At 41.6% G+C, this 226,985-nt stretch overlaps 6 protein-coding genes across 8 annotated transcripts; 3 read left to right on the forward strand and 3 right to left on the reverse strand.

Annotated features, from left to right (window-relative positions):
* Positions 1-50,784: 50,784 nt before the first annotated feature.
* Positions 50,785-64,542, reverse strand: pigo (phosphatidylinositol glycan anchor biosynthesis, class O). The gene is made up of 11 exons (XM_033646272.2): positions 64,355-64,542; positions 63,634-64,112; positions 61,629-61,772; positions 61,416-61,539; positions 61,027-61,186; positions 56,487-56,669; positions 54,748-56,344; positions 54,452-54,655; positions 54,071-54,255; positions 53,801-53,871; positions 50,785-53,494 (listed from the first exon to the last, which is right to left on the reverse strand). The coding sequence occupies exons 2-11, from the start codon at positions 64,109-64,111 to the stop codon at positions 53,365-53,367; spliced, it is 3,276 nt and encodes a 1,091-aa protein (XP_033502163.2). The 5' UTR covers position 64,112; positions 64,355-64,542; the 3' UTR covers positions 50,785-53,364.
* A 1,872-nt stretch (positions 64,543-66,414) lies between these two features.
* On the reverse strand, positions 66,415-75,716 carry stoml2 (stomatin (EPB72)-like 2). Its single transcript, XM_033646124.2, has 10 exons — positions 75,555-75,716; positions 72,780-72,932; positions 72,579-72,678; positions 72,434-72,492; positions 72,219-72,320; positions 70,066-70,200; positions 69,681-69,825; positions 68,075-68,154; positions 67,854-67,982; positions 66,415-67,771 (listed from the first exon to the last, which is right to left on the reverse strand). The coding sequence occupies exons 1-10, from the start codon at positions 75,594-75,596 to the stop codon at positions 67,670-67,672; spliced, it is 1,047 nt and encodes a 348-aa protein (XP_033502015.1). The 5' UTR covers positions 75,597-75,716; the 3' UTR covers positions 66,415-67,669.
* A 2,643-nt stretch (positions 75,717-78,359) lies between these two features.
* unc13bb (unc-13 homolog Bb (C. elegans)) lies at positions 78,360-171,369 on the forward strand. 3 transcript variants are annotated; one of them, XM_078161900.1, is made up of 40 exons: positions 78,360-78,706; positions 91,730-91,759; positions 99,784-99,883; positions 104,602-104,719; positions 106,602-106,725; positions 113,106-113,179; positions 113,438-113,495; positions 114,992-115,205; positions 128,293-128,604; positions 128,718-128,808; positions 138,112-138,158; positions 139,284-139,362; positions 140,293-140,367; positions 141,129-141,348; positions 141,434-141,661; positions 141,771-141,912; positions 142,127-142,296; positions 145,684-145,799; positions 147,705-147,868; positions 148,477-148,627; positions 148,797-148,865; positions 150,004-150,093; positions 150,310-150,447; positions 151,791-151,921; positions 152,042-152,127; positions 154,594-154,720; positions 154,862-154,958; positions 155,058-155,201; positions 156,517-156,594; positions 158,676-158,753; positions 162,838-162,926; positions 163,035-163,181; positions 163,904-164,027; positions 164,160-164,213; positions 164,366-164,443; positions 164,945-165,092; positions 165,286-165,342; positions 165,571-165,663; positions 165,780-165,939; positions 168,893-171,369. In XM_078161900.1, exons 1-40 carry the CDS (start codon positions 78,685-78,687, stop codon positions 169,176-169,178), a joined length of 4,809 nt encoding a protein of 1,602 aa, XP_078018026.1. In that variant the 5' UTR covers positions 78,360-78,684; the 3' UTR covers positions 169,179-171,369. The 3 variants fall into 3 exon arrangements, with proteins under 3 accessions (XP_078018026.1, XP_078018025.1, XP_033503127.2); XM_078161899.1 differs by lacking the exons at positions 78,360-78,706; positions 91,730-91,759; positions 99,784-99,883; ... (5 more) ...; positions 128,293-128,604; positions 128,718-128,808 and adding exons at positions 134,541-136,950; positions 137,203-137,225; XM_033647236.2 differs by lacking the exons at positions 78,360-78,706; positions 91,730-91,759; positions 99,784-99,883; ... (6 more) ...; positions 128,718-128,808; positions 165,286-165,342 and adding exons at positions 134,543-136,950; positions 137,203-137,225.
* Positions 171,370-173,565: 2,196 nt separating this feature from the next.
* Positions 173,566-195,979, forward strand: LOC117270067 (phospholipid-transporting ATPase ID-like). The gene is made up of 28 exons (XM_033647497.2): positions 173,566-173,903; positions 175,280-175,363; positions 175,511-175,569; positions 177,017-177,130; positions 177,422-177,520; positions 177,669-177,730; positions 177,859-177,931; positions 178,815-178,885; positions 179,046-179,128; positions 179,327-179,485; positions 180,448-180,536; positions 180,858-181,051; positions 181,147-181,355; positions 181,452-181,495; positions 181,595-181,760; positions 183,352-183,540; positions 184,218-184,333; positions 184,446-184,610; positions 184,838-184,949; positions 185,141-185,246; positions 186,835-186,985; positions 187,424-187,607; positions 187,708-187,931; positions 191,297-191,380; positions 191,489-191,734; positions 191,838-191,976; positions 192,126-192,256; positions 194,615-195,979. The coding sequence occupies exons 2-28, from the start codon at positions 175,309-175,311 to the stop codon at positions 194,918-194,920; spliced, it is 3,630 nt and encodes a 1,209-aa protein (XP_033503388.2). The 5' UTR covers positions 173,566-173,903; positions 175,280-175,308; the 3' UTR covers positions 194,921-195,979.
* An 8,834-nt stretch (positions 195,980-204,813) lies between these two features.
* Positions 204,814-215,037, reverse strand: stbd1 (starch binding domain 1). The gene is made up of 3 exons (XM_033647114.2): positions 214,572-215,037; positions 210,481-210,890; positions 204,814-208,785 (listed from the first exon to the last, which is right to left on the reverse strand). Exons 1-3 carry the CDS (start codon positions 214,837-214,839, stop codon positions 205,966-205,968), a joined length of 3,498 nt encoding a protein of 1,165 aa, XP_033503005.2. The 5' UTR covers positions 214,840-215,037; the 3' UTR covers positions 204,814-205,965.
* Positions 215,038-217,112: 2,075 nt separating this feature from the next.
* LOC117270073 (heat shock protein 30-like) lies at positions 217,113-218,775 on the forward strand. The gene has a single exon (XM_033647519.2). It carries the CDS (start codon positions 218,031-218,033, stop codon positions 218,604-218,606), a length of 576 nt encoding a protein of 191 aa, XP_033503410.2. The 5' UTR covers positions 217,113-218,030; the 3' UTR covers positions 218,607-218,775.
* The last annotated feature ends 8,210 nt before the right edge of the window (positions 218,776-226,985 follow it).

Raw genomic sequence — 226,985 nt, forward strand, 5'->3', positions numbered from 1 at the left:
ATCACTTGCAGAGATCCCAGGGGAGAGGGGGTAGCAGCACAACTGCACCTAATGGAGGCTGACGGCGCCCCAGATTAAAACGTCCAAGAACACATAATTGAAACCACAAAATATCTCCATATTGCTTGTCTGTAGTGATCCAAGTGTCCTGAAGCCCCGACATAAAAAGTTGTTTGGAAAAACTGCCTCTGGTTTCAATTATGTGTTTTTGGACGTTTGAATCTGGGGCGCCGTCAGCCTCCATTAGGTGGAGTTGTGAGAGAGCCTCCTTCGGCATGAGGGTGAGTAGATAATGGCTGAATTTTCTTTTTTTTTTTTCGTTCTTGTCTCGCTGCATTTCCCCCTGACGCCACCAGGTGCCAGTAAATTACAGCAGCAACCAGCCTTGTATCTTGCTGACATAAAAAGACGGCTTTTTCGTTGGTGTCTGACGCCGCAAGTAACTGCCCAAGCGGCGGATTTCGACGACTTTAGAGTGAGACTGGGTTGGTGAAATCATTTGGAGCCAGACTCTGCAGTAGCGATCTCCATGGTATCAAGTTCCTACACATACACTTGCGCAAACAAATCACAAGAAGCACCATTGATTGCGAGCAAACTGAATGGCACACACAGCTGTCAATCATGACGCCAGGCCTTCTTTTTGTAGCATCAAGTAATTAAAATCAAACTTATCAGAAGAATTAACCCTTGAACACACATCAGCAAGATAACATGACAGAAACCAGTTTTTAGTTTGGCCTATGCCTGCTCCACTAACACAGAGGGGGCAGAGTTTATACCTATACTGCAGTCAGCCACCAGGGGGTGAATAAGATGTTTGGCCTTCACTTTTGGGGGAAAAAAAACTGTTGATGTAGGTTTAACACAGTCAAATGAACACAAGTTTGTACCTTGTATCCCTGTGTAACTTGTTTTGCTACCTTTTGGTATATGTAAATTATGTATGTGGCAAAAAGCATTCCTAAGTACTCGTTATAAATATTTATCTCCCTGTTTTGTTTTTTTTTTTCATTTTGTAAAAATATTTCTGATGTGTCATCCTGCAGTCGAGGGCGTTGACATGATTCAGTCCAATGTGACTCTGCTGAGTGGCGATCCTAAGCATAATCCCTACCCCCAAAACTCAACAGAGCACAAACCCAAACAACTTTCCACCCTGGTGTTATTTTTACTCCATCTCCAAAACCGTACAAGGTCTCAGTAGGTGGCTAAAAGGTACAGATGTCCAAAAAGTAACATCAGTAACAAACACGGGCGACATTTAGGATCTGTGTTTGTTCAAGCACTACTTACTGTTATGCTGCTCACACATTTATGTCACTCAGAAATACACCCCGTGATAGGCGCTAAAGATGCCCCATAATATCTTCTTGTTATTAAAATGTAAAAATGACTGCATATTGTAGCTTTAAATGGTGCGGTTGTCCCCTTTAAGACTTCTCTTAATGTCTCTCCTCTGGAGTAGCTTATCCCACACTCGCACACCCCTGCATGATATGATAGAATGAAGTGGTAATTGGATTTCCATCCATGCGCTGAAATCCGATAGACTGCTGCCAAATGCTAATCTCTTATCTACCTGTCAATCACTGCGGAACAGTATGACAAAGCAGAGAAGGAGAGCACTGACTAATCTGGTGGCGGCGTTACTTCTGGAGCACAGCTGCTCTTTGTCACATCGTGGAGCTCGTTCAGCGACATGTGGCTTACCTCATGACTAAGCACAGTTGGTGTGATTTTATCCAGATGCTACCTGCCAACTGACGCTGCTCGAGCTTTCCCGATAAATCAAAGCCACTGTCCTTTCTCCTCCTCCTCAAACCGGATCAGTGGATTTGCTCTGACAGACTGAGCACTGTTTACCTCTTGGTTTAGCAAATTGCCCATCACATGGATTTATTTTTTTCTAAATTGAATTTAAATCATGCGTGTACATGGTCATTTCCTCAATCCTGGGGGTTGATTAATGATTGGGAGATGTGCTCTTTTTCTCAGACAATTTGACGTCTTTGTCTGACGATGTCGATTTATTACCAGATCTGACAAAGCCCCATTATTCAGCATCACTCCCCAGAGCTGACAGAGTGGATCTGGCACCCGGGCATTATGGACCACAAGCATCCATTAGGACCAAGAGAAGGGAGGGCCAAACACAATGTCTGACAGCTTGAGCCTTTGAATTTAATTAAATGTGTCACAGGTTTCTGCCTATTTATGGCCTGGATGCAGTAATAGGGGGGCATGCTGTAACTCCTGCGAGCAGGGCAAGAAAATTTACCTCATTTATCTCCTGCTGTGAACAGAGAGCTACATATTTTCACAATGTGAGCACTTGGGGCTGTAGCTTCAACAAGATGCCAGACTTGTGAAAGAAATTGTACGAGAGAAGATAAGGGTGATGTAAAAACACATGCTAGTATTGCCTGTCAGCCCCAAATAACAATATCGTAATACAACTTAATTTAGGGATTTAAATTCCTTTGAAGTACGACTCCAGAGCCAATATTTGAATATAAAAGCAGCAAGAATCCACAGATTCAAATTGTACCCCAAAGCTGCACAGACAATAATAAATCGGAGGGAGACTTTATGGATCCGTATTAGATTTGTCTGAGGATTTACAATGAAATGAACTTCATTTTCTGGCAGCGATAATCAATCCTCACTAAAAAAAAAAGTACACATTATCCCAGCAGATTCAGGAGCAGAGCGAGCTTTTGTCTTCGATAAAAAAAATCGATCTGTCCAAAGGCATGCAGGCTGAATAATGTATTTGAGGACCGATAATCAGTCTTGTCTTGTTTATATATTATGCATTGCCCTAAGTAGCCTCATATGGGTGTGAAATATGTTGTGCTTTATCGATTTTTAACCCAACTTTTGTTTGCTTTATTTGTAGTGTTTTTACCCCCGTAGGCGCGGTAGGATAAACCTTTGTGCTTAGTCATCCTTTCATGTCCTAAATCTGAACACTGAACTGGTTTGAATCATACATCTCAACACGGACTCAGTGTGTTAGGGTACAGGATGTGAGATCAATGTCACGTGACAACAGTTTTGGGGTACCACAAGGGTCAGTTTTGGGACCACTGCTCTTTAGTTTATTTATCAATGACCTCCCAAGTTGTTGTCCGCCAAATGTAACCTGTCAAATGTAAGCTGATGATGCAGTTTTGTATGTTCATGCAAAAAACAAAAGGCAAGCTGCTCAAGAACTGACTGATGCCATGATTAATGTATACAACTGGCTTGAGAGTTCACATTTGCACCTCAACATGTCTAAAACCGTTGGTATGTACTTCTCAAAAAAGGCGAGTATCGACAGTGACCCTAATATTTTTGTACAAGGTAAAAAGGTCGAGGTAGTACAAGAATTTAAATATGTAGCTTTCAAACAACAGATGAAAAAGACTGTGAACAGAATGAAATTTAACTTTTCCAACTTTAGATTTATTAGGAATAACCTAACCCCAGAGTCAGCCAAGCTACACTTTGATGCCATGATTATGCCACACATGTCTTATTGCATAACAAGCTGGGCCACGGCTTGTAAAACAACTCTAAAGCCAATTGAAATCTAGTTTAGCCTGGATTTGTTTTGATGACCTAAATTTGAAGGCTGTATATGTTTCAGTTTGCTCAAAGTTGTGCAAAATCAAAAGCTATTTGATGCTATTTTGTCACTAATTAGATATAAGGACAGAGGCTGTAAGGCTAAGGGCGCTTTGTAAATGAATTTAGCCATTAAAACATCATCTGTGCACTAAGATGTTCTGTGATATATGTTTCACTGATCTTAATGTAATAAAGAGCAACTGCTTCCTATTTGTGCCAGTTTAGCAGAAATCGACTGGAAAGGCTATAAATCCTTCTGTAAAAGAGATGTTTATCTACTCCACATGATCACGTTGGAGTACTCTCTGCTCACACCACCACATGTAGAGACGTAGTGTGATCTGCGGCTACCAAGGTAACCTGCTTCTGCTGCTGAGGGCTCTGAAAGGACCTGGCAGGGTTAATTAATTAGACATGAAGTGACAGAAACGGAAACAACATCTGAGACCACCGGAGACAACGGGCAGAGTCAGGTTCAACTGGAGCCTCGTGAAGTTTTTCCCAGAGCTTCCTCGCTCTTGTTTGTTTAGAGAAACCATCAGAATAATTTCCACCCGTGACATCTTCATTTTTTAATACATGGAGGTTAATTTCTGTGCGTTCCGAGGAAGGCAGTAATGAAAGGAAAAGCCATTAGCAGTGCATATAAGAAGCACCTCCCTGCCTCTTTTGCGAGCAGACAATGATCCAGAAATTAGAAGTAGATAATGTTTAGAGCACAAATGACAGTCCATATTTCCATGGCAGCAGCCCAACAGAGCATTTTAGCACCAATTTAATATTTGATAGGACCCCTTCCTGTAATGGAAACCCCATGTTTCAGATGCACCTGAAGGGGGGATGATCACAACAGGCAGGATGTGGTCAGCAGTCTATGAAAACAAAGAAAACATACAAACTAACCACAAGTCATCCACTTGTGGAACAATAATTGACATCTAATGGAGGTTTTTTTAATTTTTTTTTTTAGCACAAACGACAGATACTCTCACTTTAAAATCATCACCAGCTAAGTCATAAGCACCCCGTGGGCATTGTGTGGAATCCACTGGCACACCCGATGCATATTAAGCAGCCATCATTCAACGCTCAGTGAACGATCATACACAAATAAAAACCCAATTGGACTTGTGCGCGGACGGAGAAGGGGGGATCTGACAAACCCGTTTAGAAAAAGTGATGAAAAACAGACAGCTGCAGGCAAAACACAGCATCGCAATGATCTAATTACTTTCTTCCGCACATCCTCCACAATTACAGTACAGCTGCCTCCCCAAATCACTGGGTATGTTAATAAGTAAAATATCTCATGCTACAACTCTATTACAAGGGAAACAAACACAAGTTGCTGGCTGAGCAGGCTGGTTAATTGGAGCTCTGCACAAAGTATCCTCAGGTGTTTGTTACAGTTTGTCAGGTATTTAGTTTGGAGAAATTATGTGTTGCTGTTTTATGTTCAAACAAGACAATGACGAATGTTTCGAGATTAAAACATAATAGAGAAAAAAAGAAACAGAGACACACGAGGGAGGAAACAGCACCTAAATGTATTCAGAATAAAACCTAACCGAGTTAAACACTTTAAAACTAATAATTTTCCTTATAAGGACTGCGTGTGTGTGGTTTGATCAATAAATATGATTGGAATATGGATGTTTTTGACATCATTTTTCCAACAGAGCTCCGCCCCCTTTGAACCAATGAGAATTTCTTATGTGAAATAAGCAAAATTGTTTAAACCTCATCACTGATCAGATTTTCCATCCAAATGTAGTGTAAATATTTACAGAATTTTCCAAAAACCTACAAAAGAAAAAGCAACTTTATGTGCTTTTCCATCCAATGCTGCGGGCTGCTCTCAAGCACTGTTCGTACTTACACCTACGAAAAAATAATGCACCACAGTTTGTGTGTAACCCGCGTAATCATGAGTCAATAATTCATGTATAACCACGTAATCCAGAAGGCTGTGATCACATGACGAGTGTGCTGACGGGAGTAAAGAAGGAAGAAGGAAGTAAAGACTCTGTGTAAGGAGACTGGGGTTCAGAAACATGTGAAACCAAGTGAACTTTAGGTTAGTTTAAGATACGTCATCATCACCAAATTTCTTTGCCTAACTCTAACTTACACAGCTTTACGTTAACTACATAACTTCACATTAGGTAAGTAACTTCATTCGTGGTACGCTAATTTGTTAGATATCATACGAACTGTTGTATCAGGAGGGTCCATGTCATTGGTCCGACAGCCCATTGGTTCGACATCCCATTAGTCCGACTGTCCGCGGTGCTGAACAGCTTGCGGTGGGCGTATGGTGCGCCGTGACCGGCTCTGGGTCAGCTGGGAAAGGCTTGAGGCGAAGCAGGCTCACGGCTTATGTGTTTGTCACTTTCTTTTTCATTTTAACCCACACCATGATCTTTTCCTGACCCTAACCAAGTGGTTTTTGTGCCTAAACCTAACCAGACCTTAACCACAGGGCATCATGATGATTTCGGAATGGACTTCGGAACAATGGGTTTAATATGGTCGGAACAATGGGATGTCGGAACAATGGGCTGTTGGACCAATGGGCAGTTCCCGTATCGGGTTACATTGACTGCTGTTACGTAAATATTGGCATTTGGTTCACTGAGATAAGCAGTGGGGGCGCTAATTCTCCAGTCAGCAGAAGAGGGTGCAATGAGATGACATTATTAAAAGAATGCCAAACAAATATTGAACAACAACCCAGTCTCACTCCAAAATCATGAAAAATGTGGCACTTTGGCAGTGACTTGTGGCATCAGACACTGACGACAAAAGCTGTCCTTTGACATTGGCGTGATACAAGGTCGGTCACCATTATAGTTTAACTCCACCCGGTGCCATCAGGGGGAAACACAGCAGGACAAATACGAAAATATAGGTGGCAAAAGTCCAACTGGGGTGGGTGGAAGGGGTGGTGGATTGGTCCAACAAACACTGACTTTCACCTGACTTTCACCCGGGAGAGCTGTGTTCGCGTCCCATGAGATTATAAAGCTGAACGCTGTTCTTTTTTTCTTTAACCTAACCACGTGGTTTTGATGTCTAACCCTAACCACATACGTTACAAACGTCAATTCGTGGTGTTGTACCAACATAGTGCATTTTTTTTGAAAGAGACTGTAAATGTCAAATTTCCTATGAAAACATAAGTGTATTTTGAAAGAAGACAATGCATGTAACACGCAGAACTTGACACGGCGTCCCAGAAGATCAACAACCAACGCACCCAGGGTACCTTGCACATAAAATCTGGACGTGGAAAGCCGAGGTTGGAGTCAGAATGTGTTGCAAACAAAGGAAAAAGGTGTCATGACTGGTCGTTTAAATTTATTCACTGACTCTGTTTCCATTGCACTCTATTCCATTCACCTTTTATCGATACATCAACTTTTCTAAGTCTCCCAAAGGTAAAAACTTTTTTGCAATATATCTAGATTTTGTCAAATTTTTGGCGTTTCCACTTTTATGTGCAAAGTGAGGTGGATGGAAATGCTGACTGAGGAAGTAGGTGTTCATTGTTCTGTGGCTTCCAGATGCCTTTGCAGCCACCTTTTCAACCTCAGCGAGATGGCTTTCAAGGATCATTAAAATCTATTTCAGGACACATTTGAAAGTTGATGCATCATCACACCTCTGGTATCAAATGACTGAGCAAACTCCAAAGTTTCATCTTGACACTTGCAAAGTAGGAGCTGAAGGTCTGACCGCAAGCAGGAGAGAAAAAAAACATTGTGACGACACCCCGTCATTATACACAAACACCTTGGCGCCTTGCTGTAGCAGCTGTGATGCTCTCATGTACTTGAGTAAGAAAAGGCATGCTTAGCTTGCATGCATAATTGATCGAGTCACTGGGTTAGATGAAAGACGGATATGCTGTTGTGCACAATGAGAGTCGGAAAAAAAAAAAAACCTTCCCTTTCCCTTTGCCTTAATGTGAAAGGAAATGGACTGCTACTTATCGCAGATGCACTGTTATGGATGTCTTGTTTCTCGAGCGAAGCCGCTCTGGCTGTTGCCAAAATGGATACACGATGGTCAAAAGGTTAAGAGGGAGGATTTATAAATAGGACTGCATATCAAGTCATACAAGAAGATTTGAGCACTTACTTGATTAAGAGGAGTGCTCACCGGGTGAGGTACCCGCCATGTTGCCGGGTCTTGAATTTTGAATTTGGTTCATTGCTCATTCTGTCCTGTCTGACCTGGATCAGTTCACTTTAAAATGTCAAATAAAGGCAACAAGAGCAATGTTTTCTGCTTCCAATTCTGCCTACTGTCTTTAAATGTATATATGTTTCTTCTATTCATGTAGTTTTCTTGATGCTTTGGTAGAAAAAGGAAGAATGCCCATAACACTTATCCATAATATGATGCCTTTTTTTATAAATTATAGCAATTCGCTGTCTGAATTTATAGCAACGTAGCGGTTTTGATTCATGTACATGCATTAGAATAAAAGCTGGCAGAGTTTCTGTCACTTACGTCCATAAACTCACATTGCATTTGATTGATGAATGACTTAGAATATCTCCCATAATGGTGTTTTAAGCATTTTACGGACAAATGTTTTCTATGGAGCTTCAAACTGTCCACAACTTTAACCTGCCAGCAGGCGCAGACAGGTCTATCTTTCCTCCTACGGCATTTTGATTTTGTGATATCCTGGTCATCTGAAGTAAGAGTTTATACAGCAGCACAGACCTGTTCATCTTTCTCTGTTTCGTCCTGAAACTTTCATTTGATGCTTTATTGAAGCTGCTTTATTGCTACTCCGAGTAATCTGTCATCTTCTGTGCCCACCAGCTCTACGCGACGCTGCAAAATGGATTGTGGAGGCAAGTTAGACGGACAGCTACTTGAATAAAACTCAATAGCGTCACAAAGTTAGACAGCTACAGTTTTCCCCATCCTTTTATTTATTCAGTTGTTATGCTCTTCCTTGGCTGCAGAGAAACGTAGGGGAGAAAAATACGGCTGTTGTATGTTTTTGTTTTTATGTCATTCATCGGAAACAGAACAAATGGAAAATTGTGTTTTAAAAGAAGCAATCCATCCCTAGAAAAAAGCAACAGCTCATCTCAGGAAATGTAATAAAAGTTAGGGCTACAGCTGAATATAGGAATCATCTTATGACCTTTGCTCAGATTTTATTGTTTCCCCTGCTCGCTGCTTCTGAGCGATAACTTTCAGAAAGCAAAACTTCTGCAAAATAGATGCAGTACCCGTCTGCTATGGCATTCTGCAACAAATATGCTCCTGTTTTTTACCTCACCACTGGTAGCAGGAACAGATTCACCTGCTAGGTGGCCCTGGGGCAAAAATACAGCTGTAGTCCCCTGTGGACCCCCCAGTTCCTCCCACACTTTGTGCCGTGTCTGTGTATGATGTTGCCTTCAAACCTTGCATATTTACATAGGCACAGATTGAACTTTAAGGTTGGCAGACAAAAATCTAGAGGAACTGTAATGTGTCCAACAGAGGCCTTGTTTACATCAACATTAATAATTAAAATACCAGCAGGTGCATTTTCATATCCTGCTCTATGAGTAATGGACTATTGTGAGAATTACCAGAAACCACAAAACCCAACAGTAAACAGATACAGATACAGATCCCAGGAAGTCATCGAAATCTGGCGCTTGGGCAGTGACTTGCAGCGTCAGAAACCAACAAAAAACGGCGTCCTTTAACGTTGACATGATACCCAGCCAGTTGTGGTTATAGTTTCATGGCGCCTGGCGGCATCAGGGGGAAACGCAGCGGGACAAGGACATAAGTTGAGGCGACAAAGGTCCAACTGGGGCGGGAGGGAGGTACAGTAGTGTTAGATGGGTCCAACAACACTGTCTTTCACCTGAGAGAGAGCGTTGTTCGCGTCCCATAAGACTCTAAAGCCAAACACTGTTCTTTTTTCCTAAACCCAAGCATTCATGTTTGTTGTTGCATTTATTTTGAAAGACTGTATGTAAATGTTAAAGTTCCCGTGAAAACTGAAGTGTATTTTTACAGAAGACAATGCATGTAACTGGCAGAACTTGTCAACAACCAACGCACCCAGGGTACCTTGCACGTCGCACCTGGACGTAGAAAGTCCATGACCAAATGTCGATATGTGACGAGATCAGAGTGAGAATGTGTTAGGCAAGTAAATTTTCCGATGAAAAAGCTGTCCTTTGACGTTGGCATAATGCGCAGCCGATCTCTGTTATTTTTTACGCCCAGCAGTATCAGGAGGAAACTCGACAGGACAACAAAAGCGGAAGTCCAATTAGGGTGCATGGGAGGGGTGGTGGGTGGGTCCAACAACAACCATTGACTTTAACCCAAGAGGGCGTTGTTCGCTTCCCATATGATTGTAAAGCTTTTTTCCTAAACCCACATGTGCAAGTGTTGGCAAAAGGTGCATTTGTTGTTGGAGTAAAAAAAAGTCAATGTAACAGGCTGAAGTTGACCCGGCGCCCCAGAACGTCAACAACTAACGCTCTCGGGGTACCTTGCACGTCATATCTGGACGTGGAAAGTCCATGACCAAACATCGATATGCAACAAGGTTGGAGTGAGAATGTGTTGCACCGTAGAAGTTATCTCTGGGGTTGATGATGTCATATACGAAATAACACTACTAACATTAAATTTGTCTGCGACTCTGCAGACTTCATTCATTTTTTAATACTAAAAGTCAGGCTTTCCAGTGTGATCATATCCCTTTCAGAGGCCTTGTAATCCAGCCTTGAACTTCAGTTTCTTCTTAGAGACTAAATAAATCCTTAATGATCCAACAGTGCATGTCTTCTGTGATTTTTTTTTAACAATTTTTCAGTGTTGAAATGAGTTATTGTCATTGTTAGCTGTGAGCTAGCCCTCCATGATACCTTGGATTAAGTCTGTAGACCAATAACAGGCAGAGTTCCTGACACTTTGACCAATCAGAGGCTGTGTTTGTGACCATGTGGCCAATGTTTACGCTAGAATTGTCCCAGCTATGTAACAGTAAACTGTTAATTGTATATTTTGAATGTTAATAAAGGGAAACTAAAAAATGATTAATTCTGTTTTATAGAAAACATTTAAATCCCTACATGCATTTTTGACTACAGCCACTAGGGGGTTCAGTGAGCGCCCTGAACCAACACCAATTGTGCCTGTACCTATTCACACATCCAGCATATAGTAAGCACATTTGTATTCATCTGGAATCGTTTTTTAAGTCCAATAATTGCTCTCTTTTTATCTGTGATTTTGGTCTTTACAAACTCATTAGGTGCTAAACACTCCACTTTGTTTACCCTCTAGTCGATAACTTTCTTTGTCCACATTAAGTACTCATCAGGTAGAGTACACACGGCAGCATACACATGGCACCAAGGGCGTAGGTTTGCTTTCAGAAGTGGGGAGTAACACAATGAAGTAATAAGAAAATATATGTATATTTCAATCAAACCAATTCTGATGAACCTGGTTATTGTGCTTTCCATAATCCAGGTAGTATAACTGTATTTTTTGTCTCTCATATCATTGAAAGATGTTCAATAACAGCTTAACTGTGAAAAGAAATGTAAGTTAAATGTGTTTATTCATTCATCTTCTAACCGCTTCATCCTCATGAGGGTCGCGGCTAACATCGGGCGAGAGGCAGGGTACACCCTGGACAGGTCGCCAGACAACCATTCACACCTACGGACAATTTAGAGTTATCAATTAACCTGCATGTCTTTGGGGGGGGGAGGAAGCCGGAGTGCCCGGAGAGAACCCACGCTGAGAACATGCAAACTCCGCACAGAAGGGCTCCCGCACCCGGGATCGAACCGGCAACCCTCTTGCTGTGAGGCGACAGTGCTAACCACCACATCACCGTGCCACCCTAAATGTGTTTATAACCCAAAAAAACAAGTTTACCGCACCCTTCTCAGCCCATGAAATGTCTGCAGGTATTCCTCTCAGCCTGCCTACAGCCACAACAACCTTCACCAGCAAGGCAAAGCAGCTTGATCGTAGCCTAGGAGGCAAATCCCAGGGCATAAACAGTCATGCTGCGTTTGCTTAGTTTAGGGTGATTTGGATAGACACATGTTAATGTAGGAATATACACAGTGTGAGTGTGATAACTAGCAGGGATAAAGGTCTTCACTGCCATGATGCAAAGAGACACCCACAGCTGCTTGGCATTTTGGTAGATGCTTGTATAAAGATTACTCAGTGCCATTAGTGAAACTAGAATCACAATTATCTCATACATTTGGCTCTCTGACTGGCACTCAAGTGAGTGTAAGTACTGAGTGGATGACTACGCTTTTCCCAATGTGAGTTTTCACCGAAGAGAGCATCCAAACAAGGAGATAAACACAAGTCTCAGTGGGAGTTGAGCTTCTTTTTTTGCCCAGTCACGGTGATAGGATTTTCACAATAAAAGCCCGAGGTAATCAGTCAGTGGGGACTGGAAATCAATTCTTCTGTGTCCAATAACCTGACACCCACAACTTTTCTTCTCGGGTCTCCGCTCCTCTAACATGAGGATGACACTGCACCCCCCAGTGGTTCATGCATGAACAGCTTTAAGATATATAGCCCTATTGTTTTAAGACATCAATCTCCTTGTAGCACAGCAGTAGTAGAGGCTTTCCTGCAGAAGCAACAGACAGCAGAGGGTAGCAAGATTAGAAACCACAAAGGATTAAACATCCCAAACATCTGCTAGCTGTCAAACCATGATGTAGGTGTTATGACTTTGCAGTTAAACGAGGCTGAAATACCTTAATAGACCTGAAGTTTGACTTTTGTTCTCTGAGTGCATAGTCTCTAATTCTTAAAAGCCTCAGATAAAAGTTTTAAATTCTAAAAGCATGTTTTATCCCTCAGTGTAGCAACTAATCATCTAAGTACCCAGTGCTGAATGCATCAAATGTATTTCTGTCTCCAACCATTAGTCAAGAAGTGTTATGGTGCACTCTGTGATCCCATTTACCTGGTATTAACATGCACCTTGGTTGGCTGTATTGTAACCAGAGAGCACTTAACCATAAGGTGTAAATGCACTCAGGACACATTGAGAGAGGAGACTAATCTGACCACCCAAACCACCTCCGGAGGTGGTCAGAGACATATTCGACCATGTTAACACTATCATTTAAAAGCTCTGTTTCACTATAGCCCACAACTTAGAGCAGTGTAGACGACCTGTTCGGACACTATGCAGCCTTAAAGTGTTTGTCAGGATACTGCTGAAAAGTATACAAGAGAGACAGGGTATCATGAGAGGATGAAATGTTGATTATGCCAGGAAAACTATGATGTTACAATGCCAAAGTATCACCAACAGATTAAAAACACTTACCTTTCTTGCATTTCACACAGCACTTAGAAAATATTCGAACATCCACAACTCCCGCCTCCCTCCAAAGTCCCATCCCCCAATGCCTGCAACTCTATCTCCCTCCAAAGGCATACTCCCCCCTCCTCCTTTACGTCCTCATTACGTCTATGATAGACGTAGGCGTTGGCAACGTAACGTTAGATACACGGAAGAGCAGAGCAAGTGTAACACGCCAAGATAAGAGAAGAAGATAAGAGAAGATAATATAGGGTGACCATATTTTGATTTCCAAAAAAGAGGACACTCGGCCGGCCACGACATAGCCTACTTAAATGATACTCGCAGTTTACTCAAAGATGCCTTATCATTTTAATATATTTAAAATTTATATGTATGGATAGAAAATTCAGTTATATTACAAAATAATATCTCTCAAAGACAGAAATTCAGATAGGCCCCAATAGGGGACACATACACACACTAGAGTGTGGCGATCCGAGCCCGATGGTACCCGACAGGTCGGGCCGGGTTTGGTCAAAAATGTAGCTATAAATTGTATTCGGGCTCGGGTCGGAATTCGGTCATCTTTCAGTGAAAATGTAGTGTAAAAATAAATAAAATCCTATTGTCTGTCCTGTTTATTGCTTGGGCACTGTTATTTACGTGACAACACCTGAACATAACACACACAGACACACTGGCTGTTTGTTTCTATCTCTCCCCTCTCTGGAAGTCTCGGACCTCCAGCCGCCCGCCTCCGCCTTGATTAAACGCTGAAAATAAAATAAAAGAGGGAGACAGGTTTTTCCTATTTTATCTTAGTTTGTTTTATTTCTCCCTCTCCTCTCGCTAGAAGCGTCGGACCTCCCGCCTCCCGCGCCCGTCTCAAACACAGAGGTCTCCCTCTCCGCAGCTGAGCACCCATGGCGCACGCCCGGCCTGTTAAATAGCCTGTAACCACTGTGTGACACAAACTCAGTGCTTCGGTCATTAAATAATGTCGGGCTCAGTTCAGGTTCGGACAGAAATATGCTGCCCGTGCCGCACTCTAACACACACACACACACACACACACACACACACACACACACACACACACACACACACACACGGAAAACCGGACATTATCATCAGTTTATAAAAACCCCCCGGACGCCCGGACGCCCCGGACGGCACGTGAAAAGTGGACATGTCCGGGCAAAAGAGGACGTTTGGTCAGCCTAAGATAATACAGAGGCTCAGGCTACGTTAGGCTACAGTAGGCTAACGTTAGCCATTAGCAACTGGATGCTGTGTTGTCATAACGTTATAGCCTATGTTACATTAGAGGCAAACTAAAAATACCTGTCCAGCAGAAACTCTGCGACCATCTTCTTTTTTAGCTCAGGATGAAGCTGCATCAGTCTTCGCCATCGCTCGAAAGCAGAGCCGATGTTGAGTTTTGGCTCTTGCAGCATCGAGTTCTCTCTTAGTGTTAGCTTTTTCTGCTATATTCTTTCTTTTGCCAACTGATTTCCCTGTTGGAGCAGCTGGAGGTGGAAGCGGTGGTCCGCATTTGTCGGCCATTTTTACGGAGAAAAGTTTATATCCACAAGCGTCCCTGTTACGAACGGTTACGTCAGTCGGAGGGCTCCACGTGGGAAAGACGGACAGGACGCTCGGCCAATCATTGCACTTGGATTCTTAGAACCATATGACAGTGGTATAATTCTGAGTTTGTATCTCTGGTGGAATTCACTTACATTTTAGTGTGCCATCAGCTTATTAATAGCATTTTAACCTAAACAAAGAAAAGCGTAACATTTCCAGAAAGGTAAGTGTCGCTTAAAAGCAAAGTCTTGTCCTGTTTGCAGAGTGGAATCACACACCGTAACTCCTTGTTAGTTGGATGGATCTACCTCCCAGTATTAGCTGCTTGACCTGCGGCACTAGTCAACCCAGTCTCATTCTGAAGTCCTCGAATACCAATTGCTTGGGCAGTTACTTCCACCTCAGACACCAAGCCATCCTTTCACGTCGGCGTGATACACAGCTGAGTGCCGTCAGTGTGCACCAAGTAGGGCAGGAAGGAGGAATGGTGGATGAGTCCAACAATCACCAACTTCCAGGCCGGTGTATGCTTCCTGTATGAATGTAAAGCCAAACCCTGATATTTTTTTCTAAACCTAACCATGTGCATGTCAGTATCAAAAAAGTACTGTTGTTTGACCCCCTGCCCTGAGGCTTCCCATGCAACTAAACGAAAGTCTTTTATCTCTTTTGCTGTCTCATGAATACTGTGCAACATCAAATGAATCCATATTATCCAGCCCTTCTTTCAGTTCTCTCTGTTAGACTCTCCTGATTAGATTGAACTGTTTTCTCTTGTTGAGTCCCAGAACATGTACAGTTCTGTTGAAAAAAAGTTACTACTAAAAATATCAGTACCAAAACTACCGTAGCAGCAGTAGTAATTGTCATCACAATGGAATAAAGGATTTAAAAGCTTTCTCTGGCTCTGAAACAGTAGATATATTTTCAACAGAGTAGAAACAAAACTGATAGTAAGGGGAAAAAAATACTGTTCTACTGTCAGTGTAAATGATCTTTCTTCTCACTGTAGTAAATCTCACTAACTGTATTGATCTTCCTTCCATCTGGAAATAAGTGGCTGATGTGAGAGAGCCTCCACCATGTTGTTTTTCTCTCACATCCGTCGCTGTTGTCTGTTGGCTGATTGCAGCGGCAGTAATAATCTCAATGTGATAGACCGCTCCTGGCTACGTTGGCCCCATTCCCCGGTGCGTGGACTTTATTATGATTATAGTCCCCCCAGGGCATGTGAGACTAAGATCTGCTCTGCAAATATGGAAGTATATTGATGGCAAAAGATTTGAGAGAAACAAGAAACAAACTCTGAGTGCTAGTGTTGAGAGTTGTGGTCATGCACGTGCTTGACTCTGAGTCTACTCTTTCAGTTTTCCCTAGCTGTTTGGGCAGATCCTGAGCAAGAGATTGCTTGATGATCAATTTTTTAAGAGATTGCTGGATTTTTTTGCCTTTATACCTCATTATTTAGCCTGCAGTTTCAACTATTGTCAGTGCTTGGATGTGTCCTGTAGATTGAGGGTCAGTCGAATCTTGATGATCAAACTGATCTCCTTACTGTTTTCTAGTTTATCCTTATTGTTATGTCGGGTTTGTGCCATGTTATTCCTAAAATATCATTCTGAATGTGGTCAGAGTCCAAAATAATTCCATAAAAAACATAGACAGAAGAAATAATGAGACCGGAAATGAAAATACGAAATCATTTTCCTATGAGTTGAATGTGATTTTAGTCATTTATTCTCAATGCATTTTGATTTTTAAGATGATTGAGACACCAAATACTGCTCTTTGTCTTCTTCTTTTGGCTAAAAAATGCCACTGTCCCAGCTTTTATTTTGAAAGTAATAGGATGAGTTGAACAGAATGACTTCCTGGTCAAATTGAACAGAAGGCTGTGCTTTCAGGATGAGTTTGCCAAACTGAGCACCAGCAGCTTTGATCATTACGAGCTCAAATGTAGTTACACAACCTGGTCTAACTTCGAAGTTGTCAAAATCCGGAGCTTTAACATCGGCATGATATGTGGCCGGTTGCTGTTATACTTTAATGATACTCGGTGGCATCAAGGGGAAATGTGGTGGGACAAGGATGAAAGTTAAGGTGGCAAAAGTCCGAGTAGGATGGGTGGGAGACATGGTGTCCCAGACTGGCAACAACCAACGCACCCAGTGTCCCTTTTGAGTAGTATCTGGACGTAGAAAGTCCATGACCAAATGTCGATATGTGACGAGGTCGGAGTGAGAATGTGTTGAGTTACACAATTACTTGTTGCTCAAAATATCTGTTACACACATGTCTCTGTTTGGACATATTGGTGCATGTGCGCTCTCAAACATTGGCTTGCAGGCTGAGTAGCACTCAAATTTGTTTTGTGCTCTCTTAAATATTTTGTGTTTGAATATACCCATGTCATGACTTCTCAAGAGCACTTAAAGGAGGTAGAAGGAAATAAATAAGTGAGCATGTACCCATTTTTTTCTCAACCTAAGCCTGCAATTTACTAACCGCCAATAAAGTAACCTAAAGACTCTGCTACGGTCCACTACCCCCATAACCTTTGACTCTTAAGTGTAAGGCACTGAGTGGTTCTTAAAGGCGAGCATCATTCTGAAAGCCAAAAAGCCTGACTGCTGCCAGCTGGATGAGGCACGTGCACATGGATCGTCTACAAAAGAGACGCCAGCGCTTAATCACACTGGGCAACGAAAACCAGTGTGATTCTTTCTAATTGTGGCTTTGCTAATTATGCACATCAAACCATGGGATATATACGCACCCTGCCCATCACCAGTCAAAGCTGACGAGCCTTATCATTGATTCAGAAGCCTGTTTCAGTATGCCAGTGTGGATGTTCTCCTTTGTGAATGTGCTGCCCGAACAGGTTAGCTCAACAGAAAACTCACGTCTGGCTGCAAATGCTGTCTGCCTTCATTAACTCGTTTCACTTTCATGGTTAAATCAACAGCTTTTCAAAGAAACTGCTTCAGTGGAGTATTTGTTGCACAGTCTACTGTCAGTCCACCTTGAATCAAGGTGAATCTACCTTCCCTTTGGGTATGTCACTAACCACATATCAATAATTCTGCTTGGCTCACAGAATCCCACAAGGCCTCTGCTGTCACACTTCAACTCTAAAATAACATGTCTCTTGATGCTGTCTTTGTCCTTGTCTTTACTGAGAGGGAGGCTCCTCTGTCCCCTGGGTGCACCTTCAGTTGTTTTACTGATAGCTCCAGACATAAAGAAAGTTTTATTGCTGTCAACATTCATCAAAAAATCATCTTTTGAGCACACTTTACCTGTACAACTCATTATCCCTCCGACCTCGTCACATATCAACATTTGGTCATGGACTTTCCACATCCAGATACAACGTGCAAGGTACCCTAGGTGCATTGGTTGCTGATGTTCTGGGACATCGTGTCAAGTTCTGCGAGGTACATGCACTGTATTCTTTCTTTCTTTTAAAGCATGTGGCTAGGTTTGGGGAAAATTTGGGGTTTGGCTTTAGAATCATCTTCTTATTTCAGTCTTCTTATGGGAAATGAACACTGGTCGATGGTTGTTGGACCCATCCACCACCCGTCCTAGTCAGATTTTCACCACCTTAACTTTCGTTATTGTCCCGCCACGTTTCCCCCTGAAGCCGCCGGACGCTGTTAACCTATAATAGCAACCTACCACGTATAATGCCGACATAAAAGGATGTCTTTTTTCGTCTGTGTCTGACACTGGAAGTCACTGACGAAGCATCGAATTTTGACGACTTCAGAATGAGACCAGATCAATCTGCAAGTCTTGAAAGATGGTTCTGGTGGATTACTTCTTCAAAGCTACAGCAGCTGTAGTCCACTTATACAACAGTTGCAATGGATTCCACCAACAACCCAAAAGTAAAAATGAATAAAAACATCTCAAAGCCATTTCTAATCCATTTTTTCCGCTGCTGATCCTTATCTAAACACTCTTGTCTCTCCACGACACAGTTCTGTGGTGTCCTCATAGCTTTAAAGTTATATTTAGCAAAACATTTTTTCTATCTATATGTTAAGAAGAGTATTTGAGATTCTGGAAATACCTTCAGGACAGTGCGCAGTGTGTAGGATTTAGTGGCATCTACTGGTGAGGTTGCAGATTGCAGCCAACTGATTCCTCTTACCTGACACCTCCATATGATGAGCCTACAGTAGCCTTCGGATATTGTAAAAAAAAAAAAAAAAACACAAAAGACCCTCTCTAGAGCCAGTTTAGTTTGTCCATTCTGGACAACTGTAGAGGCGGTGCAACATGACCATGGATGTATAAAGAGAACTTGATACAGCATTGGAAACAGGCTCCAATTCATCCCTATAAAAGTTGCTCATTAGCTTGATTTCCGCTGTATGAAATTACCCAGATCTTCGGCATCGTGGAGCCCATAGAGCAAGCGCAATACAGACTTACAGCTCTTCTAGACTTGTGATCAGACTAAGGTGTTGTGACCCTCAAAAAATGTATCCACTGAATTACAGATGTCTCTTTTGCCATGTTTGTCTATGGGATAAAAGTCTTTCTTAGCCCCTTGGCATCATGTGATGGACATGGAAGTTGTAATTCCATGTTTGGCCACTATGTGAAATTGGCTTAAACCTCCTGAAACCCAAACCTTTGTTTGGTATGCATTTTTAATTTCTCCTAGCTATGTGGGATCAGTAGAACCCTGTAAGTATAAAAAACTAAACATTGTCAATGATAATTAAGTCCCAATGTCCTTAAATGAGTACTTCCAACATAACCGTGTCTTAGCTTGTTACTGTTGCTATAATTGATCACATTTGTTGCCATATCAAACTACAAACATTATTAATCATAAATAAATAAGTTTCAAGCATAAAATGTTTTTGGACCTTGTCGACTTTTGTGTCAGGATCGGCTGCAGACTGACTTGGCGGAGATGGCTGCCATCTTGTTTTTACATGGATTAGTGTGATGTGCCCTTACTACCACTAGATGGCACAGAAGCAGTGTTGGGCAGTAGCGTCACTACAGTAGCGGACGTTTGTAGTTTAACTACATTTCTCAGTAGCTTGGTGGTAGCGTTGCCGTTTTCTGAATCAAGTAACTTCTCAGTAGTTAAGCTCTTTTACTGATCACTTAGCGCAGTAGCGTCCACAGAAGCTACATTTCCAAAATCATTTCTGAAGCTCAAACGAGGTGGGGATTTCTGTTATGGACTGAAATAAAACTGTCACCGCTACCACACAGAGTCACTTCCGCATGAACCTGACGGTGGACAGCCCTCCATTCTCAAACACCGCCGTTCCGACCCCCCCCCACTCCAAAATTGATTTTCAAGTCCATATCGAGTTTCCTGCATCAAACACTGCCGCCCGCTCTCCGGCCGCACTCGCACAATTCTGAAACTCGTCGTACTACAAAAGCTTGAAATGAACGTTCAACTCATTGTTTTTTATTGAAAATATGTCACTGTCTTCATTTATTATGTATAATTTCACTAGCAGCAGCAAATACATTTAAAGGAGACGCTTGTCAAGTCTTTTTATGTGCGCCGTCCATGGTGCTGAAATCCCCGCTGCAGCCGCCGCTCCTGCTGACAGCAAACCGGGGGAGAAAAAAAGACATTTCTTTGCTCTGTGCTTTCAGAAAATAACCAGGGTTAGGGTAAGAAAGACCAACAGTCTGTACAGCAGTCCCACTGTGTTTGCCAGGGCATATCAGGCTGTGTGATTATGCGCAAAGATTGGTTTAACGCATTGGAGCAATTTCACTAATTTCAATTCAACATGGTCATTTGCTTAGAGGATTCAGCTGAAGCATAATGAGAGTTATATGTCATTAAGATGAAGTATTTGCTTGTTTTGTGGTTAATAATGCACATAATCCATTTGACCCCATCATGAATGGGATTTATATTTGTTCCTGCAGACAGAGGCAAAAGGATCAATGCGCAGCCTCCGTTTTCATTTGCGTCTGTCTCGTTCATTCAGACTTTGTAAACACGATTGGGATTTGTAGGGGACATTCATGTGTATGCTGCTCACTATACAATGTGTTTACTAAAATGTGTTTACTAGCCTCATTTCTAGTCACAACAAATCTCTTTACACTTAAAAAATACTTGTTTCAAGCAAATTTTCACTTGAAATAAGTATGAAAATCTGCCCATGGAGCAAGGTTTTTTTTTTTTGCTTGCAATAAGAAAAAAAAAAACTTGCTCCATTGACAGATTTTTTTCTACTTATTTCAAGTGAAAATCTTCCTGAAACAAGTGAAAATTGTCTAAAAACAAGTTACTTTTTAGGTGATGAGTCTTATTTCAATTGCAATGAGATTTGTTTTGACTAGAAATAAATATTCTTGGTAAGATTTTGAGTTTTTGCAGTGTACATACACATACATACACGCATGTACGTTTTTGACCATGTTGTGACTGTTTGAAGCAGGTCTTCATTCTTGCTGTTGTGGTTTGAGTCGTGTTGGGAGTTAGTGCAGCTCACTGTTCAATAAACAATTGAACTTAATTTTTTTACCTGCCTATCTGTTTGACTGACAGTTTTATTGATCAGGAAGATAACACTGACTTGGCACAAAGTTGGTTCAGTTTAGTAAAAGCTTGGATATAGTTGCACTAGTTACTTTCATTTTGCTGTAGCTTAGCTTGCTACATTTCTGAGGGTGATAGCTTTGATCTAGTGAAGCTTCATTTAATATTAGTGTAACTAGTAGCTTAGCTCACTACACTTTCCAAGTAGCTTGCCCAACACTGCACAGAAGTGTCCATGAACAAGGACAACAGGTCTGAGTTGAGTAGAGTGAAGTATAAGGTCAAGGAAACCCAAAATGTGATGTCCTCATATGAAGAAACAGGGTCTTAGGAGGATATAGCCTGGCACTGTTCCAGGGTGCCTGATCATGACAGGCTCTCTAAACCCAATGGTTATCAGGTTCAGTTGATTATACACTAATGAAAACCTTATTCTGAATATTATAGCCAGAGGACCTACCATATCCTAGACACTGCACCTTTTAGGTTTTCCACAGAATTCCCTGTATTCATTTTTAAGAAATTCGGATGCTTACCGCAGTGACTTTGATGTTATGGTAACACACGGGAGGCACAAAATGGGGTGAAATGATCAAAAGACAGGATGCTGCAAGGTTGGTTTGATAAGTCTCTATGGATGTTTTAGGATATACTGACATCTGAGACTGTAATTTACTGTTTTTCTCCTAATGCTTCAGATATGTGTCTGTTGTCAGACCTCAGACTCGAGCTCATTCAGGAAAGTATTCTCTTCCAAAATGCATACATCCATAAAAAGCATCCAATAAAGTCTCTTAGGGAGGATAGCAATTGTCCAGCACGCCTTGGAAAGATGATACATTAGTGCGCAGAGGTTGTAGATGGTGTTTGGAGGCTGTGGGGGTTGACGAGCAGTCCATTGGCTCCATCCATTAGCCTAATGTGTTCTTTTCCTCTGAATAGCCAATCCCTTCAATGCCCTGATGACTACTTTGTCATGTGTTGTTCTCTTTTCACCTCTCCATTGTGTTTGGGGAGATGAAACAGAAAATATTGCAATGTATTAGTGAATTATGCCTCCTCTACCAGACAATAACGGGTCATATTCCTTTTGTATCATTCCCTTTTTCACAGCCCTGTACTCTGCACTGAGAAGATGAAAGACTAAGATGCTAAAGTCAGCTGTTTCATTGCACCTATAAAGTGGATATACATCTTCTGCAGGTTTAACTTTATCCTTTAACTCTCTCTCCACACTGACTGGTTTGATCTTTTCCCTAGACGTGGCTTAGCTGAAGAGAATAAGGTTTGTATAATTGTGATAAATAAGTTTGGTGATGGTCACTGCATAATTGATTAGATACCAAAGCCTTTTTTAATTAAGATGAAACTAGAAGCTAAGTAAGCGCAGAGTTGTACAAATATAATGCAGTTTGTAATCAATGAGTATGAATGAGTCAGGTGCTGGAAGAATCCAAATTGAGAGAAGCATATTCCACACACCCAAATAAATTAGTAAAAGATTAAATGAGTGTAGCACTGTTATATTTATTACAGACTTGTTTCCAATCAGGGGGCCGCCACATGCAAGGCAAAAACAGCGAAAAACTAATTTACAGCTGTTAATTATATTTGTTGCTCAGCTTAGTTTCCAGTGAGAAATATCCCAGATCCACCGTAACAAAATAATGTCCCTGATTCTGCATTCGTTCATATGCCTGTGGAAGTGTCTTTACCATCTAACGGCATCCAGTGGCATCTGCTGCGGCCCCGACAACAACATATGCCTCACAGCTGTCGGCGCCACCGAAAGTTCCAGAGCTCACTGCTCCGGGTTTCAAACATGCAAACATGTGGTGATTAGCCATGCAAAGGAGAGACATCACACATTTTATGATGTAAGTGAGGATATCCCGCTCACCCCGGGAATGTCACTAAAATGTAGTTTCACTGGAAGACATGCAATCAAACATGCCAGATAACATGCTCTGAAAGTAAAGTAAGAACACAAGAGAAGGAGAAATACTGTCTTAAGTAGTAAGTTAGAATCTACATATTTGTTTCTGTGTTAAACCTGCTTATATGTTTATAGTCTTCCTGGTGTTGTGGCTCCAGGCATGGCGATGACTATGTTTACATGCACACAGATATTCCACTATTATTCTGAATATGACAATATTCTGAACTCAATGTTGGTCATGTAAACAGCATATTCTGTTTGGATATTCAGAATCAGGCCTTTTTTTGAATGAAGCATTTTCTGATTATGATATGTAGGATATTGGGGCGTCGGTAGCATAGTGGATAGTGCCGGCGCCCCATGTACAGAGGCATCGCCTCGCTGCAGCAGCCACGGGTTCGAATCCGGCTCACAGCCCTTTGCTGCATGTCAGTCCCCACTCTCTCTCTGTCTCCCCATTTCACTCTCTGTCCTGTCAATAAAGGCAAAAAGCCCATAAAAATAAATAAATAAAAAAAAAAAGATATGTAGGATATGCCTGTAGTATTCGGGCATTATTTGGATATGTTACAGTGAATTCAGAACATGCATCTCAAATGGGCAAGGTTCCCACGGTCATGGAAAACCTGGAAAAGTCATAGAATTGGTAAAAATCATTGAAAGGTTCGGAAAAGTTGGGGCACCCATAAGCACATCTGGTAGAGCAGTCACCCCACAAGGGGCTGTGTCCTTGCCACAGCAGCCACGGGCTCAATTCCAACTCATGTCCCTTGGCTGCATGTCATTCCCCCTTTCATGCTATAGCTGTCCTATCAAATAAAGGCAATAAGCCCCCCAAAAAATATCTAAAAAAAAAAAAAGGTTTTGGAAAAGTCACAGATAATTGGTGAATTGGTGACTCTAACTTGTCTAGAGGTGTGAATGTGAGTGTGAATGTTTGTCTGTCTCTGTGTGTCAGCCCTGTGACAGTCTGGTGACCTGTAGGCTCCAGCCCCCTGCGACCCTCAAGAGGATAAGCAGTTATGAAAATGGATGGATGGATGGATGGATGGATGGATGGATGGATGGAAATGTAAATTATCCTTGAAAAGAGTTTGAATCCAATATGTTTGAAAGTTGCCAGGTGAGTAGGGCGAGAGGATCTTTATTTTGTTGTGGGTCCTTGAAAAGTCATGGGAAAGTTTTGAGATTTTGTCCATGAAAATGTGTAGGAACCCTGACTGGGGCTTTTAACTGGGGTTTGTGACATGCTTGTTGCCTATTTCCAAGTCAACATTTGTACGTAGGGCCCATGTGGGTAGTAAATGGGCTGAAAATGGGGCCCTATATTGGATGGTTCATGTATTCCATGTTGGCCCTATACCAATTGCCCACATGGGTGGGTCTGCCCAAGCGGGGCCCCATTTGCGTCATGCTAGGGCTACCTGGGTACAAAGTGGGCATGGATCCAAAATGGGCATCTTATCTGGAGCCCACCTGGGTAAACACACCCATGTGGGCAAATGTCATGGGGCCAATATGGAATCTGGCTGGGTTGCGGTCAACTCTGTGCTTTGTCATGGATGCGTTGTACACAAACCACCTAGCCAACAGTTTAAGGCTGGTGTAGAGATGCATGCTAAAAAGAAAAGCCCACATTTCTAGTCACAAGGAGAAACACACCTACTGTTAAACACTATGAAATACTTGAATAGTCAGGATTTTGGATGCCTGCAAATATCACAGTGTCAATTTTTTCAAGAAGGTGGTTGAAGGAATGAAAGAGGAAGGCTGTGTTTGCTGGGTCGGTCGAACAAGTCCGTCACTGGTGGAAAACTGAGAAAATCTGATTTTTACGCAAAGAACCAAAAGGGCACAAGCAGCTCTAGCCGTTCCACTTTTCCTTATGGTAACATGATAAACAACATGTATGCACAGCTGCATGTAAACCAGAATATAAGTGGAATATTCTTTTTCATTGGCCATGTATATAGCTTAGTAGGAATAGTGTCTTTTTTGGAATATGGGAAAAGTCTGAATATTATTTTGCATGTAAAAGTAGTCAATGACTGTCTCTTGGTCACTGGTCGGTAACTAAGTAGCAAATGTTAGCATGCTAACACACTAAACTAAGATGGTGAACAGACATGGGGGAAAGTCACACATGTGCAAGTCACAACCAAGTCTCAAGTCTTTACCTTCAAGTCTCAAGCAAGTCCCAACTTAGTTGTGGTGAGAATCAAGCAAGTCAAGTCAAGTCCCTGCTATAAGTCAAGCAAGTCAATTCTAGTCATTGCTCTGGTCAAGCAAGTCACAAGTCAAGTCATATGTCACATACAGCAAACATCTCCTCATGATCCACTAGCTACATGTCCTCTGAATATGCTGTGAAAAAGTCCGGTCTCAGTAGGCAGCCCAGGCTCCGCAAATGGCAACAAAAACATTTGGGTCCAGGCTGCACCAACCAGCCAGCGCGAGACCAGCAAAAGCAAACACACACGTGAACGCGGTGCACAGAGAGGCAGTTAGAGCTACAGGCTACAATGAGGCTAAAAACAGAGTTCAAGTGACGTTCTTCCGAACTACTTTTTAGGCCCGAGCTTCAGGACACTTTGATCACTACGGAAGAGCAGTATGGAGATATTTTGTGGTTTCAGTTAAGTGTTTTTGGATGCACGAGCTAGCTCCGTTGTGTTTGATAACATTGTTGAACATAAACAGAAGTGACGCCCAACGCTGCTTAGTGTGCCTTTAATATTGAATTAAAGCCAAGTCCTTTCGAGTCATCTGTCTCAAGTCAAAGTCGACTCTTTTATCAGCGTTAGTCAAGTAAGTCTCAAGTCATCATATTTGCGACTCGAGTCTGACTCGAGTCAAGTCATGTGACTCAAGTCCCCCATCTCTGATGGTGAACATGGTAAGCATTATCCCTGCCTAACATCAGTGTGTTAATGTTGTCATTGAGCATGTTAGCATTTAGCTCAAAGCACCAGTGTGCTTTAGCTGCTAGCATGGCTTAAGATTCTCCAACAAAATTTGAAAAGCACAGCAAGAGGACACCAGCACCCACACACAAAACTCCAGGGCTGCCAAAAAGTGTTGTACAATATGTCTGAAAATAATGAGTGCCAGGTTCAGCAGCCCATTACTACCAAGTTGTCCGTGTGGACAAGAAATAGGCGCCCAAAATTTGAGAATCTCTGCAGGGATTTAATTATCAGAAACAGCAGTTTTTGTGTTTGTGTGTTTGAGACTATTTCAGCAAGCCACCTTTGGGAGCATTGAGGTGAGGAAGATTTTTCTTGGCTGAGCATCAAAGATTGTTATGCAGCTGTAGGCAGATATATGGTACAACCCTCCTGTTATGATAAGCTGGAACATACCACCACTTATTTTGTGCGTGATGCCTGAGATGAAACTTTTTGTCTTTCCCCGATCCCTAAGCGCTCGCTGGGTAAGCCGGTTTGCCATATCTAAATGATGATATTATTTTCAGTTGGTCTGGAAAAAGGGAGGTTTGTTAAACTGGGGTTTAGAGGAGATATTTCTGCCTTATGCGCTCCAGGCAGTGAAGAGGCATCTGACGTGTATGTGTGTGTGTGTGTGTGAGTTTGTGCAAGGGGAAGCCTGCGATCTCAGGAGCCTCAGAGAAGAAAAATATTCCCCCCAGAGAAGAAGAAGGAACAGCTGAGACTAATTCATCGGATTACCTGGCAGCTGGGGAAAAAGTAACACGCCAAATAACCCAAGAGTTTTGCTGTGTAATTGCTTCCATTTGCAATTCATATTTGTGTCTGTGTGTGAGTGTGTGTGGAGTGTGGGACCGTGTATTTCACAGGTGTGGTGGTTGGTTGCAAAAACAAAACTACTTTCATTTCAGGGCACGTCTCTTCACTTTGTTAAGCTCAAGAGTTTTGTGCCTGCCAGCGTGATAGACAGTCAATCGAGCACATTTAACAACCTGCACCTGAATGAGGTAAAAGGTTGTTTTTGCCAGAAGAAGAAAAGCAGCAGCAGGGTCATTTGGATCGACCAGGTGAGATTCCTGTTTTAGTCATCCAATGACTTTGTGACAAAGACATTTTAAAACATCTGAAGACTGATTTTTTTCAGGTAGAAAAGGGAAATGCCTTTCTTTTTTCCGTAAGGCATTTGAAGGAATTCTTTTGCATAATCAGATGCTTTTTTTTCCTTTTAATTTCTGTTATTGGAACGTATCGGTGTGGGTAACAGTGTGTTCTTGCAGCAAAATGTGGTTGCAAATTGGTTTAAACTAATAAGTTTCTTTAAAAAAACAAACTTTATTTCCTTAGTGAAAATAAGTTAAGACCTTATTATAGTGTTATTCTCCCAGTATGAGAGGTGATTTTTAAGCAACATTTGAAATGTCGCAAAAAAGAAATGTAATTTAGATGCAATTCCACCAACTGGTTTGGAATGAATAAACTAGGCTGTAGTTTCATCTGGAGATGTCAGAAAAGGTTATGCTTACACATGGCTGTAATCCAGCAGTAAACGGCACAAAAGGAGTACAATCTGGATCAGAAACAAGCCACCTTTGCCATCTAACCAGGGCCCCAAGAAGTGCACCAGGCTCTGAAGCCAATTTCCGTAGTAGCCAAACAGTTGATTCACAACTTGAAGGTCTGCCACACTGTGTCTTTGTGCCCCAAAATACTTTTTCCCCATTGACTTACAATGTAAAAGACACATTTGTAAATCAGTGGATACATTTTTTTGAACGTCACAACCAGTAGGAAGATGCTTGGATTTAGAGATTTTGGTCCAATAACTCTGCACGTTTAAATAATTTCCCTCAAGTTATTAGAGGGCTAAACTAGAGGTTAGTTTCTCAGCTTGCAAAAGGTGCTACCGCACTTGCTCTACAGACCCAATCCTGCAGAAGAATTGGGTTATTTTATACTGGGGAGTTGAGAAATTAGCTATCTAGCCATTTCCAAGACAGCGGGTGCACAGCAGTGCAGTGGATTCTCAGCTACCAGCGACTGGTGTACTTACTAACTTTTGAAAGTTTGTAGTGAGGTACAGTTGACTGTTTTGCTTGCTGTTCCCAGCATAGTGATCAAACTGGTTAGAAAATAACTGCTCAAAAAATACCCAACAGCAGCCTCTTTTCCTTGGAGGACATTTATGTCAGCAGGTGCAGAAGCCCAGAGGCTGCGAGGCTTATGAAAGCTCTGGCTTATAGCTTACTGCATGTGGCTGTTAATGCACCATTATGCACTTTAACATGCTGCTTGGTTTTATAAGTATGTGTTGTATTTATTTATTGTAGGCTTTTAGGTTATTTAATTATTTATTATTGTTCTATCTTAATGTTATTTATTCTGTACACATCCGGACCTGGGTAACGAATTTCATTCCCTCGTTAACGTGTTTCACTGAAAATAAACTGAACCTTGAAAGTTGGGCCTTGAACCCTTTTGGCTTTTTGATCAGCTTTCATCAGAATAAACAGGGCCCCGCCTCGAACGCATGCTGTATCCAGTTTTCTTTATACATCCATGCATCTTACCCATCTATGAGAGAAAAACGGGGCGACGTCATCAGTCAAGAATTTGTATCAATCGGGTAAATTTTAAGTTTTCTTTCATGCCATTTTTCATGCTGTCCAGAGTCGAAGACAAATCAATGTAAAAATTCTGAATGCTTGAATAAACAGCAGAAACAGCTGATCAGTCATTTGGATTGTGTTCGCTAGGTCAGAACCCATTTGGCAAAGGCGTTTCTGTATCCCATTTAGCGCAAGAGAGTGCCCTGTTAAACTACATGTACTATATTGTAAACAGGGCAGTCTATTGCACACTACATGAGAAGACATGTTGTCCCTTGGCGATCCTATCTTAAAACCTCTACAATAATACATTAGTCATACACCGTCTGAACACTGCCTCTAATGTTGTTATATTAATTGATGAAAATTGAAGTCAGTAACAGTCAGCTCAAACATCTTAGATTAATTTAGGCAGCTTGTCAACATCAACATCGACCGTGAAGCAGCTAGGTCAGCTAATTGTCCGCTGCTACAACATTGAAACATATCTAGAAGTGCTATAAGTTTAATGTCTGTGACGTTTTCCTTTCGCTTTCTTCTCTCTGTCTGCTTGTCCTAAGATGCTTATTGGATAGTCTCAACTGTGGCAGCAATCTTCAACATTTGATGCATTCATCAGATTCACTCCAAACTCCAAGCATTCTCCATATTCTTATACTCTTTGTGGAAAAACTTAGACCGTAACAAATACTATAGGGAGACAATAAGAAGTCAGTCAGTAGGAGACGTTCAGTTTGATCAGTCCACTCAATGGTCTGGCAAAATAAGGGTTCTTAACAGTATATCCAGGATAAAGAGGGCTTTAATGTAGTCCACTCATACGGTCGGTATTACAGTCAATAAGCCTTCGTCAATCTGACTCAAATCTAATCTGATCCCTTTTCAAGCAACTGTGGGAATCATCCAATGCAAGCAGTCTGTAGTGTCAGCGAGTCCATCGTCTGACTCATTTCACTCGACCAGAAGTTGGTGAAGATTCTCAGTCATCCAGGCTTCTTGATGGATGGCATAAAATAAGCCATCTACGTCAAACTAGGATGGCCATTGTTAAACAGAGGAGGTAGCCTGAGACACCACTTATCACCCACCTACAGTGCAGTCTTGGGATCCCTTCCCAGATGACTTAACACCCATTCACACCTGGACCCATCTGACCCTAATGACACACAAGATGACCAGATGGGTCAGTGACTCACATGTGAGCTCAACAACTCTGTAAGGGTTCACACCCACACAGAATTTAAAGCTTGCGATTCTGCACCAGAGCTGAAGATGCCTCCTGGATGAGAGACGAAACATCTTCAAGAAAGTCAAGCAAGTCCAGTTGCCTACGATGTAGCATGATGATATAGATTGTTGAAAGACCCAAAGACAAGTGAAATCATCAGAATGTTCACGTCACCCATGTGTGAGTGAAGTCAGGGCTCCTTCGGATTATGGTCCAGTTTCCCAAGTTGGTAAGTCAGTCTTCCAACTTTGGGGTGTTCATGAGCTTTAAGTTGTAATGTAGAAACAATACAGATGCTACAAAGATGTGTTGTATTTTATTGCCCAGTTTGAAGCTTTATGTTACAAAGTCATTTTGTCCCAGACTTGTTGCTGCACCAGTTCATCCCCTAAAACTACTCAAATTTTGCTATACCTGACTACTGCTAATAAATTACGTTCCTAACTAATCTTGGTCACTCCACATGTACAGTACTAACGGTTACAACCTCATACCATATTACAAATTACAACTGAGCAACAAATTGACATGCAATGTGTGTATTAATAAAAAAAAGTTTGTCACCATCAACTGAAAATTTACTTTGTCCACAATGTGTCTGCATATATCCTCCTGAGACCCGAACTTTTGTGTGATATATATTTTCGATTTCTTCTAGCTATTTGCAATCAAGCACATCCTCTAAAAGATGTAGTATGTTTATGCTTTTGTGTGTTCTTCTAGTGTTCAATTGAAAACCAAATTAGCTCGGACCTCCAGGTTTGCTGCTAAATGCTTTGCATTGAGGTGATATTTTAGGCTTGAATAAGGGCCTGTTTCTATGGGTCCGTATATTTCTGAATATATATCTATATATATCTGTGTTTTTTATCTTTGCGTTTGCACCTATCATTTACACGTAACCGGCGTTTTTCTTGACGAAAACGGAGATCTTCAAAAACAGCTTCCAAACTGAAAGTTTTTAAAAAATATCTGTTTCAATGGAGACGTGTAAACAGGATGGTCGGAGATTTTGGAAAATGATGACATTGCAACCCAGTTCACATATGCCCATTAGGTGCCCGGGAACCACGACAACAATGGCGGATATATGCCGGGTTGTATACCTTTTGTTAGCACTTTTGGGCTGCCGTTTTCGTGTAAACAGGGATATCGTTTTCACAACTGATAAACCCGGAATTTTTTTATATGGGATAAATAAAAATCCATTTTTATTTGTATCGGTATCCGTGTAAACAAGGCCTAAATCCGATGGTATGAAAATTCCTCACTGCAGACATTGCACAGAACGGTGCTCCTATCAAGAGTTTCATCTGGGTGTTTTTTAAAAGTAAATGTTCCATTGATGGGGCCAAGCAGCATCATCTTATCTGCCTTCATCATGTGACAAAGCCACTGTGGCCTTGATAACGCACAGGGTCAAAGGGCACCACAGAAGGCGATTAATCAGCATTAATTATTTTAAAGCGTCATTTTGTCTGTGACTGATTAATCAAAATTAACATGTTATTCTGACAGCCCTAATTTACACATATCTAACTAGTTAGTATCACACAGCAATTTTACACTTTTCTCACAGCAGACATATTTCCTGTATTGGCAGGAAAAGCATAGGTGTCACTAATAACATTAACCATGTCTCAGTTCTATTCAAGTGTCTTAGTAAGCCATGACAGTGTGACAACGATCCAGCATTCACACTATCGGGACACTGAAACTGAAGCATTTCAATGGAATTCAGCATCATTAAATGTTTTACACTTGTGCTTTTCCTACTGTAAAATATCTGCAGTGAAAAAGCCTCATTGTCCCAGTCCTGCACTGCAGTCCTCAGTGTACCTGTTCCCAGCTGTCGCCATTATCCCAGCACACCTGCTTCCAATTCCCTAATCAGCTCCCCAGTATATATCCAAGCTGCAGCTCAGTGTTCTGGTCCTGTTCTCCTGCCTCCCTTGTGTTTCTGACCCCTCGCCTGTCCTTTGGAGTTCCTGTCTGCTTGTTAATGCCCTTCTGAACCTGCCTGTTCTGCCTGTGAGCCCTGTTGCTGACCTGTACCTTGTTTTTTTGACCAAGTTAGCCTTTCCTTTATCTTACTGAGTGTGAGTCGTGCCTTTGAGGCCTCACTCTGTGTTACTGAGCACAGAAGACTGGATACTGAATCTGTGAAGTACAACAGCAAAACCAAGACAACATATATCAAATTATTATATGCATGTTTAGATTTCAGAATAATCTACTGTAGCACAGGGCATTAAAACTACATTTAAAGGAATGATTCATTGTTATTTCCTGAAAAATTGAGAGACCAGCACAGATTGACTTAATGCACAGAAGTACGGATAATTTATCTCCATAAAACCACGGCCAGCTTTCTAATTTCCTCTAATCCTCGTTGAGCTCACCACTTGTCCAAATTTAGAAATGTCTGTCCGCCTCAACGGAAGCAACCGAGCAGCTCAATACTTTTAAGGTGTGAGGAGTGAGGGATACAGTAACCTTAGAGTGTTGTGAAATAGTGGATTCTGTTTTAAGGCAGAAGTTGCTTTGATATTGCCCAAGGAATATTGTCTGACAAGCGTGTGTGTTTGTTTGGAGTTCAGCTCAAGGATACTGAATGTATTTGACTTCTATGGAGCATACCTAAGGCCCTGGAAAATACACTCCTCATAAGCAAGTCAAGTTTGAATTAACTCGAGCTATGTAGGATACGGCACTAAGTGGACCACAGGAGAATTGAATGTTCGGTTCACCATTCAGTCAGTTATAGAACATTTAATGCCACTGCTGATGAGCTAAATGTCATTGGGTGAGAAGGGGGAAATGAATAATGCAGAAACAGTGTTAAAAACAAATCCTTCTCATGAATGAAAAACATCCCTCAAAAAAGTTTGTTGTGGGTGCCTGGTGGCTTTGTGTCTAGAGCAGGCGTGCCATATACGTGTACATAGGCAATGTCCTTGCCGCAGCGGCCGCGTGTTCCATTTCAGCCTGCAGCTCTTTGCTGCATGTCATCCCCTCTTTGTCTCCCTCTGTCACATTTAGACTGCCCTAGCTAATAAAGGGAAAAGTAATATAATAATAAAAATAAATTGCATTAAAAACTTACTGAATTGTTTTTGTTTGCTGAGGAAATAATTTCAATGTTACAAGATAACAGTGTTAAGTTGGATATGTTTACTTTAAAGGTACAGTGTGTAAGATTTAGGGGGATCTAGTGGCATCTAGTGGTGAGGATTGCAAATTGAAACCATCTGAAATTTCTTCCAGTTAGACTTCCTTCAGTGTTTTTCAGGAGGGTTTTACTGGGAGCCGAATTATCCACAGAGGTCTCTTACTCAATAAAACAAACAGACCCGTTGACGAATACCAGTAAAAGTACTGAATGAAGTACTTTCACGTGACAAATCAATGTTTCTCCGATGATGTTCAGCAAGTTGGAGACAGGTCGTTTGCTTAGCACCTGCTCATGTGTGCTCACCTTTTTTCTCTGATGTCTTAAGATCCAGAGGTTCAGGATGTTTTTACTGAGAGATGAATTATCTGCAGAGGTTTCTTCTTCTCCAAAACAATTAGACCAAGGGATCAAAATAAGTAGAAACAGTAAATAAAGCAATTTCATGCAACAAATCAGCATTTTTCCAACACTGTTCAACAAAAACCAGACAGGCTGCTAGCCCAGCACCAGCTTATGTGTCATAACCTTGTTTTTCTAATAATTTCAGATCCAGACATTCAGGCAACCTGGTCCCACTCCAAAGTCGTCAAAACAGACCCGGTGATGAGTGGCTAATGCAAAAACACAAATGACCCTATCTAGAGCCAGTGTGTAGCCCTTTTTAGATAGGAATTGTGCAAATTTGCAGGAAAGCCCAATCAGTCTTCGTTCAGCATTGGCAGTGTAAAAATAAAATCGGGGAGTGCAGCAAAATGCCGCCTGCCTACTTCTGTTTATACAGAATGCGCCTTTTTTGGGGCAGTGGGGGGCGTGAGCAAGTAACAAAATGTGTAGCTCAGCGTGTGATGTAAACAGTGACGTGGGAGGGAAGCCGCGGCTACTCAGACGGCGATTCTCTCGTAAATCTGCCCGTCGTTCACCGTCCCCGTCATCTGACGATTAATGGCCTCTTCGTTTGCGAGGACAAGGAGGGCGCGCAATTCCTTGTCTCCCCAGTTGCTCATCTTTACAGTGTCTGTCAGGTTTGTGTTTCCCTCTTGCTACTAGCTGCTCATTCCTGCTATCAGCTGTTTATCCACCGCCAGTGGCTCCCACGTGCGGCGTCACTGTGTGTATAAACGCTCGCAGCTTGCCGGCAAAACAGCCCAACATTCGCGGAAAATCTGGCAGTGTAAAAGGGGCTTTTGGTTTGTCTGTTCTGGGCTACTGTAGAAACATGGTGGTGCAACATGGCAGTCTCCATAGATGAGGACCTGCTCCCTATGTAGATTTCAACCTCTCATTTAAGGTAACAAAAACACAACAATTCTCATTTTCGGGTGATTACAAAACTTGTTATATTCAATTTCTACCAATATATCCCACTAAATCCTACACACTGAACCTTTGAGTGTACTTTATGACGTCTCTAATGTTATCCAATATGGCCTTATGCCATAATCCCAGTCTGTGCATCATGCTGGTATATTAAACAGGGAGACTGTGTTAGAGCTGCTGGGCCTGAGTTCAAGTCTCAGCATCCTGACCTTTTGACGTTTTGTCCTCAGGAGGATCAACAGAAAATCACACAGGTCACGATGCTGCCAGCCTCTGATCCATTTTGTCTTTCTTCCACTCCAGAGCATCAGTGGTGAAGTAAAGTCATATCAGCGGTTCATTTAGCAGCTGCTCGGGAATTCTTTATAGGATCTCCTCAGCTCTGTGACCTTTAAAAAGTAGGCCACAGACATAAGACTGAGGTTTCCCACAAGCACGGCAGCCTTTACCAGCTTTTCAAAAGCGGCGATGAAACCCTCTTTCATATTTACATGAAAAAAAATGTTGGATGAGATCACTATCTTATCACAGCCAATGCCTCTCTTTAACACTTCAGACGCCTACGAGCCATTTCTGCTCCAAGGAGTGAAACATACTCGTCCAGTCTTTAAGCTTTTGTTATGTTTTTGTTTTCCTCCAGTTCAGCGTGACATCATCCTCCTGGGAAAATCAATTTATAGCGAGGCTCTATACTGGAGAGAACAATGCATGAGCACGACCACAAAGATACAAAAATACTCTAGACCTGTGGATAGAAATACAGGGAAAGACTGGAGACTGGAGAATTGACTGACCAGAGTGGAGCGAATATTTCAAATTACAAACACAGTGCTGACTTTAAGTCTCACGGTGAGAGCTGTCTCGCGGCGTCCCCTTGAAGCTTGAATGCCAGAGGTTTTCACCACTTTGAAGAACCTCTCATTGTTCTTTTTCAAGCAGCAGTCAGTGGCCGTGTGTGTGTCTGTGTGTTTTTGGTGCCAACTGGGCGAAAGAGCAGAGCGTGGTTATTATACTCTACTCCTGCCCATCTGTGTCGGCCATCTGTAACATCAACTTCACACTGCGTTCGCATCCTAACTCCAGTGTTGGCTTCCTACCGGAGCCCAGGGCATATAGAGCATTAGCATAATATCCTACATAAAGTAGTGCTCATTGATTTTATTTATTTAGTTAGTTTTTGGCCGCTTGGGGGCAGTGGAACAAGCTGTTCATACAACACTGACATATTCTAACTTGTTAGCAGACAGCTGGATTTACAGATCCAGAGGACACAGAGCAATGTTAGCATTCATTTGGAGTGTGTGTCCACATGTCAATATTTTCCTCTCTTTATTTACTGCGTTGGTCTCTATACCTGCTGCACAGTATGAATGTTTGCGCTTGACGATGTATATGCAAACACTTATAGGAGCTGCAGGAAACTGCTCAGACGTTCTTATATTGGTGGTTCCATCAGTCGTTAGTCCAAAGAATGTGCGCTCAGAATTTGTCTCTGGACTGCATGTGCCAAAATTTATAATATTTCATTATGAATGGTTTATGAGTGAGGGTAGAATGGAGCGTGAGATGGATCAGCAGTTGGGTGTGGCTTCTGCAGTGATGCAGGTGCTGACCGAACCATCGTGGTGAAGACAGAGCTGAGCCAGAAGGCGAAGTCCCAACCCTCACCTATGGTCATGAAATCCAGGAAATGACTGAAAGAATGAGATCGCAGATACAAGCAGCCAAAATGAGTTTCCTCCGTGGGGTGTCTGGGCTCAGCCTTAGAGATAGAGTAAGGAGCTCGGACATCTGGAGGGAGCTCGGAGTAGAGCCACTGCTTCTTTACGTCGAAAGGGGTCAGTTGAGGTGGTTCGGGCATCTGATCAGGATCCTCCTGGGCGCCTTCTGTTAGAGGTGTTCTAGGCACGTCCAACTAGTTGGAGGCCCCGGGGCAGACCCAGAACACGTTGGAGGGATTACATATCTCATCTGGCCTGGGAACGCCTTGGGGTCCCCAGGAGGGGCTGGAAAGCATTGCTAGGGAGAGGGTAGTCTCGCCACCAGACAATCAGAGATCTCCGCCTTCTGATAGTCTGGGGACACTCCTTTCTAAAGTGTGTTTAACACACCGGCGAAAACAGCCGGCAACAAAGCAACGCCTCTTGCATTTTTGAAAAGGACACGCCTTCTCGGAAATGTGCGCTCCCCCTTTTCTCGTCCGCAAGGAAACAAACACACAGAAAGCTTGAAAATGGATGCTGAGAGATTTAACTCCGTTTTATCAAACGTGTGCTCATCCGTGAAGAAAATATTTTTTCCAGCGGATGTCTTAGTTACAACATGATTGAGCTAACTGGAGTAGTTTCATGCCGTATCCGACAACAGGAGGCTTTTAACAGATGATGTCCTGTTGTTAGCTTTGCTGCTGCTGTTAGCTGTCCCTGTCAGCTGCAGCCACTGATGCTTTCTAGACATCGTGATTTCCTAAAACTGAATAAATACCACACATAGCAACACAAAACTGCTTTGCTAGCTCAATCATGTTGTAACTAAGATATCCGCTGGAAAAGATATTTTTTTCACGGACCGTTTAATGAGTTATTACCTATTACAGACACTGCTAACGGCTAACGGGGCTAACAGCTAACGGTTAGCCCAGCTAAACGTGCACACAGAAATAGTAATGTTTGTTCAATCATTGTGTTTATAGACTTTACAAACATCAGATTAGTCCAAACGGTGATACAGTGATGTGAAAAATGTGATATATAGGCTATATAAATATATATATATATATATATATATATATATATATATATATATATATATATATATATATAGCTAAAAGCTCTGCTGGTTTTCTACCTGGAAGTATTTGTAAACAACAAGGCGATTCCCTCTAACGTTATAGTCTGGCCGGACAGATGAGTCATGGCCTTGTAAAAGATTATGTTTGTTTCTTTTGGTTGGTGAAAATGTGTCGCTGCAAACGCGACAAACATCCACTGAACTTTGATGGCGTTTTCTGCGAGCGCAGCTGAGCCATTTTGTACCGCTACACGTGTTTCTAGTGGGACTATGTTTACAAGCACAAGAGTTCAGCGAGCCACCGAAGGACCAGCCTGCAGATTTACTATTGGTTCTGCAACATAGGGAGTTTTTTTAAACTCTGAAATTGTATCCGCCCATCTAAACACAAAATCAGGGAGAAAGTCATCAGTCTTTAGTTAAGCAAAGCATCTAAAGACTGACTTGTGAGTCTAGGGAGAGGGACGTCTGGGGTGCTTTGCTTGGCCTGCTGCCCCTGCGACCCGGCCCCGGATAAGCGGATGAAGATGGATGGATGGATGGATGGATGGATGGATGGATGGATGGATGGATGGATGGACGGATGGACGGATGGACGGATGGATCATGAATGGTGTTGGACATCCAGTAGTTTTTTCACTGAAGTCATTCACATCCACTGCATAGGCAAATCATGTGTCTGCTTGTTGTCAACCACATCACTAGAGAGTTAAAACTTAAAGCATTATAGCTCCCACTATACGACAAATCTACCCCTGACCTTTGCCCTTTGACCTGTAAGAATGATGTCACGTCAGATCGGAGGATTTAATCAAATTTGCACATTTTAAACATCTTTTTTTTCCAAACATGTTCAGACATCCCCATAGTTGACTATTTACAGACTGTTGTTCCACCCCTTGTCAGTAGGGTTTGCTGCAGCACCCTCAGCACCTACCTTCCTGCGTCCATGCTAAAACACTCTGTAGTACTGAGAGGAACTGCAGAAATAACCAACCAGAATTTAGTCAACCTTTTAAGTCATACATTGGGATTTTCCCCTGCTATTACTGTCTCTGAACACGTTTCTTTAATATGTTTTATTAGAATTCTTATATTGGGTTTTTATATTAATAGGCCTATAAATATTTTTAGATTAGCTTTATTATAATCTTATAGTTGTATTATCTTTAATTTGTTTCAAGTTATTGATCTTTTTTTTGCACTATTACATCCTGGGGCATCTGTGGACTGGGAGAACTCTTTTGGGGTTTCTTGTATTACTTATATGCCATTTTCTAGACTTGGGTTGGATCAGGATTTATTGCTGTCATGTGTCCCAAACCACCTTTAAACCCACAAGTTTTTTAAGGGTGCGGAGGCTGCACTCCATGCAATACTTTTCAGAAGTTCCTAAACTCCGTTTGGAACTTTGATGGCAAAGTTGTCACATTTTACGCTGTGTAATTACCTGTGTCTCACAAAAAGTAACTCAGAGCATTCAAGCGAGTAATTGTTTCCCTCTGTGAATACACACACGTATCATTTTGAAAAGAAATCTCTGCTTGGCTCAGGTACAGCTCACTGAGGCAGATCTCGCCCACAGAAAGGTGCCAGAGGGGCAAAGCTAACACAGGTGCAGTCGTGTGCAAACACATACAGTAATAGTGTCTTTTAGCGTCTCTGTGTGCATCTTTCAGTTGTTTACGTGTCCTGTTACTGTGACCTGGCTGAAAATCCATTCAAGCATACACACTTCCTGAATGTCAGGTACCAATTTGGGGGAAGTCGAAACCATTAACCCTCAACTGGAGTGTATCCACTTTGATTCGTGCTAAGCGTCTGTGAGTGCTGGATACACCTGCATTTCAGTGTGCAAGTGTACGTACAGTTGCCTCTGTGTATGTATGGAAGTCTGTGTGTGTGTGTGTGTGTGTGTGTGTGTGTGTGTGTGTGTGTGTGTAGTGTGTATTTACAGCCTGGATAATGGGGTCCCCCGTGTACAATTAAGTCTCCTCTGTCCATCTGTCCACTAGCTCTTATCTGTAGTTGCGTAAGTTTCCATTATTGCATCTTTCACCCTTGTAATTACAGGAAACATACATTTGACATGTTAAACCCTGGCTGTATGTCACTTATATTTTGGAGGAGATATATTATGTGTGTTTTCCTGCCTGTTTTCTGTCACACCTGTCTTCCGTCAGTCTCGTTAGTCCTTCCCTGTTCCCAGAGTCTTCCCTTCACACCTGTCCTGTATTAGTTGTTTGCTCCACCCTAGAGGCCGTTTACACGTCGCCGGCTATTTTCATAAACGGACATTTCACCATCTCCGTTTTCAAAAAGATCTTCGTTTACACTTACCCGTGTATATATACACAAGAGCATGCCAAACCTGTAGGTGGCAGTGTAACGAGAGGCTCAAGCCTTCCATGTATCCACTGTCACCATAGCAACATAGGTCGCACTTTTGACACAGGCGCAAGTTCCGGCGCATACTGTGACGTCGGCTGCCTATAACTCCGTTTATCTCCGTTTATCTCAGTTTACATGCAAACGCGCAACCGGAGTTTTCCAAAATCTCCACTCTGGCCGGAGTTTTTAGAAAGACTCGTTTTCAGAGGAGAAATCTCCGTTTGCGTGTAAACGAAGGGCACAAACGAAGGAAGATGTCTCCGTTTATCAAAATCACCGTGTACGTGTAAACGGCCTCCTAGTGTTCCCCACCACACCCTTGTTGTCAGCCAATCCTCATTTCCCTCCTTTTGCCCGTGTCCTCCTACTCCAGCTGTGTCTTGTTCTTGTGATTAGTTTTCTGTTTATATACCTGTGTGTTTTCCTGTTGTTCCTGCTCAGTTTGTCTGTGTTCATTCCAGTGTTCATGATGTAGTTTTGTTCTTGGTTTCTTCCAAGTTCTTCCCTGTGCTCATTGTGCTTCCATGGTTTGTTTTAGTTTAGTTTTGGTTTTCCTTTCTTTTGGACTTTGTGTTTTGTGTTTTGTTGCCTGCCTGTTTCAAGCACTTTTTATCAGCATTAAAGCTTTCTTTTTGTTAACCATCAACCTGCCAACCAAAGCCCATTTAGTTTTATGAGACATCAGAATCAGTCTATAACCTGGAACTTTGTTAACAGTGTTTTTTTTCATGAAACACTGATGCAGAAGAGGGAGTTTCCATCAAGCTTTATTGAATCCATGTTTAATCACATTTTTACCCATGACTTTATTGTCACAGTTATCTCTATAATGATAAATTAAAATGCCACTTCTCACCTCAGAATAAGGTGCTATAGACTATAAATAAAATCATAACAATAGCAGTATTATCACCTAGTTTGGAAAACAACATGATAAACAATAAATCAGTGTCCTTCTGAGACTGTCAACATCAGTATTAAAAATATGAGGATGAAAGCATTAATTTTCTGTGTGTGTGTTGGTGTGTGTGTGTGTTGGTGTGTTGGTGTGTGCTTTCACTTTTTGTCGTTGTGACTGAGGACATTTTGTCTGTGCTTCACTTCTTCAAAGGACTGTTTGAGAGCGAAGACTTGGTTTCATGTTTAATATTAGAATTCAATTTAAAGTGACAGTTCACCCCAAAATCAAAGACGTATTTTTCCTCTCATCTGTAGGGCTATTTATCAGTCTAGACTGTTATGGTGTGAGTTGGCGAGTGATGGAGAAACTGGCCGTGGAGATGTCTGCCTTCTCTCCAATATAATGAAACTAGATGGCACTCAGTTTGTTGTGCTCCAAAGCACCAAAAAAATACATTTGAAAAACTCAGCAGCAATGTCTCTGTCCAGGAAGAAAAATAAAGATGAAATTAAAGCAGAATATGAGTGTTCAGATTAACAGATGATTTGTATTGATAAGATTTAACACAAGTCTTTGGTGCTTCCACACCAGAGGGAACTGATTTGTGATTGTAGGACATCTGAGCGGCACCAGGATAAATCCCCCCATGATGTCTAGACACTGGTGGCGGTGGTTGAAGACTTTGGTTGATGACTGCATGGGGTGAATAGAAGCTGCATCCGAGAGGACTAGGTACTAATGGGGAGATGGAGGGTATGCATAGCAGCAGCATGACATGAAAGGACTGCGGGCAGAAAATATTTAAAATATTAAAGGAGGAGCAGTAAGATGATAGGCTGACGGAGGAAGGTGTGTCGCTGTGCTATGGGTTGAGTGTGGATCAGCTGTAAAAGAGCTGATGACTCGATTGACAGCCCCGAACACTGACAGCTAGAGAAAGAGAGTGAGCATGCATGCGAGGCCGAGGAAGAAAGTTACAGCCTGAGCATGACTTCCTGACTGAAATTTAGCTAGAGCTTCATTCTTTCTACCAGCCCACACCTACCAACCATATCACAGTGTGGAAGGTGGAGTGCAACCTAAACCTAAAGCCCCAAGGACTTAAAGAAATACTTCTTGGTGGAGAGAGAGAGAGCTGGGTGTCATCTGCATAGCAATGAAACTGTATATTGTGTTTTCGAAAAATATGGCCAAGGGGGAGGAGATAGATAATGGAGAGGAGGCCAGTCCCTTTTACTAGCTCGGTGTAGCTACACATTTTGACAAATTAAAGCCTGTCTCAATTAGAGGCCTGGTCTGGTTGCCAAACAGTTCATTTTCATTCAAGTTTTTTGGATGTATAAAACTGGCACTTTTGATTGCACATACAAATATAAGTGTTTAAACTTTTATCAATATGGAGATGCTACATATTGTTAGCTTGGTTGTTTTTATTTTACTGAAACCATAAGCACCAGAGAAGACAGATTTACCTGCATGACAAAAAAAGTGGTGACTCCCGTCTTCTGAAGCTGGCATAAAGTCGGGATATGCGTCCATTCCTCTATTACCTCGTAGGTTATTCATATTCCTTTAGTTTGTAAGGGTCCACTGATCAAAAGAATCAAAAATGTTTTTCATAAAAAGGAATTCAAGTTGTGAACATTGTTTAAACAGGATAAAGTGGTGTTGTGTCGGTATGCCGGGTGCCATGCAACAGTTTTGTGAGAAAGGATTTAAAGGCATGTCCCAAATATCAGCCCATTAAGTTCAGTTCAGCAAATAATAGCCTGGGCTACTAATTGAACTTCTACGGTATGTCTCATTTACCTAGTGGTATGCTCAGAACTTTTTGCTAGATCAAATTCTTGGACTCTTTGTTCATGTTTAAGGCACGAGAGAAAAACAAATATTTCTTGAGCTTGAATTAGGTCTAGGTTGAGACAAATACTATGGTAAGGGTTGGGTTCAGGCATGTAGCAGATAGGGTCATGGCTAGGGTAAATTTTTGAAGGAAGGATACATTCAATATGTCAATAGCATCACAGGCAAAAACAGTATAAACCACAGTGCACGTCTTCTACAGCCTATACTGTTGTGACTGTGCATTTCAAGCCTTATTGTGTCCAACTCTTTTGGAAGCACTCACTCTTTTACTTGGTGGCATCAGATTCAGGTATAACAGAATTTAGACATTGTCCCTGTACATTGAAAATAGACTTAAAGAGAGTTAAACCAATCAAAGTGCATGAAATTTAATTCATAAAACATCTCTGGGACCATAATGATCCGATATTGATGTAAATGTACTATGACATCAATGTTATTCTCATCTCTATAAGCTGGAGCTAGAATTGGACTTTACTTATTTAAAATGAGATATCCCAAAAATAATTGTGTTTTGATAAAAAAAAGAGTGTTTTTTATCATTGCACCTTACACTGCATTATTAGCCTACTCAGGCAGAATACAAAATGATGTGAAAATGTTTCCTGGAATCATCTGAAGAGAACAACAAACAGCATTCATCGAATTGTTTTTCTTTTTAATTGCTTTTACAGTTCAGTTTTTCTTTCAAAGGCGAGAACAAAGCATCAAATAGTTGAACGGAGACGTCATACCTAATCTTGAACAACTGAAAACTTTTTAAAGTGATACACATGATTTACCATCATCGAATATTCTCTTTCACACTGGTCTCAGTGGCTGCTCTGATCTTTGTTGGGTAAAATCTTCCTTGGAAATAAAAAAGATGTGAGACGTGCAGGTAAACATGAACTAAACTGAATTGCCCTGTGAGATCACTGAACACTGGGTTTGCTGCAGAGGCAATAAAAATACAAACTCAGAAATAATTACCCCCCTGTGATGAGTAACATCACATGCTACTTAAATCCTGCAGATTAATGAAGAGATTACTCCGTCTGTGTGAGTCTGGAAATGTGTATATTGTGACAATGCAAATGAATGATCATTGCAGTTTTAATAGTGTTGCAACCACCCATCCATGCTTTTCATCATTATAATTAATAAAACAGAATAAACAGTTAAGTCTCTATAATCACACAATTCAAACACTCTGCTGACTTCACACATGTTTATTAATAACCCAATTGTTATTATTATTTATTCTCAGATACACATAATCTGATGGTACATCTATTCTCGTTCATTAAAACCAAATCAAACAAGACATCAGCCTGGCAGCTGCTACTATTAGCCTGTAAAAAAGAGACTGCTTTTCTTTTTTTTAAAGTTATGATCCTGAAGATTTTCATGAAGTGGCACTGTGTTTTTGATGCCATTTTTTGTCTGTTTATTTTCAGCAATAGCCATTTCATGTATCTACATTCTGCAAGAACTTCATCATAAGGTAGTTTTAATGTTGGTGGCGGGGTCCGCCATTCCCAAAATGGATTTAAATTTCCCTTGCACACACAAGAGATTTACAGGAAAAATATATCCTTGTAATCCACTGCTACTCTTTGTAATTGTATCTCATTGATATTACTGCTTACCTTGACAGTTGTATCAGAGCTGTTTGTAGTTACTGCAAATAATGCTAATTTGGGACAAGAATATTAGCATCAGTCATGGGTTCTTGCTCTTGTATCCACAGATTCATAACAAGATTTGTTTGGGAAGCAAACGTAACTCAAGCTTGGCTTCTAAAGGAAGCTAATTTAGATGTGCTACTCTGAAATACTCTAAAACTCTAGAATTTATTGCAGGGTGGAAGGAACTAAAGTAACTTTATTCAAGTAGCATATAAGCTTGAGATACTAGTACTTCACATTTTGTAAGATATAAGAATTTTTCTTTTACATTTCAGTAGGAGATATTAACCATTACCATTGGCTGCTGCTATTAGCAACTCTGTGATTCTATGTAGCTTTTGCTTGACAGCAGCCACTATGGACCAACCTGGTCTCACTCCAAAATCGTCGAAATCCGGTACTTGGGCAGTGACTTCCAGCATCAGACACAGATGAAAAAGGCCGTCTTTTAACATCAGCATGACACATGGTCAGTCGCTGTTATACACCCCTTGAAAAAATTAAGGGAACACTCAAATCTTGATGAATGAATTCATCATCCTGGTATCTCCTCCATGCGCTTGAGACTACTGGGAGACACAGCAAACCTTATGGATGTGCCATCCTGGAGGAGCTGGACTACCTGTGCAACCTGATTGGGCTGCAGGTACGGCCTCATGCTACCAGTAGTGACAAGGACACTAGCAGAAGACATAACTAGAGAAGAATCAGTCAGGAAGGATACATTCTCTGAACCCATCGGCTGTATTCGGCGTCTGACTTCCGGCAGATGGCAAATACAGCCTCTGGGGGCAGACCCCCAGTTTTTTGGCATTCCGGTTTGATTTGGGCGGAGGAGGCGAATTTCCGTTTCCGCCTTCCGTTTATATATAAGTAAATATGGATTCAGAGTTTGCAGTGACGCCAATTATGTTCTGCCTCGTTAGTTCACTGCACGGACTGTTTAACCTGGCAACAACTGATTGGTCAATATCACACGGACTACAAACAGCCTACAACCGGAAACCAGGGCTCTTCCGCTCTTCTTCTGGAGGCAAGAAGAAGAGTGGCAAGAACATTCACTGAATGTAGAGTCTGTACATAGGAACTAGGAAGGATAAGGAGAGAGCAACTGTGTGTGGACACCATGTGTAAAACTATTACACTACTAACTACTAACTCCATTGCACCTGTTGTCACTTTGCACCAAAGCAACTGAAACTGATTCACAATCACTTGTGCTTCCTAAATGGACAGATTGATATCCGTGAAGTTTAACTGACTTGATGTTAAACTGTGACAATTAAATGTTCCCTCAATTTTTTTTGAACAGTGTTTAACAGCGACCAACGTTGTAGCCAGAAGCAGATAAGAGCCAAAAGTAAAGGTGGCAAAACTCTGAGTAGCGTGGGCAAGAGTGGTGGTAGATGGGTCCAACAAATGCTGACTTTCACCCAGGAGAGTGGTGTTCATGTCCCATAAGAATATTAAGCCAAACTCTGTTCTGTTTCCCTAAACCCAACAACATGTTTTTGTTGCCCAAACCCAACCATGTGCCTTAGTTGTTGGAGGTAAAACACATCAGTTTGCAGTGTTGTACCAACATAGTGCGTTTATTTTGAAAAAAAATGTACATAAGCTGTAATTTCCTGTGAAAACAGAAGTGTATTCTGAAAAAAGACAATGCATGTAACAGGCAGAACTTGGCACGGTGACCCAGAACGTCAACAACCAACACACCCAGGGTATCTTGCACATTGTATCTGGAAATGGAAAGTCCATGACCAATGTTAATATGTGACGAGGTTGGATTGAGAATGTGCTGTATGGACATAAATGACAATTAGCCTACTGTATCTAAACAAGCTAAAACAGTGTAACAACAGGACAGGTAGGGAAGAGTCAATGAAATTACTCTGTAATGCTAGTTAGAAGATAGTCTATGTATCAAAAGTTAGCTGACACCGTAAGACAGTGGTCACATCAGACTAATATAGGCCTACCTTGGAGTCCGTTGAGAATGGGTGTATTTCGTTGCTTATGAATTAAATGTGGGCTAGATTTAGAGGACGGAAGGATGGACTCACTGAATGTTATATAGTCTTACAGCATCATAAAATAATCACTTCAGTCACATACATATGTGAAGGCCTTTATCCAATGTAAGCAACTAGCTATTTCTTATTCCTAAATTTTAATGTAGGACCTTAACTTTTTTTCTCCTGTTGGTATCACCTTTACACAAGTAAACAAGAGAACAAAACATGTAAGGGAATCAGACACTATGGCTTCTACTTCACTTCCTGTCTATAACAAACTAACTTCTGATCTGACTGGCACTTCTCAGAGGCCAAGTTTGTTGACTCAAAGTTTCCCCTTCTCAGATCCTGTAACTGAGCCTTAGTTAGCAGTGTAATGGATGAAAATGTTTCGCCCATAAATCCACTCTGAGTCCAGACACTCCTATTCATTCTCAGCTGCAGAAAGTGATGATAGATATCATCAAAACAATTTTATGTCGGGTCCCCTGTGGGAAGATCCAGCCCTTCTCACTGAACTCAGAGCGCAAACATCAGAGGGCAGCCGGATGATTTTCCATCCCCATAATACAAATTGGTCTGACTTTAATAGTTGATGCAAGCAGAAATGCGGGGATTGTTGTCCAAAGGGCTGTTCATCTGATAATGATGGGCAATTAGAGGAGCACTGATGCTTTGACTGAAAGCTTGGCAATCTGTTCCACAGCGTCACTGGTATAAAGTTGTTTCACACACAGAACAAGAGGTCCAAAGCTTCAAACAGCAGATAGTGATGTATTGCTGGATGTTACTGTGAAGGGCTTTTTTACAAGTTGTTTTTATTACTAAAACCACTTACTGGTAGAATGATAATTATAGTGGGATTCTTCATGCTGGTCACATCGCCAAACACACCACACTGGTATGAAAACACACATTGTTTTTTGTACACAATTTAAACCTAACACATCCAGTGAACCGCTGGCCTCAATTTGTAAGTCAGAGTATAAGAGTAGTAACAGCATGTTGCTAGGGCTGTATGTGCTCCTGTGTTGTTGACCCTTTGTCTTTCCTGTAGCTCAGCCCAGCAAGAATGCATTGCTCGGCGAGATGCACCTGGCCTGGGAGGGAGGTGCTAAAGAGCTCCTGTGCAAGCAGGAGAAGAAAGAAGCCTCTGGTATGGGGGCTGCTGGTCTTTCTGCCTCTCAGCTTGGGATTTTATTGTCTTGTTTGCATGTCTTATGTTAATAAATCTCATGGATTTGACTGTTTTTAAAGGCGTTGTCTGTGGTTGATTTGTTCAATGGTGGAGTGTTGTTTGCCCCATAAGGCTAAGAGTAGGGTTTAACACATTTAACATATGAAGCGCTGTGTGGGTTCAATCAGGAAGACTTTCTTTGTGCTCACCCACTCACAATTCTCTCCCTCCCACTCCCACTGCTTCCTCTGATCAGCTGACTATAGGCGCGCACTGCTCTAGTTATCCAATCAAACTTCAGAACGATCTCTATCAGCCAATCAGGATGCCACTGCAGAATTCTAAATCTGCTCTCTGCTCTGCTGGTGACAGCTGTCATTTTAGGGAGAGTTGTCGCGCCCTCCTCCACCCCGTTCACCTCCAGCCATCGTATCCAGAGTCCAAGACAAGCTCAACAAAGACTCATTCCTCTACTCATCCAGATCATCAGCAGTTCTCCATCTTCTCTAGCCTGGAAATCCAGACTCAAATCTAGAAAGATTTTGAGTCTGGCCCTCACCGATACACCCTTCTTACCCAAGGGGCGGCACTAACTGAGGCATTTCAAATGCCGCTGCATGCAATTGGATAGCACGATGGCCAATCAGAGCAAAAAACGGGAACTGCCCATTGGTTCGACATCCCATTGTTCCGACCATATTAAACTCATTGTTCTGAAGTCCGTTCCGAAATCATCATGATGCCCTGTGGTTAAGGTCTGGTTAGGTTTAGGCACAAAAACCACTTGGTTAGGGTCAGGAAAAGATCATGGTGTGGGTTAAAATGAAAAAGAAAGTGACAAACATAAGCCGTGAGCCTGCTCCGCCTCAAGCCGGTCGCAGCGCACCTTACGCCCGCCGCAAGCCATTCAGCACCGCGGACAGTCAGACTAATGGGATGTCGAACCAATGAACCAACAAGGTGACGTATTCATTGCACTAAGCCACATTTGTTTGCTGAACAGTGGGGCTAACTGATATATTATGCTTTTGCCGTATCCCGTTGGCAAAATGGCAAAAACGTCCTTCCTGGAAGCGAAGGCTTCTAGGGCAGTCTTCTGTTCCTCTCTCAGGGAAAAAGATAAGTGTAGTTGGTGTAGCGTTTCTTCCAAAGCTAAATTGAATGGACGCGGTCCTTCGGCAGCTGCCATCTTGGCTGTTTACTTTTAGACTCTTACGGCGCAGCGCTGTCGTCATCATGTTACGCCCACCCAGAGCCCGCCTCTGTCAGATAGACTGATCTGATTGGTCCGATAGGCGATTCAGCGAGCTCTGCTCTTCAGGGCCAGATCCCCGTGCAGTGCAAATTCGAATTCGCTGGGGGCGGGGCATCTGGATTTCCAGGTTACATCTTCTCTACATCTTCCTCTCCACCTCTACCACCGCCAGCGTCCTTGGGGGTTCCCTATTTGACTATGGGTTCATCACCCTCCTTAAATCATACAATCTCTACAGGGTCTAATCGGAAAAGACTTTGCACATTTTCCATTCTTATGTGCACATGTTAATAAATATTCTTTTTACTATAAAAACAAGTCTCTCCTGATTGACATAACGTAAAGCATGATCAGTAAAGCCAAAAGAAAAGAACTGCTGTACGATAAGATATTGTTGAAGTACAAGAGTATTTATTTTCTCTTCGTTGTATGTTGAGTTTTCCTGGAAAGGGAACAGTTTCGAAGTCTGCATAAAGCAAAAGAAAATATGCGTAATGAGTTTGTCGCACAACAACAAGAACAACAAAAAGTGTTGTCAAGCACCCCGCCAAATTTGAATGATTTAAAAAGTCCGCAAATATACAAAACAATATTTCAAAATCATTAGAAAATAGGCAGTGTTCTCTGCTCGGAGACGCTGGTAGCATGTCTGCTTAATGTGCTGAAGCCACGCCCCCTGTGGGCAAACTGCAGCCTCTTTTAATTGTAGCACTACAACGGAGGCTTCATCTAGCAGGTTTAATGGACTTGTACAGCTATACAAGTTTGAGCCATCAGAGTCAGAATCAAATTCAGAGCCGGAAGACACTGACCTGCCTGAAAATTAACCTAATTCTTTTCAGTCTGCAACAGAGTGGTAATTTTTTACTTATTTTTTCCGACAACAACAAAACTCAATGGCTCCAGTTCTTATGTAGTGTAGCGGCGGGGCTTATGCTAAGGGTTGCTCCACTGCGTCATCGAGCAGGCTCTTAGCCCCGCCCAAAATATCCTGGACACAGAAATGGAGAAAAGCAGTTCAACAGTCTAACTCCACAAGTCAGTGCTGTATAGTTCCCCGTCTCTTCGTGTTTTCAACAAGTGTTTATTAACATGTTTCATGTGTTTAGATCTCAGATTTTACTTCACCCCGACTTTACGAGTTGCTTCAAAATTTAAAAGTTAAGTCATTTGCCCTCTCATCTTGCACAAATGATAACTACAAGATGTAAAATGACACTTTTTGAACAGTGATTTATCTAATTAAAGGAATATGTCGCCCACTGAAACTTGGATTTTACTGCACATGTTGTGTAAGAGTTTGTAAACTGAAGTTTTGATACAGTTTTGCTGTTGTTAAACCTGGCCCCCAGTCAATAAATCAATATGTCCGCCATTTTCCGTGAAGGCATCTAAGAAAAACAGTTTTCCTCATGAATTCAAGGTAGCACAACTCGACCAACTGATAGACAAATTGTCATTTTGTGGGTGAAGTGTTCCTTTAACACACTGTTTTGATTTACAAAAAGCACCACACACACCTGTCCATCCATCAAATTCTCCAGACTACTGAACACTTGATTTCTCTGTTTATCTCCAATGAGTGAGATAGAAGATAAATATAAAAGTTTCCAGCTACAGTGAGCTCTTCACACCACCATCGCACAGAATATATCAGTGGTAGCTTGAAAGACCTGTTGGTCAATACCAGTGACTCGGCTGCTGCAGGTGTTTCGATTTCTGGCTCTGTGGATGTGCTTTTCAATTTTCTGCTTTCTGTTGTTGGATTTATTTCATTTCTGTCTGATGCCAGAGCTGTGCCGCAGGTCTGTTGATGCTGCTGCGACTCCTTGGTCACTCATGAGGTTTCATAAATGACTGAATGTTCTCTCAGATGCAGCCCTGCTCAGTTCATCTGCTGCTGTAATTTACATTTAAAGGGAAAACAGATGTATATAATAAAACTGACAAACTAATTTAAATTCAATGTATTGAGTTTCACTCTGCGTCTCAAAGCTGGTCAGTCATCTTTAATATAATATATTACTTTCCAGGGAAAAACAGGCTATAGGCAAGCTGAGGGAAGAACAGCCAATTTCTTGAATATGATTTTGCCCCCTGCCTGTTTTGAACAAGTGAGATGTTTGACGACTTATAGACTTCTGGGAACTGGAAATGTGGAAAGCCCCGGTGAATAATGAATGAAGCACCTTGACTGATGAGCAGTAAAAAGTTATGGCCCCACCCGTCTCCTCCATCAAGTCCTTGGATCAATAAACAAAACATTAAATACTACTTTTATGCACCGTATAAATAGTTTGCGCTGGAAACAATAAATAAAGTTGAAACATGGATACACCATAAATCATAACAGGGAATGTGGATATTTCTCATCCTTATGTTTAAATGACTCCAAGGCCACGGTGTCATGTAAAAAAAGTTTTATTACATATTTCACAGCATGAAAAAATCATCTTAATTAATCAGATATTTATATATTAAACATTTTAGAACAGAAAAAAAAGTGCCCCGTCATCACACAACCTCACCAAACCATCACTTGGGCTGATCACTACAGCAGCCGCTCCAAAAGACCGCTCACTCCCATACAACAGCCTGAGGAATGCAGTACTATTGCATTGCAGCTAATTCATCCTGAGTCAACAACTTCGATATCGTGCATTAGCTAATGAGCTTTAGCTGCTGACTACAGCTGCACAATCGTAACAGATCTTACGTCGGACACTGACTCAGCCGGCCTGCAGAGAAATAAATTAACTGACAGTGTTTCTGGAGGTCCTGGATTTAATGACCCTGTCAACATAATGACATCATACACAAATAAAAAAAGGCATTGGTCAAAGCTAGGCACCTATTCCAGGGGGAAAGATGTAAGAGGCCTAATTAAGACAGAAAATTCAATTTGAAATTAAAAAATCAGTGATTAAAAAAATCTGGATTACAAACAGGCGTTAGAGTTAGAAATCTGAACCCTATAAAAAGAAAAATAATAAAAGACCGCGACAGATTAAGAACCCAAAACTGTGTAAAAAAAAACTAACTGCACAGTAATACTATGTGAATTGGCAGTAACCAGACGCGCCGGTTAGTTCAACATCTTGAAAGTACAAAACATACAAAACAATGGAAAAGTTCCTCCAGCAGACACTTGGATGACAGACGTGGTGTTAATGCACTTGGATGGATTTCACCAAACTGTTTGCAAATTTAAAGTAGTTCCAGACGTTGGTTACCAGATTGGCTTTGGTGGTTAAAGGAATACGCCACTCCCCAGGTGACCATTTGTATATCAGTAGCTCACCCTGTTATGTTGAACTTGTCAAGAAAACTCTCATATTCCTCCATGATGAACGAAGAATCCAAAAACAGAAAAGGTTCTTGATGAACTGAAGTTATAGACGACAGTGTTTAGCAACGGCAAAACTGTCAGAATATCCCTTTACAGACTCTCACACAACTTGTGCAGTATAATCCAAGTCTTGTTTATCAAGTCATATGCTTGGTACGTCCCAGAAAGACAGCTCTCTCCAACAGGGAACTGGACGAACAGTGAAACTTATATATGTTCTTTTCAAAGCCAGACTCCATTGACAAAAACGTAATTTTACCTCTCTGAACACAGGAGCTGCCCCGATCAGTTAGTTTGTGTTATTGTGTGACTTTAGGTGTTTGAAAGGATTAAATCAAATTCACCAAAATTCATTGCCAGACTATCGCAGGGCCGATACACAGAGACAGACAACCATTCACACATACGGCCATTTTACAATCACCAATTAACCTGCATGTCTTTGGACTGTGGGAGGAAGCTGGAGTACCTCGAGAAAACCCACGCTGACACGGGGAGAACATGCAAACTCCGCACAGAAGGGCTCCCCAATCCCAGGGTTCAAGCTAGGAACCCTCTTGCTGTGAGGCGACAAAGCTAACCACTGCACCTCCTGTGTTCAGCAAGGTAAAATTATTGTTTTTGTCAATAGAGTCTGGCTTTGAAGACAGCTAAGTTTCACTTTCAGTTCAGTTCCATCTTAGAAAGTACCGTCTGTTTGGGAAATACTAAGTATACGACTGGATAAATAAGATTTTGATTAGATCGATATAGTTTTGCTTTTGTAAATACGGTCAGCTATGACTTCAATTCATTAAGAATTTTCTCCGTTTTTTGGATTCTTCGTTCACCTGAGGCATCTTCACGAATTCAACACAACACAGGGTGACTAATTGATATACAAATGGTCATGTGAGGGGGTGAAGTGTTCCTTTAAGTGTTCCTTCTGTAGCTGAAGAGTCACAGGTTCAGCTCCTGCAGTAAGACACTTACATTCACCTGCTCTTTTATTTCCCTTTTTCCCCCGTAACATTAAACTTACACGTACAAGTATGTAATCCTCTGTTACGACATGAGGGGAAAAAAGACCTATTTCGTTTAAATGCTGTTGCTAGCCAGCTGCGACAGGCATACAGCAAGTGTAAACTGTTTACTGTATGTGTTTAGTGAAGCTTTTTGACTGCTGGAAATACGAACCATTCACAAGACTGTCTGGTTTTGGAGAGCTCGGATTCATCCATACTGTTAGAAAACAGGAGAGACATTCAGAAACTGTTGTTCCTTCTTTTACCACATAAAACTCGAAACCCCAAAAGCCTTCAACTTCTGGAGCTGAGTGAGGTGCAAGATTATCTTATTATCTCTGTAAAAAAACACCTTCGACATGACTCATGCTCAGTCCCAGATTTGATGTAAAAGTCCCCCCCCTCTGGGCCAGCAATGCGCAACATAGCCCTCACGAGGGTAACAGGAAGTGGCAGCCTCACATGACATGTTTGTGGGGATCCTCATGCTATAGACACAGATGGCGATGTTTTTTTTTTGTGTGTGCGAAACTTCCATATAAAAACTTTACAGTGACACTGCAATGTCCGTTTTCTCTGTGGCACAGTGAGCTCTGGTGGCCTTCTGTGGTAAAACAGCAGGAGTGCCATCGCTACCTGGATGCATCGGGGATAAGTCTCTTAAACCAGCGGCTCACTGCTAGGTCTACTCTCAGCACTAATGTGACCCCGATCAACAGAGACACGCTGCTCATCAGGAACCCTGAGGCCTCGAACATTAACCTGGGGGGAGAGAACAGAGGAGTCAGAGATACAAGAGTCTGAAGCCCAACTTTGCAACATGTTTTACAAAAAAAACAAAAACTTAAGAAATGTGGATTTTTCCATGGTTTATAACTCAGTGTTTCAGATTTTGCACATGTAAATATGTATATTTTACAGTGGTCATCTGCAGAAAAGCAAACCCTCACTCATGTGTATTCACTGCACAGCCCAGATAAAGTGGTTGGCATTTACCGTGTCCATATTCTCAAAAGCCTTTACTGTTAGTGAGTTTGTGTGAGCTGGAAAATCCATTCAGGCACTTACTTGGGTGCAAAAACCTTCCACACCATTAGGTGTCTCCTGAGGATAGCAGCTGCACAGACTGAAGCAAAGACCTGCGAAGAGATGCACAAATACTGACTGTGGCGACGTGAATCTGAGACACATGGAGCGAAGGGGACTGAACAACAACAACAAAAAATTCAATTAACAGCAGACTAACAGGAAACTGAATCCCCAAACTGAACTAAATGTTTCAGATTAGCGACCAAACAAACAGATCAAACGAGAGCATTTCACGGTCTGTGGGCGTACCTGTGCTCCAAGAATAAAGAGGTAGCGTGTTGAGAGTTGAAGGAGGGCGGCGCTGAACTGCTGGGGGTTCTCTCTCAGTCTCATCTCCATCACTGCGTCCTCTCCCTCATCCCCGCAGGCTCTTCCTCCCCTGCTGCCACGTGCCTCGCGCACCAGGGGCCAGAACAGCAGCAGAGGACAACCCACTAGAGACAATGAGACATGACAAACTCTAACTCTTAGTTTCTAATGTATTTTGTCTTTTGTTCCACTTCCTGTTCCACTTGCAGCTGCAACAGTTTAATTTCCCTAAAGGATCCTGTTTTTAATCACATTTTTTAATCATACTGAACTCAGTAAACTCACAAATCCATTTATTGTCGCTTCTGTGTGAATAACTACCTGCAAACAAGATGTGTGAGGCAAAAGTGTTGAGGGTAACCAGTGAGGCGGGCAGTACGGTGCCTGTGTGTCCACCAGGGAATCCCACAAAGGCGGCGCCCCATTGGATGGACGGGAATGTGGGAAGGTGACCTGTGGCGTGAAAGAACTGGGTGGCAGCCAGGGACCAGAGCACTACTGGAGTCCAGGGCACATTAAAGCCACCTGAAAGGAACATGAGAGGTGGGTGAGTGGAGTAAAAGGAAAGTAGACCGTGTCATGAGGGACAAACAAACCACAAATTCTGAGAATCTCACCAGAGTATGTTCCTTGCAGGCCTTTGAGGGAAGTGGAGGAAGCGTGAATGTGCAACAGAGCTCCCATTTCGAGCAGCAGCAGGAGGAAAGACACAGCCATGCCCTCCGGGTGCAGCAGCAGCAGACCGATTCCCAGCAGGCCGCAGAACAGCAGCAAAGGGGCAGAGTAGACAGTTCCCAGTCCATAGGCCTCCACAGCGGGCCTGCTGTCCACCTCGCTGCCTCCGCTCAGCTCTCCGTCGTCCAGGGACCGGCGCATGCGTTGGTAGATCTGGGGGATGAGGTGGTGCAGCTCGGCTTGGGGGCTGATGCCAGTGCTCGCTCTGTAGCGGGGCGGGGGTAGGGATGGACCTCTGGTTGAAGCTGCAGCCCTGGTCTTCACAAACACAGTGAGGGGGTCGAGCCAGATCAGGAACAGCCCCACTCCCAGGAGACAGAAGGCGGCCCTGGGGAGAGCCAGCTGGGCCAGGCTAATCAGCTCGGCCAGATTCCTGAAGCTGTCCTCTGGAGTGGCACTAACAGCCCAGTGCAGCGCCAGGCACACAGACAGCAGCGGCAGGATCCAGCGGGCCGTGAACACCGTCCCGCCGGAGGAGTTGAGGTTACCATAATGGCGGAGGCAGCGCCTCAGCAGATACGTCCACAAGCCCAGGGAGAAGACGGAGAGGACGTAGTGGAGGTTTTTCAGCTGGCTGTCCTGCAAGCGGGACAGAGGAGAGAGAAACGGAGACGGCTGGCAGGAGCCCTGTTCCTCCCGACACGCGTGGAAGGAAAGGGAGAGGTAGAGGCTGCCAACGAGGAGTCCTAAGCAGGCCAGGAGGGTGCTGCTTTCTTTCCTCACAGTCGACGGGGACACGGCTGGGGAGGGCAGGATCCCTGCAGCCTTCAGAGGGTCATGGCTGGGGGGCAGGAGCAGGCCCTCCCAGTTGAGATGGATGGGAATGTAAAGAGCCAGAGAGAACACCAGAAAGGTCACCGCCCGGCCTTCAGCGATCACGTAGCTGTCTGAGAGCAGGGAGGCGCAGCGGAGCAGCGGCACCAACAGAGGGGGGATGAGGATGCGGCGTGGGGTCAGCCAGCTTGCGCACTTTGGTGCTTTCGATCCGTTCTTTTCCACAGTGATGGCTCTGGATCCTCGAGCTCTCCAGAGAAAGAGCAGTTCAGAGCTGAGGGCGCCAGCTGCAAGACACCACGCTACCTCCACGTAGCCCTGTGTGAGCAGCTGACCAGCAGCCACACAAACCCCCGCGATTAGCGCCACGACAACCGGGGCCTTCAGTCCGGGTCCGTTCTCCCTGATCAGCATAAGTGACAGCTCGGACAGGATGAAACATGTCAGGCAAGCAAACGCCAGAATGGCTAAACCTGCTGCCATCTTCAGTGGGTTGAACCGAGCCCAGGTGGCCCGGCAGGTGTCTCTGACAGAGGTGAGGTAGGCCTGCAGCGAGGCGGCCAGCTGTGGGGAGGGTGACCGCCCCTCTCTGACCGTGGTGAGGTACTCAGAGGAGAGGCGGGAGAACTCATGCTTCAGCTGTGCGAGGCTCTCTGGTGGGATGTCTTTGGCCATGCCAGAGTACGTCTCCAGGAAACGGTTGACCTTCAGAAGCAGAACAGCCACAGGGGGTGAAAATTAAACACACAGAGAAAGAAAACACAATTACTGAACATGCTCTGTAATATGTAGTTCTCATGTGTGGAGACATTTGAAACCTGTGACAGCTCCTAACTGAGCAGACTACCTGTTTTGCATTAATCCACAGCGCCTCCAGCTGGCTGAGACGTCCAACTGCACCTTCAGTCTGACCGTGAGGAGGGAATACAGGCAGGAGGACCTGCCCCACGCTGCTGTATGGGATGGGGACTCCCAGCAGCAGAGCCAGGGTGGGCACCAGGTCAGTCTGGGGCACCACGTCCGGTTCACTCTAGAAAATAACAGTGTGCTGTGTTAGATTACTTCTCCATTTATCTTTGTTTTTAAAGATTTGCTTGTCATTATTTTTTATTTAAGGGTTGCCGTTTGATGTATTCTACATCCTACATCTGGAGACGTGCACTATTTTCCTTGGACCAAACTACTCCTAATCCTGCGTCCTTGTAAACGTCACAGGACGACAGGGTTTTGTCTGTTTTTTCAAGTGTCCCAGGTCAACAGATCAAATAAGGTGGCAAAGAGCAAAGCGAACCTGAGGCGCTCTGTGCTCACAGTGCACAAGTTAAGTGAACCGTACCACAGACTTGAAGCGAACCAAACTCAGACCACTGCTTCAGAGGGGTCTGAGTTCTCTTGGAGTGTTCGCATATGCGCCAAAAAATGCTGAGTCACCGCTCTGAGTCCACTTAGAGGGCTGAAAAGGACCAAGTGTGAAAACACACCTAACTGTACGTTCACACCAACAGCGACCAGAGCTTCCAAAGCAGCGGAAGTCATTCATTTTCAGTGAGAGCCCGGCGACTTGGGCAACCTGGTCGTCAGCCACGCGTCTTGGGTGACCAAAGCGACCGGAGTAGCTCTGGAGGGGAGTTAAAACATGGTAATGAGCTCTGACACGGTTCAGCGGCGACCAGTCGGAATGCTGACGTGTTTCGATGAAGCAAGTCCCAGAGAACAAGCCATGTAACTTTGGTTCCTACAGCACACTTGTTCCGACAATGGATATCGAGAAATTTATTAGTTGCGTTGGCGCCCACTCAGTCCTTTATAATGTGTCGCTGTTCGGTTACAGAGACCAAAATAAAAAGAATGAGGCTTGGGACCACGTCGCAGAGGTAGTTGGTTGGTCTGGTGAGTTTTAAAGAGTGTAATGTTAGTAACAGAGGAGAGAATTGCAGGCTAATGTTGCGACGTAGCATGCAAGTCTTCCTTGCTTGGTTTGAATGGGATGACACATCTTTTCTGTTTTCATTGACCAAATTTTATGTAGGCCAACTATGAGCTTTTTGACTGGACAACAGCAAGCAGCAACGACGCTGCTTTCAAGCCCATAGTCCACTTCGCGATCAAACTTTCAATGATTCACGTGATGAGCGACTAGAGCGACCAAAGCTGCCACAAATATTTTTGACAGTCGGGCTTCTTGGGCGTCCGCGAGAGACTTTGCCTCTTTGGTAGCTTCGGGTGTGAACGTACAGTAAGAGGACTGAGTTTGGTTTGTTTACAAAGGACTATATGTGAAAACACCCCGAGTGACCGCTCTGAAAATATACACTGACTTCCTGTCTCTTTTTCTGCTTGGGCTCCTACTCTACATTCTACACAGGAGCTGACTCAAGAGAATCTTGGGAAATGAAGGCAAATTCAATATGCCATTACCTCGCTATTACCACTTGTTGCCACAGTGGCTGCTGTTCAGCTAAAGTTACTTAGTATTGCATCGATCACTGTATCGATCTGGCACGGCTGCTTGTTACCGAGCCCAAGTTAAAAGGACAATAAATAAACCAAAGACGGGAAAAAAAGAGATTATTATTCCTCTGTGATTTGTAATGACTTCAGTGAGATTGGTGGATTTGTTCACTTGTGAGTGAGTCACTGTCTAAGAGGACATAACGTCCACTAATCTCTCCTTTCCTTGTAGCAGTGGGATTTTCTGCGCACTCGGGCAACGCCATGATTTCCCACTATCCATTATACAACACTCCAGTTACGCTGCAATTATGGAAATCACCGCTGAAGTTCACTTCACTGGTGCAAAATCCACTTTTTTCCCTGAAAAGGCGGCGACCACCTGCCAGCATCGATTTAGTGGATTCGGGGAAAGTGCACAGCCAAGCGTAAACACAGATGATCATACATACTCAAAATACAGCAAACACTCTGCTGGTTCGGTGAGATAATCAGGATGTAAATGGATATTTGCTAATGAAATAAACAGACGTAAAAACACAGATGGATAGAAGCGAATATTTACTGGATCATTTCCCTCTGCTTCCTTGTTAGCTCATCTGAGGACTGAATCTGTTCTGACAGCACTTTGTTTCTTCTAAAGGTCCAGGAGTCTAAAGTTTGTCTCTGACAGTTATTAATAGAATATAACAGATCTTTTTTTATACACTTTCAGCAGATTGAAGCAGTGCTCATCTCTCACTCTGCATTTCATTTACATCTAGTTAACTGATTATTAAAATGTGGCATTTAGGAGACAGACAATCTGATGTTACCAGGAGCCAAAATGGTCCCTGTTTTCACTTAGTTTTTATTATTATTCCATTATTACTTTTATCATTATCATTCTTAGTCATTCATAGAAGGTTTTGTGAGGCTGTGTGGTTACTGAGGGTCTGGAGTCTTAATTAAAACTTTGCAGACCTGGTTATTAATCCTCTATTTCCACACCGTTTATTCACTTAATATAATAAGCCTGATTAAATTACAGCTCTGCTCTACTATTCTTTTTATACCTACAACTGTAATTTAATTTTGGAGTAGGAATTATTAGTGTGCTCGAGGACTGTCTTTATCATATGATACTCAAGAAAAGTGCTCACGTATTAATAAAAATTGGGTGACACCCCCTGCTTGACTCCTGTCCACCCTTTTGCACCCTGATGAAGACGTTAGGGTCAAAACCGGTCTGTGTTTTAATGTAAGCAGCCATGTTTTGGAATACAAGCTTTTTAAATCAATGCATCCGTTCCTGCTCCACGCAAGAGTGCCTTAAGTTCATTTTTTCTTGCCATGTAATTTATTTTTATTACCATGGTATGCCAAAGCACATTTATTTTTCTATTTCTTTTCTGATGTATGCAACATTTACAGATCTCATGGAAAAGTTGCAAATTAGACTAATGCTGTGAAGAAATAGACTAAAAAGATCTTTTAAATTTGTCCTCTACCCCTTTGTCTTCTTCTATAAACGTTCCCTAAAATGCACAAAAGCCTTTCTCGAAGGGTCATTTTTATGTTTTTCAACCTGTATGCTATTTGATAATGTTTTTGTGACTAATGGGAGCAACAATTTTTGAAACTGGTCCAGTACTGAGTGAGACCGCTGCAGCGTAACCCTCAATATACGTCCGCTAAAAGTGCTTGTTTTGACACTGACAGGCTCAGATTATAATTCCAAGTGTATGATAACATTATGGAAATTATCCCTATAGAAATAGACCTTTTTGTGTAAAGGGATAGTGCACCCAAAAATGAAAATTCAGCCATTATCTACTCACCCATATGCCGAGGGAGGCTCAGTTGAAGTTTTAGAGTCCTCACATCACTTGCGGAGATCCAAGGGGAGAGGAGGTAGCAACACAACTCCACCTAATGGAGGCTGACGGCACCCCAGATTCAAACGTCCAAAAACACATAATTGAAACCACAAAATATCTCCATACTGCTCGTCCGTAGTGATCCAAGTGTCCTGAAGCCCCGACATAAAAAGTTGTTTGGAAAAACGTCATTTGAACTCTGTTTTTAGCCTCACTGTAGCCTGTAGCTCTAACTGCCTCTCTGGGCACCGCACTCACGTGTGTGTTTTTCCAAACAACTTTTTATGTCGGGGCTTCAGGACACTTGGATCACTACGGACGAGCAGTATGGAGATATTTTGTGGTTTCAATTATGTGTTTTTGGACGTTTGAATCTGGGGTGCCGTCAGCCTCCATTAGGTGGAGTTGTGTTGCTACCTCCTCTCCCCTTGGATCTCCGCAAGTGATGTGAGGACTCTAAAACTTCAACTGAGCCTCCCTCGGCATATGGGTGAGTAGATAATGGCTGAATTTTCATTTTTGGGTGCACTATCCCTTAAGAGGAAAATCTTTGTTTTTTTAGCTAGAAACAGCCCAAAAACTTGCCATTACCAAACCCACTAGACTCCATTCAAATTACAGTAATTTTATCATCATGAAACACGCACCATTCAAAGTCGACAGGGTTTGGTGATGTCGATTTCGGGGCTGTTTCTGGTTACACAAAAGGTCTATCTCCATAGGAATCCTTTCCATAACTTGTCAGACACTTAGAGAACAATCCGAGCCTGTCAGCGGCAAAACAAGCACTTTTAATGAACATTAATCGATGGTGCAAACATGCTGTTGCGTCCTGTTTCGTCACTGCCAGTTGCAGCAGTGTTGCGCAATACGATCAGTCACTTTGACACAAGAACATGAGGATCCAAGTTAAAAAATGCTGAACGTACCCTTTAAGACTGATTAGTTGGCTAGGAATTCAACCTGCTGAGTTTTTGACTCCAAAATCTAATTTTCTTGTGCATGTCCTTCCTTCGCATGACTATTAATCATCTCATGTTAAACCAGACTATAAAAAAAGGCGGCTATTCCACCGACCTGGGACGGCGGTCCGGGAAACAGAGGGGAGGGACTGTAGAGGAAGATGGCAGCGTCTGTCTCCTTCTGACTTTCTCCACCGTGATCTCCAGTGTCTGTCATTCCGTGGTCTCCCATCACGACCAAGAGGGTGTCATTCTGCAGCCGGTCAATCACGGACCTGGTAGAAAAGCATGACCAAGACGAGATTTATTGAGGTTCCTGAGATTAAAATCCATGATGTCATTAATCAATTGCAGTCACTGTACGCAGTTTTACTCTTTAAACATCAACAGTGTTACTCAGTCACATGACATATCTACTACAGGTGCACTATGTCAGCACATAATGATGATTGCAGCTGGACAACACCGTGTTACAAGCGTGCAGCAGCTGCACTGCGCTCTGACCTGATGACTCCATCCATCTGGGTGAGCTTGTCGGCCATGGCCGGGTGGTCGGGCCCAAACCTGTGGCCACAGTGATCCACGCCGAGGAAATGAGCGACCAGGACATCCCAGTCATCCCCCACCACTGTCAAAACCAACAGCAAGTGACAAACGGAGATGTGAGGCGCAGGTACGATACAAGAAGAGCGCGGAAGCACAGAAGTAAATACATACTAGTTGTGTAGAGGTGCTGGAGGATGCCGTTGTCCACGGTGTGCAGGTCCTTGACGTTGAAGGACGGGAAGGGCAGAGAGCGGTGGAACTTCTTGGGGAAAAGATTCTCCCAAGTGTCGTCGCCCATGAAGACAACTCTTTTGCCTGTGAGAGAAAACGTTCATTTATTTATTCCAACATGTTCATCTGAATTATAAAACTGGACTTTTAATGTGTGATTACGCATGATGTGGGCAGAAAATAACATTGATGTCAGGCCATATAATGCTGGATTTTTTTTCACAAGTATCATGTGTGTGAGAAAACTCTACTACTGTTTTTCCAGATTTTTTTGACTGTCCGACTCCAAAGCGTGTAACCCCTGGAAATTATGAAGTTAAAGGTCCAGTGTGTCAGATTTGTTGGCAAAAATGAAATACAATATAATAAGTATGTTTTCTTTAGTGTATAATCAATCACCTGAAAGTAAGAATTGTCTTTTTGTTACCTTAGAATGAGCTGCTTATATCTACGAAGGGAGCAGCTCCTCATCTACAGAGATCACCCTGTTGCATTACCATGTACTACAGTAGCCCAGAATGGACAAATCAAACACTGGCTCCAGGTAAGGCCATTCGCATTTTCGTGTCAGCGACCGTAGTTTGCAGCCCCTCCGCAAGGAGAGCATCAGGATAACACCAATTTTTTCAACATGAAACTGCTTTACTCTGTGTTTAAAAATCAAATCAAATCACATTTATTTATACAGCACATTTAAAAACCGCAGTTGACCAAAGTGCTGTACACATTAAAAGAATGACATGCAAATATAAAACAGAATAAAACCAGTAAGAGCAATTACATACGTAAAAAAGGTTATAAAATACTAAAATATTAAAACCACTACAAAGAATCAAAGGCCATTGAAAACCTGTATGTTTTAAGATTTCTCTTGAAAGTGTCAATGGAGGGGGAGCATTTGATTTAGAGTGGAAAGCTATTCCAGAGCTTTGGAGCAGCTACCGCAAAGGCACGATCTCCCTTACCCACCAGCCTCGATCGTAGGGACAGTTAAAAGATATTGTTTGGAAGATCTAAGAGGTCGGGAGTTGGAGCACTATACTGGGGGTGCCAGCCTATGTATGTTTTTTTTACTTCTATAAAAATTTTTTGTGTTCATTCATTTTGGAGAGAATGACACCTCTGCGAATAAAAAACTCCTGAACGTTTGGATCTTAAGCTATCAGAGAAGAAAGGTGAACACACTTTAGCAGGTGCTTGGGGAGCACCGCGTCTCCAACGAGCCAAACCTCATCAGAGAAACACTCATTTGTAGCGTGAAACTTCTTTATTCTGTGTTTTTGCTGGTTTAATCACCCGATCCGGTTGTTTTGGAGAGGAAGAGACCTCTGCGGATAATTCGTCTCCCGGTAAAAACCTCTTGAATATTGACCACTGAAGATCCTCACCACTAGATGCCACTAAATCCCCCCTAACTCTTACACACTGCTCCTTTACGTTTGTCTTAATCAATCTTATAAAAAGAATTAGATACACTTCATTTAACCCTGAGTGGAAATTAACTTTTTTTCACTCTGTTGTCATATACACACAAGCCCAAAAAGGACCTATACATGCACTGAATGGAGAGGTATCAGAGCAAAGGAGGCTGCCTTGGACAGGTGCCCCGTGCAGTTGGGGGTTCAGTGCTTTGCTCAGGGGCACTGAACCTGACACCTCTCCAGCTACCAGTCCACACTCCATACTTGGTCTGTGCGTGACATGAACCAGCGACCTTCTGGTGTCCAAGCCAAGTCTATGGACAGAGCTACTGCCGCTCCTTTTAGTGTATATCATACTTCTACATTATATCATGAGTATACTGGCACCATTGACAAGATAGATCCTTTAATGATAGTGAAGCAGAGGTGCGTGCTTCCTTTCTTACACATATTTTAAACATGGTCTAAAATCCAGGGTCAAACTTTGAAGCATTGGGGTGTGTTGCCTCTGTGTAACTACTCACCCACTTGCCCAAACTGGTGGATGAGGTTGTCCTCCAAGATGGCACTGGACGCAAAGTTGTTCCCCACATCCACAAAGGTAGGCAGGGACCCAGTGGTGAAGCCCTTGATCCTCTGCATGGTGGTGGTAGGCGGGTCGGCACGGAAAGGGTACAGGCGGCTGTGAGAAGGCCTGGATGACACCGTCTCCTCCAGCACGGGCAGCTTGTTCTCGTAGGGTCGTGGCGCCGTGTTGTTGGGGTCGAACCAGGCGAAGTCGATCTTGAGGGCGTCGATGATGAGGAGGACAGCCCTGCGGAAACGCGGCTGGACGCGGCAGAAGTCCACTGGCTCCTCTCCGGGCTGCAGCACGTCTCCGCAGGTGCTGGTCCTGTTCACCTCCAGCCTCACCAGCAGGAACCCACCCACGAACAGGTAGATGCCCACGAAGTACACCGCACACATCCAGAGGAGCAGGGACAGCACCGGGAGCCCCTTCATCCTGCACAGGTGACAGCAGCACACACACTTGTCAGGTAAAAAGTCACAGAAAGAGCTCTCTGTGAGACACACCTGCTACACCAGATGCTAGCAAACTCACAGAAACCTAAAGTTCCGCTTGAACCCAAACGCACCGCACACCGTGCTGAGCCCTGACAGGTGACACTAACATGCTAGGTGACGGTTAACGTTAGAAGTTCACGCAGTTAGCCGCAGCTAGCTCGCCTCGCTCCTGTCACTGACCTTGTAGCAGTCGTGTTTTCGTCCTCTGTGGGCCGGAGGGCGGAGGTGTGTGTGTGTGTGCTAACAACACGGGGGTACAGGTGTCTCAGGTAAACAGAGGACGGCGCCACGCCACCCTCACCTTCATCTGGACTCCGCTACGATATGAGATTAGATGGCTGGTGACGGCTAGGAACTGCAGCGTGCGAGCAACCCGGCGGAAATACGGGACGGACGCTTTTCCTGTGTAACACAGCGTAGATGGGCGAATTGTTTCCCTCAGCATAGACTGGCAGGCACACCTCGCCTTTTGTTCTGTGTTGGGCAGAATAACAATATTACTGTACGATTAAACCTAGGGATTGTTCGTTACTTGTGAGAGGGGTTGTGCAAAAAGGGGAATTAATGTTAAATATTTTTTTAAGCACTGGGGAGGGACTTTTTTAAATAGCTGTTTGTTATATTTATTCATTTATTTTTATTTTACATGTATTTTATTTTTGATATTTTAGATTTATTTTGTTGTTTTTTTACACATTTAAAATATATATTTTTATATTTGTAATTATTCTGTTCTATTCTATTCTATTTTTTTTTAATTTATTACTACATTTATTAATTTATTTTTGTAAGAAAATCGCCCAAATTACACATTGTTCATTGCAAGAAGCTGTAAAAAAAAAAAAAAAAAAAAAAAGAAGCAGAAATTATTATTGGATATTCTGATGGTCCTTGAACACATTATGTGGGACGAACGCTTCTGTCAGAGAAGAGAAAAAAAAAGACCAAATCTGAGTGTAAAATAGTGATATTTCATCAAGATCACTTTATTCTACATGTCTCATTTAAAATGTTGCCAAAAATAAACTGTTTGCACAAACTAACCAGCATGCACGACAAGAATAAAAAAAAAAAAAACTCTCAGGATTTTAACTCTAACTTTTAACTTTCAAACATCAAAGGGTACGTTTTTTAAAATTGAGCAATTCATGATTAAGGGAGGGTCATACGTTATCCACAGATTCATCAGGGAAGCTCAAGGAAAAAATCCGTAGCTTCAGGAAGGGTGGAAAAACAAACAAACAAATAAAAAACAAAACAAAGTCATACCCCAGCCACCCCTCCTCTTATCTCTTACAAGTACAGGACAGTCCCTTTGTTGCCTTTTCTTTTCTTTTCTTTTCTTTTTTTTAAGAAAAGCCTTTTCTCTTGATTTTTAAGATAATGGTAACTCTGTTTTTAGTTTTTTTTTGTTTGTTAATGTTGCAAAATAATTTCCACTACTCTTGATAAATTCTTTGTGTTCTATTCTCTGACTTATTTTGTATAATTTCTTGTGTGACATTAAAATAAATAAATGAAAATAAAACCAAGCATTTCCCTGAAATTGACCAAGACAAATTTCAACCAGGTCTGCAAAAAAAAAAAAAATCAACTTATCGAGTTCTAGTTCTACTTATTTTAATTAATTAGGAAAGAATAATAACATTTATTTATGATGCAATAAAATACAACGCTAACAAAACTACATGCCTCAAGCTGTTCCACTTTGTGCATACCGCCTGTCAGGCAAAATAGAGGGCTGAAACATTCACAACACTTTTATTGCCTCCACTCTGTAGTCCGGGTGTTTCAGCCCTCAAAGTTGCCTCACAGGCGGCATGCACACCATAGCATGAATAGCTTTAAGTTTGTAGTACATATTTGTATTAATTTATTGAAAGGATGCAACGATTGCAGTATGTCAAGCAACCAAAAACTTCAGTATTCTATGGATTGTAACCTTGTAGGAGGAAAAAATGAAGACCAGATATCGCCTGTTAAATGAATTGAATGTAAACTCTGTCCCAGCTCCATTATGGTATAATATGCCTTTTTTCTTCTTTCTTCATATGTGCTGCCAAAAAATCCTGGAACTTCAGAAATCTGTCAAATGATGGTGTGAAATCAAAAGCTGCTGGATTCTGTCACTTTGTTCCTCCCCGTCATGGATCACAGAATGAACCCTGGCACATTTGTACCATACGTCCATAATTCATTATCATAGTGGCACATTTTAAAATCTACTCATTGACACACAGACCTTGTTAACCAATGCATTTTTTATTATATTTCATTTTATGGTTTTTAACATCGCTGAACCTAAAAGTGACCCAAAAACATGAATGTCAGTTTTCACATTTATTTGTTTCTTCAACAGTTTGTTTTCCGAGAATCACATTTGAAGAAGTCCAGTTGTCTCTAATGAATTGTTCTACACATATCCTCCTCTAACAAACTGTATTTTCAACAAGTGCTTCACAATGTCCCATCCCACCACGTCATAACTTCAAAGTCTCGCCAAAATGGCACCTGCGCCAATTTCACGTTTGCATTATTCATCCTAAACCTGTGAGCAGCAGTGAAGCTGAGGAAATGACAACTTGCTGTGTTTGTGGAGAGCCATGAAACTGAATAAATATACTCCATAAGACATAAAGAAGAATATTGGTTCTTAGGGCCGACTTTGTGTACTAACTAGTTATCAAAAAGGATTTGTTTCTGAATAATAGCAGGGAAATAACTTTACTGAATACTTGTTTAGCTTTTTTCTCGGGGAGATAATGTTTTAATCTAACAAGGGCTAAATTGTGAATTAACTACACTTTGGGGAACTTTCCCTCAGTCAGAGGCATCAAACCAGACATCACATGTAGAAACTTAAATCTGCTGGTCCCAATGATGCTGACAAACAAGCCGTATCGAAGCAGATGGATCAAAACTGAAAACAAGCCCTGGAGAACAGGTTGCAAAAGGAGGAAACATTTAACCCAACTGTATCTATCACTTAAATTTGGAAATACAGCAAACTGAAAACTATCACGTCCAATTCTAGTAGGATTTATGCAACAATATTAACCACACCCAACAGATCTGATGCATGAAATAAACCAACAAATAATGACTTTATGCAAATAAATTGGATACTGCACAACACCCAGGCCTTACATCGTCATCCACTGGCCACTGTGGCTTATATACCCAAAACCCTGTCATCAATATCTCCATTTTATCAGCCCGCCAAAGAAAGCTGGTGTTATCTCCCAATCTGATAACTGAACGTAAAGAATAGTCAGTGATGATTAAAAATCTTCTTACAAAAGATGTCATTTTCCCAAGACTCCAAGACATCCAAAACGTTTGTAAAGTTGGTGTTTTCTCCTTCTGTCCTGGCTGTAGAAGGTGCGTGAACGTCACACGGTGACGCCTTGGAGCCCCGATAACTTAAACACAAGCTGCTCTCCCCTGGTTCGCTGTCGTTATTACTGCTTATGAGTTCATTCTGCGAGTCCTCTGCTACTGAGATGACTGGTTCTCATGGGCTTCGCTCTTCTCCTCCACCGCTTCTGGCGCTTTTTTTTGACTCGTCTTTGCCAACGTGCCGTAGATGGTCATAGCCTGAGTGTGGGAGGACAGTGTGAGAACCGTTATAGTCGTGATTGAAGACAAAAAAAATGCTTTCTCACCCTGCTGTACATACCTGTGTGACCATGCCGCTGATGTCGCCGGTGTTTGAGGGCAGGAGGATGGTGTTGGACTCTTTGGCGAGGTTGGAGAAAGCAGACACGTACTGCTCGGCCACGCTTAGCGAGGCTGCTGCGTCTCCATTCTGTTCAATGCACGAGAAAAATAATCCACATCAGCTTCCATAGATAAGACTGTGATCATGGGTGTCATTTAAGAACAGGAAGTACTCTTCACCTGCTGGGTCAGAGCCTCGGACAGCACCCGGATCGCCTTAGCTTTAGCCTCTGCTTTGGCTAACACGGCTTGGGCTTCACCTAGAGGAGGGAACACAGTAATGAGTCAGTGTTTTTAGCCTTAAAACTTCAGCTTAAAAAGATGTTTCTGAAGTGGGGTTGTATGAGGTAATTCCCCATAGTCAGTGTATCACCTACAGCAGATGTCAGTTGGCACGCCCCCAGTTTGGAGAAGCAGGCAGGAGTGCTGACACGGAAGCGAAGCAATGTACTGGGGTGGAGGGGTCAGCCACAAAACCAATACTTTAGCCATCTAAAATAAGTCTAGGGCTGTTCCCGACTCAGAATTATGTCAATTAAATCGAAGTTAGCAATTCAGTACGGACATTTGCCTATTTGTTCCTTTTTTCCACATAGAAACTGAGTTTTAACGGGTTTCCATTTAGGGTGTTTAGGGTGACAGTGACTTTCACGTAATAAAGTAAACCAGCCAAGTTAGCCCTCTGAGCTAATGTGTGCTAACTATGCTAACAACGATTTGGAAATGTGCAGCACCACTGTTTGCGGATACTAGATGTCAAACAAAACCCAGAGACTGTGTCGTATTAAGCTGCCATGAGCTGTAAATTCACCACTTCCAAGCAGAAGGCAGAAGATAACATAATCTCAGAGCTCTAATCTCCTCTTCCGAGCAGGTGTCCGTCTCACTCAGACTCACCCTGGGTCTGGGTCTGCAGCTGCCTGTACCGCAGAGCAGCTTAAACATGAGGAGCACTCACTCTGCAGCTAAATTAATTAAGAGAAAAAAAATATAATTTAAGAGGGTTGAGTGTCTTTGAAATTAGTAATGTGAGAACTAATGTTAAATACAGATGTGTTTCATTTTTGGGAGTTAAATTATGGAATGGGGTTAGTGATGAGTTGAAATTGTGTAGATCTCTGTTGAGTTTCAAAAAACACTGAAAGGTAAAATAATTAAGGATTACAATGTAAAATGATTGAATTGTGAAATGATTAAGAAGAAGAATTTAGAGTAAATTTTGTTGTGTTTTTTTCTTTGTATTACTGATATTCTGGGTTATCTTATGGATTGTACAGGATAGGCAAAAATAAGCCTCGGCTTCAGCCTATTCCTTTTTCGGTTGCAGAGCTTGTTAAATTTTGTTGTGAGAAAATGTGTAGTGCAAATATGTATGTAAATGTTTTGTCAGTTGATTGCACACAATTTAAGTATTGTATATTGTAACCGAAAGGTAACCGAAATAAACTATTCATTCTATTCTATTCTATTCTAAATCTGGGGACCGAAATGTGCCCAGAACAACAACGCAGACTGCTGGCAGGTTTCCGACTGATGATAAAGTCCCATGACGGGGAGCTGAAGCCATTATATAACTCTCCTCAAAGCCAGACTCCATTGCGTCCATGGTGGTACTTCTGTCTGCTTCTCCAAACCGGGTGCATGCCAACCTCTATCTACTGTAGGTAATATACTGACTGTGGAGTACCTTATACAACCTCACTTCAAAAGATCCACACTATCCCTTTGTCACATAAACAGCAGGGGAAACAAGCAAGCACCATCCCTTTGAGCACAGTGCACCCACCAGCCGCTTTATTGATCTGCTCTGCTTTTTGTCCCTCGGAGGCCAGGATCTGAGCTTGTTTACGACCCTCAGCAACATTAATGGCCGATTCCCTCGTCCCTTCGGACTCCAGCACTGTGGCTCTCTTCTTACGCTCAGCCTCCACCTACAGAGTGGAATGAAAACATAAAAAGAATGTATTCTACAGTTAATACGGCTCTCTAGCTTGCGCAGAATCTCACCAGTCAAATGCTGAATTTTATGACATCGTTACTACAGTTAAAACAAGACCTCCTGGGTCATCAGAAAACTACATGTTTGTGGCAGACTTGGAGGATTTAGAAAATTGCATTTGCTCCTTTAAAACATTCTTGGGTGTCTACAGTGATCATTGTATTGGCCCCACCTGCATCTGCATCGACTCTTTGACACGAGGTGGGACATGTATGTCTTTGATTTCATAGCGGAGGCAACGGATCCCCCACTCGTCTGAAGCTTGGTTGATGGAGTGGACGATGTTGGAATTGAGGGACTCCCTTTCCTTAAAAAATAAAAATAAAGAATAAAAATTAAAACATGTTTAAAGTTAACTTCAGTATATGTACCCTATTGTTCCATGTTTTTGTGTCCAAGTGACTGACGGAGACAACGTAAGTAGCTCTAGTCAAACCCACCGGACTCCATTTAAATTATCGACAATTCTATCAGAGTGGAACACACTTAATTTACAGTCAACAGAAACAAATTAAACCCCACAAAACCAGCCTTGGTTAAAGTTACCACTGTTCTAACAATCACCAACTTTAGTTTGATTGAAATAAACCCTTACTTTACCCAGTTTCATATTAAAATATGCAGGCTCTACACACACTAAAATTACTGTTTTTTTAAATGGAGTCTGGTGGGTTTGCTGAAAAGTGACTTCAAGGCTGTTTGTGGTTAAAGAAAAAGGACCTTACTCTTTCATAAAAAGATCTATCTTTGAAGGAATCCTCTCCAAAATAATAATAATAATAATAAATTTTATTTAAAGGTGCCTTTCTTGGCACTCAAGGACACCGTACAGATACACAAAATGACATTTAAAAGAGATTAAAAAGAAACAACAATAAATTAAAAAAAAAACAAAAAAACAAAAAAACAGAAAGTGACAGAGCAATTGGCATCAGATGGAATAGGCAGTTTTAAACAGATGTGTTTTGAGTTGTGATTTGAAATGGGGGAATGAATCGATGTTTCTGAGTTGGGGTGGTAATGAATTCCAGAGACGGGGAGCAGAGCGGCTGAATGCTCTGCTCCCCGTGGTGGTGAGGCAGGCGGAGGGGACAGACAGGTGTGTGGAGGAAGAGGATCTGAGGGAGCGGGAGGGAGTGGGAACATGGAGGAGGTTGGACAGTTATGGGGGGGCGAGGTTGTGGATGGCCTTGAATGTTAACAGGAAGACTTTAAATTGAATACAGAACTGAACCGGCAGCCAGTGGAGCTGTTGGACGACAGGAGTGATGTGGTAGATGGAGGGGGTTCGAGTAATGATACGGGTACGGGCAGCTGAGTTCTGGACCAGTTGAAGTTTATGGAGGGATTTGTGAGGGAGGCCGAAGAGGAGAGAGTTACAATAATCGAGACGGGAAATGACGAGGCTGTGGACAAGGATGGCGGCAGTGTGGGGGGTAAGTGAGGGGCGGAGACGATTGATGTTTCGTAGGTGGAAGTAGGCAGACCGGGTAATGTTATTGATGTGGGTGTGAAAGGATAGTGTGCTAGGGGGAGGGTGAAACGGAGGAGTTATAAATAGAGAGAGAAAAGCTGTCAGTTTTGGATAAAGTGGATTTGGTGCCAATGAGGAGAACCTTGGTTTTGTTACTGTTTAATTTGAGGAAGTCTAGGGTGAACCAGGTTTTTATTTCACTGATGCAATCAGTGAGGGAGGTGGGCAGGAGAGTGGACGAGGGTTTAGTGGTGAGGTAGAGCTGCGTGTCATCAGCGTAACAGTGGAAGTGAGTGTTAAATTTGCGGAAGATAATGCCGAGGGGAAGGAGGTAGGTGATGAAGAGAAGGGGCCCCAGGACAGAGCCCTGGGGCACACCTGAAGTGACGGAGGAAAGGATGGATTTAAAGGACTTGAGTTGAATGAACCGAGTGCGGCCAGAGAGGTAAGATGTGAACCAGTCTAACGGAGTGTGAGTGATGCCAATTGAGGATAGCCTGTTGAGCAGGGTGGTGTGACAGATGGTATCAAAGGCTGCACTCAGGTTGAGGAGGAAGAGGATGGTGAGGAGTCCAGAATCAGCTGCCATAAGGAGATCGTTGGTGATTTTGATGAGTGCTGTTTCAGTGCTATGGAGTGGGCGGAAACCGGACTGGAACTGTTCATACAGGTTATTGTGGGATAGGTGAGAATGGAGTTGGGAAGCGACTGTTTTTTCGAGGATTTTGGAGATGAAGGGTAGATTGTCAGACACACAACACAACAATCTGAGTCTGTCAGTAGCAAAAACGAGCATGTTTAATGGACCTAAACTGACACTACACAGATGTGGGATAGTAGTTTCTAATTACCCTGAACACTTTGTCCAGCGTGAGTTTGCCCAGCTCTGACCTCATGGTCGTCTGTGCCAACTGTGTGACGGCATATTCTGGATCCTCCACACCGTAACTGGCCTGGAGACAAAAGGAACAGGTCAAGAGATTAATAAATATGTTATTTGGTCAGCGTAAACAACACAAGGGAGAAGCCGATCGCTCCAGCATTTGAAGCAGCTCTTAAAGCATACCTTAAAAGGGTCTAGGATCCTTAGGTAAAGCACTCCATCAATCTGTAGCGTTACGTTGTCTGTAAAAACAACATAAGCTCATTTTAGAATACACTGTATGTTCATTAACTTATGTCATGAATGTGACACTTTGTTGGTCCCTCACCTAGAGTTACTGCAGACTGCTCCGGGACATCGATGACAATCTCTTTGAGACTCTGCACGTAGCGAATTCGGTCAAGTACAGGTATGAGGAAATTTAAACCCTAAAACAGAAACAAATACTTATTGAGCTTTTGGTTTTTATTTCACCCAGTAGTATTTGATGTTATTTAATCAGAAATTGTCTAAGAATTAGGATTAATACTGGCTCTAAGATGCGGTGGAAGCGACCCATCCTCTCCACCACCCAGGCTTCCTGCTGAGGCACAAACAGGACCACAGTGTTCATGGGCAGGCTGGATGCCCATCGCTGCTGAGCTGGTGTAACCCACAACCTCGGCGCAGCCCGCTGGGTTTGCTACGGAGACACACAGTTGAGAAAAAAGCTGTCATTTTCATTGTTCTATGTTGATGCATCAAATCAAAGTGAAAGTGGAAGTCAGACAGTGTGCAAAATGCCCCTAAAATTTTTCAACAGCCAAAGCTGATGCAACTGTTACTGGGGTATTCCATACAACACACCAACACCTCCCAGTTCAGGTCATGGACTTTATGGGGGAAAAAAATAATGTGAAAACTTTTAAATTCATAGGACCCTGCAGAATCCTATAGCTCTACTCCAAATCCTATCTTACTTACGATTTTTTTTATTTGGCCCTCAGAGCTTAATACATCATTTTTGTGATCATATTCAAAGCCTCACTAATTGCTTATTTTTCACTGAACTGGGTTGAAATTTGTACCAAACATCCACGAAACCCTAAGGATAGTTTACAATATGTATTCATGTTAACAGTTGTTGCCAGATGTTTTACAGTAATCTTTTTTTCACTTGAATGACCAATATTCAAATTTCAAAAATGACTATATCCAATAGTTTTTATTTTCTTGCAGCCAAATTTTTATTCTATATAGTATTCATATAGTTCTACAACATTTAGAAGATATTTGAGCCTGCATAAAAATAATAAGTGCCACAGATCTTGCCAAAATTTGCCTCCAAGAACACTGTGATCATCTGCTGCTGGTTTACTGGAGGTTCCCAGTAACAGACGGAAAAAGATCAGGGATGCAGCCTTTGTCAGTTAAAAGCTATGGAACACACTACCTATAGAAATCAGGGAAGCTAGCTCGCTAAATATTTTTAAAAGAAAGATAAAAACATGTCGGCTCACTTTAGCCTTCATCTAGCTCGTGATACAGGTCTGAAACTCATTCTGCAACTCTTTTAAAATCTTACTTGAACTGATGATGCAACATCTCAAACTTGAGAAAATAACACTGACATTAAATGCCTCTTCTGATATATTTATGAGAATTTAGAATCCATTCTTGGAATTTGGGCTGCAACAATTAGTCGACTAATCGACTATTTAAATAATCGGTGACTATTTTAGTAGTCGACTAATCGGTTGGAGTCATATTTTATAGAAAAGTACTATAAAAGTACCCCATAATACTCTTATTGCAGCTTCTTACATTCATATACTGGCAACTTTACACACTCTCCCATGACGGTGAACTAAAACCCTTTGGTGTGAGTACGGAACAAGACATTAGATGACATAGATTTTGGGGTTTGAGAGAGACAGACCGATATTTAACAACATTTTAACACATTTTTCAATAAAATGATTAGTCGACTAATCGAAGAAATAATCGACAGATTAGTCGACAATGAAAATAATCGTTAGTTGCAGCCCTACTTGGAATACATAAAAGCCAGACTCTAAACCCCCACTTTCTTGATAACTCCTTGTGAACTCCTCGTGTTGTTTATTTATTTATTACATCTTGTAGCCTATCACAATAGGATGGACCCTGATTAGCCCTTCATCCTCTGCCTGCAACTGCCTGTTCTTTTGAAGCTTCTGTGCATGTTTAGTTACCTGTAGATATGTGCACATGTGCATATGTATACCCCTTGTTTTCCTTTCTTTTTCATAATGCTGTAAAGCAGTTTATATGTTGTTTAAAAACTAATAAAAATGTTAAAAATGCTTGCTTGATTTTATGATTTATAGTTGAACAATTCCATGATTCTATGATGATTTCTGTTTATGTTCATTCTGTCTATTTTCATGTGAAGCACTCAGGGATTATACTGCCTTTACTGTAAAGCAATTTGAGCTGCATTTCTTGTATGAAAGGTGCTATATAAATAAAGTTTGTTATTATTATTATTATTTTTTTTAAATATGGCTTAAGACTTAAAAAAACACTTTTTAATATATTTTTGACTGATTTTTTTTGAAGGATTATTTTAATTTCTTTGGGACTTTTTTATTACAGATAAATATAAAAATATGTTATAAATAAATATGTTATTTTACTCCAATATTTCTTTTTTAGTAGCTACATTTTCATACTTTTTACTGCAATGCATGCATCGTTACATTAAGTAGTTTTATTTCATGGATAGATGTTTATACTATGCTGATTTAAGAGTTTTATATCTGTTAAATAACTACTGAGCTTGTTTTTATATTGGGCTCAGGAAGTGTGCAAGTTACAGCTTTTAATGGCTTGGCTTGTTTTATACTGGGTGATAATCTGGACTACAAGATTATTAAAATAACAGAGCCCATTTCAAATTTGCTGATTTATATAAAATATTTTTTCTGTTTAAACATTGTGCCCTTTTAAAATACAGTATGTTTGTATCCTTAAATGTCTGACATCATGTATTATGTCTAAGTAGACAGTATGGAGGTGTAACATGTCATAATAGTGAGCTTACTTACATAACTTATGCTGAATGAATGGTTAGCATGTTAGCAAGCTACAACTAGCTAATAAAGGTGCCTCTCATGTTAACTTATTACGGACTCATTTGAACATTTATCCGGCCGAAGAGTGACATTTCGTGGATTATTAACACCCTGCTGCACCCTAAATGACACCCACTTCATCAACGGCTGTGAAACAACTCTTGAGCTCGAGCTAACAAACCGGATGTGATGATAAAGCTTTAGTTTACCTGCAGCAGAGCTCCTCCGGTCCGACACAGCGTGCGAAACATCCTTTACTGTAAATTTAGTCCAGCAGTAGTGTGGAGAAGGTTCAGTTTTGTAAAGTGGAGTCTACACAGACTCTGTAGTCATGTGTGTGACCCCTTACCGATCAGGAAATGAAAGTTACATCAGTGGTGCAACGGTAAAAGCTTCCGACGGTGCGGGATGCGAGAACTGAGCGGCTAATGGTTCCGCTAGCTATATAATGTTATATACAGGTATTACTATCACTGTTTAGTCGTATAAGGTAATTTATTTCACGTTATGAGGTCACTGTTTTGTTTCCCAGTACAGTACCGCAAAGATACCCCGTATTTACAAAACTGAATTATTAATAAAGTATATTTTATTTCTCCTTTCCCCCAAAGTGGCCCTGCAGTGTTACTTGTTCCCATAGTTTCTTCTTCTGTGCTTACATTTAAGGTTTAAGTAGCAGTAGGAACAATTAAGCGTCTTATTGGCTAGAAATTAACGTTTCACATTTGCTAATTAATGATCAATTGTATAGCCTTTAAAAAATACTCTGTATTTTTAAGGACTTTCATGCATTTTTCTTCTCCACTCTCCACTACTGTATTTGTCCAAAGAGTATCTTGATATTCTGCACTTAAATCACTTTGAAATACCTACTTTTATTTAAGTATGTTATGTCTCCAGTCCCTGTTTTATGATTCAATAATACAAGTACTTCAAGTACTTCAGGACCCAATGCAATGACTTACCAAATACACAGGGGGGTGCTGTTGGCTTTGTCTTCACACTGCTACAGTTGTGTGTTGCAGGCCATACTCAGATTTACAATTTAACTAAATAACTTTGGCTATTTCAAGTCGCTAAAATATATGGAAATAAAGTGAATTGTAACCTAATGTTAAAAACTGTATACATCTGTATCTAGGGCCTTGCTCTTTTAAAATATCTTGCCTTGCTCTCCTGTGCTCCTTTTTTATATACCTGATTGTTTCTCCTTTTTTGTTGTCTTTTTTGTTTGAGTTTGTGCTGCAGCATGACTTTGACCATCACTGTTAAGTTCTTTTATCCTTGAACTTGTATTCCCCGACTTGTTCTGTACATTCTTCTTGTGATAAATAAAGAGAAAAAAGAATTTTTTGGGGGATTCATTGGTTTATGTCATGACTTTTAAACAGGCGACTTTGAATGAGGCACATATTTTTATTTTAATTTAATTTAATTTAATTTAATTTAATTTAATTTAATTCATTTTATTTTATTTTATTATTTTATTTTATGTTAACTGGCTCTTTTTGTGAACGTCTTTGTGATGAAGGGATAAACTTGACTTGACACTTAAAAAGAAGTGTAATAGTGTGCAGCCACACTAAGCAACTTAACTTAGACACAGAAAAGGTTACAGTAGTGCGACAGATAATATACTGGAATAAGACAAACTATGTGGGAATAATGCACTGACAACATACATTTGAGAGTAAAAATAGCCATAAAATGAGAAATAAAAGAGATCTGAGAAATTAACAAATTAATGCTCTTGTGTGTTTCAAATAGGAAAAGTCAAAGGCAGTACACTTGTAATTTTCACTCTGTGTTAATTTGACTAAAAAAGCAAACTATAAAAGCATATAGAAGACTAATTATGAAGCTACAAGGGTAAAATGTAAATATAAAACAATACAGCTGTCTTTAAAAAAAGTCATAAAACAGCTAAAATAATCACTCTTATAAAGAGCTACATTTTTTTAATCATTCTTTATTCAAGTAACACACTGTAAAAATGACTCAGTATACAGTTGAGAGTATACAAACACAACAATAACAGAGAGCCAAAGATATTATAAGACATACAGATGCAAAGTGTCTCAGTAGTCTGTTTGTTGGTCGAATCAAAAAGCAGTTTCATGTAGTGTTCAACATCCTTCAGAGAAACACCAATATAAGGTTTATTATTGCTAAACTTACATTTACGGAAAATACTTCGCCAGATTCATTACCCAGTTAATTATTTAAAAAAAGTAAAGTCAGTAGAGTTATGGTTCATGATAAATCTGCAAAAGTCTTTCCAGAATGTCTTGGTGTGAGAATAATGCGAGTAGTTTTTATTGAACACCATTCAAGTACAAACTTTAAGGCATATTTCAATACTTGAAGAATTAACTGTGTCGATACAGTTGTTTACAATACAATATACATAACACAAATCAAAACACAATCTTCAAATACAGAGTTCTTACATTAACATTTCTTTTCTCCTTTATAATTACAACAGCTTTAATCAACATCACTTTTAAAGGGTGTATCAATATATCCAAAATTCCTGTACAGGCTCAGACTGGAAGAAAATCTCAATTTCAAATATTAAATGTCACTTTTTGGGCTTTTGGTAGGACTGGATAGGATAAATATTGTTTCCTTAATTTCTTCACTGTATTGTTATTAAAAAATATTTTATTTTCAGCTGGTTTGGATAATAACAGCTTCCAATAAAGGAGAATTTACTGGTGGAAATCTGATAGTTTTACACGCAGAGAGAGCAGTTTGTGTTAATGTCTTTTTTATATTTCTGCATATTTATGAATCATTTGAAGGACACCTGCTTAATATTAATCACAGTTAAGTATTTAAAAGGAAACATGCATTAACTCTTCAATATAAGTCATTTCCAAACTGATTTGCATAGCTACAGGTGTTTTATCTGCTCTGAATCTGTGTGCGTCACCTGTTTCCTCCTCTAACCTGTTCCCCTCTGCTATTGGTCACATGTATTTTAACAAGCCCCGCCCCCCAGCATAGTCCTGCCTTCTCATTGGCGGCCTCAGACGCCAGTAACAGGTGCCTCGGCCCCGCCCTCCTCTCCTCTCTCAGTGCCCTCAGGTTGTTCTTCAGTCTGAAAACCTGCGATGAGAGTTTTAATAATGGCGAGGCCGTGGCGGGGGGCTGCAGCTCTCTGCTCGAGTCCAGACTCGGGGAACCACCTGTGAACATCGACTCGGAGCTCGCCAGCGGTTTGAGAAGTGATTTAACGGGTACAATGATCCGGTGACACAGGACAGAGTAAATCTCCGCTGAGAGCTGCTCTTACAAACTGTGTCAAAGTGCTGGACCGTCGCTGGAAGCTTTGCCATGTCGTTACTGTGTGTCAGAGGTGAGTCTCACTTCTAGTTTCATTTCTTTACTCGGTTAGAAACTATGTTACGAGTTAGTTTGACACGTTAAACCCGAGTTTGTTGACTTCAATCTGATAATGTCAATGAAATCCTACTGAACAGGTTCTCTGGCAGGAGGCATCCCCCCTCAGGGAGGAGAGAAGTGGCGACTACATTTGTCCTGTCGTGATTTAACCTATCACATCTTTATTTTTTTAAAAAAACCCATACTTTTCATAATTACAATGAAAACAATAATTATATTTGAGATGTTTTTAAAGCCAGAATAGTGTGTGTTATCTCTGTGTAATTGGAGCCCTCCACCATCTCGGTTTCCAGCTGTTGTAGCCCAACATAATCTGTGGTGTGTTGACTTTCAGATATGACAACAACAAAAAAAAAAGAATAAATAAAAATAGATTAAAGTAAAATCAAATAAGTAAATAAAAATAAATAAATTTAAAAAAAGAAATAAAATAAAAGCCATGTAGCCATGGATATAATTTTTCGTTAATCCCACTTTAAAATAAATTATAAGTTGGAAAACAAACATTTATTTGAATTGGACTTAAACTTTAACCAAGTCACATCCTTTCCTTGTTTTTTGGTTTCATCATAAATGTTATAATTATTTTTTTTGTGTTGCATTTTATGCATGAATCGTGCTAAATACAAAATGTTTAATTATTATTATACAGTGATGTTAATGACACCAATGTTTCAAGGCTTTCTGATGGGTACTTCAGTTTCACTGACACTAATTTTACTGATGAATATGATAATAATAGTTTGACGTCTTTCCAGAAAACTGATACCACTTGACATTTTTTATTTTTCAGCAGTCCATATTAGTTGTTTATTCTATAAGTTATGTCCCACCCTGCCTAAAAATGTACAAAAAAATAACATTTTTTGGGGTCAAAATGATGGTAATAATATAAAAATTAACTTTTTGTGTATAGCACCTTTCCAAACAGGGGTGTCAAACATGCGGCCCGGGGGCCAGAACTGGCCCGCCAAAGGGTCCAATCTGGCCCCCTGGATGACCCTGCACACTAACATAATGTGTGGTGTATTCACTTTCAGATATGATCAAAAAATAAATAACTAAAGAAAGAAAGAAAGAAAGAAAGAAAGACAGAAAGAGATAAAAAAATAAACATAGTAGCTATAAGTATAATCTATTATTAATCGCACCTCAAAATAAATCATAAATTGGAAGACAAACATTTATTTGAATTGGACTTCAATTATGATTAAATCATCTTTCCTTGTTTTATAGTTTTATCGTAAATGTTATTATTATTGTCATTGTGTTGCTTTTTTTGTGCTACATGCATAATGTTTGATTATTATATTATAGTGGTACTAATGACACTAAGGGTTACTCTACCTCTGATGGGTACTTTAATTAATCTAAAGATTTTACTGATGAATATGATACTACCAGAAGCGGACTGATGTTTTTCCAGAAAACTGATTTTTTTATTATTATTAGTGGTCCATATTAGGTGTTTATTCTATGTGTTATCTCTGCCCCAGCCCCAAAAATGTACAAAAAAATACAATTTTTTAGGGTCAAAATGATAGTAATAATATTAAAATTGACTTTTGTGTGTAGCACCTTTAAAACAGGGGTGTCAAACATACGTCCTCGGGGCCAGAACCGCCCCACCAAAGGGTCCAGTATGACCCACTGGATGACCTTGCACACCTAATAGTGATGCGCTTGTGAAGGCTGAGAGGTGCCAGGTTTCAGGAGCAAGTTAAACATGTACAATGTTGCTTCAGAGGCTTTTCCACCCCGACCATAATACAGTTCTTTTCTTTCACTTGAATTGGTGTGTTGATGTCAGGATTACAACACAGGAGTGGAAATGTATGAAAAAATGCACATGTAATGACAGTGAGTAGTCGACTGACTGAATGTGGAAAAACTGAGACTTTCAATGTCGTCCTTTGAACAAAAAAAAAAAAGGTTCCACCTGCGATCAAATCAGACTGTATGTGGCCTGTGAACTAAAATTAATTTGACAAGTTTAAAGTCTTCTTGACGTGGACACGTTTCCAGGCGGAAACAAGACTAAAGCAAATGAAGCTGGGGTGTGATAACACCAAAAAGAAGCTGGCCACTCCTGCTGCTTGCTGTAGCATCAGCAAAGCACATTATGCAATATGCTGTTCTGTGTCATCAAGACCAAAGCCCAGCAATTTGGTACAGTGCTGCCAGGATGAGAGGGAAGGACAGTAAATCATGGCATAAGCTCAAAACAGAGCTGCAGACTTATTTCGTTTAAAGCACATCTGTAATGATGATGCTCCCCCTCCTCAAAGAAAAATACATTTAATATGATTTTGTTCTTCATAAAGTTTATCAGAAAGTGTAATTTTTTTGTCATTAAATAAATGGCTTTAATTATAAGTAAACATTTTACTCATGTCTTTTCCTCTGCATGTGTCAAATAGACGGCATCTTTTAAAAAAATTATATGTGGAATATCATCGAGCATTTAGTTCAAAAAGTGTAGCCACAAGCTGGACTCAAGTCAGTATTATGTCAGGGATAAATAGTTCACTTTCACTCCCTATCCTGAACATTTCTGACGACCCCGTGCGTGGCAGACTGAGGCTTTGTATATAAATCCCCTGTCTGGTCCTGTTCTGTCTAATTATCCTCATTTGGGTGCAGACAGCTCCATATTGTGGCTATAAGTAGCTCCTATTATGCATCTTGTGCCTGGCGTGTATGAGTGAATCACTGACAGTATTGTGTCCCTCCTTCCCATCTTTTGATTCTGAATGTTGGACTCCAGGCCTCATACACACCTAAATCTCATCAAATATCCCTCAGATACCTCCACTCATGCATGTTTACACAATCAGCAAACACCTTCTGTCATGATCTTAAGTGTCTCTAATGCCTGTGCAAATGTTCCCCACGTCACTCTCAAGATATACAGACAAGCAGAGCAGGAAGTAGCATGAACTTATCAGTCAGTGGGTTTCTCACACACCAGCAGCTGATTGTCACTGATTGGGCTGTGTGTGTTTTAATTTTTCTACCTTTTCACAACTTTTCAACATGCTGCCGAAGTTGATGCGCCAAAAAACTGCAGTTCTGTTAGTGGCCACTTGAGGCTGGCTCCAAAAGCGAGGCAATCCCCATAGGCACCCGTGTGAAAATCTCCAACTTTGCCACAGAAATAAACATGTTTGCGGCCTCTCTTATGTCCCCCCTTCTGACAACTTTGTAAATAACTCAGCCATTTATAATTTATTAAGACCTGATGTGACACATTATTAAGGGTATGGTGACAGGTTGTCTGCGAGGTGTCGCCACATTCTATAGCCCCTTTCACACTGCATGTTCAGGGCGGGAATATTGCGTCAGTATGCCACCTTGCTGTTCTGTATAACGTATGATTGCTGAATGGGGAGAAAGAGTGGCCTTTATTCTGCCCTGGAGGTAGTAACAGCGCTGAAACGGTGTCTGTATAAACAGGACAGCTTGGCAAGACAGGGTGTGACATTTTGACGACGTGTTATGTGTGTAATCCACTGCAGGAGATTTAAAAAGTAGCTGTTAGCAGTTAGCGGCTATCTCAAAAAAGAAGAACAGCGGCTGCAAATTGGGAAAACAAGTTGATATAGGAGCTTCTTATCCTCTTAGCAGAGGACTAGATTAGCTGCCATATTAAATTATTGTTATTGCCACGTTATGCCATTGGTTTTGTTTATAAAGCGCTGCCGTCATGTGTGTTTCATCTCATACTAGAGGCTGGTGCTGTTGAGTTACACTTCTTTTGATTGCAGAATACCGGAACGCAGTGTATAATCACACTGGAGCGGTATGATGCCACTGTTGTTTGGTTCTGTGTGTACAAAGCAAAGGAGGTTATGCCTCCTCTGTAGTAGGGCTGCAACTAACGATTATTTTCATTGTCTAATTATTTATCAATATGGATAGTGTGTTCACATGAGTTGTGGTAAACTTCTCTCCCTCGTACCAGCGTCCAGATCTCCCAGCTCATCTCTCAGTTTTGAGTTGGCTCCAGGGCTGTTGCTTGAACTACAGATTGTACTTCCACATTTTCCTATTCCCCATCACCCATGCTGCCACCATAGACACAAAGAGAAGTGGATCAAGAGAGAAAGCCGCCGTTCTTTCTCTTAAATTCAGACTGAACATGGATCAAAAGGCAAAACTAGACAGTGCTGATTAAATACAAACCAAGATTATCTTGCCGTATGGGCTATATCCAACCTAAAATGTCTTCAGAAACATATTTTAGTGCCCTGTTTGGCTGTAATAAGAGAGTTGGCAAACAGGAAGTGGGCACCATACTGTTTCTTGCATAGTGATAGTGGAGACTTAAAAAAACTGAGATCCAACCTTAAAATGAAGGAGTGATGATCAGTTATGAACAAAGATCGCATAATGTCACCCATCAGCGGGAGCATTTATTGGTGCGGTGCTGTGCAGTGCATTCTGGTAGTTGTAGATTTTCTACCTCTTGAGCAAAAGCAAATGCCATAGCCATTTTTCTCTGTTTTCTCTGGTCATGTAGCACCAATTTGAATAAGTTTTTGCATGTCTCTTCTGCATAGACAGCCTAGTTTCATGTAAAGACCATCTTTCCAGTGGTGTAATATGAAGGATAGGCAATTTCAGATCATCCTGGTTTCACTATCTCATCACAAAAAGTAAAAGTGAGTATCAGTGGCATCTTTGAGCAGGAAACACAACAATGTTTTAATGTTTGGGGATCATAAAATCCAAAAGAAAATCACTTTTGACTTGTCTGCTCCTTTAAAAAAAGTAAAAAAATCAAAGTATTTGTCTTTAAAACCTGTAAACAAAGAGCCTCAGAAGGGATTCAGGCATCGATACACCAAGCTGAGCAAAAGAAAGCCTCCTGGCAGGGAAAAGGTCACCAAGAGGCGAGTCTGTTTGGCTTCACTTACTTTCGAAAGTTCAGCTGAATGGCTCTGGCAATCAAGAGTTATTGTACCAAGTGGGGCCTTTCACTGCAGAGCTTTCATACTGTCCATTTATTGATCACTGTTATAGCAAATGTAGGCTGGTAGGAGTTATGCAGAGCATTGATAACAGAGAAAAGGCTGCTTGGGCAGGGGTTTGTGTGATTAGCTGATGTTGTGACTCATCCCCTGATAGCACAGCTTGACAATGTTGCGTATTTATTGGGAGTCGAGATGCCTCATCTCCATGGCGATGTCTTTGCACAACAGATAAGTGGTTGCCCTTACAAGTGGAAATGTGGGGGAGACTCCTGCTGTGGATCAGAGCAGGGCTGAGTGGACGCATGGCTCACATGGACCCCATGATGCTGCAGAATTAGAGGTGTACAGATTCAGACACGTGATCGTTTTAGTGACAGGATACTTGGTAATGTCTGACACTAGGGAGTGGTTATTGGTACAGAGTACAAACAGAGGAGGAGTGTGGAAGGCTAAGAGCTCATACACAGGATGGCAGCACTTGTGGTAAAGTTTGGTCTTAGTCTTAAGGACTCATATGGTCTTCTGCATGTTTTTGAGGGAAGTTGTTGTGGACTGAGCTGATGTCAGTATTTCATTTGTTGTCCATCTCCAAGTGTGTCATAAAGTGCCTTGATTAAGGTAGCTAAAAGATGATCATCTGCTCAGACTGGACAACGTCCTGAGGGTTGATAGTGGAATATTGGTGTGTGACGCTTGACTAAAAAATCCATTCTTACTCCTGACTTGACTAGTTTTGGATGTTCAGGGACAACCGTGTAAATTTGCGCTCATTATATGCCTTGTGCTTTCTCAAAATACACTCCTGTTTTCACAGGAAATGTGCGGTTTCTGCTTGTGAAATGTATACAATCTCTTTTTAAAATTAAAGTATAACGTAGGTTAATAAAAACATGATTTTTAGGTTTACTTCCTTAGGTTTCGGCAACAGAAGCACGTGATAAGGGCTTGAAAAAACATCACGGTTTAGTTTTAATTTAGTGTTGTTAACGTAATGTAATGTCAGGTGACATACGTTCCATAGGTCACGCGATGTACGTCACTTGCATAGAAAGCTACACATACTAGCACTCTATGTTGCCATTTAAATAACTCTGTTGACTTTTGGTTCACACTGGACACGAACAGTCTGGAGTTTGTTTGACGCCCAATGCCCCTCCCACCTTATATTGACTTTCTTGCTCTTCGTACTAGGGCAGTTGCTCGGAGCCTAAAAACAAATGCAGCCGCCTGGTGTGTCTCGTACCACTGCTAAAGAGTGCCTTGCTGCACCGGTATTAGATGCTGAGGGCTGCAAGCCAAGCGTTGGTATTTGACAAGTTGGGAGTGAGACCGCATTCGACCAAGCTGTGCCACAGGGTGTTAAGGCCCTGACACACCAAGCTGACAGCTGGCCGTCAGTCAAAGTTAGGCCATTGGTGAGCTTCTATTGCCCTAGTTGGTACAGTGTGTCCCACACCATTGGCCCTCGGCGGCGCTTTGGCCAGTTCAGCATGTTGACTCGGCACAGTGGAGCCCTTGAGCGAATGCAATCACTGTGATTGGCAGTTCGGCTCAGCACATGAGAAAAGAAACGGAAGTGAGGAATGTAAACAAAGAGCTAAAGTTCAGAGGGAATGATGTCGAAACAAACTTGTTAAATGAAGTAAGATTGTTTTTCTTTATCCACTTTTTTGCTCTTTTGCAGAAATGTTTAGTGATAGTTTGTGTTATTGTTCACTGGTGCATGGTCAATATGCTCTCTTCTTTTAACTTTGGGTTTTGTTGTTAATGTGCTAACTGGCTAACTAGCGTCAAGACGGTCTTCTGGTTTCACTTTTTGAATGACGATAACAGATGACTGCCGTCTGCCGTCATGGAGGGGTATGTTGTCTCATGCAGGCGCAGAACATATGTGCTTGTTGGCCGTCGGTTTGGTGTGCAACTTTTTGGCAAAGACAGGGTGACGTGAGCCGACGCAGCAGGGGCCTCTCGTCGCTGCTAATTCTCCGACGTCAGTTTGTTGTCTGGGCCTTAGGGATTTGGGACATTTGAGCAATTAAAGCAGTTAGATTTTCTAAATATCTGGTAAATGCATTGCAGTACATTACAAGAGTGTTTCTCAAAGTCGGTGCAAGTAATGCATTGGACTGATTTTTGGACAAAAGCAGCAAATGAGATGTCATTGCTTGGAGCCCTATGCTTTCTACATTGCTCCTGCGGACTTATTGCGTGCTGAACTGTGTCCACACAGGATATTGAGCTTGTCTCATGCATCATCACGCCTATTGTATGCTGATTTTCATATTTCAATATTAGTTTTACTCCTCATTTGAAAACAGTGATGTAGCAGTTCTTTGTCATGGCACACACTCCAGTCTTTCAAGTGTCCAAGCCACGGATTAGGAGCACACTAGTTATCACAACAGCAGCACTGTTTGCTCAGAGCCTGCCTGTTTGTCTTTGACTCTGCAGCTGACTGAGTTAGGTGGGGAGTTACTACAACAGAATAATTCAATAAAAGGATGAGAAACAGAGGCTGTGCAGGACTAAAAGTGACAGAACCGCAGGCAGAGTGAGTGCAGCGAGCAGCAGAGTAGTGGAATTATGGGAGAAAGAGGCAGAGAGAGCGCTTAGAGATTGTGGGAGTAATCCCCTGGCCATCTGTTGCTCTCTCTCCCTCTCTCTGTCTCCCTCTCACACTGGCCCCACCTGATCAGATCCAACTGCCAGCACAAAGAGGAAGTACACCACTGCCTGCAACAGGAGTAGATCCCGGTGTCACTTCCTGTTCCCACTTTTCCTGCTTTCTGCCTTTCACTGATGACGTCCTTTTATTTGGAACAGCCAAATTCAGTATCTTTACTACACTGTGGTCAAATTGTGCAATATGAGCTTTTAAGACAAACAATCAAAGTTGACCTTTTTGTAATACTCCCGTGTGGTTGCGAAATGCCATTATCTTTGTGGCTCCACAGTAAGTTTTATCCAAAAGGCCTTTTACACAGTGGACATTTTGACTTGTCACAGGAGGATAGCACAGATCTTAATTAAGTTTCTCAGTCATGGCAGTGACCTGGAGTTGTCTTGCTTTAATCCAAATCAGGGACTAATTTTGTTACAAAGTTGTATAACGAGGTGCGGCTCCAACTAGAAAACAATGTTTTGATGCATTGGATGTGCTGAATGTGCATATTAAGGCAGTGCAGGAGAAGGTGCACATTAATAATCCTCCAGGACTGTAACATGCTCATGTTTAACCCAAACAATGTGTCATGTGACTGCAGTTGGTTCAGATCCAGGTCGGAACACGTTCTCACCACAAACGAACTGCACCTGAGTTCGTTTGTAACCAGACTGAGACCACCTCTTCAAGAAGGTCTCGGTGTGGTTGTTTTGTTGCACACCTGAGTGTGATTGCTGTGTTCACACCTGCCCAAACAAACCGCACTGAAAGGGCAAACGAACTTGAGTTAGAGTGAACCGAACCAAACAGCCACCAAATTCCATTTATATAATCGGTAATTTTACTATCATAAAACACACTTAATTCAAAGTCGACGGAAACAACATCAAACTCACAAAAGCGGACTTGGGTTGTCTTGCAACTGCTCAAACATTTCTTAACTCTGGTTTGGTTGAAATAAACCCCTATTTTCAGCAGTTAGATGTGAATCTATGCAGGCTCTGTACACCCTAAAATGACTGTTTTTTTTAAATGGAGTCTGGTGGGTTTTTTAATAGAGATTTTAGGGCTGTTTCTGGTTGAACAAAAAAGATCTTACTCTTTAACGAAAAGGTCTCTCTGTTGGGATCCTTTCTTGTCAGACACTTATCATAACAATCTGAACCTGTCAGTGACAACAGTAGCTTATTAGTTGATGTAAATTGACAGTGCGTCGCTCAGTATTGGACCAATTTAAAATAAAATTTGTTCCCTTACACACTTAGACACGAAAACATAGGAAAATAGGGTCCAGGTTAACAAATACTGACGTTACTCTTAAATCATGTGTGCTTTCCTTCTGTGACATGTTAAAATGTCTTTAGTGGAGGCTTACGAAGCGAGTTTTTTTGCCCGTATAGGTTTTTTGTTTTTGTTTTAAGGGCTATTTATGACTTTATGTCACTCACTGCATGTCTAAAGCTGAACCACCAAGGAGTGCCCCAAAGTCAACTGACCAAAACCTGTGCCTAATTAAATATATTTGAATCAAGTTGCAGGCATGTTCAGAAGAAAAGAAGCAATAGGACGATAAGGTAACTGTTCAACTAGCCCTGCCAAACAGTGAGCTAAATGGCCTCTAAAGCCACGGAGGGCCCAGGACAGAAGATGATAAGCATCAGTTTCCATCATAATGGCCCCCTGGTTTATTGCCCTCTGCTCTGTGTACCACAACCTGAAATAACATCATGTAATTTAGGACATAAGGCCACTGTGCCAGCTCATTTGCCCTAGTGACAAAGAGTTGAACACATGGCTGAAAAGCGTTAGTGGAAAGGCAAAAAAAAAAAAAAGAAAAATTCACGCTGCTGGTTTCTCTCCACATTTCCACTGCTCCCTTTCTGCTTCACACAGAGGTATGTACAAGACAGGAAACACTTCGGAGGAAGTGGCAAGCTAGGGTTTTTCTTTTTCCCCTCGTTTGTGATAACGAAGTTCCTTTTATTCCCACCGGTATCCTAAAAGACAACACTGGAAAAAACCCAGAGTTGTAGTCCTTAATTTTTGTGGCTAAAAGTGTACCATTGGGGAATCACTGTTGTGTGTTGTGGTTTTATTCATATAATCAAGACGGATGTTATAGACAGAATGGAAAACAAATAAATACGTCTCTCTCCTACATAGTCGTTTTAATGTGCACAGAGAGAAGACAAGGGCTGTTACATGAAAATATGAAAGCTTCATTTGTGCTCGTATCATCCCGTCCTGCCCATCTGCCATCTCAGGCTCCAAAGCTTTAGTAGTTTATATGCCTGAACACATAACCCTGCCACAGCAATCACAATTAATCCCCTGCAAAGCGCTTCACAATCCCATAAACGTTATTGTATGGATGCATCAAGGGGCTAAAGATTCTAAGTCTAAAAATAAACCAAAATACACCAGCATATTTACCCGTGAAATATTTTTTTGACGTTTTGAAATCTCTGCTGTTTCCAGACTTTTTACTTTTTTTTGTTATCCTAATACCCATCTGCCCTGGCCCACTTTTGCCATTGTTTTTTGTGTGTTGTTTACCAGCTGTTGTATTTTGTGATAACAGCTGTCCAGGCTTATGCTCCTTGATTATATTAAAGTTTGTGCTCTGAAATCAAATAAAAATTGCCTGTCAGCTTTGATAAAAGGTGGTTGTCAGTCTCCGGTATATTATTTTCCACTTGCATAATCGAAAAGCTCTTAATCAGTGCAAATACTCCAGCACACAGATTATCATTTAAAGTTTTTCTGTTTGTTTTTTAAGCATACCTGAGCTGTAATGTGTGTTTTTTTTTGTTAATTTTAGGATTATTGATCCAATGTCAGCGAGTTTTCTTGATGAGTTGCATTCGTATAAGAACAGAATGTATATCATGAGAATTAATTAAAGCTCTAGTTGGTAATTTAAATAAGTTTTTGTCATAAAACTGTCACGATATCCACACATTAGTACATGAGACTGACACAATGTGTGAGACAAAAAAATGCTCATCTGCCTCGTTGTAGTGCTCCTAATGGCATATGCAAGAATTTCCAATACAACCAATCAGAGCTGAGGAGTCTCTAACGTAGCTGTCAATCAAGTTAGTTTCTGCTCGTGAATTGTGCTGTCAAACTAAGCAGCGCTGATCAAATATGAATCCAGATTCTGTTACTGCATTGCTTATATCTCACCTCAAATGTTTTTAGAAACATATTTTATTGTACTGTTTAGCTGTAAAATGAGAAAGTGCGTGACCCGGCTGCCATGTTGAAAGCAATCAAGCCAAAACTAGGGCTTGGTGATATGACCTCAAATCAGAGTTCGTGGACTGGACGGCACAGTGTCACGTGACTACACACACACAGTAGTATGTTTTTAAGGGGACAGTACATGAACACACACAGTTGGGAAAGTGTTAACAGAATTTAAAAAAAGATCGAAATTACCGACATGGGCAAGATTACATCAGAGAGCAGGGGTGTCCAAACTTTTTTGAATGGGGGCCAGATAAAACAACGTGAAAACACCTGGGGGCCAACTGATTCTCGCATCAAAGGTGTGTCTTTTTTAAAGTGAGACAAAAACAACCATTTCTATCTTTTAATGAACTATTACTACTTGATGCCTGTCTACAATGTAGTGTGTGATAGTCCTGGCATTGTGAGGTGAAGGGTAAAAATGCCAAGTGATCTTGCTCGATTAACCATTATTGTGTAAAGGTCCACATATGGTATATTTTGAAAGTCAAGCTGAGGGCCGATTAAAATTGGTCTGTGGGCCACAATTGGCCCCCGGGCCAGACTTTGGACATGCCTGAGTTAGAGGTTCTGAACGTCAGTTTTGATTAATGTTCGATTAATTGCACACCCCTAGCCAAAACCAAGCACCGCCCACCTGCTGGAGCAATGTTCCTCAATTTACAGCTAAACAGTACACTGAAATATGTTTCTGAAAAAAATTAGACTAGAAATAGGCAATGCAGTAACAGAATCTTGGTTCATATTTGACCAGCTCTGCTTAGTTTGGCTGCAGTTCACCAGTAGTGTTTGACAAATTTGACAGCTATGTTAGAGACTCCTGAGCTCTGATTGGTTGTTTTCCTTCAGCAGCAGTAGATTCTCGCAAATGCCATGAGAAGCACTACGAAGAGAAGGAGGAACATGATTTTTTTTTTCATGAGTTATGTGTCTTATGTACAACTGTGTGGATGTAATGACAGTTTCAGAAAACATGAGAAAAAGTTATTTTTTATAAAAGTTACCAACTGTAGCTTTAAGATTAGTTTTTCATGAAAAACCTTGCAATTTCTTCAGATTGTTCAAAAGTCAGCCGCATGGCTTTTAACCAAAACCAAGAACCACGACCACATCACACCAGTTTTAGCCTCTATACATTGGCAAATCTTATTGTTTACTTTTAAGGCTCTCCATGGCCTATCTCCAGATTACATTTCAGACATGTTAGTCCCTTATGAACCTCTGCGTAATTTTAGATACTCGGGCAGAGGTCTTCTGCTCATTTCAGAGTCCCAGCTGAAGACTAAAAGGGACAGAGCTTTTGCAGTCAGGACCCCAAGGCTCTGGAACGACCTGCCCGAGGATATAAGGCTGTCTGAGTCATTGGCTTTGTTTAAGTCTACTTAAAACGTACTTCTATCAGAAAGCATATCCTGACTTTATCTGAGCCGTCTATTTATTTTATTGCTCTCTCATTGATTTTATTTCACAAATATTATATTGATATTAGTTTTGGCCTTCCTTGCTTTATCTTTTACTTTGGTGAGATTTTATGACATGTTGTTTGTTTTATTCTCCTTGTTTTTTTTAAATGTGTTTAGTTTGATTGTATAGCACTTTGTGATTTGAAATGTGCTACATGAATAAGGTTTATTATTGTTCATGGAGCACTTGACATGATGATACAATAAGTGGTGGTTATAAAGCCACCTAATCAGACACATGAAGTACTAGGCCAAAACATTGCCCATCAAAACAAATAGCTCATCCGTTTTGATCGCGCGTCATACTGTGTGTTCCTGCTTTTGTGGTCAACAACATCGTGATGCCGTTGCTGTGTTTGTGTGATTCAGGCGTCACGAGTCATCGACTCACGGCTTGTCTGCATATAAATGAATCAGTCAGGCTTCAATAACACGAGATCCTGTCCATTTTCCATTACTCATGCCAAGATATGTTTACATTTCTGACTTGTTTTTCCTCACTGGTTCATCAGTAACCTCAACAACTTCATTGATTCTTTTTCTTTCATTGTCTTTCAGTAGCTGACTTGGATCTGTTTCCAACTTGCCTGATCATTGTTTTTGTTTTGTTTGTGTTACAGTGAAAAAAGCCAAGCTCCAAGGACCTCCAGGTGAGCACATACCTTTTACTTTTAATGAACATTTCTTAGGTCTGGTGACACACTCTCCCATTGTTCAAATAGTTGACAGTGTTAACATGAGCGCTGTCTCAGTCCTCATTGAACTGGGGGAAAAGGGAGCTGTATAGCTGCAGAACATGTTCTAAGTTCTTGGGAGTTCGGAGCATATTCTTCAGGCCCGTGTGGGATTGTTAATATTGTTTCAAGACATGTAGTTTCAATGACATAATATACTTATCCACTGCTGAACTGGATGGAAATTTACCCAGCAACCCTCCAATAACGCAGCCATTTTCAATATCCTCCTGAGACCCTGCGTCCTCATTTGAAGACATCACATTTTAGGTCTGCTTGACCTCGTTCGTGGATACTTGTTTGTCCCATCTAGTGGCCCTGGCAGAGCGCCGAGAAGATGATCACTCTTGACTTTCTAGAGGAAGTAAAAGTTAGACCAAGGTTTCCATTGCGGAACATGTGGAAGGATAATTTTCACAATGCACTAATCCATGTAAAAACAAGATGGTGGCCATCTCTGCCAAGTCAGTCTGCAGCTGATCCCGACACAAACGTGGGCAATGTCTAAAAGCTGATCAGATTTTTTGGTTGAAACTTGTTTATTTATGATTAATAATGTTTGTATTTTGATATGGCAACAAATTTGACCAATTTTAGCAGCAGTAGCAAGATAAGACGCTGTTAATTAGGAAGTACTTGTTTGAGGACATTGGGACTTTATTGTCCTTGTTGTCTTGTTGTTATTCTTTTTGGAAATATGCCACACGCAGGCTAATCAATCAGATTCTGGCAAGTCACCGAACGCTAGAGTTGATTCTGTATTACGTAATCCAGTGTCTTTCCATGCCAGGCCGCGCACAGGTGAGCTTAGATCGGTGGCCGCTAAGTCCAAATCCCCACGCTCCCCACCTAAGCAAATCCCTCTAGTGTCCAGCCTAACGCCTGCCTTTAAGCCCTGTGACATTTCTGTCAAGAGCAAGCGGCAGCATAGACAGAAAGTCACCACGGCTTTGGATCTGCCTGTGACATTTTACTCTTGTTCTGAGTCCCAGCCTGACCCCGTGTTCGCTGAGGATAATTGCTAAAGTTAATTAGCCAGCAGGTCTCTACATTAGTTCAGCTTGTATTTTCCTTAGTCCCGTCACACGTGGAAAAATGTATACATTGTGTCACAGCTCTGTTGCACTGAGATATTAGTTTTAGATTTCACAGCCTGTGCTGGGCTGCTCTGTCTGTCTCGGCCCTCCCCTCCCTCCCTTCTCTAGGCCACTCCACATGTGACACCTGTCCCAGAGTAAACATCAGAGAAATTCAGTTAAGCCCGTCATCTCCCTGGGGCGAAATGTAAACATCAGTCACTTTTTTTTTTTTTTGGCTAGAGGGCAAAGACGGATTTGTTGAGCACACTCCTGTGTGTGATTGAGAGCACCAAAGGTTACGTTCATGCTGTAAATTAGCTCAAGTATGTCTTTGGTTTGCACATGCTTTGGTAGAGTGGAGTGAAATGAGCACTGTGTGTATGAGGCTGCCTTGTTGCAGTGGCTTTTTAGAGGCCAGTTTTCAGAAAAGGTAAATGACTTAAGGCTGGCACTCTTACATCAAAATATACTCGCATTGTCAGTTTATGGTTGTTGTTCTTAGTGCGGAAATGAGCAAAATCTGCAGTCAGATTTGGTCATGGATATCTAATTTCTGGGGCTGCTCCCTGAAAGTGGATGATTTGAATCATCAGTCAGAGACTTCTTTGAAGTTGAGCAGTCTTTTTTTTTTTTTTTTTTTCCGGTTTAGCTGCAGATTGAGTGCTCCTCACTTTCTTGCTGCTCTTCGGTACAGGCATCTGCCCGGGGGAAGAGAGTCTTTGCCCAGCCAGGCTCCATGATAACGATATCTTCTGCCTTCTGTGTAGAGGTGGTGAATTTTGAGCTCACAAATACAGTTGCTGGCTTTTGTTTGATTTCTAGTGTTGGCATCTAATCCCTCATTAGTTCGCTTATACGTCATGCTGAAATTCCTGCTTAACTCTGTTAAAACTCTGGACTCTTTATGTAAAATAAAAGGACTCAAATATTCATATCGAGCAACCTGATCTGATTTGACTTTTCTGACTCCAGATTCTCTACATTGACTAATTCTGAGTTGGATACAGCCATAATCATTTTGGGTTGTAGATGTTTGGGTGTGAATTTTGCTGAATGTAACATTCTCATGACAGAACGGGCCTTTTTTAACCCAGAAAGATGCCGAAATACTCACTCGCACTTTTGTTACCAGCTGTTTACACGACTGCAATTCCCTTTTCACCGAACTACGTAAATAAGAAAACTACAATTAGTCCAGAATGCTGCAGCCAGCGTTTTGATTAAAACAAGGAAAAAGAATCATATTACCCCACTGCTGAATTTTAAAGTTCTTTACTCTCTTTTTATTATATAAAGATTTGATTGTCTTTTTTGTTGTGAGCTGAAGTAAAGAAAACTTAAGGACGGAAATTCAGAAGACAAAAGTTTTATGAATATATTGGGTATGAACTGGAATATGTTTTAATTATGATAATAATACTATGAAGTTGTTTTTGTCTAATTGTACAAAGTATGATTTTAGCACTTTTGCACTTGCACAGTCAGACGTTTTTTTTCTCTTTTACCCACTTCCATGTTTTTGTTCTCCAGTTTTTTGTCATTGTTAGGCCACATTAAGTCTGGAGGCAGGCCTGGTCAGGAACTGGCTCCTGGTTTAAGGAATGAATTACTGAACATGATGTGGTTATTACTCCTCTCTGCTCATGATAACCGGACCTGCTCTGCACAGGGAGACGTGTGATTTATTGGAAGAGCCCTCAAAGTTTACATAAGGCTGGTCTGGGATGTGTGTTTGTGCTGTGCTTTCACCACACCTTCCGATGAAAAGCTTTGACGCCTCACTCTGAAACCTTGTCATAAGAAGTTGTTTCTGAGGAATGCTGTATTTGTAGAACTGAAGGTGCCCTTGGATGGGCTGCTGGCTAGCTGCCGGACTTTCCACTGATTGCCACAGGAAACAGAGGATTGATAAGGGCTGTGTGTGTTCAGTCTCTGCGCGCACATTTTCTGTCTATCAGAATTTAGATTTCATCTCCCAAATAACAAGCCCTTGTTTTACATGGTTGACATTATGTTCAGTCCACTACTCTGAAGATGGAGACACTTCTCATGAGGTGGTCCCAACAGTGGTAGAGAAGTCCTCCAATAGGTTGACGTCTTCTGTTGCATGCAATATTGATAAGTGGTCTGAATTTGAAATGTCAGCCTTCCAACCGCCTGCGTTTCCTTGACTAATTTATTGAAAAACTCATCATCAGTCAATAATGGATGAAGATGCTCGACTGAGGGCCCAGGGGTGAGTGGATGGTTCACAGGAAGTGAGTACATGAACAGGACAAGTAGCCTGCATCATCCCACAATGTGTGCTTTCACTGTGTCACTGTGTATGTGTGTGTGTGTGCGGTGTGTAATGGAGAGAAGAGAGAAGTGTGTGTTGTCATGCATTTGAACATGAAGAAGAATCAGTTCTTCTCATACCAAGGAAGGTCTCACAAACTAGCTTTGACCTCGGATCAGATGAGGTAGAGGCTTAATTTATGTGGTTTTATTGTGTGTGTTTGTGTATGTGCATAGGGTCGGGCCTAATTGTATTGCAGAGTTTTGCACAGCGGCGACCGAATCTTTGCTCTCAAACCACAAAAAAATGTGATGGCACAACAGTCTCCTTCAGTACATTATTCTGTGCTTTCTTTTGATTTTCACATTGGCTAGTCATCCTGTTTAATTTGTCTTCTGATTAAATCGGAACCGTTGAAACAAGTTGTAGGAAGCCTCTGCAAGTAATTGGTTGCTGACTCTGCTGCAATAAAATGGTTAATCAGCAGTGCCGTGCACTGTAGAGCCGATGCGCTGCTGGTTCTCCCGGCCTGAATAGAATATAATGTCTATAGCCTTACTGTTGTGTACAGCCTTATAGACTGAGCTGAGTAGTGATGCGCGGGTCGACCCATAACCCGCGGGACCCGCAAATGGACCTGCGGGTCGGGCAGCAGTGATCGTCTGTTAAATCGGTCTGTAAATGATATTTTGACATTATTGGCTATTACTGTCACAGCATCCGAAGTTACTGATGCGTTGAGCAGGTGACAGTCCGTGGTCGTTTTCAAAACACACTTGTGTCACGCACTCCAAAAGAAACTTGTTGAAACTTTAAACAATAATTTATTGTACAAAACGGGGGAAACAAACGTTGACAAAAACGGTTCCATAATTCATATTAAATTCAAAAGATAACAACAAAACAGCTACAAGTTAGAGGGAATAGTGATAAAGTGGTAAAACTTGGCATTGATCCACAGCCTCAGACGGATGCGCTCAAGCTGCCGTGCGCACAAGCTCAGTTGGTAGGCGATACTATAGTTTCACATTTTTAACAATGCAATTTTTGATTTTTATTGATAACCTACATTTACCAACAAGAAAAAGACTACATTTAGCACCAAAAAAAAAGTTAAAAAAAAAAAAAAAAAAAGTAAATAAAAAACCAATATCAAATATCAAATTTTCATAACGAATACCTACCCATAGAAACGAATATTCGAATATCCGAATATTTGGGTACAGCCCCAAAAATGTTTGTGCTTCTGTTATGTGTTGAGGTGATTTTTATAATATTGGTAAATATAAAGATAAATTAATAACTGAAAGTTTATAAAAGTGTTTTTCCGGGCAGTTACCGCTGCTTTCTCCTCAACAGTGCAGATTGTATTAGCCATATTGTGGACAGCACCTACTGTAAAGGTCTCACAGCCACTAAGTGGCTCTTATCTAATCCATACATCCTCTTCCCTTATCTCATCTCATCTATCCATGGGAGCCGGCCCAAATGTGGCACAAGGCATGGACTATCTAATTAGGGAAAGGCTTGAGCATCCCCCAGGCTCCTTTTGTCATAATGCCTGTGTTTTGTCCGACTGTCCTCTTGAGACACTAATTAGGTCTTTCTCCTTTCACTCATGGTGCTTGTGGGATGGACAGTGTGACCTTACATGGATCAGTGGGGGTGCTTTCAGTCCAGCTTTTTGTCTTTTCGCCTAATTTAATCTTTACGTTGTAAGAATCCACCTGTGTCAACTGTTTATTGTTTCATGTGTGTCAAGAGTTGCATTTGCTTATCTGGCTGCTGCCGTAAAGGCCATGTGCAGAGTAAATGTTTCAGTATGTTACTGGGGTAACCAGGAAAATCTTTGTTTAGTGCGGTCAGGTGATCAGTCTACAAAGGAACAGCTGATGCTTTGCTTTTATTTCCCAGACCAAACGAGGAGAGTGTGTGTGTGTGTGTGTGTGTGTGTGTGTGTGTGTGTGTGTGTGTGTGTGTCTTTGTGTGTAGCCTACTTTACTGTGTGTGTGTGTGTGTGTGTGTGTGTGTGTGTGCTGGGTCCAGCTCTCAGGGTTTGCCCTTTTGGTGTCACAGTAATTGCAGCTTTAAACATACATATTACACATTTACATATTTTGGGTATTCTATGCTGAAATTTCAAGTTAAGTGCATCTAACCCATGTTTTTATAGATTGTGTTATATTTTGGTTTTCATTTGTTTTATTAATTTTGTTAGGTATATTTTATTATATCGTGTATTTGAAGGACTTTGTTACTAAATTTTTAGAGCTGAAATGATTATTTGATAGACTTTTTTTAGTCTATCACCAGAGAATTCGTCAGCCATTGTGATCGCAGAGCAATTAAACAAAGAAAAAAAAATCGTGTTACGATTTTATTCTCTTTTTTAAAATTAGTATTATTTGCACTTTGAGCACCCTTCTTTTTGCGCACAGATGTCTTAAATGAATCGACTATTTTTTGCATTTATCTCAGCCTGTGGACCTTTTTGTGGCTCTTCAGCCCACTTGCATTGGTGTGCAGGTATATTCTCTGCTCTCCTTTCTTGTTGGTCTATAAAATCACCGAGAGAATAAAAAAAAGTCCAAAAAGATGTCTTTCAAGACAAAGAGTTGCAGCAAATCCTTATAACTGCACAACTGCCGTCCTTTCTTGTCTGTTGTGCCGATGCACACTGCATAGATGTAAGTGTGCAGAAATCTTTTTCTTCCAAATGTATTGATAGTTAAAATAATCATTCATTGCAGTCCTAGTGAATTTTACTCACTGTGATATCTTGGAATTCCAAATCTGTGCAGCAATATAATTGAACACTGTAAAAAACAAATATATTTTAAAATATTATGAGCTGTATTTAGGGCTGGCCAGTATGGTGATATACTTTGTTAACAGTATATGAGCTACATTAGATCGTTTATATATCAATTACTCACCCTGTGTTCCATTGAATTTGTAAAGCAAACTCCGTTATCTTGCCCTCACGGTGACTGAAGAATCCAAAAAACAACAGCAAAACCATATCCAAACATCTGTTTACAAACTCTTACACAACTCATGCATTATAATGCAAGTCTTATTTATCCAGGTTTATGCTCAGTACTAATCAAACACATACATTTTTGCTAAAACCTTAATATTTAAAGCACTTCTGCACAAACAGTCTGCACTGTTTATGCAGAAGTCTTATCAGTGGAGGTGCAATTGACTTAACTGATACAGGGCCAAGGTAGCTGTACCTTTTAATATCTCTGGATGTATTAGGCCATTGTGAGCAATGTTGCAAACCAGTCAGCAGTACTGCAGTGTAATGAAGTATCTTGATATGCCAGGTATTTAATTCAGTGGATCAGCTAAACACAGATGACCCCATGTGTTTATTTCATCTACAATTAAAATTCTTTAGAGTTTACTAAATCATGACATCATAGTATGAAGTTATATATAATGTAATCCATATTACCCATCCCAGCCAGTACTACAACCCAAAGTCAAGATCAGCATTTCAATCCAAGCCGATCCTCCAGCTGCTCTCGTGCCCAGGTAGGGGGTCGGTTTATGTCGCTAGAATGGGGGAGTCACAGGGAGGACCACCGGTGGAGCAGGGCTGATAACTACCCGAGCGAAACTAAGCACATCAGCAGGCACGTGTTGATGCTTCCTCGCCCTGCTGTGGCAAATGAAAAGTGGTGGCTGTGTCACGGGCCATCTAATCCCCTCTCCACCTCCCTCGGCCCTCACCCCGCCCTGCGCTGACAGCTGGTGCAGACGGTTGTTGTGGCTCTGCTGACTGGCACGACTGGCCAAGAGGAGGCTGACGGACATCACTCGGTGTGAAAGTTGTCTGCACGGACTGACGGATTGGCACTTGACTGTGTCTTAACTGCCAGTTTCCAAAGCCAACAGGGTTACAGCAGCAATCAGATATAAGCAGCTGTCATGTTTAGGCTCAGTATGTAAAGGCTGCCTTCACCTTTGACCTGACTGAATTTCAGTTTCAGTCTTGATGGTATCAGGGCTGACAGGGACCTTTTCTGCAGCAGTAACAGGTCAGGAGTGACTTCCACTCCATTACATTATCAGCAGACCTCCCCCCTCTGTTACATACTGATCATTTAGAGGGCGGTTATTTCACAGGAAGCTGTAATTCACAGACGCAGGAGACATATACCAGGCAGTTGGATCCTGTACTTGTATCTGTTGCATGGGGTTGGCTCTCTGTGGAGATTAACAGGGTCAGTTTGTTGGCCTGGCCTGGTGTGGCTTGGCATAGTAGGGGGGAGGTGACTTATCTGCTTTCACTCTCACTCGAGCTTGTGATGTCTTTTTCAACCACACAAAGCCAAAGTCGAATTGGCCTGGTTAGCCCTACTTGAGAGTATGTATTTTGGCTCAGGTCTCCTAAAAGATATGTGATCACTGTACCAATATTCTATATGTTCTCTGCTGCACATTTACTCTTTTTTTCTTACAGTCTTACATAATTCTCTCCCAAATATAGCCCCTCTATATGCTCTCAATGTATTGCTACCTCCTCACTATAATTTAAACTGCAGTGTTATCTCCCTTTTCCTTTGTTGCAGACAAGTTCAACACCTACGTGACGCTGAAGGTGCAGAATGTCAAGAGCACAACGATCACAGTGCGGGGGGACCAGCCCTGCTGGGAACAGGATTTCATGTTGTAAGTTGTTAAACACAGACACAGTGGAGTCATGCTGCAGGATTTATAATTCAATTTTAATCACCTAGATAACCAGCTATAATAAATGTGAAGTGTATTGTAGACTAAGCAAATGCTACATGGACCACACAGGGTACGCCACTATTATACACTACAGCATACTAGACTGTAAAATAAAACAATTAGCTTGGTATCTTAATGCTTTATGTCCTGTATTGTCATGAAAATCACTCCCAGTGGATGTCTTTCTGCTCTGAGAGCACAAGGTATTTGGTGAAATATCACCGCTTTGATGTCATGTGCCTCAGATGACCTGCTTGTTTGTTCATCTTCATACATGGTGCGTCCCACTGGGCACACAGTATATCCACTTCGTCCCTTCAGTTATGTCCAGCGTTGGGCTTTACTTGCAACGCACTGCGAGTAGTGTAACAAATTACTATTGCAGTTACCTCAAAAACAAATAACTCGTCCTACTTTTGTTGTCACCCTCCAGTGATTTGAAATCCAGAAATCAGTCAGATCCCCAGATTCATTTTTGTAATTGTAGCACATGCACAAGGTCATACAGTAGCAAGTTAGCTTGGAAGCTGGAAACCCTAAAGGTGCTGACACACCAAACCGACATCAAAGAACTAGCAGCAACGAAAGCCAACTGTTGTATTGTCTCAGTCGCCTCACGTCGCCCTGTGTCAGTTGCATTTGAACACACTACAAAGACTACATCCGACGGCCAAGTAGCACGTGTGTTCTGCACCTGCATGAGAGGAAATAATGCAAAAAGGGAAACCGGAAGTCAGAGGAATGCATGAGATAAACAAAGTAGTAGTGAGAGAGTGGTACATCCTGTCAGCCGAGGGGTTTCTATCTGTGCAGCCGAGCACCACAGCACCTCCACGGACTATTACATCCAGATGGTCCCAGTGTTTCCTCCACAGGCTCCACTTTACTCAGCTGCCTGACAAACCCACTGCTTCTTCCCACTTTAACCTGAATAACAAACCATGGCTCGGTGCTCCGGTTGGATCCAAACAGAGAGCCGGGGCTAGCTGGGAGGCTAGCGGAGGCTAACTGGCTGTGCTTCCCTCCGGTCATGCTGTGGCTAACGCTCCACTAGCCGCTCCCAGCTAACTCCGGTTTGTTATTCAGGTTAAAGTGTGAAGAAGCAGCGGGTCTGTCAGGCAGCTGAGTGAAGTGGAGCCTGAGGAGGAAGCACCGGTTAGCCCCGGTTTCACTACAGGCAGATTCACTCGCTACAGGGGCGAGGGAATAAAACCTGAACAGCCAATCAGAGTGATCTGTCTCACTGACAAGCTCCACCGCCGATTCAACATGCTCAATCGGCTGAAAAGCCGCCAAGGTGCCGACGGTGCGGGACACACCGCAAAAACTAGGGCGGCCCGACTTCGACCGACGGCCAACCGTCGGCTTGGTGTGTCAGGGCCTTTACATTCAGCAGCTGGAAACATTCCTATTACTTTTGATTTTGTTGGGAGAAAAGATGACAAGGACATCATTGTTCCAGTTAGGGGTAGGAATTATGGAATTGCATACAATCTAATCCTCACTTGGAGAAAGAAAAGTGTCACAGAGCCTCGTTCCTGTGGGCTCTGGCAACACTATACACCTGCGCTTGCCTGAGAAGGACTTAATGAAGAACCTGCTATTTTTATCATGGACAGCTGTGGACTACAAGAAGTAGTAGTGAAGCTTGCGACTGAGTATGTGGTGGATGAAATGTTGCCTACCTCCACGACTGACTCTCCGTGTTTCAGACAGATCCTCGAGAAAATACTGGTCACAGGCAACAGGAGAGTTGTAATGTATTATTGTAGCAGGGAGTGATATGTGAAGTTATTATAATACTCTTTGTTTTTTGAGTAATGAGCCCAACACTAGTTAAGTCAAAACTCTTCAATGAAATAACCAAACAAATCTAAAGAAAAAAAGGTACTGCATTTTTTTTAATGTGTGTATTTTGTATTTCCGACCAAGTACGTAGAGCTCCAGGAAAAGGTATTTGTTTTTCAAGCTGTGCAAGTATCCTGTTAAACAGCTGCTGTTCATTTCCTCCTTGTAATTCATTGGTTTAATTTCCTCATTTCACTTTCCCTGTGAAAGGTATCTATGGTGATGAGAGAGCCAGCATGTTGTAACATGTGTGTCATTGTTTGTCTTTTGTGAACTCCCTCATTGCAACACTGTTTGTTTTTCCAGACCTTCATCCTTCCACTGTCCATTAATGATGTGTCGGCTAGGTGTAATTCAGCATAAAACATCATCATTCATCGGCGTTTCCAGCGAATGCTTGGCACCACCTGTTACAGCATAATACATTTATGAAACAGCAAGAGATGATGACTCACCTGAGTGAAGCCTGTTAGAAAGAATTCCTAACTATGACCTGTTGAATAGTTGTTGTGTCCATGTCCTTTTAAATAGAGACACATATTCTCCTTTTTTTTAAAAATTCAAGTTGTTATGCGGCACCTCGTTTAAAGACATACTATGCAGAATTTCAGACTCAAACAGAAGTAATCCCTCTCTATCATCACTTATGACCCACTTTAAATGTGTGGTGGTGTATATTTCCTACATTTTCTTACTTTCCTCTTATTATCCATGTTTGGGATGTTTATGGGCTTGTAAAAAAATGCAGCTATAGTGAGGCAGAGCGCCAAATGAGAATAAATCGGAGGTTTAGTTATAAACTATAACATTCTGACAGCATGAGACACTTATTAGTAGGGCTGCCCCCGAAGAATTTTCCCTGTCGACTAATAGTCATCATTTAGGGCCATTAGTCGACTAGTCCCCCTCATGTTTACGATATTAATGTAACTATTAAATGATATATTTTGATGGTGTGAGAAAGAATAGTATCAGTAACATTGTTAACACTGTGCTACATTACAGAGAAATACAAAACTGTACTAATGAACCTTCATTAATATAGGCCTATATTTTATCTACAAGTGCACGTCACACACTGAGCGAGCCGCCTGTTAATGACGCTGTGGGCTAATGGGCATGTAGTTACTTCCATGTTTCAGATGATACGTCATGTTTGTAGTCGACCAATGAAGATGAGTTTACATATCACCTTGGGTTCGTCCTTCACCTTCTCAAACATTGGATTTCCTGCCCGACATGTTATTAACTAGCCTGTGGAATAACCGCAGGTGCCAGGTGAATTAGGGGCCGTACACATGCCATGTCTTTAAACGTTTGGAAAACGCGAAATCGGACACTGAGTGCTACTCTTGTGCATTTACTGTTCCAGCTTTAAAGAGTGTCTGAGGCTGCTAAGCAACCTTAACAAGCATCATATAGCTGCTTTACCTTGAATACTGAGTGCAGAGCTGATCTTCTTCCAGGTGCTATTTATAAGTGTGTAGGCCTATTGTCTGTGGGACAGATGTAAAGCTCTGGGTAGCCCTGCACTAACATGATCAACTTTTCCGTATTTACCAGACTGAATATTTACAGAAGAAGGGAAAGATATCTGTCAGCTGTGGTTGGTCTGTAACCTGACTCCTGTCTGACTGCTGAGCGTGGCCACTTCCTTTGTCTGTCCTTTCAAATTAAAGACCCACATGGTCCAGTCATATAGGGTTTGATTTATTTTGATGACCTTTCTGGTCAACTAACGTTTGGTCAACTGTTAGGGGGCAGCCCTACTTATTAACAGCTTAGCTTAGCTTAACACAAAGACTGAAAATAGGTGGAAACAGCTAACCTAGCTTTGTCCATAGCTCAAACATCCAACTACCATCAGGGATGTTGTGGATAGGAAATTAATCTGTGTGCTGTCAATTTTGGCCAGTTTCAAAGTACATATATTTGTACAACCCACCACTGTGATCTTTAAAGGCTTTTAAAGAACAAAAATGTAATGAAAATTTTGCTTTTATAAAATTTTTTCACAATTTCAAATTGATCAAAAGTGGATTTACAGTCTTATTTGATGTGTTTTTATAAAGAAGACGTGGATGATACACAGACACAAATAAAAATCTACCTGACTGGATAACAGAATCTAAATGAAACCCTAAACTGAAGTCCCTCAGTTAAAATTAGCAACAGTTTGATTTTAATTCGATGCTCGATTTGTTTATTCTGTGGCATTATGAATGAGCACATGATTCAGAAGGCCTGTATTTCTGCACCTGGACACCCTGGACACTCGGCTCCCTCCCCTGCACTTCTCTCAATTAGCTGCTCTCTTTGATTATCTTTCCTGTCATCTTCCTTTTGTTTGGCCTGTCGATAGTTGTAAACTGCCACAGATGAGAATATGCAAATGCCCTTGTCACACGGCTCCTTTCAAAATTGATATGCCATTTTGTTGCTGTCATCAAGCTGTTTCTGAGCCCTTTGAATAGCACGTTGAATAACAAAACATGGCTTGAATGGATTATGACAGCTAATACACAACAAAAAGAGGAAGTGGCCTTTGTTTTCAACCAGTGGTCGGGCCTGTCAGTAATTACGGAGACATTTCTGGTCCATTGAGAGAGAATTGAATGGCATATTGGAAAGTTTTCTCGCTTTTTTTGTTCTGATAACAAAGCATCAGAGTACACGATTAGTTTTCCGCTTTTTTATCTGCTGACATTTCCCACGCTGTTCACGCTGATGGGGTTGTTATGGAAGCTTGACATTACTTGATACCTGAATGCCGCCTTTCTTTTTTTTTTTTTTTTTTTTTTTCTCAGTGAGATCAACCGGCTGGACCTGGGCCTCATTGTTGAGGTGTGGAACAAAGGCCTCATCTGGGACACCATGGTGGGGACAGCCTGGATTCCTCTGAAGAGTATCCAACAATCAGAGGAGGTCAGATTGTGCACCCACACACGAATCATATAGTCCAGAAAAAAAGCAGGAAGGATTTTATTCTAAAATATTATGTATTTGTTTTGGGGGAAAAAATGTGATCCATGAAACAGAGGTGCTTCTTTGCATTTTCTTACCAACATTATTTGGTTTTCATTGGACAAAAAGTTACTCTCAGTAATGATAATAATGACATAGACTAGGTAAATGAATAGATACAAAGAAGGTCCAATTGCATACCAATGTAAATACCAATATACATATGTAATAGTGGTGAAAGATACATGGATCTGGGTAGAAACATGGATTCAGTGATCAGTGAATCAATATAGGGTCTCCCAGGGGTGACGTTTTTCTGTAGGCCGACAAGGAAGTTAGCATCACACTGGTTCCCTCAACAAAAATCCAGTGGGATTTTTCCATTGGATTTTGGATTATTGACGTTTATCGTACTTAAACTTTTTGTTCAGTAAGATAATCTTCACAAATGAACACCACTTTCATGATTATTGAAGCCCAATTGCATTGTCCAGAAGTAAAAAGTTAACGTTGGGCTCGAAACAAACTACAGCAGTTGTTCCCAACTGGTGGGTCGCAGTCCAAAAGTGGGTTGGTGGTCCTTTCTGAATGCACTGCAAGTGACTTGCAAATGTGACAACTTTGAAAAAAAACACACTTAATTTTTAAGTACAGTGAATTTCTGGCACAGAGCTTTTATTATGAAGTGATGTTTTCTGCTGTAGAGAGAGGAGTAATGGACAGCTTCTTGATTGCATGGCCAAATGCAAGTATGACGCTATTGAACTTTTCTTTTTAGATGACCTATTTATTGAATTTATTCATGAGATTTTTATTATTGGATCCTTTACTGAATGCCATATGTTTTTTAACGTTTCCTTATTAACTATTTAAACAAGAAAAAGCCAGCAACACTTGGTGTCCTTCGTTACAAACTTTTAATACCTCACTGGTACAGGCGATTAAACACACAGACCGATTTTGACAGGTGTCTTCCTCAGTGTGTAAAAAAAAAAAAAAAGAAAATTGATTGTTTGTCTATGTATGTGGGAAAGCTGCAAATGAATTGCCGATTTGGGATAAATGAATTTGTCTGAAACTGTAACTGAATGTATTTAATCATGTGGACCTTGACCTAATGACCAAGGGGAAATCTGGACTCTGTGGCTGGACTAGTTGGGAACATGACCTAACGTCACCACCATAACCAGAATGTAAAGCAGTGTTTGGCATGGCGTGGCATTGCATGATGACATTCTGAAGTCTCATGTAGCCACTTGTTAGCCTTTAAAACACATAGAAGCTTCATAGGAGTTCACAAGTCGGGTATCAATGGACCTATTTTATGTTGCAGATGAAAACATAAAAGTCTCTTAAGCTCATGTTAACCACAGACCTTATTTCATCTAACCAAATCTCATTCAAAAAACCCATTGACTTTGAGACAAGGGTACCCCGTCTGCTGAAATGCAAACTCATTTCTAGGTTTAGGACTCATTCCTGCGGCACTCTATGATTGATGCGAAGCGAAAACATAACCACATATCTTCATCCCTAAGATACGCCTACATTTTGAACTTCCTATGGCACGTCTGTGTCACCATTTTCATCAAAGCACACCTCCTTCGTAAACGTTCAAACAGTGCTAGTGGCCTAGCGCTCGGCAGATAATGGCAAGCAGCTATGAGAAAGACAATGAGGACATTAAGTGATAGCGTCTAATTTCAATGGCAGGCCCCTGAATTTAATCAAAATCATATCATGGCGGACTTTTTGATATCAGCAAATACTGTATTGTAGTCTTAACCATCAATATCGTATTGTGATGAAATTTGTGATTTACACCACTGATATGAAATTGCAGGAGGGCTCAGGTGAGTGGATCTTTCTGGATGCAGAGGTCCTGATGAAGGCTGATGAGATATATGGCACCAAGAACCCAACACCTCATCGAGTCCTGCTGGACACTCGCTTCGAGCTGCCTTTTGGTGAGTTACCACAGTTGCTAATCCCTTGTTTTTAAAAGTACTTTGTATTTCTCATTGTGGTTGTCTAACACATCAGAATAAGGCAAATCTCCAATGAATAAACCACAGGTGCTTATGTAAGACTTTTCCCTTTTCCGTCTTTTCAAGTACCTGCTCTGCATTGGTGCATGAAGTCGAGAGTACATTTGTAATTCTAGTAACCGCAGGGCAAATCAAACCTTGATCCACTGAGTTACACAAAGGCTACACGTGTTTCCTGCTGAAATGTCAGCAGTCTGTTTCTGAGGCTACACAGGGAGAAATATCCAGCCTGGGGCTCTGTCGTACAAACTGATGACGTCTTGTAAGCTGGTGTCCTGTAGTCTTATGTAAGCATACTCTGCATTGATCCGTTACCTCGGCTCAAACAGAAAACATATGAACGACATTCATGAGTAGAGTACGAGGTCACATTTTTCTGAATGAAATGAAATCATAACAAAATAGGTTTATCTCATTGCATAATGTGAAGAAGGGCACTTTAGTTGAGCAACTAATGACTTGAAACAGAGCGCTCCTAGATATTCACTGGGGTGATCAAGCCTTTTCCATCGCTGCTCCCAGGCTTTGGAATAAGCTCCCTGTTGAAATGCGCCTCATTTCTGACCTGGGCCTTTTCAAATCTAGACTGAAGACATATTTATTTAATACCCAGTAGTGTGGTGACTCTTTTACTTTTACTCTGTTTTACTTTATTTTATTGTATCTTATTGCTCCTATTGCTTTTATTATTTTCATTGCTTTTATTGTTTTTATTGTTGTTATTGCCTCTATTTATTTTTAATTGTTTTTTGCACCTATTGTAAAGCACTTTGGTTCACCGAAAGGGTTGTTGTAAAGGGCTGTATAAATAAAGAACATAACATAACATATTCGTCTTTGTCTATCTGGTTCCACTGGGGACTCTGAGTTTCTCGCCTGCTTTAATTGAGGGCAGTGACTCATCAATGAAAGAGCCTCCTTTATTAACTTAAGTCCAGTTAATATAATTTGGTCTTTGCCAGATTGTTCCCTTGTGGCCAACAGGATTAAGAAACCATTAAGAATGCTCTTTTTTCAATATGAAGCTAAGAAGACAATGGGAGAGTTTAGATCCATACTCCCATAGCATGCCATTTTAACATTTAATCAAACAACACTCCACTTTGTAATTTCATTTTAGATATCCATGATAATTAAAGATATCCACAATAACATTCTTACATGTAGAAATTATATTTTAAGATATCTACGATCTACTTTGATTGTAAGATTAGATAAGATTAGCTTTTATTGTTTCCCTCAGGAGAAATCTGTCTTTGACATCCAAGGAAATGCATGTTACACAGCCACTCACATGTACAATCAAACTACATTTAACATACACCATCACTCCCATCCCATCCATACACCCCAAGAGTATTGCTCAGTGTCACTAGAGCCACAGCTTGCACAAATGTCCTACCTGCAGTAATTGCACAAGAGTCCTGTACAAAATTATTGCACAAGTGCCCCACACAAAGTAATTGCTCAGATGTCTGACACCCGAATTTTAGATTGTATAGTCAAAACTAAATTTAAGATGTCTTGAAATCCTTATGAAGTATAAGAGGCAATTTTATCATTTAACCCTTTGAAACCTGGAGCAACATCCCTTTTCTTGTGCTGCTTTCTTTGTGACACCTATTACAAATATTTTAACCATTGAACGCTGAGCAAATTGGTGAAATTTCTTTCAGAAACATGGGGAAAAAGTAACTTGGTAAGAAATGTCCAACAAATTGCAAAAAAAAAAAAAGGTTTAGAAAATTATGTAAAAAAAAAAATAGGGAAAAATGTTAAAATATTTATTATAATAATAATAATAATAATAATAATTTGTTTTTAACTTTCTTTCCTCTTTTTTTGGCCAATTTTTTTTGTTTTTAATTGTTTTGTTCACCAATCTTTCGCCAGTTTTTTGGGTCACTTCGTCTTTTGTTGCTCATTGCCTTCTACCCATGTTTTTAAAAGAAATCAAGTCAGTTTCCTCAGGTTTCAAAGGGTTAAAGCAGCTGTGCGGAACTTTACGGTTTCGTTGATTATAGTGCCCCCTTTGGTCGAAGCGGTATGACACCCACAGCCTGGTATCGTAAAATTCCGATTGTAGCCAGCATTCGGCTTCATTCGTAAAATCTTGACTGCAACCGGCAATTACCGCATGCATTTGTTTTGGAGAGCGAGAGGAAAATTATAAATGTTCTGGTGTAGCTCTGAATTTCTTATAAACTGAGGACAACTGCCTGCTGTATATTTGTGTTCATGGTCACAGTCACGGATAATTTTGTGGCATTTGTTGTAATGTTACTAGACAAAAGCGGTTCACATCAGCTAACATTACATTTAGCTTGCTTATAATTTCCATGTCGTCATATATTGAAGTAAAACAACGTCTAACAAGTTGCGCTATATTCTCTAAATAAAAACAAAAATTACATACCTGTCGATTAGGAAAAGGGCCAACTCAGGATCAGTTTTAAAACCTTTCAAATCTTTCTCTCCACTTGGTGAATGCCCGACCGAGGTTTACACGCGTTTGGGCTCGAGCCCTATCACTGTCCCGTTTAGTCTTCTTCTGTTCTTCTGTTCTTTTTCTTTTAGATGGTGCTCCTTCTTTATCCACCATGACATTGAAAGTACAACCAAGTCCTTATAGATACATCTGGTAAAACTGTTATGTGTTCAGCAATGCCCGTTGTGTACCGCTTACTCGAAGAACACTCTCTGTAAACATGGCTCTTCTTCTCTCAATTTATTGGCGGATAGCAAACAACTTCCAGGTGCATACCACCACCCACTGTACAAGAGTGTGCAATGTGTCCGAAATCATTCACTACTCCCTACTACATGTCATTTAGCCTGGTGCTTAAATCCTACTCGTAAACATGGCTTCTTCTTCTTCTGTGGTTTAATGGCTGCGGGCCGCTGCGGGCGTGCAGACTTACTTCCGCCTCTGGGTGCCGTATTCTGGTTTGCTGACTTCCGCTGTGTCCGACCCGACCGAGGCTATGCTAAATAGCCATATAGAGAAAGGCTTTTTTGTCGCTGTTGGGTTCCGCACAGCTGCTTTAATAACTAGACTATATGTATTGCACATGTCCATAATTAAAATCTCCCTTGTCATTCTGAACATTTCAGATATTCAGAATGACGTTCCTCTTAAGAAAAATTTAATCACTTTTGACATTTGTGTGTATAGGGCTTTCAATTTTAGATATCCACAATTGCATTTTTGATATCCAGTTTGATCTACAATTAGATAATGCAATTAGAGAGAGCCACAAATGTAGCGTGGATATCTGTTAAAATTAGATTATGGATATCTAGAATGGCTATTCATATTGGATATCTGAAATTAAAATTATGACTAGTAAAGACTGGATTGTAGATATCTTAAATGGGATGTTTTTCCTAGTAAGAATTTAATTGCAGAAATCCAGAATGTTTGTTCTGGATATCTTAGGCCCAGTTCAGACCAAAGATTCGAGACGAGACGAGTTGAAACAGGCAACTACTTGCAATGCACTGTTCTGCAACTTTGTGAAAACCTGTTCTGATTTCCAGCTTCTGTTTCCTTATTTTGTGGCTGAATATAATCTGTAGCTTCTTAAAATATGAATGAGGATAGTGATGGTGAGATACTGGCTACAGTTGCATTTGTAGTACTGATGGAATGGCGAACAAACCAAGCATCAGATGGACTGTATTCATAATAACTATGCCACAATGATATGAATAACCAGCGTCAGTTAATCAGTCAACGTGTATGAGGGGGCATACAGGGAGCAGCAGCAGCAACCCGCCCGGGCTTGGTGGGGATGGAGCACCTGCCGCAGCACGCAAACATGCCATCTGCAGCCATTTTGACTCATCTAGTGGATTCTACAGTCACTACAAGCTGTTGAACCAGATGACCAGCCTTACGTTCTAAAACCAGCCGCCAGTGATTTGATCAGCTGAGCTGCAGGTGACTCCATCAGCCGGCTTGAGTCGAGCTCAGACGACCAGTTCACACCGCTGCAACTTTTCTCTGAAACGTTCTAAAATGGTTTCATCTTGTCGCGAATTATTGGTCTGAACTGAATTACAGGTATCAGCAATATGTGTCCAGTCTAGCCACTAAATGTTAAAACAGCTTACATATAAGCCACTAATTAATTAATTTTTATTTTTCCCAGGGGTTAATTCAGTGATCCTAAAGATTGGAGGGTTAAATGTCTCCTGTGCTCCCCCTCTTACTCTCTCCGTTTGTAACCACAGTTCTGCCCACAGTATCTGTTACTGACACATCATATCGGACTCAAACCTTGTGATCAAAAGGCATCAAAGTTAAAGCAGGGTGCCTGTTCACTGAGTGGGAGAGGGCCTCTTTCTCTGTTTCAAGAGGAGACCTTTCAAGGTTGCAGGAGGCCATCATGACCACCAGAGCCAACAGAGCCATTCATTAAAGCTGTGGGTCGGTGTGTCTTTGAAGCCCTGGCCTTTGTGTGTGTGGCCTTTAATGTGCATCTTTCTACAGAGCACCGCAGAGCCCCTGGAAAAATGGGAATGGTGACAGCACCTGAACTGATACCTCTTTTTTCTTTTCTATATACACCAGGGGTTAGCTTTACAGCTAATTTGCACCCATAGTCCCAACACAAGTAAAAATAAGAAACATTAAAAAGCATACCTTACATGATGGAGTTGTAATGAAAATAAGAGAGATAAGAACCTGGAACCTTTGTCCTCGCAGTGGTTAACAAACAATACAGTCGGATAAGTCTCAAACACAACAAACAAGTATATCAAATATATACTGCCAAGACTCAGCTGTAGCAGCCGACACAGAATCTCTGCTGCTGTTTCTGATCCTCCTCTCTTAAAGGAAAGCTTACCCCCCTAGATGACCGTTTGCAAATCAGTTACTCACCCCTGTGTTTTGTTGATTTGTAAACATTGTCCTTCTTGCATGCCTCTGCTAAACAAAGAATCCAAAATTGGAGAAAATTCTGGATGAATTAATATCATAGGGTCTGTGTTCAAACTCTCACACAACTTGTACAGTATAATCCAAGTTTCATTTATCCAGTGGTACATTCAGTACTTCCCAAAGAGACAGCTCTTTCTGACTGGGAACTTGACTAAAAGTTAAATTTATCTATGCTCTTTTCAAAGCCAGATTCTCTTGATGAACGTACTCAAACCTGACTCAACATGGAGGCTGCTGGTCAACACTGAACTGATCAGTTATGTAGTTTGTGTTACTGTGTGACTTTGATGAAGAAGAATTAACTCTTTAACACACCAAAGTCACACAGTAACACAAAGTAACTGATCAAGGTGGTGGCGGACCAGAAGCTCCTGTGTTAAGCAAGGTAAAATATCTTCTTCGGTGAATGAAGTGGATTTAAAGCAAGCAGTTTATCTTTTAGTTCAGTTCCCTCTTGGCAAGTACTGTCTCTTTGGGAAGTACTGAGCATATGACTGGATAAATGAGACTTGGATTATACTGTACAAGTTGTGTGAGAGCTTATAAATTGATTATTTTGATATAGTTTTGCTGTTGTTAAACATGGACCCCACTGACTTCAATTCATCAAGAATTTCCTCCATTTTAGAAGATCAAAGTTTTCTCCACAATTCAACGTAAAGGCCTTTGCCCATTTAGTCTGTTTTTTTGTCTGAAATTGACGCACGTCTAAAAATGAATACGTCACTTTGTGTCAATCATGTATGCACACTTGAATTTTATTAAATTTTTAGGAAAGGTTTGATTTTCTGCATTTTTCGCATCCGTCAGAAGCCTTAAGATACATTTAACCAAGAACGAGTGAAGAAAATGTGGCTTTGGGACACAGCCATGACAAGACAGAGGAACGGGGCACACAGAATCATTTCATAACTGGAGGACATCTCCGCCCCTTAATGCAGCTGTAGTGCCAGATGGTTAACTCCAGTGGAGAGAGACAAAGGAGGAAATGTTAATTTTGTCACATATTGTGAATTTTCGCAACGAATAGAACAATAAAACGCATTGGACAACGGATTAAAAAAAACATATCCGAAAAAAACGGACTTCGTGTGCAAAGGCCTTAAAACAGGATGACGAATATATGAGATGGTGAAGGAGTTAAGTATTCCTTTCAGAGTTCGTCGCTATTGCTGCAGTAAATAACTGCCTTCTTTTCCTCATTCCTAAGAGGCACATGAGAAATTAAACAGCCATAAATGTTTTATGATGACATCCTGAAATATGATGCTTAAAATCACAGGGAGCAGGATGTTGACTTCAAGCACGGGTTCATGTGTATTTGTTTGCTGTGTACATATTTCTATATCAGATATCCCAGATGATGAGGCGCAGTACTGGACAGGCAAGCTGGAACGCATCAATACCATGAGAATCCACGATGAGGTAAAGTCATCAATGTCCTGCTGGTTTGAGTGTTTGTTTCACAGTTATGAAGCAGATTAGGTCAATAAATAATCTTATGTTGAAGAGAGCGTGCCTGTATGTTCCTGTTTACCACTTCTTGTGCTAATGACGCAGAGCTGCTATTTTTATTTTTGTTGTAAATGTTGGAGTCGTGCCAGTGAAAGTATAATAGAAATATGACGACATGAAAAGCATACTTGATGCTCTGCTGTTTTTCCCCCCTTCTCTCCTCTGTAGTACCCTCTTCAGGATGACGTTCAGAGTCGCCCACTGCCATTTGCGGCTTCCCAGTGCTGTGAGTGTGCCTGCCCTTACTGCTTTTGGCCACTAGATGGAGCCAGATCTCCACCCTTCTTGCTCTCAGGCTTGGCTATAATTTCCTCTCACTTCCTTGATCCTGATGAGCCAAATGTAGTTGCATCATTCAAATTCACTCTGACTATATTCTTACTAACTTAATCAAGAGTCCATCAAGAGTTACAAAACAGGAGCACTCTTTTTTTGTTATCACAACCCCTCCTCTGTCTGTACCTCTCACTTGTAACGTCTGCACTTTCACCAGGCAACTATTTCGGATGGGCTGACCCACTGAGTATGTAAAGCACACTTTGATGAAATTCTCCCCCCTGGCCAATCCTCAGTGCCCTCTGCATGTCCTAATGCCCCAATATTCCCCAATAACATGTAATCTATAATGTTTCAATGCATTTTGTTCTCATTATTTCACCTTACACGTGATTTTCCGCAATGTTTTCCTTGATCTTCTTTGGCCTTTTTACTTCCCTTCCCGCTCTCGATGTTTACCTGTTTTCTATCCTCTATGCTGATGTCATATAATGTCATTACCCCTGTTAACTTTATCCTTAAATCACTGGATTAGCACACATCCCAGAATAAGAGTCGGGACATCTGAAATTGTGCTTCGTGCATCTTTTTTAGGAAGACCGTTAGAATTGAACAAAATATTGAGAGCATACATATTTGAATATGTTAAGCATTGCTTATAGAGATATTTCTGAAAATCTGCCAAACAACAGTAACCCTTTTCACATGATAAAAGGGTATAAAATGTAGTTGCATCGTTAAACTGATAGGTGGCAGTCTTTGCTAAACTATATTTATCCATCACCTTGACATTTTATCATCCTCCCAGAAAATATCAACTGAAACATCTCATCCCTCTTCCTCCACTTTATCGCTTTGAAAAGATAAACTCAGCTGTCCCCTCCAGCAGACGCTGAACTCATGGGTAGCTCTTAGAAGTTTTCTAAGGGTCACTGTTGAGGTTGATATGGCCACTTTCAGAAAGTGGTTTGTGTAGATGCCCTTCTTATGAGCAACACTGGTCTGTCATTGTAAGATTTCAAGTTGTACAGTATAATAACAGTCCGACTTCCATGAAGTTAGGTAATCTGTATATTTCTTGTCCCTGCCTTTCTTTAGCAAAACAAAAGCTGAGCTCTATATGTGAATGAAGTATGTGATACAGAGATAGAGCAGCTCAATGTCCTCAATTTAGCAGGAGAGCATGTATAAAGGCATGGTCTTTTAAAAGTGCATGACCTTTGACCTCTCAACCTCCCTATTAACCTGGCATACACTGACCCCAGTTTGTATATTTCTTTAGCTCTTAACAGTTTGGTCCATGAAAGTTTTAACTCCTCAGCACCCTCAGTTTTGACATGAGTTAATGATAAGCAAGGATTTAAAAAGAATACTTGCTGTCACTTGAAACATACAAATGTTTCAGGAAAGATTTATTAATTCATCTCGCCCTGTTTCCTGTTGCAGCTCTGGATGACCAGGACAGTGCCGTAGATGACCGGGATAGCGACTACCGCAGCGAGACGAGCAACAGCCTGCCTCCACGATACCACACGACGGCTCAGCCCAACTCCTCCATGCACCAGTATCCCATGGGGCCTCGGCAGCAGCAACACCCAGACTCCTGCGCGGACTCTATCCACAGTTTCGACCTGGACTACAGGGACCAGAGAGGAACCAGGTAGACAGAGTATTCACGGAGTCACCCATACACACCTTCACTTCCGGTTTCAGATTTACAGTTAGTTTAATTATCATTTTAATTAGTTTTCTTTTGGATAGTTTGCCTAAACAAAGTTCCAACATGGCTGGAGCTTTGCTCTTTTTTACTTTGTCTATGAGCTGGTTTTTCTTGCCATGGCATAGTAGATGGTTCATTCAGCTGCTTCAGTAGACCAGGAGGGATCTGTACTCTAGAGGCGGATTTTGTCACACCCTGTATCCCCAGCCTAAGTGCTGGAGTGCATTTAAGCTCTCTCTAGCTTTTTAATTCACATTATTGTTGTTGTCTACTGGCTTGCACATCAGGAGGCACATCAGACTATGTGTTTTGTATGACTGAAGTTGTCGAATGTAGTGAAGATGGACAAAAGTGTCTGTGTGGTGACTATATTATATTAGAGGAAAAGACACGATTCCAAAAATACCACTGCTATAGAAATAATAATATGTTGTTGTTCTACCACTACACAGCTTTTTTCAAGGCCAGTTTTGGTCAATAAAACAAGTGGTCTCAGTGCAAGGAATCTACTTTTGTGCGCTCGTGGATTGTCATGGAATACATGTGTACCAGTGAGACCGCTGCAAATCTGCCTGTGTGGACTGATAGGAAGTTGATCCGGATAATTCAGCATCAGAAATAAAAAATGGGATTGCAGCCAGGGGAAAGCACATTGTTGGTGTTTCTTTTTGTCTTGAGAGTCTGTTGTGTTGGTTGAAGTTCCTGGTAGTTTGATAGGCTCTGAACTTGGTTTAGCCATATCACTAAGGAAATCCCCTCGGTCACACATGGACGGAGTAGGTCAGTGACACACATGCATTTCTTTGGTGATTAAAAACGTGTTCAGTCTACGCCATATGGCGATGATTTAGCAGGCATTTCTCGTGGACACTGTTGCAGGCTGAGTGTTAAAGTGCTGATAAGCATGGCTGCTGCTAGGGGCTTAAAAAGATCTAAATTCACAGAGGCACACACACTCACTCTTACACTTGGATGCAGTTTTATTATCCATGCACACTAGAATGTGCAACAAGGTATTTTTGTAATTTGCATTTTCCTTCAGGGTAGCTCAGCTGTCTGATGACAATGTAACAAAGCATCTTTAAACCTGGCAAGATCATTTAAAACTGCTGCGTATATATTATGCCTGTAATCTCTGTTAAGAATGTTGTAATATCATTACAACATTGATAACTAAGATGAAATGTGTCTTCTCATTTGCATGAAACTGTTCTTTATTTCTCCATTTTTCATTCTGTTAAACTTGTGTTTGCATTTTTTTTTCTTCTTGTGTTGTGCTTCTTCTTTTTTATCCCTGCATCCTTCTCAATCCCTTTGTTAAATCCATTCTTTAACCCTAAATAGATCATTAAACCATAAAGGAAGGGTCAGAATTATACCTGTAGATTCTGGCATGGGGGTTGAAGATTGGGAAAACAAATACAAAGGGCAGGGCAAGCCTCAGCTGAGTGACTTCTTGGACGATGAGGAAGACAACGTTATCCTTCGAATGGGAAAACCCTACTCAGAGCCATCGCACACCTCTATCCGTCAAAATACTCAACGCAGTGGTTTTCTGCCTGCCACCTACCCTGAGGGCTATGACACTATTGATCGGCGGCGAAAGAAAAAGATAAGGGACCCAGGAGGGTTGCTCAGTACAGAGGCAGACAAATTGAGGGAAGAGGCTTTTCCCTCTGACCTTGCACTGCTCCGTGAGAAGAGAGGGGAGCTGTTTATGCGGCAGGTAGTTGAGATGCAGGAAGAGGAGGAGCGCATGACATCTTGCCTCAGGCCATACCAGAATGGCCTTCTCTACAAAACAAGGATGTGGGCGAAAAATGAGCTAGACAACACTTTGGAGAATTATGTGGCATACAAAAAAGAGCAGGATGCCAGAATGAGGGCACGGTTCGATTTTGATTTAGAGAGTTATGCTGATCTGCACTACTCCGTAGGAGCAGAGGAGGATATTGATGACCTTGCCTTTATAGCAGAAGACTTTCACCCAGAGAATTCGAGGCATTACAAAGACAAATATTCTTACTCCTGTCACAAGGAAAACTCTCAGGGTCCTCGAGAGAAGAAGTGTGGAAAAGCTAAAATTGGAGGATGGGCTCCAGAGGCAATGCTTTCCCCTGTAGAGGAACCAAGTGATGAATATGTAGACCCTATGGATGAGCTCCAGTGTCTAGTCGAAACTGTTTCTGAATACCTTGCTGAGAAAGAAGAGGAAATTAGCAAATATGGTTCCCTTCCTAAATCAAGCAAATCTAGGCTATCGTCTCTGGGTAGCTATAGAACCGATTCTTTTGGAGAGGACCAAAATAGTTCATCAAAGGATCCTAGGGAAACCCAGTCACAACCTTCTTCTGACCAGGGTATTTCAGGGGTGAAAAATGCCATGAGCTCAATATTTAGTTCTCTCACTGACAGAGTTGGAGGAGGCCCCAAACAGCCTGTCCCGTCTCCACAAGCCCCATCTGCACAACCCTCCAACCAATCTGGACTAACAAAACTGTTTTCCTTCATTCCTAAATCAAATAGCTCAGCTCCTGTGGCTGTTGTATCTCCAGTGGAAAGTCCTCATGAAAACCCATTCAGTTCTTTGCCTTTTCAGCCACCACGTGATGCCAAAACACAAAGTTATAATCAAGAAACAAAAGCTCCCATAAGGAGCCAGACTCAAACAAGTACAAAAGAACATGTACCAGAGTTTGTAACCAAATCTCAAAACGCTCCAGGAAACTCAGTCCTGGGGAAATTAAATCCGTTAAAGCTTTTTTCAGGAGGAGATAATGGGAACTCAGCTGAACAGGCACCAGAGTCCACATATTCTCAAGGCCATGCACAGTGGGATGAGAAACATGTTCATCAATATAAACAGTCAATGACAGCAGAAGGTGGTGGGAAATCAGAAAAAGAGAAGTATTTGGAACAAAAACAGGATGAAAGTATATATGGCAGGCAAAATCCAATGACTTACAAACAAGAAAACGTGCCTACGCCAGGGCCAGCAAAGCCGACTGGCCAAACACAATCAGCGAACACTGGATTCTTCAGCCCCTTTAAAAAGTCACTGAGTTCATTGATCACACCTTCTGTCCCCATTCCACCTCAGGGACCTCCACCTGTAGCAGTTTATCCAGTGTTTCGAACCACAGAGGATCCCCGACTAGAGAAACCAGTGGAGGACCCATCATTGAGCAGTAAAATCAAACTGCCTTTTCTCTCCTCTGAAAATGCCTCCACTCAGCAATGCCCCAAAGCAGAGGGAGGCATGCTCTCTGGTTTCTTGAAGTTTGCATCTAATGAAGATGTTAGTGCCTCCACGAGCACACAGAATCCTGTGCAATCATATCATGATTCAACTTCAACAACCTCCACTACCTTTACACAGAATTCTGCTGTGCCCCAGGAAAACACGGAGAAAGGATGGTTTTCTAGCATGTTTAACCCTACCTCTGCTCCGTCTGGTTCAAACCAGAATTTTAGTAGTAGTGGTCAGCAATCTCAGAACAGCAAAGTGCCATCTGGCTCATATGCACAACAAACGGCAAATCAGAAACCAACAGCTGCCCCTCATGGAATGCAGCATCAAGCTCCCCATCAGCCTGAATCACAAAGTTTTCTGACAGGTCTTTTCAAAGGGACCTCAAATGAAGACATCTCTCATATGGGCTCTAATCAGCCCAAACAAGGAGGGCTGCTATCTGGACTTCTTAAATTTGGCTCTACCAGTGACCTGTCTGGCAATTTGCCACAGCAGGCTTCCCATAACAATCAACCACCCAGGAGCAGTACTCCCCCACAGTTTTCTAATCACCCTCCCTCACAACAAGGTTCTTCAGTACCACGGATGGGAGGCCTTGTCTCAGGGCTACTGAAGTTTTCATCAACAGAAAATATACCACATAACACACAGCCTTCTGAAGCTGAAAAGCAGAGGGACATCCCTGGATATTACTCTGGCCAGCAGCAGACTTCAGATGAAACTCAGCAAACACAGCCTCAACAAAGGGGCCTGTTGTCTGGCTTGCTTAAATTTGCATCCTCCGAGAATGTTTCCAGCAGTGAAACAGTTCAGCACCAACAAAGCAACGTTCAACATAATCAACAGGGTTTCAACCAAGAGAATACTCAAGGTCCAAATCGAGGGCCTCAACTCAGGAACAGAACTTCAAGTCAGCAAGGTGTCCAACAGGAGACCAGTAAACTAGGCTTTATGCGACAACAAACCGTTCCACTCCAGCGAACACCATCCCAACAAAGTGGTCTTTTATCTGGTCTTTTTAAATTTGCTTCAGCAGACAACATAAAGACGCAACAGCACCCATCAGCTCAACAGCAGGGAGTTACCCCAAGTAAATCCAGCCATGAGCAACCAACGGCAAGAAATATCCCAATGTCCAACCAAAATCAACCACAAAATAGCTCAACACAAAAACCAACTCAATCAAGTGGTCTGCTTTCTGGACTATTCAAGCCCTCCACAGAAAATAGGGCTCAACAGCAACAGCCCGAAATCATCCATGAAGCACAACAACGAATCACAGTGCCAAGCAGCCAGAGTGCTGAAGCACAAGTGGAGACAACAAGTCAATCTGGAGTGCTCTCAGGGTTGTTTAACAAGTTAACAAAATCATCTGAAAACGTCGACACAACCTGCCAGACATCAACAGGACAATCATTGAACCAGAAAGGCAATAATTACACAGTCACAATGCAGACCCCACAACAAACACAGTTAAAGACCAATGTAACACAACAATCCTCACAAGACCATGCAGAGACAGAAAGAAGGATTCCACGAACCGCCCAACAAGGGTTTTTATCAGGACTGTTTAGCAAGAATGTAACTGAGGACCCTTGTACTCCTAAACAACAAGAAACGTCAGGCCAGATTACAGAACAACAGACACCATCAACTAAGTTCACACAGTTACATTCAGGTATATTAAAAAGTGCTTCCTCAGACTTTGGAAGGGACAGCAGCCAAAGAGTTGTTCGAGATTCTTTTAATCCAGGACTGAGCAGACATGCTTTATTCGGTGCACCTGTCTCAATTGACACTGAAAGTTTAGACTTAAGAACATCAGCTACTTTTGCAAGGTCACTTCAGAGTCAGGCAACATACTCCTCAATTAGCACGGGTAACTTATCTCAGTTGTATTATTCTGGCTCACTTCAGTCAGTTCACCCAATGGCTTATAGTACAGGAAATATCCATTCCCTTTTACAAAGCCATACAACTTCCTCATTAATGTCCATGCAGCCATACATTGGTGGAAGCACTTCCTCTTTGTATGGAGCAACCGGGCAAAATCTTTACCAAGATCAGTTGTCCCCTTATGGTAGGACTCCCTCTTACGATGAAAACCAGTGGATCCGTGAAAGTGCTCTCTGGCAGCAGTTTCAGAATGAGTCTCAGAATTATCAATTCCATGGAGAAGATCAAGCCTATAGACAGAGCTGTGAGGGTGCGTCATTACAGGCATCTGCTCTTCCCTGCAACTCCTCAAATACATATCAGCCATTTAACTCCTCCGCGCCATGGCAAGATGTTGTTTGCCAAGAGCAAGTTCAACCATATCAGTTTGAGGGACATGGTAATGATGATCCTTATTCCAAGAGGAAATTATGGAACAGCCATGAAGACTTGGGAACCATAGAATATTCATCTAACGAGGAAGGTGCTTTGAACTTAACTAATAAACAGAGTAATGCAAAGTTTGGGAAATGGCACTCGTTCAATGATGGCAGCACTTACAGCTTGAATGGGGTTTCATATCATGAAGGTTATTACGAGGAGATGGCACCAAGCTTATCTTATTCAGCTAACTGGCAATATGGAATGGATAATGCAGTCCGACAAAATTATCATACCGATGGCATGTTTCATCAGAGTCAGTTTAATTTGAATAGACCAATAGATTCAAACTGCCTCCCAAGTGCCAGAACTGAGACAGAAGACTCCCTGTACCTTGAAGACACTGAGTGGTATCAGCAGTGGCTTGCACTTCTGGAGCAAGGAATGTGGTGGCCAGCAGAAGATGGTGACTGTGGTTACTTTGTTTACACAGATCATGAGTACATTTATGCCTTGCTTACAGATGCAGCAGGTGAATATGTGTATGCATGTGCCCCGGAAGGCGAGTCTTTTGGAAATGCACAAAAGTTTGATGGTTTTCCCAGTGCTTGGCTAGACAGTGAAATGGTTCAAGTCTGTGGCTTTAAAATTCCACTTTACAATGAGGATGAGCTTCTTTGGCTACCTGGTCAAGATCACAATGATTCTCAACTTCTTAATGCGCCCCTAGATTTGTCTGCTGCCTATAGAAAAGGAAATCAGATCATGAATTTAAATCTTGAGCAGTTCTCCCAGATGTTTGAAAATTCATTTCTGTCACAAGGGCAACAAGATTTAGATTTCACATCTTACAGATTAAACAAAGTCAGGATAGATCCAAGACAGCACAGTGACATTTATGAAAACCAATGCAGAGATGTTATTGACCTTTCCTGTCATAATAAAGACCACATTGGGCCTTATTGGAACAACCAGGGAGTTAAGACATTTCTTGCTCAAAAGGTTGCCATTTCCCTGAACTCTACTCCGACTGCAAATGCCAATCAGCAGCTACTATACAACTGCTACCAACCCTGCCAACGAAGGCGTTCATCCACTGGGGTAACAGTGAAACATGTGGATGATGTATCAGAGAGGGAATGGAGGGAGAGAGTTTCTCCAGGAGAACCACAACCTAACCGTCAAGTCAAAAACATTTCTTCTCTCATATCCTCTTTTGTGGGCAAAACATCACAGGCAGAATCAACTAAACCTAGTATATCCTCCACTGACAGAAATTCAAAGAACATTCTTACGTCAGGTTTCCAAAGTCTTAAGTCAAAGATCATCAAAGAGGAATCTACGGCTGTGACACAGCCAGATTTAAGCGTTAAACAACAAACGCAGACGCCAGCTACCACACACAGAAGAATTTTGCCCACAGTTCAAACAGCTGCTCAAGTGACTCACCCCTCAGTTCAATCACATACGGCTTCACAGAAACCAAGACTTTCACGTCAGACTACCATGGCACAACAACCAGCCCCACAAACGCAGCCCAATGTCACAGTGCCTTTAGGATCAAAAGAGTCTCTCACTAAACCTGGACCACCTGGACAAATTACAGCTGGAAAGCCAGTAGAGACACCAGTAGAGAAACCACCTGAACAACAGGCAGGCATCATGAACTTTCTGAAATCTGCAGTGGGAATGGAAGAACCTGTGCCAGAACCCCACAAAGGTTCTCAAACATCTCTCAATGACCAGAGCAAAACTGGCAGCACTGCTTCCTTACCAGGCAGTGCCCATACAAATAAAGAGGCTACAGGAGTGTCAAATCTCTTTGGATCAATTAGCAGTCTATTTAGCGCTGAGCCCTCTCCCCCACAGAAACAGGAAATGAAAGCCAGTGTTACAGAGGGCTCACTGGCATCTAGACCGAAGGGTATACAGAGACAACGAACAATGGACCAAAGTGGTACCTCTCGGCCCACACAAAGCCAACCCCCAAACAAAAGTATATCCCAAGCATTTTCTCCCAGTTCAACAACAGGCCCTGCAACAAGCAGGTCAGAAACTATCCCTTCTACAGAACAGACAAAACATGAGACCGGAACTAAACCATCCGGTGGACTGTTTGGATTTTCAATTGGAGAAATGTTGACAGGATCAACAGCAGCTGCCCAATCTGGACCCACAACTCCATCACCTGCAGCAGATACAGCTCCACAAGAAGAATCACTTGGTAAAAGTATATTATCAATGTTTAGTGGGCCAAACACTGCTCAGGCTGCACCTAAAGCTGGGCCCTTGCCTCAAGCACATCCACCAAATGCAGCTCCACAACCCCCTCAGCAGGAATCACTTGGTAAAAGTTTACTATCAATGTTTGGAGGATCAAGTCCTCAGCCTCCCCCTCAAACCAAACCTGCTGCTGAGGTACCACAACAGGGAACTGCTCCTCCAAAGGACCCCCCAAATACAGGATTTCTTTCAATGTTTGGTGGTCCCAGCACCCAACAGCAAGCCCAAACAGGATCTTTTCTGGGGGGAATTCTGCCAGGGTCTTCAAGTTCAACTGAAAGCCCAATGAAAGGACTGTTTTCAATGTTTGGTGATCCCAGTCCTCCACAACCTCAGCCACCAACATCGTCATCTCAACAAAAAGTAGCCAAACCACAAACTCAACAACAAGGGGAACCTCAGACACAATCCAAACCACAAGCACAGCCACAACCACAAGGGCAGCCAGCCACCTCTGTACTTGGGGGAATACTGGGTGGCTTGTCCACCTCTAGTGAAAGTCCGAAAAACACTCTGTTTTCCATGTTTAGTGGCCCCAGTACTCCTCAAACACCAGGAGCTGGTGGAAGTGCAAGTTCGTCCACTTCCCCAGGGACTGCAGCTCCCAAAGACCCTGCAAAGAGTATACTATCTGTTTTTAATGATGTTGTGTCACCTCCACAGCAAACTCCTGCTGCCTCATCTACTGTTGTTACTGATACTAAAGAGCTTACAACAGCACATGGGTCTTCCCAAATGTCATCTGTTTCCAGTAGCCTTGTCCCAGCAGTAGCCAATGAAACATCAGGTGAAATGCATGCCAGCTCATCCACTGATGCTACTGTAGATAGTACACAGTGTGCCACAGTGACAGGCACTGATATTGCATCTATAGAGTCAAATTCAGCATGTGTCACTGTGCAGAAGAAAACAGACACAGAAGGGGCATCCCAAGATTCTGCTCCCTCCAAAGAGCCACCATCTTCTGGCCTTCTTTCAATGATCAGTGGATTAGGGACACAGGCCCCATCCTCACAAGCAGGGTCAATGTCAGACAGTCCAGGAAAAGGTTTGCTTTCATTATTTTCTGGTCCCAGCACTGAACCGAGTGCTAGCCAGACAGGTCCTTCTCCTCCAGGGTCTGCACCTGCATCATCAGCCCCCAAAGACCCACCAGGCAAAGGTTTGTTCTCCCTGCTTGGAGGCTCTGCCCCTCAGCCATCTTCTCAGCCTGGAAGTTCTCTGTTAGGGGCAATGTTTGGAGGCTCTTCACCCCAACAAACAGCTTCTCAGACAGGGGGGTCATTACTAGGTGGTTTATTTGGAGGGTCTGCCCCTCAGTCTACTCCTCCCGTTGGTCCCACTAAGATTGGAGGAACTGCTCCTCAGACAGGGGGACCCCAGGCAGGGACATCCTTACTTGGAGGCTTTTTTGGTGGATCTGCTCCCCAGGCTGCTGGACCTCAGACTGCTGGGTCTATTTTGGGTGGTCTTTTTGGAGGATCAGCAGCTTCAGCTACAGCACCTCAGACTAGTGGGCCATTTAGTGGATTGTTTGGTGGGCCTGGTACCCAAACTTCAGCACCCCCAAGTAGTAGCTCTGTATTGGGAGGTATTCTGGGGGGACAAGCTTCTCAAACAACTACTGCACAGACTGGTACATCTCTTCCAGGTGGCGTTTTATCTGGAGCTTCAGCTCCTAATCAGCCATCTGATAAAAGTTTGCCCTCTGTGCTTGGAGGATCTGTTCCACCCACAACACCCACTACAACAGCTACACCAAAATCAAGTGATGACACGAAAACTTCAGCTACATCTCTTACCAGCACTACTTCTGATGCAACTGCTCTACTAAAGCCCAGTGATGAAAGTAAAACTGCTCCAGCACTAGCTGGTCCTGAAACTTCTGAAACTGATACTGCTACCAAAAGCAAAGACCAGCCAGAAACACTACAAACTGACAGTACAGCTCAGTGTCTTGAGACAAGTTTACCCAAAACAGAAGGCACTGTCGCAGAAGAAGTTAAATGCCAAGATGCTGACAAGCCAACTACTGTAACTCATGATATTCAGTCTAAAGAATCTGAAACTTGTGCACAAGCAGCACAACAACCTGTAAAACCAGAGCTTGTGAGTGGTCAGTTGAGTCAAGATACAACAAAACCTAAAGTAGAAGAGGAAACACCAGCCACTCAGTCAGCAAATACTGCAGTCCAGGAACAGCAAAAGCCTCCAGAGCCAGAGAAATCTGTTGGTGACACGGCAGCAGATGCAGTTACAGGCTTTATGTCCTCCCTTTTCAAACCAACAGTTGCTCCTCCTGAAGGTCCTCAGCAACAGCAGAAGAACTCACTTTTTGGACTGGGAGGAACAACACCCCAAGCTGCTCCTGGTCAGAGTGGAGCATCACTATTAGGAGGCATTTTTGGAGGGTCTAACACCGATACAGCAGCTCCACAAACCGCTGGATCATTACTGGGAGGTTTATTCAAGGGTTCTGCCCCTCAGTCTGGTCCTCAAACCTCCGCCCCCACCACTGGAGGGTCAATATTAGGTGGGATGTTTGGAGGAGGAGCTGCTGCCAAGCCTGCAGGTCCCCAGACTGGTGGATCATTATTGGGTGGGATGTTTGGAGGATCTGCGGCAACAGCACAGCCTGGTGGTTCTTTACTTGGAGGAATGTTTGGAGGAGTTGCTGCTCAGACTGCAGGGCCCCAGACTGGAGCATCTATACTTGGGGGGATAGGTGGATCTTTATTTGGGGGTATGGGACAACCACCTAAACCATCTGAACCAATACCAGCTGAGCGCAAACCAGTGCCTTTCACTACTCCACAGGCACAGATTAAGAATGAAAGTGCGCCACCAAAAGTATCTCAATCTGGCACTGAGACTAGCACAAGTAAAACAGTGGACTCAACCCTACCAGATAAGGATCAAATAAAATCTGACAGCCTTACAAGTAGTAGTGCCGTGGCATCTGAGGCAGCTTGTCCAGAAACCCCCTCTTCTGTCACCAGTGCTTCGGTAAGCACTACATGTGATATCACCCATCAAGTAGAAAATACTGAAAAAGAGACAACAGCTGTTGAGGGAGAGATAATACATGAGAAGCCCATGGTCATTAAAGGAGACCCTGAAAGTAAAGAGAATGATAAATCAGCCCCAACTGATGCCCACCAAGTGGATACTAATATTGCTCCTCCAGTTAATCAGTTGCCCAACAATGCGGAGCCCCCTCAAGCCAAGTCTGTGCTTGGTTTTATTTCGTCACAGACTGATGCAGGAAAATCTCTTGGATCCCTATTTTCACCAACAGTGTCATCAGGTACTCCATCAATGCCTCAAACAGAAGGAGTGAGTGGTCTGTTTTCAGGATTAAAAACCCTTTCTGGAGGACTCTTTCAAGAGGAAAAACCTGCTGCTGGAAAACAAGAGCCCCCCACCACTTCATTATTTGGGACAAAAATAAGTTTTCCTTGGCAGACAGAGCCACCTAAGCCACAAGCTGCCCCAACTGTAACATCTCAACCCAAAACTAACAACATACCAACAAGTGGTCAAACACATACTGTACAAAAGGTTGCAACATCTGATGACCAAAAAAGTGAATCGGTAGGTTCCGCAGATGATATAGCAAACCCCCAGATTTGCATCTCCACTCCTGAAGTAGATCCTTCAGCATCCCTGACCCCAAAGGAGAAGGAAGGGCTTGTAGAAACACACCCCTCTGCAGGTCCTACCTCTGGAGTGCAGCTGGACAACCAGTCCAAGATGGATCTATTGAATGCAAAAAGGCTAGTAGAAGCATAATAAATGGCATTTTCCCTAACCATTTATGATGCATTGACGTTTTGGAAAAAAAAATGTATTCCCTGTTCAGCTCTGCAATCCATCCTCATTAGTTTAATTTAATATTCAGCTTAAGCATATGTGTATTTGTGTGTGTGTTTGTGCATATTCATTAATGTGGGTATTTTGTGTGTAGCATCTACATCATTATAATTTCAAATCAGAATTCCAAAACAAAATCTACATATTTATATTTTCATGGGCGAGTCACATGTGAATGTACTAATCAAAGAGAGAAAATTTCTTGTGCTGCTCTTATGATAGTGGCTCATGGTTCACTTGAACTTTAATACTCGAATGATATTCATTTGGATTTTAGTCCTCATAGTTGTGCAGTTACAAATCAAGTAATACCCTCAGCAAATGCAAATGACTTAGCAACTCTTCGTAAAGAGACATATTTACATGATCAAATACAAGCCTGACTGCCTGCAGTGTTATAATTAATGTAAATTCAGTTTTGCATGGAATTCTGATTTGATTTGTGTTTTATATTATGCAGTAAAAATTATTTTACAGTTAAGTTTGTCTCTTCACATATATCACATTTTGTAAATCCCTACCATAAACCCAGAAACTGCAGTTTGTTTCTAAAAATGATAGCAGTTGTGAAATGCCACTTTATAAAAGGTAAAACTTCACACGCACATATCAGCTCTGCATATTTTATTGTCTTCATCTATTTGCATTTCAACCCTGCATCTCCATTAGTTTACTAACCATCAGACACCATTTATATGTACCCTGTCTTGTGAACACTTGAAAGGAAAACATTGACAATAAAATATGCAGATTTTATTGTGTTTACAATTCAACACTTTTAAGCAAGGACTAACATTTGCAGGGGATTTGATACGTCACAGCACAAATTAGAGCATGCACTTATGTGTGCAATTTCTATTTGAAAATTCAGTTCTAATGTAGAAGAAGAATATGCAGTGTTTAATGCATATTTTCATTATTTTCCAACATGCAACCGCCTCCCTGCAAGGTTGGGTATCTTTGTAGGGCATGATGTGGTGCTAGTATACTATACCAATTGATCATTTAGAAAGGGTATTAATAAAAGTAGACCTTTGCTAAATAGTTAAATAACATTTGAATATAATTTGTAGTAGATGAAAGAGGTTTATGCCAAAAACTACTTGTGTTGATTGTTTTAGTATAAAAAGCATTAAGACTAATAACGAGGAAGTACTTTGTTTTATGTAACAATTCTCACTTATCTAGCTTTGGCTATAGGAACCACAAAAATAATATATATCGTAGCCTTTACCCAGTTCTGCTCTCAATAAAAGTGTTTTAACGATGAATATTTTCCTCATTCCTCTCTCACCATTGTAGTCCAGTGGAAAGTAGTCGCTTTGGGTCGTCAGGAAACCTGAGCCAGACCAGCTCCCAGCTTAGTGAGACTGGCCAGGAGAGCACTGGAGGGTCAGAGCTGGAGGAGTCCTTCCACTCCTACCACAGTACTAGCTTTCACCCCTCCACCAATGGACAGGCACGCACCAACGGACAACATTCCACCAATGGACATCATCCCACCAATGGACACTCTACTGACGCTGAGAAGGAGAGACATAGTTTGTCCCCTGACATAGGACGGGGCCTGAAAAGTGACATTCCAGCAGAGAGAGGGTCCTCTAAACTCCTAAGGTAAGGTTTTTGCTTTTTAATACTTTTGTATGTCCTATATTGAAAGTGCACGGCAACTGAGAGATTGTCTCCATCTCGTTCTGCCACTCTACTCCTAAATCCACGCAACCCAGGTTCCATGATGATGGGCCGCCATTACCCTTTACCCCATCCAGAGTTCGTTGGTTGAAGGCCATCAATAAAGTCAGGGTTCAGCTCCGGGAGGTAGGCAGTGTTCCACTTCAGTATCAACAACACCTGATCTCTCATCACCTCTGAAGTCTGACTTTCTTATCCTCTTCTTTCCAACCCTATTACACATACGCAAAGATTACACATATCCATGCACAGACATATCCAAACATTTGCAAGTCTTTGACAGTGGTTGAGTTTAACCTCTTTGGTTGTTTAAGATGATGCACTAAATTGTATTATAATGACATTAGAACTGTAATTGTTTTTTATTCTTGCAACAAAACATGTTTGGTCCTCGCCACGCTCATGGTTACACAATATTTTCTTACATCATTAGGTCCATCACTTATTGTTTCAGGGACCTATATTTTGCCTTAATACATGGTTCACTTATGGCAGTTCTCAGGTTCTACTATGACTAGCAATTACAGTTTTGGACAAATGTGTCACTGAATGTCATATTTACTTAGAGGTAGTCATCGAGTATTGTGTCTGAATGTTTGAAAAGAGTGTTTTTTTTAGGGAATGAAAGATGGACTGAAATCTGTGGTCCAGGGTTCATTGGTCTTACCCACCATCTCATCTCTTGGGTGTGACAAAAATAATGGGCTATTTGAACAACCTAATGAGAGGGAAGAACGTAGTGCAAGAGATCAGAAGACGTGGCAATCACATCGTCCGTGCTGATAATCCCTTAATTTTTTTACATTTGTGTATACTGTATAACTTTCAGACAAAGGTATTAACACCCTGAGTAATAATTGATCATTTGTACTAGGGCTGCACGGTATATGCGGTAGACGGTAGAAATGATATAAATTTGGCCCACGGTAGAGATTTGCGCTCTACCGTCCTATCGTCGATGACGTCATCACACCTGCCTCAGTGAGAAAATGGCTGCGAGCACAGAGACAGCGGAGCAAGAGGAGCTGGTTCACGTCCGTGATTTAGCGTAGCACGTGCGACATGTGTTGCTGGAGAACTTGTGAGTGAGTGAGTTAATGTCTTATGAACAGCCCCGGACTTCTCAGACTCTTTTAGCGACTTACCGCTCAGAGGGAACTCATTCAGTGTCTACTCTGGCAGCAGCACAGTGTCTCTCCCTCTCCTCTCTCGCCGTGCGCACACAGGAGTTGGTTTTCGGCAAGAGATTTTGTCATAAACCTTTGGTAATGTAAACCTATGTGATGCTAGGGGCTCCACAAAAACCTCCATATGTGAATGTGTGATAGTTGTGGTATCATAGCAACCTGTCACAGGTTACAGTGTGATGATTAGAGGAGAAATGGCAGAGCATAAAGGTCCAGGTGGAAAAAACACAACTCAGTCATTTAGGATTTTGCTAAAAGAAGGAAATTACCTTTTGATATAGATCCCAGGGGACATTTTGCACCATAGAGTACTGGGTTTTAATTTTGAGTTTTGAGATCTACATTCTGCACAATAAATGCTCTAAAAAATACATTATATCTTTGCTTTTGTTGTTGTTGTTTTTTTGTTTTTTTTTTATTAATTTAGCTTTGCTAAGGGACTACAAAACCCATTCAGAAACACTTCTATTATAACTTTTACACTTAAATTTATACTGCGATATATACTGTTACCGTGAAGGGATTCGATTTATACCGTAATATAAATTTTAGGTCATACCTCCCAGCCCTAATTTGTACTATTTGGAGCCCCTACTTTTTCTGAAGAATACACTTTCATAAAAAGTGTTGGAAATGATGTGGGATTGTTTTGATCTCTATGATATTATAATTGGCTTTTGGTGTCAGAACCAGATGCCATTAAGGCTCATATTGAACCAAACTCCAATACCACTTCTGAAGAATCTGTATTCAGTGCACGTTACCAGATGACAAATCTAATCCTGCATCTAAGTCCAATCGAAAATCTTTAGAGGGTAGGCATATGAAAACAGAATATCTCAGCCCTAACTGGGGTTCATCTCCTTGATTAAGCTTTTTATGGCACGGCAGTAAAAGAGTAGCTCATATAGAACCCCGATTGGCTCCATTATAATGATTGGTTTGCACGGACTGGTCGAGACTAGCGTGTACTGGAAATGATGGCTGATTGAAGACATGAGTATAAATGCAAAGCAAGGTGAAAGCTATCTAAGTGCCATTTATTGCAAGACGAAGGGAAACACTTAGGAGACAAGGCTAAATGCGAAAAGACTGTAATGAATTAGGATTGGTTGTTAATCTGTCTAGCAGCGTAACAGTGACCAGCATAATAAAATAATGGAAAACATCCTCACATGCTTGTTTACATTTAGAGGATACAGGGTTCCCACGTGTCCTGGAAAAACCTGGAAAACAGTTGATCAATATTCCAGTCATGGAAAATGAAAGGAAAATGAAAAGGTTTTGGAAAATCTTGTGTTGTCCTGGAAATTTATTTCAACATTCTTGTATTTTCCTTTAGCTTAGTATGTACCACTAGGCTAACTATTGTAGCTCTTCAAAATGGATAACATTGCCATATGAAAGTCACATCACATGGAGCACCTACAGGTTGGATAGCGTTACAATTTAAGTGGTGAAAACTTTGAATAATACAAGTAACATTATTCTTCAAATGTGAGTATTAATACTGGCTAGTAACTGCTAGCATTTATTAGGTTTACAGACCAACACTGCTTTCTTACAAACCTACTTTAAATGGCTAAATTATTTTAAATTTGTTTGTATGTTTGGATCAGTTGCAAAAGTTGACGTACTTGCCAGCTTATTTTGCCTGCAGGTTTTTGATTCAACTCTAGCGAGGAGAAATTTCAAATGATTGTAGGGCATTGTTGAAAGAGTTGGATGATACTGAATGGGCAGCTACAGTCTAATATTTGTCGTAATTTCTAAGCATGCAAAACATGATTTCATGGCACTATCTCAGTCTGTCATACCAGGTTGATCATCACTGAAAATATCCTGGAAAAGCCCTGGAAAATGTTCTCTAGAAAAAAACGTGCAACCCTGGAATAGCATGAGATGAGATGTGTGGCGTGTTTACAGTTTCCTCGAAAGTGTCTGACACAGCGGCACACAGGGGCAAATGTAGAGCAGGAACTGGAGCTGGCTGCCAGGTCAGTTTCAACACCCATATTTGATACGACTGAGCTGCGATCTTTGAATAGAAATTCCTTCCTATTTACAATTTTTTCATTAACAAAGTGAAAGTCAGCAAGGAAATCACCGGTTCAGGGGAAACTAGTGGTACTGATATGTCTGATAGGGGTGTTTTCACAGTTTTATGAATAGAACAAGCAAAATCATGAATATCAGCAACTGGCAGATGCGGAAACACAGAAAAAAGAATGAATGAGAGTGAGAGCTGGCAGTCTCACAGCCTCAGATTAGCTTTGTGTTGGAGTACATTGCCAGAGGACAGAAGGAGAGAGAGCAGAGAAGGCATGCAAGAGGGTGGGAGGGGAGATGGGATGGCTACTTAACTGAGCATGAGCTGCTGTGTGATCATGGTTTACTACAAGCACGAGCTTGGCGTTCCAGCAGTAGAAAGTAGGGATTCAGCACTTCTGCATCTCTGTCCGTTAAAGAAATATGCTGGTTTAATTGAGGCAGAGCAAGACATTTGATAATAGATACATTTTGAAGAGAAACAGGGAAGTTACCGTGACTGTGGATTTAATGGATCTTGCAAGATGATATCTACAGGTTGTTCTTGATTATAATTTCCCCATAAGGTAAGGCTTACATTTTAATACACAGTATATGTTGTCCTTTTATGCACTTAGTCTTAAGTTTGTGTGGACTTTGATTAAATAATACATGTTATAATGTACATAACTCATATTTGGCCAATGAAAAGGTCTTACTGTATGTGCCCAGTACTTCAAGAGAGACAACGGAATTTCAGCTTGTTTCATTTGTCAGACGATCAAAATTGTCATAGTAAATGTCATTATTTAATAAGAAGTTAAAAAACTTCACAAGAAAGATGTCTTTTTTTATTCAGGCCACAGACCATTTAGTAAGGAGAGAAAAGAGACTGCTGCAGGCTATCACTATGACTGTCTTGGAAAGTAGTCCTGACCCCAACAACCCTTCAACCTTTATTTACCCTAGACTGCTAACTAAGAAATCACTGACTATTGAAGTGCACCCATAGCAGCTCATGGGTGTTTGTTAGAAGTGAAGCCAGATGATTGTTTTTAATTATTTGGTAGGAAATGTGTTTAAGCCAGATATTCCTGTTCATATTTATTAATCAGAAATGGCATGATACTTTAAAGGGAAGCAATAATGCTCTCAGTACATTCAGAAAGCCTAATTCCATTTAGCCGATATGCTCATCAGCTTCATTTCAAATTCAATAGCAATAGGAAACATTCTATTCTGACAGGATGGCTAATAATTTTCTGCCTACCAAACTCTTATCAGGCTAACACACACCTTCAGTGCTCAAGTGCTTATTGGGGACCTCCAGTGCAGGGGTGTGTTAATGTAGTTGGGAACTATCCATTCTCTGGTATCATTTTACTTATTCTAATAAGGAATTCACCTAGCAAAATGAAAGCTAAGGAACATCATAGTAATGTAATCATATTATGTTACCTTATAAAAATAAATGTGCAAAATAATTGTGGTCAGTTTGGTAATTCATCTGTTGTTAGTGCACCCATAGTGCATTGTGTGTGTGCTTTGTTTAAGGCTGTAATTAAAGTCTTTATGTCATACAATTTGTTGGAGATCTTGCACAGGCTGCACATGCTGAAATAAAGCATCCAAAGAAAAGTTAAAGTTTCCATAACAAATTCTAAAAGTGCTTTATATTTACTAGCCCTAACAAATCCTACCTGTTTAAAGCACATATCTCTGTCTGATCTTTAGGGACAGTCAGCAAGAATTGACCATGGCACCATTACAGGATTTTCTGAATTCATGATTTAATTATCTAAACGGTGATGCTCAGTGTACAAAGATGATATCACTGAGCTATGTCTACTATATATTATGACTAAATGGAAGGACCATATCAGACATTTTTGTATAATTTCTCAATTTGTACCCTTTCTTTTTTGTGTACAAGACATTCCATATGCAGAAATGACTTTTGATTTGGATTACATAGAGTTCTGGATGTTTTGTAATGCCATCAGATAGATTTATGTTGCATTTTGGCAGAATTCAATAGTCCCTTTAGTGTACACACTGTCCATGATCTGTCAGAGCCACAGTCTCAAGCCATGCAGCTGGTATGGGTGTGAAAGAATGACATGGCCTTAGAGGAGAGAATTGACCTGTCATCTAATTACCGAGCTGCCTTTCTAAAGCATCCTAATTACAGAGATGTAAGCAGCTGCATGGTGCTCGTTCTGCAACTCTGACTGAGAGGAGGTCAGTTATAGACACTCTCAATCCTACTTCTGTACTGTGCTTAGTAGTATATACTCTCAATGTGACCTCATATAAGCAAATACATTTAAAGCCATAATATGGCCATAAATTGTTGACTGTTGAAATGTAAGTATGCGGTAATCAGTGTCAAAAGAAGTACTTATTGTTTTTCTCTCATAACTGTCTGGTCTGTTGGTTCAGTTGTCAGTCCAATTCTATCACTGTAATTGAAATAAGAAATATGAATTTGATAACTGAGAAAATCCATTAGCAGTAGCATATAAACAATTTTCTTGATTTGGTGGTTTAATGATTAGGTTTGGGTGCTATTCTATAGCAAATACAAAGCAAAAACCTGGCATAGCAGAACTACCAACCAAATGAGCAACACATGAGAACAATACACTTCTATGTCAACAGAATAACTTATTATCTTTTTGTCAGTCATGGAACAGGCATTCAGGCATTTGAAGTTTAAGATGTTGGCTTACGATTACGCCAGCCTGAAGAGTCACTGAGGCAGTGATTTGTCCATGTATGGGAACAGCTGATCAAGAGTGCCTCTTCTCAGGGATGTTCCCCAGAGGACACCTTAGTGGACAGGATGGACCCTACGAATCAGAGCAACTTCCACTCTCGCCCAAGAGGCGAGGCCTGCAGGAGAGGAGATCAGAGAGCCCCAAAGTGGGGCGGAGCCTGCGCAGAAAGCTGCAGAAGTGCCTTCAGGGGCCAGAGGATGACTCCCTCCATGACCTGTCATCAGTGGACACTACCTGCACCAAAGCTGACCTCACCCCGCCTGGGGAAAACAGCAGTTCTGATTGCCAGGATGGCGTTGGAGTTGTCGAAGATACTGATGCCAGGCTTACTGAAAGGATCAACAGTGAAGAAGAGAAAAACAAGACGGAGGATGAGGAGGCGGAGCAAGGCTCTAGTAACATAGTAGAACATATCCTGAAAGAGCTGAAAGGCATCAACAAGATCCAGGAGGAAATTTCTGACCTGAGGCAGTATCTAACATCTGTGCGAGGCTCGGTGGATGAAGTATCCTATTGTGTTGACGCAGTTCTCAGTGAAATAGGAGAGCTGTACTCTGGAGCTTCAGCTGCACCTCATCCTAGTCCTGATTCTCAAAAATCCCGCATCAGACGAGGAAGCCTGGGTAGACAGAACGCCATCATATCTCAAGGAAGTCCACTGTTTGATCGCAAAGATGGTGTAAATGATGCAGGATGTATCCCATCTCAGATGTCACCCAAACAATGGCTTGTCGATAGAGTCACTCTGCCATCAGACCAGCAAACAGAAGAAGAGAACTCAAAGCAGAGTTCAAATATGCACATGCTAGGCCCTGCAAAACCTGACCCCTGCTATCTGGAGCTTCATCATGGCCGAGACTACCAAAGCACCAGCTCTCTGTCATCGTGTCACAGTTCCAACTATCCGGAAGCAAGCCTCTTTTCTGGTGACACAGAATATGACAGGTGGCCTTCTGTTGAAATGCAGCACAGTATAAGTGGAGGAGGTTGGAGTGAGGACGACATCTGCTCCTGTACAAACAGTGGAGAAGAGCTTGAGAATTGTCTAGGTGTTTGGGACAGGTGCACCACAGAGGAAACGCAAAGCAGCACACCGGGTCATTCTTCAAACAACAGTTCTGAGCATCTCTCATTGCTGTTTGGACACCATTACAACTCTCCTTCAAGTTCTTCCAGCGTGGTTGACTGGAGGCCTGCCAGGCTACAAACTGAGGAAGAAAACTTGGAGTGTGACTGTTCTGCAAACTGCCCATACTCACGTAGTTCCGGTTACCACACCATGGATGCTTGTGCAAATGAACAGGGTAGTGAGCCCTCCAGGAGTCTTAGTTGCTCCACTGTGTTGTTGACGGACTGTGATGATGGTTATCTGGAGCCACATTCACTGTGCGACGACTGTCCATCTTCTGGTGACACTCTTGATCTGGGGTCTGCCGACAGTTTGGACAGAGAGTGGACAGATCACAGTATTTCCAGGGATGAAGCAGAAGAATCTTTGTCACAAGAGTCTTCTGAAATAGATCCTGGGAGCGCAGCCAAGACTCCCAATGCAGGTTTTGATTTAACAACCTTTAGCAAGGCTGTACTCACTTTCAGGTCGGCTTTGACGGGGGCTTTAAAAAAGTTGGATGGATCCAATTCTGAATGTGTCAATAATGATAGTGGGCCTGAGGCATCTCCATCCCCTGTCAGACCAGCCAGTGAAGCCAAGGAAGAGCAGAGCAGCACAGAGCATACAGAGGGAGACTTTAGTCTGACTGAAAATCACACTCAATTTGGCACCCCAAAGGAGGAGAGTGAGGCTTCGGTTTACGTAGACTGTGGTGAGACACATGAGAACATCCCATGCTCCCTTCAAGCATCCCCCCATGATGCAAGCCACTCTCCTTGCACGCCAACTGAATATCACTCCATAGAGACTTCACTTCAGGGAAAAGGAGAATGTCCAACAGACGGGGAACTGTCCAACCTCGAGTTAACACCAGACCATTGTCCAGCAAGGCAGGGCGAGAGTCCACTGTGTCCAGTATTCAGTACAGATGAGATGCGGTTAAGTCCAATTAGGGAAGGCCACATTCTCGATGAGGCAGATCAAGTAAAGCCTACCGATGCCAGTCACAAAGAGCGTATAGCTAATTTCCAGCGGATTCTGAAGGAAAAGAGGCAAAGCCGGCAAAGACTGTCCAAATCTGCCCAGGGTTCCCAGGGGTCCCATGGGTCCTACAGTTCTCAAGGATCTCAGGGATCCCAATCTCAAGACGAGTTTATACCAGGTATATTTAAGGATATTTTCTCTGACTTCAAGTGATGACAAGCCCAGTAATATCAGCAAAAAAAAAACATCTTACAGTGTGTAATAATGTGATTTAATGATATAATTTATAAACACTTGTTGATTTGAGAGTCATTAATTTATTGGTTATGTCTTTTAAACCACCTTCTTGCAAATATGGTCAAAATAGATATGTCAACTCCAGTTACTTTACACAATTTTTAATCCTATTGTGTTTTTTCTGTCTCTGCAGAGTGTGGGAGAGAAGATAATCAGGTTACTCATACAACATTAGCTCCATATTTAGCATTTTTGTTTTGTTGATTTTGATTGTTGTGGCATAATTTTGTTTGTTTCTCCATTACTTGTCATTGCCAAAGGGAATGTGCTCCCCGAAACACAATGCGCTATGCAAATGATACAGGTTATCATAGGGCTGATATGTAACATTTATTGGAAATTTCATCCCGTATTCCGGAAAAGACATTTGTCCCATCACTTCAGTTATTCTGTATAATAAATAGTTTATCATTGGTTTCATTCATGTTGTAGCTTTAGAGTATGATTCCCAAATTCTGTTTGTAGCGCTTGTGGTAGTGCTGCTGCTTTATGTTTTCCCTCAAAGTTTTTCAAACGCTATCAGAGACTTTTATTGAGAGAGTGAACCCCAAAAGGATCTCAACTTTTAACTTCTGTCATTTGAGAAACAAGTCTACAAATGAAAGGCTTTACCTTTGAGGAAAAAGTAGAAGACTTTGCACGTGTATCCCCCCCAGTCATAATTTTGGTTGGTTTGTGAAATCCCTGCAAATGTTTTATCTACTTCCCTTGGATTTTCTGGGGTGTCTCTTAAAGCAGTCTGTGGGCAAACAGACTTTTCGTGCGTCTCGACCTGTGAAATAGAACTTACTACGTAATGTTGGTCCACCATTTCATTCCACATAACATCGCTTTCAATTAAAAAGTTCAGCAACAGTTATTTGATCGTGTGTTTTAAAAGCATCATCACTTATTTTTTTTATTTGACTTTGCATGGTCTGTAACATCAGAGAGGTGAAACTCAACCAGTTCAAACTCTCCATTACCTCCCTTTCCTCATGATAAACACCAATGTGTGAGCCTTTGTAAGTCTGCCTAAATTCTCACTTTTGAAATCTTGTAGGTTCGAGATGAAGAGCCCAGTGCACGACAAGCCTGGGTCAAACCAGGGTAAGTCATGAATTGTTAACACCTACGTTTGGGTTGCTAGACACAATTTTAAGTATCGATTTTGAACTTCTTAATTAATAATAAGTGGCAATAAATGAGCATTTTATCACTAATATGCAGAGGTATGGACTCAAGTCACATGACTTGGACTTTCGTCACAAATTTGATGACTTTAGATTCGACAAAACGAAAAGACTTGGACTTAAACACCAAGGACTCATGATTTCACTTGTACTTTAGCCTTTTGACTTGAAAATACTCTATACTTTCCCCCAAGCAATTTGGGAAAAGAAAGTTATAAACATATTTTTAAAATGAGATTCAATTCAATTCAGTAGAACTTTATTTATCCCAAAGGAAATTCTTGAGCCAGAGAAAGCTTCATATTACAGTAACACTAAGTACAGTAACCACAATTTTAACGATCACAACCAGTATCAACCAGACAACCAGTGGGTTCCCTGGATCAGGGTCACTCAATGGCCCCAGTTTTAGAACAATAGAGTATTAAATAGCTGGCAAAATTTACATACATACAAGATAGATGTGTTTTCAAAGAGCAAAAGCAAAGAACAGTGCCTAATAGAGTAACAGTATAAGTAGGATAAGTACAAGAGTTACTAAAAATGAACTGAAATGGTGGAAAAAACTAAAATACAAAAGTTAAATACAAGACAGGACAGAAACATACAAAATTATTTCTGTTGTGGCACTGGTTAATAGTGCTACATGCTATGAAATTGCAATGTCAGCATTGCCTTTTATGATGAAGTTCAGTCACACTTGGTTTAACAAACTTGTTTTAAGAAATACAGATTTTAAAAAGCATTCATGGTTTTTATTAATGAAATGTATTATTCCTCTGTTGTTAAAATGCCATGACACTTGGTAAAGACCATATAATGACTTGTTAAGGACTCGAGACTCAAAGTGTACAAAGTCTCAAGTGCAAAGACTTGAGACTTCCTTGTAACTTGCAAAACAATGACCTGCTCCCACCTCTTCTAGTGTGACTATAGTTACTGGACCATTGTGATTACAGTGTAAAATATCCTGCTATCCAGTGCTGTTTTTGTATATGACGATTTTTTATTAAAATTTATGCTATTTTTTCTTGATGTATAGTGGTGGATCTGGTCTGTATGGAATTGACAGCATGCCAGACCTGCGTAAAAAGAAACCCATCCCTTTGGTCAGCGATGTGGTCAGTACTAACTCGTCATTCCTTCACCATATATACTGTGTGTCACAAGTCATCCTGTTTGTTTTGTTCTTTCTTTGTGAGTGCACGTCTTTCTGTTTGTGAGACCAGCACAGAGGTCACAGTTCTTTTACCTTTGAGCTGAATTTGGGATGAGACTGTTATCAACAAATGGAGACGATATGAAAATATGCAATCCGCCTGCTAATTTCTCTCTCCCTCCTCTCTTAAACCTGAAACTATTCCCCACAACTCTCTTGAATGCATTCACTCTCCTTGGTCAGGCTATGGTAAGTTAATAGAACCCAGTTGCCACTCCCTTTCCTGCTAGAGTACAGAATATCAAGTAGGACCAATTAAGCAGCATTTGATGGCTCAAATATGTACATCTACAGCATGTTGATCTCTTTGATCGCAAACTCCTTGTTTAATACAAATTAAAACATTGCATGTATACTTTTGATCATGGCTAGTTCAACCTCCTACTTGATATTATCTTTAAAATATATAATTAACAAATCATTCCCCCACCCCTTTGGTTTGCATTTCCCTTCACAACCCTAACCCAGCCACAAATAATACAAAGGCAAATGTAGAATACACTACTAACACTTCCACGAAAATCTGTGGCTAATGGTTTTAGAATTGTTTTATAGTGCTGATACTGGTAATACTTGTTATTTTTGGTCATCCTTTTCATGAGTTGCTTAAAACTAATAATACTCACATGGGTTTTCTGATCATTTGGTAAGAATTCATTAGTGAGAAAAACAATAACCCTACTCACCACCTTTACACCCACCCCGGCCACCTGTTCAGCCATACTGACTTTCATTTTTGTAGTAATACCTTGAGGTGTGCTTGGTTGTGGGATATTTATACATTTGATAAATACTAACTTAGCTAAAATCTCCTTTTTCACCTGTTGTTCAGTCTCTCGTCCAAGCCAGGAAGGCGGGGATCGCATCTGCCATGGCTGCTCGGTCCTCAATCAAGGATGAGGAGCTGGTGAGTATAACATCATAAACTTTCTTGGCCATCATCTTAGCCGAGGCTACCATTCAAGGTGCTAATCATTCAAACACTCCCACACTAATGGCACAGCCAACTCTCGGATCCTAGGGTCCAGGTAGACCTGTGAAGACCTCTAGCTTGTAGTGGCGTAGGTGTTATATATTACCTAGTGCCCTTGTGTTTTTTTTTATCTGCCATCTCTTTCCCTACCCTGGAAATCCAGAGTTCTCGCTAGAGCACAGTTTGAATTTGCTTAGCGAGTCACTCATTTTCATTGCTCATTACCCATGCCCTTGTAGCCGAGCTGCACCAATCACATCAATGTATCTGATACAGGCAGGCCAGAGGCGAGCTAAACAGATGACAGCGCTGTGACGACAAAGTCCGGAATCAGTCAGTAAACATTGCAAGATGGCTACGGATGAACACCAGTTGTTTGAAACGGCTTTGGCCGCTACAATGAACGAGTTAGACTTGGCTTTTTCTCTAAAAGAGGAACAGAAGACGGCGCTCGAATCTTTCCTTTGCAAGGACGTTTTTGCTGTTTTGCCGACTGGATACAGCAAGAGTCTAATTTACCAGTTAGCTCCGCTGGTAGCTAAGCTCTGGATACGTCACCCCGTGTATTGTTCTGATTGGTCGTAGTGTTATCCAATTGCACACAGTGATATTTTCAAATACATGCTTGGTGCCGCCCCTCGAGTTGGGCCATTTGCATTACTCATAGCCAAAAAACATAATGTCTCCTTTTGTAGAAAAACCATGTGTACAAGAAGACCCTGCAGGCTCTCATCTACCCCATATCCTGCACTACACCACATAACTTCGAGGTGTGGACTGCCACTACGCCAACATACTGCTATGAGTGCGAGGGGCTACTGTGGGGAATAGCCCGCCAAGGCATGCGTTGCTCTGAGTGTGGAGTCAAGTGCCATGAGAAGTGCCAAGAGCTGCTGAATGCTGACTGTCTACAACGTAAGTACTGCCCAGAAAACCTTGAAACAACACAGTATTTTTTTAAACAGATTTTAATCTGTATATGTTTCTGTTCAACGTATAGGTGCTGCGGAGAAGAGCTCTAAGCATGGAGCTGAAGACCGGACTCAGAATATCATCATGGCCATGAAGGACAGGATGAAGATCAGGGAAAGGAACAAACCAGAAATCTTTGAACTCATCAGGGAGGTGTTTATCATCAGTAAGGCCATCCATGCACAGCAGATGAAGACCATCAAGCAGAGCGTTCTGGACGGCACCTCAAAGTGGTCAGCCAAGATCACCATCACAGGTGAGCCCACTGACAAACAACTGACAGAAAATTCATGAAGACAGTCACACAATTCTTACTAATGCCAATGGATGTTTCTAATGTCTTTGTTTCTCCATCATCGCAACAGTTGTTTGTGCCCAAGGACTTCAGGCAAAGGACAAGACAGGATCCAGTGATCCATATGTCACTGTTCAGGTGGGCAAGACCAAGAAGAGAACCAAAACCATCTATGGCAACCTCAATCCTGTCTGGGAGGAGAAGTTCCACTTGTAAGTATCAAAAATTCTTGGTTATAAAATGTTTATAAATGTCATTCTTTCTAGTTTTTCATGTGCCTATAGCAGAGCTTATACTAGCCTCAAGGATTCATCAGTCAAAGTCTAAAGTCTACATATCGCCGTCAAGCTTTTTCTTCATAAACACTTTGTATGGAATTCTGTCCTGTTAAATCAGTTTCGATGTTGTTTTTTCCCCGTTTGCTAGTGAATGCCACAATTCCTCAGACCGAATTAAAGTGCGTGTGTGGGACGAGGACGATGACATCAAGTCGAGGGTGAAGCAGCGTCTGAAGAGGGAATCGGATGATTTCCTGGGCCAGAGTATAATTGAAGTTCGAACGCTGAGTGGAGAAATGGACGTCTGGTACAACCTGGGTCAGTATGCTGTCTTGTTTATGGCCATACAGTGAGATGTTTATTGTTTGTACACCAGGAGAAGCATGAAATGTGTTTTGTCTGTTTATTTTTAGATTCCAAGCACCGAATAGAACTAGATGATCACTCACAAACCTTATGTGTGCACATATAGAGGGTGCAGGTTGTCAGCCCATTTTCTACACCATCCGGAAAAAATTTAAGTAATAGCAGCGGTGATTTCTCTTTGTGGTGTACTGGTTAGAGACACAACTTTTGGATCCTCGTGGAAATATTACAGCACAAGGATATCTTATCCCGGACCAATGGATAATAGGATACTACAAATTTACCATATCTGTTTTGCTTAGTTCTGCCTCAGGCTTTTCGTCCCCTTTCCCTCTTTCATTGTACATAGCTTTCTCTGAATGAAGGATTCACCTAATTATGATGCAGCTTGCCACAGCCATGTGTTTCTGTAGGGCTTTTCACCCTGCATATTTCATATTTTAACCCCTTTTCATGCACACATAGTTAACCAAGGGTTAACCCAAGCCAGGGGCTGTTCACACTGCACTTCCACTCGCACTGGGTTCGATGTCCGTAGGAACATGACTGATGTTTACATTCTAGAATGATGCGTGACTACTCTTTGAGACCAAGCAGCGACGTTAAAAAGGTGCCATTAGCAAGGTTTTATGTGAGATTGATGCTGAAACATCGAAAAGATGGAGAATGATGGAAAAAGGAAAGACTGAAAAGAAGACAGGTGTTGACGGCATCTTCCATCTGGTTTGTGTTGAACTGATTTCCAACCACAAACGTTGGAACAAACTTCTTAAGTCTCTAAGGGGGTTGCTGAGTGGAAAAAAAAAAAAAAAAGTCCAAAAAAGTTAATAACTTACAAATTATGGCGAAAAGGTAGTTTCTTGCAACCCTAGATTAAAATAAAAATATTCACAAACGAAAAAACACTTCTGGTTGTTGGTGTTTAACTTTTGATTTAATACTAAAAATTAAAATCCTCAGCGGGCACTGCAGTGCAAGCAGACAGATGCGCGACTCAGAGCAATATGTGTCATTGACACCAGACTCAGAGCGCAGCGGGCTGGTGGAAAATGTCCCCATCAGCATATTATTTTACATCAATAAAATCTATTTTATCATTATTTTGAGTCACATCGTTGAAAGAATTTAGTTGTCTGTGTTCAAGCAGGATAATAGGTCTCCATTCATTGCACGTCGGGCTTTCTATTTCCTTGTCTTAGATGGTGTTGCGTTCAAGGTCCCCCAAAAAAACGGGAGGAAAAAAAAAGGCTGAATATTCAATTTATTTTTTTTCCACAATCGAATCCCGTGCCATCAAATGAAGATTTGAAGCTTCAAATTTTTTGGCTCAGCCCTAGTAGCTATGGTGATGTCATCCATTGGGTTGTGTACTCCAACTTTGTAGCCTCAAGTTTGTTTTTTTGACTGTCGGCATCTTGTTTTTTTTTTAGACCTAGAAGTGACCATATTTGGGCAAGATGCTGGCGCTGTGGAGGAGCAAGGGGTGGATCTGACTGAGAAGCCGAGGACACTGTCGGCAGACAGCTTGTCACTCAAAGAGGCCCACTCTTAATTAGGCGTAACTTTAAGCCTTAATAAAATGTAAACTGGTGACTAATATAAAACTTCACCCCCCGTACAGTTGTCATGCAAGGGGATGTTAGCTACAGAGACCAAAACTTTTTTTGTAGCAGGCTGTAAACATGTTTATTTCTGCTGTAAAGTTGGGCATTTTAACGTGGGTGTCTATAGAGGTTGACTTGCTTCTGGAGGCAGCCTCAAGTGGCCATTAAAAGAACTGCAGTTTTTGGCACTTGGGTGTTGGCTTCAGTTTTCAGCCCTGGAGGTTGCTGCTTGGGATAACGCCACAAACCCGAGCTTAACCCAGCTCCAGAGCAGGACCAGCAAGCCCTAGACTAAAGTCAGGGTTAGCCCACTTTGGAGTTTGCCAGTGTGAGAGCTTTCTCCTTTAGCCTGGAGCTAAGTGCAGTGTGGAAAGGGCTTGTTTGGTGCTCAGACCTCTCTTTGCAGAAAGTCTTGTCAACCTCATTAACCACGTCTCTTTTGCCTGCAGCTACTGAAAAAAATGTTTTACACAGGCATGGAGTGGCCCTGAGGCCCATATGTGCCTGCATTAAAATACTGACTTTACCAGGCAAACTTATCCCCTGAAGTCCCTTTGTGCATGCTGACAAAAAAACTTGAATTATTATATTTCCTATTACTAATCCTCTGGGTTTAAGCATATTTTATTAGGATGAGGCCTGAATACATTCAAAAATTATCAGTCCCTCTTGCTATGCTGTATGAGCACTGGTTGTACAACACAAAAACGTAAAGGCTAAAGTACTTTTTTATCCAGCAGACAAACCACATTATGTTTAGGGTTATATTTCTAAATTACGATCTCTTTATCTCTGTCTGTTTCCCTAAATATGTCTCCTGTGTTGTCAAAAGCTTTTATCCAAACATTAACTCACTCCCAGAAGTGAACTGATGGATTAATTCACCCCAGACATTATGTCATATTGCTTGGATTTCTATCTTTTAAAAGCACTACTCATTTTCATATCCGTGTCATACAGTATGTTAGATTGAGGCGTTCACATCTGAAGCACAAAGCATCTCGTTTCTACTTGATTAAAGTGCAGAAAATGACTTCACTGTGGCATTAATAAATCATCCAATGGAACAGCATGGCACTGAATATGAATGTGCCTATAAATCTGCTGTTGTTTTTTGTAACTGAGAGACATAAAGAGCTTGATTTTATCTCCATCAATAAAATGTTGCATTGGTTCGGAGTTTGTAGGCAAAATTAATAATCAGTCATGAAATATGCCCCATCTATTTCAAACATTTTCTCATCCCTATCTCCATCTTCCCCCTCTTCTCTGTACTCTCTCCCTTTCTCCTCCTGAAGTGTGATTATCAAGAAGCAGCACTCCAGTCGGAAATCGACTGATCCGCCGACATGTACAAATTACCCCTAATGATGTGCCTGTCAGGGCAAATAGCAGGGGTGAGCCGCCAAGCATTCCACCTCCAGAAAGGCTCTGGCTAAAGTGTCTTTAGTGATCAAACGCAGATCCATACAGCCCACTGCCATTGTCTCCCTCTCTATCAGCCAGAGGACTTCTATTAGCGTTGCCGGCTCTGCACTGCTATCAAACTGTAGAAACAGAGCCCCCTACAATAGAACTGCCACGTTAATAGTCTGTAATTAGTGTTGTGTTAACAGACCTGGTTCCATGTGCCTCTGTGTCACAGATTTGTATTGGAGTTATGAATTGAGAACGTATTTACATGTGTGTCTTTGTATGGGAGTATCTGCATGACTGTATTTGTGTTTGATTACAGAGAAGAGGACGGACAAGTCAGCCGTGTCAGGTGCCATTCGCCTTCAAATCAACGTGGAGATCAAAGGAGAGGAGAAAGTGGCGCCGTATCACGTGCAGTACACCTGTTTGCATGAGGTATTTGAGTCTGCAGAAGCTATGGGTTATGCTCTTAATAATCTGGACAAGGGCTGCTCCATTATGGCAATAATCATAGTCACGATTGTTTTGCTCAAAATGTAGGTCGTGGTTATTTCACACAAATACTCAATGACTTTGGAAACATGAGGCATTTATTGAACATAAAAAAACTTTGATAACTTACGCTTAAAGCACCAAATACAGCCATATTGTCAAATAAGTAAAAGTGAAAGACAAAATGAAATGCAGCTTGCACTCGTTTATTCAGAACAGGCACAACTGACTAAGGGTGCTTTCATACCTTCCCTGTTTGATTCAGTTCAATCTAACTCAAGTACATTTGCCCCCTAAGTGCGGTTCGTTTGGGCAGGTGTGAACACAGCAGTCACACTCAGGTGTGCACCAAAACAACTGGACCGAGACCTTCTTGAAGAGGTGGTATTGGTCTGGTTCCAAACGAACTCTGGTGCAGTTCGTTTGTGGTGAGAACGTGTTCGGACCTGGATCTGAACCAACTGCAGTCACATGACACATTGTTTGGGTTAAACATGAGCATGTTACAGTCCTGGAGGATTATTAATGTGCACCTCCTCCTGTACTGCATCAAAAACATTGTTTTCTAGTTGGAGCCGCGCCTCATTTTCAAACTGTATGGTTTGACTGAAATGAACAATGACAGCAATATAGTCCACGATGAGCAGCGCTAAAATCAACCTGCGTAGTTGTCCCTCCATTGTGACATTAGAAAGTGTCACATTTATCTTGCAAGTGTACTCTTCTTCAACGTTTGCTTTACTTCCTGGGTTTTTCCCGCATGGAAATTCTGACCATTCAAGAGCAGCTTTCTCACACAAGGCATTTGATCTGGTCCGCTTGTAAATGCTGCCGTGAGAACACGAACCAACTCTAGGCAATTATACAACTTTGTAACAAAATTGGTCCCTGATTTGGACCAAAGCAAGACAACTCTAGGTCTGAAAGCACCCTCGCGACACAATAATTATTTTATTGCGATTAACTTGTTTTTATAATTGTTAGAAACCAATATCAGAATTGAAAATGGAACTAATCACCCAGCCCTAACCTGAACACATAGGATGTTACATAACCATTAGGTTTTCAGGACAGGATATCTAAAAAAGTGCTGATGTTCTAAATCTACTCCTGTCTTAAGTACTTGGAAGATGTTTACTTTCAACTGGTTTCAGATTCTGAAATCTTTTTGTTGTGTATACATTAACGAGAGACCGATACATCGGCCGGCCGATATATCGGGCCGATATTTGAGTTTTTTACTTGTATCGGCATCGGCCGATACGCGCATGCGGATTTATCGCGGATTTATTTTTCCCTGGCACTTTTTTTCATTTGAAAGTATGTGGTTAAGTTGAACAAAGCTGTTGAATCCTACTGTGTACAGTAGTTGTTGTTTAATTTATGCTTCAGCTTAAATATTTGTTTATTTTATAAAGACATTACTGGAAGATTTAAGAGCACTGAACTCTTTTTTTTTATTTGAATGTATAATAATAATAATATTCTACCTGTTCTACCTCAACTTTCCATCTTGTTTTAGTATTTTTTACTGTTCAATAAATGTTTCTTATTTTAAACTTGAGACCTGTAATATTTGTTATCATTGTGTCATTTTTTTTATGTAAACTGAGGGAGCAAAAGCAGTATCGGGCCCAAATATTGGCTCAAGAAAATCGGCAATCCATAATCGGTCATCGGCTAAGGGTGATGGAAAAAAATCGGTATCGGCATCGGCCCTAAAAAATCCATATTGGTCTATCCCTAGTATACATGAGTTTTAATTTGGTCAGTACTTAGTATTGCGCTTTAAATGTCTTGGGACAATCAATTCAAATGACATCAACCCAATTATTCTGTCCATTACAGAACCTGTTCCACCACTCCACTGATATGCTCGGCCAGGGTGTGGTGAAAATCCCAGAGGCTCGTGGAGACGATGCCTGGAAAGTCTACTATGATGATGTGGCACAAGAAATAGTGGACGAGTTCGCCATGCGCTATGGGATCGAGTCAATCTACCAGGCCATGACGTGAGTCTGACCCTGCATCCCAGATTCTTTTTGCCCTTACAAAGTAGATACTGTTGAATGGAGCGTGCATACGATTGGGAGATACTACTTCGCCATAACATTGGTCCTTGAACTTTGACCCTTTTGCTAATATATCTTTTGGATATCACAGAGGGACATACAAACTTTCTCCCTACTCTCTCTCTACCTGTCCTTGTGTTTGTTTCCTCTTCATCTCCATCTCCTCTAGTTCCCTTTTTGCCTTTTGCTCTCATATCAAAGTGCCTCTCGGTGTCGTTGTCATTCTCTGTTGGCCTTCAAATGAAAGAAAATCAATTATAAATGGGCCGAGGATGGATTTGCCTCCATGAAATGTCATGCTCCATACAGATGCCTGTTAGCTGGGCCCATCACTCACAGAAAGCACACTCCAATGGGGCCATCCTTCAGCCTAAACATGCCAGCTAGCTCATGGGCAGATGAAATGGCTATTCCTAATAGGGATCATTAGGTGAGGAAAAAAAAGACCCCAGAGAGGACACATGGCTGACCAAATAAAGGCACAGCTCTTCACGAAGTACGCCTTGACAAAACCTTTTCTCAAGCTTACTCTGTGCTCGTCTTTCCAGGCACTTTGCCTGTCTATCGTCTAAGTACATGTGTCCCGGGGTCCCCGCGGTGATGAGTACCCTGCTGGCCAATATCAATGCCTTCTACGCCCACACAACCGCCTCCACCAATGTGTCCGCCTCCGACCGCTTTGCTGCTTCCAATTTTGGGGTATGTATTCTTGTACCACACAAACACGCACACCAGATTTGTCTCTCTTGCTTTCTTTGCTAGTAATACATAAACTCATGTAGCCTCTGTCTTTTTTTTTTTTTTTGCATTTTTGTGTACAAATACTCATATTGCTCATCATTTCCTTTCTCTTTTATTCACCATACAGAAAGAACGCTTTGTCAAGCTTTTAGACCAGCTACACAACTCACTGCGAATCGACCTCTCCACCTACAGGGTAAGATTTTGATTGTACTAGTAAATATCGCTGCCATCATGACTGATATTGTTCTGAGTATTTTAAGTGTTTCCTTGAGATTGAAAGCATGTTTTTTTTGCTTTAGCTGTGTTGATGATTTATTTATTTAATATTTATTTAGCCAGGAAAACCTCTCGAGATTAAGATGAGATTTTCAACAGTGTCCTGGCCAAGACAGGCAGCAACATAAGTTACAGACCGAGAACATAGAACAAAAATACAAAATTCAAATGTAAAGCTCTATAACAAGGAATATAAAACACAAAAAAGGATGAAAGTAGGTTATTGTGTACTAGAGGTCAACCATAAAAACGCAAAAAGGGGCAGCTACACGATCACAAAGACCACCTAAGATACACTGTGACACTGGCATATAGACGATTGTGTACAAATATTCTTCAACAGTGCTTTGAAACGGCCGAGAGGAACCACTGAGTGCAACTTTAAGTCCTTCTGCAGAAGATTCCACATATAAGGAGCTGCATACATAAATGCTCGCTTACCAAACTCTGTACGTACCCTCAGTACAGACAATAAAAACATGTACTGAGAACAGAGAGCAGAGCCATTTTCAATGTTTTGCTTAATATACACACATAACTATGCAGGAGGTAGGCCAAGAATAGCCTTAAAAACAAGTGGATGCCAAAGAAAAAGTCTACGAAATTGTAAAGAGACTCAGCCAACCCGAGCATGCAGGATACAGTGATGAGTTAGTGGCTTACAGTTGGTACTAAATCCAGTCCAGAGCTGGGTGTAATAATGATCTTTTATGTATTGTTGCTCAATATGCAGAGATGAATTTCCCTGTAATCACTTGTTTTCATGAATTTAGGGCATACATGCACCCCTTTCCACAAAAGAATAGATTATTGTACTACTACTATTATGTAAAATTAAGCAAATGGCTCCACCTACCGAAGCACTTGAATGGAAAACCTTGTGATCTGTTGTTTAAATATGCCTTTTGTGACATGTCACGGATGTGAGTATTATCTAATGACTTAAGTAGTACGGAACAGTAACCTGATTTACACTCTTAAACATGACGCTGGTCTAATTTATATGTACTACACACCTGTAGTGGTCATTGATTATATTGAATTTTTCTCTGTAGAATCACTTTCCTGCCAGCAGCAAGGAGCGCCTGCAGGATTTGAAATCCACTGTGGATCTTCTAACCAGCATCACCTTCTTCAGGATGAAGGTAAAGTTTATTGTTTCTGTATTTTCACTGTTGTTGCTTTCTGCATAATCTCAGCAAATGGTTATCTCTTGATGTTTAAATGGGATGTTTTGCCACAGGTTGGCCAGGAAGTCACAACCTGATAAATTAGACCCACAGTATTCCTTGTTTTAAGTTTTACTCAACAAGTGTAAATGATTGTCACTGTCAGTGTTGCTATCTCCATCTGGTGTTCAGGTCCAGGAGTTACAGTCTCCGCCCAGAGCCAGCCAGGTGGTGAGGGACTGTGTCAAGGCCTGCCTGAACTCCACATACGACTACATCTTCAACAACTGCCACGAGCTGTACAGCAGACAGTATCATCCTAATGACACAGTAAGTCACACGCTAATTATCCAACTGTGGCAGCTGCATCAGGAAGTGGAAGTGCTACAAGGCCAAGTAAATACTATACACTTATCCTTCTCTTCACTTCAAGTAATAGTTTGGATATTTTTAAGTGGGGTTGTATGAGGTACTTTTCCATCCATCCATCCATCCATCCATCCATTTTCATCCGCTTATCCGGGGCTGAGTCGGGGGGCAGCAGGTCAAGCAAAGCACCCCAGATGTCCCTCTCCCCAGCAACGCTTTCCAGCTCCTCTTGGGGGACCCCAAGGCGTTCCCAGGCCAGACGAGATATGTAATCCCTCCAGTGTGTTCTGGGTCTGCCCCGGGGCCTCCTACCAGTGGGACGTGCCCGGGACACCTTCAGCGGGAGACGCCCGGAGACATCCTGATCAGATGCCCGAACCACCTCAACTGTGACCCCCTTCGATGCGAAGGAGCAGCGGCTCTACTCCGAGCTCCCTACGTATGTCCGAGCTCCTCACCCTATCTCTAAGGCTGAGCCCAGACACCCCACGGAGGAAACTCATTTCCACCGCTTGTATCCGCGATCGCATTCTCATTCACTACCCAGAGCTCATGACCATAGGTGAGAGTTGGGACGTAGATGGACCAGTAAATCGAAAGCTTTGCTTTCCGGCTCAGCTCCCTCTTCACCACGACGGACCAGCGCAGCGCCCACATCACTGCAGAAGCCGTACCGACCCGCCGATCCATCTCACACTCCATTCTACCCTCACTCGGGAACAAGACCCCAAGATACTTGAACTCCCTCGCTTAAGGCAGTAACTCTCTCCCATCCAGGAGAGGGCAATCCACCGGTTTCTGACAGAGCACCATGGCCTCAGACTTGAAGGTGCTGACTCTCATCCCAGCTGCTTCACACTCGGCTACTTTTCCATAGTCAGTGTATTACCTGCAGTCGATGGCGGTCAGGGCGCCTCATGTTTGGAGAAGCAGGCTTGGGTCAGACATGGTCATCTGTTGCTGACCCTATCCACAGCGGTACATTGATAGCTTCCATGTCGGTCTTCTGCCTGCTTCTCCAAACTGGGGAAGTGTCAACCAACATTTTCTGTATGTTATACACTGACTGTGGATAAATACATCATTCAGCCCCACTTGAAAAGATCCACACAATCCCTTTAAACAATCTGTAATCAAACTGAGACAGCTGGGGACAAGAACGTGTATGACCTGCTGTATAAATTGCCTTGAGCATGACTATCTGCCATCACAGTGACCACATGTCCACTAAATCAGACAAATCCATACTACTGTCTGTGTTTAAGTCTCTTTTTGGTGACTGACTGTGTTGTGTTCTGATCCAGAACAAGGAGGAGCTCCCTTTAGAGGAGCAGGGTCCGAGCATCAGGAACTTGGACTTCTGGCCCAAACTCATCATGCTCATCGTCTCCATCATTGAAGAGGACAGGAACTCCTACACACCTGTGCTCAACCAGTTAGTAATCGGCATATGGTCTCTTTATCTTTATGACTTTACTATCACAAACTACCACTATTTCTTCAGTACATACTTTTAAATGTTTAGAACGTGTGATCATTGTCACCTCTTTCTCAGATTTCCTCAAGAACTGAACGTAGGGAAGGTGTCAGCAGAGGTCATGTGGACACTGTTCGCCCAAGACATGAAGTACGCTATGGAAGGTATGTCACACCCAGCATTTACATATGTGTTTCTAAAGTTTCTTGTGGAGCAGTACTATAGATTTGTTATAGTATTATTAGGAACTGTAAGAAGTGAAGGGAAAATCTGAATGATCAAAGAATACGAACAAGTCAGAGAGAAGCTCTGATGAAACTGGAGAAGGCAAGAAGAGAAGAGAAAATCTGGGGTAGAAACGCCACAGTGGCATGGAAGAAGTGAAAGAGCGAATTAATCACTGTGCAGGGTTTGAAAGCTGCTTATGTCTCCCAGGAGCCTCTCTGTGATTTCTCTCTGCTCTACTGTACTGTACTGTACAGCACCACCAGTCCCCCAGAGGCAGTCAGCTCTTATCCCAGCCCCTGTCCTCAAGATGAGTCCCCTGCAGAGACTATCACTGCAAAATATCTGCTTCACATACTACGCTACAGAAGTGGCGGCCCCTTCATTTTCAATCTGCATTAATATAAAAAGGGGTGGAAAATGTGCTCAGAGATGGAGTCCTGAGAGATTTTGCTTCAGAAGCATGAGCAAAGCATACTTCAGATTTAAGAGCAGTAGTAGTTTTTGGTAGGTCACTAAAAAGATATTCAAGTGCCTGGTTGGATTTAAGCTTTTCACTAAACTTGTGCAAAACTCTTCCACTTACTTTCTACGAGCGTATCTTTAGCTAATATGAGCACAGCTGAAGTTTAGCAACAGCAGGCGGAGTCATGTTTAAGTATGAGTAAACAAATAAAGCACTGACTTTTAGAATAATCTTTGTTTGAATATAAGACCATCAGAGGACATTTTTCAGAGAAAATATTTAATTACAAGGGGATATTTTAGAATTATACCTTGACTTTATAGTAAGGACTTGAATTCGCAGTAACTTTAGCATAGATACGGCTTTAGGTAAAGTTAGAGATGATTTTGTTTTAGGGTTAGATGATAGGTTCACATTTTTTTCCCAAGTCTGTCTGAAAACAGTACCACAAGCAATAATCACACGCTCATACGTTCATATTTAAAGCACTGTTGTTCACTTTTATTGGCCATGAACGATCCCTGCTGAAAGCAGATTTAATTGAAGTGATTAGGGACAAAATTTTGTCTTCATTAAGTCTCAAAATATTAAAAAAACAGTAAGTAAATAGGTTTAGCCGAACCTATTATGTGGCTTAAGCAGCCTGTGTTAGACAAATCAATGTGACATACAAATACAAATTACATAACTACACTATAACACATCATAAACCATTGACATTTGCTTACAGTAGAAAAAGAAAGGGAGGAACAAGAAATCACAGACACACAAAAAACTAAATAAACACCCAAGACAACCAACCTGACAACTAAATAATGGTATCATTGTCATCCTTCCTCTAAACTTGGCCGTAATCTATCTGTCTTTTTTCATAATGATTCAGTTTCCCCTTCCTTATAACAATAATGCCTTCTAACATAAATACATATTTAAAAAAGTAAAGAAAACAGGGGAATGTTATTCGCTCTCTTCCTTTCGATTCAGAGATAAATCTTTTTCCTAATCATTTAATGTATTTAAATTCCATGACAACTATTTCTTAATTCACTGAGCATTTTTAATTAAGGGCACATGGTTAAAAAAAAATCAACCTTGATGCAAGCCATCTTTTGATAGTCATCCAAAATGTTGCCACATGAGGACAGAACCAAAATCAATGCAACATATCTTTAATTTCTGATTCACAGAAAAGACTGTTTCCATCCTATTTCATTCCCCACAGAATTTTAAATTGAAAATATTGTGACTTGGAATCTATAACAGCTGTATAAAGATATTAGATCATACACCTGTCTTCATGGCAATGGGATATTGAATATCTCTCAGTACAACTGAAATTTTTCTGGCTTGTAATTTAAATCATATGCCCCTAAAAAAAAATCTGCGTAAAAGCACTGATCTTTTTTCTTTTAAGCTAAATACAGTATTTTTGTGGCAGGTTTACGCACCAACAGTTTTCTTCCAGCATGTCTCACTTTTTCCTCCAAGCCAAAGGCACTGCAGTTAATAATTTAATTTAATACATTTTTAATTTTAATTTGAATTTTATTTAATTAATTTAAATTCAGAACATAAATTAAATATTTGTAGTACAAAATGTTCTCTCTTTTTTCCACAGATGTTGTTTTCTTACGGAGTTATAGTGGAGGGGTTAAAAAAAGAGGGACTTTGGTACTAAAAACACAAACATTAAAGATGATATCTTGAATTTGCATATTTGCTTTAGCTGAACTTTGAAATTATTTTTTTGTGCCCAGTGAATACATAGCTTTCAATGCACACATGATCATGTGAATATTGTTCTGAGACACAAAAAAAAGAAATGTGAACCTATCCTGTCGTCTTGAAATTAGGATTATGTTAGGTAGGAGAGACTAAGATTAAAGTTGCAAGGTCTTATTACAATGCTCACAGGCTCTTCCTCTCTTTGCATATGCAGAGCACGAGAAGCACAGACTGTGTAAGAGCACCGACTACATGAACCTGCACTTCAAGGTCAAGTGGCTCAACAACGAATATGTCAAGGAGCTGCCAAACTTTAAGGGCGTCGTTCCTGACTACCCATCGTGAGTGCTTTGGACTTACTCAGTTTTAGGCACAGGGGAACATAACATTTATTTTTTAAAACTTCTCTTTGATTATTAAATTGATCTGTCCTTAATGTTGGTGTTGGTTAAAACTCTGGTTGTCTTTATTTTCCTTTGCAGATGGTTCTTACAATTTGTGCTACAGTGGTTGGATGAAAACGAGGATGTATCCATGGAGTTTATGCATGGAGCCCTGGAGAGGGACAAAAAAGACGGAGTAAGAAAATTAGCATGTAGATAAATATATTTTTTAACTCTAGTACGTCTTGTTTATGTATTGTTTGTGTTTTTTCCTTGTCACTGTGCACTGTTTCAGTTCCAGCAGACGTCTGAGCATGCTCTGTTCTCCTGCTCTGTGGTGGACATCTTCACTCAGCTCAACCAGAGCTTTGAGATCATCAAGAAACTGGAATGTCCTGACCCTAACGTCATGGCTCAGTACAGTCGCCGCTTCTCCAAGGTAAACCCACGTACTGGATGAAACCTTAAAGGGATGGTTTGGATTTTGGTTTTATGACGTACTTAACCATAGTCAATGTACAATCTAGTACAGTAGATAGAAGCTAAGCAATGTACTGCTGTGGAAGGGTCAGCAACAAAACATATTTTTAGCCACTTAAAAAAATCATTATCAGTCTAATCGTATACTATATTTAGAATATTTTCACCACCTTATGTGGCTGTCAGACAGCGATTTTCTATCTGGCAAGTGAAGCTGTTATATTACGCTCTTCAAAGCCAAACTCCATTGAGAAAACCAGTGATTTAACATTGCTAAACACAGGAGCTGCTGGTCAAACACTGCCTCAGTCAGTTAGTTTGTTTGTGTTATTGTGTGACTTTGGCTTTTAAATGGGCTAGTTCTGATTCACCAAAGTCACACTATAAGACAAACAAACTAAGTGATTGATGCAGCAGTAGACCAGCAGCTCCCATGTTCAGTGAGCTTAAATCACTGTTTTTCTCAATGGAATCTGGTGGCTTTGACAAGTGCATAAATGGGGAACTGAAGCCTTTAACAACAGGCAAGGTAAAGCTGTGAAAATATTCTTAATAAAGCATACCGTTAAACTTTTATTGACTATGCCTAAAATAGGTTTTGCTGCTGGTCATACGTTACATAGCTTCCATGGTGGTACATCTGCCTCATTTTCCAAACTAGGGGCATTTGCTGTAGGCAGAACATTGACTGTGGATAATTACCTCATACAACCCCACTTCAAAAGATCTGAAGTATCCCTTTAAAACCTGCTCTTAAGTACATCACACTGTAAAAGGATTTTAAAAACAGCACAGAACTCGTAGTTGCTGGATCAAAAATGTCCATAATTGATAACAAAATTGACAGTAAATTATCATAAAGCAGTATCTGACTCTGACTAATTTCCTTTTTCAAAACACTTTAACATATGAGGGAAATCACAAAACAGCGACAGCATTGTCTGGAGGGACATTCTCTTTTTTTCTAAAGGGAATTTTATGTTTCCTTGTTAAAAAGATGTGTTAGTTTGGACATGAAACTCTCCTCCTGGGGGACAGAGGGACATCACAGCTTTATGCTTTGGGATTTGCTCTCCTGCATGGCAGAGAATACATTACATGGCATTTGGGAATGTTTCTAAAACCTCTTTGGCCATACTCCCTGAAAGTGTCATACAGCCCCCTCTGGGAAATGTTTTATAAGAAATAAGTAATTAGATTTAAAACTGTTTTTAAATTGTTTCAGATTTTGTTCCATGCAGTTTTAATGCGTTTCTACCTTTTTATCTTCACAGACCATTGCCAAAGTTCTTCTGCAGTACAGTGCCATTCTGACCAAGAGTTTTCCCTCTTATATTGACAAGGAGAAGATTGTAAGTTCTCAACACCTTTTGTTTTACATGCCACAGTCACGCATTTTCCTTTAATCCACATCCTACACGATATACACTGCTCAAAAAATGACCTCCAGCAAGCTACAGGTGTGCATGTTTCTGACCGAACTGTCAGAAACAGACTCTATGAGGGTGGCATGAAAGCCCATGTCCCGTGCTCACAGTGCAGCACCATGCAGCTCAAATGGCATTCACCAGAGAACACCAGAATTGGCAGGTCCACTATTGGCACCCCGTTCTCTTCACAGATGAGAGCAAGTTCACACTGAGCACATGTGACAGGCGTGAAAGAGTCTGGAGATGCTGTGGTGAACGTTATGCTGCCTGTAACATCATCCAGCACGACTGGTTTGGCGGTGGGTCAGAGGTGGTCTGTGAAAGCATATCCTTGGAGGGTCACACAGACCTCCATGTCATAGCCAACGGTAACCTGACTGCTGTTAGGTACCAGGATGACATCCTCAGAGCGATTGTCAGACCTTACACTGATGCAGTGGGCTCTGGGCTCCTCCTGGTGCAGTGGGCCCTGGGTTCCTCCTGGTGCAGTGGGCCCTGGGTTCCTCCTGGTGCAGTGGGCCCTGGGTTCCTCCTGGTGCAACAGGCCCTTGGTTCCTCCTGGTGCAGCGCGCCCTGGGTTCATCCTGTTGCAGTGGGCCCTGGGTTCCTCCTGGTGCAGTGGGCCCTGGGTTCCTCCTGGTGCAGTGGGCCCTGGGTTCCTCCTGGTGCAGTGGGCCCTGGGTTCCTCCTGGTGCAGTGGGCCCTGGGTTCCTCTTGGTGCAGTGGGCCCTGGGTTCATCCTGTTGCAGTGGGCCCTGGGTTCCTCTTGGTGCAGTGGGCCCTGGGTTCCTCTTGGTGCAGTGGGCCCTGGGTTCCTCCTGGTGCAGTGGGCCCTGGGTTCCTCTTGGTGCAGTGGGCCCTGGGTTCCTCCTGGTGCAGTGGGCCCTGGGTTCCTCTTGGTGCAGTGGGCCCTGGGTTCCTCCTGGTGCAGTGGGCCCTGGGTTCCTCCTGGTGCAGTGGGCTCTGGGTTCCTCCTGGTGCAGTGGGCCCTGGGTTCCTCTTGGTGCAGTGGGCCCTGGGTTCCTCTTGGTGCAGTGGGCCCTGGGTTCCTCCTGGTGCAGTGAGCTCTGGGTTCCTCCTGGTGCAGTGGGCCCTGGGTTCCTCTTAGTGCAGTGGGCCCTGGGTTCCTCTTGGTGCAGTGGGCCCTGGGTTCCTCCTGGTGCAGTGGGCCCTGGGTTCCTCCTGGTGCAGTGGGCCCTGGGTTCCTCCTGGTGCAGTGGGCCCTGGGTTCCTCCTGGTGCAGTGGGCTCTGGGTTCCTCCTGGTGCAGTGGGCCCTGGGTTCCTCTTGGTGCAGTGGGCCCTGGGTTCCTCTTGGTGCAGTGGGCTCTGGGTTCCTCCTGGTGCAGTGGGCCCTGGGTTCCTCTTGGTGCAGTGGGCCCTGGGTTCCTCCTGGTGCAGTGGGCCCTGGGTTCCTCTTGGTGCAGTGGGCTCTGGGTTCCTCCTGGTGCAGTGGGCCCTGGGTTCCTCTTGGTGCAGTGGGCCCTGGGTTCCTCCTGGTGCAGGACAGTGTGCGGCCTCATGTGGCCAGAGTGTGAAGGCAGTTCCTGGATGATGAAGGCACTGATGCCATTGACTGGCCCTCTTGTTCCCTGACCTAAATCCAACTGAGCACCTATGGGACGTTAAGTATTGGTGCATCTGACGCCACCAAGTACCACCACAGACTGTCCAGGAGCTCACTCTTGCCCTGATCCAGGTCTGGGAGGAGATCCCCCAGGACACCATCTGCCAACTCATCAGGAGCATTTTTTTTTTTCGCAGTCAAGTATCCAATCAAATTGAGTATTGTTTAGACACTGGACACACCCTCCAGTGGCTCCATTATTGCCTTCACAAACATTTTTATAAAAGATTATTTTCCAAAGTTGAATAATCAATTGAATAAAAATTACATATTTTACATGGTGGTGAGTGCAGTCACTTGTAGATATTGAAGGGTTCCTGCCACATGTTTATAATCTCTCTGCGTTCTATGTCTCTCTCTTCCTGTGTCCTCCAAAAGCCGTGTGTCCTGATGAACAATGTGCAGCAGTTAAGAATCCAGCTGGAGAAGATGTTTGAGTCGATGGGTGCCAAACAGGTAAGTCAAAAGACAGTGGTTGGGGTGTTGTCCTGTTGCATCAAACATAAAAGTCCCATTTCTTACTCAAGCACAACAACCACATATTCTATGTGTGGTTACCTGTACAACAGTTGTATTTGTGTGTCTCGTGTATCAGATTGCAACGGAGGAAGCGCGGGTATGTACAGTAGCTAGATCCTTGGTAGTGCTGGATTAGAACATAGTCTTGAGTCTTAACAAGGTTGTAGTGGAAGTTGCTTAAAAGGTCTATACGCCATCCCAGTGTCTGATGTGATGTTGTCAGTGGAAGCATAGATCCATACTGAGAGAGATTAGACCCCGCACTGCCCCATAGGCTAGAGCATAATGAGACTTACAGTAATTAAATCATGTCCTCTATTAGTGTCCTTAGTGTAGCCACAGTGAGGACATCCAATGGCTTGTCTGTCAGTGATGACCTCCCTCTGCTTTGAAGCCCTAGCATGACTTTACATGTAGTGTTTTATCGTATGTAGCTTAAGTGTGTTCACTTTACAATTAAAGCAAAATGAACTGGTGGAAGAGGAAGAGGAGGAGGAGGCGGGAGAGGAGGAGGTATGTTTCCATCATGGTCTGAGTGGGGCTGATACAGGCAGATATTTGTCCATATTAAAGTACATCTTTCATTTTATTTAATCAGTTTAATGGTGCACACGCGGCCGTGCAGTGTATTGATTATCTCCATCTTCCTTTGGCTTGAACAGCAGGTCGTAACTGAGGAAGAGAAAGCGAAGGCTGTGGTGGGTACTGTGGATGGTAGCAGATTAGATTCATTCATAGAGACCAGTAGACCCCTCTTTAGTATTAAGTGTAGCCTACCTGTTGTAGTCTAGTGACTATGCTGACGTCTGGTGTAAATGTTCGCAAGAGTGGGTTTAAAGTTTTGAAGTGGCGTACGTCCCTTTCAGGCCTAGATTTTATTTTCTTTCACCATTTGTATTCTTGAACCTGGTCAATTGAAACCTTATATTTTTGATGTTCATTGTTTTAAGAAGTCACATTATGGTGCCAGTCTCAGTCTGTTGTTGCCTGTCAGATGATTTATGAAGCATCATGTCATGATGAGGTGGAGTTGAAAGGATGATACATGTGAGCTGCTCTGAGAGATTTAGTGAGTGGCTTGTTATCATAGAGGGAAATCATGAGATACTGCACTTTGCCTTTGAATGTTCTTCATGGGATTTAAGTGGAACATGCAGTTTCTACCACCAAAATGTAGTCTTGTAGCTCTCTCGTCCATTTTATATAATTTGTTTAAGAAAATAAACATTATTTTTATTATTAATAATCCATAGTTTATAGGAATTTAATGTATTTCTTTATTGCTCGGTGTCTGTCTGTCCAAGTGCTGTTAAAATTTACAGTAAACTTAATCCAGTAAAGTACATATATGATTTAAAGGTAGCTTAACCACATTACATCACATGTCAGTGGTTAGAGTTGGAGTTTGCATGATCTCTACGTGTCAGTGTGGGTTTTTTCCAGGTACTCCAGCTTCCTCCCACAGTCCAAAGACATGCAGGTTAATTGGTGACTCTAAATTGCCCGTAGGTGTGAATGTGAGTGTGAATGGTTGTCTGTCTCTATGTGTCAGCCCTGTGATAGTCTGGTGACCTGTCCAGGGTGAACCCCGCCAGCTGGGATGGGCTCCAGCCCGCCTGCGACCCCTAACAGGATAAGTGGTTACGGAAAATGAATGAATGAATTTACCTCACTAAATTCCATGAAATCCACTAGAGTCAAAATGGCAGCTACTGAGACATGCTAAGCTAATTCCCTTTAGCAGCAGTGTTTTCCCGCCTTTCTTCGGTTCAGCTCCTCCCAAATTTAGTCATGTGGAATTACTCACTGAATTACCAGGACGTCACTGTAGTCCAACAAAATGGATCATTTTCTTTTACAGATAACTACCAGGGAAAAATCTACATTTAGTTTAAGCTTTAGCTAAGGCTAGCTGTGGCTATCTGACCAGATAGCTTTCACTTGATGTGGCTCGTTGGTTGTAGCTGTGTAGTCTAACGGTAGGTCTTAACTCAGACCAAATATGTAGTTACTGTGTTTTGCCTTTGCAGAGGATATTTAACTAAAACGCATTTTTTAGAAAAGTGAAGTCACAGTCATGTTTTTCTTTCCTTTTCTAGCGCAACAATAGAGTGCTAGCGTGGCAGGCAAGTTCCCTGTATATGCAGACATGTTTATGATGCATGTCTGCATATACTCAAATGTTCATAATTTCTTTTTGGAAATTGAGAAGCCGAAAATTGTCTTTAAAGAACAAATTTTGTTGAATTTGGTTGTTTAATTTGGAGCAGTGGGACTTAATTGTGTTGTGTTGTCTTTTCACCGCCACTCGTAGTTTGACGAGAGTGAGGAGGAGGAGGAGGAGGAAGTAGGGGAAGAAGGGGAGAAAAATGGGGTTGAGGTTTGTTGCAGTCTGAAGTGGTTTTATCGTTCCCAGGAGTGCAAGTCATTCTGCCCTGTTCTTCCTGTTCACTGCAACACCACAGTGATACTCACTCCTCTTGAAACAAAACATCACCGTCATGGTGGAGTTTATTGTGTGTGGTTTTTATCACGTCATCTGTGGTGATTTCCACCTCGAGTTTACCCATGGCCTTTCCTCAAAACTGGTCACTCATTTCCCCTAAAATGAAGCTCATTTCTGAAATTTTTTGTTGTTGATTTCTTTAATTTGTGTTTTCTTTGTTGCTCTTTTTTTGTTTGCAATAGACTGACAAAGAGAAGGTGGGTGTTGATGTTTCAAATATAGCTCGTTCTTCCAATGCGGGAAAAACCTTCTGTATTTGTGGTGTTCTTTAAATTTTAATTTCAAGAGTTAGAGGTACAACAGAACGGGATTTTTGACAGTTTTGACACTGACATTTTGACATTTTTCATTTTTATGTCTCTTTTTAAAATAATCTCAAAACACCACGCAAAGATGGATGAACCAGTAGAAAAGGTAGGTCACACGCATAGGGGTATCTGCTACCACAGCACTTTGTATAATGGCCATCGATCCTCTGTAATTATTTTAATATAAATGAAAGTTAATTTACAAATGGGAAATGACAGCTAATTGAGGTTGTCCTCTGTTACCCTCCGCCCATCTGTGCTGTCATAGACTGAGATAACACTCGAAGACAAGAAGGTGAGTGTAGTTGTACCGACTCATGAATATTAATATCCTTATGCTTACCAAAATACTCCCAGGCAAAAGAAAACACATTACAAACAGCACATAATCCATTTCTAGCTGCCTTTCCTCCCCTGGAGTCTTCCCTTTGTGGTGCATAGCAGAAACGTCTCAGTCTCTCCTCACTAATGGTGCCACGCGACCCTGACAGGCCATGAATCAAAAGGCCATTGGATCATTGACTTAATGAGCCACATCGTGGCTTCATCCATATGGCTTAGCTCCCTGCAGGCAGTGCTTATGTAGATGATGCCTCAGTATACCTAGGTTAGGTATACTGGAGGTAGTCACTTCCCCACTTGTTCCCTGTGTTTGTGAGACTTGTGAGACAAACATCTGGCATATTAAACTTTTTTTTCCAATGTGCTCGCTTCGAAAGTTGGAGACGACTGGTAAAAAGGTGGGTTTCTTGTCGTAATTTGTTTCTACTCATGTTGTTTAGAACGGACATATCTCTGCTCTAAGAGCATAAAATACAAACATTACAGAACATCTGCCTCTCTCGTTCCTTTGGTATCTCTTGGTATGAAGCTCAACAGATTGGCTGTGCACTTTTCCTAATAACATGATGGTTATTGAAGTTCCTCTTTAAATGATAAATTCTTGCTGCCATTTGAAGCTTCTAGCTTTGGTGTTGAAGTCAAGCTTTCAAGTTAATTTTGGGTATTTTGGCTAAAAGCTGCAAATACGAATGATGAAAGTCTTTTATGATCTGCTGTTAAAGAGTGCTGTGTCCTCAGAGGCACATGTGGTCTCTCCTGAGATTAATTATGTTCTCTACATTTTCAAGTTTTTCGGAGTTAATTTATTTTGAGCAGAATTTTACCAACACCCTTCCTTTGATTCTGTCTGCCTGCCTTTCTGCAGATGGACACTGAGGCCAGTGACCTACTGAACGACCTGCAGGTGAAGCTAAACAATGTGTTGGATGATCTCAGCCGTACATTTGGGAACAGGTAGACTAATTCACACCCCTAGACAGACACGTAACCACACACGCCCACACGCATATCAGTAACCACACATGCATTTGTGCTGATTGATTAAATTTTCTGTCTTTCTAGTTTCCAGATCCGCATCAACGATTGCATGCGCCAGATGGCATCTTTGCTGTACCAGATCAAAGGACAGCTCAACGCCAACAACAAAAACCAGGTGGAGGCCGACTCTGACAACATGCTACGGCCACTCATGGATTTCCTGGATGGAAAGTGAGTGGATGAATTAAGATTTGAGACCAGTGTTCTCTCCCTGACATGATGAAGTGTTTGATGATATTGCCATGTTTTCATAGCCTGGGACCCAGAGAAATCCACGTGTTCATGTTTTACTGACTCTGGCAGATGCGTCTTATCTACCGCTTATCAACCTCTTATCTAATAAAGGGCAGGTTTGATTTTTTCCTGCATTTTTACCTATAGCCGTTGATAGTGCCCCTTGGAAGTGAAAATAAATGGAGGTGCCGAACTAATTTGCATTTGCGATTTGGTCCGACGATGCCAAGCTAATGTTTTAGGCCACTTTGACAGGTGCAATCCTCTCTCAACAGCCCAACTGCAGCCCCGTCCTGTTTTCTATTACTTTAAATCCCTTTCTCTTTCTCTGCATCCTAAATCTCTGTCCTCCAGAAATCATTTCAGAAATTAGAAGTTTCAACAATTTTTAACCATGCCAGCACCTTAGTCGTTCTGAACTCCCAACGCATTTTGCTCTGTGCTCTTAAAAAAGGCACGACAACGTTGAAGGAAGAATACAATTTGAAGATGGTTAAAGGATGTGGCTGGTGGACCTGTAAAAGTGACACTCATTACATTGGTGTCACAATCTCCATGGACACTTTACATTGTTTATAGTCACATCTTGAGTTAGCGAATTGAGAGTGGGTGTTTCTCATCAACTTGTGTATATGTATTTGTGTATTTGCATTTTACAGGTTAACATTGTTCGCCACCGTATGTGAGAAAACAGTATTGAAGCGTGTGCTCAAGGAGCTGTGGAGGATCGTAATGAGCAGCCTGGAGAAGACTATTGTCCTGCCGCAGGGCAACGACACCTTTGTAAGCTCAACATCACTCAGAATTATCAGTCTCATGTTTGCTTGCCTCAGCATTTGTGCATACTGTAAATATATTTGACTTTTAAGTGCAGAGATGAAATGGCAAAATTCTCTGTTTTTTTTTTTTTTTCAGGGTGCACAGATTCTCTCAGCTGCGAAAGAACTGGGTCAGCTCTCCAAACTCAAGGTACCAGAACGCTTTCATATGTTTTACACAAAGTTAATTACCTGCAGAGATTCAGTGTTGCCAAGAACTGACCACAAAATGACTCAGCGAGAGAGTGTGAATCTATTTTTGGGCAATTAACTCATCTCTTTGCTCCTCATTTGGATGTGCAGGATCACATGGCAGGGGAGGCTAAAAGCCTGTCTCCCAGACAGTGTGCTGTCATGGACGTGGCACTGGACACGATCAAGGTCAGTTTATACTGCGGGTTTTGGTTTCATTAGGATGCAGGGCAGACGGGTCAAATTAGCTTCATCAACTATTCATCCATTAATCAAATACCCTGGAAGGTTATGTAAACAGCTTGTGACCAGAAGTTATGTGATTTAACAGGCCAGGGAAGTGTGTGGAGGATAAAGTGGGTGAAATGAAGAGTGGATTTTAATTGTGAGTCAGAAAAATGCTAAATGACTCTGTTGTTAAACCTAGTCTTGGGTTTTTGCACTGGAAATACAGCAATCATTTTGACTATTAAAGGATAATTCTGGTCATTTTCAATTTGGATCTTGCGGTGATAGTTTGTGCCACCAGAATGCAATCAATTGACTTTACTGTAAGACTTATTTAGCCAGAAGCAAAACTCACCTTTTTTCTTGAAAAACTTGATTTGGTTTGGGTTTTAAAATCCTAATATTTTGACTAGTTTGTCCTCCAGATGATTTATGCTGTCCCACGCTCTGTTTCCGTCGCAGCAATACTTCCATGCAGGAGGCAACGGGCTGAAGAAGGCGTTCCTGGAGAAGAGTCCTGAGCTGTCCTCACTACGCCACGCTCTGTCCCTCTACACTCAGACAACAGACACACTCATCAAGACCTTTGTGACCACCCAGCATGCACAAGGTAGTCAGAAAGGGTCTGAGGAGAACGCATTTCCCTCTGTAGGCCACAAGAGGGTACTATGTGTGTTGTTGATGAGCGTGGCATTTCACTGGTTTGCACCTGTATTTTGTGTATTTAAAGTGTTATTGATGCTAGAATCTGTTGACATGTTGCTGCTGTCTTCTCTTTATCTCCTGTGCTGCCTCTGTGCCAGTGCACAATGGAAAGGGTATTAGGTTAACTCCCAGTGAAAAAATACAGCCCAGCAGGGGTAGGTTTCATTGAAATCATCCGCCAGCCCTCCTCTCCTTCCCCACCCGCTCTCTCTTTGTAAACTCTGTCACTCTGTGCCACTAAGGTGGGCAGGTCAACCCTAACCCAACCTCTCCACCTGCATCCTCTTCTTATACTGTCTCTGCTTTATGAATCAAAGGTTATATTTTGCCTTCCTCGGGCCAAATGTGAGCTCATTCATGTGTCTGGCTGTGCGTCAAACTAGGTCCAGGCGTGGAGAAGCCAATAGGTGAGGTGTCTGTCCAGACTGAGCTGCACACTCATCCAGGGAACGGGGAGCGGAAAGTTACTGTCAAAGGTCTGTTTGAGTTTCCATAGCATGATGCTACATACTTTAACCAAGTGCTCTCATCTGATTATATCATCCTCTTCCTCTGTGTGTGCTCTGGTTTTAACATGTTGTGTTGTGTTTAGTCATAGGAGCCAATGATTTAAAATGGCAGACGTCCGGCATGTTCCGACCCTTCGTGGAGATCACCATGATCGGGCCTCACCTCAGCGACAAGAAACGCAAATTCCAGACCAAATCCAAGAACAACAGCTGGTCTCCCAAGTTTAGCGAGACCTTTAATTTGTAAGTACTGCAACAGCTCTGCCTGCTTTTTAATAACATTTTCAGTTTTCTAGATGTTGACCATTGAATACTTCACAGTCTTTCATTTTCATGTATTACTTTTTTGGTTTCATTATTATTTTTGTTGCTATCCAACAGCTTCAGTAACTATGTTATTGTTTACATCCTCATATCATTTCTATTTACAGTTTACATGCAGTTTCAACATGTACAGCTACTCGTGTCCTGTCAGATATTTATAGAATTTGACCTTCAGTACTCCAGAATGATGTAACCAGCTTGGCTATTACTGTATGTGATATTTTGCTGCTGTTTCAGAGTTTGGATTTTGTACTTAAATCTAGAGCAGCAAACAATTAGTTGATTAATCGATAGACAGAAAATGAATGTGCACCTATTTTTGATACTGATACTTTTAAGTCATTTCTCTGATTTTAGCTTCTCGGATCAAAATGTTTCTCTTATACATATATGACAGTAAATTGAAATTTACTTGTGTGTAAATTGTTGATGGCCCTATTTCAGAATTTTCAGTATAAAACAAACACTCAGTACATCATTTTAACAACTCAGCCACAGATATCTTTACAGGAAGAAAACAAGTCCTAGTAAAATAAAATGCATTTACATAGCAATAGAGTGTTCACTGCTACCAAGTTATAGATCACTACAAATCACTGCTCTTAAAGGGATAGTGCACCCAAAAATGAAAATTCAGCCATTATCTACTCACCCATATGCCGATGGAGGCCCTGGTGAAGTTTTAGAGTCCTCACATCCCTTGCGGAGATGGGCGGGGGCAGCGGCTCGCACACCTACTGGCAGACGGTGCCCCAAACTAACGTCCAAGAACACAAAATTGAATCCACAAAGTATCTCCATACTGCTCATCCGTAGTGATCCAAGTGTCCTGAAGCCCCGACATAAAAAAACGTTGAAACATTGTTTCAAAAAACGTCATTTGAACTCTGTTTTTAGCCTCACTGTAGCCTGTAGCTCTGACTGCTTCTCTGTGCACCGCGTGCATGCTTGCGTACGACCAGCGAAAGCATGAGCTTTGCTCACCCGTGTTTACATCACGTGACACATGCGCCGCAGGGGGAGACAGCAATAACCACAGAGCTAAAAGATAGTTTGCACTACGGTCTTTTAGCAAAGGACAGCCCAACATGTCTGAAGACTTTGAAATTGAGGAGGAACAGCATTTCTTTGTTGAGCTGTATTTGTTTGAGCCCGAGTATACGGATGGAACTCAGGCTACTGGACGAAGCAGCCGCCGCAGCTCATGAGCCTAACCCTCAGCCAGCCGCAGAATACCAGAGTTGAGCACTGGAAACCTGGTGGTGTAGTTGTTTCAAATGCAAAGCAATGCCAACAGATGAGGAAAGTCTTTGCTCCTCAGACTGGGAATTGGTGATGCCTGCACTTGAGAATCTGGACATCAGTACGGACGAGACTGCTGCTCTTCAGAGACTGTGCATCACCGATCACCCTGAGCGCGCACACGTGAGCGCGGAGCACAGAGAAGCAGTCAGAGCTACAGGCTACAGTGAGGCTAAAAACAGAGTTCATATGACGTTTTTCGAAACAACTTTTTATGTCGGGGCTGCAGCACACTTGGATCACTACAGATGAGCACTATGGAGATACTTTGTGGATTCAATTATGTGTTCTTGGATGTTAGTCTGGGGCGCCGTCTGCCATTAGGTGTGCTAGCCGCTCCCCCCGCCGATCTCTGCAAGGGATGTGAGGACTCTAAAACTTCACCAGGGCCTCCATCGGCATATGGGTGAGTAGATAATGGCTGAATTTTAATTTTTGGGTGCACTATCCCTTTAAGATACTCGAGGCTCAGTACAAGGCTGACAGATATTTTAATCTTATTTTAGTATAATACATTCATCAGCTCTCTTATCCACATGTCATATGTTGGTGCACAGTCTGGCTTCCACATAAGTTGAATAAGTTTCCTTGCCACAACCAAACCAAATGAAACAGCCTGAGTTTCATACTTGTCTGCTCAAGGTAATACACATGTGGCAACAAGGACAGCAACTAGTGTGTTAGGTTCCCTGTTCTTCTCAAGCATTAGAGATGCATTAAAATATACTCTTCCGATAACTGAACAATTTCCATCAAGTCCAAAGAGAATGTGTTAACGTCCCATCTGCCTCTTTACATCTACTACAGAGGAGTGAAACATTATGGAAAATTGTATGCAATCACTCTTTGGAGTAGTATAGCTGATGCACTGTTTTAAATTGTCTATCTCCACCCAGCTCACTCCCCCAATTCTGCTTAAATGCATCTGTCTTGACATGATACCTTTGTAAAATGTGATAAACAAGGAAACTGCTTCCTTACTTTGATAATCAAAGTGGTTACTTTTTCATGTTTGTTAATATTTTAGTTAATGTTTTTTGTGTTTTTTATATGTCTTAACTTTCGCACTTTTTAAGCGGAAAGGTCTAACAAGGGACAGAGGCTACAAATTAGCCTTAGCTAAAAATTCTATGCAATACATCTGTAGTGCATCTAATGTTGTATCTAGTATCGGGATCTGTATGTATCTAGTGTACTGAAAAAATAATCAATTTTATCATTCTCGTAGGCTACCAAAAGAGTAATTTGTATTCACAATATCAATAGTTTATACAGTAAAAAAAATCTATGCTTGGCGCCCACGTATTGATTTAATATTGCAGTGCAAAATATCATGATACTATGCTGTATCCTTTTGGGGTTTTTTACCCACCCCTTGAAAGTGATAGTTAGTTGCAGCTATACTTTAATCTAGCACATGTACAGTAATTGATGGTTGAGATGCTTGTCTACACAGAACCTAATGGGTGTATTTTGAAGGAAAATTCTTGGGCATTGCCGTTTTAACTTGACTAACCTGCAGCTGTGTTGAAGGACTTAATGTTCAAACCTCTGTGCTCTGTCTCCACAGTGTTCTTGGTAACCAGGATGGCTTTGAGTGCTATGAGCTGCAAGTCTGCGTCAAGGACTACTGCTTCGGCCGTGCAGACAGAGTGGTCGGCTTGGCCGTGATACAGTTAAGAGACATCATGGGAAAGGGCAACTGTGCGTGCTGGTACCAGCTCGGGGAACGCATCCATATGGACGACACAGGACTCACCGCCATGCGAATCCTCTCCCAGCGCTCCAATGACGACGTGGCCAAGGAGTTTGTGAGGCTGAAATCAGAGACTCGTTCAGCCGAGGAGGGCAGATGAGGAGAGGTGGGAGAGAGACAGAAAAGATGGAAGGTCTCTTGAACGTCTTTGTGAAAAAGCAGGGAATAATTTTTCATAGATGGCCATGTGGACTCTTACTTAGACCTTCGACGTGTCTTAGCTGCTGTTGACTGTTTGGTGGCGCCTTGCCAAGCTCACCGACACACTGTCACGTTCACACTTGGGGTATTTTGGACTCACTGTTCCCCTTCCTCAAACACTCACATTATTTACCAAGCTACTGTACAGTATAAACACTGGCTCACTCAACCTTCACACTCACCAGCTGTTGCACCAGGCAGTGACCACTTACTCTGTCATTTAACCTCTGTTTACCCCACTCTCCTCATCAGCTAGAGTGGCACACTGTGCACGCCACAGCCTCGAAGGAACAGAGGACACCAGGCTCCGCTGGAGGGGCCAACGAGTTCCCCAAACCTCCCCAGTGTTGTTGTGCAATAACCCCACCTGAACCCTTCAAACCGTGGCCATGTGTTTGATGCCTTACACTCTGAAAGCTGTGAATGTGTGAAGTACAAAAGTCTTTCTGAATGCCTGAGTCTGTAGCTCCACTCTCACGGTTTGAGTAAATGTGAAAACACTATGGTTTATCTCATGAAGGGGATGAATCGGACAGCTGGTAGCTCAGAGACAGTCCCAGTTTTTAGGGCCTGGTTTGTATATTGCGTGGTTTCACAAGTTAATCCTGTACGACTCTTGTTTTAAGAGAAGATACCGAAACTAATAACCCTTAATTGTACCCCTTAATGTAAAGGATTAATCAGTTAAATGTGTGCCTTGCCATTTTCAGTTTTCATTCTCCAGGAAAGACAACAGTGATATGATCAGTACATAATTTAAATGATAAAATCAACAACAGTATGATTGACAAACAGGACCAAGAGTGCAGACACTGTATGTTAAAGTTGAATGCTGTTTTGGCCATATTAATTTATTAAGTATAAACTCTATTACCAACTCTAGTGTAACCATGACGGTGCAGCCATTTTATTTATTTTTTATACATATTTATTTTTGTCTGTGCTTTTCAAAGCCCGTGATTTAAAATGTTGTTTACCGCTGGGGACGGACGTGTTTGCCAGGAAAGTGTGTCTGAGAATTTGCACAGTCTGAATGAGGAGACGAGATACATGCCCTCAGAATAAAGTTAGTGTTTGTTAAGAAATTAAAAGCAAACTTGGCGACCTGTGTCCTTGACTTACAACAGTGATGACTGTCTTTTAGAAATGTTCATTTATAATTAAGTAATTTTACATGTTGAACTTTCAGGTTACAACTTTTCTTCCAAAAAAAAAAAAAAAAAAAAAGGATATCTGAACATTTGAACACAGGCTCATCAGCTGCTGAGTTGTTAGGAAGTGTAGAATTACTTGCGGTTTACATATATCTTCCTGCTCTGTCTATGAGTGGCCTTACTTTGGTGAAAAAAATAAATTACGTGTATCTTTTTAATCTTTTTTTTTTTTTAAATCCTTGTACTCCCTTTGGCTCTCAGCGATGAGGATCGGCCACTTCTTTGCCTGTAATGATGTCAAATAAGTTTTCCAAGTGATGTTCCTTATCATTTTGTACTGTTTATCTTTGATTATATTGTGAATATCAAGGCTGGGTCTGTTTTTTGTGTTATGTTCCCCTGACATTTTGTAAATGTTTCCCTTAAAAGCTCTTTTATTAGTTTGGTATGATGTCAATTAAATGATGTTTTATGGACAGGAGGAGTAATATATGAGACGTGTGCCAGTGACTTTGTTGATAACTGATGGAAGAATATTAAAATGTAACTTTTAATGAAGGATATTACTTTAATATGAGAACCTCAATGTGTGCACATTTTTAAACCGATGACACTCTGTAGAAACCACTAAACCAGATTCCTCTTTGTTACAGTAAATGATCCCCTGTGAATACAAATGTTTCATAGCCATTCTTTAATATTCATGTTCCTCGTGCCAAGTTACAAGTGTTCACTTTTTTTTTTTTTTCTATATTTTCTAAATTTGTTAACCCTTGCACTTTCACTAAATCACTGCAATAGTTAACAAGTACAGTGTAACAGTCACGGTAAATGCATTTTCGTGGTGTTTTCTTTGTATTGTCACTACTCTGAAATGTTGTTGTCACCATGTAAACATTCCCATTCATTAATTTTGTATAAAGTATTTGAGAAGTATCTAGAAATGTGTCCACCTGCTTTTTTCTGCAGATTTTTCTGTCTTACAAATTTGGTGCCAATGGGAAATTTTTTTTCCACTTGAGTTGTTCTGCATCACTTATAAGGCAATTCATTTCAGGTAGTTGAATGTAAATGCTCAGTTAAGCTCATTTGTAATTTGATAGAAATAACTTTGTCATATTTGCTGAAACTGTCACTATATCCTAATTTAAAAGTAGATATTAAGATTTCACCTTGTTGATAAAGCTTATAGTCAGGGCTGGCTCAGGCTTGCCTTGAACCAGCCCCTAGTGAGGCAGATGTAGAGTCTGCCAGAGGACCTACTACGTTACAATGAGCCCCTTCTCTTTTTCTCTCTCTTCAATTCTGAAAAGTTGTTTTTCATTTGTTAAAATCTGTGTCCTATTACTGCATGTCACTAATTCGGCTTCCTCTCCGCAGCCTTTGTGCTCCACTGTCGTGCAGGTTCCCTCAAATTACAGCTACGCCTGGATCACGGGTCATGGTTGCACCACTGCCGTGGTCCTGCCTGATGCCAACTACTGCTGCTATTATTATTGTCATACTTCTAATATTACTATACACATGATTAGTATTGTCACATACATATACTATGGTATATTAATATATACTTACATGTGCTCCAGAATTTTTTTTGATTACCATCACTTTAGTAGTTTTGCTGTCACAAAGACACACATGCATACACACAAGCTCTTTGTATATACTTCATTGTTTTACATTCATTCTCTGTGACCACTTATCCTTGGGCTGGAGCCTATCCCAGCTGACATCGGGCCAGAGGCGGGGTACACCCTGGACAGGTCACCAGGTTACATTTCGGAATCTGTTTCAACTTTTCGGTGCAGGCTGCTGCATCTTTTTTTCTTGCATTTTTAGCATCCCCTGCAGCCCCATAGCCACAGCTAGTCGCAATACCCACATTCACATGAATGGAAGGAACAACATTTTCACCACAGTGCCAAATTGGGGGTGAATGCAGCCTTACGCAGCTGTCAATCACTGCTCTTGAACTGCAGTCAAACTACCAAATTAGGCAGCACTGATCAAATATGAATCAAGATTCTGTTACTGCATTGCCTATTTCTCACCTCAAGTATTCTCAGACATTTTTTTGTGTACTGTTTAGCTGTAAAATGAGAATGTTATCTCCGGCCAGTGAGCAAAACTTGCTCACTTGTTTTCAAGATGGCGGCCAGTTCAGGTCATTTCAATTGAATTGATTTGAATTGAATTCAACATGGCGGCCAGGTCACAAACTTTGTCATGTTACAGCTAAACAGTACATACCTTATCAGCGGGACTTTACTGCAATGCACGAGCAGTGATTGACATGATTGACTGCGTTAGAAACTCCTCGGCTCTGATCGGTTGTTTTCCTTCAGCTGCGTTAGATTCTTGCAAATGCCAATAGGAGCACTACAAGGAGGAGGCCTAGGACCATGATTTTTTCTACATACTTTCTGTCACATGTACTACTGTCAGGATGTAGTGATGGCCTGGTTGCTGAACTGTTGCACCAGCCTTTCTATATCAAATCAGAAATGTCGTTATGATGTCTTCTATCGGTAACTCCTGTTTAATAGGCAGTTAAAAAAATGCAATATGTTCTTTTGTTTATGCCCTTTTTTTCCACTTTGATTGCCTGGGAATTGATCCACGAGGCATGTTTGGGTGTTTCCTGTTGAGGTCAGAGTTGAATCTTCTCAAAAACAGTAGTCCCATCCATTTTACTACTTTGTAAACATAATGTGTGTGTGTGTGTCTATGTGCATGCACCTTCACACGCGCGTACACACAATAACTAATTTAACAAGCGGTTCATGTTGAGGTCCCCTGGACGACACAGCTTTCCTTTGTGTGTTGGAGCCCAGGTATTAAATTCCATTTCTGAAAGCACCTGCTGTGAAGTCACAATATTCACTCACTCACTTTTAGTGCATCATTATTTATTTTTCTATCCTTTAAAAATGCAACAGATGTCTGGCTTTTCTTTCTTATAAAAGGAGCTGATATAGAAAATACATCCCCAGTCTGAGCATGCGTACCCATCACAAGGTGTGTTACATACCTGACCGCCCAGTTCGCAGCCATAGTGTTGGCCCCTGATTGGCTGGAGCCATACACCTGTACTGTTGTTTTACTGCCCCGTCTCACCATCCAGGTCCAAAGATCGCTGCACTGTTTGCTCAAGCCCTGAGCTGTTAGGCGCAGGGGGATCCCAGCTCTTCCTGCATGAACCTGAAACCTCTACAGTAGGCGCCTCTCTCACCACCACACCACCTCACCTGTCGTCCATCCTGCGTGTCTTTCACCCACCTGGAGGCCCCAGGCGAACCCCCTTCTCTGTTGGCGGCCGGACGTCCAGACGGAGCAAAGACGAGGGCCTGGATTTTACCATATCTGAGGAGGAAGTGAAGGGGAGACTGAAAATTGTAGTTTTTTCCCCCTGTGTTCCTATGTCTGTGTGCAGGACTGAAAGGACACAAGAAATCACATTTTTGTTTGAGGTATGTGGCTGATTTTTATTTGTTTTGCAGACACTGGGGGAAATGGTGAATGTGCAGCACTTGTGTGGAGGAAGATCAGAAAGGCGCTCACATTTTAAACCTGTTGAAATGTGTGAAATGAATGGCTAATCAAAGTCCATGCCTAGTGGCTCAGTCACTTCCGATTCACAATAACACCCTCAAGTTCACAGTTGTGTGAGTGTGACTAGAACAATAACAGAGGGAGTGAAACATGTCCAGGAGCTGGGTTTAGTTTTCTGAATTGTACGCCAACACAAATGAAGGATTTACTTATCTTAAAGATGATTTATTCTTTTCTTTACGTGGAGAACACACACTTTTTTGACTCATTTTGAAAACCAACACAGGGAAATTAGTGTTTTTTCCTTGCTATATATTCAGCTGCTGATTTCTGGTTGTTTTTATTGTTATGGATTTCACTGTGGAGGTTTCATATTCCTTTATGGGAATGATCTGCTGTTCCAAGATGCAGGAAAAACACACATATGAAACAAATACTTAATTTTCTCCTGTTTTCAACATCTTGGAATTCTTGTCTGATTCTGATTCCTACCAAGTCAAATGTTCATGGTCATTATCGCCCCTTAATCTCTGTGGTTATTGATTATCTGCTATAGATTAAACTATGGTACAAAGGGTTGAGAAGGGAGTGGCATGATGTCTTTACAGCCCTGCAGCACAGATAAACTCTCCAGGATGTCGCCTTATATTACCTCAATTAAAGACGCATGCATGTCGTAGGTGTGCTTTGCACTTAAATGTCATGTTTGGTTAAAATTTTATAGAAGTATGCCTTAAATTTCTTATTTTTTTTTTAGCTTAAATGTAATTTTTTTTGACAGTTTCTTGACTAAAAATTACAGCTCTTGCTTCTTTGGTGTGCAAAACATCAGGAATCACATGTTATCTGTGTGCATGCTGTATCATTTTGGTGGGTTTTGTTTAGCTTGCAGTTGGCAGTAATGGTAAAAAGTCAAATAATGGTCCACATATTGATGATGCAAGTGGATTAAGTGGACATATCGTTGCTGCATCAAGGCCTTATCGAGCCCCAAAAATATCGACCTTTGTTTTAATCATTCCCTCTTCTGCACCTCTTCCTCATGACTGATTTTCAGCAAATGCTCTCTTTGATGTGTCAAATCTCTACTTTTAATAAGCAATCGTTTCCTCCGCTTATAGGCCGACTAGATTTTTACACTGAACCACCATTGTACGCAACCTCCACCCTCCATAAATAACCTGGTTCCTCCTCTCTTTTGCCACAGTTTCCCCTTTCAGTCACCATCTCTGTATGCTCTGCTTCACAAACTCTTCGTCACTCTGTGATAAGTATACACATGCTCTTTCTCCAGGTGTGAAATATGGAGGACCTGAGCTAAAGATGGGGTCGGTAGTGTCATTCTTTGGCGGGTTATGTGGCAAAGAGGAAAAGAAAGGTGAGATGTGACGCTTACGGAGTTTTTGTAGTTCTTACATCATGTTTGTAACATACAGTCAGTGGACTAATGGACGCTAACACTTCTCTCCCAATGCTCCTGCAACATCTTCACCCCTCTTGTTTTTAATCTTTTACTTTTTCACAGAGGAGCAGAGACACTTCCGAGCTAATGACAGGCCTTTCAACCTCTCCTACCACTATGCTGTGAGTACAGAGACAAAGACTTTTTGTGTAATCAAAAGATAAGATCAGATGGGGAGGGACACCTTTTACAACTTTAGCCAGCCATGTGCTGTCCTTACAAATTGAGTTTTCTTAAAGGGTAACTTTGGTATTTTTCAGCCTGGACTCTATTTTCCCATGTTTTTGTGTCAAAGTGACAAATGAGAACAACATTTTTTGAACCTGATCTGGTACTGAGCAAGACCACTGCAGCTAACAGCTGTGAGACAGGTTCAGATGTAACCTATAGGGGCATTTGTGCTCTGTCATTTTACACCCACTAAGAGTGCTTGTTTTTGCCACTGACAGGCTCAGATTGTTATTGTAAGTGTCTGACAAATTAAGGAAACAATCGTACGAGACATAAACCTTTAGTTAAAGAGTAAAATCCTTTTTGTTTAACGAGAAACAGACTTGAAATCGCTAAACTTACCAGACTTCATTTGAATAAACAGTAATTTTAGGCAGCATATTTTCACATCACACTGGAGGGAATTTAGAGCTTATTTAAAGTAAACCAGAGATGGTGATTGTTGGAAAAGTGGAAAGATGATCTAATATGGTTTTCTGGGTTTCATTTTGGTTCTGTGGACTTTGCATAAGGTGTGTTTTAAGATGATAAAATTACTGTTCATTTAAATGGGATCTGGTGGAGCTGCCTTTGGCAATTTCAGGGCTGGTCCTGGTTAAATCTTACTCAGGATGTTAGAATTTCAGCCCATCAAAGGCAAAAACAAGCACTTAACAAGAATGTAATCGACCTTTAGCTAAGCCCCGCCCCTTTGTGATGGTCCGACAAGCTGTCAGAGTAAGCATGGAGCCTACACTGTAGCTAACTGCACTCCCTGATGAAATATTAAAATATTGTTGGAGAAATGAAAGAGTGATTCCAGAGAGAAGCAGACAGAGGGGTCTACAGTCTGTGTTTGAAGGATATATCCAGGATGTCAAACTGACTCAGCAGCAACAACAGGTGAAAAAGACAAAGATAGTTAGAAGCTAAAGCCGAACTATAGGCTACAGATCACAGTGTAAAAGTGAACCACCACATCACTGCTGATCGCCACACAAGACAATGAATATAAAGGGAAACTTTGCTGATGTTGAACCAGCTGTGTGGCATCACAGTGTGTGCAGATGAACGGTGTTTGGCTACGTTATGATTGGCCAGTCTGCGTCTAGGGGGCGGGACTTGGTGAAGGGCTTATTGACTGACATTGATGTCACATTGCAGCCTGTTTCACCGCTTCTGATGTTTCAAAAATTGTTTCCATGAGTCATTTAGACACAAAAATATGGAAAAAATAGGGTCCCCATGGGAAAATACCAAACTCCTTTACGTAAAAGCCATTTCACATCATGTCTGAGTACACATCGCTGTAGCTGTCATCTGCTTTTGTCACATTCATGTCACTTTCCTCTACTTCAGGACAACGCCATCAAGACCTCCAAGTACAACCTTTTCACCTTCCTGCCACTTAATCTCTTCGAGCAGTTCCAGAGGCTCGCCAATGCCTACTTCCTCTTCCTCATGGTCCTTCAGGTAGACACTTCTCTTTGTTTACCTTCTCTACGACTGTTAGTGGGCTCTACACGTTTCAGTTTTTTAGGAATTCTCACAAATTTCTCAAGAGTATTTATGCTCACTGATCATAGAACAAATTTATTTCTTATCCACATAATAATTAGAGAAGAAATTTTACCTTTGAGAGTATTTAGCTTCCAGAATATTTGATTCCTGTGTCAATAGTGCATCATTTAATACAGATGCAAGGTATTAAGTGTGTATGTGTGTGTGTGTGTGTGTGTGTGTGTGTGTGTGTTCTGTTGACAGGTTATCCCACAAATCTCCTCTCTGTCCTGGTTCACCACGGCCGTCCCTCTGATTTTGGTGCTGTCTATAACAGCAGTCAAAGATGCCAGCGATGACATAGTAAGCTGAAATCATAATAATCGACTGGGACTAAACACAGCTCTGTGTTCAATAAGTAAAGACTAATGCGGCTCAGAAAATAAGGAACTGAATTCAAAAATGTAATTTAATGAAAATGATTTCACTGTTTGTTGTTCCGTCTGAGTAGAACAGACACAAAAGTGACAAGCAAGTGAATAACCGCATGGTGGACGTCCTCATCGATGGAGAGTGAGTCATTTAAATCTTACATTGTAGAAATACACAGCTGTAAAACAGTTTTGAGCTTTAAAAGGACATCTTTTTGTGCAGTGTTGTGATTTCATGATGTGTTTTATTTTTCCATTTTTTTCTGGCAGACTTAAAAGTGAAAAATGGATGAATGTTCAGGTTGGAGACATAATCAAACTGGAGAATAATCAGTTTGTCACAGTAAGTATGGAGATACTAGAACAAAGGTTCATTTGTATTTTCAAGGGAATGTTAACTGTTGCATTATTGCATTTTATAGCATATGTTTTTATGCTTTTAGTGATAACAGCAACTCTGAGTCTAAGGCAAAGTTCCTATATGTGATAATAAAGTTTATCTCATCTTATTATCTTATTTATTTCCAGCTGTCCATACTGTATTTAATCTCTGGTTCTGATTTCAACTGGTTCTCTTCATATTTATCCAAGAGATCCTTCTTTGTCTCTATCAGTACCTCATTTTCTTCCTCGACTCCCATCTCCTGTGGTGTACCCCAAGGCTCCATACTTGGTCCAATGCTCTTCTCCATTTATTTACTTCTGTTAGGCGGCATTATTGAAAAACATTACAATTCTTTTCACTGCTATGCGGATGACACGCAGATCTACCTCCCCTTAGAGCCAAACAACATCAGCAAACTAAATGAACTCAGTAACTGTCTTCATGGCTGCAAATGTTCTCCAGCTCAATGAAAGCAAAAAACTGACGCTATTTTATTTGGACCAGAGCATTTGACCAGCATTATTTCTCCTCATCTTGGCCCATTGGCCCTCTCTGTTAAATCACATGTTAAGAATCTTGGAGTCTTATTCAATTCGGAGTTTGACACTTAAGTTTCATGCAGCAATTCTTTGTACATCTGACCTGGAGAAAGGCATGCCATGCCTTCATTTCCCCCTGCCTGGACTATTGCAATTCATTTTATTTTGGTATTACTCAGTCTTGTTTATCTTCTCTTTAACTAGCACAAAATGCAGCAGCAAGAGATTTAACACTGACTGTTTGTTTTTAAAGTGCTATTGAAATAAAGTTGACTTGACGAGGCTAACGCTTTCATTCTTAGGCAGACCTTTTGTTGCTGTCCAGCAGTGAGCCTCTCAACCTGGTCTACGTAGAAACAGCTGAATTAGATGGGTGAGTGTGCAGTGCTCTGTGTGCACGCGCGCGTGTGTGTGTGTGTGTGTGTGTGTGTGTATGCGTTTGTGTGTGTAAGCATGGCTGACGGCTGATGTCCCCAACTGTCTTGGATTTCCCTTCATTTGAATCCTTCTCATGTCGTCCTGGTCTCCCCCAGTGAAACCAATCTGAAGGTGAAACAAGCCCTGACTGTAACTGGAGACATGGGGGACAGCATTGATGCACTGGCTAAATTCAATGGTGAGAAGCTGAAAACGAAAAACAACACCAACAGATTTTTAGAATTGCAGTATGGCTTCTCAAGGTGCAAGTATGCTTTCCTCACAGGTCTGTACCCCTTAAAAACAGGTGTTATATAGTCTATAACTCCTCATACTCCCACTCAAAACTTGTGAGCTGTTAACTTGGATGTGTTGCTGACATTAACCTCTCTCTCAGGTGAGGTGCAATGTGAACCTCCCAACAACCGTCTGGACAAATTCAAAGGAACCCTGAGTCTGGACGGACAAACCTACTCTCTGGACAACGACAAGGTGCTGCTCAGAGGATGTACTCTGAGGAACACTGAGTGGTGCTTCGGTCTGGTCATCTTCGGAGGTTAGTAGTTCTTGCATGGGGACTTCTAAGTGTCAGCAGGGGGCGCTTATGCTTCACACTTAGGACCGTTCCAGTGGGAAAAATCATCTATTATACTCTACTTAACAGTGGCTCAAAGCTGCTGTCTTTGGCTGTTGAAGCGTTACCACCACTTTGGGAAAGGACAAACCTGCATTCAGTTTGCATATTAAATGCTAACGTTGGACTTTGAGCTTTCGACTGATAAGAAATTATTGTTATTAATAATTATATGAAATCCACCAGCCTATTTAACTGATGGCAAAAAAGAAGCTAAACAAAACCTAAGAAAGGGAAACTATATTTTGAGAGATTGCCCCCCTTAAGAAGCCAGAAAAAAGTTCACGCACCCCCTATCCTCAAATTTAATTTAATTTCATTAATCAATATTAACATAACTGGGGAAGCAATGTAACCATAGTTACTGTACACATTATATTTTTGGGTTATTTTAGTTACTTGAGACACCAATACTAATTAATGTATTACACTGTACTGTTAAAAAATGAATGTTTTTGCAGGAATAATTTTTTTTTTTGACAGAATTAATTTGAATTTTTACATACAGTCATTTTTCCTTTATCATCAGCGGTATTTCAACTATTTTTTTTTAATTTATATTTTTTCACATGTACCTTTAAGTTGCTATTTTATGTCCCCTTAGCCTTAAGTGAGACTGAGAGTAACTATAGTTCCTACCTGACATTGTTTACAGGGGACAGGTGTTAGTGTTGCAGTTAGAGTGAAGCGGTGTAAACAAAGTGTACTCACAAAAGTAAAGTGCAAATACAATTTTCTAGAATAGACTAAACATTATGTATTAGTGACAAATAAAATGTATCTGAGGCAGGTTTTCCCTTCAAAACAGTCTCTGCATGTGCTGTAAACATGCCTCTATCTGCATGCATGTCAGTGTGTATCAACGGGAGGTTGAATCTTTCCAGGTCCTGACACCAAGCTGATGCAGAACAGCGGGAAGACAACATTCAAACGGACGAGCATCGATCACCTGATGAACGTCCTGGTGTTGTGTGTGAGTTTCATGTACACGCTCACTGTCACAGGAATACACATGAGCTGACATGTAGCCATGTATCTGTCTCGAAGTATCTTTAACACACATTGAAATGAATCCTCAAACTAATCAGGAGCATTGAGTAAAATTTGGAAAGCTTCTTGGCATAAATGGAGGAAATGCAGTTGGGGTTTTCATCTGTATTCTAGTAAAACTACTAGGAGGTAACTTACCAGTGCTGTGTCTCTTTGCACTTGTTCTTAACACAGTACAAGTCATTTAAAGTCACTGATTACTAAATGCTCTTTGACTACCCTCATAAAAGCATCTGTCTGTCAGATCTTTGGTTTCCTGGCGTCCATGTGCACCGTTCTGGCCATCGGCAACGCGATCTGGGAGGTCAGGGAAGGCTCAGTTTTCACAGTCTTCCTCCCTCGTGATCCGGGGGTCGGCGCCGCTCTCTCATCCTTCCTCTCCTTCTGGTCCTACGTCATCATCCTCAACACGGTGGTGCCCATTTCTCTCTACGTCAGGTACATTACAGCACAGACAGTGAAATCAGAAAGCAGCGAAAGATGTTGTGACAAGTTCAGATGCAAAGTTGTTCTGTTTTGTGTGTCGCTGTCAGTGTGGAGATCATCCGTCTGGGCAACAGCTTCTTCATAGACTGGGACAGAAAGATGTATTACCCCAAGAACGACACCCCTGCCCAGGCGAGGACCACCACACTCAACGAGGAGCTGGGCCAGATCAAATACATCTTCAGCGACAAGACCGGCACCCTGACGCAGAACATCATGACTTTCAACAGGTGCTCCATCAATGGCAAAGCCTACGGTGAGCGTCTCTGCTTGTATACAAGCTCCAGAGCTGAACAGACACACCAGCATGGGCTGAATGATTCATTTTGGAGTGTGTTTCTCTGTCATTCAGGGGAGGTGTTTGACTTTTCTGGTCAAAGGATGGAAATAACAGAGGTGAGAGGAGATTACTGAGGCATGAATGTGAGTCTTGTGTAAAGTTTGTGTGTGACTCCAACTCTTCTGTTCCTCTTGTCTGTTTCTTTGTCCCTGCAGAAGACAGCGAAGGTGGACTTCTCCGATAACAAGCTGGCTGATCCAAACTTCATCTTTCATGACCACAGTTTGTTGGAGACTGTGAATGAGGGGAACCCAAAGGCGCAGGCCTTCTTCCGCTTGCTGGCTCTGTGCCACACCGTCATGCCTGAGGAGAAGGAGGAGGGTGAGCGCCCTGTAATGTCATGGTTCACAACCTTTTTCCTCAAGGGACCACTTTTGTACTATTGAGTCAACTGACGAGCCCCGAATATGTGACATATTTATGGATGTTTTATATTATATTATATTATATAGTTGTTGTAAGGGACTGTTCTCTACTTATCAGGGGTGGCTGGGGTGTGACTTTGTTTGTTATTATTTATTAATTTATTTTGACCCTCCCTGAAGCTACAGATATTTTTCCTTGAGCCTCCCTGAGTGACTGGGAGAAAATGTATGACCCTCCCTCCACTATAAATTAGTTTTACTTTTTAAAACTTACCGTTTGGTGTTTGGAAGTGAAAAGTTAAAAAGGTAAAGCCACAATCCCGGAGTTTTTTATTCTTATTCATGCTAGTTAGTTATGCAATTGGTTTATTTTTAGCCACATTTTAAATCAAATGTAGAGTAAAGTCGTTTTGATGAAATATCGCTATTTTAAGCTCAGATTTGTTTGGGTTTTTTTTTTTTTTTCTGAGGCGTTCATCACACATGATGTGTCCAAGGAGTGTCGGAAGTTTGAAAATCCACCAAAGGTTTTTGTTTTTACAGTTTCTTGCTGTGATAAATAGTGTAATTTTGATGATGTAAAAACAAAACAAAACATATCTTGGAAACACAAATTTGGAGGGCATGTTTTTTTGTTTTTTTTTAATTGGCAATTTAATAAATTCAGAATACAGCCATTTAAATTTTTATGTCCCTCCTTTTAGCCAAAATAAAAAAACACCATTGCCCCCCCGCCTTTTTGAACCCCCCCCAAATAACAGTCCCTAACTGTGTTTTTCATTTTTTCATTTTATTTTATTTTATTTTATTTGTTGTATTTATTTATTTTATTTTGTTTTGTTTTATTTTACTTTACTTAACTTTACTATAATTTATTCAATCATCATTCCCTTCCCCCTTTTTGACCCCCCCCATGAATAACAGTCCCTAACTGTGTATTTATTTTTTCATGTCATTTTATTTTATTTATGTATTTATTTATTTTATTTCATTTTACTTTACTTTACTTTATTCAAAAACCATTCCCTCAGTTCTCCACCATGCCTTATTCTGTGAGATTTTGTAAGAAGTTTATATCTCGAATGATAATTTAAACTTTAAAAATAACAATTTAATTTTGTTTTCTTCAGAGAAATTGATGACATGCTGAGATTTGGCCTACTGTATGTATTTTTAAATAGATTTTTTAAACCCTTTAAATCCAAGAAGGCCTCACGACCTCTCATGCAGCAGTTCTGTAATGTATTGCTTTATTACTACATGGGAAATAGCTCTAAAGGTTTAAAACAGAGGATCTACATTGCTTATTTTGTCCTGAATAATACAGATCCCTCTTCCTTTTTACTCTCATATCTTTTTCCTCTTCATATTCACCATTCAGCAGCTCCAGGATGAGATGATTGAAAATGTATTCATACCACTCTAAGATCTGAAAACACTTGACTTCAGTGCCCTCCAGTGGTGACAGACAATAATGCACCTAGTTTTTTTTACATATTAACTTCTTTTTTTTCTTTTCCTCTCCTGTCATCTTCATCTCCTGACAGGCAAGCTGTACTATCAGGCTCAGTCTCCTGATGAGGGCGCTCTGGTGACAGCAGCAAGAAACTTTGGGTTTGTGTTCCGCGCACGCACACCAGAGACCATCACGGCAGTGGAGATGGGCCGAATGATCACCTATGAACTCCTGGCTGTTCTTGACTTCAATAATGTGCGCAAGAGAATGTCAGTCATAGGTGAGAGAGAGTAGAGGCATAATATTTGGGGTGTCTGTGTTTTACAGGTTGTGAGAATATGGTTTGGGTTGCAACAGATTTTTTAAATTGGAGGTTATATTTGAGAACTTTCCCATAGAAATGAAATCCAACTGCCTGATTTTGAACTTTCGGTACCATTTCATCACATATGATATGAAGCAGCCTACTTTATTCATGGTTCTGATGATGTTGCTTGTAATTAACACCCACCTCTTCATCATGAACATGCTCATGGCTGGATAGGAAAACCCAGAGTTGACTGAACTAGTTGATAACCAGCTTTGTAGTATCCATTATCCAGACAGTCAATGTTAGGGTTAGTCAAGCCAGATAATGGAAAAATATCCTGGGTAGGTTGAACTGGCTTCAAGCTGCCCAGTACCTTCAAAATAAAAGCATTAACAAGTGCTTAAAATGAACTAAAATAATGATACCAATCTTGTAATCAAGAAAACCCAGAGTTAACCCTGAAGTTACCTCGCTAACTTTGAATCCTGCTTCGTAACACAGGCTTAAAAACAATGAACAGCGCCAACAGATGTCTTCAATGGCCCCCACGAACTGAAATTTCTGTGTCCAGTATGTTCATTTAAATTCATGTCATCATGCCAGTCTGTCATGAAAGTTTGCTAAGCGACTTCCACCCTGATTTCCAGTGCGCAGCCCCGAAGGCAAGCTGACTCTATACTGCAAAGGAGCAGACACGATCATCTTTGAAAGGCTGCACCCGTCCTGTAGCAGACTGGTGGATGTTACCACCAGTCACCTCAATGTGAGTGATGCAGTTGGATGTTTGTGATGTGTGTGCCGGTATAAACAAATGTATATTCCGAAATTCTCAGGACCTTTGTTTTAAACTGCTCTGAATTGATGCACTAAAATAGGAGTATGCAGGTGACGGCCTTCGTACTCTGGCACTGGCCTACAAGGACCTGGATCAGAGCTACATGGATGAATGGCAACGGCGGCACCACGAGGCCAGCACTGCCATGGAGGATAGAGAGGAGAGACTTGATCAACTTTATGAGGAGATAGAGAAAGACCTACTGGTTAGTCCACCTGCTGAACACTTGGCTAGATAGTTTGACTCAACGATTGGCTGGTTAAGTCCTCGTTAACTGAAGTGCCGATAAAACCAGCATTGCTTTATCAGCATGTTTTTTTCTGTGATTTTAAGTCTACTAGCGAAAGAATCTGAGCATGGCTTTTAAAAATGTTGCTTTCAAAGTACAGTATTGGAAAATCACATCACCAAGCTGTGTTCTGTGGTGTGTAGCTGCTGGGAGCGACAGCTGTGGAGGACAAGCTGCAGGACGGCGTACCACAGACCATCGAGCAACTGGCTAAAGCTGACATCAAAATCTGGGTGTTGACCGGAGACAAACAGGGTCAGTGTCACATATTCTGGTTCATATCATACGTTTTAAGATGGGTGAGGTAACACAGTGATATAAGATATATATTTTTATGCTCTCTCGCTGTTAATCTCAATGTGTCAGGAACTCAGAGAGTGAACATTCGGCACGTTTGATATATGAAATGCATCACAGTAACTGTAAACATTGATGTTTTGAAACAGAGACAGCGGAGAATATCGGCTATTCCTGCAACATGCTGAGAGAGGAGATGAAGAAGATTTTCATCGTGGCGGCCAATACAGCTGAGGGAGTCAAAGAGGAGCTACAGTAAGTCAGATAGAAAGAAACAACTGCAGCACATGAAGTATCTGCTGATCACAAGCTCTTTCAGCATACTGAATGAAAGTTGTATCATTTAACGGGTAATTTTTCCAACATCAACCTATTTATATAACCAGGAAAAAACAAATATCTAGTTACTTGTGCAAGTAGGTAACACTCACAACACACAAGTACTAAATTTCACTAGAACTTTAGTTTGAATCAGGTAGGATTCCCAATCTTCCGTTTTTTTTACATTTTTTGTTTGTCTCAGACAGAAACTACGGGTTTATGACAAGTCGTGCAATTACAGCTCCTATACAGTGTAAAGTGAACTGGATGTGCTCCTCTCTGAACAGATATTTTTCTTACTTAAGCAGGATTCATACTTGTGTGACTGCTCTATGCAGAGCCTACGCCATAGCCTACACATGTGGCCGACGCCAGTGTGAGCATTCATACTTGTGCGGTGGTGTGTCTGTGTCACTCTGCAGTTACACCTCCAAAATAATAGTCGGCGGCAAGGTGTCTGTGAAGTGCTGTAAAGTTTAGTTGATTCAAAACACACATTAAACACACATTAAACATGGCTTAATGGAGACAATTTCAAACACAAGTACACAAATCAGCTTCACTATAACTCGCAGCATTCACAGACAAACACTTGTCTTTATCTGGACACGTTTTCCCCACAAATACAACATGCTAATGTTTTTAGCACAAGCCTATGGCATTTTACATTGTATAAATTAGCCTAGCAGCTAGCAGACTTTTCCTCTACTCCTGTGAAGCCAGGGACAACAGCAACATTTAACAAAGGTAACGCTACAAAATTCGTCTCCATTACAACTCACAAGGTTCACCGACAAAACAACTGTCTTGTACTGAACACGTTTTCCAAACAAATACAACATGCTAATGTTATTAGCACAAGCCTATGGCATTTTACATTGTTTAAATTAGCCTAGCGAGATTTCCTCTGCTCATATGAAGCCAGGATAAATCACACACGAGACTTAAAATGCTATTTTTGTGGAGGCTTTATTGTCTTCACAATTTATTGTTTCTTATCTGTGAAATTAAAGTAAATAAAAGCTTTGTTTCCACTGAGGGAAATGGTTTCAGCTTACAGAAATAGACAGGAGGTCTGCATCGCCACAACGTGTTTATATTTCTGGGGAGGTGCGCATCAGGCTGACAGCCTGACAGGCCTGCTTTGCCTAGTTACACCTTGCCTAGTCATCTCAGGTTTGTCAGTTTACACAGATTAAGATTTTCTTCATCACTAACATTCCTACTAAAGGAGGAGGCATTTTAGAAGGCCACTCAGGAGGCAATATATTTACTGCTAAACACCCATGAAGGAGAGGAGTGCCTGATTAACATTTATCATTAAACTCATTGGCATGTTAATACTTAAGCCCCACTGACATCATATTTTAAGTGTTGATGGCAAGTCTTTTGGCAACTAATAAGTTCAAGTTCATTTGCTTCTATCCTAAACACATTATTTTCTAAAGAAATACAGTTCATAAAAAAATTGCTGAGCTTTTAATGAACTCACGCAGCCATGTCCATGTCCTCCTGTTTCCAGGAATGCAAGAAGGGAAATGTGTCCAGAAGCTGCAGAGGAGCCATCTGTGGTCAAAGCTCATGCAGGTCTGTTTTGGCTTCAGAAGACAGAGACTGTGCAGGATGAAAAGGTGGACGGAGAATATGCCCTAGTTATTAACGGACACAGTCTGGTAAGACGGCTTTTTGGGGTACATATCTATTTTTACTAGCTGCTGATTTGACAAGAAATTTAGTGTCTTTTTGCCTCTATAAATATCATTGATCCAGAAAAAGTCCTGCTGGATGTCCTCTTTTTTATTTCCTATTTTTATTTTTTATAAAGTTGCTTGGCCAGGCCCATAAGGTGACTTACACTTGCTGAAAAGTCACCTCATTGTACAATTAAAACACACACATTGGCATTTTTAGGCTCAGAATATAAATTAAACTACTTTTAGGTCGATCAAGGATTAATTATTTCTTCACTAGCTTCATTAACCGTATTCCTAACAGTATGCAGAGGACTTATTTTTAGTGTTTGGCTGAGTGGGATTGAGTGGTTGTGTTGGGGGTACTTGACCCATGACCTCATTACAGTCCTCTAATCCCGTCTTCCCTTTGGTCCTCAGGCCTTTGCACTTGAGAAGAACTTGCAGCTGGAGCTGCTTAGGACAGCATGTATGTGTCAGACAGTGATTTGCTGCAGGGTCACCCCTCTGCAGAAGGCCCAGGTGGTTCAGCTGGTAAAGAAATACAAGCAGGCTGTCACTCTGGCCATTGGGGACGGGGCCAACGATGTCAGCATGATCAAGGGTGAGCTCATTCATCTCAGATGCTATTACAAGGACAGCAGTAGAACCAAACAGCTAGAAAATGCTTACTGTTACTCATTATGTGTCTGTCCGTCTTTCAGCTGCTCATATCGGTGTAGGTATCAGCGGTCAGGAGGGCATGCAGGCTGTTCTCTCCAGCGACTACTCCTTCGCTCAGTTCCGTTACCTTCAGCGCCTCCTGCTGGTGCACGGTCGCTGGTCCTACCTACGCATGTGCAAGTTCCTGCGATATTTCTTTTACAAGAACTTCACCTTCACCTTCGTGCATTTCTGGTACGCCTTCTTCTGCGGCTTCTCTGCACAGGTGAGGGACATGTTCATAATTGATTGGCTACAGGCACAGTGAGTCATCTTGTAAGGGTCAGTCTAAGAATAGTGCAAACTGACTTTTTGAGTCTGTGTTTCGATTCAGTTTTAATGTTATGCTATGATGTTGAATGATGTCGTCCCTCAGAAGTGATGTCATGACAAGCTGCACATAAAGAAGTATCTGCTGTATGTATTAGAGATTACAGAATATGTGTTGCAATGTTCAGGGGATGCTCAATATAACATGAAGATCATACAATATAATACATGCTGCTCCACAAGACCACAAATCACAGTCTCATTAATTACCATAAAGTTAAAACAACACCTCCCACAATTCCAAAATGAACTAAATATTGTGGCCTTCATAAAAGTATTAATCGCTGGCTTGTTTAAGTGCACTGCAACAACCCCTCAGATGTCCCCTATATGCTTAAATCAAATTCAAGAAACCTGTATGCACGGTTGTCCATCCACAAAACAAAAATTTAAAGGGACGGTTCACTCCCAAAATCAAAAATACATATTTTTCCTCTTACCTATAGCGGTGTTTATCAGTCTAGATTGTTTTGGTGTGAGTTGCAGTTGTCACCCAAATAGATGTCTGCCTTCTCTCAAATATAATGGAACTAGGTGGCACTTGGCTTGAACTACATTGAACTACACCCTGCAACCGTATCACCTGGCAAAAGCGTGCATCTACTCATAGACAAGAGGCTCATGCTCAAGACAGCGTGAGATATAAAAAGTTGGCATCGTCCTTGGCTGAGATGTAACATCAGCTAGCTCAGTGGTGCTAGATGAGCTAACAGTAGATGCACACTTCCTTCTGCGCCGTGATATGTTTTCCATGAAACTGTTCACAACAAGGTCTGTGGATTATCTTGAGTAACCAGGTCATGATTTCTACAAAGAGACATTGCTGTTGAGTTTATCAAATGTATTTTTTTATGCTTTGAGCTCCACAAACAGAGTGACATCTAGTTCCATTATATTGGCTGTTAACTCCAACACTCAGTAACTTATGCCAAAACAATCTAGATTGACAAGTAATACTACTGAGGGGTATTCCAGGAGGTTCAACAAACTCTGAATCTAACCCTGAACTCTGAACTGATTTACCCTGAGATGGGAAACTCTGAGTTACCGGTTCCAGAACAGCTGATTAGTTCAGTCAACTCTGAGCATGTTCACTCTGAGTTAAGCCGACAATAAAAAGCCATCATCAATGGAGCTCCGACTCCACGATTCACCATGGCAACAGGTAAATAAAAGACAGCGCCTCCATTTTAATCCAGTGGATGTAGAGATATTAATGCATGTGTAGCAGACGGTGCACATTTATCTTTAAAAGAAGAGCTTGAGTCAGAGCGAGGAAAGTGTAAATAAGTTAACCATAAAGTAAAAGTAATAAAAAAGTTTTATTCAGTGTTGTCCATTTATTCATCATTTATCAGACTTACATTTCCTTAATGAAGATAAAGTGGTGGAATCTGACTGTGTATCAGGCTGTAGATACATTACATTATATTAATAATATAAATAATATATTTGTTCAGATTTAATCTGATGGGGAAAAACAGGAGGCAGCAACTGAAAAATAGGAAGATTTAAAACATATAGGCTAGGCTATAGATCAAAGACATAAAGACATGACTGTAAACTCACAGTCTGACCCAGTAATAATATGTTTTGCACTTGAAAAGACGTCGAGGTTAAAAGACAGTAGATTTTAAAATGTTGCACATCTATTTGTATCTTGACTCAACAGCATTCAGTGACTTTATTTCAGCTACAAATGTAGTAAATTTAAAGACAGTGAAATGCTGCACCATTGCTCACTCAGAAATATTAACATATAATCCCCAATATCAGGCTACAGGAATTATGTTCCATCAGTGCGACCAATGACATCAGTGATAGAGATCATTAGTCATTGATATTACGTGTCTAAAGCTTCATACCGATTTTTAAAATTTAAATAATTAGACCTACACATTATGTGCAATAAACATTTGGGAGCTGCTCTAACAGACTGACAGTCTGATCCTTGTGCACAGTGTTATAAAAAATAATAAATATAAAAAGGACAGAGGTTTGATTCTGAGCTGAGGGTGAATTCTCGCTGTGTAATATTTGAATGTTAAGACAAAAGCTGATGTCCAAAGAAATGATTGATGTGCATAAATTCAGTAACTTAAGACAGTCCTGAGTAACAAACTAATATCCAGCAGGATTTAGACTGTGACAGATGGTAAATCTCCACTAATGAATGCGCTTCGATACAAGCTTTGACACGGACTGAATGAATGAGGAAATGAAACAGCGTGTAAGAGGGAAGAGACAGAGAAAAACTCAGGGTTTATTGAAGAAAACCATGTTCACAGAGTCTGTTACCATGGTGACCAACTCAGAGTTTCAGTTACCTCTCTTTCTGGAACGGATAACTCAGAGTTTCCCTCATCTCAGGGTTAACTTACTCTGAGTTTTCACATAACCCGCTTTCTGGAATACCCCCCGGGTAAGAGGAAAAAATGTGTTTTTAATTTTGGGATCAACTGTCACTTTAAAAGCAAAATACAAATTGCAACAACTTTTTTGATGAACATACGATTGTAGGCATGTCCTCCTGAGACCTCAGCTTCTCTTTGGTACACATTTTTACAGTCTCTGAGCTGTTTGGGATCAGTAGGACCCGATACATATAAAAACTAAACACTGTCTTTGAACAGGAGGTAGTTTTAGATATCCTCATATGAGGACATTAGGTTTATTTGTAATAGTTACAGTGTGTCATAAAGAATAAAACAGTGTCTGTGATTTGTTCATTTAGAGACTCTGCATTAATTTTCCTCTTTTAAAACTCCAAGCAAGGAACGTCCTTTTGTCTGTAGAGACAGTCTGACCATAAAAAAGTCCCAGCATCCTCAAATAAAGACCCAATGTCCTCAGAGGAGTACTTCCTAATTAACGGCGTCCTCTCTTTTTACTGTTGCTAAAATTGGTCAAATGTGTTGCCATATCAGACAAGTTACAACCATAAAATGTGATCAGGTTTTGGAAGTTGTCGACGTTTGTGTCGGGATCGGCTGCAGACTGACTTGGCAGAGATGGCTGCCATCTTGTTTTTACATGGTTTAGTGTATTGTGCTCTTACTACCACTAGATGGCACAAAAAGTGTCCACGGACGAGGACAACAGGTCTGAGTTAAGCAGAATGAAGTATAAGGTGCAGCAAACCCAGAATGTGATGTCATCATATGAGGACACAAGGTCTCAGGAGGATAGACATAAGTGCGTACCAGTTTCTCAATGCTGTATTTACATGTTTAATGTTTCCTCTGTTGTTCTTGTTCATAGACTGTGTATGACGAGTGGTTCATCACCTTGTACAACCTGGTTTACACAGCTTTGCCCGTGCTTGGCCTCAGCCTCTTTGACCAGGTATGCACTAAGAAAATTGTTGTAAATACCTCCAAAACTCAAATCTGACACCCACATCTGTATCCTTTACACTTTCTCATGTCTCTTTCTAATCCTCTGTTTCCGTAGGATGTAAATGACCGCTGGAGTTTCCAGTACCCTCAGCTCTACTCTCCAGGCCAGCTCAACCTGTATTTCAGTAAGAAAGCCTTTGTGCGCTGTATGCTACACAGCTGCTACAGCTCCCTCATCCTCTTCTTCATCCCGTGGGCCGCCATGCAGGACACGGTCCGAGATGACGGCAAAGACATCGCAGACTATCAGTCCTTTGCTTTGTTGGCACAGACCTGTCTGCTGGTTGTGATGAACGTACAGGTGAGGAGAACAGTTCCTGTCCCAAGAAGCATCACAGCACACTGCAGGTTCTTATACACATGAATTAACATGCACCAGAATAAAATATAAATACGTTTTTCAGCTGTGTCTGGACACACACTACTGGACCGCAGTGAACCAGTTTTTTGTGTGGGGCAGCCTGGCCGCTTACTTTGCCGTCACAATGACCATGTACAGCAACGGCATGTTTCTCATCTTCACTTCCTCTTTCCCCTTCATCGGTGAGTAGATTTAGCTCATCTATGGAGGCAGAGAGGTTGTTAATGCCCATGTCTTCAAATTTTTAGTATACAATACTCTAGAGTTGTAAAATAATAAACACTTTTACTTTGTGATTCTGACTACTGGTCTGTTACTTTTGGAACTCCAGGCACTGCAAGGAACTCTCTGAACCAGCCTAACGTGTGGCTCACCATATTCCTGACTTCCCTCCTTTGTATTCTGCCTGTGGTGGCTTTCCGCTTCATTCTCATTCAGCTCTGGCCCACCATCAACGACAAGGTGAGATAACACATGAGACGACTATCAAACCATCTTGTCTTTTATGCATCCTTTTTTTATCACCTTGATGAATAAAGTTATCATTCTCTGACTGACATGATATGTCTTACGGCAATGCAGCATTTGAACTCGGCCCTCCCAGGTTACAGTTTGGATTGTGATGTGAATAAGGCAGCAAAAGCGATCAAAAAGAATGACTGTCATGATATTAATCAACCTGCGATTTTTACCCACAGATGTTTCGAGCAGTCATGTATGCTTAATTAAATACATATTCCTAAAAACCTGAAGCATGAATGTCTTTAATACTGTCTGTGCTGGAACATCTGTATTCCACCCTCTGTCTGAGATGCTCCATTTTAGCACCTGTCAACATTTCTCAGTGTCTTGTCATTGTAGCCAGGGAGCATGAATGTAGTCTCGCCACCAGACAATCAGAGATCTCCACCTTCTGATAGTCTGGGGACACTCCTTTCTAAAGTGTGTTTAACACACCGGCGAAAACGGCCGGCAACAAAGCAACACCTCTTGCATTCTTCTCGGAAATGTGCGCTCCCCCTTTTCTCGTCCGAAAGGAAACAAACACACAGAGAGCTTGAAAATGGATGCTGAGAGGTTTAACTCTGTTTTATCAAATGTGTGCTCAGTCCACAAGATTGTGGAAATGAAGGACTTACAGCGACTTGAGCCATTTTGTACCGCTGCACGTGTTTCTAGTCGGACTATGTTTATAAGCACAAGAGTTCAGCGAGCCACCGAAGGACCAGCCTGCGGATTTACTATTGGTTCTGCAATGTAGGGAGTTTTTTTAAACTCTGAAATTGTATCCGCCCATCTAAACACAAAATCATGGAGAAAGTCATCAGTCTTTAGTTAAGCAAAGCGTCTAAAGACTGACTTCAGAGTCTAACATGAATGTAACAGAGAATAGCACCTTCTACGTGAAAAATTACCCATAAATGCTTCTAAACACAACAGGACATGTTTCAGCAGGAATATGATCCGAAATCTGGGGGAAATTCAAAACCTCAGCAACCAGGATCATGTTTCCCTGACATTAGCATGTAGCTACATGTAGCAGTGTATTTGCAGGCAGGGAATGACTGTGTTAAGCGGCACTTTCCTCCGTTAAACATCACTAATAAAAATGCTACTGGACATATTACAACAGGAATATGATCTGATATCTGGGGGAAATTGGAAACCTCAGCAACCAAGATCATGTTTCTCTGATGTTAGCATGTAGCTACATGTAGTATATTTGCAGGCAGGGAATGACTATGTGTAGCGGCACTTTCTTCCGTTTAACATCACTAATAAAAATGCTACTGGACAGGTTCCAGCAGGAATATGATCCAAAATCGGGCTGAAATTAACATCGGCAACCACAATCACATTCCCCTGATGTTAGCTTGTAGCCATATGTTTCAGTGTTTGCAGTCAGAAAATGCCTGTGTATAGCGGCACGTTCTCCTGTTAAACATCACCAATAAATATTTCTAAACACAACAGGACATGTTCCAGAAGGAATATGATCCAAAATCTGGGGGAAATTTAAGACATCAGCAACCAAGATTATACGTTTCCCTGATGTTAGCATGTAGCTACATGTAACAGTGTGTTTGGAGCCAGGGAATGACTGTGTATAGCGGCACTTTCTCCTTTTAAACATCACCAATAAATATTTCTTAACACAACAGGACAGGTCCCAGCAGGAATATGATCTGAAATCTGGGGGAAACACATTGGAAACCAGGATCATGTTTCCCTGATGTTAGCTTATGGCTACATGTAGCAGTATATTTGCAGCCAGGGAATGACTGTGTACAGGGGCACTTTCCCCCTTAAATATTAGTAATAACAGCATAACTGGACTGTAACATGATCTGAAATTGGGCTAACTTAACAACATTGGCAATCAAGCTCATGTTTTCCTGACGTTAGCTTGTAGCTACATGTAGCAGTATATTTGCAGCCAGGGAACGCCTGTGTATAGCGGCACTTTCTCCTGTTAAACATCGCCAGTAATAGCCTCTACACATAACTGGACATGTTCCAGCAGGAATATGATCTGAAATTGGGCTGAGATTAACAACATCGGCAACCAGGCTCACGTTTCCCTGACATTAGCTTGTAGCTACATGTAGCAAAGTAGGCTACATGTAAATGCTCCGTCCTGAGCTGACATCATTTTGTCGCCAAACTAGATGCAACAGTTGGAAACAGAGTATTCAGAACAGTCTGAACCCTGAGGTTTTATCCACAGGGATTACATTTACATACATTCCACAGTATTTGAAACTTTGGCCACATTTAAGAAGTCTTCATTTAAGGCTTGTGTTTCTTTCCCCCTTCTAGGTGAGACATAAGTTGCGGAAGGAGGCACTGCCAGCTCCTGCACCTCGCCGCACACTTCCAAGGCGTATCAGCCATCGCTCTGGCTATGCCTTCTCCCACTCTCAAGGCTACGGCGATCTGGTGACGTCTCGGAAGTTCCTGTTGAGACGACCTCTGAGGAGCCGCTCAGGCCTGTTTACACAAACAGACTCTCCTCTGGCTCACAATCAGCCACAGCACTACCGCACCATCGCAGAAGAACAGGAGGAGTCACAGAGCCCTCAGACAGGAGGTGTAAACCCAGCAGAGAGCGTGGGATCAGCATAAGTTTTTATTCTGGAGCACAAGCTCACCACCTGGATTGTTTCCAGGTTGAACCTTTACACTTAAAACTGAGTCTGACTTTGACTCAAGGTTTCTAATGGATGAATGTTGATATCACTGTGAAAAACTTGGCAGCATTTATAACCTGAAAGGACCACACTGGTGCTTCTGCATGTTTTAGCAATTCCAAATTTTTCCAATTTTTTAGATGAATTATCTTCCTTCCAGAAAGATATTGGTTTCAATTAATTTCATTACAATACAATCAACTTGTAGAAAACTGCATTAGCAGGGCAGTCAGTCATTTAAGTTCCTTAAGTTTTGTCAGTTTCATGTGATAAAATGTTTCCAGCAGGGACGTTATTTGAAAACCTGCATTCAAGAACGTGATTTGAGAGCAAGATGCTAAAAAAGCACTTTGAAATTGCAAAACAGAGAGATTAAATTCAAATTATTTCACAACGTGTTTGATTTTCCTACAACATAGCTCAGAGATTTAATGCTTTTCCATTCATTTCAAATCCACTTTGCATAAGCAAAACACAGCCTTGTTCCTCCGAGATAGTGCAACCTATGAAAAGTTCTGCAAGATAAATTTTTGACCTTGAACATCCTCACAGGGACAGCTTGTTTTTTAAACAATCCGTACTCACAGCTGCCAGAAGAGACAAAATAAAATGTACATTCAAGCATGATTTATTATGGCTGTGGATGACCAAAAAGCATACGGTATCCAGTTTGTACCTAATGGGCTAAAACATGCAAAACCAGAAACTGCGATGAGATTAACTTTGTGTCACCAAATGTTTATTACTGATCTGTAGAAATTGTTATAAAGTTAAAACAAATGTAAAGCTTGCCACCAGCTGATCTGGAGAAACTGGACGACCACACTGCCTGCAACATGACGTTGCATTTTGTACCGTTTCGATTTTTTTGTGTGAATTGTTAATACTCAGGGTGTCATACTGAAAAGGGATGAACCAGTGGTTTCAGTCGTAATTTACGATGAACCTATTTTCACTCTGTTGTTTACATAATTATATAAATGAAGATTTTTTAAAACATTGTTTTATTATTGTGTAATTAGTCTGTTTGTCCATTTAATATGTCTTGCCTTGTTAAAGATGGATTATATGGAGCCCGTAAGGGGACTTTGAAGGGGAAAAAAGATGGGTGGGGTTTTGCATTCTCCCGAGAAATGTGTTCGCTCTGTCGGCGGCTGCATACCACAATAGTATGGCTCGGGAGAACACAAAAGTTTTTTGAGAGAATTCAAAAGTTTCTCAGAAGAAAGAAAAAGTATGTATCTTACTATCCATCCATCCGCTTATCTGGGGCCGGGTCGCGGGGGCAGCAGGCCAAGCACCCCAGATGTCCCTCTCCCCAGCATTGCTCTCCAGCTCCTCCTGGGGGACCCTAAGGTGTTCCCAGGCCAGACAGGATATGAGGTCCCTCCAGTGTGTTCTGGGTCTGCCTCGTGGCCTCCTACCAGTGGGATGTGCCTGAAACATCTCCAGCAGGAGGCGCCCAGGAGGATCCTGATCAGATGCCTGAACCACCTCAACGGACCCCTTTCAGTGCGAAGGAGCAGCAGCTCTACTCCGAGTTCCTTACCCTATCTCTAAGGCTGAGCCCAGCCACCCCACAGAGGAACCTCATTTCAGTAACTTGTATCCGCGATCTCATTCTTTCAGTCACTACCCAGCACTCATGACCATAGGTGAGGGTTGGGACGTAGATGGACCAGTAAATCGAAAGCTTCAACTTCCAGCTCAGCTCCCTCTTCACCGCGACAATCTGCGTATCCATCTCACGCTCCATTCTACCCTAACTCACGAACGAGACCCTGAGATACGTGAACTCCCTTGCTTGAGGCAGTAACTCTCTCCCAACCCTGGGGTATTTTTACCCATCTATAGTTTTTCTCCCCAACGATCCCTTAGGGTCTCTGTTGAATAACTCGTTCAATGGGTACCAGTTCGTCAAAGTATTTGAGAGCCAGGGGTTAGTGTTGTCTTGGTATCTGTGTTTTCAGTAAAGTATTGGTGATGGTTTACATGTTATACAAGGGAGAGTGCAAAGTCCAGCAGAGTTATTCATAAAATCCCCTTTTAAACTTAAACCACAGATTTTGCCACTGTCTTTCATTTATCATCTAAGCCTCCGATCATCACAGTCAAGTTCGTACATAGCAGATTATACATGAACAAAATAAAATATTTGACTGACCACTTTCATCAGGGCAAATTATCTTGTACCTCACATCTTATAATGACATTAAATAAAGAGCACCTGGGAAGTGGAGTTCGCAGTGTGGTTTCCAAGGTCCACATGTAGGGGAACCTTCGCCGATACAACACAGGACTCAATACAGTGACACAGGAAGCAAAGACATGGAAATACATATAAGTACAAGGAAGGTCATTGTTATAAATTGTCACGAATGCTTTTTGAAAAACAAGGAAGTAAAAACTATAAAGATGTTTTAGGTTGACTGATAGAAACATGCACAGGCACACTATCACAGTATTCAGAGACACCAGAATCTGTATTAAGAACAAAAATGTCTGATTACTGTAAATATTTTATAACCTGAACTCTTTTAGGAAGCCTCAACCCTCCAGATTTGTTTGCATTATGTATGCAGCTGAGTGCACTTTTACTCTCTCTCTCTGCCTACGGTCCGCTCTCTCTTTTCACTCACATTTCCCATACATACATACATACTGTACTGTTACATCTGCAGACACACATACACATACACACACTCATACTGCATTCAGCCCACAACTGCAGTGTCCTTTGGGACTGCCAGCAATGACATCACCGGTGAAGGGCTGTCCCAGCGTGGCACAGATCCATAAAAGCTTCTAATCTGCTCTCTGATGCACAGGAAAAAGGAACATGTTGGTGTATATCACAGTTTATGGATATGGGTTTGAAAAGCCAATAACTAAAGAGGTGTAAAAGAGGAATAAAACCCCTGATATATTACGTAGACATAATACAAATTAATAATATTTTAATGGTATTAGAAGTCATATCAGATCTCCTCACATGCTTGGCAACCATGCTTGGTTGAAAAATAAGTCTCCCAGCTTCCTTCTGCTCTAATTTAACCCTTTCTGCTCCCCTCATGGCCATGCAGCAGCGTCAGCAGCCTCCACAGTCGCCAGTGAAGGTCAGAGAATGACCCCACACAGTAAGGAGCAGGAATGAGGAGTGGTATGCTTTATAAATAGCCTGCCTGTGTGGCACACCCAAACCACCACCACCACCGGCACCAGGGACTTTTCCATTTTGAAACAACCTCAGATTGTATTTCTGATTAAACAGAAAAATTATTATTCATCACACATTTTACTACCTTTCACAGCCCATATCATTGAAATTCAAAGCCAGTGAGAGCAGCGATGGACCAGCGACAAGTCGGTACCGTCACTTACGCTATTAATAGACTGACATTTATTGTTCCAGGAATAAAAAGCGGTTTGATTCAACACAGAAACTGGGATGAATCAAGGACAGAGTCGAAGCATGCTGAGCAGTTATAGTTAGATGCAAGTGTTACGCCAAAGACAGAATAAAGTACAAATGAACACACACACACACACACACACACACACACATGGAGACATGTACATTGATCTTATCATGTAATCCCCCTGGGTCAAAGTTCAAGTGGAAAGCTGCTGCCCGCTCTGAGTGCTCAGCTTCTGTAAGAGGAGACAGCAGACTGAACTGTAAGAGAATTTCACACTTGGCGGTCCAAGTCAGACTAAAGGATCACTGCGTGTTTCAATGTACGAGGCAACAATCTGCTGCTATGTGGAGCAACAGTTTGATCACTTCCTCCCAAATGGACATAAAATTTGGTATGGGACCCTTTTAATGACTGACCGTCACTAACATGTCATGTCATTTCAGACCCAGCCACGCCCACCTGCCCTCTCATAACCCCTTTCCCTCCAGTTTAACACCTTGGTTGGCTCCTCCCACCAGCTCACCTGCGTGTCATTTCCCTGATTGCCCACAGCAGCAGCAGCCTTTATACAGCATAGTGCTTCACGCCACTTGTCACTTATTGTCTTTTGTACTATGCTGAGTTAGCAAGCTGTCAATTCACCATTGAAAAAATGTTAACTTTATACACATCCAGTAGTTATGAAGCAACATTGTTAGTCATTTGGAGTCCTGTTTTTGACCACCTGATCAATGTAAGTCCAGCCCCTTGTCTGATATTTTTCAAGCTGGACCCTTTTTTCTAATGTTGTTGTGTCGAATGTGAATCACTTTTTTTTTAAACCTGGTCCAGTATTGAGCCAAAGCACTGCAGCCAGCAGCAGCAAAACAGGCTACAACCACTCCTAACCACTCAGGCCACGTCCCCACCCTCAATTTACGTCCACTAACATTGTTTTGCCACTGACAGGTTCCAATTATTATTCTAAGTGTCTGACAATTTATAGAAAGGATCCCTGCAGAGATAGGCGTTTTTGTTCAAGAGTAAGATCCTTTATGTTTTACCAGAACCAGCCCTGAAATTGCCAAAGACAGTTCCACCAGATTCCATTTAAATAATTCATTTAAGTAATTTTTGTCATCGCAAAACACACTTTATGCAAAGTCCACAGAAACAAAAAAACCCTCACAAAATTATACTGGTTCATCTCTACGCAGTTCCAACAATCACCACCTCTGGTTTAGTTCAAATAAACCCTTAATTCACCCAGTTAGATGTGAGAATATGCTGGGTCTATACGGCTAAAATTACTGTTGATTCAAATGGAGTCTGGTAAGTTTGGCGATGGCAATTTCAGGTCTGTTTTTGGTTAAACAAAAGGATTATACTCTTTGACGGACAACAAATTCCCTGAGAGGTTGTCCGTCAGTGGTCTTGCTCAATACTGGATATGTTTCAAAAAATAGGAAAAAAATGGGGAATTTGCAAAAGGCAATTCCACCAGACTCCATTCAATTCAATAGTAATTTTAGCATGTATAAATTCAGTGATTTTGAACGTCTAACTGGGTGAATTAAGGGTTTATGTCGACCAAACCAGAGTTGGGGATTGACAGAACAGTGGAAACATGAACCAAGATGGTTTCTGTGAGTTATATTTTGTTTCTGTCAACTTTGAATGAAGGGTGTACTACGATGATAAAATTACTGATTACCAGAGTCTGGTGGGTTTGGCAGTAGCAATTTGTTGGCTATTTTTAGTTGAACAAAAATGGTCTTAAGGTCGATTTCTGTAAGTAAACATGTCGTAAACTGGGGTGCAAACATGCCGCAATGGTTACATTGCCGCGGCTGTCTGGACTCATTTCAAAAAAGTATGTTCCTATTGGTCATTTAGACATAAAAACATGGGAAAATAAGGTTCAGGTTGAAAATAAAATACTGAACTCACCCTTTAATGGCCACACTTTGTTATTGTAGTCTGTGATGAACATTGCAGCCTTCAGACTTACAGTATTATTATTATTTTTTTGATTGACAACCAATTATTTACCATCCACAACAGCTGAATAACCATCAGCGTATTGAGGCTTTGTTCTTTTTAGACAACCTGACTGACAGCAGGGTGTTTCCTCATCAGACCGATGACTCAGTGTTAATACTTTAGCCTTAACAGCGATCAGACAGCAGTCCAACAGTGGCTTAACTGTTTAGCTGTCTGACAAATGGTGTGTGCGTTTAGGTGTACTTGTGTGGAGGTCTATGTGAGCTACAGGGCGACACACAAAGAGAGGGAGAGTTATCTATAAGTAGAGTATGAGTGGTGTCAGTTGTAAGCCCCGGGTCTAAATAAAGGATTACCTTCAACCTTAGAAAGTGCACACACTCTCAGCTGCCGCATTAGCACAAGTGAGGGGGGTTGCTGCATCTACACACCACAAAGCTAACACACATGACCTGGGGGATCATGTTAAAATTACCAATAACCTCTGCTGGCTTCCTGTCATGGTGTTTCATCAGGAATTCTGTCCAAAACTGGCTAGTCTGGTGGGGTTAGTTACACAGTAAATATTTCGGACATCTGAGGCTTGCAGTGTAAACATAGCCTCTGTATAACATCATCTTTTGTTACATTTGGCTCTCTGTACAGGGGCAAACAGGCAAAAGTTCCCTGAACTCCTGTTTTGAAATAGAAATGACCCTAGAAATCACGCGACTAACACCTGGGCAGAGTTGTGTTGACCCCATTTGAAGTGAGTCAAATGAGTGCCAGAGGCCGTGTTTGGCTAGAAGGTGCATGGTGTTCACGCTGCAAAGGTTCAGGGTCCAGCACCCGAGAAGAGGCGCTCATAAGTGTTGGTCACTTTGGATGGAGAGGGGTCTTCCAAATGTGGAACGACAGCAGGGATTAGGTTTCACAGATTGTCAGATTTGCATGTGGGTGCACACAGTTGACGGTCAACATGTTAGTTCCTCTGATCAGGCTGCCAAAATGAGTGCATTATATTCTTTTTTGACAATTATGCATATATTTGAGTGTGTGCATTGATTTATTCGCCCTAAGCCTTCTTGTTCATTCACACTGAATGTTTTGCTTGCCTTTGTGAATGATTATTCTTTAGCTTTCTGCGAAATCACTGTGCCAGACTTACACTGAATTCCTCTATTTGCTGGACTGCCAGTGACCCATTAACATCTAATTTATGGATTCTGTTTTTTACCCCTACCCCTCATTTTCGAGTGCCACCTTATCGCTTGGAACAGAGTTACAAGGGTAGCCGTTAAAATTTAGGCCTATGAAATGGTATAGTCCTTCAACACCAGGATGCGTCATGGGTAGTTGTTGATGCTGGCATTTTCACACATACTGTTGGGAATAGAATGATTTTATGTGTTTTACTATAAGTTGTGTTTCACTATATAAGTTTTAGATGTGTGAACAATGAGAATACTGAGATGATTTCAGCTGATCTGAATGTGTTTGCTTTGCAGAAGTGGAGAAGTACAGGAGAGGAAGAGACATGAAGTCTGAGGAGCACATACCGCAATGCTTAGATAATTAGTTTCATATATGGTAAAAAGAATAGAAAGTGATATACAGATAGTAAGGTACAGCACGTGTAGGGAGTTGTGTTGTTCTCTTGTCTTTCAAAACAGGAACCACGCCCCCACCGCCAGCGGGAAGGAGTCAGATTAACACAAGGCAGGGGCGTGGTGTGGTGAAGGAGGAAGTGGAACTGCCAATGAGAAGAGGACAACGCCTTGCGTGCACAATGACACTCTGTTACGCTCAAATATACTGGGTCAGGGAAAGGACAGGAGGTCAGACTTCGTGAACTGACACACCTTTGTTGTTCGTCAGGGACGTGAAGTTGAGACCCAGAGCTCTGTAATTTTATTCCTTTACTGCTTAATAAACTACATTAACTGAGACCGAATATCTTCTCCTATTGCTTCATTAAAGAACACGCAGGACTGAGCTCACACATAGCACATTGGAGAGTAGGATGAGACTCTTAGTCCAACAATACATAAACATATGCGATGAGTGTTGCCAGCTATATGCATCCTTTTGCGGTTGCCACAATTTGTTGATAAATTAAGGGTGCTTTCAGACCTAGAGATGTCTTGCTTTGGTCCGAATCAGGGACTCATTTTGTTACCAAGTTGTATAATTGCCTAGAGTTGGTTCGTGTTCTCACGGCAGCATTTACAAGCGGACCTGATCAAATGCCTTGTGTGAGAAAGCTGCTCTTGATTGGTCAGAATTTCCATGTGGAAAAAATCCAGGAAGTAAAGCAGACGTTGAAGAAGAGTACACTTGCAAGATAAATGTGACACTTTCTAATGTCACAATGGAGGGACAACTACGCAGGTTGATTTTAGCGCTGCTCATCGTGGACTATATTGCTGTCATTGTTCATTTTAGTCAAACCATACAGTTTGAAAACGAGGCGCGGCTCCAACTAGAAAACAATGTTTTGATGCATTGGATGTGCTGAATGTGCATATAAAGGCAGTACAGGAGGAGGTGCATATTAATAATCCTCCAGGACTGTAACATGCTCATGTTTAACCCAAACAATGTGTCATGTGACTGAAGTTGGAACAGAGTTCATTTGTAGAGACCACCTCTTCAAGAAGGTCTCGGTCCAGTTGTTGTTTTGGTGGTGTGATTGCTGTGTTCACACCTGCCCAAACGAACCGCACTTAGGGGGCAAACAAACTTAAGTTTGATTGAACCAAACCACACAGGGCAGGTGTGAAAGCACCCTAAGTTTCACACTATTAACTGAAACAAAAAACTCAAGCAAGTCCAGTAACCTACGATGTAGCACTTGAGACTATCAATCAATCAAACAAGTCATCAAATAAAAAAGCACTGATATTAGTGCAGCAAATTTGGTAAATGCCATCAATAAGGGGCAGTGCAACATGGAAATATGTTAGAATGTTGGGCTGTCATGCACCAATTGGCAATATCTATGTAACGTTAGCTAGCTAGCTAGTTAGCTTCTGAAATATTGGCATACCAAGTATTTTTTGGTTAAGCTTGTTAAAGGTAAATGGATTAAGATAATACAAAGGTTACTGTAGTTTTTAAAACTTTCTTAACAAAGGAAATACATCTGTGGGTTTTTTGGTTGGTCATACAGCCATCTTGTCGATGATTTCTTGTAGCGGTCAGCTTGATGTTTGCCTCTGAAAAACCTCAGTTTGTAGACCTAACACGTCGCCCTCTCCCTCTATCCCAACAAGAATGTGAACACCCTACCTCTGGATGTGAATGTGCAAAATGGACGGGTAATGGCTAAGAGGTAGGGGCAAGAGGTGTACTGGGATTTAGCCAAAACTAACATTTTCCAATAGTGCCATCCCCCACCCTCCGTTTCAGCACTGCTTCCATTTGGTTTTATCCTCCAAAATAACCTCACAAACCCTGCTGCACCCTGCAGTGCAGATGAATCATTTACAGGGCCAGCATAACTTTGAATTTCTGCATGCGTATGTGTGAGCATGCACTATTCACCATCCACAGAGTCCCTGAACTGTACTGGAAGATGAAGAGCTCCCTCTTTTTCAGACGCAGTGAAGTCACCTTCAGCGCGGAGCTGAGTGGAGCTGACAAGCTGGCATGAAAACATGCCTGCTAATGACGCCTTCTCTGCGTGAGCCACCTTGGAGCCAGCTGGACTCGGAACAAGGTCATGGTCTTGGCTTTTGGTCCGAATCACAGAGACGGAGGTAGATTTAGGCATCAGTTCAAAGATTTTTCAGTGCATTACCTCACAAGACCCCTCGAGACTGAATCTGTCTGTGTTTGGCTGTTCAATTGTTGCGACAGACGTTAATGATTCACCAGAATTTAGAGAGCAAGAGCACATCATTTGTGCATGTTGGTGCTTGGCTGAGAAACAATAGAGAGGAATCTGCCATAGTGAATTAAAATAATGAGCATTTGAAATGGACTCTCTCACAAATGGACCGGAGTCTCCTTTCTAAATACATATTCCTATATTAAATAATATCTTCTCATTAAGACACAATGTAATAGTGCTTTGAATGCATAGACGTCCTATCTCAATGAATACTACATATTCAGAGAGTTGCTGGTGTAAAATATGAATATTAGTGGACAAAATGATGATGACATAAAATTGATTTGGTACAGACCACACTAGGTACATTTTGGTTGATATTTTTTCATGTGCTTTGACTGCTAATTTATCTTTGGAAAAAAAAAAATCGAATTTTTGTGCATCAAATGATCCAGCCTATATTCAAGTAGTTCCGAACACTGAAAATAGATTGTCAAATTATTGATTATTTAGTGAGCAGGACACATTTTAGGAACAAAACTCTTCAGCTGCCTTTCAGACATCCAGTCTTTCAATGAAGTAATAACAAACATATAATTCCAGATATGACATACTTGGAAGATTAGTTTATTTGGTAACCAACTTCACCTTAATGACATTCAAGATTAGCATTATCATCACAGTATTGCATAACAAGATACTCTGACATGATCTGAGATATCAAGACTATGGTCTAAATTAATGAAGCACTGAAACTTGACAAAAAAAGGTGACTGTTGTTTTTAAGAAAATCAATATACTGTAAGTCATTTAATACAGCTGTCGTGAAACATTGAAATTGATGGCCAGCAAAGATGTTTTAAAACAAAAGCCACACAATTTTGATGTACTATGACAAATTAATAGAAAAATCATGATTGAAAGGCACATTCATGGAACAATGATGGGACAATCTTGCATGCACACAGTCCCATGGGATAGAAGCAGCATCGAAGTTACAACTATATCACAGTTTAGTGGTAAACACATTAGAATACCTGATATAACACGAGTCATATAGTATACAATATACATTTATTGCTTTCATTATTGCTGTAGTAAAAGTGAACTATGTGCATTAATTCTCATAGATTGTTGGGGGATATTCAAGCAGCATATGGACAGTATAATAAAATCTCCATTTACACAAATTAAACACTTCCATCATGTAACCCTTTTAAAGAGGTCCAATTTGCATAATTATAGATACTGCCACAGAAAAAGGGAAGACATTTTATGTAATGCTTCTGTGTACTGGTGGCAATCCTTTCAGTTCCCTGAAAGATTCACTTAATCACTGGCTATTAGAGGGCAGTCCTCTGAGAAAAGTCCCATTAGATGACGGTTTTATCCCACTGATCATGGTGTTAAAAGTATGTGGGTCAAAATACATCAAGGAATCTGAGCTGAAAATGGTTCAACTTAAAAGTTGCAACATCACAACAATGATTATATGTAACACTGACATTTAAAATATGTTTCGTTCAACCTTTAACCCTTCAAATGTATACCAGTTTTACCAACACAGTACACCTCTTGAGGACCCTCAAATTTGCTAAACGAATTCTTACTAGGATGTTTTCATGATATGATACAGTATAAATAGGTATGTATCATCATGTGGGTCCTTGTGACAGTCTGTACAATAAACTTGACCTCGATCTGGTTCAGTATCCAGTACCAAAGCTCACTGTACCATTCTCAATCTTCCTCACACCTCACCTCTCACAAGCGTCCCCACCATTTGTGCACCAGCAGGTCATCTCCGAAGCCTGTATCGAGGAGACGGTTGCCACACTCCTCCCAGCGACACACTTCACCCTTGTCTACGACCACAAATTTCCACTCCACGTGGCTCTCTGCAGGCAGGCTGATGACCACAGACCAGTGCCCATCCTTGGCTCTCTCTAGCGGGACGAACCCCTTCCAGTTCCCCAGCTCCTGCTGGTTCCCTGTGATGGCCACCGTTTGGTACGGTGAATAGGTTAAATAATGGATACGGAAGGTCACATTGACATTCTGGGTCATGGGCTGGACCGCCACAACCTTTTTGTTAGTTTCCGTGTTTTCGTCGACAAGGGAGAGAGTGCTGGTTTGTTTGACTTCAGTGGAAGGTGGGATATCTGTATCGGTACAAGTGGTGTCCATTACAGCAGAGCTGCTTTGGCACTCTTCAGTGGGCAGCTGGTTGGTTTTTGAGTGGTCTTGGGCAAAAGACGGGGCAGAGAGATTCATCCAGGGAAGGACTTGGTAGTTACTATCCATGATCCATTCATTATGGTCCATAGTTGCCTCCATGATACTGATTTCAGTCCTTTCATAGTCCTCCTCTTTCTCCTCTGCTTTTGTTTCGTCTTTATTTTCAGCGCTTACTCTTACCTTCTTCTCTTTGACCTCAACATCCTCGACAACAACTTTCACATCCCTCTGCTTTTCCAGCTCATCTGTGAAGCTAGCAACACTGTCTGCAATCTGCACACAAAACTGATCTATCACTCTGTGGTAACTCTCCTCAACCTCGTGGCCAAAAACGTCCTCGTTGGCTGCAAATGATTCATAAGAAGTCCGATATGTGAGCTGACTGGGGGTAGGCTGGGAGTGACATGATGGGTAAGGCCCAAACACCATACCTGCTGTTTCCTCTTTAATGATGGATAAGGCTATATCATTGGCAAAGAGGTGGTTTTGAGCCTCTGATTGTCCCTTGGACTGTAGATCACAATTCATCACCGGAACGGGCATATTTTCAAAGATCACGTCAAACTCATTACCAGCATCAGGGCTGACAGTCATGCTTGAAATCCCACTCTCCTCACCAACACAAGCAGATGATATGTCATTATCCCCCATCTGACATTGCTCTAAATTCAGCAAGTAATATTGATACAAGGGGTTGTCCATGTCCTCGGTCATGGCAGGAGCAGCACTTTGTTGGTCTTGGTAGGAGGAAAACATGTCAGGCTGAGATTCTTCAGATATTATTGGTGAAATTATGGCAGCGGCATCACAAGCAGGTGCCTCTATGGCAGAATTAACCTTTGTCTCTTCAAAGGTTTCGTTATTTTCCATGTGGTCACTTTTTAGGTCTTGGGAGGAGGACAACATGTCAGAGCCAGGCTTTTCCTCAGATGTTAAAAGTGCAGTAAGGCTAGCATTATTGCAAGTAGCTGCACCTGTTGTAGAATCATCACTCACTTTGTCAAAAGCTTCATTTTCCCTGATGCAGTCACTTTGCTGGTCTTGGAAAGTGGATGACAGCTGAGGAAATGATACATCTTCAACTATTACAGATGGTATGTTTTCAGCCGTTTCAGGATCAACAGCAACACTCGCCTTGTCAAAAATCTCAGCCATTTCAGGGGTGGTAATGATTTCACCATCACAAACTACTATATCAGGCACAAAGGCAACACTTGCCTCTTCCGCTTCATTTCTTTTTGTCTGGACACTTTGTTGGTCTTCGTAGCAAGACTGAAAATGAGGATCATTCACTTGGTCATCCCATTCTTTATTTGACACCATAGTTGTGCCATTTTCATTGTTTTCAGACTGACTATCTGGCTCATTTGATGGCATTTGAGGGCCAAGAGCAGTAGAATCAGCATCTTCATCCAAAGATGGAGCTATTTCATCTTCTTTCTGTGGTGGTTGACAATCCGTTGGTGAGTCCGGGAGTTCTGCAATGCCTGAGATTTGAGCTTTTGCATCAGTAGTGACACCTGACAGGCCATCATGATGATTATCAACTTTTATGGGTGCACTCAAACAGGGCACAGCAGGACTGGATGCCACACTTGGACTGTTTTGTTCTTCATTACAGGCAACGATGTCGTCAGGGGTCATTTTCTCTTCCCCTTGGTCACTGTCGAGAACACCGTCCTCTTGGTCACAGGTTACACTATTTTCCTCTTGTTCAATCTCCCCATCTTGCTCATCGAACTCTGATGAGCAGGTGTCAAATTTGGCAGCTGAAAGTTGGTTCAAGCCGTCTTCATCTGTAACCTCTTCACCAGCTAGATCATCATCTTCAACCCTACCACTGTCCTGACTGGGTGGTGTCACCTTGTCTGTCACATCACACTGCTCCTGCTGTGTAGATGGCAAGTTTATTTCTCGCTCAGATGTTGAGGACCAGATCTCATCTTGTTGACCAATTACCTGTTGGTCTTCATACTCCCCCTTTGCCTCATCACCCTCATTTTTCTCTTCCTCCTCTGGAGAGAGATGAGTGTTGCCGGAATAACTACTGTAATCAATACTATCTGGGCTCTCTTCCTGAAACTCCTCATCTTCACCATGACAGATGGGAGGGATCGGTATATCTTCAATATGAATGGCAGGCTCTTCCGAGTTGGACTCTTTGTCGTTTATGGTTTTATCATCTTGTAGTCTGTCATCATTGCTGTTTTCATTCAGGGTTTGTTCAAAGTGCACTGGACTCTTCAAAGCACACTGGGAGTTTTCCTCCTCTTCTCTCGTTGTCTTGTCAGAAATGTCCTTGTCTGTGGTTGCGTCCTCCTCTTCCTGGCATTCTGCCTCTAACACCTAGACACATGAATGGAAAGTCAACATCTTCAGGTCTTCCTTTGTCAGACAGTAGATAAAATTAAACACAAGACACATAAACTGCCTGTGGCTGATCTCCTAGTCTGTGCTATTCTGGTCCACAGAGAGAATGAGGTCTGTGGGAAATGGATGTGTAGATGTGAGAGACATATTCCCACTGGGTTGGTGCTCCAAATCCTTAAAGAAATAGTTCAGACCAATTGGGGTATTCACTTACTTGCTTTCATGAAGAGAGTTAGATAAGATTGAAGGCCGATACCACTCTCTCTAAATATGATGCTATAGCTGCATCTTGGGCTAGCTTAGGCCAGATCACACCTGGATGTGTTGCTTCAAGGCATGGCCTACAAACTGTGGCTGATCCTGTTCATGCCCTTTTTAAAGAATTCATACAATTGGCCTTGGGAAGATGCTATGGAGCTGCTGCTGCTGCAACCAAGAATATTTAGAAAATGTCTTTCAAACCAAATACAGTAACTTTGCTAAATTTGCAACCTCCATTTACTTGAACCATGTCCATTGTTGTTGTCTCTACTGTGCATCTTTGTGTTATTTATTGTGTGTATTGTGATTTTACTACGATGTGTTTTAGCCAATTATTATTTAGGGCTACCTCCGACTAAGAATTTTCCCAGTCGACCAATAGTCGTCATTTAGGGCCATTACTCAACCAGTCACCTGCATGTTTATGATATTAATTTAATTATTAAATGATATATTTTGGGCGGGACAACACAATGGTTTGGGTTGAAGGTGTGAGAAAGAATAGTATCAGTAACATTGTTAACACTGTGCTACATTACAGAGAAATACAAAACCGTACTAATGAACCTTCATTAATATAGGCCTATATTTTATCTACAAGTGCACGTCACACACTGAGCGAGCCGCCTGTTAATGACGCTGTGGGCTAATGGGCATGTAGCTACTTCCATGTTTCAGATGATACGTCATGTCTGTAGTCGACCAATGAAGATGAGTTTACATATCACCTTGGGTTCGTCCTTCACCTTCTCAAAATGATCCCACACTTTGGATTTCCTTCCCAACATGTTATTAACTAGCCTGTGGAATAACCGCAGGTACCAGCCCTGGAAATTAATATGACTTCTGTCTGACTGCTGAGTGTGGACTCTTCCTGTGTCTGTCCTTTCAAGTTAAATTCCCACATGGTTCAGTCATATGGGTTTTGATTTATTTTAACAAGGCGCAGCTCCTAAAAGAGTTTCACGACTAAGCGACCAATGAAATCTGCCGACTAATTACCTTTCTAGTCGACTAAAGTCTGGTCGACTGTTAGGGCGGAAGGCCTATTATTATTTTCATTTAAAAAATTGATTCAATATCTCCATACCTCTCTTACAGCTAACTAGCTTGCTCGCCAAAACAAAAATTGCGCCATGAAATGGCAGTGCAAAAACCACTGATGCCAACAATGTGTTTCTTGCAACATGTCTTGGTGTGATCAGGGCCTTAGTTTAGCAAAACATTAAAAAATGTAAACAAGGGGAAACAGCTGACCTGGCTCTGTCTACAAGTTATAAATCACACCACCTACCAGCACCTCTAAAGCTCAATAATCAACACATTTGAAATGGATCAACTGCGACTGATGAATTTCATATTTCTCTGTAGCTTGCATATGACCTCACACAGAGACAGATGGCTGCTTACCTCCTCTTCCTCCTTGTGGTTCTCAACACTAATTGGCTCAGGCTCCTTCCAGCAGCTATCATTATCATGGACCTCTTCCAACACATCCTTAATCACGTCATCTGTTTCGCCCTGCTGGCAATCAACAGCATCCTCCACCATTTCAGCCTCAGTGTAAGTATCACTTAGCAGGCTTGGAGTGGCCTCTTCTGCATACGTCTCTGCCTCTTCGTATGAGTCCAACACAGCTGCCATTTCCTCTGTGTTATCTGAAGTGCTGCGCTTGTTGGCTGGTACTTGGATGTCACTCTCAGGAGGGGAATAAAGTGGAAGTTTTTTCTCAGGAGCAGCACGGCGGTGCCTGAGTTTGAGATCACTCTGAATCGGCTCAACATCCTGCTTCACGTCTGATGAGCCTTCATCGCTAACGTCTATAACAAGAAAAAAAAACAAATAGAATACTTTACAATGATACTATACACTAATATAATTTATAGCATACTGAGTTTGTATTTAATTAATTTTGATGTGGTACGTTTAAAATTCATATCTGATTTTATAACTAGGGAAGCAGAATAGATGTGCAAATATAAATCAATTTTAAAAAATATACAAAAAAAGATATTTTGGCACATACGTAGATGAGGAAAGGTTGTGTTAGGGGAGTGCATATTTATTTTGTAACACTGGGTGGTACTTGGACTGTAAATAAACTGGGTTTGTTACTTATTTATTTAATTGGGGGGTAAATAAACTGGGTTAAAAGAGGAAATGTAAGAAAGGGGTAGGGACATGTAAGTTTTACTTCTACCTACTATTTTTGGACAGCGATATCTTTGTCTTGTTTGTTTTTTTATTATGTTTCTATATATTGGTCATTCATTCATAGGAGGCAATTAATTAAAATTGTAAATTAATATATTAAGCAAAAAGACATAATCACAAGTAATCAGTGTGACAGTGTGTTTCTAGGTCTCCTTTAATTAAGGCCTTATTTAATCCAGCCATTATGTTTATTTAGTCATTTTTTTCTCAGTGTGGCTTAGCTGTATCCAGTGTACTAATATTAACAAAATATACTTTACAAATCAAAGGTAAAAGAACTCATAATTTATAAAAAAAAAAAAAAAGGCCCTTGTAGGGTTGCTTTATTACATATTATATTAGTGGGTTATTAGTATGGATGCAGCCACCTGTAAGCAGCATTTGTCTATTTCAGCTGGAGCCAATTTCAACTTTTAATCCACAGTTAATTTTATTTATTGTGGAGTAGTTTAATCTATAACAATGCATCATATTTTATGAGCCCATTATATGTTTTGTTTGCAGGATCTTAACCTGAAAAATAACCAGTGACACCTACTGTCAAAGGCCTATAAATTAGAAGTAAAAAAAAATATATATATATTTTGGGCTATTTCCCACTGAAGAAAGTAGTTTGGAAATACTTGAAGTACAAGTAGCAGAAATGTGTAGAGGACAGCTGTTAATGTGCATGTTACATTCAATCACTGCCAACATATAACAATATTTGTAGGGGAGACAGGGGTTGGTTGTCACAGTGCTTATTACAGCCACACTAGAAGGCGCTGTGACATTATGTTGATATCAAACAGTTGGCCTGACACCCTACTCATTTTGCACTGGTCATTTTGAGGAACACACACAAAACACTGAGGTGAGGAGATATATTGTCATTTGTAAGGGTCAGAGTAATTTTTCATGTTGTTGTTTTTGTATTGTAAGTTCGTAGGATATTAGTCATTTAAAAATCAAGGACTTATTAGAAAGTTGAAGGTAAAAACTTTGATTTGAGACATTTAGCTAGCATGCTAAAGCCATGTGGTAGCTAGCTTAACTGTTTAACTGCCACTGACAAGATTTTCCATCATTTATGACAGTAAGCTTCCATGCCATTGACAAGATATTCTAGCCATCCGTGTTTTCACTGTTATAAGACAGAGGGCGCTGTTACACATCTTGTCAAATAGAACAGCACAAATGCCGGCACTGATGGAAGAGTTACGGTTGCGCAAGCCATGGAGATGTTCATTGGCCTCAGACTCTGACAATTCCTGTTTTGATCAACATTCTGAATCTGATTTGGACGAAGAAGCAAACGAGTTTGGTGGCACGAAACGGGATCTTTGTAATGGTGACAGTGACACATGCACAAAACGAGACAACAGAACATTGGAAGATCACTGAACATGGTAACGTGTTCCGCTATACCTCAAACAGAATATTATTTTCATTTACACAATTCGAACTGATGCAAGGAAATGAGAAAAAAAAACAAAAAAATGTAAATGTGAGATTAATTTTGTACTTTAAAATGACTGTTGTTGACAACAATGCATTTTTCTCAGCTTTTTGTATGGATTTTCTTTTATGAAAATGCACAAATTCAAGTGGTGATAGAAAAGTAATGGAATAAGAGAATAAAATGGTTTATTTGTGTTATAAAACAGAAGGTCTCTTTTTTAGTTTCATGTATATACTGTTTACATATTCATAGAACAAAGTATTATATGGGTCTTGAAAGATTAGTGAATATGCTCAAATTGTTGGCGGTGGCTGGGAATTTAAAAATAATTCTCTGGCGTGGAAAGTGTTAGAAAACTAAAAAGTTACACTTTTGTTGAAATTTTTATTTTTTTAAATTATTATTTTTCCTGAAAACCCCTGGATAAATGCAAGCACAACCAACCCCATATATTGATGAGGTTGATTGTCACAATGTCTTTGATAGTTCATTACTTACTCGTTAGAATTAGCCTAATCGTAAAAATGAAATAGATACCCATTTCAAGCCAAGACCTGACATGACTATTCTAAGATGTTTTGATGGTGAGTAATTCACACAAGAGTAAAAAGTGTGACAACCAACCCTGGTCTCCCCTACTACTATGGTTATTTTATATCTTCAATATCCAATCGAATATATAAATAGGAATGAAATAAAATAGAATAAAATGTTGTTTTCTTGTGTGTTTAAAAACAGACATTCTCTTCTTTAGTTCCATATAAATACCGTAAACATATTCATAGAACAAATTATTCTGTTGGCCTTGAAAGATTACTGAATATGATCAAAAATGCTGGTGGTGGCTGGCAACTTAAAAATAATACTCTGGTGGGGAAAGTGTTAAAAAAAAAACTAAAAAGTTACATGTTTTTTGAAAATCTTTTTTGCCCCCTGAAACCACATTGTTAACTGCAGGGACAACCAATCCCATACATTGTGATGGGATTGGACAACCAACCCTGGTCATGGTTATTTAATATCTTTAATATCCAATCTAATATATTAAAAAGGAATGAAATAAAATAGAATAAAATGATGTTTTTTGTGTGTTTAAAAACAGACATTCTCTTCTTTAGCTTCATGTAAATACTATAAACATATTCATAGAACAAGTTATTCTGTGGGTCTTGAAAGATTAGTGAATATGATCAAAAATGCTAGTGGTGGCTGGCAACTTAAAAATAATACTCTGGCGGCGAAAGTGTCAAAAAATTAAAAAGTTACATGTTTTTACAGTTACATGTTGTTTCTTTTCCCCCCCTGAAACCACATTGTCAACTGCAGGGACAACCAATCCCATACATTGTGATTGGATTGGTTGTCCCAATGTGTCAGGGTGTCTTTGATGGTTAATCACTTCTTGTTACAATCAGCTGTAAAAATGAAAGAGATACTCATTTCAAGCCAAGACCTTATGCTTTAGTTTAATGTAGGAATGACTACTGTAAGATGTTTTGGTGATGATGTGCAATTCACACAAGGGTGAAAAGTGTGACAACCAACCCCGGTCTCCCCTACTACTATGGTTATTTAATATCTCTAACATTTAACCAATGACCCAGAGTTAGTAGTGGCTTAATATTTATTACAGTGTCAGTGTAACTTAACCCAGACATGACTTACACTGATATTATCTGCAGTATGCTGTTACATGTGTAAATACATGGTGTCCTTATAGTATTATGATCATATGTATATAATATTCCAGTGTCCTAGTGTAACTTGAGTGCTTGGTTTTTACTCTAAATGACTGAAGGTGTTGAATACAGACACCATCACCTATAGATAATATTCCGTTATTTACCTGTTGACTCCACGGAGCTGTGTGCTTCCTCGGGAGGGATCACCGATGCGTCCTTCTCCGCTCCGGGGCTCTCGCTGTCACCGTCCCCGGCGGTGGCCTTCCTCCGCTTCCCCCTCACGGTCCGGTAGATGATGAAACCCGCCAGCACCGACACGATCGCAATGACAGCCAGAGCCACGGCGGGACCGTGGCGCCCGATCATGCAGAAGAGAGAGGCCAGATCCATGCGTCTCTCCGCGGCCACGGTGTTGCCTTTACTCAGCGGCATCGCGGTGTGCTGCGAAAAAGCCCGTCTGTGATGTATCTGTGTGTGTGTGTGTGTGTGTGTGTGTGTGTGTGTGTGTGCGTGTGTGTGTGTGTGAAGGCCTGGCTGATCCGACTGAAGCTGCTGCAGGCTGTCGCTGCTGTGTCGAGCCGTGCTGTGCCGTGCCTTGCTATGCTGTGCGTGCTCTCCTCCACGTTTCCAAGTGTAGTGACCTCTTGTTGCTGCAGAGCTGCAAACGGTGCAGGTGCGGGCTTCTCATTGGCTGAGCGCATCACGGGGACTCGGGCATTCATTCATAAAAAGGGAAAGGGACTTGTTTTTGCAGCCTGAGTCACACATCCCACTGATGGGATTTGGATCCAGTGAAACCACGGCAACACAGCATGAAGAGATACTGAAAGGATTAGTCTCATCAAAGGCAGGACAAATGGTCACCTCCACCCAGAGTGTGTGTGTAAGTGTGTGTGACCACGGTTTCTTCATGTCTCTTATTAAGCTGTAGGATGTGTGTAATTAAAAAATGCACATCAACAAACCAACATTAAATCTATTTGACACTTTCACTGTGCCAAACATTTGGATATGTTTTCATTTTTAGATCCAGTTTACATATTTTACACTGAATCACCACAGTTAAAGGGATAGTTCAGATTGTTTGAAGTGGGTTTGTAGGGTATACTTATACTTATCAATAGGATTTATTGGACCCTTAGTAAAATGGCACAGTTAGGACTTAAATACTCTGATCTGTGCTGGAGATGTGACACCACTTTTGGCACCCTCTTACAATTGTTGTCCTCATGCCCCATGATAGATCTTCTGTGGTCTAAGATTATTGCCTTCATCAGTACAGTGATGTCATTTGCACTCGTACACACACCAATGCTTTTCTCATGGTGCAGGATAGCGCTTATTACTGGATGCAGGATAGTGCTACGGCATTGGAAAACTAAAGGAGATATATATCAGTGAAGGAGTGGTTTGAGCCCCCTGTAAAAGTCCCACCTAAGAAAATCAATATGAGTTTAAGTGTATGCTATATCGAGAGTATTTTGACTCCTTTACCTTTTACACCAGACTGCCCATTTTGATGGGGAAGGTGTTATGCGCTTCAGTGCCCCGTCTATGCTCTCATCAAAGCCACCAGACTCCATTGAGAAAAACAGTGATTTAACATAGCTGATTACAGGAGCTGCTGATCTACCACTGCTTCGATTAATTAGTCAGTTTGTGTTATTGTGTGACTTTGCTGAATCAGGACTAACCCTTTTAAACGCTGAAGTCACACAATAACACAAACTAACTAACTGACGGACGTAGATGTAGACCAGCAGCTCCTGTAGTCAACAGTGTTAAATCACTGTTTTTCTCAATGGAGTCTGGCTTTGAAGAAAGCAATATAACAGCTTCATTCCCATTGAAAATCACTGTCTGACATTAAGGTAAAGCAGTGAAAATACTCTTAATATAGAGTACACTTAAACTCATATTGATTTTTATAGGTGGCTAAAATAGATTTTATTGCTGACCCCTCCACAGCAGTAGACTTTAGTTTAGCCTCCATGTCAGACTCCAGCCTGCTTCTCCAAACTGGGGGCGTGCCGCTTGACATCTACTGTATGTAATATACTGTCTATGGATAGAAACAGAGGCGTAAATATAGACAGAGAATGTAGTGTGGTTGCACTGGGGCCCATGGGGTGGAGGGGCCCGACTGCCACCTGGAAATACGCCCGTGTTCAAAGAAGAACTCAAAGAACTTAACTTAAAAAACTATAATTTGCCAATAAAAAAACCATCAAGTTAAACTAATAATTTCCTATTTTCTTTTGTAGATTTGTCTTATACAGATATGTAATGATGATTGCTGTGTAATATGTATGTTAATGTGTCCAATATCAAGTATCTGCAAGTGGATGTAACGTAAAAGCGGCAGTGAGACACACCGTTGCTACCTGAAACTGTGTGTGTGTGTGTGTGTGTGTGTGTGCTTCATAACTTGTAACTAGCGCGTAATAGGGCCCCTCATAATAGCGCGCACTGGGGCCCGCTGTAACTGCCTTTTACCACTGGATAGAAACACCATACAGTTCCTCTTAAAGATTCTGAACTATCCCTTTAAGTGTTGGAAATCAGCATGTCATTCCATGCTTTACACCGAGGCATTGGTTGCTGCTCAACTGCTGTGGGGAAAATACAATCAATGCCAAGCACTGTACTGTCACTCTATTTCATTTCTTTCAAATGCGTTAAGTGGAAAACTAAAATGCAATACGAGTATGATATTGGTTATATAACCATTGAAGTTTTTGTTTTGCTTTGGATGTCATAAAAACGTCACAGTGTGTGCACTTTTCCTGTGTGGCCTTGAATTATATGCTGGCTCCTTAAAATGGCGCTCAGTCATCAAAACCTTGAGCTCCCCTGATCTAAGATTTGTGGTTTAAAATGCTCTTAAATGGTCAGTTTCAAAATGTCTTCCCCCAGACCTCCCTGGAGGGTTGGGTTGCAGGAGGGGTTGATTAAAAATGGTTCGCCCTTACCCCCATAAAAAGTGATTGCGGCTCTGCTTTACACGTAAAACATATACTTGGAAGGTCCTTTTTTGGAAATTAAAAAAACCACGCATTTTAGGGCATCTTCTAAACTGTAAGAGCTGTGTGTTGGTCTGATTTCAAAGCGAGCTTACAGTAGTGTAAGGTTTGAGACTGAAATGTAACAAATTTAATAATGAATTGGTATTATTAATATCGTTAACTCTCATGGACATGTCCTCTCACTTGTGTTATCGGAATAACTGGATACTTACAATCAATATATTCCAGTAAACATGGCAAAACGCAGGTCAAGGATATTGATCTGAGAAAGATGATACAATAATGTATGCAAAGGCTACTACATAGTACGCATGGTGTCAGTAATCCTCTTGGATTAATAGAGAAACATTAATAAATATACATAAAGGTGAGATCTGTCACAGAGGAAATTTCAAGAGCACACAGGAATGATTCAAGTGACATCAGCACGCCTGAGTAATGGCCCCACCCAGTGGAGAGATGTGGTAACGACAGGAAAGTTCCTGAAGACTCTGGAGCTCCTCCAGTGAGAATATAAAAGCTGGGACAGTCCCACTGCTGAGACAGAAAGCAACACACACTTTAACAAGAGGACTCGACACTGAACACACACTGAGGATGCTGTGCTCTCATGGACTCCACTCAGTCCTCTGGCCTGTACGCGTCCTGAAGCCAGAGGTCAGATCCCTGCTCCACCAGCAGGATCTACTGCAGAGAAACCTACAGGAGCTCCGCAGCAGTCTGGAGCTGATGGACAAACTTCAACACAAGATCCAGGAGGAGACGGAGCCTTTCCAAACCAGCATGGCCGTGCAGCTGGAGGAAGAGGGAGAGCACTTCGGCCTGACCCTGGACACTCGAGGCTTTTCCCCAGAGGAGCTGTCTGTCAGACAGGAGGGCAGGAAGCTGAGAGTCAGCGGGAAGACAGAGAAGAAGCAGGAGGACGGGAAAGGCTCCTACTCTTACAGACTCCAGGAGTTCAGACAGGAGATTGATCTGCCCCAAGGATCCAACCCTGAAGCCGTCACCTGCTGCCTGGCTCCAGACGGGAAGCTCCACATCCAGGCAGCCAAAGCTCCATGTGTTCAGGAGGCTGAGAGAGAGCTGACTATCAAGAGGAGCTCGGAGGAGGAGACACACACAGACGACAGCAGCACACAGGGCACACCTGGAAACATGGACTCACCTGCATGATGTTGTTGAACTTGTATAGATTAACTTTCAGTAAAATGATTGAATTATAATCATATAAGCTTTTGTATACATGAAAATGTTTAACAGATAGATTAAAAAGTTGATTCATATTCTCCACTTTCTTTTGTCTGAGTTGGTGACGAATAAACATCTCCAAACAATGAAAACAACACACCACCTTCAGTTATTATCAGTCATCACAGGGAGTGTTTATATGACCACTTGAACCTTGTGCACTCCTGACCTCTTGTGGCCAAAGCTTGTAGAACACTCTCCTTTAGCTGCTTTGCTCCTGGCCATTGTTCTATTGGTTCATGACAACTGTGATCTATAAACAGTTGAATGAAGTAAACTTTTAGGCCCAGATGTGTTTGCACTGCCGTTTGAACAACAAGAAACATTTATTTTGATGGAACATTGCCTAAGAGTTCAGGTTAGTGAGGGTTAACAAGCCATCCAAAATGATTTGAATACAAAAATGTCACTAACAAAGATCACACCAATAGAGATATAGATTCATGTTAGTTCACTGCATATGATGGATTGAGAGTCTGGATAGAGGGATAAGGGTCAAGGGATGTGGTATAAAGAGAGTTACGTACAGGATGTGGAATGAAGGGATGAGGTTTGGGGGGATGAGGGTCAAGGGATGAGGGATGAAAGTTTGAGGGTCATGGGATGAAGTGAGGGTCAAGAGGTGTGAGATAAAGAGATAAGGGTCATGGAATGTGGGATAAAGGGATGAGGGTTAAGGGTTGGGGGATGAAGGGATGAGGGTCAGGGGTATGGGATGAAGTGATGGAGGGATGGAGAAAAAGGTAGGGGGGTGTAGGGAGAAATGGGAGTCGTGTACAGGTGGGGGGTGGAGTGCGATGGCAGTCTAGTGCTGCCTGAAGATGGAAAGGCTGAGTGGAGGAGTTTGCGGGTAGAGCCTCCTGGTGGTTACAGAGAGAGATTACAGCAAAAAAAATAAAAAAGAAAGTTTTTTGGGGGGAGAGCTATGTGAGAACTGAGTCAGAGGGAAGTGGAACAAATCCACTGTGCTTAAATACTTTTAGTACAAAAACAGAATGCGACTAAGGAGTGGTCTTTGTTCCTGAACTTAGTCATAAAACATCATATAATCTGGAAAGGATCTTCAAAATGGATGCAGGACATATCAAGAGTAATAATATGACCATTAGGTACACTTGTGTCAGTGATACCAGTGACATTTCAGCTGTAGTTTGAATAACAGACTGTAAGTATTGGCTTATATTACATTAGTTTATATTAAACAGCTTAGTATTAAACAGTAACTATTAGCTGGCAAATGAAAGACTAATAACCAATAGATGGACTAGTAGTAGCAAGTACTTGTAATAACCAGGGTTGGGTGAATTAAAATCCTTTGTCCTGCTAAATGTAATATTATATTATTTTACAAAGGTGTAGGTTCAGTTTTAAGTTTGTTGGACACAGTCCCCCAGTCCCAAATGGATCCCTTACAGGCTCGTTGACTCAAGCCCTAAGCCCTTACAGACCTAGGACCAATTCCATTTCTTCCCCTTAGCCCTTGTCTTGGCCCTTTCCCTTGGTTTTGCGTGTTCACGTGAGGGTAAGTGGTGCCTCAATTCTCCGTCAGGTTAAGAGCCTGACAGAGAATTGGGGCACTGTAAGGGGTTAGGGCTCAACGAGTCTGTAAGGGATGCATTTGGGATTGGGGGACAGTGTGTATGTATGCTACATCAGCCTTAAAGGGAAATTTCGGTTTATTTCAACCTGTCTCCTATTGTACTAGCCTAGGCACAGCCGGGGCGCATAGTTGCGTCAGACCTGTTAAAATGTAAGTGAATGGGCAACCTTCAAGTGCAAAGTTCGTCCACTAAACAAGCTTTTTTTCCACAAAGACCGCCTCATATCGTTAGGATAAATGTCAGAGAACATATAGAAAACAACATGTAAACGTGTTGTCTTACCTTACCGGTGTGCTGCCATGTTTGTTTACCATTTAGCTCTGCTTTCCAAAGCACGGCCGAAATATCGCGAGAACAGGCAGCAACAGCTGCAAGGCAGAACCGGACAATAGCCTGAAAAGTTCATTCATTTATTTCATGAAAGATTTATAGAATAATGGCTGTCTTTTTGCCAGACTTTGACTTTGTGGAGGAGGAATTTGATTTTGCAGAGTTTGATGGCCGCCCTTATTTATTTGAGCCAGAATACACTGACGAAGAGCTTCGTGAAATTGAAGAACGGAGGAGGAGAGAGAGAGAGAGAGGCGCAACAGGTAGAGGACGAGAGAGGAGGAATGGCTGGTGCAAGGCTGTGTAGCTCTGGAGATTGGTGGTGTACCTGTGAATGCTGTGCCCCAGTGCCCACAGAAGAGGAATGCCTCTGTTGCAAGGAATGGGACCGGTTGCAGCCTTATTTTCAAGGTCTGGATGTGACCGAGGACGAGACACCTCCACCTGGAGTAGTATCCAGCTGGGCTTCATCTAGAGGCCGCAAGATATATTTCAGCCGCGCTGGTAAGGTAAGACAACACGTTTACATGTCGTTTTCTATATGTTCTCTGACATTTATCCTAACGATATGAGGCGGTCTTTGTGGAAAAAAAGCTTGTTTAGAGGACTAACTTTGCACTTGAAGGTTGCCCGTTCACTTACGTTTTAACAGGTCTGACGCTACTATGCGCCCCGGCTGTATCTAGGCTAATGGCTAACATGCTAACTATTATTTTTATGTCACTAGTCACTTGAAACAAATTTAGGACGATAGGAGACAGGTTGAAATAAACCAAAATTTCCCTTTAATCATGTGGCTTCCCATGCTGATCTGTTTTCTTCTTGCAGGAGCCTGGCTGGGTCGTCAGAGCACCTGGCTGCACCTGAGAGGTGGGAGTGGCAAAAGGCATAAAAGGGCTGTTTTCCGGGGCTGAGCTTTCAGTGTTTGGCCAGCCTCAACATCTCTTCATGGCCTCTGCACCGTTATATTTTCACTTATCTGTCATGCCTTAAACGCAGGGTTAGAAATTAGCACCAGCCACCAGCCAAATGCTGATGAAATATGCAAGTGGCTGCTAAATTTGCTTCACTCTCCAGTCAAAAACAAAGCAATGGTAGCAAGTGGCTGGTACATTTTGCCACTGTTACTGGTGGACAAAAATGTTTCCAATCCTGCTTACACTACTGACTCCCTCCATATCTCCTCTCCCCATCTTATTCTTCCTATAAATTAGATACATTGGATAAACTAATAATTAATCAAACTCCCTATTGTTTCAAACCTAAGCTGCTAAGTGTGATGAATGTGTTTTTTCAACACATGCTGTTGCTTGTCCTGCTTTGTCTAAAAGTTTGTGAAACTAGAACAGAATAAAGTGACACATGAAGCTGCTGCAAGGCCGAAACTTTAATGTGGCAAGAACATCCCAGCAGGCATGATTAAAAAAACAAATCCATAGTGTTGTGGGCTCACCTGTTCCCACTTCACCTCATCAGCACTGCAGCTGCCTGACCTCACCTGCTCACCTGCCTTTAATTTTCCCCAATCAGCTCACTTTTACACACAGCTCATTTCTGCATGTGTCCTGTTAAAGTTGCTGTGCTAACATTGTTGGTTTATTCCTCTGTTTTCCAGCCACCTGTAGCAATATCTGCATCCTCTGTGTACCTGTATCTGTTGATTTCTTTAATGAATTACTGAAAATCTTTTGCCTGGACTACATGCATGTGGGCCCTTCATCTGTTGCTTACACTGGAGCCGTGACACCTGGGGCACTTAACCTGTCATTTTATGTTTAAATCTCAAAGTAGTCAAATGTCCAACTTTTCTTGACTGAGGAAGGACACGTGAGTTTTTACTGAATTAGTAGAGGCTTAAATGCATATTTTTTTTCATAACCTGATAGACTTTTATTTGTGTGTCATAGTTAAATCTTGTTTTAATCTGATGAAGGCAACATGACAAGGTTTCTGGAATCTTTAAAGGTTACCAAGTTCAATTTAATACATTTTAAGAGCTGTTTTGGATGTGGAGGCAAAGCATTTATAATAACACAATGCTATTACAGAAAAAATACAGACTGGTTCCACCATTCATGGAGAAGGATGCTGAGAAGTACTTCCCTCATTTTGAGCGTGTTGCAAAAGTTTCTACGTGGCCTCAGCAGGCTTGGATGCTGCTGCTCCGAAGTGTGTTGGTAGGAAAGGCTGTGGAAGCCTGCTCTGTTTAGAGCTATCAAGAAAGTGAGGATTATGATACAGTTAGATATGCTATCCTCAAGGCTTATGAGATACTTCCTGAGGCTCAACGATTCAGAAGCATCAGTGAGCCTAACTTATGTGGAGTTTGCTAAAGCAGATGAGTTCATTTTGACTCATAAGATTAATTTCAATAAGTTCAGCCATGAGCCAAAACGGACAGCGCGCTTGCAGATGCACGTTCAAGGTCTTGAGTATCATTGATTCAACGGATTTACCTGCTTGTTTATCTGAAAGGTTGCCTGACATCAACCTGTTTATGGGTGGGGCTGTTATGTATTGGTATGCTTGACAATTTGACCAGATAGAGGAAGAAGAAAGGCAGGACACTCCCTCCTCCCCTCTCGCTACTTCCCCTCAGCTTCCCCTTGATGTAGAGATATTACCTGTTATGGTATTTATCATTTTAAAGATGATGGGTCATTTACAGCTATCTGTTGGGGGATATATGTAATGCGATGTGTCTGGTGTATGTATGATATGTGGTGTTGTCAGGTGTTGGGCATATGGACATGACCATGTATGGAGTCTGCTCACCCTGCTACTGACTGGATTCTATGCAGCTGCAGCTTTGTTAAAATCACCTGTGCAACAAACCTGATGAAGCCTTGGGCCAAACATGTTGTTTCAAACATTTCAAATGAAGACTGAATTAAAAGAGGAAGTATGTTAGCCCTCTTGTGTGCTGTGCATCTACTTAGTTACTATCAATTCTAAGACTCTGTTTTTAAATTCCAGTTCAATTAAAGAAACAGTGGAAGTTTATTTTTCTTGCCTTGTACTTACCAGGAATTTTCTTTGAGGTTTTCTGGTGGGACTTCTCTTTGTCACTACAGTACATCACATATTCACCTCATATAGTTTAAATTTGTAAGGAAAAATGAAAAGAGAACTGAGACAGAGTGGAGAGTGTAGCAGTATCCACTAGATGTCATGTTTAGGCCAGTAAACGGCTCTGATCATTGCTATGAGCACCTATTTAGGATCCTCTCTTTTAGCAGGTTCTGTATCATTTTTAAAGTAAGCAAAAAGTTTACCTCTGGTTTGATGACAAGCAACATCGTATATTCAGGGACTGATATTGAATGTATTTTCTGTTTTGGTGATACTACATGCAGGAAGGAATCGTGATTGTGATGATGAGAAAATACGCAATCTGCATATTTATAGTTTTTTTAACATTGAGTTAAAAATGCTTTTAATCCTCAGTATATAATAAAAATGATCATTTTTTTGTATCATCACTTGGGGAGCAGGTGTGCTACAGTTAATACAGATGTTTGAATTTCAAGTTTGCATGGAAATGTGTTAACTTGTCCATGTCTGACCTCTTTACGTCTCTTGAAATGCAGCACAAAGTACTTAACAATAAGGCTACAAGCACTGAGTGCTTCACGTGAAAATAGACACAGTGGACATAAAACAATGAAATCATAAAATCAAAGAGTTGTAAAACTATAAATCAAAAAAATCAAGTAAGATTTTAAAAGAGAGTTGCAGCAGTGTGAAGCGTAAATAGAAAGTTTCAGACCTGTATCAGGAAGTCAGACCTAGTTTAAGGCTCAAGTGAACAGATACGTTCACATTTTTAATATATTTAGCGAGCTAGCCTCCCTGATATCTACAGGTAGTGTGTGCCATAGTTTTGGGGCGTGAGTGACAAAGGCTTCATCCCCAGTCTTCTTCCGGCTGTTTCTGGGAACCTCCAGTAAACCAGCAGCAGATGATCCCAGTGTTCTTGAAAAGAAATAGTTAACAAGGGAGCTAGCAATGTAGCTTGGTCCCAGCCCATGTAGGGCTTTGTATACAAGGAGGAGGAGCTTAAAATCAATTCTAAATATAACAGGAAGTCAGTGCAGAGCACCTCAGACTGGCCCGATGTGCTCTCTCCTCTTGGTTCTGGTTCATAGCCGAGCTGCAGAGTTTTGAATGAGCTGAAGTCTCTCAGTGGTTTTTGGGTGGCCGGTAAGAAGTGTGTTACAGTAGTCGAGTCAGCTTGGAAAAAAAAAAAAAGGCATGATTGAATTTCTTGGCATCTTTTTCATTTAGAAATGGTCGTACATTAGCGATGTGTCTCAGGTGGAAAAATGATGTTCTGGTCACCTTGTTAATGTTGGACTTGGAGCTTAGATCTGAATCTAGGATCACACCCAAGACTTGTCATCAGGGAGTCAAATTCCCCAGATTATTAAGCAGCGCTGCTTAATTAAAAGTTAGACGAAGACAGCTTGTCGGCCCTGAAACAAAAAGAGAAGTGCGCACTTCTCTTTTTGTTTCAGGGCTGACAAGCTGTCTTCATCTAACTTTAACAGATTATTGTCCATTGATTTATTTATTGCCAAAAGACAGGTAGTAATGGAGTTCATGGCTGCAGCATCGATTAACTCAGCATAGATGTACAGCTGTGCGTCATCCGCGTAACGGTGGACCCAAACATTGTGTTCTCTAATGATGTCACAAGTGGCAGCATGTGCAGTGAGAGTAATAATGGACTGAGGCAGCTCCCTTGTGCAGCCCCAAAACAGAGGTTTCTCAGACACATGATCTCCAAGTCTTTAATGTATGTCTTTAACCAGTTTAACACACAGAAAGACAGTTGACTCAAACAATCTGGGAAGGAACAATGAATCTAGGTTTATGAGAATATTTAAATACAGCTCAACTCTCTTGAGGCCCAGCCACTTTTGATCACCAAGTAAAAAAAAATCTAAACAATATTAGCTGACACTGTACAATAACGCAGCATTAATGACCTCGCCCACTCATTTTCCCCCTTTTTCTCACTATGTTGTTTACAAGCTAATGTCAGCTATTACCACGGGTGCTTGGGTCTCTCCCTGGCTCCCGTCTGGCTGTCAGGGCTTTTCTGTCCCAAGAATAGATGGATTGTCCCATAAACGTGGCAGCACGGGGCGGAGGAGGGAGAGAAACTCCTTCAGGGAGTCACCCAGCTTTTGTTTTATTTTCTATTTGTGGAAAGTGCTGACAGAATGCTCATTCATGTGATCTTTAAATATCAGAGGGTGCCCTTTGATTTTCTTCATTCCTCCATGTCTCCAAGTTTGCCTTGGAATTCTTCATCCTCTGCTGTATCACCTCCTCTCTTCTCATGCCAGTGCTGCTTCCATCCTATCCTTGTATCGTCTCCTCTCCATCCTCTCCTCTCCCTCTGTGACAGTTAGCTTGGGCGTTGCCGTGACATCTCCTTTACTCACCGTCCTCTGCTTTCATCTCCTCACTTCTCCCGCAAGATGCTGAGTGCCGGCAACACATGGGAACATTTACTAACTTTTATTTCCTCTTTCCTCCAGGCCCATTTTCCTTCCATCCCATCCCATCCCATGCCCCCATCCTCCTATCATCCTTCTTTACCAAATTCAAACTCTTTCTTCAGCTCCCTCCCTTCCTCACATTCACATTTTCCCCTCCTAATCCTTCCACTCATTTCCCTGTCGTCTTAGACGCTTTAACTGACTCTTAATCAACAGGGTATGTTTGAAGCAGATAGCTTTTATTGCCATTACAAAAGCCCATGAGTCAGTCTCGTGTGTGTGTATACGTGTGTGAGCGTGGCTGTCTGCATCTGTTTATGTTGAAAGAGATCTCGTACAAAGGCAATACGGTGCCGTACCAAGTGAGAAAGTGTGTAGTGATTTGACAAATAAAATCAGCTTTGCACAATTTAAAGTTTTAGTTCGTCAAAGATTTAATATTTTCCTGAGGAGTTATGTAATCTTTCTAAATTTTAGTAAAGTCGTGTGTTCCGGGTGCATGTACAAAGGTTGGATTGTACCTAAACCTCTTGAAGCCAGTGCTTACCCATGTGATGACCAGCATCACACCTAATGAAACAGCCAGAATGGATGTGTTACAGACATCGTGAACAACAATAAAAATGTTGAAATATATACATGTTCTGAGAGTACCAGTGTTTATTGTATTGTGAGTTTTATTTTCAGGTTATTCATGATGGGGTGAACCACTCAGCTCCTGAAAACAGTTATATAAAGTTTTCTGTAGACTGTGAGGGAACTGTCTTTACTTTTTCTCTCATTTTCTTAATAAGAAGTAAAATGGGACAAAGTCAGACATCCTGGAGTTCACAATCACTGGGGAAATTTAAGCAAGTAAAAGA

The sequence above is a fragment of the Epinephelus lanceolatus genome, chromosome 19 (assembly GCF_041903045.1).
Source record: "Epinephelus lanceolatus isolate andai-2023 chromosome 19, ASM4190304v1, whole genome shotgun sequence".
NCBI lineage: Eukaryota > Metazoa > Chordata > Actinopteri > Perciformes > Serranidae > Epinephelus > Epinephelus lanceolatus.

Bases quoted from the DNA above. Each gene is read 5' to 3' on its own strand.
- unc13bb (XM_078161899.1), top strand. From the start codon at position 134,676: ATGGGAACAGCTGATCAAGAGTGCCTCTTCTCAGGGATGTTCCCCAGA. The intron at 151,922-152,041 runs GTTAGTAATCGG...CCTCTTTCTCAG, and splicing joins TACACACCTGTGCTCAACCA to ATTTCCTCAAGAACTGAACG. The intron at 164,214-164,365 runs GTACCAGAACGC...TTGGATGTGCAG, and splicing joins GTCAGCTCTCCAAACTCAAG to GATCACATGGCAGGGGAGGC.
- stbd1 (XM_033647114.2), bottom strand. From the start codon at position 214,839: ATGCCGCTGAGTAAAGGCAACACCGTGGCCGCGGAGAGACGCATGGAT. The intron at 210,891-214,571 runs GTAAATAACGGA...TTCTTGTTATAG, and splicing joins CAGCTCCGTGGAGTCAACAG to ACGTTAGCGATGAAGGCTCA. The intron at 208,786-210,480 runs GTAAGCAGCCAT...TCATGTGTCTAG, and splicing joins ACCACAAGGAGGAAGAGGAG to GTGTTAGAGGCAGAATGCCA.
- pigo (XM_033646272.2), bottom strand. From the start codon at position 64,111: ATGAAGGGGCTCCCGGTGCTGTCCCTGCTCCTCTGGATGTGTGCGGTG. The intron at 61,187-61,415 runs GTCAGAGCGCAG...CTTTTCTACCAG, and splicing joins CAGATGGATGGAGTCATCAG to GTCCGTGATTGACCGGCTGC. The intron at 56,670-61,026 runs GTCGGTGGAATA...GTTATTTTCTAG, and splicing joins TTCCCGGACCGCCGTCCCAG to AGTGAACCGGACGTGGTGCC.
- LOC117270073 (XM_033647519.2), top strand. From the start codon at position 218,031: ATGCTGTGCTCTCATGGACTCCACTCAGTCCTCTGGCCTGTACGCGTC.
- stoml2 (XM_033646124.2), bottom strand. From the start codon at position 75,596: ATGTTTCGCACGCTGTGTCGGACCGGAGGAGCTCTGCTGCAG. The intron at 72,493-72,578 runs GTGAGGGACCAA...TTGTTTTTACAG, and splicing joins GCAGTCTGCAGTAACTCTAG to ACAACGTAACGCTACAGATT. The intron at 72,321-72,433 runs GTATGCTTTAAG...TTTTGTCTCCAG, and splicing joins GGATCCTAGACCCTTTTAAG to GCCAGTTACGGTGTGGAGGA.
- LOC117270067 (XM_033647497.2), top strand. From the start codon at position 175,309: ATGGGGTCGGTAGTGTCATTCTTTGGCGGGTTATGTGGCAAAGAGGAA. The intron at 187,608-187,707 runs GTGAGCTCATTC...TCCGTCTTTCAG, and splicing joins CGATGTCAGCATGATCAAGG to CTGCTCATATCGGTGTAGGT. The intron at 191,735-191,837 runs GTGAGGAGAACA...TACGTTTTTCAG, and splicing joins TGGTTGTGATGAACGTACAG to CTGTGTCTGGACACACACTA.